This window comes from Eriocheir sinensis, chromosome 50 (genome assembly GCF_024679095.1).
Source record: "Eriocheir sinensis breed Jianghai 21 chromosome 50, ASM2467909v1, whole genome shotgun sequence".
Taxonomy (NCBI): Eukaryota; Metazoa; Arthropoda; class Malacostraca; order Decapoda; family Varunidae; genus Eriocheir; species Eriocheir sinensis.
The window spans coordinates 12,367,380-12,625,761 of record NC_066558.1 but is presented as its reverse complement, the minus strand read 5'-3'; the positions used below and the strand labels follow the sequence as shown (position 1 = coordinate 12,625,761).

General features: G+C 44.0%; 2 long non-coding RNA genes and 2 pseudogenes across 3 annotated transcripts; 3 read left to right on the top strand and 1 right to left on the bottom strand.

The window, feature by feature from the left end:
• Positions 1-59,521: 59,521 nt before the first annotated feature.
• Positions 59,522-227,608, bottom strand: LOC126982387 (prostaglandin reductase 1-like; annotated as a pseudogene).
• Positions 75,748-77,745, top strand: LOC126982386 (uncharacterized; annotated as a pseudogene).
• LOC126982389 (uncharacterized) lies at positions 84,723-86,036 on the top strand. Its single transcript, XR_007735160.1, has 3 exons — positions 84,723-85,346; positions 85,392-85,526; positions 85,792-86,036. It is a non-coding gene; the product is annotated as an uncharacterized LOC126982389 (long non-coding RNA).
• Positions 136,773-143,216, top strand: LOC126982388 (uncharacterized). 2 transcript variants are annotated; one of them, XR_007735158.1, is made up of 6 exons: positions 136,773-137,017; positions 138,417-138,518; positions 139,411-139,481; positions 139,892-140,068; positions 140,241-140,319; positions 141,901-143,216. It is a non-coding gene; the product is annotated as an uncharacterized LOC126982388 (long non-coding RNA). The 2 variants fall into 2 exon arrangements; XR_007735159.1 differs by lacking the exon at positions 138,417-138,518.
• Positions 227,609-258,382: the final 30,774 nt, after the last annotated feature.

Sequence of the window (258,382 nt, the reverse complement as noted above, 5' to 3'; positions counted from 1 at the left end):
GATATTACGCCTTTTTCCAAAGTTATTTTACTATAATAAACTAAGTAATATTGTGTATATTCTATTTAAAAACATAGTCTTGATTTATGAAATATTTACACATCTATGACAAATGGCAGCAGTAAATTGATGTTTTTTTTATATCCATTTGAAATAAAAGGAGGAGGATGTGTGAGATGGGTAAGTATAACTCATACCCACAAAAACTGAGTAAAAGTTTATTTCTAAGTCAGTAAATAATAATATAAAATAATAATGTAATGATATCTATGTTATGATGTACTGGGCAATAATAACTTGACCTTATAATAGTAATGGTATTAATACATAATAATAATACATGTGCTTAGCCTAACTATGGTCCTGTTTCTATTTCATGTTAGATCCTCATAGAAGGGAATTTTGATAATTGTTCAATTTGTACATTTTAGTTTGTGAATACAAGTAGTCAAATGTTGTGACAGATACTTCAGCTAATTTTTCAATAATATATTGGGGAGGCAGCAGTGGAGTGGTTATGTGCCGGGCGCTTGCATCCCGAGAGATCCAGGAAGGACGCAGGTCTTCGAATCATGGCTGTCACACAGCTGGGATTTTTTCAGTCACTGCCAGTGGGCCAAGATTACCCACATGCTGCCCTGAAGCACCACCGGGATCAACCAGGTTCTCTAGATTACCTTTCCAAAAGAGAGTCTCAAAGATGAGCCTCGGGGCCGTATGAGCCAAAACAGATGGTGCCACTGATAAATACTTCGCTTCTGCGCTTATAGGCAATGGGCTGGGCCATTATCAGGACCACCAGTGGAAAAGCTTAATGGTGCAATAGCCAAAATTTTGTCACATCAACAAAAAAATCCTTCAAAATCCTAACTTTCTTAAACCGCTTTTGGCATTGATAATAATATACAACAAGCACACAAAAGACAAGCTTAGGGGATCAACAGAATAGTCAGATCATAATTCCTGGGAAGGATCTATAACAGGCTCCTCAAATGCCTATAATTCATATCAGTTCAGGTACAATGCAATGATCTGGCTGCTTACAGCAAGTGCAAATCATGGTGTATTTTAATAGTTTCACTGCATGTAAATAACAATTGGTATTCAAAGTAACATGAAATACTCCAATACTGTCTGTTGATTGTGATTATTCCTAGGCTGCTTTGAATATGACCCTCATGTTATAAATAATAATCCACTTATACTTGTATACAAAACACTGACAGAGCCACGTCATTTTATGTAATTTCTACAATGAGATGAATTAAAGTTACTTGAAAGGTTGTAAATCGTTCAGTGTATGATCAAGACAATACAGTTTGATAGCTTGTCTTTCTCGTGTGTTTGTATGGTATATTAATATTACCGTCACCTGAACTCCCTGTTCTCGAGGTACAGTTGTGCTCTGAGTTCTAACCGAATACTGAATAAATATGATTCATAGGTATGTGTAAGACACCGTGACGTATAAGCTTCTCCACGCATGGCATCTTCTTTTGACATTGGGATTGTTTTATAGAGGTCAATTATGTTGCGGGGTAGGTGCAGGTAATTGCGCGAACAGTACCGGTACTAACGGTAACAGCTAAACGGTACGGTACCGGTACCAGATTGTTGCTCGGATTTATTTATTGGATTTATTGATAATTCTTCATGCGTTCGATTCTTTTTGAGGTTGCTACAAAATATTATGGTTGCCCAATTATTAGACTATGATCGAGTACATCCATAATAATCTATACATGCTATTATTTTTTTTATCAAAAGAAATAAATATTCACTTCATTCAGAGAGAGAGAGAGAGAGAGATCACCACTCAGTGAGTGGATATCTCAGTGATATAGTACCACTCATAGTCTAATAACAATAACAATATTTATTAGTAACCTAAAAAGAAAAAGAATTTATTGACATGAAGAATTATCCAGTAACCTGAATAAATAAGTCAAATAATAAAATAATGGAACGGAGCTGTGATGGAAACAGAAAGCAGGACAAAATGGTGGGAACTGGGGACGGTCAGCGAGGTAGTGACTCAGCGATCTCCATACAGGGCCCCATACCGCGTGATACCACGATTGAGGCGGGCGGGTGGGCGAGCACCGAAGCGTCACTAAGATCCATAGACGGTACCGGTACCAGCGGCAATGCGCGCAGTGCCGAGTGATCATGACGCTTCCCGGCACCCGTGATCGCGAGCATAGCTGGGCGTTATCGCGATAAGTTATCGCGATACTTTATCGCTGATAACAAAATCGGATTATCAGACCATCCGCTACTTATTTAAATATATATCGGTATCTTCGTTACTTTTGTAACCAAACTAGCGATAATCAGCTACTTTTTTCCGCCTCCTCAGAAATTTTTTGTCTCCTTACTGCGCATGCGTGGCCCGGTGTTGTATGAAAAACTTCGCGTTTTGAAATATCTTCGGTGATGAGATTTCATACTTGGGTCAAGTGAAAATTAAAACACTAGGTTATTTTTTTTATGCTACTTAAAATCAATGATATCATAGAGAAAAATCATTTAACTTTTGCCTCCCAAAATGATTATTCACTGCCTCAAATTTGATATTCCATATTCGTTTGTGGAAGCATGTTGGTATTAGAGAGGCAATCTGGTGTTGTGTTCTTTTGGTGTCCCATTTCGATCAAAAGCTGGCGCTTTGTGTACAAACACTGGTCTCTCGTGAACTGCGCATATCAGACCATTGTGTAGACCTGTACAGAGTCTCCTTGGCACAATGCTTTTTAACACATTAAGAGTTGTTGGAAAGCTAGATCAAACATACTGTTATGCCGGACGTGTTACTTGGGTTCCGTGTCGCCGTCAGGAGACTCCGTGAGAGGGAGATATGTAAACACTTCGCACAGCTTCTGTAGTTTAATATTCTTCCTTAGTAGTACACTTCACTCTGACTCTTTACTTACCACTAGCTTACTATGACTGGGACTGGCCCTCTCTCGCCCTCTTCTCCTATACATATCCAGAACAGTACAGTCTAGAATATTACAGTATATTTCAGATCATACAAGAACATGTAGCACAAATATATGCGAGTTGGCAACACTTACCTCCTGGCGCCTGGCCGCGCCCCGTGGGGCGCGGACAGCCTTGCTCCCCGCCCTTTGCTCGTTTCTCCGGGAGCCTTCTAGAGCCTATGGTCGCCGGGGAAGCTTCCAGCACAACAATACAGTACCACCATCCTCGCTGTTTCTAGAACGACGTACACTCTGTACATATAAATACAACTCGTACAGAGTGTCGTCCTAGAAACAGCGAGGATAAAGTTGTACTATATGTCTGATTCAGCCTTCCAGCAACTCTTAATTACGGTTTAAAAGCTTTGTGAGACTGTACAGGTCTACGCTTGCTGGTCTGAGCATGCACCGTTCACGAGAGACCAGTGTTTGTAAACAATTTTTGACGGTGGGGACGCCAAATAACACAACACCGGTTCAGGCATTTCTAGTATTAACGTCCATATGTACGTGTCAACGTGTGGTTTTAAGGTTTTGTAAGTTTCCTAAAATACAGATAATGAAAATCTGAATTCATCAATGTAGTTCTATCTGAAATATCAATATAGTATCGTTTTCGCCTATCGGACTTATCGCTAGCTAGTATCGGAATTGTGGATTTATATCGGGTATCGGTTATCGGTTATCGCCTATATTTCTGTCTCTAGTTAACGAATATCGGTTATCGCCGTTAAGGTTTTTCATTATCAGTTAACGGTTATCGGGAATAAGGTTTTCTGTTATCGTGCCCAGCTATGATCATGAGGCTTCGCGGTACCAGATACCGGTACCGGGTACCGCGAGGAATCGATTCCTCGCGGTACGGTACCGGTACCTATTACCACCAGCCTCATGATCACTGAGTGCCAGGAAGCGTCATGATCACTCGGCACTGCGCATTGCCGCTAGTACCGGTATACAGCATCCAGACACCCACCCCAACCCCAGTACCCATCAGCAGTGTTGCTACATGGGATCAAGCAGCAAATGTTGCTACTTTTTCTTCAGTCTGGTTATTTCCATTTAAAATATATATATATATATATATATATATATATATATATATATATATATATATATATATATATATATATATATATATATATATATATATATATATATATATATATATATATATATATATATATATATATATATATATATATACCAGGTAGATATAGCCTGACTGCATGTCATAAATAATGCTATTATTGTACCGCAAATATATTACTTTCTCTGCATTTTGGGAGGCTACCAGTGGTTAGATGTGTTTTTATGTGTTTAACCTTTCCGTATACATACTGGAATGAACCAAGGTTGTAGCCCTACTGCTGTTCTTTAAAACAATGTGATCATGTTTTCTTTCAAACTCATTGTTTTAGCACGCTGACTTCCATCAGTAATGATTTACATTGAATCATTGGTCTGACGGGTGAAAGAGTGGGTGGATATAATTATCTCCGTCTAACTTATATTGGTTATTATACCGCTATTCGCAATACTATCTTTCTCTGCTCCGATTGCCCTTTCAGGAAGGACGTGTGTGAGCGGCTCGGAGTTTTCGTGAGGATTTTCCGTCTGTCTGCAGTATTTTGGTGAGCACTTTACCTAAGAGTTACGAAGAGATGGGCAAGGACGACTGTGGTGTGTGGGAAGGTTGTGAGTGACAATGGATTGTGCTGTGAAAGGTGTGGAGAGTGGTCCCACCTGACCTGCGTTAACATCAGGCCACACGGACCCTGACCATACCCTGATCGTGTTCCTGTTCACGGTGTGACTCGACACGAGCAGGAAGGAATGGTCCCAATGGAGAAGGACGAAAGAGGACAAGGAGGTGCAGACAGAGGCCAACGTGGTGGAGAAGGCTGCCCAGACAACCAGCGTGCAAGCCGCCCCAGAGAGTGAGCCTGCTGCCCAGACAACCAGCGTGCAAGCCGCCCCAGCGAGTGAGCCTGCTGCCCAGACAACCAGCGTGCAAGCCGCCCCAGCAGAGTGAGCCTGCTGCCCAGACAACCAGCGTGCAAGCCGCCCCAGCGAGTGAGCCTGCTGCCCCAAGATCACCGTGGAGTCAGGAAGTGGAGGGTGCAGGTCGAGGATGTTGGGGAGGTAGGGATGGGTGTGAAAAGTGTGTGAAGCAGAAGGACAGGCCACAGGTGAGGAAGGCGATTAGGGTATGCCCCCCATTCGTGTCGTTGGGGACGGTATGATGAAGAATGTCAAGAGTCAGTTGGGGTGTAAGGCCGAGGGAGTGGTGTGGAGAGCTCCAGGATCCTCGCTGCCCATGGTGCCCACAACCCGACACACTGGAACACCTCCTTCTCCACTGCCCTAGATTCCACTTCCTCCGCACCAACCTCAGAGCTTCCCTAACAGGGATGGCCCGAAGGGAATGCAGTTGGGGGGTAAGGTAAACTATGACCAACTCAGTCATTTTATGACCAACTCCAAACTGGCGAGCAAGCAGCTCCATCTAGCTTCTTTTCATTTGCATTTAAGGTATAATAACTTCCCACTTGTTCCCAGGGCTTCCTCCTGGACCATCACTCTCTTAAATAAAAGAAAAAAACCTTAAACTTTTATTTGACCATCTGAGGTGACCTCAGATGGTCAAACTCACTTCAGTGAGTGGGTGAGTGGTGAGCGTGTTGTGGTTACGTTCTCGGGTGCCGAGTTCCAGCCTACTACAGTCTACAGGCAAACCCTTATTCACTGCCGAGTGTCTTAAAGCTATCCACATGTCACCATCTACTCCACCTGGAGCACATAATGTGCATGGAAGGATTTGGAGGATCACCCAAACATAGCCAGCGCTAACCCCTGCAGGAGGCTGGTTCAAGAGTGATGATACTGAGCCAGTATACAGTTCCGAATAACGCAGTCCAGGCCATCCATGCTCCCTGATCCCTCCCCGCCTGTGGCCATTCCTGCCTAAAAAAAAAAAAAAAAAAAAAACCTCAAATTTTTGACCAACTCACTAGGACTTTTTGACCAACTCCGACCAAACATTGGGGGGGGGTGACCCCCACCACCACCCCCCGCTCGGGCCATCCCTGGACCCAAACAAGACTGCATTCACAGGCCAACCCTAGAGGACCTGCTGGGTAGCGACACTCTCAGCCCCGACACAGCCTTCCAAGCCCTCAAGTGTACGCAGACCTTCTGCAGAAGTCAGGGCAACTCGATAGGATCTAACCACACCGGTGACAGAACGACAACCAAAAAACAACACCGGATAGCGACTACTACTACTGACGGGGCTCTAGAGGTTGTGGTCCCATAGCCTATACTACTACCAGCTCAAACGTGCGGCTGTGATGTGGGCCTCCTAGGAATAAGCGGCAGTAGCTACAGCGTTGCCACGTTTTAACCCCACCTTGGTTGCCTCTCTCTCTCTCTCTCTCTCTCTCTCTCTCTCTCTCTCTCTCTCTCTCTCTCTCTTAATTCCTCCCTCACACATTCCTTTCTCTCTCTCTCTCTCTCTCTCTCTCTCTCTCTCTCTCTCTCTCTCTCTCTCTCTCTCTCTCTCTCTCTGATATTAGGAGACTTTAACCTCCCCCATATCGACTGGGCGACACTGTCAGGTACAGAAGGCGAGTCACATAGAATGATCGAATTTCTAGAAGAAAATTATCTAAGCCAAATGGTTTCTGAGCCAACTCGACAAAATAATATACTCGACCTTGTTATTACGACCCAAGATAACCTAGTCAGTAATGTCATGGTAGGAGAACACCTCGGTTCTTGCGATCATAAATTAGTGCGCGTCGACATTAAAGCTCAATCATCAGTGACTGAAAATAAAGTAAAGGTGCCCAATTTCAAAAGAGCTAACCTCGTAGAAATCCGACAAAAACTAACAGAAATACAACTATCAGATGACGGCAACGTAGAGGAAGCCTGGCTAAGCTTTAAAAATCACTTACTCACTCAGCAGAACACATTCGTCCCCTTGTGCGCGAAGCGAATTAACACTAATAAAAGCCCACCTTGGTTTAATAGCGAAATTAAACAATCAGTCAATGAGAGAAAATTGTTTTACAGGTTAAAGAAAGAACAAAGCACGCCCGAAAACATTAGACTTTATAATGATGCCAGGCGACGAGTAAAAGACTAGTAGGTCAGGCAAGCTTAGATATGAAGAAAATATTGCAGCCAACTGTAAAAATAATCCGAAATCTTTCTTCAGTTACGTAAACAACAGAAAGGCGATCAAAAGTGGTATTGGACCTTTAACAGTGACGGTGCACTAGTGACTGACAGCCAACACATTGCAAACCTCTTAAACAATTACTTTTCCTCGGTGTTTAATACTAACAGTCTTCCTCCCACTACCACCAACACCAGTACTATTGTAAATCTCGAGCATGCATTGCCTAATTTTGAAATAACCGATGGAGTCCTTAAAGCTCTCCATTCACTTAAAACAAATAAAGTCCGGACCGACAAAGTATATCCCATACTGCTTAAAGAAACAAAGAGCGAAATACTCTCCTCCCTCACTATCGTATTCAATATGTCCTTGCGACAAGGCATCGTCCCTTCGGATTGGAAAAAGGCTAACGTGACACCGATTTTTAAGAAAGGAGACAAAAAAATACCAGGTAACTACCGACCCATTAGTCTAACTTCAATTGTAGGTAAGCTACTCGAGAGCATAATTAGAGACAAAATTGTGAGTTACCTCGAAAGCCACTCATTAATTGGGGATTCACAACATGGCTTCCGTAACAAAAGATCCTGCCTGTCAAACCTACTGACCATTTATAACGATCTCTTCTCAATTTGTAACGTAACCAAATCAGTGGACGTAGTCTATCTTGATTTCAGAAAGCGTTTGATAAAGTCCCACATCATAAAATTACTTTATAAATTAAAGCAAATAGGCACTGACGGTCAAGTAAACCAATGGATCGCGAATTGGTTGAGCAACGAACAACAAAGAGTTGTGATTGACGGATTTAACTCAGAGTGGGCGCCGGTCACTAGTGGCGTCCCTCAGGGCTCTGTTCTTGGACAAGTGCTCTTCATTATTTACATCAACGACGTGTATTTTTGACTCAATAATCGCATTAGTAAATATGCAGACGACACAAAGATTGGTAACTGGTTCTCACTGACGAAGACAGGCAAAGCCTCAAGAGGATTTGCACAAAATTTCAGCTTGGTCGGATAAATGGGAGATGCCCTTTAACGTAGACAAGTGCCTGGTCCTTCAAGTTGGAAAAAAAAGAAGTTTGATTACGAAATACGCGGCGTTAAACTCACAAGCGTTCAATGCGTTAAGGACCTGGGGATTAAAATCGCGTCTAATCTCAAATTCTCACATCAATGCATCGATGCAGCCGAACAGAATGTTGGGCTTCATTAAAAGAAACTTTTTATTCAAGAATAAAAATGTAGTACTTCCGCTCTACAATAGTTTAGTCAGACCCCACTTGGAATATGCGGTACAGTTTTGGTCTCCCCACCATGCAAAGGACATTGCTAAACTAGAAGGTGTTCAGCGTCGAGCAACAAAAATGATCCCTTCCTTGCGCAACAAATCCTACGAAGAAAGGCTTCACGCTTAACATCTCTCTTGAGAAATGTCGCCTTCGAGGAAAACTGATCGAATGTTTTAAAATACTTAATGGTTTCACGAATGTAGACAGAACAAAATTGTTTATGATCGATGACACTTTGCGAACGAGGAACAATGGCACAAAACTCAAATGTAGACAAGTAAATTCAGACTGCATCAAATTTTTCTTCACCAACGTTGTAGTGCGAAAATGAAATAAGCTCCAGCCTTCAGTGGTCCAGTGTAACACGATTGACTCCTTTAAAAACAAGCTCGGCCGACACTTCCTTGAACTTGATATTAACTAGAGTAGAAAAGCAACGTTTTGGAGCCATCTGATTAATGTAAAATCACTTAGGTTTAAGGACAGACCACCTAGTCTGGACCATGGGGTCTGTGTGGTCTGATTTTCTATGTAAATCTATGTAAATCTCTCTCTCTCTCTCTCTCTCTCTCTCTCTCTCTCTCTCTCTCTCTCTCTCTCTCTCTCTCTCTCTCTCTCTCTCTCTCTCTCTCTCTCTCTCTCTCTCTTAATTTCTCCTTTGTACATTCCTTTCTTCCTCCTTCTCTCTCTCTCTCTCTCTCTCTCTCTCTCTCTCTCTCTCTCTCTCTCTCTCTCTCTCTCTCTCTCTCTCTCTCTCTCTCTCTCTCTCTCTCTCTCTCTCTCTCTCTCTCTTAATTCCTCCCTTGTACATTCCTTTCTCTCCTTCTCTCTCTCTCTCTCTCTCTCTCTCTCTCTCTCTCTCTCTCTCTCTCTCTCTCTCTCTCTCTCTCTCTCTCTCTCTTAATTCCCGCCAGGATATGAGAGGTTGTTCTTTACTTCTTCATGAATTTTTTCGAGTGTGGGGATTTCTTTTCTTGCGCAGAACTGCAAAACTGTTCTGTGCAGTACACCTTCATTGAAGTTATCAAAGAAGTTAATGATGGGTTTTGATCGCTGCCTTTTCTTGGGAGATGTAAACTTGGGAGCGCGATTCTCTACATTTTCTCTCGCTTCTTTGTTAATTTTTTCCACAGTTCTCTCGCTGACATGAGTTGCTGCAGCTGTGCGACGAGTAACCTTTGACAGGGCTTCAAGAGTGCTTCCATTCTGCTTCTCCTGTTCAAAATACTGGCGGACATTGAAGATAACTTGTTTTGTTTGGCTATGTAGATGCTGGGAGAGTGTTGGTGGAGCAGCCATATCCATCGTGTCTGGTATAGGACGCCGAATGACCTGAGTGGAGTCACCTGACCTCTCCACCTGTGTGGATGGAGGGCGTGTCTGGGTGTTACCGCCGCGAGGATTTTAATGTTTTTTTCATACTTATGTCAGCTTATTTTAACGTACATTCCTTCACGATATAATCTAAATATAATTGTGAAACCCCTTACCCATCCCAAAACGTAAGGGAAACTCAATAATAAGTATAGCATTTTTTTAGCAACACTGTAAAATATGTATGCCACGTTTCTTTGTATGCTTACAAATATCTTATCCATAATAAGTTAACTGTTCTTCCATACGTTATAATACTAAGATTAAATGTGTATGCATATCTGCTGATCACATTTGCCACGGTTTTACTTAAATTAGAACATTTCTACATCGCAGGCTGGGAGACACGCGACAAGGCTGTACAAGGGACCCCATACGCTTACTCCGTCCACAACCGCACGTTTAGTGTAGTTATAGTATAGCCCCATAAAAAACCCAAGAAGAAGAAGAAGAAGAGAGCTTGAGTGGTGCCAGGATTGGAGAAGTGAGGAGGAAGGTTGAGGAGAAGGCAGGAGAGCTTAGGGATGGCCTCTTGTGTTAGGAATTAGGTCAGTTAACCAGGGGATTAAACAAATTAACTATTTCCCTTATGGAACTAGTCTCGGGCCGAGAGTTCAAGCCAACTAAGAGTATCGTCTGAGCCCAAATAAGCCTTGGATGGTACTTAAATACCTCGCTCACCGGCTCCCAGACCGAGACAGGATCACCGTATTCACTGCCTGAAGACTAAACACATTTACCATGAAAGGAATAACAATAGTTCAGTGTTTCCTTTCATGAAATAATAAATAATTGCCCTTGCGGAATTATTATTAAAGAGCAAGGATAATTTAACCGATCGAAAGCCACGCCATCTGGCGAGGGAAATTCAAAATACTTCTTCAGACCCACGTGGTTGGCTTCCGGCCACTCAACAGCTATTCAGCTGACAACACCTCAGCGCTTGCGGCTCCCACATTAACTCGCGGCAGTGCTGTTTTATACTTAGTCTCGAGGACTACAGGACTCCTCTAGGACGAGACTTCAAGAGACCACTTCTTTTGAAACCCTTCTAAAGATAAGTGCCCTCCTACAGTTATTACAAATAGGTATTACTATCAAGCCTGTTCGGATTATCGTTGCAACTCTGTGAGGCGCTTGGGGAAAGCCTGCACCCTGTATTGGTGGTAAGTGATTGTGGTTTTGTGGTGTTGTCCTGGAGGAGTTAGGTGTCTTGAGAAACATAACCGTTGGGTACGGTGAATTCACTGTATTACAACATATTTCCAAAAGAAGCCCATATTTTCAAATGAAGTGTGTAACTACATCAGCTGCTCTTTGCTTGATTCAGTTGAATTTAGCAACAAGTACAGCCTTGTTAGTTCATCCCCTGAGGCAGTATAAAGTTAAGATGAAAGTGTTACTGTTTGTTTTTTCTTACGTATACGTGATCTGTCTCGGTTTGGGAGTTGGGATCGCGAGTTGGTTCTAGCAAACGGGTTCAGAGATCAGGTGTTATGAGTAGCTTAACGGTACTTCGACCCTTCCTCCTCGACCACCCTCGGTATCACAGGGGTGTTGTTCACTTGCGAGGAACTGGTTTGGTGAGGTACGTACTACAGGGATGCAATCTTTGGTGGCCTGAAATATGCCCTTGACCACCGGCAGTAAGTAGTTGACCCCCGGATGCCCGACGCATTGTTCATTTAAATAGCTAGTGGCAACTGAGGGCCAACTAGCCGGTCCGGGACTGCCTCCTTGTGCAGTTAGGGGTCTCTTTTTTATAATTGCCCTTTTAATTGAAACCACCCCTAGTAATCAAACCCTTTTAGATTGTTTGTTTCAATATTGAGCTTGCTTCTATTGTGGGGTTCTTGAAAGGGTTGCCAGTCACTACGGCCCTCAACCACTACGGCCCCAGTCACTTCGGCCTCTGACCCTAGTCACTACGGCCCCAACATGAGTCACTACGGCACCAACCCCTAGTCACTTCGGCCGACTCAGACCAACCACCCCAGTCACTTCGGCCATCATTAGAAAGTATTTTTAATGAAAACTGGTATTCTTTCCTGCTTGCATTAATAGGAAATAATTGCAGTAAGACATGTTGATAAAAGAAAAATATATTTAACACAGAAATAGCTATATAACCAGAATGTATATGGTTCATACAAACTGTACAAATCCTAGTCGTACAACACATATAAGGGAATCTGATACAGTATACATATATTTAGGTTTAAAACTTGTGATGTAATATCTAATATATAGTATGTATAAAACAGCATTTTAAAACCTATGATATAATACATAAAACACCATTTATTGGGAAGGTCCATTTGTACATAACTTCGAACATGCTTTTAAGAGGTGATTGGTGGTAATTTCATGGTCTTCATACCGTTTCCATAGGGCAAATATTTTGCCTTGCACTGTTCTAAACTGACGGCGCTGGTGACGTGTGTGTTTACCATCCTTGACAAGACGGACCTCTACAGTTACATTTTTTGCTTCTTTGTACAGTAATGGCACTAAAACATAAAATGGAATATGAGAGCTGCCTGCCATACCATTCAACTTTCTGTGGTATCCTCACGTCATTGTTAGTCCGGATACTCTGCCCGAATACAGTCCAGTCACTTGGCGCCCAGAATCCATTGATCCAAGTTTCTTTAATATAATCCATTAGAATTTTAAGTGGTCCAGGAGGCACTCATAATTCAACCTGTTCAAATGTTGTTTTTATGTGTTCTTCAGGGAGGAAAGGAAGTGCCATGAGCTGCCTTATGAAATCCTTAGTTACGATGATTCATGTATGGTGCAGCCAGTCCTACTTGGATTTTTCTCCAAATGGCTTGATTCCAATGGAACGAGCATCCTTGAAATTTTACTATCGGGAGTAATGTCCTGACAGCCGACTATACAGCAACTACAAAATCTAAAACCAATTTCTCTACTTTGCACTCCTGTAGTATGTCTAAAATAACCTTAAAAACTTTCTTATAATCTTTTTTTCTTTTCCCCGACATGAGGGTAAATACTAGAGGTACTTGTTTTATATTTCCTTCTATTCCTTTCACGAATGCATGGATGCCAAATAATTGATAGAATGGCTTGCGTACTACACGAAATGTAGCATCCACGTACCACGTCCTTGCATTCTTGAGTAAAGCAAGTTGTTCAGAAGTAGCGAATATTAAGTGTCGGCCACCAGTTATAGCTATATCCTTCTGAAGGAACTCTTTGGGATGTAATTGTCATCCAATTCAAAGTTCAAATTATCTGGTTCATCAGGTCTGTCACCCTGTCTAAGGCGATTTAGAGACCGTGCTATGTTAACTGTATTTAAACAGGCTGCATCATCCCCTTCTGTGGCAGTTCTAGCACGATCCACTAAAGAAGAAGCGTACGAAAAAATGTTAACCTTCTCTTTGGCTAAGGCCTTTGCAGTAGCAATGACTTCAGCCTTAAAAGTAGCACCTTGTTGGGGTTCGTGAACATGATGATGAGATCCTCCGGTGAAAATGGAGCCATTCTGAAGGACAGTAGCAGGACATGTTAGCATCTTGTTTCTCACACTACAGCGCCAAGTTACTTTACCAGTTGGATTTTTCTTCTTCCTTGTGGCCTTTTGGTTATAGGTATAACCAAAGGAATCTACAAGGAGGGCATTTCCTCTTCTTGTACCACCTTCAACGATCTTATAAGAGTTTATTAATTCATCCCCTATACCTGGAACTTCATCAATAATGTCATCAGGTAGAATACTTTCTTCATATTCCTCTGGCAAGGCTGGTCGGGTGCTGATGTCCGGGATAGATCCTACCTCCTCCAAAACTCCCCCTTCCTCCGTCTCCAACAGATCTGTACAACATCAGTATCATCACTAATAACATCAATACCATCCCTAACAACATCAGTAACATTTTAATAATAATAATAATAATAATAATGATGATCATAATAATAATAATAATAATAATAATAATAATAATAATAATAAAAACTCACCTTCATTATCTACTGGTCGGGTGCTAACGTCATCAAGAGGTAAAGCTTCCAAAGGTGTGCTTTCAGCCATAGGGACGATGTTCTGATAAACTACCGCTTCCTCCTCCTCCAACTTGTTTTTCACTATAGTATAATAAAAACATAAAATTTACCTTCTACTTCTGAACATGTGATGCAGATCCAGTGCATGTGTAGCTCCCCTTTCACCATGGAACGATAATCCTTGTAGGAAATCCCGGTGTTACACTTCCTGTGTTGCCAGCGTTCACAGTTAGCGCACTGAATGGCATGCTGACGAGGCCGAACTTCACTCAACAAACCACACAGGGATATTCCATGATGGAGAATGATAACAGAACTGGATCTTCATGACTTGTAAGCAAAGCAGCAGAAGCAGATGAATATTAACCCGTCACCCAAAAATAGAGGCTCAGAACTAAGTGTATAATTGCTAGTGATCGTGAGAATATCATCTTTTATTCTCTCTCTCTCTCTCTCTCTCTCTCTCTCTCTCTCTCTCTGTTTATTAGAGAGAGAGAGAGAGACCACATGTCAATTTCTCTCTCTCTCTGTGAGGCCTGGATGATATATTCATGAGGAGTTGGACTGAGACAAACAACACAAATATACAAACAAGTGGTTTATTGAATTCTTTAGACATATACATAGACAACATATGATTTATACACTTTTGGTAATATATACATGTATGATTCTATATTCCTTTCCTTGGTTATGAAATGACATGTGGTTTCTCTCTCTCACTGTAGTTCTTATATTTAAGTTAACATCTTGGGAGGCCGTAGTGCCTGGGGCCGCAGTGACTAGGGGTTGACGGTGAGAGAGGTAGTAACTAGGGCCGTAGTGACTAGGGCCGAAGTGACTGGGCCGTAGTGGTTGAGGGCCGAGTGACTGGTTCCCTTGAAAGGTCTGGACTTCTGAAAATCCCATAAATTCTCAGCAATAAAAAATATAAAACAAAATATCTGAATATAGAGTTCTCAGACTCACAGCCCTCCTAGTCACTTATTATTTATAGATATGACCAGTCACACTACCATAGGTTAAGCAAAGACCAGATGAGACCTGCTCTTAAGTTTATTTAAAGAAACTTGCTGGAAATTAAGAAATAATTCATTAATCCCAGGCACACAGCAACCTAGCTATCTATCTTAAAACGTCCTATGCAAATAGATTACTTAACTGGAGGTGGGCGAAGCGGAAGCCACACCTGATCTACCTCGTGGTCTGGAGCCCTGGAGTCCTTCTTCGGTCCTCTCGTTCCTTTCTGCAACACGCCGTGCCCTCCTTACCTTCCAACGGCTCCCCTTGCCTGCAGCACACAGTCACTCTGGACTTGTGGATACAACAAAGGCAGGAAAACCACCACGATGGACACGTGGCACGGAAGGATGGTTAGGGCGTCTAGTCGCGTTGGAGTCTGGGCGGAAGATGCGGCGGGAGCGGGCAAGACCCACAATGCTCAGCGCCCCGGCCGCGGTCAAGATGCCAGCCCTCGCCACACTGACCTCTCGTTTTCTGTGTAACACTTACGCTAAACGCCCTACGGCTATGGTTTATTATTTATTAATAACCTAACACCATGCACTAGGTATTAGTGGGTCATGCATCCCACACATAGCTCAGCTTTGGCAGTAATAACGAATATGATTTGAAATAGCGCGTTGTTCCCGCCTTCTAGTTTTCCCGCCTGTCCTGTGACTACTTCCCGCTCTCTCAATCAAAATGGCAGGGACTCCCGCGGTATTTTTCCACGGGCTATTCCTTGAATAATGAAATCATGACATTTCGCTCCCCCTTTAAGAAAACTTTTGTCTTCAGAGAAAAGTTTTTTGATTGTGATACGCTGCCAACACTGGTAACATGCCCTACAACTGCACCTACAGAATTAGCATGTTCCTGACAGTACATTCTCACACTTTTTCACACACCCTCTCTTACTGTGGTGTATGTCAGTTAACCTCTGCTCAGGTAATTGACGGTTCGCCTGTGAGTGAAAAACTTCAACATTTACGTTACTACTCAAACTAGAGGGAAAACTCCATAGCGAGGCGCCAGTACCTTTTAGAGCGGGCTTGGCGAACTTCGCCACAATTATTCACAATATGTAAATGGTGTTATGTATGTATACCCAGTGTAGGTGGGACAGATGTGGAGTAGCTGTAGGTAGGTGTAAAATGGTGTAACTTATTGTATAAATTCCTGGCTAACTGCCTAATTTTTCCTACATTATCACACCATGCACCATACCATGCAACTTAATTTTTAAGCATGCCGCAAAACTTTCGGCCAAACCAGCTTTTCCAGGGTTGCATTTAAGACTCCACCACCCACAGAATTGACCGCTCCTGTCTCCTCCAAACCACCTAATCTGAACACTTTCGTCACTTGGTTCCTCGACTCAGGTGAATCTTGAGGTCCCAAGATCCGAATATAAAGTCTCCGAGCCACCTAATCTGTCCACTTTGATCATCTTACTCTGCTACCAGACGCGAGAAGAAATCCGCCCCAACATTGGCTTGTCCCTTTACGTACTTTACAGTGAACTGAAACTGCTGAAGATACAACGCCCACCGCATCAGTTAGTTAGTTTTTTTCTACCGTAGAGTAGTTTCTCTCAGCTGGATGCAACTTCCTGCTGTAATATTTTATAGGAAACACCTGATTATTACTCTCTTGCATCAACACGGCACCAATGCCCTCCTGTGATGCATCGGTACGCAGAATGAACTGCTTATTGAAATCAGGCAGCTGCAAAATGGGCTCTTTGCATAACATGCTCTTAAGTGTCGCGAAGGTTTCCTCTTGAGCGCCCGTCCATAGTACCTTATTGGGTGCATGTTTTCTCAACAATTCATGCAGAGGGGCAGCAATGACAGCGCTATTGGGGATATAATCCCGGTAATATCCAGCTAACCCCAAGAATGACTTAACCTGAGTTTTGGTCTGAGGACGTGGAGCATTTCTAACCTTTTCTATTTTATCCATCTGGCACCCATGCTGTCCTTCACCAATGACATGTCCTAAGAATGGCACCTTTTCGTGCCCAATCAAGCACTTACTGGGCTTAATGGTCAGGTTGTAGCGCCAAAGCCGCTCCAACACTAACCTGAGGGTCTCTAAATGCTGCCTGAATGTGGGTGAGTGAATTAATACATCATCCACGAAAAGCTCCACTCCTTCCATACCTCTCATGACCTCGCGCATGACTTTGTTAAAAGCTGCTGGCGAGTTGGTCATCCCGAAGGGTATACTGATACATGCCCCCAGGTGTACTAAAAGCTGTCACCTTACAATTCTCCTTACTCAGAGGAATCTGGAAAAACCCTTTCGTCAGGTCTATCTTAGAAAAAATTCTAGATTCAGCCAGAGTAGCAAATATGGCTTGAGGATCAGACATTGGCACAGCGTCTACGCGCGTCACTGCGTTTACTTTTGATAATCGCCGCAAATCCTAATTCCTCCTTCTTTCTTCCTTACGCCTACCATGGGGCTGCAGTAGGGGGAATTTGATCTCTCTATGATACCCACGGCCTCCATTTCACTGATTTCGCCTTTTACGGCGTCTACTAGTCGTAAAGGAATCTGGTAAGGCCTTTGTCTGACAGGCTCCTGGCTCGTCAACTCGATTCGATACTCTGGTACCCGAGCAATTCTAGGTTTATCAGAAAAACCTCTGCATAACCCTCTAGCAACGATGCTAATTGTTCCCTCTCCTCTGGGCTAACTTTTCTCCCAACGTCACGTCATGCACTGACTCTGTCTGTCTAGAAGAGACAGTGAGAGGAGCCTCGCCGTCCTCATCATCTTGTATTACTACTGCCGCTCCCACGTCTACGGTCTGAGGTTGAGAATAGTGAGCTTTAACGAACTTTAACGAAGCAGCCACCCAAGGAGTAGTTAAAGACTCTGTTCCCCAAGAGATAATTAAGACCCTGAAAAGGAGCAGGGGAATCTTTAAAAGAAAAATAACACTCCTTCTTAAACAATTGAAAGAATTAACTCAAACAGATTCCTTGACACCCTCCCTAAGTAAGAGCTTGACTAATAAAATAGAATTAGAAATGGTACAAGTGAAACATTATGATGACAGAATAAATAAAGTAATGGATCAAACAGACCTTGAAAGTAAGGATGAAACTTACTATGCCTCAGAGTTGGAAGATCAAATGAATTTCTCACTACAGATTGAAATAGAACTAGATCAGTATGTTGAGCTAAATAAGGATCAGGATTTAAGAGGTGCTCAAAGTGATATTACTTCACAGAATCTTATGCAGTTTATGTCACAGATGAATTTTAGTGAAGGTAAGCCTCCTCCATTGAATTGTGGAACATTTTCGGGAAAGGAGAAGTACAAGTTTACTTTTAATACCTTTTTAAACCAATTTAATAATGTGATTGGGACGAGAAAGCATCTGACTGATGCTACCAAACTAGCCTATTTAATTGGCTATTTGAGAGATTATGCTCTCTCAGTAGTGAAACATTTATCCATAACGGATGCTAATTACAAAACAGCCATCCAAATGCTGGAGAAAGAATTTTCAGACAAAGAATTCATTATTGATGAAACTTACAAGAATATTATGAAATCTTATCCTAGCTCTTCGTTTGACCCTGAATATACTTCCACCAAGATTTTCATAAATGAGATAAGGGCCTATTTAGCCGAGTTAAAGACACATGGCTTTAACTTTCAAGAACCAGACTCAGCTGGTCATTCTCTTATCAGCCACATCATCTTTGACAAACTGCCAGCAACAGTAAAAAGGGAATTCATTCATCTTTTATCCAAGAGTTATCCCACCATAACTGAAATCTTTGAAAATTATCACAGAGTTCTCACCACTCTGAGCAAAACTTTTTTTCTTTTTTTTACAACAAAGGAGGCAGCTCAAGGGCACAAAAAAGAAAACAATAATAAAAAAAAATAAAAAAAAGCCCGCTACTCGCTGCTCCCAAAAAAGAATTAAAAGAGGTGGCCGAAAGAAAGATCAATTTCGGGAGGAGAGGTGTCCTGATACCCTCCTCTTGAAAGAGTTCAAGTCGTAGGCAGAAGGAAATACAGATGAAGGAAGATTGTTCCAGAGTTTACCAGCGTGAGGGATAAAAGAGTGAAGATGCTGGTTAACTCTTGCATAAGGGGTTTGGACAGTGTAGGGATGAGCATGAGTAGAAAGTCGTGTGCAGCGGGGCCGCGGGAGGGGGGGAGGCATGCAGTTAGCAAGTTCAGAAGAGCAGTCAGCGTGGAAATATCGTTAGAAGATAGAAAGAGAGGCAACATTGCTGGGGAATTTAAGAGGTAGAAGACTATCAGTAGGAGGAGGAGAGCTGATGAGACGAAGAGCCTTAGACTCCACTCTGTCCAGAAGAGCTGTGTGAGTGGAGCCCCCCCACATGTGAGACGCATACTCCATACGAGGGCGGACAAGGCCCCTGTATATGGATAGCAACTGCGCGGGGGAGAAGAATTGGCGGAGACGATAGAGAACGCCCAACCTCGAGGAAGCTGATTTAGCAAGAGAGGAGATATGAAGTTTCCAGTTGAGATTTTGAGTTAAGGATAGACCGAGGATGTTTAGCGTTAAAGAAGGTGACAGCTGAGTGTTGTCGAAGAATAAGGGATAGGTGTTTGGAAGATTGTGTCGAGTTGATAGGTGGAGAAATTGAGTTTTTGAAGCATTGAAGGACACAAGGTTCCTTCTGCCCCAATCGGAAATGATAGCAAGGTCTGAGGTTAAGCGTTCTGCAGTCTCCAGTCTGGAGTCGTGTACTTCCTGATGTGATGGTCTTCTATTGAAAGAAGTTGAATAATGCAGAGTGGAGTCGTCGGCGTATGAGTGGACAGGACGGTTTGTTATGGAAAGAAGATCATTGATGAATAACAGGAAGAGAGTGGGTGATAGGACAGTGCCCTGTGGAACGTCACTGTTGATAGATTTAGGGGAAGAGCAGTGACCGTCTACCACCACAGAGATAGAACGGCCGGAAAGGAAACTGGAGATAAAGGAACAGAGAGAGGGATAGAATCCGAAAGAGGGCAGTTTAGAAAGCAAACACTGGTGCCAGACTGTATCGAAGGCTTTCGATATGTCTAGCGCAACAGAGAAAGTTTCACCGAAACGGCTAAGAGAGGATGACTAAGAGTCAGTTAAGAGAGCAAGAAGATCGCCAGTAGAACGCCCCTTGCGGAACTCATACTGTCGATCAGATAGAAGGTTAGAAGTGGAAAGGTGCTTTTGAATCTTCCGGTTAAGGATTGATTCAAAAGCTTTAGATAGACAGGAAAGTAAAGCTATAGGGCGGTAGTTTGAGGGATTGGAACGGTCACCCTTCTTAGGCACAGGCTGTACAAAGGCGTACTTCCAGCAGGAAGGAAAGGTAGATGTTGATAGGCAGAGATGAAAGAGTTTGACCAGGCAGGGTGTCAGCACGGAAGCACAGTTTTTAAGGACAATAGGAGGCACTCCATCAGGTCCATAAGCCTTCTGAGAGTTGAGGCCGGAGAGGGCATAGAAAACATCATTATGAAGAATCTTAATAACAGAGATAAAGGAGTCAGAGGGGGAATGAATAGGAGCAATATGCCCAGAATCGTCCAGGGTGGAGTTCTTACAGAAAGTTTGAGAGAAGAGTTCAACCTCAGAGATAGATGAGACGGCGTTGCTGCCGTCAGGGTTAAGGAGAGGAGGGGAAGAGGAAGAAGTGAAATTGGAGGAGATTTTTTGGCTCGATTGCCAGAAGTCATGGGAAAAATTAGAAGAAGCAAGGTGTTGACATTTTCTATTAATAAAATAAGTTTTGGTAAGTCGGAGAATAGATTTGGCATGATTCCGGGCAGAAATGTAAAGTTAGTGTGAGTTCGAAGGCTCTGGAACCTTTTGTGAGCTGCCTCTCTATCATTTATAGCACGAGAACAAGCGTGATTAAACCAAGGCTTTTTAGCATGAGGAGTAGAGAAAGTACGTGGAATGTATGCCTCCATTCCAGAGACAATCACCTCTGTGATGCGCTGAGCACACACAGAGAGGTCTCTCTCCTGGAAGCAGTAATCATTCCACGGGAAATCTAAAAAGTACATCTTCAGGTCGTCCCACCGAGCTGAAGCAAAATGCCAGAAGCATCGCCTCTTCGGCGGGTCCAGAGGATGTACAGGATACAGAAATAAGGTTATGATCGGAGGAGCCCAACGGAGAGAACAGTTTGACAGAGTAAGCAGAAGGATTAGAGGTAAGGAAGAAGTCTAGAATATTGGGCCTGTCTCCAAGATGGTCGGGAATACGTGTAGGGTGCTGAACCAACTGCTCTAGGTCGTTGAGGAGAGCAAAGTTGTAGGTTTGTTCACCTGGCTGGTCAGTGAAGGAGGATGAAAGCCAAAGCAGGTGGTGAACATTGAAATCTCCCAAGATGGAGATTTCAGCGAAGGGAGAGTGAGTCAAGATGTGCTCCACTTTTGAGTTCAAATATTCAAAGAATCTTACATAGTTAGTAGAGTAAGGTGAGAGATAAACAGCACATATGTATTTAGTAATAGAATGACAATGAAGTCTTAGCCAGATGGTGGAAAATTCAGAAGAGTCAAGGTCGTGGGCACGAGAGCAAGTGATGTCGTTGCGCACGTAGGCGCAACATCCAGCTTTGGATTGAAATTTAGGATAGAGATAGTAGGAGTGAACAGAGTAGAGGTTGCTGTCAGTAGCCTCAGAAACCTGTGTTTCGGTGAGGAAGAGAAGGTGGGGTTTAGAGGAGGAGAGATGGTGTTCCACAGAATGAAAATTAGAACGAAGACCGCGAATGTTGCAGAAATTGATAAGGAGGAGGTTCGAGGAGTTATCAGGACACCTCTCAAGTCGGCAGCCAGAAGGGGAGTCCTCCCTGGGGGAATTTATGGTCCCCCTCCTCAGGCGGGGACTCCGAGGCAGTGTTTTCGTTAGCCATTTTGAATTTTGAATTTTGGGAAAAGGTGTGTGTGTTGTGTGAATGTAGTGTGGTGTAGAAAGAGAGAGGAACTGTCTTTAGAGAGCATGCTGAACTGCTCTCTGGTGTTGATGAGACAAAAGAGAAATGGTTAGTTAGGACATGGGAAGGGTCTTTGAAGGGCTTCAGCACCCTCCTCGCTTCCCATATATCCTCACCGGGAGTAGCTCACGGCCGTTCGGTAGGTGTCTTCCTACCTACTCCTAAGAATTTTAATAAAGGCAACAATAAGCCTTCCTCAGTTGAAAACAAACCGCCAATGAAGGCCAGAGAAAACCAAGCCCCAAAGGGTACACTCCAGAATTACAAATCCTTCTCCACAGAATTAACTTGTAAGTTATGTGGGGCTGGTGGGCATTCTTTGGGCCAATGCTCGAACTTTACCAACTTGGAGGCCAAAATTGCCTGACTAAAAGAATTATCTATGTGTACCAGGTGTGCTGGTTCGGGGCACGATGAGAACAGCTGTTATGGCAAACAGGGTAAACTTAGATACCAATGGAGAGTCTGTCGGTCCAAAGAACATATTACACCCTTGTGTCCCTTGGCCGACAAGAAAGATAAGGCTAAACCTCAACTTAAGACAAATATAAGCTTGTGCCTGGCACAAAGAAGTTTTGACTCTTGCCAATTGCTGCCAACAATGACTTTAACTTTAAAGAATGGCAGAAAGAGTAGAAAGGTTAGGTGCCTTGTTGATACCGGAAGCCAAAGATCATATATTTCGGAAACCGCTGCCAAAGACCTTTGCCCAGATGTGAATAAATTGTTTTCCCTGGATTGCGATGTTGGAACCTACATTGGTGCAGAAACAAAAAGCTTCAAACAAATGGCTACAGGGATTAAATTAGAAGATCGATTCACTTTTGCTCCCTTATTGGTGGACAAGACCTTGGATATTAATTTTTACGTTCCAGGGATGAACGCAGTCATTTGCAAATTCAAGGAAAATAACATAAAATTGTTGGATGAACACTTCTGTGAGGCCAAGAACCATGAAACTATCCAAGTTTAAATGTTGCTAGGCATTGACATTCTACAGTCTATGTCATCAGTGTCCTGGCAAGAGAAATTAGGAGGTAAATGTTTAGTTATGCACAACAAAGTAGCTCCCATTCGAAAAGTATTTAACTTTTTAAGTCCAGCAGAACAGCAATTTGTTATGCGTCTCCTAACAAAAAAGGATGAGAAAAACCTATGCAACAAAACTTAAACAATGGTTAATGCCGTTTTGGACCCTATAAAATCATATTTCAATCCACTTGAACACCTTCTAGAGGACACAGAAGTGGACAATGGACTGGAACATCTCTTTAGCCTCGAGTCCTTAGGAATTAAAACCACTGATCAAGACCTAGTGTCCCTAGAAAGCGAACAAATAAAGCAGTTTGAAGATGGTATTACTTTCAAAGAGGGTCATTATAATATTGAGTTGCCATGGTATTCAGACAAAATAGATTCTGTTCCTTCAAATCATTCTGTTGCACTTAACGTGTTGGACCGGACTCTGGACCACTTAAAAAGAAAGGGGTTACTAGAAAAGTATCAAGCTGTATTTGACCAACAGCTGGCTGACGGCATAACTGAAGAAATTGAAGTAAACCCTTCTCAGTACCATCAAAAGATTTGGATACCTCATAGACCTGTCATCAAAATGGAAGAACAAGTAACAACTAAAATAAGGCCTGTGTTCAATTGTTCTTTAAAAACCAAGAAGGAATTACCTTCTCTTAATGAGGCTGCCTACCCAGGTGTGGATTTAATGAATAACATTCTTCAATTACTTTTTCTATTTTCGCACCAGTAAATCAGTCATGCTCAGTGATGTAAAACAAGCCTTTTTAATGATTAAATTAAAAAATGAAGTAGACCAAAATAGGTTATGCTTCTTTTGGAAAAGGGGCAAAAGGTAACAAATTGGTCACCTACAGGTTCAAGACCATAGTGTTTGGGTTCACCTCTTCCCCATTCATCTTGCACTATGTGATGAAACATCATGCAAGTTCATTTCCTGATGACAAATTTAGGCAAAATATTGGCAAATAATTTTTATGTAGATAATCTATTGGTAACAGGAAATGAAATTAAAGAAATGAAGGAATTATACAATCTGGCATATGAGAGATTGAAGGCAGGCGGATTTACCTTAAGATCTTGGAATTCCAATTCAACTGAATTGAGAGAACAGATGGAAAGTGATGGAAGATTAGTAGAACACTCCAGCGAAGAAGAAAAGGTGCTAGGGTGCAGATATAATGTTCAGCAGGATTCCCTGAGCATAGCTCCATGGAAAATAAATCCAGAGGCAAACACAAAAAGACAAGTCCTTTCTCAAACTTCCATACTATTTGATCCTTTGAATTTGGCTCTACCTGTAACCATAAGAGGAAAATTATTAATGAGAACAATATGGAAACTAGAAGGAGGCTGGGACGAACCCCTTCCTGAAGAGATCTGTACTGAGACGAAAAAATTAAGTAGAGACTTGGAGATGCTGTGAGAAGTGTCATTTCCTAGACAAGCTCTAAATGAGCTAAACACATATGGGCTACATATTTTTTATGACAGTTCCGTTGAAGCGTATGGCTTTGTTGCCTACGCTCTAGATGGAGAGGGTAGAAGTATACATACCTACACTCTAAGTCTAAGGTAGCTCCATTAAACAAGAGAAATGAACACAGCATCCCCACTCTAGAGCTTATGGGTGTGATATTAGCTTTCAAATGCTTACCTACAATTTTAGAGACTTATCAACACATCCAAATTCAATTTATAAATATCTGTGTGGATGCTCAGGTGGTGCTAAATTGGCTTTAACTAAGGATACTAAAGTAAAATCCATTTCTTGAAAAATAGAGTGTTAGAAGCTGATGGCCTGAAGACTGAAATAAGTAAGAAATTCAAGTTACCAGTAGCATGCCACTATGTACACACTGAAGAGAACCCAGCAGATATGCTAACCAAAGGGTTATCTTATAGTAAATATCTAGATAAAATGAAGTTCTGGCTGGAGGGACCACAGTGGCTTACTAATGATTACCAACTGTGGCCTCAATACCCTTTGTTGAGCACAGCGCCTTCTCAAAAAGGCAAAATATGCACTGCTTGTACCTCTCAACCGCCTAAAGTAAATACAGGAGTAATAAATATAAATAAATACTCTTCCTTTGAGGGCTTGTTGAGGTGCACAGCTTACCTATATAAATTTCTAAATAAAATAAAGGATTGTGATCCTAAAAAGAAAGCCTTAGAGTATTGGGTAAAGGTGGCTCAAACTGAGTGTTTCCAGAATGAACTGAATTTCTTGAACAATCCAAATAATGCAAATGAAAAAAATATTCCTCCTCTGGTATCTAACCTCAACTTATTTCTAGATGAAAGAGGCATTATGAGGTCCAAAGGCAGGATAAGTAAGTGTCAATACTTCAAGTATGACATAAATCACCCTGTGTTACTCCCTAAGGAGCACAGGTTAACTACATTGATAATAAATGACTGTCATAACAAAATGCAACATTTAGGCATTGGAACTACCTTCAATCATTTAAGGGAACAAGGGTACTGGATCCCTAAGGGTAGGATGGCAGTCAAGAGCACACTAAGCTCTTGTAATGTATGTAAAAAGTATAATGCCGTGGCATTTAAGTACCAAAAATTCACAGATATGCCTAAGCATCACATGAACCTAAATAAACCTTTTCAACACGTCGGGGTAGATTATACTGGCCATTTATGGGTCAAAGATGAACTTAATGATCAGTCAGTCAAGATTTAGGTTTTGGTGTTCACTTGTCTTAATATTAGAGCTGTTCACTTTGAATTATTACCTGACATGTCCACAAAGAATTTTCTGTTAGCCTTTCATAGATTTTGTAACCTATATTCTATTCCCTATTACCTGTACAGTGATAATGCCAAAGCCTTCTTAAAAGGTGGCAACATTTTAGAAAACTCCCTACAATCCAAAGAAGTTCAAGAAGAACTGGAGAGAATTAACATCAAGCATGTGAGAATTCCCTTATATTCAGCATGGGTAGGCTCTGCTTGGGAAAGGTTAATAAGGGTGCCCAAGAATTGTTTGTATAAAGTAGTCGGAAGGGCCAAGTTGACATATTTTGAGATGTTAACATCCTTGTCAAGCATTCAGTTGGCCATAAATTCTAGACCTTTGACCTACAGATCCAGTTCAGAAAGCTTGGAGTTTATAACACCTAACTCCTTTTTGAAACTTCATGGGAACCCATCTCTCGTATTGAGGGGGGATGAGGAAGTGTGGGTCGATGACCAGAGCCAGCCCTCTTTAGAAAAGACTTGAAGTGCAAAAAGAAGTATTAGAAAGCTTCAAAAAGTTGTGGTATGAGAGTTATCTACTCAGATTAAGAGAACATAGCAGAAATCTATATCAGTCAACTTGGGAAAACTAAATTAAAATAGGAGATATCATTCTAATTAAAGCTTTAAATAAACCCAGACCCTTTTGGTTAATGGGCACTGTCTTGCAAATTATTAAGGGATTGGACAATAAAGTAAGAACAGTCAAGGTCAAACATGGTAATGGAGCTGTAGAATTTCATTCTATATGTAACCTTTATCCGCTGGAGCTCACTATAACTCATCCAGGTAGAGATTTGGTATATGACAAGGGGGCCTCCCACAATAATGCCGACCCCACCCAGAGTGGCGGTGATCATGTCGGGGCGCCTCGGCCCAAAAGGAAGGCTACAGAGCGGTTTAACAAAATGCTTAGGGATAATTTAGATAACTTGTAAATATCTTGGTTGTTTCAGTACTTCACCTACTAAGGCTGAAGACTTTAGAATTAATTTTGGGTAGTAGTTAGAATTGTCAGGGTAAAAAATATGCTACACCTTCCAGGTGAGGATTGATTAAAAAATATGCTACACCTTCCCAGGTGAGGATGATTAGTAAAAATGCTACACCTTCCAACAAGGTGAGGATAGGGTAAGGGCAAGTCTATTTAGATGAGATGTGCAACGGTCTCAACCCCCCTTAGTTGCATTTCACTCTTTTTCTCTTACTAAGATTAGTCCCCATTTCTTATCTTTAAATAAATAAATAAATAAATAATTACTCTAGACGGTTGATTGCGATTTGGGGAATCGCAATCTTCTCTGGGGAATGTGTTAGGAATTAGGTCAGTTAACCAGGGGATTAGACAAATTAACTATTTCCCTTATGGAACCAGTCTCGGGCCGAGAGTTCAAGCCAACTAAGAGTATCGTCTGAGCTCAATTAAGCCTTGGATGGTACTTAAATACCTCGCTCACCGGCTCCCAGACCGAGACAGAATCACCTTATTCACTGCCTGAAGACTAAACACATTTACCATGAAAGGAATAACAATAGTTCAGTGTTTCCTTTCATGAAATAATGATTGCCCTTGCGGAATTATTATTAAAGAGCAAGGATAATTTAACCAATCGAAAGCCACGCCATCTGGCGAGGGAAATGCAAAATACCTCTTCAGACCCACGTGGTTGGTTTCCGGGCCACTCCATCAACAGCTATTCAGCTGACAGCAACTCAGCACTCGCGGCTCCAACATTAACTCGCGGCAGTGCTGATTTATACTTAGTCTCGAGGACTACAGGACTCCTCTAGGACGAGACTTCAAGAGACCACTTCTTTTGAAACCCCTTCTAAAGGTAAGTGCCCTCCTACAGTGATTACAAATAGGTATTACTATCAGGCCTGTTAGGATTATCGTTGCAACTCTGGGAGGCGCTTGCGGGGAAAGCCTGCACCCCTGTATTGGTGGTAAGTGGTTGTGGTTTTGTGGTGTTGTCCTGGAGGAGTTAGGTGTCTTGCGAGAAACATAACCGTTGGGTACAGTGAATTCACTGTATCATAACACTTGATCATTCAGGGTGGGCGGAGTGATTTAGAGAATGTTGGCACGGAAAACACGGTAAGAGAGGTGGTAGAGGCAGTGAAGGCAGTGGAGGGTAAGAATGTGAGTGTGGCAGTGGTTGGGGTTATGAGGCGCCCTAGAGAAGGGGAGAGGTATGAAAGAGTGAGGCAGAGGACGAACGTTAGATTTCAAGAGGCACTCCTACAGTTGAAGTTGGAGTGGCTGAGGGGTAAGAGAGGGAATGTTAGCTTTGTAGATCTGAATGGTGTGCTACGGGAAGGGCTGGACTTCAATGTAGACGGGGTCCACCTGAACCAGTCAGGACACGAGAGGATGGGCAGGAGGCTGAGGGAGTGGAGGAATGCTAGGTCCGTCCAGTGTGTGAATGCTTGAGGCGCTAGAGAGCAAGGAAGAGAAACGACCAACCAGGCAGTGAAGCGCATGAACTGTATGAGCATTGGTTGTATAAATGTGAAAGGATGGGGCTGACATGGATGACATGAGTAAAGAGCTGGATGAGTGGAAGTTTGATCTAGTTGGTGTGACTGAGACTCAGTTAAGAGATGACGTGCGAGTGGATGGGGAAGTGTTTGCTATGATTGGGAAGGCCAGAAAGAAGCAGAATACACGGGGAGGAGGCGTAGCCCTACTCCACAGGAAAAGTAAGGGCTTCAGAGTAGAAGAAGTAAATGTAGGGACCAGTGCGGACAGTAAAGATGTGCTAGCAGTGGAGTGTGTGAATGCCAAGGGTTAGTCTGAGAGGTTGATAGTGGTTGTGGTGTACATGACGGTGGAAGGTGAGAGAGCCGTGAGGGAGAACAGAGGGAAGTATGGCGTGGTGAGGAAAGTTGTGAGGGAGTATACCGGAGAGAAAGTTATGGTCATGGGAGATATGAATGCACATGTGGGTGTGCTTGGGGAGAGAATGAACTGGAATGGGGAAATGCTGGATGAGTTTGTGGATGAAATGAATCTGGAAAACCTGAATGTGACGACGGCTGAGGGACGTGTGACGTGGAGTGCGAGGGATCAGGAGTCTGCTATTGATTATGTGTTAGTGAATGGGATAATGCGTGAGTGTGTGTCTCGTATGTGGATAGATGAGGACGGAATGATTGATGTGGTGTCTGATCACAATATGCTGGTGCTGGAATGTGACCTGTATGCTAGGAATGAAAGTGAAGTGAAGAGGGAAAGAAAGAAATGGAGGTTGAGGGATGTTAGATGGGAAGATTTCCAGGTAGACCTGAGGGAATTAGACTGGATGAATGGAAGTGTGCATGACATGGATGGAGCCAATGGTGAGTTTGTAGGGAATGTAAGGAGAGCCGCAACTCGACGGATTGGGTACTTGAGTACGAATGGAAGGAAGAGAAAGTACAAGCCGTGGTGGAATGGGGAAATCAGGGATGCTAGGAAGGAGCGAAAGAGGCTGAATAAGGTTTGTAGGAGACTGAGGAAAGAGAGACATGAAAATATTGAGGTAGAGAATGAATATCAGAATACATGGTCAGAGTATGTAAGGCAACAGAGGGTCACTAAACGGAAGATTAGGGAGGCCAAGGTTAGGTGTGAGAGGAGTGTGATTGAGGCTCTGAAAGAAAAAGGCCTAGAAGGGGGGCGTGAATGGTATAAATTCTTGAGGGGTGAGAGTGTGACTGATAGTGAAAACGTGGAGTGCCTGAAAGTAAATGGTGAGGATATCAGGGACACAGATAGAATGAAAGAGTGTGTAAAAGGTTTCTGGGAAGAGATTGGTGGGGTGGGTGAAGTTTTTGAGGTGAGAGAGGGATGTGTAACGCTTGAGAGGAAGGATGCGGATGAGCTGAATGAGAGAATTAGCAGAGAGGAAGTCGAGGTATGTTTGAAGAAGCAGAAGAATTGCAAGGCAGCAGGGCTGGATGAGATCCCGTATGAATTGTATAAGAATGGAGGTGAGGTGGTGATAGACAGGATACTGAGCTGTTCAACTGTGTATGGGAGAATGAGAGAGTGCCTTGGGAATGGAACGAAGGCAGAGTGACTCTTATACACAAGGGAGGACATAGAGTAAGAAAGGGCTGAAGAATTATAGGCCGATAGCCCTGGCGAATACGGTGGGAAAGATTTTCTGTGCTGTGTTGAATGAAAGGCTGTGTAAGTGGATTGAAAGAGAGAGAGAGTGCTGGGTGAGGAGCAGAATGGTTTTCGCACAGACAGGAGGGCAGAGGACAATATATATGTCGTGAATGAGATGATAGAGAGGAAAAAGAGGAATGGAAGTCCGTTGTATCTTGGGTTTCTTGATATTGAGAAAGCTTATGATAGAGTAAACAGGGAAGTGATGTGCAAGGTATTGGAGAAAGTAGGTTTGAGTGATAAGATAGTGCGAATCATTAGGAGTGTGTATGTGGATACGAGAGCCAGGTATAGCTTAGGAGCATTAGAGACAGAGTGGGTGAGGAGTGAAAGAGGTGTTAGGCAGGGCTGCATCCTGTCTCCAATTCTCTTCAGTCAGTATACTGAGGAGTTGACAGCCGGGATGAGGAGAAAGAATGCAGGAATAAAAGTGGGAGAAGACAGGGTAAGTGTGCTTCTGTATGCAGATGACGTGGTAGTCATGAGTAAGTCAGCGGAGGAACTGCAGGAACTATTAGATGTGGTGAATGAGTATGGGAGAGATTTTGGAGTGAAATATAGTAGTGAGAAAAGTCAGATAATGGTTGTGAATGGGGCAGAAGATGAGAGAAATAGGACCTGGAGGCTAGGAGACACAGAGCTAGGGCAAACAGATGCATACAAGTACCTGGGTGTATGGATGAGTCCGAGCGGATGTGAAAGGACAAAGAATGAGAAGATTAGCCTAGTGAATCAATGGGTGGGCCGTCTGGGAAGTGCGGCAAGAATGAGAGCATGTAAGTATGATGCGCTGAGAGAGGTGTGGAAGAGTGTAGCAGTGCCGAGTGTGATGTATGGGATGGAGGTGATTACATGGAGTGAGTTGGAAATGGATAAATTGGAAGTAGGGCAAAATAGGATCGGTAGGTTAGCTTTGAATGCACCAAGGTATGCTGCGGTTGAAGCTTTGAGGGGTGATATGGGGTGGAATACCTTTAGGGAAAGATTTAAGAAGGCTACCCTTAGATACAAAGTCTGATTGGAACGAATGGATGACGCGAGACTGGCACGGAAGGTTTACTTGTGGAGTGTGCATGAGAGCAAATGGATTAAGAACTGCATGAGAATGGTTGGTGACAGTGGTATGCGAGTCAGGTGGGTGAACAGAGAGGAAGGGAGGCGTTTCTTTGAATGGAAGGTGACTGACAGGAACAGTGAGGGTCTAGAATGGGATGTGAGAAAGTGGAAGAGAGAGAGACAGTGCAGTGAAAGGTGATGGTCTGAGGAGGTGGAAGCATGCGATGGAGCGAAAGACTACTTTGGAGTGGTACAGGGAAAAGGAAGCCCCGCAGTGTGTCAGCTGGTATGATGGAAGCCTGGGTGGTGATCTTCTCTTCCAAGCTCGAGCGCAGTGAATGAATGTGAATGCAAGAAATTACAGGTGGTCTGAGTCCCGCAGCAAAGTGTGTCAGATGTGTGACAGGGGTGTGGATGAAACTGTCGTGCATGTGATACTGGTGTGTGGGAGGTACCGGCGAGAAAGGACAGAGATGATGAGGATTGCAAGAACGGAGAGGGAATGGATGCTGCTGCTGCTGGGACTGAGTGCTGAAGCAAATGAGAGAATTATAGAAGCCATGAAGAGTTTTCTGGAAAAGATGTGGTGTGCAAGAAATAGGGAATTGGAAGATATGTAATGGATACTGCTTGTTTTGTTTTTATTTTTACATGTTGTGCCGATATGAAGGCCTGACTCTCCAACGGGTCACCTGTACAGCAAGAGCAAGAGCAAGAGCCTCGTTCAAATACCATAACACCGCCGCGGCCGCCACGTTTACCAGCCGGAACCTCAAATCATGTCCCTTTGTGGTGATAAAGAGGACACAGCCTGGTGTGAAGCTACATTTATTCCGGGAAGATGGCAGACGGGGGTAAGTGATATATATAAATAATGATAATGTGGAAATTCTAATAATTTTCACGCTGACTGCTGTTCTGAACTTGCTAACTGCATGCCTCTCCTCCTCCCGCGGCCCCGCTGGCCGCTGTACTTGATTTAAACACATGCACATAGGGAGACTGCAAGAGGCCGAATGGCCGGTAAATGTCCAGAGAGTTGCCCATCTCACCGCGGTACTTCTCACCCTAACCATGGGTTAGATCTCATAATTCTATGCATTTTGAACCCCATATATATATATGCCTCGCAAATTGATAGAATCGCTGCTAGCGATTTTTGAAAAGTTAGTGTTTTGGCAATTATTGAAAATCACTTCGTGCCTCCAAAATATGATATTACGTCTCCATATTGTACTTAAGGAACGAAATGTACATGTCCCTTAACCATAATATGAAGGCGGAAAAACTTAAAAGTAATGAAAAAGTGGTAAAGGTAGTGAAAAGGCATATTATACATACGCGGGCTGTGTTTACATGGCGACGCCATTGTGATGTGAGCAGCGTTGCCAACGATCCGGTTAGCGATGGTACGCTAGGTTAGCGATGGTACGCTTAGTTAGCCATTAGCCCACGCATGTGAGACCAGGTCCACCACGCGTGGTTATTTTTTTTAGAACACGCAATTTTACCCAAAGGCTTTTGTGAAGGTTTGGGCCGGGTATAGTATTAGGTAAAGGTGCGTGTTTAAAAAAAAAAAATAACCACGCGTCTCACATGCGTGGGCTAATGGCTAAGCGTACCATCGCTAACCTAGCGTACCATCGCTAACCGGATCGTTGGCAACACTGCTCACTTCCCAATATGGCCGCCATCAAAATACATCGCGCGTATGTATAATATGCTTTTTCACTACCTTTACCACTTTTTGTCTACTTTGAGTTTTTCCATATTATGGTTAAGGGATATTTCGTCATTAAGTACAATATGGAGGCGTATATCAGATTTTGGAGGCAAAGTATCCCAGTCCCCCGTGGCGTCCCGAGGCGCCGCAAAAAACTCACTAACTTTTCAAAATCGCTAGCAGCGATTCTATCAATTCTTGAGGCATATATATGGGGTTCAAAATGCATAGAATTATGAGATCTAACCCATGGTTAGGTGAGAAGTACCGCAGTGAGATGGGCAACCTCTGAACATTTACGAATGGCCTACACACGGCAGCTCCAGATTCCCCCCAACTACCACCTGTCAGCCTCGTCCACGTAGCTATCCAGTCTACTCTTAAAACAAGCTATCGTTCCTGCACTCACTATGTGATGAATGCTTACCTATGAAAAGATAGTGGGGAATTAAGAAGTGTTCTTCTTGTGATGATCCCCACCTCTAAAACCTGTCAGCCACCTGTCCCAGTCCTATGTGCCTGTACCTAGTCTTAAACGTGGCTATTGATGGGGGGGTTACTACACTCTCTGGGAGTGCATTCCAGGGGTCAATAACCCTGAGGGAAAACCAGTTCCCTTTCATTGTGGTGCGCCAGTGGTTTGGTTTGCTCAACTTCATGGAGTGGCCCCGCAGATAGTTCTTGTTCAACTTTTATTTATTTTTGATTTTATTTATTTTTTTATTTTTACGTCTTGGCCTATTGCGCCGGTAGGCTTCTTCCCGGTGGATCCTGATGGTCGGTCCAAGGGTTCTTCCCGTCGGGGCCTGATGGTCGGCCCAGCCCGTTCTGGCGCAGGCGAGTGTTTATAGTGGCGCCATCTTGCATTGGCTCATGCTGCCCTCCCGGAGCTCATCTTTAATCCTAGAATCTAGAGTCCGGGTTGATAGGTGGTCTTCTGGACAGCATGTGGGTAGTTTTAAGCCACTCGGGGACGTCCTCATAGCCATGCAGGAGCTTGAAGGTCTGGATCATGTCTCCCCTCACTCTCCTCTCCTCCAGTGTCTGTAGACCGAGGCGCTGGCAGCGTGCCTCATAGGGCAGTTGGGCAAGGCCTGGTACCAGTTTCGTTGCCCTCCTCTGCACCCTCTCAAGGGCTTGAATGTCGCGCACCAGGTAAGGAGACCATGCCTGGGCTCCATAGTCCATTATGGGGCGGACCAGAGAGAGGTACAGTGGCAACAAAATGTCCTTGGTGAGCACGCTAAAATTCATCTTAATAATGCCCAGTCTGCTGTTGGCCTTGGCAGCCACCGTTGTTGTATGGGTTGAGGACTTCAGATCGTGTGCCACCACTACTCGAGGTCCTTTTCTTGTGTTTATTTCTCCAACCTACTGCCGTTCAGCTGGTAATCCGTTAGCTGGTTGTTGCGGCCTATATGCATGGTCTTGCACTTACTGTTAAATGTGAGCAAACACTTGGAGATCAAATCCTCCAGGCTCTTAATATCACTTTGGATAGACTCTGCATCGTCCTCTGTCTTCATTACTCTTTATATTTTTGCATCGTCCAAAACAAACTGGCTGTTGACTCAAGGTTATTGTTGATGTCATTTATATACACCAGGAAAAGGACTGGTCCCAGGACTGAACCTTGTGGTACTCCACTTAGCACTGGTAGCCAACCCGAACGTTCCTTCCTGATGCATACCTGGTGAAATCTTCCTGTAAGAAAGCTCCTTGTCCAACTCAGAACATCGCCGTCTATACCTATAGCTCTCAACTTGATCATCAGCTTCTCATGGGGAACTCTATCAAAAGCCTTCTCACAGTCAAGGTAGTTCACATCTACACAGTGTCCGCAGTCCACAGCGTTGGTCAGGTCGTCTAGGTAGCACAACATATTAGTCAGGCAACTCCTGTTTTTTCTAAAGCCATGTTGTGCATCCGATATGAGCGTGTTGTCTCTGAGGTGCTGTACTATACTTTCTCTGATGATCTTCTCCATGACTTTGGATGATATGCTGCTCAACGATATTGGTCGGTAGTTGAGTGGATTTGCCATGCTCCCTTTCTTATATATCGGTGAAATGTTAGCCTTCCTCCAGTCAGGTGGCACATCACCAGTCCTCAAAGATGTTGCATATGTCCATGAGCGGAGCACACAGTATGTCAGCACATTGCTTTAGTACATAATGCGATATTCCGTCCGGTCCTGGGGCTCTGCTGTCAACGAGTTCAGAGTTTCTTCTTGAATTTCTCCTTAGGTATGCTGATGTCATTTAGTTTCGTTCCATGGTACACTTGACTTGGTGATGGGATGTTTTGGCTTGTGTCTTCAACACAAACATTGTGTTGAAGGCTCTGTTCATCTCTTGGGCAATCTCTCTGTCTTCTTCTATGTCTTCTCCATCAGTGGTTTTCAATTTCGTAATGCGTTCCTTTACGGTGGTTTTAGATCGTACATATGCCCAGAAGTGCTTTGTGTTGTTTGTTGCATCGTTCACCTTCTTCTCAAAGTTATATTTTGCCGCTTTTGTTGCCAAAGTTGCAGTGTTCCTTGCTCTTTGTACTGCTCACGGTTTCCAGCGGTTTTGTTCCCCCTTTACCTAATACACATGTCGTTTTTACTCTTAAGTATTCTTTCCAGTGCAGCATTCATCCACTTGGGCCTTGTTGAATGTTGTATTTTACTCTGGGTAGGTACATATATTTTTACAATCCTTTCATAGTGTTCTCTTAACGTCTCCCATTTCTGGCTCGCAAATTTGTACTTCATCTGATCATCCCAGTTTATCTCCCGAAACAAGTCCCTCATCTTCTCATTATCCGCTTTATAAAAGTTAAGTTTCCATGTACAGTCCTCTTGCTCCCTTGGTCTTGAACTTGCGGTGATGTTGAAACACAGGACATGCTTACTCAATCCTAGTGGTGCAAGGTATTTTACTTCACTGATTTCGTTTGCTGTCTTGGTAAACACAAGGTCAAGTCTGGATGGATGGTCTGTGTCCCTTAAATGTGTCCATTTCTCTATGTTCTGTGTCCAAAAGTTATCGTTCACTGCTTCCAAGAAGTTCGCGCTTGTCCCGCACCCTGAGTACCCTCCATAACTCTGTTCTCCTCCCAGTTAATATTTCCATAGTTAAAGTCTCCACAAACTAATATTTGACTATTTATAGAATAAACTTCACTTAACCTTATGAGATCACAAATGAGATCATTGTTTTCCGCTATTGAAGAAGGAGATCTATAGATAGCTCTCAGTACTAAGTTTTTGCCCTCCTTGCTTTTTGACTCACACCAAACTGATTCTTGAGCATTGTGGTCAACAAGACTGGTTAATGAACTTAAATATATGGGCAGGTATTTTTTCACTAGTATTGCCACTCCTCCTCCCGGGGCATTATGTACAGGTCTGTCCTTCCTTACGACCGTGTACTGGTCTGTATTGAAAAGTGTAGGATTCAGCACCTCACTATTGTACTTTGTCTCCGTAAGAAAAATAATATCTGGGTCCTCTTCACTTAACAATACCTGTAACTCTGCAGTCTTGTTGGCCAGTCCGTCAAGATTAGCATATAATAATTATACACTTGAATGCTTGGTGTGTGGCTTCTGGAGGTTTACCTATATTTCCTCTGACGAAACATCTTCCGGGTGCGGTATTCCTTTGCTACCCGTATCACCTGTTTTTTCTCATAGTCCACAATCCACTTGTATGCCTCGTCCCTCTCATCTCTGTTCTTTTCCAGTGCCTCGGCTATGAGTTTTTTCCTCTCTTCTCTCTCCCTCTTCGTCCTGTCCCTGAAGATACTGATCTTCCTTATTTCCTGGTCTTCACTTTCATTCAGATGTCTTGTCTCTCTTGCTACTTTACCAACCATGTCTGCCGACTCAAATCTCACTCTCAGGGGTCTTGGGTCTGTGGCATAGTTGCGATTTTCCTTCCCCCCGTGAAGCCTTGTCGTGTTAGTGATCTTGTAGTGTGATTCGTCCACCTTCATGTGCCTGGAGAATACCTGGGTCACATATTTAAGGTCCCCAGCCTTCCCTACCTCTGTATCTGGCTCAGAAATTCCTATCATTATTAGGTTCATTGATCAGTACGCCTTGTCCTTCTCCTCCTCCAGTGCAACCTTCACTTCTGCCTGTACCTGATCACTTTGTGCGTTTCCCGGTTGTTGCATTTCACCTCCACTTTGCAGCACAGTCTGCAGTTCCTCTTTCACTTCGTCCTTTAACTTATCTTTCTTACTTTCCCTTGCCTTTGACACCTCACTCACTGCCTTGATTATTTCCTTCTCAGTATCACACTTCCCTTCCCTCTCATGGACAATCAACTTATTTTCCAATTCCTCAATCCTCTTTGTGTTGTTGTCCACTTGGTCTTTCAGAGGGCCTACAATGCTTATAAAGTGTTCAGCTATCTGTTCACAGTTCCTCACAGTGCAGTAGAACTTTGCACGCTTTCCTATCTTATTCCATACACGAGCCTCCTCCACCGTGAGTCCCTCACACTTATAGTGACCAGAAGCCACAGCAGTCACAACATATTCCCTCATCCACCTTCTCTTGACAGTGTCCACATGTGTCAGCTTTCTTCTTCCCTTTGTTTACAGTTCTGCTGGACGCCATGTTTGAACTAGAGTCCGCTACCTTCGTAGTTTAACACTCTTATATCTCGCACTAGGCACTTAAGACTTGGCTGACAGGCCATACCTGATGTTCCCCACTATCTTATACTTAGGCAAGCGGAAGAATGAAGAATGCAGGGCTAGCAGAGTAGTCTGATACTGATAAACTCTGGAACAGCCTTCCTTTGTCTGCATTTCCTCCTGCCTATAACTTGACCTTCAAGAAGAGTGTATCAAGACTCTACTTTTGTCTGTTTGGGAGTGGTGAGTAGCGGGGCTTTTTTTTCTAGTATGCTTTGTTGCCCTTGAGCTGTCTCCTTTGTTTAAAGAGAATAATAATTAAATAAATAGAAGTTGGCCGCCAATGCTTCCAACACATTTTGGGGCCATATCTACAAGTGGCTGGTGACTGTAAGTATCTCAGCAACCTGCATGCATCTATGCCATTCCTATCACGGTGCATGGAGCAAGCTTCACATAACACTCAGACAGAGACAGTTCAGTTATGGTTATATTTCAGACTCAGTTTATTGCTCAGTCTATTAGGTGCAGTGCTGTTAATATTGTTAGTGGTAGTATTAGTACAGTTAATGTATTTATTTTCATTAATTTATCAATAATTATTTATTATATTATTAGTGTTTGAAAATTCTAATACTAGTATTAAGATAATGTTATAGTAGGATATCAATGTATTATTATTATTATTATTATTATTATTATTATTATTATTATTATTATTATTATTATAATTATTATTTAGTATCACCATGAATTAGGCATACAATTGTCAATGTAAAAAACCCACGACAGATAGATCACGCCACCTTATAGGAATGTCGTCCATCAGTGTTTACCGTCTCAGTTTGTATACGAAGCATTTCATCAAGCTTAAAGGTCACCTTGACATACGTGACCAATTGTAACAATTATTTTCCAACCTGTAACTCGTCACTCCTTCACGAGAGTCCGACTGACACAACGGCAGTCGCTTTCGCTCCGACGCTCCTTGTACATATAGGCTAAGAATATATTCGCCTTAAGGAAGCTGAAGTCTTAATCAACGCCCTTTAAACGCCCCCCGGTACACTGTAACATAATTGGTTGGCAGCGGTCTCCACCGCGCCTGTGCCTTCGCTACCTTGTTCTCCTCCAAGCTCCAAGCCACGAGAACTCACGCAACAACTCCGGGGACAGGCGTAGAAGGAAGGAAGGAGTCACAAGCCGCCTACGGGCCACCCACAGGCCGGCGCAGCCGAAAGCGAGGGCCACAATCTACAATCCGCCCAGCCCGCTACAAGCCAGCACTGCTACGAGCACTCACAGCTCACTCGAAGCCCTCCACGATACGCAGGCGAATTCACACCCTCGGGCTTCCGCCCGCAGAAGGAGGCACGCCCCACTGGCCTTGGAACAACCCACATGCCCCTCGCGCCACAGCGGGCGGCAACACTGCCGCTGACGGGAGCATCGGCCCAAACCTCTTCCGGCGAACAGTCAACCAGGGCAACCGCGGACAGCTCCCGGTGACTGCAAGCAGTTACCACTACCGTTCCTGCAAGGCGTCTTCTCAAGAGGTTACACACCCAAGTCGCCTTATCTGCCACCGCGGCCCATCTCTCAATATAACAAGAACGCCGCAGCCGTCCTACGTCTGGCAGCAGTGTTCCGGCACCAGCTCACTGCCAGTCACCTCACCTCGTCAGCAGTTTCCAGCAGGCATTACGAGTCTCCCGATGTCCGCCCTTCCATCAACTCTCACCGCCGCTCCTGCCGCGGCCGAAGTCTTCCAACGCGACTCCCCAGACTGCACGTACCCCCTCTACACTACATCAGCTGATTAATCTTGGTATTTGTGGATATTCCCTTCTGGTCAAAATATGCCGGCTCAGCTTATTCCAGTTTTCTTTCGAGCAGAGGCACGACCTTTTTATTTCTGTGTTCCTAACACTGTTAATCAGTCATAATTGTGAGAGTAACGTTCATTCGCATACGATATTGATCCTTTCTTATTGTCTGCTAGCGGTAAAACTGTGATTTCCCTGATCAAAGTTCATCTTCCTAAGTGTGCCCTTGCTCCGTTTTCTCTTTCGCCGCTCGAGAGAAAACAAGCGCCTTAAAGGCATACTCACTTAATTTCTCCTACCCAAAATACCGCAGTTTTTATTGAATTATATTTTCAGATACCCATAACATTATGACATTCCATTATAACCTTAACTTCTATTACGTTTAACAGGCACCTTGCTAGCCATCCTTTCTTGTTTTTAGGGGTTCGGCGTAAACTATTAATTCATACACGTTACGTTTATTGGTTAATATTTACAGCTATCAAAATATGCTCCTATATTGTAACTGATTTAAACCATAGTATGAACAAAGACACTCTCGCTAAACTCGGCGACACCTTTAAACAGTTGGCTCGTCCTTCAAGTGAGGAGGAATTGGAGCACGGTGCAGGCACCGATGATCTTAATGTTGTAAATTTACGTTCAGGCACTACATACTCATCAATTCCAAGGGAAAGAGCCCCTTCACCTCCGGGTTCGTCTGAATACTTAACCCCCACTCAGCCGATCAAAATGCCTGACGATCCACCTCCCCCCCTCCTGCTGGGGCCACACCCCACTTCCCCCCTCCCTCCATTCGGGTCATTCTAACTCAGGCCAGTATTCGGCAGTTCTCTGGCGGCGAGGCGGATTTTTCGGCGAGACATTTCCTAGATCTTTGTGAGTCTGCCATCGTAAATTCCTCCATTACGGAAGATCATGATAAAATCGCTTTCATTCAGTCCCGGTTACTTCCAGGCTCTCGGGCACTAAATTTGATGCAGTTCTCAGCTGTGGGGGACATTGGAGTAAATTATGAGGTTTTTAAAAGGAATTTCATAAAAATCTTCGGGGGCGGGAGTAAACCAAGCATCGTTAGACAGATGGCACACACGGTTGAGTCCCTCCAAAAAAATTCCTCAACAAAGCCGATTTGGGACGCCATGATTGAGGCAAATCAGCTGGCGGTTGACTGTGTCAAAAGCCTAGAAGACGCGCAGTGGCTTCCAGGGGGCAGTATGCAAAAGCACCAAGTGCAGACAGCCTTAGAGTTGTTTTTTTACTTATTTCATATTTCAGAGAAGAACCGCCGTTCTGCCCTTCCCTTGACCTTCAAACCAAGTGGGAAGTTGGTTGACTTCGTCTCAGAGTTAGAAGTCAAGGTTCAAGAACACCCTCACCATCAACCCCTTGCAACAGCCACAGCATTGCAGGCACAAAGTAAGGCATCTCTCACCTGTAGTTTTTGCAAACAATCAGGACATTCTGAACATTCTTGCTTCGCGAAACGTAGGGAATCAACACACTCAAGACAGGGCTCTGATAGGAGATCAGGAGGCTACAGGGGCGGGCACCATTCATCACACAGGAACTCTAGGCCAAACCATCAGCGGGAGACTGCCTTTTGCCATGTCCACGGGAATTGTTTTCATGATTCCGACATTTGTTATGCAATACAAAAGGCCAAGGAGGAACAGAAGAACAAGTCCTCAGCGGATGGTAACCACACTCCTCCTCAGAATAAAAAGGCATGACTTCGTGACAGCCCCAAGGCGTACATCCAAGTATCCCATACGGACGATACTAATTGGGAGCAACTAGACTCCGTCATTGCCGCTTTAGGACATAGAAGCATAATTGCCCTCCCTTGCGAGGTGGGCAAAATTTCACTCACGGTCACTGACACGACAGGCGAGAGGGGAAAACTGTCCGCTCCAGGAGAACGACGTGAATGTGGTAGGCGTGACGGGCACCACTTTGTGAATCCTTGGGCGAGTACCACTAACAGTCAGCTTACATGAAAACGTATGTCCCTTTCGAGATTTCTTTTATGTCTCTAGCAGATTTGCCTTACCTGTGGATGGGATCTTAGGATTAAACGCCATGAAAGACCTGCACATAACCATAAACCCTGAAAGCAACGCGATCGTGTATCAAGGACGACGCATACAGGGGATGGTAAATCCATCGCCTCTGTCACCTGTAATCCCGCCTTCAGAGGGGGAAAATGACCGACCCACCACAGACTCAGGGTCTGCCACCGCCCAAGTGTCACCTCTTACGGTCAAACCACACGAAAACATTACAGACTTGTGGCGGACAGTAACGGCAGTCGTAGAAGGTCCTCAAATAGTTCCGGATCGTGCTGCAAAACTTGTTAAAATCCGGTTACCTAACGCCCCTCCAACGGGCAGTGATGTGTGTATCGACGGAGCTCCTCACATACACCGGGTGACGGTGGAGGTGACTCTCGCGACAGTCAAGGAGGGAGGTTTTGCAGAGGCATTGATAATAAACACGTCTGGATCCCCTGTATCCTTAAAACACGGTGTTAGATTATGCCAGTGTCTAGTGTATGGGAGAAGTGTCGCCCCGGAACCAGCCCAAGTCTCAGGCATAACCTCGGCGTGTCAGGCTTCTCCCGAACAAGACACAGCTAATTTAGAGGCATTCCTAAAAGTTGCACTCTCTTCCGAAATTAAGCCAACCTTAGTCCAGCTACTGGAGCATTATAGGGGGGCGCTTGCTCTACCTGCCGAGCCGCTTGGAGTTACGCAGTGTGCTGAACACCACATTAAGTTAAAACCCAATACCAATCCTGTATATATCAATGCGTACAAGCTCCCCCACAGCCAGAGGGAGGTTGTGCAGCACCTTATATCTGAAATGTTAGAACAAGGCGTCGTCAAAGAATCGAATTCCCCGTGGAATTCACCCTTGTTTCTGGTTCCAAAGAAAGACGGTTCTTATCGTCCTGTGATTAATTTCCGGCGTGTGAACACCGCGACCGTGGATGATCATTTTCCGCTTCCCGTTCTTAGAGATTTTCTGATGTGTCTCGGTAGAGGAAATAAAGTCTTTACGAGTCTTGATCTGGTCAGTGGCTACTGGCAACTGCCCATGGCCCCCGAGTCCCGGGAAATAACGGCTTTCAGCACGCCTCATGGTCACTATGAGTGGATGAGGATGCCATTCGGGCTCAAAGGAGCTCCCTTGACCTTCCAAAGGACAATGAACAGTATTTTTGGTGACTTGCTGCGCAACTCTGTCTATGTGTATTTAGACGACATCATCATAGCAAGTAAAGACGTGCATGCACACATGGAAACACTAAAAGCAGTCCTACACAGACTTCAAGAGGTCGGATTAAAGCTTAAAATCACCAAATGTGAATTTTTAAAGCCTCGGATCAAGTTCTTGGGGCATGTCGTGGACGAATTCGGCATCCACACAGTGGACGACAAAGTAAAAGCTATTGCCGAGTTCCCTCAGCCAACGTCTGCGGACAAGGTACGGTCTTTCTTGGGAGTTGCAGGTTATTACAGGCCTTTCATAAAGGACTTCGCAGCACGCGCGAGTCCCCTAACCCATCTATTAAGGAAAGACGTACCATTTCAGTGGCTCCCAGCTCAACAAACAAGCTTTGAGGATTTAAAGTATGCGCTTACACAGGCTCCGGTCCTTGTCTTTCTGGATTTCAAGGACCCCTTTTAGCTTTGTACCGACGCTTCGGCTAGTGGACTAGGAGCCGCCCTTATGAAACAGATAAGTCCGGCAAAAAGCATGTAATAGCGTTCGCCAGTCGAGTACTAACAGCTCCGGAAAAGAACTATTCTGTTACCCACCTAGAGGCTCTTGCCATTGTGTGGGCTCTGAAGCATTTTCGTGACATTGTGATGGGGTACATAATTGTGGTGTATACGGACCACGCGGCCATAACTGATCTTTTCAAGGGAAAAAACCTACACGGTCGTCTGGCAAGATGGTTCTTTACGATCCAAGCATACAATCCGGAGATAAAATATATCACTGGGAAAACAAATGTGGTCGCAGATGCCTTATCTCGGAATATTCCGATAGGTGCGATTACCACCCCAGAGGTCATCCACAACTTCACTTCACCTGAGCTACACACTGCTCAGCGAGACCACCCTGTGTGGAAGAGGTTAATTTACGCCCTCGAGTCGGGAGACGAAACAAACCTTCCTGAATTGCCAGTTCCCTTTTCACAATTCTTCCTATCAGAGGACAACCTCCTTTGTAGGTCATGGCCAACCAAACCTGTACCTATAGACCAACTGGTCATCCCAGACAAATACGTCCCCGTGACGCTTAAGCTGGTCCATAACACACCCATTGCGGGTCACCCAGGAAGAGACAAGACGCTATCTGTCACCAGACGAAAATTCTACTGGCCCACATTACGGGTTGATGTAGAAAAACATGTCGCACATTGCGTCGTTTGTGCTAGGTACAAGGGGTCCGTAAAAGGGCCAGCACCTATGTTGCAATACCCAGTACCAGAGGCGCCATGGGATGTTGTTAATATAGACTTATTACAGCTCCCCCAGAGCCAACATGGTTCGCGCTACTTATTGGTGTGTGTCGACCAGTTCTCTAGGTTTCTAGTTCTAGCGCCTCTCAAGGACAAGACAGCCACACGCGTGGCCCATGCCCTCGTGACTCACGTGTTGTGTCCACATTCGTCTCCTCGAATTCTTTTGAGTGACAATGGCACCGAGTTTAGGAACTCAGTATTGAGCGAAATATGCGCTCAGTTTAACATCACGCAATCCTTCATCACAGCTTACCACCCAGCTGCTAATGGGTTGGCGGAGAGGGCTAATAGGAAAATCTTACAGGTCCTCAGGCCTATCGTGAACGGTCTCCACGATAACTGGGAGGATTGGCTATCGCATATAGCCGCTTCCATAAATACGTCGGTAAACGACTCTACGGGGAAGTCTCCCTACTACATCTTATATGGGGTGGGGAAACGTCTTCCGTACGACTTCCTAACAAAACCACAACAACCTCTCTACAACACTGATAGGTACGCACAACAGCAGATGCATATGTTTTCCAAGATACACTCAGAGGTTAGGTGTACGTTAAAAGCTACGAAGGTTGAAATGATGTCAAAACAACACAAACAGGCCGTCCCGGTGGAATTAAAAGAGGGTGACACAGTCATGATTAAGCAAGCGGAAAGGAGTTCAAAACTGGGGGCTAAATTTGTGGGTCCTTACTGAGTTGTTCGGAATGTCAGGGGAAATCGGTTCGAGGTTCTCGAGTCGAATAGTGGAGTCAGTCTAGAAGTTCACAGTGATCGTCTGAAAGTAATTCCCTCACCTTTGGACCTTGATATTGGTAATTCCCCTTCAGAGTCAAATGTTCAACAAGATAATCCCAACACCCATAGCTATAACTTGAGACCACGGGTTTAAATACTTCACTCCCACCACTTTCAGATCATGATGTTGCGTTTTCTGATCATCTTGTTGTCCCTTGGCTCCCTGCTTGCAACGACACCCATTCACCTGAAGCTTGGGCCCTCACGGCACACATAGGAGAGGTCTTCCTCATAGAAGATGTGCTCCTCGTAAAATATCCATATACTTCCTTGACCAACACCACTGACACAATCAGGATAGTCTCAGAAATACTACTCGGCATGGCAGACGCCATACGGGCTACCAAGACTAGGGAATCAAAGGCACCTTCTAGTACCAACTCTGAATCTTTTTCAACTACTGGAGGATAGGATTCTGTTCTTACGGGGGAAAGTTGATGAGGTTTCACTCTCGGGTAAAGAGGGGGTTGCTCACCATCATTGGTTCCGCCTCAAAGTTCCTCTTCGGTACGGCAACCGACGAGGACGTACGCGATTTGCGGGACCACTACGCTCATGTACTTTCCTTTGCTGCCCGAAATCGCAGGGTGATCAACGCCAATTGTAGAAAACTTGCGCGGTTGTATACTCACATTGAGGAACTGCTAGAGCAAACAAATAAGATGGTAGAGGTTATCAACATAGTTGTCAAGCAGATCGACCAGGTGAATCAGTTTCTCCTCCTAGATCAGGCCTTGCATGTATTGGAAAACGTCATTAACTCTGTCGCAACGGCAAATCAGCAGGTTATTAGCAACATGGTTGATGCAGCGCACGGTAGAGTCACACCTGCCTTGTTCCCTCTACACGATTTGAGAACGACTGTCCAGATCGGGTATCAAAATTATAGCCTCACACCTTTATTCACCCCAGACATGAGTCAATATTTTTACCCCTTGATTGAGTCCAGCCTCACCCCCGATGCCATAATCATTCATGTTCCATTTCAGACGGCGGACGTGTTTGAGGCACACGAAACTGTCCCGTTCCCTTTTTCAGCAAAGGACAGTGTGTTAGCCCTGGACACGTCCCCGTCTCTTGTTCTAATCGCGAAGGATTTCGCTCTGTATTCAACGGGTAGCTACTCACTCTTGCAGTATTGCACGGAGACGGTCTTCAGGCGATTCTATGCGTCTCTCTTTGCCTTCCTACCAGTTCGGGGAGGGGTATGCGAGATCGCCCTCACCCGCGTGAACGCGTCTGACGCTCTTTCCCTGTGCCCTTACAAGCAGCTACCACCAACATCTGTTTTCCATAAGAACTTACAGGGTCTGCATTATTTCTATTTCCCTCAGTCCTTCTATGTATCAGTCATCGGCCCGGAGGGTACCACTTATCAACGGGTTACTGGTCACTATGCCATAGCGGAAGCATGCTATATCCGCTCCACTAACATAACAACGTACCCGTCCCGGATCCGTCTGGTTTTCACGGCCAATATTTCCCATCGAGTGTTTCCTCTACGGTCTCTCGATAACATTCACTTCTCCAGCATCTCTTATGTGACTAATTCCCTTAATTCATTGTCTTTCGCAAACAAAACAGAGTTTGCGGAAACCCTGGAGGAAACGCTGCCTGAATACTTGCATCTCCCCTACCTGTACTCTGGATTTTTTGTACCAATGTTTCTGATGTTCGTCAGTCTCGTCGTCATGTGCTACCTTATTAGGAGGAACTCTGTCCTGCACGATTATTTGGTTGTGCTGACACGGCGACTGGATGGAGGGAGGCCACTGGCAAGGTAGTTTTTCCTTTTCTCAAGCAAGTCAGATGACAGAAACCTGGCATTCCCCTGCTCCTATACTTAACATTGTACTATATCTTTAATAATAATTCCACAAGGGCAATTATTTATTATTTCATGAAAGGAAACACTGAACTATTGTTATTCCTTTCATGGTAAATGTGTGTCATGAGTCATTTTTCAGGGAGTGGCCAGTGGAAAGTTACCGCGGAAGTCCCCGCCATTTTGATTGAAAGAGCGTGAAGAAACACATGAAGGCGGGAACGCGCGCTATTTCAAATCATTTAATTAATACTGCCAACGCTGAGCTATTTGTGGGCTGCATGACCCACTATGACCAATGGCATGTGTTAAGTTATTAATAAATAATAATTCCATAGCCGTTATGGCGTTTTAGCGTAAGTGTTGCACAGAAAACGAGATGCCGTATGGCGAGAGCTGGCATCTTGACCGCAGAACCCGGCCTGAGCAGTGTGGGACGGCCGCCATCTTCCAACCATCTCCTGCCCGGACTTCGACGCGAGCGGATGCCTCTCACCGTCCTCCCACAACACGTTCTCCATCGTGGGGTTTTCCTGTCTGTAGTATCCACAATTCCAGAGTGATTGTATGCTCAGGTCTAGGGAAGCGCGTGGGAGGAAGGAGGGCACGGCGCATTGCAGCGAGAGGAACGAAAAGAGGACAAAAGGACTCCAGGCACAAACCACGAGGAAGATCAGGTGTGGCTTGGCTTCTCCCCACCTGCAGCTAAGTAATCTAATTCCTAGGATGTTTTAGCATAACTACTAGGTTGCTGTGTGCTTGGTGTTAATTAATTATTCTTAATTTCCAGCGAGTTTCTTTGTTGTTTTCAATAAACTTAAGAGCACGTTTATCTGGCTTTTGCTTACCCTATGAGAGATGTGATTGGTCAGATATTTAAATAAATAATAAGGACTAGAGGGGCTGTGAGTCTGATAACTCAATTTTCAGTTATTTATTTTAATTTTTTTTATTGCTGAGAATTTACAGGATTTTTCGGAAGTCCAGACCTTTCAAGAACCACACAATGTGTTTAGTCTTTAGGCAGTGAATAAGGCGCTTCTGTCTCAGTCTGGGAGCCGATGAGCGAAGTATTTAAGCACCATCCAAGGCTTATTTGAGCTCAGACGATACTCTTAGTTGGCTGGAACTCTCGGCCCGAGACTAGTTCCATAAGGGAAATAGTTAATTTGTCTAATCCCCTGGTTAACTAACCTAATTCCTAACAATGATTCAAAAGGGATAGGCAATGAATACTGGATCAAAATAGCTCAAGCAGAATGTTTTGCTACTGAAATTGCCTTTTTGAAAGAGTGTCAGTAATAATGCTAAAGTTCCTCCTTTAGTAATGAATCTTAACTTATTCCTAGACGAGAAGGGAATACTGAGACCTAGAGGCAGGATAGCAAAAGTTTGAACTTCTATTTTGATGTGCATAACCCTATAATGCTTCCTAAAAAGCATAGGTTTACATCATTACTAATAAATTACTGCCACTTGAAAGTACAACATTTAGGCATAGGCACCACTCTAAATTACATAAGGGAGCAAGGATATTGGATCCCTAAAGGTAAGGCAGCAGTTAAGTCTGAGATGAGCAACTGTATAATAGGGTTTACGGTCATTTCGCCCACATGTCAGTTCGCCCACAAGTCACTTCGCCCAGATGTAAAATTTGTTCGCCCACACTCAAGAGTTGGTTCGCCCACAAGTATTATTCAACAATACACAAATCATGTAGTAAAACCTTTATTAAAACGCAAGGGAAACATGCACAGAATAAAATGTATGAAAACTTATTTCGTAATTCTAAAATTAAAACAGAATTAAAACTACTGTCATAATTCTAAAAGTAAAATAAAACAAAAGTGATCATTCATGTAAAATGCATGTAATTAAAATTAGTATCAGCTTACTGGTCCATTTAAATATGAGCAAGCCTTGAGAAGTTGTAATAAGGATCTCTCACCCCCTCATATATTCATCTGAATCATCCCAAAGAATGAACACAGAATAGGCTACAGTGGTCTGAACAGTCTGCCATTATGTCAGTAATTGAGGGTATACAGTGGCTTCCCTCACTAACGAAACCTACCTTCAAGTTTCAATTTCATTACGTATTCTTATTTCAGAACGGTTTCATTAATGACCACTCTATCACTCATTCACTCATTCCTGTACTATTGTATGGCTATTATCACGACCAGTATGTTACATGGAACTGCCTATCTGCGGAGTTATGGCTGTTAGGTAGAGATTAAAAGAGAGCAAGTTAACAAATATATCCCTTGAGACTCAACCCTCGTCCCTTGAGATTCTCGCGGTTGGCCACGGCCGGCTGCAGCCACTAGGGAGACATATTCGAATATGTATATTGGATTAGACTTAATTCGAAATCGATAAGTTAGATTAGACAAATTGGAATCTGGATTCGGATTAGAATAACAATTGTGCACTTCTGACGTCGAATCTAACTTTGGTTTGCACAGTAATTATATCTAATGTGGGCGAACTGACTCCACCGAGTGGGCGAAACGACCTTTTGGTGTGGGCGAACTGACATGTGGGCGAAATGATCGGATACCGTATAATAGTATAATGTATTAGCATTCATGTATCCTAAATTTACTAACATGCCCAAGCACCACATGAACCTGGTTAAGCCCTTTCAACATGTAGGTGTAGACTACACAGGTCACTTTTGGGTTAAAGATGAAAATAGTGACAAAACAGTTAAAATGTTTATATTGGTATTTACTTGTCTCAACATAAAAGCAGTCCACTTTGAACTTCTCCCTGATATGTCCTCTAAACTTTATTTTGGCATTTCAAAGATTTTGCAATAGGTACTCCATACCATAGTACTTGTATACAGTACCCTCTCGAGTTTCGCGCTATCCGAGTTTCGCGATCCTCGAGTTTCGCGGTTAGTCCTGAATTCTTACCATCCCGACTTTCGCGCATTATCACCCCGAGTTTCACGCTGCTTTGACAAGTACGGGTCACGTCTACTTACCATCAGCGTCACGCACGCTACCTTAAAAGGTAGTACAGGTAACTCTTGATTTACACGAGTATTGTGTCCATGAAGAGGTCGTGTAAATGAAAATCAATGTAAATCAAACAAGAGGTAGGTTTCTATCTATAAATAAATATTCACTTCGTTCAGTGGAGAGAGAGAGAGAGAGATACCCACCCAGGCACTCAGTCTCAGCCTCACTCATGTGAGGAAGAAATGAGGGACCGGCTAGTATTGGTACCGGTACCGTACCGTATAGATGGTACCGTTAGTACCGGTACTGGTACCGGTACCTACCCACCCCTATTGTTGAGTAGCGTGGCAGCGTGGGTACTGTATTGCTGTTCAAGTGGCGCGCGGGAAGAACTGAGCTCAGCTGCGTGGCCGCAGCGCCGTGTAAGTCCAGTTGCGTGAGACATCTGGTGGCCACTCCATAAAATATCGCGTATAAGTGAAAAAAAATGTAAATCAAACATTTATTTGGATTTTGGACCCCGCGTTATTTAAAAAACGCGTAAACCAAACTCACGAAAACCAAGTTACCTGCATCACACTGGACGTTTTCCTCCAAACATTGTGGCTATGGCAAGAGAGAGAGAGAGAGAGACTTATTAACACGTTAACCGCGTTTGAGCTTTCCACCGCCTCCTCCCTGTCGCGTTTGGTTCAACTCGGCGCAGCCTCAATACCACGCGAGCCCCCAACTCAGGAGGAGGTGTGTAGCTTGACTCTGGTTATGAGCCCCTTTCGTGAAAGGTGAGATAAAGAGGATGAAAACAAGGAGAAAGAAGAAGGGTGTGGGGAGGGAGGGTCAGAAAGGAGAGTCAGGTCAGGGCTTTGGTCAGGACATGACCTGACTCAGGTCAGATCATGTTCATACCTGTCACACACAAAGGTGAAATGAGAAGGATGTGGGGAGGATGAGGCAGAAAGGAGAATCAGATCAGGGCTTTGGTCAAAACATGACCTGACTCAGGTCATGTTCTGTCCTGACTTGTCACACACACACACACACACACACACACACACACACACACACACTCTCTCTCTCTCTCTCTCTCTCTCACACACACACACACACACACAGAAGGGGAATGAGAATGGTGTGGGGAGGGAGAGGCAGAAAGGAGAGGCAGATCAGGGCTTTGGTCAGGATATGACCTGACCCAGGTCAAAACATGACCTGACTCTCCCTTCTGCCCCTCCCTCCCCCCACCCTTCTCATTTCCCTTTCTCTGTGTGTGTGTGTGTGTGTCATGACATGACCTGACTCTCCCTTCTGCCCCTCCCCCACACACCCTTCTAATTTCCCCTCATGTGTGTGACGCACAACTGGAAAACTTGCCGGTTGTCGAAGCTGCCGCCAACGCGGTGGGAAGAACAAGGCCCAGTGTGACACCAGCTTATGGACAACCAACAACTCGCTCCCGGATGGGCATGCGGGTGTTACCAGTAGCCACAACGGTTAGAGAAAAACGGCCAGTGTGACACCGCCTTAAGGCAGTGAGGCCGCTGACTGGGTTAGCGTGTTTTCAGAGCTCAGCCAATCGTAAGGCTTTATCTGTGGCTTCAAAACGACACGTTCTCTCTTCATGTTTTCTTCCTTTTCCCATGGTAAGTATTTTGCGATAACAAGGGAGTAAAAGAGGAAAAAATGTGAGCTCCGGTGGGCAGCATGAGCCAATTACAGGTAACTCTCGATTTACGCGAGCATGGTGCCTTGAAGAGGTCGTGTAAATCAAAAACAATGTAAATCAAACAAGAGGTAGGTTTCTATCGAAAAATAAATATTCACTTCATTCAGTGGAGAGAGAGAGAGAGAGAGAGAGAGAATATCCATATCACCGAGATATCCACTCAGGCACTCAGCCTCACTAGTGTGAGGAAGAAATGAGGGACACCATGAGTGACTGGCTAATATTGGTATCGGCACTGAGCAATTTGGTACTGGTACCGAGCCGTCTGGTACCGGTACCTGCCCATCCCTATTGTTGAGTAGCGTGGCAGCGTGGGTACTGTATTGTTGTTCAAGTGGTGCACGGGAAGAACTGAGCTCAGCTGTGTGGCCGCGGCGCCGTGTGAGTCAAGTTGCGTGAGACGTCTGGTGGCCACTCCATAAAATATCGCATATAAGTGAAAAAGTGTAAATTTAGTTTTTTTTTTGGATTTTAGACTCCATGTTATTTCAAAAACGCGTAAACCAAACTTGCGTAAATTGAGAGTTACCTGTATAATGGCGCCACATAAACAGTTGCCTGCATCATGACGGGCTCGGGGCCGACCATCAGGCGACCATCAGGCGCAGATGGATAGTCTACTGGTGCCATAGGCCACATGAAAAAAAAAAAAAATAAAAAAAAAAAATAAATAAATATCCACGGGTCGGAACAAAGAAGCGTTTTTTCAGTGTTTTCAATACCTCGAGTTACTTGAGAGGGTACCGTAGTGGCAATGCCAAGTCATTTTTAAAAAGTGGTACTTTACTAGAAAACTCTCTACGGTCCGAGGAGTTTCCATCCGAGCTAGAGAAATGTAATATTAAACATATTAAAATTCCTGTAGGAGACCGCTCACTCCAAATGGCACAACTGAAACTCCCCACGTCAGACTGGCCTTTATTCCATCACCAATCAGCTGACATGGGTACACTTGTTTCTGTAAACACATTTTTCACAATCACAATGACGTACAAAATAAATAGGCACTTTGGCTCACAAAACTTGGCTCACAAATAAAGTAGCACTAATGCATGCCATAAATTGGCATCGCCTTAAACTATAAACATGAAACATCAGCAAACATGCCGGCTCAGCGTTGGTCACTTACCAAGATTATAACCCTTCCCATGCCTCAACGAGCAACCTCCTGCGAGCCAAATCCACCTCCCAGTTCTCTCCCATCTTGCAACAGTAAGCACAAACAACAATAGCACGGTGTCGCTAACTCATTCTTGTGGAGGGCGGCTACATCTGCGGCGTGCTGGACGAGCGTCTTGAACCTCTGCCACCCTCCAAGGCTCCTTTCTATCCCCTACACAGCAATCACCACAACACACGAAATCCACTTGAAACTTACATTACAAAAAATTACACAAGTAACCTCAAACTGGCCACCATACAACATGTAAAATTATAAATGTATCAAAATAACAAATACAAGTTATACATATATATGAGCATTGCAAAACTGCAGAGTACACTACAACGAAGCGCCAAATTTGAAATGCTCGGGCGGCGCTTACAATTCCATTATACTCAGCTTGGGTTGGTTCTGCCTGGAAAAGACTGATCAGAGTATTGAAAGGCAGCCTTTACAAGGCAAAAGGAAGATCCAAGTTGACATGTTTTGAACTATTAAAAACACTTTCTAATATTCAACTTGCAATAAATTCAAGGCCTCTGACTTATAGATCTAGCTCTGATAGTTTAGAGTTCATTACACCTAATTCCTTCTTAAGATTACATGGTAATTCTTCACTAATACTAAGAGAAGATGCTAGTGATGTCTGGACTGACGATCAAAGCCAACCATCACTAGAAAAGACCTTAGAAATACAGGAGGAAACAATAGAAAATTTTAAGAAGTTGTTGTATGAGAGCAATTTGCTAAGCCTCAGAGAGCATAGTAGAAATTTATATCACAGTGGATGGGAAAATAGAATTAAATTAGGAGACACAGTATTAATTAAGGCCCTTAACAAACCTAGACCCTTTTGGATGATGGGCAAGGTTTTAGAATTAATTGCTGGTTATGATGGGAAAATAAGGATTGTAAACTTAAGCAAGGTAGTGGGTCTATTCAATACTATTCTATTTGCAACCTTTACCCATTAGAACTTTCAGTGACTACGCTATAAGGGGCACAGAAAACAGGGGTACAGAGGCCAACAGTAATAGTAAACAGGAATCCGGTCAATCTGTAAGGCCTAAAAGGAAGGCTACAGAAAGATTCCAACGGATGCTTAGGGAAAATCTTGATGATTTATAAAGTTGCTCTCCTCATGAATACTTGAAAGTTACTAACTCCAACTACAGGGTAGGGACTGGTCTATCTAGAAGAGGCAGGCAGTGTCCTCAACCACCCCGAGCTGCTTCTGTCTTTTTCTCCTCCTAAATAAGTCTTCTTTACTTTAAAATGCTACACTCTTTATATACTATATTCAGAGTGAGGATGTCTAGGATAAGTCTACATGCTACACTTTTGACAAACTAAAGTCAGAGTGAGAACTTACCCTATAAATGCGACACTCTTGATGAATTACCGTCAGAGTGAGGATCTAAGAATAAGATGCTAAACCTTCCTTGAAAATAAAAGGTGAGGATTAGCTGAATAAAAAGAAAAGGGGAGGATTAATTTAAATGCAACTCCATAAAATTATTTGGTGGATGGTGCCTTACACTACAGTAAAAGTGAGCCTGGCATCATTACAAAAAAATTAATAGTCTTCATTTAGATCTCTGATTTAGAACAAGTCTTCAAATAATTCTCTTATTCCTCAAATTGTTCAATGGAATTTTAAAATTGCAATCTTCTGTGGGGAGTGTGTTAGGAATTAAGGGTTGTGTAAGGAGTGAGTTGGGACCTGAAAGCGAAGTTGAGCAGCCGTGGGTAATAGGCGCACCTAACATCACTGTAGCCGATCCAGGATTCAGTACGTTTCCTAACTAGTAGAAGGTAATGTTATAAATGTATTTCGTAAAGAATCCTTATAACCAAAAACTAACTAAAATTATGGGTATTCTTTTTCTTGAACATAACATTGAATAAACAACAGAACAATAATATGAAAATACGTATAGCCACCGTTGCCAGGTCATTGTACTCAGAGCACAGTTTTTACCGGTTTCTGACGCCTAACTATTGCCAAGAAACATCAGGATCTAACTCTTTTAATGATAACTATAAATTAATTTCGTTATTGGAGCCCAGAAGACAGTTTAGGGGTAGGAAGTCGGGAAATATAATTGGCTGAGTACGACAATCTGGCAACGTTGAGGCTGTAGCCTGCAGGCCCGAGCCAGCCTATACGCCATTTTGCGATTGTCAGACACCACAAATAGCATATTTTTACTGTGCAAAGCAGGTGATGTCACTTATTGTGACTAAGTGAGCTTTCATATTTATCTATTTGTGTATTTCATGGTGGCAAAACTTTCATTACTAGTTTCATTTTTACTAGTGACACGAATATGTGACTTTTTCACAATAGAATTTCACTCAAACAAGTGAATCAGACACCACAAAAATATTACCAGTGTGTGTATGAATGAATACAAAGATAAGCATATATTTTGATTTAACTCTAGGATGTCTCGTGGATCATTAATAAATAAAAACAAAATATCTGGATAGGCTACTCTTTAGGCCGTTACCGGCTATGGCTGCCAAAAAAGTCCCTCCGCCAAGGTTGTACCCCCCATTTGGTGATTGTCAGGTGCACCTATTGGGTGGTTGAGTTGTTCCACAATAAAGGCAATACTTCACTGCCCTGAAGTTGCATTAGTAATCAACTCTTTAGAAATTTACCCTAAAGGCATGACTGCTAAATAAAGCGAGATTAGTATATGCCATTAAGTAAAATAACTTCATGAAATTAGCAGTTGCTATTGGAACATGCATCAAACCAAGTGAAGAATATTCTGGAATATCCAGTAAAATAAGAGCTCTCAGCTGCCCCGTGACCCAGTCAGCTGTGAGACGCCTCTGTGGCAACACCTCAGTCTAAAACACTCTGCTGTCGAACGCAAGCAAGCAATGTGGCCGTCAACATTAACACTACATTACTACTGACTGGCTTACAAGACGCCGACCCTTCAGTTGACCTTAACTAAAACCCCTCCAAACATAAGTATACCTTAAATATTGTACCTTTAGGGCTCTGGGGAGTTATTTAAAGTATTTCTTGGGAGAAAGGCCTTGCACGTCGCAGGTGAGTCGGTGTTTGTGAGATTTTTACCATACCTGTATGTTGCGAAATAGTAAATTTGCAATAATAGTTGAATCCTGACCCAATCATGTTAAATATGTTAGCCCAAACACATAACACAGGTATAGTAATGCATGTAACCATACCATACTTACAAGCAGCAACATCTCCCTTACTGAAGTACAGTTTGCAGACCATGCTGGTATCAGAAGGTAACCAGTCTTTCCATATGATTACTGTCTCCAATAGTTTCATGTGAGCTATTTGGGGACTAGAAATCCAGCTTTCTTGCTATAAAGAGGTACAGAGCACAGTGTTCATGTTTTTTACAGCGGAGGAGGCAGCTCAAGGGCAAAACAGCAAGACATTAAAATGAACATAAAAAAGTTGGGCAAAGAGGGTCAGACTCAAGAGAAGTGTCTTGATACATCCAGGAACATCCTTCTTAAAAGACTTAAGTCCTTGGACTGAGGAAATACATATGAAGGAAGGCTTCTAGAGGTTACCAGTAAAAGGGATGAATGAATGAAGATATTGGTTAACTCTGGATGGCACTGGAATGAGCTAAGGAAGAAAGTTATGTGCAGTGAGGCTGCAAGAGTGGTGACAGAGCGCAAGGGGTAGGTCCAAACAGTGTGGCAGTCTGTGGTGAACAACTTTATTTGTGAGGTGGTAACCAACAATGTGCGTTGGGTAGCTGACATGGCAATTCAGCTGGTTCGTGTGGGAGAGACTCCGAACAAGAGAATCGGAGAATCAGAGGAACAGGTGAAACAGTCAATAAGTCGTCCTCTTCATATCGCTTACCAAGGAGTTATACATGCACAGACCCAACAGCATGAAAATATTGATCAGACATACAAAGGGAAGCAATGTTGTGGCAGAATTAAAGAGGGAGATGTTGGCAGTATTGTCTGATAGCTGTATAAGGCAATGATGAAGCACCTCGGGAGCTGGGGCTAGATCCTGACTTCTGCAGAAAACAGTGTTTGCAGTGACCACATAGCTGCCTTCCCACCAACATTCTGAATAGAGTAAATAACGTTGGTGGATCCTCAATACAGGACTCTTTCAGGAATATTATATGCCAACATTTATTCTAATTTATTTTTGCAAAAAAATGAGCTGACGGTCCAAAACATATATGAAGTTAATACATTAATATGGATCACACATCACTGGAACCCTGATATTACTCACCTTTGCATGAGCTTCATGGTGAGGAGAAACTAGAATTGCCAGGTTTTCCCTGCAGTGGCTTTGATTTGATAGCAATGCAAGAGGGAGATGCTTCTCTTTTATATTTGCATAAGACATTAATTAAATGAAATATTATGGTACTTGCCTTGCAGCTCTGTTAGAGAAGCAAATGACATTTACAGCAGGCCACTTCTGCACATCAGCCTGCTGGCAAACTGGCTTTTAAAAATCTAAATTGGCCAGTGTTCCCAGAGCCTTTTGATCTTTTCTTTTGTCTTTCTTGCTGCCCAGTCCGAAGGGGAAGAAATCAGAGACATGGTGTATAATGAAACCAACGAGAGAGAGAGAGAGAGAGAGAGAGAGAGAGAGAGAGAGAGAGAGAGAGAGAGAGAGAGAGAGAGAGAGAGAGAGAGAGAGAGAACCTTTGAAAGTGGTTGGTCACCACTAATTATCGCCACTACCCCATTGGCCAGTTTTACGTGGAAATACTATAGCGGTGATAGCCGCTACTGGTAATGATCAAAACAAACAAAATGACTGTGAAACTTAGTTAACCCCCCAGCCCACACACGGCAAGGAGTCGGCTCGCTTACCACGCACGTGCTACACATGCAATGGCTTGCAAGCCTGCTGGGAAACCCACGGGCAAGATTCACCCACTGACGTACAAGCAGAAACTGGATGTCATCAGGAGGGTTGAGAGGAAACAATGAATTTTCCCCGTATGTGAGCGCAGGTGGGATAAAATGGCAGCTAGTCAGTACCAAATTGAATTTTCCCAATATGTACTGAGTGAAAAAGAGGGTGTTGGTGGTGGCTGAGTGGATAAGGTGGTGAGCGTGGGGTCAGACTGAACAACATCAAAAGGCAGATAATGCCTACCGGTGCACTCGAGCTAGAACGAACGAAAAAAAAAGAAGTGTGGGTGGGGCAAAATGGCAAGGGCCAAAACCAATTTGTATTTTCTCCATAGGTTTAGTTATTCCTATGACGCGGTTTCCTATGGCGTGGCTGTTGCTCAGAACCAATTAACCGCGCCATACGCAACTCGACTGTATATATTGTTATGCCGGACGTATTACTGGGTTCCATGTCGCCATCACAAGACTCCGTGGGAGGGAGATATGTAAACACTTTGCACAACTTCTGTAGTTTAATATTTTCCCTTAGTAGTACAATTCACTCTTGACTGGCCAATAGCTTACTATGACTGGGACTGTCTCCTCTCGCCCTCTTCTCCTATATATATCCAGAACAGTACAGTCTAGAATGTTACAGTATATTTTAGATCATACAAGAACATGTAGCAAAAATATGTGCGAGTTGGCAACACTTCGCCTGGCGCCTGGTCACGCTAGCCAAGGGCTGGACGGGCCTTTTCCACCTCCCCTGCTCGCTCCTCCCGGAGCCTTCTAGAGGCCCACAGACGCCGAGAGAAGCTTCCAGCACAACAAAATATATATATATATATATATATATATATATATATATATATATATATATATATATATATATATATATATATATATATATATATATATAAAGAAGAAGGAAGAACATGTGAACCAATTGTACAGGAAAAGTATCAAGTTCACTTGTCCTGTACTGATCCTGTAGCCTACTGGTCCTGCAGCAAGTCAGGCACTAGTGAATCATTGCCATCTCTTACAAAAATATTCAAAAGCATAAAAAAGTAAGGTCTCTTTGTTGATAATAACAATAAATGTAATTATGAAATTTAACCCGTTTGTGGTCAACCACATCACCTGACGTGTTAATGTTGTTACTCCCTCTGGTCAACCACGTCATATGACGTTTCATTTTATTTTTTTAACATGTGAATGAAATGCCTCTAGCGGTTTATAATTACGTTTATTGAAGTGTCAGGCATCTTTTCTCAAGTGATGACTTATACGCGGCAGTTTTATTGGTTCAGAGCATGCTTATACAGTATGGCACGTAGACGTCGACTCGGCGCTCTCACTGATGAGCAAATTCAGCTTCATGTCAATGAAGAGGAGGGTGATACTGACAGTGAATGTACAATAGATGATAGTGATAAAGCTGAAGATTATGTTTTTCAAGAAAGTGAAGAAAGCCAATCAGCAAGTGGATGTGAAGACGATTATCCATCAGACACAGCAGCAGCTGACTACTCCTCAAACATATGCTCTGGACCACCACCTACTCAACTATCTTCTCCACCTCCTTCCACCTCTAGGTGTTTATATCCACCACGTGGTGGCAGAACGAAGATGGCAAGACGTCGGAGTTCATCAAGTGAAGATGAAAGCAATGCGTCTCGTCCAAGAGTGACTCCCCCACCCGCCCGTGGTCTCACTCCAGCCAGACAGACGCCTTCCCGCCGATCCTGTAGGTCACGTGTTATGCCACATTTCCTTTTTATGTTTCCTGTTCAGAATTACTATTTTGAGACTAATTGTGTTCTTATAGCCTAGTCACACACTATCATAAGAATGTAGTGTTGTACAAAAGGAAACAATTGTTATGCCACATTTCCTTTTTTTGTCTCCCGTTCATAATTACCACTTTGAGACTAATTGTGTTCTTATAGTGATACAATATCATAAGAATATAGTGTTGTGCAAAAGAAAAACAGTTGTTAGAGGAAGAGTTGAAAATAATATCTCAGTGGTGAAATTACACCTGGCAGCGCCGCGCCACAGGTGCCAGTTAAATGCCGGTGCGGCATTTAAGAAAAGGTAAGGAGGAAATTTCCATGTTATTTTCTATATGTGGAGATATTTTTGGGTTCATTAGGCCAGAAATTTTGTTTTCCATTTTTCATGACCAGGGGAAGTACACACATTGTAACATAGGTAACCATGAATGGGTTAATGAGCTTAATTCTTTTTTTAATGCAAAGTAACATGATTAAGTCTAATTTCTTAATATGATCCAAATTTGACAACATATAAATAGACAAGTTGGCAACTTATGATTTTTATGTGAAAAACTCATCTTGGGAAATGTATATTAAACTATGGTTTCATTTAACACTGGCCAAGTTTAATACAGGAAAATGGCTTCACAAGACTGAAACAAATAATCAGTGGAAACAAATAAGGATTAATGCAAAAAAAATCATTTGAATAAAAAAATCAATTTAAATAAAAAATCTGATATAAATCAAATACATCAATTTAAAAAAAAAATTCTATAAGAATTCATTATTTTTTCCAACCCTGATTGGTGCAGATGTCTTGGAGGCCACAGCAGCTAAGGCAACACAACTGCCTTGCCAATGTTTTCGCCGTCAAATAGTCCAGCAAAGGCAGTCGGCATCTTTTCAAACCCATTAAAGATGGTTTCTTTATACTTGAGTTTTCCCTGGAAAGAAAGTCACTTGATTGGCCGATTGATAGAGAAATATCATGCACGGCAGGTCCCCCTCTGAGTGACTAATTATGTATACCACACAGACTCAGGTAGACATATATTTATTACCAATATCATTTTTTAATTCACAGCATATTGTCCCCTTAATTAACCCTTTGGCTGCAATGCTATATACAGTAAACCCTCATTTATCCGGGTGCACCGTATCCGACCTCGCCCGTATCCGAGAGTTTTAAAAAATATTAGATTTTTTCCAAAAAATAAAACAAAATTGTCGCGTGCCGCCAAAAGTCGTTCAAATTGCCCGCGCAATGCCTCTAAGCTCTGCCTGGGGGGCGTACAGCACCCGTAAGGCGCGCCCCAGCTTTCACGTAGTAATTATATTGACGCCCTGGTGCGAATGTTCGCAGGAAAGCTGTGTGCTTCGCAGTACAACTGGCACATAAATGTCCTTGCCGAGTGCTGCATACCATATTGAAGTGACGAGAGTCAAGGCAGTGCAGGTTTAAATGGCGGGAGTGTCAAAGGACTGTTTAAATGAAACACATGGTGTGAACCCTAGCTTAAGCCTTGATGACTACCTAAATTCAGACTGGACTAGGTGAGTAGGGCTCCGTCCCCATGGAGAATGCGTGCGGGTCCGCTAGCACTCCTGCAGGAGTGCGGGCGGAATAAGATATGCGGGTAAGTACCGCCCTCGGTCCAACATGTGAAAGAGGGATTTTACCATGCTTATGGTAAGGCGAGTAAAGGGGCCCGCAGGGGTTCGGGAATCCCGTGGGCCAGCCCGATCTGGAGGTGCGGGCTGGCCGTAAATCGTGGTTACTTTTTGTGGCTGGCCTCCCCATGGTCCCGCTGGATGCACTGTGCAGGGGGTACCCGCCCACCCTGGCTTGCAAGGGCAACACAGTGTAACTAAACAGCAACAGATCACCATGCAAGCGGATGCGCCAGGTTGTCATTGACTCCTTGGTTATCCTCCCCACTCACACTCAGAGTGGGGTGGCCTGGCGTACTTGTCCGGTGTCTGTGGGCCTTCGGGCTCATTGCCAGGCTTAAAATGGTAACGCCCTGGGGTGCCTGCCCGGGCGTCCGTATAGAAGCCTGCTTAGAGTACTTGATGCTCGTTGCCAGCCCGGACCGTTTCGGGTATTGCTCTGGTATGCCTTCTGGTTGACCCGGGTGGTAAAGCCTGAGGTGCTCGTAGCCATGAGGTTGCTAATGCAGCTATGCAGCGATAAAGCTGCGGACGCGCACCTAAGAAGAGCACAAAGCAATCGGCCTTCCAGTTTTGTAAAACTGGACCCGTAAAAAGTTTCTTGTGGCAGTGCTGGGTCTGCTAGAAAGCCTACGTGGGAAACACGATGGTGCAAACTTGGGCGGTTAAGCTGCCACAAATACCTGGGCTTTTCTGGGTAGGGTCCAGGGCCCACTGCTGTGATTGGCCAGGCAGGGGAACATTGGCTGCTGCCTGTGAACACGGGGCTAGGCACCCCAGCAATGGGTTAGCGGCTGAGGCTGTCGCGCCTAATTGCCGAATCCCAAGTAACAGATCCCCCCCAAGGTGTAGCAGGACTGCGATAAGCCAGAGAGAGATTGCCGCGAGTGCTAACCGTGACGATGCTGCTCGAAGCCTTTTCTCAGCGCCCGGAGAACATCAATCGCACGCATTTCACTCCCTGGTGCAGACTGACTGCCACAAAGCCATGGGGCATACCATAGTATGAGTATGGACAGAAGCACCTATGCAGTACTCTGTCGTTGTCTTTATGGCAGGCCACGATCGAAAATTGGGGTTTCAGGTCCGTAAACTTAACCTACACCATATCTGGGTTTTTCCCATATCCGGGTGCCCCCGTGGCTCTATTAACCCAGATACGAGAGGGTTTACTGTAGAACAGTCGCCAGGGCAAGTTCGGCCTTGCTAAAGCAGACTTTAGTCAACGTTATTATAAAAATGTCTACCACTGAAAGCGTCAATCCATTTTCTTTCTAAAACACATAATGAAAACCACAGCTTGACGGCTACAGTCATCCACAACTAATGTAAGAAACAAAAACAGTAGACATAGGCTGTGATGGGACGATGGATGTGATGAATTTCTTTTGTTACAGTTTCCTTGAATCAATTAATTCACTGCAATTGTGTCATAAACAATCCCTGATTGTAATGTACTTTATCATAAAATAATATACGCATACATAATATAAAAAAAACAAAGATATAATGGTGTGCTTTGAATAAAGTTCCCATCGAAAACATGTGCACATGTACAGTACCCTCCCGAGTTTTGTGCTTCATTCTGAAGGTATAGCGCTAACTCGAGGATCGCGAAACTCGGGGTATTGAAATCCATGAAAGAGCGCTCATTGGTTCCGACCCTTGGAAAAACTGACTTTTTTTTATACCTTACTTCCTTGTTATCTCAAAATACATACTTTGGTAATAGGAAGAAAATGGGAAGGGAGAACAGGTCGTTTTGAAGCTGCAGTTGAAGGTGGCTGCCTTACAATTGGCTAGCAGTTCTGAAAACACGATTGTGGTTCGTTGTGAGTCTGATGGCATCATTGACGCTGCTCACCCAATCAGCAACCTCGCTGGCTTCAGGTAGTGTCACACTGACCGATTTACTCTAACCGTTGGCACTACGGGCAGCCGTGGTTGCGCGTATCCATATGCCCAACCGGGAGCGAGTTGTCGGTTGTCCGTAAGCTGGTGTCACACTTGGGCTTTTTCCTACAACCGCGTTGGCAGTAGGGGCAACTGGCAACTTCAACTCTTCCAGGTGTGCATCACATACGGCCAAGGTCGGTTGCCCGTAAACAAAGCAGTTGCCCTGTATCCACGTGGTGTCGTCTGCTAAAGTAAGGGCTGTCGCGGCTTGTGCAGCCGTTACCCAAGTTATGGACTTGTTGCTGCAGTTAAATGGAAGGAAGAAGCAGTTGTGGGCAGGATTATGGCTTCAAAGACAGGAGGACAAGAGTGTTTATCCAAACCTTGTCAGAGAACTGGGAAAATTTCCAGAACGTCACCCGTGGGACAGCTGGACAAACCTATATTTTCTGGTAGTTTTCTGCGTGTTGTGAAATAAATCTGCTAACTCTTTCTGTCATAAATCATTAAATCACCAGTATAATGATTGACTTTTCAATGCCTATTGTACATGCACCCATCGCCGCCACAGCCGCAAAATAGTTTGCAGAGAGGTTCAACTTGCTTACTGTTTCCTTATTTCCCTCACCGTTCACAAAGATCACAAGTGGACAAACGTGAACAAAACCAGGCAAATTAATAATTTTAATGCTGTGTATTCCCACAGCGCACATGTGTGGTGGACTGCAAAATGACTAATTTCAGTGGGAAGATATTTCTCACAACACCGGCCAGCGTATTGGACCGTCGCTGCCATGTCCTGTCCTGTGCCAGAAAACAACACTGGGAGTTCTACAATTTTCACAGACTGGAGAAAATAAGTTTTTTGGACTGTGGTTCCACAGCACGGTGTGTTCTCTTATCTTGTTAATTAATCAAGTAGTAAGCAAAGCAGCTCTGCCAGTCCATTTTACGAGTCTCTTGGTGGGCCATCTTCCACTGCTCCTCACTCTTCAGCCCTGCCGTCATCTGTTTGTTTCCATACAGCCGTGAGGTACCCACATACCCAAGCTCGTACCCACAACCGTTTTCCATTCATACGGGCAACCAACAACTCACTCCCGGTTGGGCATATGGGCAACCGCGGTTGTCCATAGCCCCAATGATTGAACACCGCCTTTAAAGGCAGCACGCATGACGCCGACGGCAGGCAGACGTGACCCGTACATGTCAAAGCAACGCGAAACTCAGGGCGGTAATGCACGAAAGTCGGTGTGGTAAGAATTTAGGACTAAGCGCTAAACTCGAGGATTGCGAACTCGATAGGGTACTGAGAGGTACTGTACAGTACCTCTCATTTATACATAACTTATACACTTTAGCCCATATTTGAGCACCAGGTACATGCTGCCTGATGTTTATGCATCCTCTATGAGAACCATGGCTCTATTACAGTCAGGGCAGCATACCAACCAGACCACCGATGGGCTAAAAGGTTACTGCGCCAGAGGCCACTTCTGCGGCCATTAACTGACACCCCAGCCCCGCACTGTGGACATGAAGGTGAAGGTAACCCCGCCCACACCCATGACTGATGGAAACGCTTTTAAGCCCATCGGTGGTCTGGTTGGTATGCTGCCCTGACTTCTAGTCAGAAGGCCCGGGTTCGAACCCTGGCACTCAGTGGTGTTCATTTGGGAAATGGTTCAAAGATTACTTGCAGATCAAGGCTGAGGTTTTGGAAGATGACCCCCCATGACAGGTTTGCTGATATACATGGGTGTGGTGTACTCACAGAGATTTCCCTCTACTGGTCAAAGAAAAAATACATGGAGGAACCTTGGCATCTGGAGTAATGTCCTGAGAAAGGTTTGAGCTGTTAGTTAGATTTTTGCACTTGAATGCTAACACATATGAGCAAACCCTACAGACAAGCTCTATAAGATCAGGCCTTTCACAGATGTCATTACAAAACAATTTCAAAGTGTACAAACCAGGGTCAGAACTTGTAATAGAGGAAACCATGGTTCTCTATAGAGGATGCATAAACATCAGGCAGCATGTACCTGGTAAGGCTCACAAAATATGGGCTAAAGTGTATAAATTATGTAATCCTGAAAGCTATAGATGGAACTTTAAAGTTCACACTGGCGTAAAGCACGTGATTGTGGGCTTGAATGCTACCTAGTCCCTTACTCTAAAACTAATTGAACACTACTGAACCAGGGGTTACAATTTCCTCTGATAACTTTAATTCATCTGTTGAATTAGCCGAATATCTCTTGAGCAAACAAACCTATTTATGTGGTATGATTAGAAGTAATAGGAAGGACTAGCCAAAGGATGTGACAAAGGGAAATCTGCAGAGGAAAGAAATAAAGGTCATGAAAATGCAGAAATCTGCAGAGGAAAGAAAAAAAGGTCATGAAAATGCAGAAATCTGCAGAGGAAAGAAAAAAAAAAGGTCATGAAAATGCAGAAATCTGCAGAGGAAAGAAAAAAAAGGTCATGAAAATGCAGAAATCTGCAGAGGAAAGAAAAAAAAGGTCATGAAAATGCAGAAATCTGCAGAGGAAAGAAAAAAAAGGTCATGAAAATGCAGAAATCTGCAGAGGAAAGAAAAAAAAGGTCATGAAAATGCAGAAATCTGCAGAGGAAAGAAAAAAAAGGTCATGAAAATGTGGAGCTCTACAGAGGAAAGAAAAAAAAGGTTATGAAAATGCAGAAATCTGCAGAGGAAAGAAAAAAAAGGTCATGAAAATGCGGAGCTCTACAGAGGAAAGAAAAAAAAGGTTATGAAAATGCAGAAATCTGCAGAGGAAAGAAAAAAAAGGTCATGAAAATGCAGAAATCTGCAGAGGAAAGAAAAAAAAGGTCATGAAAATGCGGAGCTCTACAGAGGAAAGAAAAAAAAGGTTATGAAAATGCAGAAATCTGCAGAGGAAAGAAAAAAAAGGTCATGAAAATGCGGAGCTCTACAGAGGAAAGAAAAAAAAGGTTATGAAAATGCAGAAATCTGCAGAGGAAAGAAAAAAAAGGTCATGAAAATGCAGAGCTCTACAGAGGAAAGAAAAAAAAGGTTATGAAAATGCAGAAATCTGCAGAGGAAAGAAAAAAAAGGTCAAGAAAATGCGGAGCTCTACAGAGGAAAGAAAAAAAAGGTTATGAAAATGCAGAAATCTGCAGAGGAAAGAAAAAAAAGGTCATGAAAATGCGGAGCTCTACAGAGGAAAGAAAAAAAAGGTCATGAAAATGTGGAGCTCTACAGAGGAAAGAAAAAAAAGGTTATGAAAATGCAGAAATCTGCAGAGGAAAGAAAAAAAAGGTCATGAAAATGCGGAGCTCTACAGAGGAAAGAAAAAAAGGTCATGAAAATGCAGAACTGTACAGAGGAAAGAAAAAAAGGTCATGAAAATGCCCGAGGTATCCAAGTGTTCAACTGGAGAGACAAGAGATATGTTCTCACGGCTTCATCAGTGCCAGAACACAGCGCGGTGCTTTGCCCAAGTGGTAAAAAGACACAAAAGGGGAAAATGCTCTTGAGCCTGAGTGTTCTTGCTCATAACAAAGTTAAAAATGTATTGATGTGTCAGATCATATGATTATTTGTTGAACTAATTGCTGATGAAGTTGTTATCAGTGCATATGTTTTCTGCAAAAAATATGGCAAACAAAAAAACATTTATGGAATTCAGGGAATTTCTGACTGGGAAACAACAGGTCACTCCAAAGCCTGGAAAAGGTCAGTCACTGTTTCTGAAAGTAGGAGCTCACAAGTACTCAGTGAGGCAAGTGGCCCAAAGGGCAAATGTAGAAAAAGATGCTGTGCCTGCTATGAAAAGATTTCCCTGAATGAGGGCTATAAAACTGCTAGAGCAAGAGCTAGGAGAGTGTCAACTTTCTGTTCTCAATGTGAGGGCAATCCTCACTTATGCATAACATGCTTTGCTGAGGAGCATTCTAATTCTAAGTACTAGCTAATACTGGAAGTCTGGCTCAGTTTTCATTTCATTTCTTTTTAGGGAGGTTGAACAGGATGTATCTATGTAGCTATATTCTGGCAATTTAGTGTGTATTACAACTTGTGCATTCTCTATAAAAAGGTATTGTATAATTGGAAGATCCACTTTTCCTATGAAATAAATGATGGTGAATTGTTCACTTCTAAATGTTTTTTTATTACTTTAACCATGAATAATGGTTGTAAGGAGTTGTAATTTTACAACCACTGAATTCAGATGTGGTGTTACAGTATAAAATAAATTGAATTTTTTATTAAAAGCATAAATTTATGAATTTTACAAGCAAATACTTATATGCTTTAAAATATAAAATCAATATGTTTTGACGATCATTTGCTTTCATTTGAACCTTAGTAATAACAATAAAGTTAAATCATCCTTTAAGGTAGCATGAAAAAAATACAGTCAAAACTTGGTTTTCGTATGCCCTAGTTTTCGTAGAATTAGTTTTTAACGACTTTTTTTGTCGAAATTTTGCCCCAGTTTTCGTACATCCGCTCGGTTTTTGTACAGTTGAAAATGGTCCGTACCAAACACGTCCGCCTGTCAGTGTGCCTTGGCCACTCATTTCCCGGAATCTAGCACCCACACAAAGCATCCCAAGTGTTCATGACTCACAGCTGTGTGCTTGTTTCCCAACATCCCTGAAGGAAAACTTAGCATTTCCAAGGTACCTCCAGACCTTCCTTGAGCCTTCCCTTGGGACATAATTAGGAATTATAGTGTCATTTATGCATGATGAAGTGCTAGTATATTCTTATTGGCATAAAATACATTAATTTCAGTCCACCTTGACCTATATACGAGGAAAAAATTACAGATACAAACATTAAAAGACTTTGGTGTTCAAGTGAATTAACAAAGCTGTTGCAAGCTGTGTCTGCATCATGTTCAATGACAATGCCTTCTCCCATTTAAGGCAAATCTTAAAGACACGCCAGAAACAGACCTCTCTGGACAGATTTTTTGGGCGAAAGGGGTCCAATGACTCTCAAGCTGGTCCTAGTGCCAGTAAAAGACAAAGAAGGGAAGTAACCCCGGATAGAGAAGTGACCCCAGATAGGGCCTTGATACCTGAAGTCCTTATGGAGGGGGATTCCCCTTCCAAACAGTAACCTCTCCGCCTCTCTCTCCCCTCCTCGCCATCTTCCATATGCTAACAAAAGTCTTCAATAATGGTAAAAGTGATGTTAAATGTTCATTTATCCATTTCATTAGTCATTTATATTTATTTCTCATGGTTTTCTGCATAGTGAAAGTTAATTGTATATAATGGTAACAAGGGTTCTTATCGTGTGGGTTGCTGGGTTTGTAACTTGAACTCCATTCGAGCCGAGGCATTGAGATAGAGATACTTGATCAAGCTGGCAGTCGGGTGCCGGCCTCCATAGCACTCACTTGGGAATAAAGCACTTTTCCGAGACGCCGTTTTGCTCGACCTTGACTAGTGGCAGAGGCAAACTACGATATGCCGGACCCTACGCCTGCACCCCGCCCACAAGAGGTGCCCCCGATGCTGACCTTCGGCAACGACACATCCCCAGCAGCGTTCCGGGCGTTTCACGCTCACTACACCCTCGTTAAGGATGCCAGCGTCTTGCGAGGGGTGGAAGTGTGGGATAAGCCGGACTACCGGGGTGTCATGCTCCGCCTTCAACTAAGGGGACGGATGGCTTCATATGTAGAGCAAGAAGTGCAGCTGAACACAGAATGGGGGAAAGACGACGCCAACATACTGGACCGCCTGTCGTCGAGGTTCATTACCGCTGACGCTATCGAAATCAGGATCCTGCGCTTCGAGGAAGCTACCCAACAACTTGGAGAGGGGCTGAGCGACTTCATGACACGGCTACAACAGTTAGCTGGTCAAGCATTTGGTAAGGAGCCGGCTGATATTGTGTGCAAACGTGTTGTGTGGCGTTTTCTGGACGGCATTCAAAATAAAGAGGTGAGGCTGCACATAATCAGAGAGAAGTGGATGGAAAATTATGAGACTGCAAAGAGTTACACGGCTGTATTGAAGATACCTGAGTCGGCTTTGTCAGCAAAGACTACAACTTCAGCTACAGGTCAATCAAGAGGCGTAGTGGGAGGTGGAACCGTTGCGCATTCTACGGCACAACAGCCAGACAACCATCGGCCGGTAATGGATATATGCGAGCCTCCGAGGCCGGTGGCAGCAACTCGTCAATCGAACTGACCCACTCCCAGCTCTAGGGTGTCGCCTTTCCCCCCAGCCAGCCGAGGAGCAACCCCACAACAGAGCCTTAACAGGGCCGTGGACTGCTACTACTGTTCCGGGACGCACGTTGGAGGTTGGCCAAGATGTTATAAGAGGTTACGTGATAACCCTTCTTGGAAACCACAAGCTCTCAGGCAGGATTTTTAATAACGCCCGCTACGCACTTACGTTGCGGGCAACGACGTCGGGATCCTGGATCGCAAAATACGTCAACGGAATACATAGACCATCCCCCGGCTCGAACCCCCAATTATGTGGAGGTTCGCTTGCAGATGAAGGTTGTGAGGGCAATGGTGGACAGCGGCAGAGATTATTCTCTAGTGAGAGAAGGTGGCCTTAGTGCGAAGCAAAAACAGTGCATAGTGCTGTGCCACCTTACTGCACACAACGCTTCTGATGAATTAATTGCAATCACCGGGCAAATCTTTCTAAATGTGGAAATTGGAGGAGTATGCAGGAGGTGTCACAGGTTCCTGGTGGTGGCAGGACTGGTTACGAGTGTAATTCTAGGGATGGACTTTTGGGCTAAGCTTGGTGGCATCACGTTAGATTTAAAAAAACTGACTGCATACGATTTCTCCGATGAGTCAGTCCCCTTGCTTCCAGCGGTATCAGCAGTGGTGAGTGACCGTCGTTGCGAAAGTGATGCAAACTGTCACAGTGCCTTCCCGCACTGAGGCGATCATAGAGAATCTCGCGACGGGGCTCGTCCCGTCAGAGCTCTAGCTAGTGGAACAACTCCGCCCAGAGGGAGCCGTAGTGGTGCCCGCTCGTTGTTGCATCACTGGTTTAACTGACGGGGCTGTGTGTTTACGTGTCGCGAACACGTCCGATACACAAGAAACTCTATACAAAGGGGAGATAATTGGTGTTTTGGAGCCTGGAGTCATGTTGATGAGTGTCGCGTCTGTGTCGCCAGCCACTCGTGAAGAGCATCCTCTCAGTGACTTGAAACTGGGTGATGAACTAGGTGTTAATCAGAGGGAGGACCTCATGGAAAATCTTCGGGAATGCCAGTCGGTTTTCTACACCGGAGGTCGTCTACCACTGGTAAGGGTTGGCATGGAACACTCTATCAGGCTGGACCCTCGAGCATCACCCCGTGCATTGCGGCCACAAAGGTTGTCCCCACTGACCGAAACTGAGGTGCGGAAAGAGATACGAAAGCTTCAGGAGATGGGCGTCATCAGGAAGCCTTGTAGCCCTTGGGCTGCACCTATTGTTTGCGCCCGACGTTAAGACGGCAGTTTGCGTCTAGCAATCGACTACAGAGGAGTGAACAAGGTCTCCAGCCCCGCCACGCTGCACCCTATCCCCGTTATTGAGGATCTCCTCGATAGGCTCGGGACGGCTCGTTTCTTCTCTGTGCTCGATGCAAAGTCAGGGTACCACCAGATGCACATGGACGAGAGGGACAGTGCTGTGTCTGCGTTCCTGGTGCCTTGGGGGCATTACGAACGGGCAGGGAGGACCCCGTTCGGGTTAAAAGGAGCTGAGCATTCGTTCCAGCGGATGATATCTACCATACTTGGGGAATGTGACTACATCGACGCCCTGTGCTACCTGGACGACATCCTGATCTGGGGCGAGACATGGACCGAACACAACGACAGACTACGTAAAGTCCTGGCCAAGATAAGGAATGCTGGGCTCAAGTTAGCACCTAAAAAGTGCCGTTTCGGTGTCCGTAGGCTAGAATATCTTGGCGCAGTAGTGGGTGATGAGATGCTTAGTATGAGTCAACAAAATGTGAACGATCTGAAAACAGTTCCGAGGCCAACAACAATACGTGAACTCAGGAGGGCCCTCAGTGGGTTCTCATAATATGTACAGTTGCGATATGAAGTGATGTCGCCGCTCTCAAAATGTTTCGTACGGGAGCATTTGAAGGAAACGGAAGTGATGTGTATTTACTGTTTATGTTATAATGTTCCCTTTTAATGATAATTTATAATACGTTGTGATGTAAAACACAGTAAAATAATGTAGTAGTACCTGAATTACAATTATACATTCATGTTTTTTTTAAATTCGACTGCGAATGTCGTGTTGTCTTCAGTGCTGAAGCTTGAAATGATTTAGCTCACGTCGTGTGCTTATCTTTGCAAAACAGTTGTTATACATCGTTCAAATTTAGGCGTATATATATATATATATATATATATATATATATATATATATATATATATATATATATATATATATATATATATATATATATATATATATATATATATATATATATATATATATATATATATATATATATATATATATATATATATATATATATATATATATATATATATATATATATATATATATATATATATATATATATATATATATATATATATTCTTCTGGGTCATTCCATGAACTGTCTTCTGCAGTTATTAATACACACGCACAGTATGACACGAAGCGAATGGACAGTTACTGTCATTATTTTGCGTTTAATTGATTAAGAAACGATCAAATAATAAAGTTTCACATTAAACACCTTTTAGGATGGCTTCTTTTCATAAGCATGGGCACTGGAATATGTAGTAACATTGCTCAGTAACGATGATGAATGAAGAATGCCTTCACAGGTAGGGTTGCCATATCTGAACTACCAACATTCCGGACGCCTCTACGAACACTGGACCACAGCCTAATGTTTGGCAACACTGCGATTACCCGCCCGCACCACCACCTCCATTTCAAAGCCATATATTCTTATTTCCCCACCTACCTCAATTATTCTATGGCACTTATAAGCTGTGGACATGTTCCATTGATCACCTCCAAGCATTAGAAGTCTACATGAAGCTTTTGTCATCATTATATTGACCAAGAAAGGCAATGATGTTTGCGATCGGCGGCAAAGAGTGAGTTACAAAACACGACTATTCTGAAGCTATTTATTCTTATTTTTCCATCTCCGACTATCCCTCAGTAATTATAGGCTGTGGGCATCTTCCCTTGATCACTATCATGCATTACAAGTCCACGGAAAGCTTTTGTTATCGTTATGTTGACCACAAAAGGCAAAGAGTGAGTCAGGGCTGAATAATAGGTATGGTGCGCGGGCGATGACGTCATCATCAAACGAGAGTATAAATTAAATCAATTACGCCATCCTAGTTTAGGATATCGACTAATGATGCATGTCCTATATATTGTGCATATGTTAGATTTATTGTTGTCAACAATGATCATGAAAAGATCATTTTACTTTCTGTTTGAGTAATATGTCGATATTTGGACTTCATTTGACTCTTTCCTTGCTGAACGAAAACACTTTGTGTCAAAATATTTCGACAACTCTTCTTAAGACATCGCTGAATATTTCTTTTCTATTTTTTTTCTAGCTTGTAAAATATATTTAGTTAAGTTATGATGAAGATACAGGAAAATAATGGTACTCTTGAAAATATATAACGATACCTGAGTGATCGAAAATAAACGTACACGGCGACATCACTTCATATCGCGACTGTACAGCGCTGGTTACCGGGCACGGCAGAGACAGCTAAGCCGCTCTATGAAGCCCTGGACAAGAACCCTTACCAAAGACTGATTTGGACTAAGGAGATGGACAACTCATTTCAGCATCTCAAGTTGCAGGTGGCACATGCAGCTTCTTTAAATCTCCCGGATTACAAGAAGCGCTTCATGCTTGTGACAGACACAAGCGATGTTGGGACAGGTGAGATGCTTGCAAACAGGTCAGGAGATGGATGACTGCTTCCGGTTGCATTTTTCCACCATACCCTCACCCCGGCGGAGGGACGTTACTCGGCAACCGAAAAGGAACTTTTGGTGGTGATAGTGGCAATGAGAAGATTCAGGATTTACCTGTACTCCTCCCAGTTTGATCTGATCACAGACCACCGGGCTCTCCGCTGGCTCAACTCTCTCGATGTAAGCAGGGGCATAACTGGTTACAAAAAGTTGGGAGGGACAATGGGGTGAGTGAGGAGCGAAGTGAGCCTGTTCAGCTGGGGGGTCTGGGGGGTCTGGGGTTAGCCCCCCAGAAAAATTTTGAAATTTGAACTCTTTTTAGGAGAACTGTGAAGCCTATTATGGGTGGTAAAATAAATAATATGGGTGGTTTAACATTAAGCATCTGTATATAGCATAAATATATATAATAAGGGGTAACAATTAAATTTTACATCATCAAGCCACCCTCTGCTGAGAGGAGCCTTCATATGAGATACACTTCGTCGCACCACCACCAGTTGCTTCTACGCTGCCACACCAGGAGGTTGTGCAGCAAGACGCTCCGCGTATTTTCAGCACTTTTCTACTCGTCTGGGTAAGGCCACGTCACCTGTCACGCAGGTACAGTGCCTTCTACCCAGAATCCTATCACAGGAGCGGGCAGAGCCTCGCAAATGGCTTTATTACGCAGTGTTTGAGGCTTACACACGTGCCCACGGCAGTTGTGTTTTTGTGTTACGGCAGGTGTGCAGTCATATCGGCCTCAGGGGAAGACTCAACCGAACCCCATGAGTCACCTAGTACCCCAAGGACCAGCAGGTCTTCATGGGCGGGTGCTGCCAGGTCCAACCCACGGGCCGTGAGCCGGGACACCGGGACTCCAGCGCGTCTTCCTCGCGGGCCATGCGGTCGGGGGTAAACAGACCATCTCGGCCCTGCTTGCCGGCCTCGGCCCCTGCTGCCCCATGGACCACAGTGTTGGAGGCTTTGTCGGAGTTGAGAGGTGAAGTGGACAAGTTGAAGGCGGAAAGGCAGGTTTCCACCCCCGGGCCTGCTGCGGTGAACTTTGGGACAGGTACTTCAACAGGTGTGCCACGCACTGATTCACCTGCCTCCTTCACAGGTTTCCATGACTCCGGCAGTGAGGAGGGTGAAATTACCGTTTACCATTTACCGTTGATGAGGTTTCAGGGAAGCATGCCCCTGGCAGTAGTGCCTTAATGCAGGGGGTTAAGACCTTTGGCCCTCATGAGTTAGTTTCTGAGGAGATTGATCCACAAGTGGCCGAGATGGTGAACTTCGTGTTCGACAATGGTATGCTGGACGAGGATTTAAAGACATCTGTGAGGATGACATCACCAAGAGGCCTAGCAACTGTCATGCACTCGCTCCGGTGGAGTGCAACCCGCAGATTCTAGAAGCGCTCAGAACCGATGCAAAGAAGGCAGACTGGCGGTTAAAGGACGTCAACAAGGACATTCTTCAAGCGGCAATTATCATCACCAAATCTCTTTTGGCTCTGGATAAAGTGGCGCAAGATGAAGAGTACTCTGTGGTGGCACACGAATTAGTGGGCGTGATTAACAGTGCCCTGGCCTTGCTAGGCAATGCGAACCACAAGAACAACCTGGCGCGACGTTTTGAGATAAAGCAGATCAACAATAAGTACTCGCACCTCTGTTCAGACAAGGTGCCAATGGCCCGATTCTTGTTTGGGGATGACGTCTCACAGTCCGCTAAGCACATTGAAGAGTCAGAGAAACTGAAACACAATCACAGCCAAGAAACCACCCGCTAAGTGGAGATACGCCGGAGGAAGGACAAGAGGTTTTTTGGGAAGGACCTTGCACAGGGGGTTCTCCTCCAGATTCCAGCCTTATGGACTGCACAAGTCGGCCTCCGAGGGTAGTCACCGACCAACCTCTGCACGTCATGACACTGACTCAAAAAACGCCAAGGGCCGCACACACTACAGGCCCAGGCAATAGCAGAGGCAAGTAAGAGCTTTGAGGCGGGTAGACTGCATTACTTTGCACATGAGTGGCGTAGCATTACTACTGACCCAATAATTTTGGATATTGTACAACATTGCCACCTTGATATCAAAGTTGAGGACATTGACCATTTATTCTTAAGTGAATTAGAATATCAATTTAATAAGGTAGAACAACAAATTGTTTGAGAGGGGATTACCAAACTCTTACGGCTCAAGGTGATTAAGGTTACGCAGAGGAAGGCGGATCACATTATTTCTCCCATTTTTTTTAAGGGAGAAGTACGGTGAATGTAGGTTGGTGCTCAATTTAAAAGAATTAAACATCCATATCCCATACATACACTTTAAAATGGAGAATTTTGAGCAAGCCATTAACCTTATCCATGCAGGAGACTATTTGGCTTCAGTAGATCTGAGACATGCATATTACTCGGTAAAGACTGCAGAGGAACAACAGAGATTCTTTTGTTTTATATGGCAAGGTACTGTTTACCAGTTCACTTGTCTTCCAAATGGTATTTCAGAGGGTCCAAGACTTTTCACAAAACTGATGAAACCTGTTTTTGCAACTCTAGGAGAGAAGGGTTACAGTATTACTGGCTTTATAGATGATACACTTATTTCCAACAGCACCATGCAGGGATGCTTGGCTTGCATACAAGATACAATCAATTTGTTGAGGACACTGGGTTTCTGCATTAATGAAGACAAGTCAGCCCTGGCCCCAACACAACGCCTTGAGTACTTGGGCAGTATCATTGATACCAACAGTGTGAAAATTTCCTTGCCGGAACGCAGGGTAGAGAAGATAACTCAAAGCTGTAAGGAACTCCTGGGCAAGCGGAGTCAAAATCAGGGAAGTGGCTCGGGTCACTGGCCTACTGGTGGCTGCCACCCCAGCAGTGGAGTTGGGAAAACTGCACATCCGGAAGTTGGAAACTGCGAAGATTGCAGCTTTGCAGAAGGAGAAAGGAAACTTTAGCAGGAGGATGACTAATGAGATGAAAGCTGATCTAACTTGGTGGTTAAATAATATTTCAACACAGGACAGACAACTATTCAGAGCAGGCACCTGTACACGGATGCATCTGGTGCAGGCTGGGGGGGCCACCTAAATCAGCAGACCACTAGTGGTTTTTGATCAATAGAGGAGAAACAATTACACATCAATGCTCTTGAGCTCAAAGCAATTCTCCTAACACTTCAGACTTTCAGACTTGAGCTCTGTGGGAAGCACATCAAAGTTTTCTGCGACAATACCACGGCCATGACATACATAAATGAAATGGGAGGTACAAAGTCACTAATTTGTAATGATATCTACTTCAATTTGGGAATGGTGTGTAGCTAATAATGCATGGGTCATATGCTCACACATACCAGGAAAAGAAAATGTTATGGTGGACATTGCATCTCGTAGAGTCAACGACAGGCATGAATGGAAGCTGAATGAACTCATTTTCCAAGACCTGTCACATTTTTGGCACCCCTGCCATTGATCTGTTTGCATCTAGACTTAACAAACAAGTGGCCTATTTCTGTTCGTGGAAGCCAGACCCAGAGGCAGCTTACTTTGATGCTTTTTCAATTACATGGACGATATTTGACCTCTGTCACATTTTTCCCCCATTCTCTTTAATCACAAGGTGCCTGCAAAAGATGCGCGCAGAAAGGGCCAAGGGGTGGATGGTTGTACCCCTGTGGCCGTCGCAGCCATGGATGGGCATGATACTCAGGAAGCTGGTCGATCACCCCCACATAATTATGAGGAGGAAGGACGTACTGACGCACCCTTCCTCAGCGGAGATGCACCCAATAATGAAGCACATGCGACTTATGGCATGCCTACTGTCCAGGACACACTCCGAGAATGGGGCATATCTGCAGAGGGTGCAGACATCATCCTGGCCTCCTGGAAACCCGGGACAGTGAAACAATACAGGCCACACATCAGAAGATGGATGCAATTTTGTGATAGGTGGGACATCAATCCCCTTGATCCCACTGTATCCAACATCATCAACTTTTTGACGGAAACTTTCCACAGGAGAGTGGGGTATGAATGCCTCAACACGGCCAGGGGTGCCCTCTCTTCCCTCGGCATTGTGGTTAATGGCTGAAGAGCGGGGATCCACCCGCTGGTTAGCAGATTCATGAGAGGGGTGTTCAACCTAAGACCAACTAAACCCAGGTGCATGGAAAACTGGGATGTTGCACCAGTACTACAGGAACTTAGATCTATGTACCCATTACATAACTTGTCCCTCAAAGAACTAACCCTGAAGCTTGTGATGTCGATGGCACTTACACAAGCAGCGAGAGTCCAGACTTTACACTTGTTGGTGCTAACAGGCATTAGCACAGGGGATGATTACATTGCTGTTCAGTTGGGGGGAAACATTAAACAATGCAGACCTAACTATAACATTCAAAGAGTGAAGTTTCAGGCTTATTCTAAAGATGCCAGCTTGTGCATCTGTAAAACTTTGCTAACCTACATTAAACAGACAGAGGAACTCAGACGGATCAACAAACACAAGGTGGATAACCTACTCATCAGCTTTATCAAACCACACAAACCTGTCTCAAAAGACACCATCGCATGTTGGATCAAGACCATGCTTCACATGTCAGGGGTGGATCCCACAAAATTCACAGCTGGCAGTGTTCGGCCAGCCGCGGCGTCGAAGGCCAAGGCTATGGCTGTCCCGGTAACATGTATTATGGCGAAAGCAGGGTGGTCAAGAGAAACCACTTTTGCAAAATATCATGACAAGCATATTATTGCCGAATCAGACCCATTCCAGGAAACCGTATTAGAATGGGTTGGGTATCTTACTACAACATATGGGTGGACTTTACGGGTTATGTATAATGCTCAGGCAACTGTTTAATGTTATTTTGTATTTTGTGAACATTTACATTACCATGCCTGGGTATCAAAGTGTGGTGCACAGCTGAGGCATATGGTTTATTATTATTTTATACACTAAGTTTACACAGCAGTAGATCAGCATTTCACAATGGATAAGCAGTTGTTCGGATTAGCTGGGTGCTCATATCATGTTCTTGTCAAATGAATTATACAGGTCAAAGTGAAGTTTTGTCATACTTATGTGCACGTGTATGTATATGAACACATCAGTAGATCTTCGGTGTCCACGAATATTTTATTGGCCCAAATTCATAGCTAATATCAGGTACGACGCCCACATGGCTTCAAAGCCTCATGTGGAGGCACCTCTCAGCAGAGGGCGGCTTGATGATGTAAAATTGAACAAGTAGACGAGACTTACCTTGTGTCAGTTGAAGTATGCTTGTAATTTTACGAAGCAAGTCGCCTCTGCTAGAGGGGAGCCTTCACATGCCCTCCACTCCCTCCCATGCTTGCATGATTAGGACTTTTTTTTTCTTTTTTTTTACAACAAAAGAGGCAGCTTAAGAGCTCCCAAAAAAATAAAAAAAAAAAAAAAAAAAAGCCCGCTACTCGCTGCTCCTAAAAAAGAATCATAAGAGGTGGCTGAAAGAGAGGTCAATTTCGGGAGGAGAGGTGTCCTGATACCCTTCTCTTGAAAGAGTTCAAGTCGTAGGCAGGAGGAAATACAGATGAAGGAAGATTGTTCCAGAGTTTACCAGCGTGAGGGATGAAAGAGTGAAGATGCTGGTTAACTCTTGCATAAGGGGTTTGGACAGTATAGGGATGAACATGAGTAGAAAGTCGTGTGCAGCGGGGCCGCGGGAGGGGGGGAGGCATGCAGTTAGCAAGTTCAGAAGAGCAGTCAGCGTGGAAATATTGATAGAAGATAGAAAGAGAGACAACATCGCGGCGGAATTTAAGAGGTAGAAGACTATCAGTAGGAGGAGGAGAGCTGATGAGATGAAGAGCCTTAAACTCCACTCTGTCCAGAAGAGCTGTGTGAGTGGAGCCCCCCCACACGTGAGATGCATACTCCATAAGAGGGCGGACAAGGCCCCTGTATATGGATAGCAACTGCGCAGGGGAGAAGAACTGGCAGAGACGATGCAGAACGCCCAACCTCGAGGAAGCTGATTGGGCGAGAGAGGAGATGTGAAGTTTCCAGTTGAGATTTTGAGTTAAGGATAGACCGAGGATGTTTAGTGTTGAAGATGGTGATAGCTGAGTGTTGTCGAAGAATAGGGGATAGGTGTTTGGAAGATTATGTCGAGTTGATAGGTGGAGAAATTGAGATTTTGAGGCATTGAAGGACACAAGGTTCCTTCTGCCCCAATCGGAAATGATAGCAAGGTCTGAGGTTAAGCGTTCTGCAGCCTCCAGTCTGGAGTCGTGTACTTCCTGTTGAGAGGGTCTTCTATTGAAAGAAGTTGAATAATGCAGAGTGGAGTCGTCGGCGTATGAGTGGACAGCACAGTTTGTTATGGAAAGAAGATCATTGATGAATAACAGGAAGAGAGTGGGTGATAGGACAGAGCCCTGTGGAACACCACTGTTGATAGGTTTAGGGGAAGAACAGTGACCATCTACCACCGCAGAGATAGAACGGCCGGAAAGGAAACTGGAGATAAAGGAACAGAGAGAGGGATAGAATCCGAAAGAGGGCAGTTTAGAAAGCAAAGACTTGTGCCAGACTCTATCGAAGGCTTTCGATATGTCTAGTGCAACAGAGAAAGTTTTACCGAAACGGCTAATAGAGGATGACCAAGAGTCAGTTAAGAGAGCAAGAAGATTGCCAGTAGAACGCCCCTTGCGGAATCCATACTGGCGATCAGATAGAAGGTTAGAAGTGGAAAGGTGCTTTTGAATCTTCTGGTTAAGGATTGATTCAAAAGCTTTAGATAGACAGGAAAGTAAAGCTATAGGGCGGTAGTTTGAGGGATTGGAACGGTCACCCTTCTTAGGCACAGGCTGTACAAAGGCATACTTCCAGCAGGAAGGAAAGGTAGATGTTGATAGGCAGAGACGAAAGAGTTTGACCAGGCAGGGTGACAGCACGACAGCACAGTTTTTAAGGACAATAGGAGGCACTCCATCAGGTCCATAAGCCTTCTGAGAGTTGAGGCCAGAGAGGGCATAGAAAACATCATTTGGAAGAATCTTAATAACAGGCATAAAGGAGTCAGAGGGGGGATGAGTAGGAGGAATATGCCCAGAATCGTCCAAGGTGGAGTTCTTACAGAAAGTTTGAGCGAAGAGTTCAGCCTTAGAGACAGATGAGACGGCAGTGCTGCCGTCAGGGTTAAGGAGAGGAGGGAAAGAGGAAGAAGTAAAATTGGTGGAGATATTTTTGGCTAGATGCCAGAAGTCACGGGAAGAATCAGAAGAAGCAAGGTGTTGACATTTTCTATTGATAAAAGAAGTTTTGGTAAGTCGGAGAATAGATTTGGGACGATTCCGGGATGAAATGTAAAGGTCATAGTTAGCGGGAGTTCGAAGGCTCTGGAACCTTTTGTGAGCTGCCTCTCTATCTTTAATAGCACGAGAACAAGCATGATTAAACCAAGGTTTTTTAGCATGAGGAGTAGAGAAAGAATGTGGAATGTATGCCTCCATTCCAGAGACAATCACCTCTGTGATGCGCAGAGCACACACAGAGGGGTCTCTCTCCTGGAAGCAGTAATCATTCCGCGGGAAATCGGAAAAGTACATCCTTAGGTCGTCCCACCGAGCTGAAGCAAAATTCCAGAAGCATCGCCTCTTCGGTGGGTCCAGAGGATGTACAGGAGCGATAGGACAGGAAACAGAAATAAGGTTATGATCGGAGGAGCCCAACGGAGAGAACAGTTTGACAGAGTAAACACAAGGATAAGAGGTAGGGAAGGTCTAGAATGTTGGGCCAGTCTCCAAGACGGTCAGGAATACGTGTGGGGTGCTGAACCAACTGCTCTAGGTTGTTGAGGAGAGCAAAGTTGTAGGCTTGTTCACCAGGCTGGTCAGTGAAAGAGGATGAAAGCCAAAGCTGGTGGTAAACATTGAAATCTCCCAAGATGGAGATTTCAGCGAAGGGAGAGTGAGACATGATGTGCTCCACTTTAGAATTCAAATAGTCAAAGAATCTTACATAGTTAGTAGAGTAAGGTGAGAGATAAACAGCACAGATGTATTTAGTAATAGAATGACAATGAAGTCTTAGCCAGATGGTGGAAAATTCAGAAGAGTCAAGGTCGTGGGCACGAGAGCAAGTGATGTCGTTGCGCACGTAGGCGTAACATCCAGCTTTGGATTGAAATTTAAGATATAGTAGGAGAGAACAAAGTAGAGGTTGCTGTCAGTAGCCTCAGAAACCTGTGTTTCGGTGAGGAAGAGAAAGTGAGGTTTAGAGGAGGAGAGATGGTGTTCAACAGAATGAAAATTAGAACGAAGACCACGAATGTTGCAGAAATTGATAAGGAGGAGGTTTGAGGAGTTATCAGGACACCTCTCAAGTTGGCAGCCAGAAGGAGAGTCCTCCCTGGGGGAATTTATGGTCCCCCCCCCCATCCTACACGGTTATGCTTATCTTACGGCATGTGGGTGGTCATATATTTTGAAGTCTGGTGGTGGCGCGACGAAGTGTATCTCATGTGAAGGCTCCCCTCTAGCAGAGGCGGCTTGCTTCGTAAAATTACAAGCATACTTCAACTGACACAAGGTAAGTCTTGTCTACTTGTTCAATTTTCTTTGCTCTCTTTTCGTAAGAGCATGATATTTAACCATAATATTTATTGTCCCCCCTAACTCAAACTTTGGGGGGACACGACCCCTCCCCCCCATGAGTTACACCCCTGGATGTTAGTGAAGAATGGGGCAGAAGGGGGAGATGGATCGATTTTCTACAACAGTTCGACATCACCCCGATACACAAGGTTGGCCGTAGTCCAGCTATGTCTATAGCGGTTTACCTGTCCAGAATAGCCTCAGGCGAAGGAAGGGAAGGAGCCTCGGCTGGGGCGGTCAGCACTACAACTTGTCTCGAGAGCATATTCTGGGACGTGACAACATTGAGGGAGGCACAACAAGAGGACGACAAAATAGCAGCGATGGTAGAGGTCCTGAAGGGGCGCGCAGAAAATGGAACAACCGTTGCTAAAGGGAGACTGCTCTACTTCCAGCCTCGCATGCGATTGTCGAGCCAATGCATCATTTGTTATGTTGTCCATGGAGGACGATGGAGTGCACCCCGCCCTCACGGATCTAAGGAGACTTAGGTGCCTGTGATACCAGCATCACTAAGAGTCCAAGCCCTTCGACTAGTGGACGATGCACCCCTTAGCGGTCACATGGGACGGAGGCGCACGCGGGAGAGAGCGAGGAATGGTTTCTGGTGGCCCGGGATGAAGGGGGACGTCGACGCCCACATTAGTAAGTGTGAAGCATGTGGAACCAATAAGAGGACGAAGACGCCGGGTAAGGCACCACTTCAAGGTACGTTAATACCTGATTGTATGAATAAAACCATGCAGATTGATGTTGTGGGGCCTTTCTCGACCTCAGGCAAACATAAGTTCCGGTATGTGTTACACATGCAAGACATCCTCACACAATACATAGTGATGGCGCCGACCCTTGATGCCACGTTGGATACGGCATCGAGGACTCTTTTCAATAGATTGATCTGCATGTTCGGGCTACTGCGCACTCTGTCTTCTGACAGAGGTACGCATTTTACCTCTAATATGTTCCAGGTAGTTTGTCGTGAAGCAGGTATCCAGCAGTGGCTTGGCTCACCCTACCACCCCCACAGCCAGGCCCAGGTGGAAAGGCAGAACCAGTTGGTGGACAACCTTCGGTGCCTGTGTACGAACAATATCGACCACTGGCCTGAAATGGTGCCCCATCTGCAGTTCAGCCACGACGCTGCAAGGAACACCTCGACGGGGCAGTCACCACACCAGCTAGTGTTTGGTCTCCCTGCCAGACGGCCGGAACAGGTAATCGCCCGTGAAGTATGTAATGAAGACCCCGATTGTTACATTCCAGACTGAGTAATGCAGAGACAGCGTGAAAACTGGTGCAAGAGAAAACGAGGAAAATCCAGAGGGCGGTGCAGACAGCGAAGGAAAAGATCGCCCTGGCACAAAGGAGAAGGAACAGCAAGTATTGGAGTAGAGGAGAAGCTTTTCAGGTGGGAGAGCTCATACGCCTCAAGCTTTCCAATGCAGAGTGACACTTCAAGGGGGGCAAGAAAATCGCCCCTTACCTGTCTCGCCGTCACCGCGTCATCAAGGTGTTGAGGGGAGGATGGTCTTATCAGCTCACCTCCGAGGACGAACCAACGGGCCGAGTGAAAGTGTGTCACTATGATGAGCTCAAAAGAGCACCGACAACACCCTACTCCTGGGAGGCCCCTTACACCTACATGCAACCTCCCCTCAGGAACGCAGGGAACGGCATATGCACGCCTCTTCAACAGTCAACGCGAAACAGACAGCCTCCAGGAAGATTACAAGTCGATCCCGGCAGAACTGCGTATGAGTCCGAGTGGGAGGAACACTGCGACGACGAGACGATGAAGACAACGATGAATATGATGTACATTATGTTAGCGATTGTGATAACTGAAGGTTTTTGAGATGTGGGGAGTTAGGCTTAATTGTATGTAATGGTAACAAGGGTTCTTACTGTGTTGGTTGCTGGGTTTGTAACTCGAACTCCATTCGAGCCGAGGCATTGAGAAAGAAATACTTGATCAAGCTGGCAGTCAGGTGCCGGCCTCCACAGCACTCACTTGGGAATAAAGCACTTCTCCAAGACGCCATTTTGCACGACCTTGACTGTATGTAAAACTGTATGTATTCTCTATAAAATGTATTTTTTGTTAATATTTTTGAGTGTCTGGAACGGATTAATTGGATTTACATTATTTCTTATGGGAAATATTGCTTCAGTTTTTGTACATTCAGTTTTCGTCAGACTTTTTCAAACGGATTAATCACGAAAACCGAGGTTTCACTGTATATAAATAAAAAAAAAAATTATGCATTTGTACCATCAGTGGTGCAACACGCAACAGCTGAGCGTGTGTGTTGCACCACCAGCAGGGTATGTAGTGGTTAACGTGTTAAAGGACCATGAAGGGTTAACAATGTTAGTAATGATCACAGCTGGGCACGATAACAGAAAACCTTATTCCCGATAACCGATAACTGATAATGAAAAACCTTAACGGCGATAACCGATATTCGTTAACTAGAGACACAAATATAGGCGATAACCGATAACCGATACCCGATATAAATCCACAATTCCGATACTAGCTAGCGATAAGTCCGATAGGCGAAAACGATACTATATTGATATTTCAGATGGAACAACATTGATGAATTCAAATTTTCATTATCTGTATTTTAGGAAACTTACAAAACCTTAAAACCACACGTTGACACGTACATATGGACGGTAATACTAGAAATGCCTGAACCGGTGTTGTGTTATTTGGCGTCCCCACCGTCAAAAATTGTTTACAAACACTGGTCTCTCATGAACGGTGCATGCTCAGACCAGCAAGCGTAGACCTGTACAGTCTCACAAAGCTTTTAAACCGTAATTAACCCCTAAAGGGCCGGAGGCGGCTATAGCCGCTTTTCCACGGAAGGGCCGGGGGCGGTTATAGCCGCTTTGCTTTTTTCGCGCTAAATTTATTTACTTTTCGGTAATTTTCGATGACCATTCGTTGGCAACACTGCCAGAGATATGTTTAGGCTACTGCTTCAGAATCTTGCCCGCTCTCACGATGGACAGGCGTACTGACACGGATTCTGACGCGTCCGATTTCCTGCCAGACCCTGCCGAGCCCAGCAGAGCAACACGAGAATGAGAAGAGTATGCTACAATGACTCCCAAACCACACATCACAAGACTGTGTTACATAGAGAAAGCTTAGAGTATTGACTATATATAAGAATTAGAGCATGGGGCATCCGTTTTCATTACGCACTAGTCAAGGCCACACAAGCGAAACGAACGCAGAGCGGGCAAGAGCCTCGCTAACTCCAAAAATCTCTCCTCTTCAACTCAATATTTCTCCAAAACCACAGCACATAGAAACGTTTTCATGCAATAATTAAAAAGAAGAAGAGTTGATGATGACTATGACGACAAAGTAATTTGTTATTGCATTGTAGTTCAGCAGAATCAAGTGTGAATATAGGCTATTTTCGGTGTTTGGTGCTGAGGTGCCGGTCCTGTGGATGTTGTAGATGACCACCCAGGCCGGCCCTTTAGGGGTTAAGAGTTGCTGGAGGGCTGAATCAGACATATAGTACCACTACCACCATCCTTGCTGTTTCTAGAACGACACTCTGTACGAGTTGTATTTATATGTACAGAGTGTACATCGTTCTAGAAACAGCGAGGATGGTGGTACTGTATGTTTGATTCAGCTTTCCAGTAACTCTTAATGTGTTAAAAAAGCAATGTGAGACTGAACAGGTCTACACTTAATGGTCTGAGCATGCGCAGTTCACGAGAGACCAGTGTTTGTAAACAATAGCGCCAGCTTTTGACGATGGGACACCAAATAACACAACACCGGGTGCCTTCAGTATCATGGCATGCTCACAAACGAATATAGAATATCAAATTTGAGGCAGTGAATAATCATTTTTGGGGCAAAGTTAAATGATTTTTCTCTATGATATATTGATTTTTGAGTAGCATAAAAAAAATAACCTAGTGTTTTAATTTTCATGATATAAGTATGAAATCTCATCACCGAAGATATTTCATACCCCGAAGTTTTTTCATACAACACCGGGCCACGCATGCGCAGTAAGGAGACAACGTTTTTTTCTGAGAGGAGGAAAAAAAGTAGCGATTATCGCTAGTTTGGTTACAAAAGTAACGAAGATACTGATATATATTTAAATAAGTAGTGGATGGCCGATAACCCGATTTTGTTATCAGCGATAAAGTATCGCGATAACTTATCGCGATAACGCCCAGCTATGGTAATGATGTATACTGAACTATTGATTCAAAAGTGGCTATTACTTATGGATGTGCACAGTCACTTTGGCAGCTTAGTTTTAGTATAGGCAGAAATCACTGCTACAGTGGAGTGTGGTGGGAGGTGCAGGCAGGTGGAAGAGCTGGATGTGGCAGGTGGTAGGGGCTGGGGGCAGGTGCAAGAGAGGAGGGATGTGGCAGGTGGTAGGGGCTGGGGGCAGGTGCAAGAGGAGAGGGATGTGGCAGGTGGTAGGGGCTGGGGGCAGGTGCAAGAGGAGAGGGATGTGGCAGGTGGTAGGGGCTGGGGGCAGGTGCAAGAGGAGAGGGATGTGGCAGGTGGTAGGGGCTGGGGGCAGGTGCAGAGGAGAGGGATGTGGCAGGTGGTAGGGGCTGGGGCAGGTGCAAGAGGAGAGGGATGTGGCAGGTGGTAGGGGCTGGGGGCAGGTGCAAGAGAGGAGGGATGTGGCAGGTGGTAAGGGCTGGGGGCAGGTGCAAGAGGAGAGGGATGTGGCAGGTGGTAGGGGCTGGGGCAGGTGCAAGAGAGGAGGGATGTGGCAGGTGGTAGGGCTGGGGCAGGAGCAAGAGGAGAGGGATGTGGCAGGTGGTAGGGGCTGGGGGCAGGTGCAAGAGGAGAGGGATGTGGCAGGTGGTAGGGGCTGGGGGCAGGTGCAAGAGGAGAGGGATGTGGCAGGTGGTAGGGGCTGGGGGCAGGTGCAAGAGGAGAGGGATGTGGCAGGTGGTAGGGGCTGGGGGCAGGTGCAAGAGGAGAGGGATGTGGCAGGTAGAAGGGATCAGAAATGGATAAGGGGAATAATAAATGGAGGGTTAGGGAAGATGCACAGTGTTGAAAAAGGCTGAGGCATTCATGTGTTTACCTGCAAAATCCACTCTTTGAGCTGATTGATGCCTTCCATCCAGCGGTCTTTCCAGCGCCCAACCAGAAATCCTTCAATACGCAGCTGCTTCCAGATGATGTCAGCCTCACTGAGGGGACCTGGAGAGACAGTATGTTGTAGTATTATATATATATATGACCAGTCACACTACTCATAGGACAAGCAAAGACCAGATGAATCTGCTCAAGTTTATTTAAAGCAACAAAGAAAACTCGCTGGAAAATAAGGAATAATTAATTAATCCCAGGCACACAGCAACCTAGCTATCTATCTTAAAACATCCTATGCAAATAAATTACTTAACTGTAGGTGGGCGAAGCGTGAGCCACACCTGATCTACCTCGTGGTCTGGAGCCCTGGAGTCCTTCAATCCTCTCTCGTTCCTCTCTGCAACACGCCGCCTCTCGACCTTCCAAAGGCTTCCCTCGCCTGCAGTACACAGTCCCCCTGGACTTGTGGATACTACAAAGGCAGGTAAGCCACCACGATGGACATGTGGCACGGAAGGATGGTGAGGGACGTCTAGTCGCGTTGGAGTCTGGGAGGAAGATGGCGGCGGGGAGCCCGGCAACCAGAATCCTCAGCACGGTCAAGATGCCAGCTCTCGCCACACTGACATCTCGTTTTTCCTGCATAACACTTATACTAACGCCCTAATGGCTATGGATTATTATTTATGAATAACCTAACACCATGCACTAGGTAATAGTGGGTCATGCATCCCACTCATAACTCAGCTTTGGCAGTAATAACGAATATGATTTGAAATAGGTGCTGTTTCCTGCCTGCCTGGTTTTCCCGCCTGTCCTGTGATTACTTCCCGCTCTCTCAATCAAAATGGCGGGGACTCCCGCGGTATTTTTCCACGGGCTATTCCTTGAATAATGAAATCATGACATTTCGCCCCCCCTTTAAGAAAACTTTTGTCGTCAGAGAAAAGTTTTTGACTGTGATACGCTGCCAACACTGGTAACATGCCCTACACCTGCACCTACAGAATTAGCATGTTCCTGACAGTACATTCTCACACTTTTCACACACCCTCTCTTACTGTGGTGTATGTCAGTTAACCTCTGCTCAGGTGGGTAGGCGGTGGCGTAGGTGGTATCGTACTGGGCTCACATTCACCGCGTGATGGACGACGCGGGTTCGAATCCCCACGCTACCACTCGGATTTTTCAGTCACCGCCGAGTGGCTTAAAACTACCCACATGCTGTCCTGAAGACCACCCATCAACCCGGACTCTAGAGGAAGCCGTCCAAGCGAATCAAGAACGAGTTCCGGGGGGCAGCATGAGCCAATGCAAGATGGCGCCACTATAAACACTCGCCTGCGCCAGAACGGGCTGGGCCGACCATCAGGCCCCACCTGGAAGAAGCCTTGGGCCGACCATCAGGCCCCACCAGGAAGATGCCTACCGGCGCAATAGGCAACAACGTAAAAAAAAAAAAAAAAAAAAAAAAAAAATTGACGGTTCGCCTGTGAGTGAAAAACCTCAACATTTACGTTACTACTCAAACTAGAGGGAAAACTCCATAGCGAGGCGCCAGTACCTTTTAGAGCGGACTTGGCGAACTTCGCCACAATTATTCACAATATGTAAATGGTGTTATGTATGTATACACAGCGTTGGTGGGACAGATGTGGAGTAGCTGTAGGTAGGTGTAAAATGGTGTAACTTATTGTATAAATTCCTGGCTAACTGCCTAATTTTTCCTACATTATCACACCATGCACCATACCATGCAACTTAAATTTTAAGCATGCCGCAAAACTCTCGGCCAAACCAGCTTTTCCAGGGTTGCATTTACGACTCCACCACCTACAGAATTGACTGCTCCTATCTCCTCGAAACCACCTAATCTGAGCACTTTCGTCACTTGGTTCCTCGACTCAGCTGAATCTTGAGGTCCCAAGATCCACCTAATCTGTCCACTTTGATCATCTTACTCTGCTACCAGACGCGAGTCTGGTAGCCACCTAATCTCCGAGCCACCTAATCTGTCCACTTTGATCATCTTACTCTGCTACCAGACGCGAAAAGAAATCCGCCCCAACGTTTGTAGTGCGGCGACGGCCTGATGAACAAGCCTCCCATAACCCACTTAGCCAGTGGGGTACCTCTTTGGCCGACTCGGTAAGGAGTGGCTCTCCCATCACGATTGGTCGCGGGTTCAATCCCAGGCAGCCGGGGAATACCCTCTCCTTGTCTTGATTAATTTCTCGTGTGTTTCGATACACGCAGAGGCCGTGTTGGGAAATAGAAAGGATGGAAAATAAGCTCGTGGGGCATTACACGTTGGCTTGTCCCTTTATGTACAGGTAACTCTCGATTTACGCGAGTATTGCGTCCTTGAAGAGGTCGCGTAATTCAAAAACAATGTAAATCAAACAAGAGGTAGGTTTCTGTCGAAAAATAAATACCGTATTTTACGGCGTATAACGCGCACCAGCGTATAATGCGCACTCCAAACTTTAAGACAACAATTCTGAAAAAAAAAAGTTCTTAAAATGCTCAGAAATATGTACGGGTTAAAGAACACTGACAATGTACAGTTTCCTGAAATTTATTTATTTTTGGTGTAATCTTTACTGCTTGAATTGACAAGTGTCCTTGAGTAAAGCAATGAAAATGGCGGCTGGGCTGGTGTTGTGAGAAATACATCCCCGTAAGCATGCTGATGATGCACAGCTTCTGATATCATAATAAGCATATTATTCTCACCATCACTCGTAGGTTATGACAGACAACTAGGCAAGACAATTCACGCAGTTCTGGTGACACGCGGCATGCAGATGTTTGTTGTATGGGTGTGGTTGTGCGGTTTGTAAACAATGCAAATGGCAGCCGGGCTGGTATTGCGTGAAATAACTCCTCATACAAGATTCATGATGTACAGTTTCTGATATCATATTTACCCCATTATTCTCACTATTATTAATAATTAATAATGAACACATGGATATTTTTTCCAATATGATTTTTTTATGTAGCTGAGCTCAGCTGTGTGGCCGCGGCGCTGTGTGAGTCCAGTTGCGTGAAACATATGGAGGCCACTCCATAAAATATCGCGTTTAAGTGGAAAAAACGTGTAAATTAAACATTTATTTGGATTTTGGACCCCGCGTTATTACAAAAATGCGTAAAACAAACTCGCGTAAATCGAGAGTCACCTGTACTTTACAGTGAACTGAAACTGCTGGAGATACAACGCCCAACGCATCAGACGTGCATTTGCGTTCTTAGAAGTTTTCAAACTGGCTAGGGGCATATGATCAGTTTCGAGAACAAATTGGTCGCCATACAGGTAAAAGTAATATTTCTTGATTCCCTCTACTACTGCAAGGAGCTCCTTTTCTACCGTAGAGTAGTTTCTCTCAGCTGGACGCAACTTCCTGCTGTAATATCTTACAGGAAACACCTGATTATTACTCTCTTGCATCAACATGGCACCAATGCCCTCCTGTGATGCATCGGTACGCAGAATGAACTGCTTATTGAAATCAGGCAGCTGCAAAATGGGCTCTTTGCACAACATGCTCTAAAGTGTCGCAAAGGCTTCCTCTTGAGCGCCCGTCCATAGTACCTTATTGGGTGCATGTTTTCTCAACAATTCATGCAGAGGGGCAGCAATGACAGCGCTATTGGGGATATAATCCCGGTAATATCCAGCTAACCCCAAGAATGACTTTGCCTGAGTTTTGGTCTGAGGACGTGGAGCTTTTCTAACCTTTTCTATTTTATCCATCTGACACCCATACTATCCCTCACCATGACCTAAGAATGGCACCTTTTCGTCCCCAATCAAGCACTTACTGGGCTTAATGGTCAGGTTGTAGCGCCAAAGCCGCTCCAACACTAACCTGAGGGTCTCTAGATGCTGCCTGAATGTGGGTGAGTGAATTAATACGTCATCCACGAAAAGCTCCACTCCTTCCATACCTCTCATGACCTCGCGCATGACTTTGTTAAAAGCTGCTGGTGAGTTGGTCATCCCGAAGGGTAAGGCTTTGTACTGATACAGGCCCCCAGGTGTACTAAAAGCTGTCACCTTACATCCCAAATGAGAGTGGGATGTTTTTCACTGTGTTAATACAGTTTCTCTAATAAAATCTGTCACCTTACAACTTTCCTTACTCAGAGGAATCTGGAAAAACCCTTTCGTCAGGTCTATCTTAGAAAAAAATTCTAGATTCAGCCAGAGTAGCAAATATGGCTTGAGGATCAGACATTGGCTCAGCGTCTACGCGCGTCACTGCGTTTACTTTTCGATAATCGCCGCAAATCCTAATTCCTCCTTCTTTCTTCCTTACGACTACCATGGGGCTGCAGTAGGGGGAATTTGATCTCTCTATGATACCCGCAGCCTCCATTTCACTGATTTCGCCTTTTACGGCGTCTACTAGTCGTAAAGGAATCTGGTAAGGCCTTTGTCTGACAGGCTCCTGGCTCGTCAACTCGATTCGATACTCTGGTACCCGAGCAATTCTAGGTTTATCAGAAAAACCTCTGCATAACCCTCTAGCAACGATGCTAATTGTTCCCTCTCCTCTGGGCTAACTTTTCTCCCAACGTCACGTCATGCACTGACTCTGTCTGTCTAGAAGAGACAGTGAGAGGAGCCTCGCCGTCCTCATCATCTTGTATTACTACTGCCGCTCCCACGTCTACGGTCTGAGGTTGAGAAAAGTGAGCCTTAACGAACTCAAGACACCTCACCTTCTCATCATCATACTCACTTTCTCGCAAGCAACCTGCGGCTGCATCTGGCCGGTAGTATTGTTTCAACATGTTGATGTGGAACCGTTTTGGGTGTCCGTCAACAAGGAGAATATAATTAAGGTCATTAACCTTCTCCGGAACCTCGTAAGGTCCCTTCCACTGAGCTAACAGCTTGTTGCTCGCTGTGTGAAGCAAAACTAGGCACTGTTCTCCTACACTGAGCGTACGCAACTTTGCCTTCCTGTCGTAGTAACTTTTCTGTACTTGTTTTGCTTTGAGTAGCTCCTCCTTAGCAATGTTACAGGTCTCTCTCAGCCTGTCACCTAAATCTAACACGTACTGGTATGTGGTCTTGATGTCCAGATCTGGAACATTGTCATCCCATAGCTCTCTCGGTAACTGAAGCAGACCCCTAACCGACCTACCATACATTAGCTCTAACGGGGAGAACCTTGTGGAGCTCTGTGGCACTTCTCTGTACGTGAACAACAAAGGAGCCAGGTACCTAGGCCATTCCTTGGGTTATATGGCAGCCATGCGTTTAAGCATTTTCTTAAGTGTGCCGTTAAAACGTTCACACAGTCCATTCCCCATGGGATGGTAGGGCGTGGTATGTAACCCTTTGCACGCTAGCAGACTGAGTACTTCCTCCATCATCCCTGAGGTGAACTGAGTACCTCGATCACTCAGTCTGGGTATACCTACTCGGCAAAATATAGTATTAATTAATTATTCCTTATTTTCAAGCGAGTTTTCTTTGTTGCTTTAAATAAACTTAAGAGCAGGTTCATCTGGTCTTTGCTTGTCCTATGAGTAGTGTGACTGGTCATATATATATAATAAGTGACTAGAAGGGGCTGTGAGTCTGAGAACTCAATTTTCAGATATTTTATTTTATATTTTTTTATTGCTGAGAATTTTTTAAAGATCTCAAGAAGTCCAGACCTTTCAAGAACCCCACATAAAATGGCGCCCGAACAGGGACTCCCGCGGTATTTTTCCACGGGCTATTCCTTGAATAATGAAATCATGACACCATATGCTGTACTAATTTATACAAAACTAAATATTTATTTATCTATAGCCTCACAGGCAAAGTGCTGTACTCCTGCAGACACTGGTAAGCATGGGATGCCACATCTCTCAAGAAAGCAATTTGCAGCCAGCACTCAACTGAATGTCCCCCACCCCACTGCTCCCTATTCCATCCATAGTGTTTTCCTTTGTTTCCAGGTACTCTGGCTGCCAAAGCTCACCTCCAACTCTTCTCTCCTCAGCTGTCAGTAACAATGGTGCAGCCCCTATCATACGTATTTATTATAAAAAATTACATGTAGCCTAACCTAACCTACCATACCTCATACCTCTAACTTGGCATCCCTGTGGTAAATATGGGCTTCACCACCTGTAGCCACACGGGTTCCCACACACATTTCATGGCTATTTTCTCACAAGGTTTGATCTCTACACTCTTTCCTATTGATTTCCTGGAGGACTGAAGGTTAGTAGAATGCATAATTATATGACAATAAGAGAGCAGTGACTCAAGTAGAAGATAAGATATTATTGCATTATGAAAACCAGTCTTAACCCCAAATTCGTGGCAGAAGGTTAGTTCTAAGAGTGGCCGCCAGATTCCAGATGATTCTCCTCCCGTGCTTCTTGCTCCATTTTAGCAGCTTGGGGATGCTTTTCTGGGCAAGTTCTGCAGGAAGTGATGTGGAAAAGGTGGCAACACTGACCTGCACCACATGCACTCAAAAATGTCTCTCTCTTACCCTCACACACTTGTTCATGCGTTTACTCACACACACACACACACACACACACACACACACTGATTTTGAAGTGGTGATGAAGATGGTGAGTGAGTTGAGAAGGGAGAGAGAGGAGGACAAGAGAAAGATAAGTGATCTACAAGCAGAAGTGGTAGAGCTTAAAATTCAGATAACAAAATGCTCTGAGGGAATAAAGGAAAGCGTAGTTTCGGTGGAAAAGATGAATAAGGAGCAGAATAAGTGGAAGGAGAAGCGAAGTGAAGAAAAAGTGGAAGTGGAGCAAAGAGTCAAGAATTTGGAGCAGAAAGTTGATAAAGATGGTGAGACGATGAAGAGTGAGAGTGTGCAGAGCTTTAAGGAGATTGTGGAGGAGCAGTTGGAGGAGAAGATGGCTGAGAAGGTGGTGAAGGAAATCAAAGAAAATGAGGCACTGGTAAGAGGCACGGTGGAGAAAAAGAAGAGTGTCATTGTGTTCGGTGTAAAGGAGGAGACCCCAAACATATCAGAGAGGGAAAACATATTGAAAGATGTAGTGAAGAAGATCGTACGGAGGGTACAAGAAGAGGGAAGTGACCTGGTGAAAGAAATAGATGAGTGTCATAGGATTGGCAAATACAATGGAGAAAGAGATAGACCAATTAGGATTCGATTCAAGGCACAGAGCGAAGCAGAAGAGGCCCTGGCAGGAGCTTGGAAGCTAGCGGGAGGAGACACCAAAATGATGTGGCTGAGGAAAGATCTGAATGAGCAAGAGAGAGACAAGTTGAATGAACTTAAAGGTGAGGTTCGTGATTTAAATGAGAAGAGATCGGAAGAAGAGAAGGAGTTTTTTTGGAGAGTAATGGATATGAAAGTGAGGAAGTGGTTCATGGTGACGAGGGGAAGGAGAGAAAAAGTCTAACGGGAAAGGAGCAAGGATGGAAAGTGTCTAATACGAATATCAATGGAATAGTGTCATCGTGGATAGAGTTTAACGACTATTTGAGAGACAAAGAACCTGATATTGTGGGGCTGACGGAAACCAAGTTGTGTGACCCAATTGAGGTGGTGGGGATTGGAGAAGGTGCATACAATATATGGAGGAGAGACAGAAAGAGAAAACAGGGAGGAGGTGTGATGTTGATGGTAAGGAAAGGCATTAGGGTGGAGGAGGTGACTGAGGGTGAAGGCAGAGGTGCTGAAAGTGGAAACTGTGGGTGCTGAAGGAAGAAGGAGGCAGCATGTAGTAGGGTACGTGCCATCAAGAGCCAATGCATGGAAGGCCCGAGAATATGAACAAATGATACAAGACACAGTGAGTTGCCTGGATGGAGTGTTGAGAGAGGGTGAGAGAATAATTTTAATGGGTGATTTTAATTGTAAAGAGGTAGAATGGGAGGATTGGCAGACGCAGGGAACAGAAGAGTCGTGGGGAGGAAGACTCCTGCAGCTGGCAATGGAACATGTGCTGACGCAATGGATTAAGGAACATACCAGATTCAGGAAAGAAGGAGAGGCATCAAGATTAGACCTGGTTTTTAGCAAGGAACCGGAAGTAATAGAAAATATTAAAATAGATTGCCCAATAGCAAAGAGTGACCATGCAATTGTGGAATTTGAAGTAAAAGAAAAGAGAAGGATTGACCAAAAAGAGGATCACAAAATAGGGAGAAGAAACTCCTCTAAGGAAGACTTTGTCAATATGAGAACTTTTTTTGAGAATGCAAATTGGAGTGGGCCGTACAAAGCCAGGAGTACACAAGACAAGTGGGAGGAGTTTTTAAAGCTGTACAAAGAAGCCGAGAATAGATATGTCCCTAAGGTACCCATAAAGGATGTTGGTAAAAAGGAGTGGTTAACAAAAGATGGGAGGCAGCTGGAAAAAGAAAGGAGGAGGCCTGGAAGGGATGGAGGAGACGAGGAAGAATCAACGCGTGGAACAATTTCAAACAAGCAAGGAATGAATATACAAAGATTAGAAGAGAAGAAAAACGGAAATATGGAAAAGATATTGTGGACAAATGCAAAGACCAACCTGAATTATTTTAAAGACATGTGAACGGCAAATTAAAGAACAGAGAAACAATCGATAAACTGACAATGGATGGAACTACATATGAAGACCCAGCAGAGGTGGCAGAAGTGATGAACAACAGCTTTCATAGAGTTTTCACACAGGAAGACGAATTCGTACAACCACCGGGCCAGGAAAGAGGAAGGGTTATGCCGGAGATACAGTTAACGGTGCAGGAGGTCAAGGAAAGCTTGAACAAGCTGGATGTAAGAAAGGCGACAGGGCCGGATGGAGTATCAGGGTGGATCCTGAAAGAATGTAGTGAGCAACTTGCAGAGAAACTGCACTCCATAATGAGCGCCTCCCTGCGTGAAGGAAGGGTACCACAAGATTGGAAGAGAGCAAACATAGTACCAATATATAGAGGAGGAAAGAGAGAGGACCCATTAAATTACAGACCGGTATCACTCACTAGTGTGGTTGCAAAGATATGTGAGAGGCTAGTTAAAAACAGGTGGTCGGATTTTTTAGAAAGGGAGAGAATTATCTCGGATTGCCAGTTTGGATTCAGGAGAGGGAGATCTTGTGTCACCAACTTGTTATGTTATTACTCAAGGGTGACAGATTTAATACAAGAGAGAGAAGGCTGGGGGGATGGAGTGTACCTGGATTTGAACAAGGCATTCGACAAAGTACCACACAGAAGACTAATTTGGAAAATTAAAAATAGGGGTGGAGTGGGTGATGGACTTATTAAGTGGCTGGAGGACCTCCTAACTAACAGGGAAATGAGGACAATAATCAAGGGCAGGGTTTCCAACTGGTGCCCAGTGAGGAGTGGGGTCCCACAAGGTTCAGTGCTGGCACCAATAATGTTTGCTGTATATATAAATGATATGGTGGACGGAGTGACCAGCTATGTGAGTTTGTTTGCAGATTATGCAAAGCTATTGAGACGAGTCAATGATGTGAAAGACTGTGAGGCATTGCAGAGGGACCTGGACAAAATATGGGAGTGGAGTGGTACATGGCAGATGGAATTCAACCTTGGGAAATGTGAAAAAATAGAGTTTGGTAGGAGTGGTAGAAGATGTGAATATGATTATAAGATGGGAAGTGAGATAATATGCAGAGGAGTGGAAGAAAAAGATTTGGGAGTGACTAGCTCAGAGAACATGTCACTGGACAAACACATCAACAGGATAACGGGACAAACTATGAATTTGCTGAGGAACATAAGGACGGCATTTGTGTATTTGGACGAAGAGATGATGAAGAAAATAATAGTTACAATGATAAGGCCAAGGTTGGAGTATGCAGCAGTGGTCTGGTCACCTCACGAAAAGAACATAAGAAAGCTGGAAAGAGTACAGAGAATGGCAACTAAGATGGTACCGGAACTTAGGGATCGGACTTACGAGGAGAGACTCAATAGCATGGGGCTCACAACCCTGGAGAGAAGAAGAGAAAGAGGAGACCTGATGGCGGTGTACAGGGTGGCGAGTGGGGTGGAGAATCTGGGCAGAGAGGACCTGTGTGTGTGTGTTGAGTGAGAGAGAAATGAGAGGACATGGAAAGAAGTTGAGGGTGACCACGTGTAGGCGAGATGTGAAAAAGTTTAGCTTCCCAAACAGAAGCATTGAGCTGTGGAATGGACTGGAGGAGGAGGTGGTTTGTGCAAGAAACATTCATGATTTTAAGGAAAAGTTGGATAAGAGAGGATATGGAGACGGGACAGCGCGAGCGTAGCTCTTTTCCCGTATGTCACAACTAGGTAAATACAACCAGGTAAATACACACACACACATATGCACGTGAACAGGGCATATACATACCTACTGTTACGGCCGGGTCATTTCTGGGGGTTTTCCCAGACACAGGGAGGTCACCCACATGGCCTGCCATGTGACCCCCTTTTGTTTGCGCTGGTATTCCCGCCCTCGCTGACCCAGCACAAGTTTAGGCCTTTCCTCCAAACTGGAAATTTCCGGTTTGGGGAGCGAGCCCTAGTAATCACGTGGGTTCCTCTGGAATTGTCCGCCCACCTCCGTTTTCCCGCACTCAGGCACAGCAACCGCCGCCTGCTGCAGTATTCCAGCGCGAACGAGCCCGGGTCAAATGTTACCACCTGACTGTTCTTTTCATTTATATTTCTCCTGCCCCATTACTAAGTGTTGTGACATATCCCGTATATTTCCCTTTTTATGTTTGGGTTAGGAAATGTATTATTGTACACTCGGCCCTAAATTTAACGGATTAAAAGGGGGGAAGGGAGGTCCGTGTCATGCCCCGGGAGCTTCATTTTCTCTTTTCCTGTTTTCCTACACGTCCTCTGCGTGTATCGAAACACATGAGAAATTAATCAAGACAAGGTGAGGGTATTTGCCGGCTGCCTGGGATTGAGCCTGCAACCAGCGTGACGGGGGAGCCACTCCTTACCGAGTCGACCAAAGAGGTACCTTGGCTAAGTGGGTTATGGGAGGCTCGTTCATCAGGCAGAGTCGCCGCACTACACGTTGCTTGAAAATATGGTTTTGACGTTTCTAAAGCCGGTGTCGCACCGGGAAAATCTACCCAGCACCCCTTCTAGCTCGAAACATTTTTTTTTATGATCCGGGCGGCCCGGCGCATGTGTGCGAGCGGCCCCAGCCGCGCGCCGGACTTGAGCAGCTGACGGGCGGCTGATGATGGTGGTGGTAACGATGGGTGTCGGCGGCATGGCCCCCGCATCAGCGCCGCCCGGGTGGTGCTTTCGTTGGGGCCCGTGTGTGTGTGTGTGGCTGTGTTTATCGTGGGCCCGGGCTCCTCATTTTGCTAATTTTTGTTTTCCACATGTTGTGTGGGACTTCTTTCTTTTCTTCCATCTCTTCTTTTTCAAAAAGAAGAGATGGAAGAAAGGAAAGGGTCCCGTGCAACATGTGGAGGATGGGAATTGGCAAATTGAGAAGCCCAAAGCCATAATAAACACAGCCACACACGCGCGGGCCCCGATGGGGACGCCGTTCGGGTGCCGCCGATGCTCATCATCGCCATCACTGTCACCAGCTGCCTGTCAGCTGTTCGGGGCTGGGCCCGGCGTACGGCCGGGGCTGTCTGCACGTGTGCACTTCGCCGCCTGGATGGGTGGCCAAGCGCAAGATGTCGACGGTTTACAATTTTCCCCATAAAGGCGGACACACACTATATGATGCATCCTGTCCGGCGGCCGAAAAGTGGGCAGAGCTAGAGGCCATGAGGCAGTGTGTATGGGTGTAATTTGTGCGGCGCGGCCTCATGACACGGCCCGATGGCCTTCTGTTTAGGGTTTTGACGTTTCTTAAGCTGGTGTCCGTTGAGATTTTGAGGTCCGTTAAATCCGAAATCCGTTAAATCGGGGTCCGTTATATCGAGGGTCGAGTGTACTTAGATTAAAAGATTGTGTAGTCTTGTTGTTGTTGGAGGCTGTTGTCCCGCCCCACCGGTGACAGCTGGCAACCCGCTTGCAGCGGGGCGTGGACGGCCCCATAATTATAAGAACTGACCCTAGGTCAGGAAGGGTCTTTTCCTGTGTCGTCATCAGTCGAGCAAGGTAGGCCTGGACCTTCCTCCTTTCCACTTCCTTGTGTGCCCAGCAGGTTGTTTCACGCCGACAGTGTGCGTGTTTTTAACTCTTATTTTATGGAAGGAGGAAGCGTTTAGCGTTTAAGGTAAGGCTTTATTTTGTGTTTTTTTTCTGTGCCTGTGTTTTACGTGTATTTTCAAGTTAGCCACCTGAAAACACCCACGTGTATTCAGTTTTAGTTTCTGTTTCATTTAATATTCTTCCATTTATTTCTTTTGCTGTCACCTCGGCACACGTGGCCATTTTTCCATACGAGTAAGTGAAACCTTAATTGGCAATCTTGTTTTTCTTCTATTTTTGCAGAGCAAATCCAGATCAGATTCAGATCCTGATCAATGGTCTGGAGCTGACCAGTGTTCTAAAAAGAAGTGGTCATTCTTTAGATTCGCTGATGTATACTGGGGGTCAGGAAAGGATTAATTAATTTTACAGTTTCTTATGGGAAAATTAGTTTAAGATACAAACAAATCAGTTTAAAAACAGCATTTAGGTGTGAATTTAGTTAAAAAAATCAAGGTTTCACTGTATTTTAATAAAGCTTAATTTATAGGAAGGAAGAAATACAGGCAATGGAAGACTGTTCCAGAGTTGATCTATGCACATCTTGGTTCACTCAATCAATCATTCAATCATTGGGGGCATCCGCCCACCCTACAACACCAAGCCCGGGGCTGCCTCAAGGCAAGTCTCCATGCAGGCCCCACTCTAATTCTAAGACCTCCTGGAAGGATCCACTGACATGCCCAAGCTATAAACTCTGTGGGTGTCCCCTTGGCCACCTCAACTCAAGATTGTCTCCTACAGACACAACCCAATGAGCAGGGTTGGCTTCTAGGCACTCTCAGTCCCAGAGTACAGGCCAGTCAGAAAAAAACAATAGTCCTTGTAAGAATCCTGCAGAGTCGCAGGAGATCCTAGAGTTCTTCACAATGCATAGTCAAATGCCTTCTTGAGATCGACAACATGTTGGGGCTCCACCAGTACACGAAGCACTCGGGTACGGCCAGATGTCAACTTACCAGGTATGAACCCAGACTGTTCAGGTCTCTGCAACTTCAGCAGCTGGCTACAAATCTGCATCAACAATAGGTGGGCAAACACCTGCCTGGCACACTGAGCAGTGTAATACCATGATAGTTATTGCAGTCCTGACAGTCCCCTTTCCCTTTCCAGATAGGAACGACCAGCCACCTCTTCCAGTCAGGAGGAATGGTACCAGATTGCCATATGGCAGTCAAGACCTCATGCAACCTGCGAATCATGGCCTCACCTCCAGCTTTGAGCGGCTCCATAATGATGTTAAAGATGTCAGGTGCCTTTCCAGTCCTCAACTTTGTCACAGCCTCTCTGTCCTTGTCAAGAGAGGGCAGGCTTTCGTCAAGGGGTGGATCAGCATCTGCCACCTGCAACCCAGCAACTGGAAGCTGTTCACATCGAGGGTCCGCCATGTACAGCTGGTCAAAATACTCAGCCCAAAGAGCCCTCTGCCCATCCATGTCCGACACAAAGCAGCCGTCAGTTGTTCGGATAGCACTCACCTGAGAGGGAGGCTTGGAGCGGAGCTTCTTCAGGGCTCAGTAAGCACATCAGGGGTAATTTGCATTTAAAAAGCCCTTGCCTTCCTCAGCAAAACCCCTAATGTATCTCTCCTTGTCTCTCCAAGGAGAGCTCTAGTCCTACGTGACAGAGCCCAATATTGGTTCTGATTCCCAGCAAGTCTGGCAGCATGACTCTGCTCAATATTCTCCAGCATCTCAATAAAGGCAAATCCACTCCCAGATCTCAGGTTCTCTACAATGCAATTGGCAGATTGACGAGTTTCACTTTTAAAGGTATTTCACAGTTCTAAAGGGTTCTCAAGGCCACTAATCACACTGGACCAATTTGAGACTGTCACTGCATAGTCCTGAGGACATGCCAGGCCTTTCAGCCTCTAAAGATGGAACACAGTAGTGTTGCATCTCAAGATTCTTCTTGACCTGACATGAAGCTTGAGTGTTGCAACAACAAGCCTATGATCAGTTCTCAAAACCTCAGCACTCTGGTAAACCCTGCAGTTCTGAAGGATACTCCTGTGAGTACTTACGAGGATGTGGGATGTGATCAATCTCCTTAGCTACCGCTTCGGCATCGCTATACCAAGTGCAGCAGTGCAGGTCTGGTCTCTGGTACCAGGAACCTGCAACTCTCAACATCTCGGATCAAGTAAAATTCAGGAGGAGAAAGCTGTTGGTGTTCCTGGTACCAGATCCATGGGGACCAACACATAGCTTGTAGCCAACCCTGTCAGTGCCAGCAGAAGCATTGAAGCCACCCAGAACAATGAGTGTGTCCCGAGGGCGGCATTGGTCTAACATTGAGTTGAGTTTGGCGTAGAACACCTCCTCATCAGTTTCACACATTTTGGTGGGAGCATAAACAGCAACAGGAGACATGAGGCCCAGTGTGTGCTTTGGCCTCACTAGCATTATACACTCGTCAACCAGAGTAATCTGAGCCACATTTTTTTTGTGTATGTGTTGTGTGTGCGAGCTGCCTGCAGCACCAGTAGACTTTCTTGAGGGGCCTTATGGATGGCCCCAGCCCATTAGTAGCACAGGCTAATTTCATTTATAGTGGCTGCTGTGACGTGTGACTCTTGCTTAGCCCATGCTGCCCCCCGCTGATCCTCTTGACCGAAGTCGCCGATTGAAGATGCGAACAGCATGTGGCCGCTGAAGTTAGGGTTGATTGAAGACGTGGACAGCATGTGGGTAATTCTCCATCTCTTGGCGGTGACTTGAAAAATCCATGTTTCGGTGGGGACTCGAACCTAGTACTTGCTAGGTCCTCAGACTCACCACTCCAGCATGCTAACTACTCGGCCACAGCCTCCCCAGTGGTTGCAGTTGGCTGGAGATGCCTATAACAACTCCCTTAAGATGGGCACCATTACTCATGCCTGACCAGAAGTAGGTATACCTTACCCCACACTGATCTCACCACTGCCAGGCCTCCTCATCTCAGAAAGTCTCACTGTATCCACACTCAGACTTCTGAACTCATCAGATAGGTAGAGCAGTTGGTTACCATCCAAGAGGCTCTAGACGTTCTAGGAGCCCGGTCCTGCTTCTGCACCTCCCCGGCCATCCCTAAAATAAAAGGAGGGGCAAGGAGGTCCTTCCTCCTTCGAGGTGCAGGGTCCCGTAGGCTCTGGCCTGCATCCGTCACTGATGACGGCTACACTCGTCCACTGGTTTGCATCATACAATAAAACCCCAACCATCCACCCCCTGGGTATCTGGAAACCTTATGAATCCATCAAAAACTTGGCTGGTCAAAGAGTGGAAAAATTCTAATACAAATTGTTGAAAAATTATGAATATCTAACTGATGCCAGTTTTGAAATACCTGATTTGAAATATGCCTCATTTCCATCACCTCCAAAGTAGGCCTGCCCAGCATACAGTTGAGCCATTAGCCAAGCAGCATTGTGCAGCATTGCCGGTGCTCTAAAAGCAGGCGTGGGATTGCCTTTGCGACAGTGGCGGCGCTCTCAAATTTTGCCAAGATGGCAGCGTTGGCAGGGTACCTGAACCAAGACCAAGACTGAGCCGCTACACAGGGGGAATGAGTGGTCAGCCAGACAATGTAAACAATGGGGTCATTGTAGATGATGAGTATAGCCAGTGTTACCATTGCTGCATCTTCCTGTTTCTATGAATGTTTTGATCAGCTATGATTACTGTTTCCAGCAGAGGGTCACCTGTGAGAGCAGCTGAGAGAATACTGAGGGAGCTGTGTGTGGGACGCCACCTTTGTTGCACTCAGCTGTCCACTGTTCCGTTGGACATATAAACCCAACCAGAAGTTGTGGTGTCGCGAACGGGTCAACTATACACGGGGCTGCCCTGCGTCCAATTGCAACAGAGGTGACAATGGCCATGTTCATTGGCTGTGACATTTCCTTGGTAACAAAGTGTCTCCCCGCCCGGCAGGGAGTTTGGTTCCAGTATTTGGCTGGCCATTTTGTCAAGACTTGTTGGCAGTCCTGCTACTGGACTGTTGGTGGCGTTGCACAGCGTTGCTTGCCTAACGGCTCAGTGTCTGGTAAGTATGTACAATGTTATTGTACATACTTACAATCAGGAGATCCATTTCTGAGTGTATAGTACCTGTGTAAACATGTTTAGTTCAATTAAATTTCATGGGGAACTTTGGGAGTATACCGCAAGTGTCTGGAATTTTCGCTTATCTGGCACCTCTGAATCCCTGCGGCTGCTGGTTACTGGAGGTTTAACTGTACAGTAAAGTCACGAATCTCGATCAATCTCATCTCGATATTTCGCATCTCGAATGCACCTTCAAGAACCCACGATTCACATATCTCGATCAAATTACACGAATCTCAATCGCTGTTTTTTTCGATTGCTCTCCCACCTTTTGAAAAAGAAGAGATGGAAGAAAAGAAAGAAGTCTTATACAACATGTGGAAAATAAGAATTAGCAAATTGAAAAGCCTAAACCCATAATAAACACAGCCACACACCGGCCCGGTAGCTCAGGGGTAGAGCGTCTGGCTCACCCTGGCCGGGTGAAGATAAGTTGGGTTTATCTTCTTTCACGTGTAGCCCTGTTCACCTAGCAGTGAGTAGGTACGCGATGTCAGGCAAGGAGTTGTGATCTCGTTGTCGCAGTGTGTTGTGTGTGAGTGGTCTCAGTCCTACCCTAAGATTGGTACTACGAGCTCTGTGTTCTTCCGTAGAGGAACGGCTGGCTGTCTCGAGAGAGACCCGCAGCAGACCAAGAGGTGAATTACAAGCCCTAATAAAAATACCGTTTAGGTGGCACCGATACAAAGGCTATGCCACAGACACTCATCATCAGCAGCAGCAGCAGCCACCCGTCAGGTGTTCAAACCCAGCGTGTGGTCAAGGTTGTTTACATAAGACCTCTTCTATTTACAAGGATCCGTTTTAGATCACTGATCTGGCTGGAGAACCCGTGTTCTATTTACCACTGAGATCTGGGGCCAGTTTCATCAAAAGTCCCAAGTCCTTGGAAGTGGTCTCAAGGAGTTTGGTGGTCTCAAGGAGTCCCAACCACAGGTGGGACTCCTTCACCCCACTTCCAAGGAATTGGGACCTTTGATGAAACCGGCCCCTTGATTCTCATGATCTAGGTGATCCAGATCCTGATCTGCCTGATCTAGAGGTTGAGGTGGGTTGTAGCAGATGACACCTGCAGTCCAGCTCTCACACAGTTGCACTCAGCATCTCCTCTGACTTTATTTTGATTATACAACCCAAGAGTGTAATGTATAGTGTGTGATACTTTAGGTGTAAGCTTGAAAGTTAATATAGTCGATATAGGTTAGTTGGCAAGGCTTTGGTCCCAATTGCATTTTTCCCCATAAGAAGTTAACTTCGCATCTTGATATTTCGAATCTCTGTCAGTATTTTCGGTCCCAATTAGGATCGAGATTCAAGATTCTACTGTACAAGGAAAAATATTTGCCAGTAACACAGATGTGACAGACATGAAAGAAAATAAGACCTACTTGTGAGGACGGGCTTCCCAATGTCCTTGCTTTCATCATTGTAGGTGGAGATGGCGCCACACAGAGACACATGACCATACTCTGTCATGTGCGACAAGGCCTCAGCAGTGAACAGCCCTCCAACCTGGAAAAAGAAAGACTCCACTGTGGTGAGTTGATCTGAGCCCGTGGTTGTCACAAGGTCCATGTACACTCTTGGACAAGGCAAGTATCAGAAGCTATTTTGAGCTCAAGATTAGGGGATAAACTTACACATGCCTTATACCTGTACAGGTAGCCCTCAAGTTAAGTGGGGTTTAGTTCCAACAGGCTGGTCATGAGTCAAATTGGTCATGTCATAATTTACATTAATAATAAAATAAATATTATTTAAATGTCCCACCATGAATAGAGCAGCATTCTCATGGCCTCACCCCATCCCTGTGTTAGGTTGACCCTTCAGCCATACAGCGTTGTACAGAATTACACAATGGAGCTACAAAATATTGCTGAGATATCTCCTCTTCGTACACGACTCAGCTAGCTTGCGGCAGAATATTATAAAGAAATAAGCAAAAATGACAGAGCTTTGGCTGAATTCCTCCCTCCCCCGCCCTCTTCCACTCATCACTCATATCACTATAAAACACTTGCCTGTGCCATGACGGGTGGGGCCAACTATCATCCAGGCACCTCAAGAAAGCCTACCGGCCCAAATGAACACCACTGAGTGCCAGGATTCGAACCCGGGCCTTCTGACTAGAAGTCAGGGCAGCATACCAACCAGACCACCGATGGGCTAAAAGGTTACCACGCCAGAGGCCACTTCTGCGGCCATTAACTGACACCCCAGCCCCGCACTGTGGACACGAAGGTGAAGGTAACCCACTGTATGTGCCATGAGGGTTTGATTAAAAGCGTTTCCGTCAGTCACGGGTGTGGGCGGGGTTCCCTTCACCTTCATGTCCACAGTGCGGGGCTGGGGCGTCAGTTAATGGCCGCAGAAGTGGCCTCTGGCGCGGTAACCTTTTAGTCCATCGGTGGTCTGGTTGGTATGCTGCCCTGACTTCTAGTCAGAAGGCCCGGGTTCGAATCCTGGCACTCAGTGGTGTTCATTTGGGATGTTTTTGACTGTGTTAATATAGTTTCTCTGATGAAGCCTACCGGCACTATAGGCTGGGAAAAAAAAGCTTTATTCATACACAGGTGCATACATCATCATGTTTCAGCATGGAAAATGGCCTAAAATAATATTCATGTGGCATCTTGAGGTAAACTAGCATCTGCGATGGCCTTGGAGGCAGCAGAGCTGACACATACATCAGTCACCCCAGAGGAGCCAGAGATAGTTATCGCACGTCGGCTCGTGACCAGGATTTCCAAGACACGCGAAGTCCTTCAAATCAAAGAAAAAAAACTGGAATTCAGCAAAGAATACCAACCGGGAAGGCATCTAGGTTTAAAGGGCGAACTCTTTAAGTCCCCGCAGACTTTAACTCTCCTATTTAGAAAATGGGATTACAGTATACCTAACATAAGTCGGACCAATTGGGGGAAGGCCAATCCAAGTTATCCGAAAATACGAGTTACCCGAGGGATTTTTATTTTCACATTTTGCACACCTGTTACCACTAACAGTTGAAATGGTCTGTGTAATGCATTACGTAAATAGGTACTACATACATGGCGTGCGCACACACATACACACGAGGCTTACACACACACACACACACACACACATGTACCGCACCATGAGCTCGGAACGGCTCACACCTCATGGTCCTGTATAACAGCCATTTTGTCTGCCACCGACAGCATCTTCAGCTTCCTAACTGACGTGGAAGACACAGCCTTGCCCTTAGAAACCATAGTAAAATTACAGTACCCTCTCGAGTTTCGCGCTTGCTTCATTCTGAAGGTATAGCGCTAAACTCGAGGATCGCGAAATTCGAGGTATTGAAATACATGAAAAAATGCTTATTGGTTCCGGCCCGTGGAAAAAAAATACTTTTTTTTGTCGACTTGACTCCCTTGTTATCACAATTTTTTCGACTTTACTCTCTTGTTATCTCAAAATGCGTACCTTGGTAATAGGCAGAAAATGGGAAGTGAGAACAGGTCGTTCTGAAGCCACAGTTGCAGGCGGCTGCCTTACAATTGGCTGGCAGCTCTGAATACACGCTTGTGATCCACGTGGTGTCGTCTGCTAATGTAAGGGTGGTTGCTCATGTCACCCGTGGTACAGTTGGACAAACCTGTAGCTTCTGGTAGTTTTCTGTGTGTTATGGTATAATCTGCTAACTCTTTCTCTTATATATCATCAAATCACTAACATCATGATTGACTTTTCAATGCCTATTGAACGTAAACTGACGCCGCAATCGCAAGATAGCTCGCAGAGAGGTTCAACTTGCTTACTGCCTCCATATTTCCCTCAGCGCTCACGAAGACCACAAGCGGACAAAAAAAGAAGAAATCCAGGCAAATTAACACTTTTAATGCTGTGTATTCCCACAGCGCGCATGCGTGGTGGACGGCAGAATGACTAATTTCAGCGGGGAGATATTTCTCGCAACACCGGCCAGTGTATAGTGGACCTTCTTCTTCTTCTTCTTTTGACCTGTAATGCTTTGTATCGCATCTTAGGTCCTCCTTCTCCACACTTTTATGCTTCACGACATGCACTTAGGGCCGCTTTCACAGTCATTTTGTTTGTATTGATCGTTACCAATGGCAGCGATCGCCGCTCCAGTATTTCCACGTGAAACTGGCCGATGGGTAGTGCTGTGATGTGATGGTGTCGGAGGTATTGCCTTTACAACGGCACCTCGTGGCGGATGCGGGGTTAGCCTCGCCCCGCACCTTACCACACACTCTCAATACCTGTCGCTTTCTCTGCAGCCACCACTACCCCATCGGCCAGTTTCACGTGGAAAACTATAGCGTCGATCGCTGCCATTGGTAACGATCAAAACAGTGACTGTGAAAGCGGCCCTTATTTACCCCACAGTGCGCACTGATACACCTCACCCTGAACTTTGGTGTTTTTCTGTTCTTTTCTTTCCCTGATTTTGGTTTTCTATGCCCTTTTGCTATTTTCCACTGTGACCTTTCACCGTCGCTGCCATGCATTATAGGTCAAAAGAAGAAGAAGAAGAGGAAAACATCACTGGGAGATCTACAATTTTCATACTCGAGAAAAAAGTTTTTTGGACTGTGGTTCCCCAGCACGGGGTGTTCTCTTATCCTGTTAATCAAGCAGTAAGCAAAGCAGTTCTGCCAGTCCATTTTACGAGTCTCTTGGTGGGCCATCTTCCACTGCTCCTCACTCCTCAGCCCTGCCGTCGTCTGTTTGTTTACATGCAGCCGTGAGGTACCCACATACCCACGCTCGTATTCACAACCGTTTTCCAATCATACGGACAACCAACAACTCCCTCCCGGTTGGGCATACGGGCAACCGTGGTTGTCCATAGCCCCAAGGGTTGGACACCGCCTTTTAAGGCAGCACGCATGATGCCGACGGTAGGCAGACGTGACCTGTACATGTCAAAGGAGCGTGAAACTCGGGGCGGTAATGCGTGAAAGTCGTGATGGTAAGAATTTAGGACTAAGCGCTAAACTCAATGATCGCGAAACTCGGATAGCGCGAAACTCGAGAGGGTACTGTACAAAGGCAACAATAAGGGCTACAGAGCAAGCAAAAGCTGAGGGAGACACTGCCACGCACTTGCTAAGTCAGCTGTGTAAACACCGATCTTGGCGCCGGCACTGCCGGCTTGGCTCCCGTTTCGCGTCTCCAACGGCTCGGACAACTCCTCAAATGACTCGGACGATGTAAGAGCTATCAGCGGTGCATTTGAGAAATGGAATCGGGTCGCCCCGGGCGCCCAGACCAACTGGACCCCTCTATCAAATGCTTTTGTGCGCCTCTCAGTTAAGCCTCGTCGTTGCTATGGTAATGACGTCTCACTGGCAGGAAAATGGCGTCCGCTTCTCTCTCTCTAGCTGTTCTGGCAGCAAAATGGCGTTCGGTGATGATCTTGCACGTTCAAACATTCATCACTAGCTGTTCTGGCCGACGAGCTCCTTGCAACAGAGGATGAAAAGGAAGCTGCAGTGGTTATTGTGGCACACCGAGGTGAAATTCAAAGGAAGCACTTATATGTGTTTGTTTAGGCCGCCATATTTTCTGATGACGTCATCACAGCACGGAGGCGCCCCACCTCTCCAAACTGAGCTGCAGCGAGAAGTCCGGATTGGGAATCCAGGCTGCGGCGTCACAGGTTTGAGAGCACACGGATCTGTCCGTGCAGCCCGAGTCGCTCTCTCAAACGCAGCCCAGGGGTATTTTAGCCAGTACATAAGCCGAGTGGCTTAAAATTACTCAATCAACGGGCAAAAAATGCCTACCGGTGCACTCAAGATAGAATGGGAAAAAAAAAGAAAAAAAAAGATCCTGAAAGTGTCCGACTTATCCGATATTCGGCTTATTCGGGTCTGACTTAAGCGGGGTTTACTGTAGTTTCAGTTTTTCTGCAATAACTTCGCTATTTGACAGATTTTTATGAACAATACATCATTGGAAAGAAGAGCTGAAGTGTTAGTTTTTGATCCTGAGTTTTCTTTTCAATTAAGGGACAATTGTCAGAAAAAAAAAATATTGTTAGATACACCAATAAAATTGAAAAAAATTCTCATCATTTAACAAAAACAAATTGAAAAATTTTCCATGATGAATCATTTGGATTCTGCTTTAAGTTTTTATGGTATTTTTTCAGCAACGTAGGTCATTAGATGAGAGAGAAATTGAGAGTTGAGTTTTTTTAAAAATTACATTTTATTTTTTCCTGCTATTATGTATCGACTTATAGATCTGAAAGTAAGCGTATATTACTTCACCATGAATTCACATGATTTCACATGAATATAATCAGGATCATAGCTAATAATTACCCCTTTCATTGCTGAATGCTCGCCACGACCAGTAGTGCATTTGCTGGTGGTGCTAAACGCTTGCAGTGAGCTCCAGTCGCACTCAAATCTCCCGCGTATGAGAGTGTTCCAACAATATTTCTCATCCCGCAGCATTGCCAATCAAGTGCGTTCTCCACTAAATTTGGTGGAAAATCATATCAGCCTAGAGCGGAAAATCTACGGACGAGTAACTGGTGGATGTTCTTGTTCTATAGCAGCATTTTTGCATAGCTTCACCTATTACCTGACTGATTCTTTGACCAAATAGTTGCAAAATTTTGCAGTTGGCAATACTACCTTGCCAGCAACCCATTAAGAGATCTCTGCAGTTCCCTCAATATGACTGACCGTCGTACACGCACTGACGTAAGTGTTCACAAGCAACACCTCCTGAATGTGCCTGTACGTTCACAGGAGAGGCATACATAACCAATTCCTATAGATCTGGGCCTCCTCTTTCCAATGGGGTTTTTGGTTTGGATGAATTGTTTTTGAGATAGAGGTTAAAAGAGACCTGATTCCCCCGTTCGGCTGCCATAGTGCCCCTGGGGGGATAGTCACCTTCCTCGCCATGCGCAACAAAAGGGTTAAAGATATGGCGGATGCTCCCCTCGACCCCATCCCTAGAAAGTTCCGTCTTCACAGTCTTTCCTCAGTTGTGGGAAGAGAGGATGAGGAGGGTCTGCTTTGCCCATTGCAGGCTCTACATCAGTACATTCAAACAACATCTTCCTCCTCTCAGCCTAGAAATCTTTTCATCTCGGTGCGGGATCCCAAACGGCCAATGTCTAAAACAGCAAGATCCTTTTTTCTTCGGGATACAATTAAGACAGCCCACGAGTCTTTTTCCGGGGATTTTGGCCCTTAGTTCAAGGTCTGAGCACATGACATACGGGGTATTGCCACATCTATGCTTCTATGGAAGAAAAGTTCCATTGCCCTGGTTTGAGTGAAAGGAGGGAGGGAGGGAGAGAGGGAGGAATGCAAGACACATGGATGCACTTCATCAAAGAAGGCCCTGAAGTCCCTGTGATGATGCCAGTCACCCTAAACTCAACCCCTAACAAATGGAATACTTGCACTTGGCATTGATGATATTCCCAGTCACCGAGAAAGAAAGCTCAGCTTCATCTACCTTTGGTCAGCAGGCAGCAGAACTTACATTGTCAAAGTAGATGTTGATGCCCTTTGGTGCAGCCTTGCTCAAGGCCTCATGGACACTGGTGGTCTTGTAGTTAAAGGCATGGTCAGCACCAAGCTCCTTCAGCCACTCAACTTTCTTGTCCGAGCCAGCAAAGGCAATCACTGTGCACCCTGAAAATTTATGATGAAGCCAATGAGTTATTTTTCACAGTACAGGAGGCATGCCAAGGGCAGAGGTAAGTTATTAAAAGAAATGTCCACAAATCAATGGTCCTGTGAGAAGGAAAGGAAAAATGGTGAAAGAATTATTAATTGTGTTTGAGAATATGACCTGATAACTCCCATCTTGAATGAACTTCAGTTTTTATAAAGGAAGAAATACAGACGGCTGGAGTAGGCAGGAAGACACCTACCGAACAGGCGCAAGCCACTCCCAGTGAGGTATGTATGGGTAGTGAGGAGGGTGCTGAGGACCTCCAAAGACCCTTCCCATGTCCTCACTAACCGTTTCCCTATTGTCTCATCTACACCAGAGAGTAGTTCAGCATGCTCTCTAGAGACAGATCCTCTCTCTATCCACACCACACTACATTCACACAATACATACATTTTCCCAAAATTCAAAATTCAAAATGGCGTTCAACAACACTGCCTCAAGAGTCCCCGCCTGGGAGGGGACCACAAATTCCCTGAGGGAGGACTCCCCTTCTGACTGCCGACCTGAGAGATGTCTTGATAACTCCTTGAACCTTTTTCTTCTCAATTTCTGCAACATTCGCGGTCTTTGTTCTAATTTTTATTGTGGAACACCATCTCCTCCTCTAAACCTCACCTTCTCTACCTCACAAAAACACAGGTTTCTGAGGCTACTGACAGCAATCTCTACTCTGTTCCCTCCTACTATCTCTATCCTAAATTTCAATCCAAAGCTGGATGTTGCGTCTACATGAGCAACGAGTTCACTTGCTCTCGTGCCCACGACCTTGACTCTTCTGAATTTTCCACCATCTGGCTAAGACTTCATTGTCATTCTATTACTAAATACATCTGTGCTGTTTATCTCTCACCTAACTCTACTAACTTTGTAAAATTCTTTGAATATTTGAACTCTAAAGTGGAGCACATCTTGACTCACTCTCCCTTCGCTGAAATCTCCATCTTGGGAGATTTCAATGTTCACCACCAGCTTTGGCTTTCATCCTCGTTCACTGACCAGCCTGGTGAACAAGCCTACAACTTTGCTCTCCTCAACAACCTAGAGCAGTTGGTTCAGCACTCTACACATATTCCCGACCGTCTTGGAGACCGGCCCAACATGCTACAGTACCCTCTCGAGTTTCACGCTCGCTTCGTTCCGAAGGTATAGCGCTAAACTCAAGGATCACGAAACTTAAGGTATTGAGAACACTGAAAAAGCCCTTATCTGTTCCGACCCGTGGAGATTTATTTATTTATTTTTTTTTTTACATGTGGCCTATAGCGCTGGTAGACTATCCATCTGGGCCTGATGGTCGGCCCCGAGCCCGTCATGACACAGGCAACTGTTTATAGTGGCGCCATTATAACTGGCTCATGCTGCCCCCCGGAGCTCACTTTTTTTCCTCCTTTACTCCCTTGTTATCTCAAAATACATACCTTGGAAAAAGGAAGAAAACAGGAAGAGAGAACGGGTCTTTTTAAAGCCACAGATGAAGCCTTATGATTGGCTGAGCTCTGAAAACATGCTTGTGATTTGCTGGGAGTCAGATGACGTCATCGCCGGTGCTAACCCAATCAGCGGCCTCACTGCCTTAAGGTGGTGTCACACTGGCCGTTTTCCTCTAACAGTTGTGGCTACTGGCAACACCCACACGCCCATCCGGGAGCAAGTTGTTGATTGTCCGTAAGCTGGTGTCACACTGGGCCTTGTTCTTCCCACCGCGTTGGCGGCAGCTTGGGCAACCGGCAAGTTTTCCGGGTGTGCGTCACACACATAAGGGGAAATTAGAAGGGTGTGGGGGTGAGGGGCAGTAGGGAGAGTCAGGTGTCACGACACACACACACACACACACACACACACACACACACACACACACACACACACACACACAGAGAAAGGGAAATGAGAAGGGTGGGGGGAGGAGGGGCAGATGGGAGAGTCAGGTCATGTCTTGACCTGAGTCAGGTCATATCCTGACCAAAGCCCTGATCTGACTCCTTTCTGACCCTCCCTCCCCACACAATTCTCTTTCCCCTTCTGTGTGTGTGTGTGTGTGTGTGTGTGTGTGTGTGTGTGTGACAAGTCAGGTCATGTTTTGACCATAGTCCTGATCTGACTTTCCTTTCTGCCTCATCCTCCCCACATCCTTCTCATTTCACCTACTGTGTGTGTGTGACAGGTATGGACCTGACCTGACCTGAGTCAGGTCATGTCCTGACAAAAGCCCTGACCTGACTCTCCTTTCGACCCTCCCTCCCCACACCCTTCTCCTTTCTCCTTGTTTTCATCCTCTATCTCACCTTACACGAGAGGGGCTCATAACCAGAGTCAAGCTACACACCTCCTCTCGAATTGGGGGCTCGAGTGGTATTGAGGCTGCGCCGAGTTGAACCGAACGCAACAGGGAGGAGGCGGCGGGAAGTTCAAACGCGGTTAACGTGTTAATAAGTCCCTCTCTCTCTCTCTCTCTCTCTCTCTCTCTCTCTCTCTCTCTCTCTCTCTTGCCATAGCCATAATGTTTGGTGGAAAACGTCCAGTGTGATACTACCTTTAAAGGCAGCGTGCGTGATGCCAATGGTAAGTAGACGTGACCTGTACATGTCAAAGCAGTGCGAAACTCGGGGTGATAATGCGCTAAAGTCGGGATGGTAAGAATTTAGGACTAGCCGCGAAACTCAAGGATCGCAAAACTCGGATGGCGCGAAACTCAAGGATCGCAAAACTCGGATGGCGCGAAACTCAAGGATCGCAAAACTCGGATGGCGCGAAACTCAAGGATCGCAAAACTCGGATGGCGCGAAACTCAAGGATCGCAAAACTCGGATGGCGCGAAACTCAAGGATCGCGAAACTCGGATGGCGCGAAACTCGAGAGGGTACTGTAGACTTCTTCCTTACCTCTAACCCTTCTGCTTACTCTGTCAAACTGTTCTCTCTGTTGGGCTCCTCTGATCATAACCTTATTTCTGCATCCTGTCCTGTCGCTCCTGTACATCCTCTGGACCGATGCTTCTGGCATTTTCCTTCAGCTCGGTGGGACGACATACATGAGGATGGCGCATCACAGAGGTGATTGTCTCTGGAATGGAGGCACACATTCCACGTACTTTCTCTACTCATCATCATCATTTCATCGACGCCTGCTCCTAGGAGCTCCCACCAGGGGATGGCCACAGCAGAAGAGCTTCCAACTTTCTCTATCCAGACACTCCCTCCTTGCCTGCTCAAAGTTTCTCAAAGATCTTTACCCCCTCTCCCTAACGTACTCTTGCACCCTATCCCTCCATTTCACTGGAGGTCGTCCTCTAGCATTCCCTCCCTCTATCTCACTCACATACACCCTTCTGGTCATCTTACTCTCCTCCATTCACTCCATGTGGCCAAACCACTTTAAAGTCTGTCGCTTCACTTCTTCCACCACTCCACACTTCTTCCCTTCACCCCTGTCACATATTCCAAAACACTCGTACACTCTTTCATTACTCATTCCATCCATTCTACTCACACCACAAGCACTCCTCAAATAACTCATTTCCACTGCCTGCACTCTAGACCTCTGACTTTCATTCCAGGCCCATGTTCTCCCAGGCCCAGGCTTTCTCTACTCCTCATGCTAAAAAGCCTTGGTTTAATCACGCTTGTTCTCGTGCTATCAAAGATAGAGAGGCAGTTTACAAAAGATACCAGAGCCTCCTGCTAACCATGATCTTTATATTTCCGCCCGGAATCGTGCCAAATCTATTCTTCAACTTACCAAAAACTCCTTCATCCATAGCAAATGTCAACACCTTGCTTTCTCTAATTCTTCCCATGACTTTTGGCACCTAGCCAAATATATCTCCTCCAATTTTTCACTTTTTCCTCTTTCCCGCCTCTTCTTAACCTTGATGGCAGCATTGCCGTCTCATCTATCTCTAAGGCTGAACTCTTCGCTCAAACTTTCTGTAACAATTCCACTCTGGACAATTCTGGGCATATTCCTCCTACTCATTCCCCTTCTGACTCTTTCATGTCTGTTATTAAGATTCTTAAGAATGATGTTTTCTATGCCCTCTCTGGCCTCAACTCTCAGAAGGCTTATGGACCTGATGGAGTGCCTCCTATTGTCCTTAAAAACTGTGCTTCTGTGCTGACACCCTGCCTGGTCAAACTCTTTCATCTCTGCCTATCAACATCTACCTTTCCTTCCTGCTGGAAGTATGCCTTCGTACAGCCTGTGCCTAAGAAGGGTGAGCGTTCCAATCCCTCAAACTACCGCCCTATAGCTTTACTTTCTTGTCTATCTAAAGCTTTTGAATCAATCCTTAACCGGAAGATTCAAAAGCACCTTTCCACTTCTAATCTTCTATCTGATCGCCAGAATGGGTTCCGCAAGGGGTGTTCTACTGGCGATCTTCTTGCTCTCTTAACTGACTCTTGGTCATCCTCTCTTAGCCGTTTCGGTGAAACTTTCTCTGTTGTGCTAGACATATCGAAAGCCTTCAATAGAGTCTGGTACCAGTCTTTGCTTTCTAAACTGCCCTCTTTCGGATTCTATCCCTTCCTCTGTTCCTTTATCTCCAGTTTCCTTTCCGGCTGTTCTATCTCTGCGGTGGTAGACGGTCACTGTTCTTCTCCTAAACCTATCAGCAGTGGTGTTCCACAAGGCTCTGTCCTATCACCCACTCTCTTCCTGTTATTCATCAATGATCTTCTTTCTATAACAAACTGTCCTGTCCACTCATACGCCGACAACTCCACTCTGCATTATTCAACTTCTTTCAATAGAAGACCATCACAACAGGAAGTACACGACTCCAGACTGGAGGCTGCAGAACGCTTAACCTCAGACCTTGCTATCATTTCCGATTGGGGCAGAAGGAACCTTGTGTCCTTCAATGCCTCAAAAACTCGATTTCTCCACCTATCAACTCGACACAATCTTCCAAACAACTATCCCCTATTCTTCGACAACAGTCAGCTGTCACCTTCTTCAACACTAAACATCCTCGGTCTATCCTTAACTCAAAATCTTAACTGGAAACTTCACATCTCCTCTCTCGCTAAATCAGCTTCCTCGAGGTTGATAGTATCAATGTCTGAATGTTTTTGTGCATTATGCTGACACGTCATCTAAGGGATAAGTTGTACTGAAGAACTACCATATTTGATGGCTCATAAGACACACTTTTTTCCAAAATATGTTCAGCTTTGAGTGACTGGCGAGTGAAGTTTTAATGCTGTAGGGGCCCTTAAATTAAACTGCAAACCTCTCCGCAAACGTAAACAAGGTGGCGATCGTTTCTACACCAACAACGTCAATTCTTTTCTAAAGTAACAATGCAGTATAATCTATCTATATCTGACACCTTGCTCCCTCGCGGGAACTTCCCTCCAGGGGGTGGCTGCGGCAGAAGCAGCAATGTATAGCTGTAGTAATACCGCTGCTTCATATAAAATAACACCAGTCAAGAAGAAAACTAAGCAACGATGCTTAACCATGCCTGTACCTAAACAAACCAGTGGACGGTTGTACACCAAGCCTGACCACACACGCAAGACACTTTCTTTTGTTAGAATATTGTACAAAATATTCCACCTAAAAATACGATGTTGAGCACAAATTAAATTTATTTTCACCCTTCCTTACATCTAAAAAATGTACTAAAATATTACAACAACTAAAATTACAATGTAGAATGATGATTAAAAGATGTTGCTGTCTACACCATGTTTGTTTACGTCTCAAAGCAGTACTCTTGAGTCTCAAGGAAGGACCAGTTCTGGTAGGTCCAAGCATATATTAAGTTTTTTAAATGTAAAGTATTGGGGTTGAATAAGGATCTGAATACATAGGAAACTTTAATAATGACCTGATGGTGGGGAGGGATACAAATGAGGGCAAAAAATCTTCAGCTGACACTCGTAGTTTAAACCCATTTATTATGTTTTTTTTTTTTTTTTTTTTAATGCCTGACCAAATTAGGGAGTGCATCTTATAAGTCCATGCATCTTATAAGTCATCAAATATGGTATATATTGTTCTGAAGGGATATTGAGAAAAATGCAAAAATACATCACTTTGCATCTCGCAATAAAATTGACTGATTGAATGACTGGGGCATTCCATCATGGCACCACAGCTACCACTGTCACTTTTTGCCACCAAAGAAACTATAAAACGATTGATTAAAATGACATAAAAAAATTATATGGAATTTTGGCAGAAAAAAAAGAAAATGTGCAATTGTGAGTTACACTTACCCACTAAAAGGGCCTACAGGAGATGGAGGACACATCCCCTGCATATGCCTGATTACATCATGTCCCGGGGAGAGCGCCATCTCCCCCAACATTAGGGAAAGAGAGAGACTCCCGTCCCAACCCTGACACTAGGAGAGGTGCCCTTCCTGCAGGTCCCCCAGACTGAGACACTTCACCAGCAAGTGTCAAACAGTCATCACAGTACACCTCTCCCTGAGATAAAAGGAGGCCATGGGTGTAGCGAGTGTGGCCCGTCCTGAGCCAGGCCAAAATTGTCTCCTTGCTTGGACCATTGATATCTTACCAGCCACGCCTTTGGTATCTCTCACATTTACCGGAGCGCTACCAGAGCTGCAGCATCTTTCAAACACAGGATTCATCAACGGTATGGTAACGCTCCATTAACTCGCACCCTAGCAACGATTGGTTGGGCTGGATAGCCAATCACGTGCGACCTTTGATGCTGTATTTCAGCTTTCACGTGTCATTTGTTTACTAATACGGACTTCAAAATCAAGACATGTGTATTGTACAGGTGTAAATACTGCCTTAAAACAAATAATTAGCTTTGTAATCCCTCAATTAGATGCGTTTTTTTTTACGAATGAATGCACGTTATTTGTATGTTTATCCTTGAATTAAAAATATACTTGCTTATGTAGCCTATATTCTGAACATTTGTGTATGTTACCTTCATAGTTTTCCGTCGCTAACGCCAACAGCGTGCCTCGCTATCACGAGAGTGGGTATTATTCTAGTGTTTGCCCATACTCACCCCTCGCAACCAAAATTGGCTAGGGGGCAATTGTCATCATGCCTCACTGGTGCAGCCAAGCAATGGGTGTGGGCGTGGGAAGCTGTGGCTGCTGAGGTGAATGGCGTGAGTGGCTTCGTGAGTAGTGTGGAGGAGGTCAGAGCAAAATTCTACGATGTTAAACTCCACAGCAGGAATATTGGAGACTTGAGACGGGAGGTGACTGCCACAGATGAGAACATTATTCCCTCTGAAGTGTTTTAACAAGCAGGGAAAAGTCATGTGGGTGGACAGTTCCACAGACTTACATACTATAGAGTGCAGCCTGCAAGTGAAGCCGGCCTGAGGCCGTGCACGGGTGTGCCCAGTTCATCCCAAACGGACGACTACACACACCTCACTCACTTCCTGACCCCAACATCCATTTGTGACAAAAATGGAGACCACCATCATCTTCCTGAGAAAATTCTGCATCACACTAGCATAAAATTGTAACAATAATGTGTAAATACACATACAAAAATCAGAGTTGAATGAATAGGGAGTACACATTTTCTTGCATTTATTTCTCTTCAACTCCTTCGTACTCAGCTGTTTTTTGTCACATCACTTTTATAAGCCCAGATCCTAAATCTGCATGCTTTTCTGCTTCTGATGGTGTAGGGCACATCACGAGGTAAAAATATACATAGGCTCAAAATCGCCTCCGAACATGAGCCGCGGTAGTGTCTACCCACTTACCACGCCTGTGGTAACTCAGTTACGGGTGCTCGGAGCCGCAGTAACTTTTGGCCTTACCACGGGTCCGGAAAGTGGTTGATGAATGCAGATTTACTGGGTGGGCGGAGATACCGCGAAACTTACCAGACAGAGGTCCAGTAAATGGTATGATGAATCCCGCCCCAGGCTGGTCAGTGAAAGAGGATGAAAGCCAAAGCTGGTGGTGAACATTGAAATCTCCCAAGATGGAGATTTCAGCGAAGGGAGAGTGAGTCAAGATGTGCTCCACTTTAGAGTTCAAGTAGTCAAAGAATTTTACAAAGTTAGTAGAGTTAGGTGAGAGATAAACAGCACAGATGTATTTAGTAATAGAATGACAATGAAGTCTTAGCCAGATGGTGGAAAATTCAGAAGAGTCAAGGTCGTGGGCACGAGAGCAAGTGAGGTCGTTGCGCACGTAGGCGCAACATCCAGCTTTGGATTAAAATTTAGGATAGAGATAGAAGGAGGGAACAGAGTAGAGATTGCTGTCAGTAGCCTCAGAAACCTGTGTTTCAGTGAGGAAGAGAAGGTGAGGGTTAGAGGAGGAGAGATGGTGTTCCACAGAATGGAAATTAGAACTAAGACTGTGAATGTTGCAGAAATTGATGAAAAGGAGGTTTGAGGAGTTATCGGGACACCTCTCAAGTCGGCAGCCAGAAGGGGAGTCCTCCCTATGGGAATTTATGGTCCCCCCCCCGAGACAGGGACTTTGAGGCAGTTCATTTATGTGCCATTTTGAATTTTAAATTTTTGGAAAAGCTATGTGTGTTGTGTGGATGTAGTGTGGTGTGGATAGAGAGAGGATCTGTCTTTAGAGAGCATGCTGAACTGCTCTCTGGTGTTGATGAGACAAAAGGGAAACGGTTAGTGAGGACATGGGAAGGGTCTTTGAAGGGCTTCAGCACCCTCCTCGCTTCCCATATATCCTCACCGGGAGTAGCTCACGGCCGTTCGGTAGGTGTCTTCCTACCTACTCCTAATAGGAGTCATTATTATACATTATTATAGACAGTTTTCCACCCTTAATGGACTTCCCTTCTATGATTTAGTAATAAAAAGCATAACTTTTATACAATTTATGTGAAACACACCCCAAAAAACTTAACTTCCAGGCCTTCCTGATGCCCTTGATAGGTGCTGAGGTCAAAGGGCATCAATCTTGTGGATGAAATTCACTGGAAGGTGAGAAGAGGTGGGATGTCTAGTGAACCTCTTCTCAAAGCTAACACAAGGCATACACTGACCAATAATTAGTCAAGGCAGCATAGTTGGGTATTGTTTGAAAGAAAACGTCATGCTTACTCTACTTCAGCATAAACAAATTAAATTTGAAAGCGCGCTAAGTCAAAAAATGCCTTGTCGACTATTGTCAACACCCGCGGTTTGAGGCCAGGCACCAGCTGTCGATTATTGTTGACACCCGCGCTTTAAAGGTTAATGACAATGATGCCGCTGGCGTCATGTAGTTCTTTCAGACGTGGGCAACGAGCATGACGCCAGCGCCGGAGAGCAAGAAGCTATCTGGAATTTGATGGTCGCGCGTAACTAAGTTTCTGTCGATGCTAAGTGACAGACTGGCGCCTCTTTTATCCCTTATCACGGTAATACCACCACTCCATGCTAAAAATAGCCTATAAAGTACCCTCTCGAGTTTCGTGCTCGCTTCATTCCGAAGGTATAGCGCTAAACTCGAGGATCATGAAACTCAAGGTATTGAAAACACTGAAAAAAGCACTAATCTGTTCCGACCCGTGGAGATTTCATTTTTCTTTTTTTACATGTGGGCCATGGTGCTGGTAGACTGTCCATCTGGGCCTGATGGTCGGCCCCGAACCCGTCATGGCGCAGGCAACTGTTTTAGGTGGCGCCATTATAACTGGCTCATGCTGCCCCCCGGAGCTCACATTTTTCCCTCCTTTACTCCCTTGTTATCTCAAAATACATACCTTGGGAAAAGGAAGGAAACAGGAAGAGAGAAAACGGGTCGTTTTAAAGCCACAGATGAAGCCTTATGATTAGCTGAGCTCTGAAAATACGTGTGATTTGCTGGGAGTGCGATGACGTCATTGCCGGCGCTCACCCGGTCAGCGGCCTCGCTGCCTTGGGGCAGTGTCACACTGGCCATTTTCCTCCTACCGTTGTGGCTACTGGCAACGCCCGTGCGCCTATCCGGGAGCAAGTTGTTGGTTGTCCGTAACCTGGTGTCTCACCGGTCCTTTTTCTTCCCACCGCGTTGGCAGCAGCTTGGGCAACCAGCAAATCCAACTTTTTCGGGTGTGCGTCACACACGGCCAAGGTTGGTTGCCCGTATCCACATCCTCAATGTAAACAAAGCACTTGCCTGTATCGACATGGCATCATCTGCTAAGGTAAGGGCTGCCGCGGCTTGTGCTGCCATTACCCAAGTTATGGACTTGTTGCATCAGTTAAATGGAAGGAAGAAGCTGTTGTGGGTGTGGCGTGCCTGTGGTTCCTCCGTGCCAGTTCTCATTGTCACCATTGCGCGTGAGCGGACAACCCACCCATCTAGACTCCGACCACATAAACACGTGGATCGAGTAACAACAAAGACACACACACACACACGCACGCACACACCTGACTCATCATGAACCATGGCAGATGTTTCTCACAAACAAAAATGGCTTCCCCATTTCCTAGAGTGTGTTAGAACTTATTTGGTGAGTGGTTCACACAAACCAAACATACCCAATGGCAAGAAGAGAACAGTGTTAATGACGACTGCTCTCTTCTTGCCAAGAACAATTAGTCATGGAGGAACCACAGGCACGCCACACCCACAACTGTTTCTTCCTTCCATTTAACTGCAGCAACAAGTCCATAACTTGGGTAATGGCAGCACAAGCTGCAGCAGCCCTTACTTTAGCAGACGCCATGTTCATACAGGGCAAGTGCTTTGTTTACGTTGTGGATGTGGATACGGGCAACCGACCTTGGCCATGTGTGACGCACACCAGGAAAAGTTGGAGTTGCCGGTTGCCCTAGGTGGCGCCAACGCGGTGGTGGGAAGAAAAAAGCCCAGTGTGACACCAGCTTAAGGATAACCGTGAACTCGCTCCCGGTTGGGCGTACGGGCGTTGCCCGTAGATCCAATGGTTGGACGAAAACGGCCATTGTGACACCACCTTAAGGCAGTGAAGCCGCTGATAGGGTGAGCGTCGGCGATGACGTCATCGGACTCCCAGAGAATCACAAGCGTGTTTTCAGAACTGTCAGCCAATCGTAAGGCAGCCGCCTTCAATTGCGGCTTCAAAACGACCTGTTCTCTCTCTCTCTCTCTCTCTCTCTCTCTCTTACCATAGCCACAATGTTTGGAGAAAACATCCAGTGTGATACTACCTTTAAAGGCAGCGTACGTGACGCCGATGGTAAGTAGACGTGACCCGTACGTGTCAAAGCAGCGTGAAACTTGGGGTGATAATGCGCGAAAGTCGGGATGGTAAGAATTTAAGGCAACCGCGAAACTCGGATAGCGCGAAACTCGAGAGGGTACTGTAGTTCCTGCCTATGCATCATGGCATCTGCTGAGCGATTATGTTCCCTCAGCTGATCTGTTTCGCTGGTCTTCCTTTAGTTTCTGCTCGTCGTGTGCGTGCTGAGCATAGTTTTGACACCTCCACTTATATACGTGATGTTCTAGATGAACCAATATCTTGTTCACAGGAGTGTTCAGAGGAGTGAGAAGCGGATGTTGGATTTTTTGGAGGAATCATGGAATTCCAGCCAAACGGTCTGTCCAAATAATAATCTGATTTCACAGTTGAGTAATACGGATGATTTTCTACAACTTTTCATCATCATCATTTCATCGACGCCTGGTCCAAGGAGCTCCCACCAGGGGATGGCCACGGCAGAAGAGTTTCCATCTCTCTCTATTCATACACTCCCTCCTTGCCTTCTCAAAGTTTCTCAAGGTTCTTTCACCCCTCTCCCTGACATAATCCTGCACCCCATTTCTCCATTTCACTGGAGGTCGTCCTCTAACATTCCCTCCCTCTATCTCACTCACATACACCCTTTTGGTCATCTTACTCTCCTCCATTCGCTCCATGTGACCAAACCACTTTAACCCTTAGAGTACGGGTGGCAATATATTTCTCTGGACGCTGTGCACGGGGAAAATTTAGACATTTAAAAGAGGTGGAAATGGTGTCTTTCTTCTTGCAATGATTATATATTCATCTAATATATATGGTGGTCTCTCTTAATAATAACAAAAAAAGTTATGACAGCCCAAAATATTGCGCATATTCTCGTGGCCGTGACCCATCGTGTGGAAGCACCCCACTTTCTCTCTCTCTCTCTCTCTCTCTCTACTTGCCCCTCCCTCCTCTGTCAATGTCACTACCATAGCAGTCATCAGAGTCACAGTCACTTTGATTCACCCGCGCTCTACTTCCGCCTGAAGCAGAGGAACAGCTTGACGCATCACAAGACTTGACAGATGTACAGGTAACTCTCGATTTACGTGAGTATTGTGTCCTTGAAGAGGTCGTGTAAATCAAAAACAATGTAAATCAAACAAGAGGTAGGTTTCTATCGAAAAATAAATATTCACTTCATTCAGTGGAGAGAGAGAGAGAGAGAGAGAGAGAGAGAATATCCATATCACCGAGATATCCACTCAGGCACTCAGTCTCAGCCTCACTCGTGTGAGGAAGAAATGAGGGACACCATGAGCGACTGGCTAGTATTGGTACCAGTACCGAGCAGTCTGGTACTGGTACCGTACCGTATAGTTGGTACCATTAGTACCAGTACTGGTACCGGTACCTGCCCACCCCTATTGTTGAGTAGCGTGGCAGCGTGGGTACTGTATTGCTGTTCAAGTGGCGCGCAGGAAGAACTGAGTTCAGCTGTGAGGCTGCGGCGCCGTGTGAGTCCAGTTGCGTGAGACATCTGGTGGCCACTCCATAAAATATCGCGTATAAGTGAAAAAAACGTGTAAATTAAACATTTATTTTGATTTTGGACCCCGCGTTATTTCAAAAACGCGTAAACCAAACTCGCGTAAACAGAGAGTTACCTGTAATCTAAACAAAAGTGGAAAATGATCTGTGGCCTTCAGTAGGCCACGCGCTGGAGACGTAGGAGTGTGTACAGATGCCAGATGCCTCCACCATTCTTCTGAGTCAAGAACTGGCGGTATATTTGAAACGTAGGGAGCGTAGAGCGTGATGATTATATATATGATCCCCGTATGGGTGGGGTGTGTGGTAGCGCACTTATATATACGATCGCTGTAATCTAAGGGTTAAGGAGTGGCTCTCCAGTCTCGCTGGTCAGGGGTTCGATTCCCAGCGCCGGCAGAACCTTTCCTTGTCTGGATAAATTTCCTGTGTGTTTTGTTACACGCGGTGGTTGCGTGGGAGTGTAGAAAAGAGAAAATTCTGGTGTTTCACAAAAATTTACCAAAAATATTTTTTGTTTCACTGCAAAGTTGGCTCTCTGTAGGAAGTAAATTTCCGGGTCAAAGATTATAAACTATATTTTTCAGACTCCATCGTGATAAACTGAGAAACTTTTCTTCAATAAATTTTCCTGTATGTTGCACCAGTAAAAGTTGGAATTTTGAGGGAAAATGGAGTTCCAGCCAAACAGTCAGTCCAAATTATAATCTGATTTCACAGTTGAGTTATACGGATGATTTCCTAAAACTTTCATTCAATGAGATTCATTCCAGAATGAAAAAAAGGACAAAATATACCAAATTCATTTTTCAAGTTTCACCACAACTTTGGCTCTGTAGGCAGTAAATTTCTGGGTCAAAGACTCCATCGTGATAAAATGAGCAACAACAATAAATTTTCCTGTACGTCTACCAGTAAAAAGTTGGAACTTTGGGGGAATCATGGAATTACAGCAAAATGTAACAACCTAGAAAGAAACGGATTTCACAGCAGGGTGTGCCAGAAAAATTTATGGAAAACATCTTTGATGACTTTTTCTCCGTTTCAAAGTTTATTTTCCACTGACTTTTGCATTACAGGGGATCTCCCGAGAAAAACTTTTGCGGTTGAATGGGGTTAACCCTTTTCATACGTGACGCAGACATCGGCGTCACAGTATGGAGAGGGTAAAGAGGAAATGGAAGAGGGTTAATCCTCTTCTAAACCTCTCAATCCTTCTCTAAATTCCTCTTCCATTTTCTCTTAAGAGGTTTAGAAGAGGATTAAGAGGAAATGGAAGAGGATTAAGAGGTTTAGAAGAGGACTAACCCTTTCCATGAGGTGACGCCAACGGATGCCGACGTCGGCGTTGCCGGAGCGAAGGGGTTAAACACACAAAATGGCGATCTTACTTATTCATATTGTCTTCAACTTGTAAGTTCTGAGTTTGCAGGCGGCAACTTTCACCAAGCTGCTACGTTTGATGGGCAATTTTGGTCTTGATCTTGACTTTCAGGGTCCGTACACCTACTTTCAAGTAGAGATAGATGTTGATTAATTTCTGTCAATCATATTATGTTTTAATACAGTAAACCCTCAGTTATCTGGGTGCACCGTATCCGATCTCGCCCGTATCTGGGAGTTTTAAAAAATATTTGATTTTTTCCAAAAAATTTTAAAAAATTGGCGCGCGCCGCCAAAAGTCGTTCAAATTGCCCGCACAATGCTTCTAAGCTGAGGCTCTGCCCGGGCGTACCGCACCAGAACACAACAAGTGCCCCGCCCGCCATTGTTTACGTTCACCATGGCCCAGTTAATTGCTTTTGTGTGTGTGCCCTACCTTCTCCAGGCATTACTTTGCCTGTGTGTGGTGTTTGCAGTGCTTACCATGGCACCACCGCCGTTAAGGAGGAGGCGAATTGTGCTTTCTCTTGAGAAGAAGCGGGAGATCATTGAAAAGATGGAAGCTGGCTGGACCATCTCCCGTCTGGCCCAGACCTACGATGTGCCCAACGACAACCAATACGACTTGAGGAAGGACAAGGCTCTGATCATGCAATACCAGTTGGATTTGTGTAAGACCACGAAAAATGTTCCTCGTAAGGTTGTAAGTAAGCCTAGGTTTGCTTCAGTCGACGAGGCAACATTGACGTGGTTTAAGCAAAAGCGCTCTGCAGGCGTGTTAGTGAGGGGGACGGAAGTTTTGAATGCAGCTGAGAAGTTTGCTCAGTTGCAAGGCGTGAAGGACTTCAAGGCTTCCGAAGGTTGGCTCTTCCGATTCAAGCGTCGCCATGGTCTTTCCAACCGAAAGGCACGTGGCGAGGCGTTGGACTGTGATGAATCGGGACTTGGGGATTTTCGTCAGGATTTTTCAGATTTCATTTCGAATGAGGGTTTCCTTCTTAGTCAAATTTATAATGCTGACAAAACTGGCCTCTTTTACCATTCCACACCAACAAACACCCTGGCTTCCAAGGAGGAAAAGAAAATCCCTGGCCGTAAGTTATCTAAGCAACGAATTTCTGCTTTGTGTGGTGCCAATGGAACTGGACTTCATCGGTTGAAGCCTGTTGTTGTTGGCAAGGCAAAGCAGCCTCGTTGTCTTCGTGGGATAATGGATCGTCTGCCGGTTGTGTGGTTCCATTCAAAGAAGGCTTGGTTCACCACCAAGATATTCAATGAATGGTTCCACAATCATTTTGTCCCGGAGGTGATCAGTTTTCAAATGAAAGAACTTAATGTACCTCGCAGTAAGGTAAGGGCTCTTCTCCTCCTTGATAATGCCCCTGCACATCCTGCGGCTGCAGAATTGGCTGCAGAGAACGGTCGTATCAGGGTCATGTATTTGCCACCTAATACGACTGCCCTCATTCAACCAATGGATCAAGGTGTTATCATATCGGCCAAGAGACAATACTGGCGGAGGTTCCTTGATGAAGTGATGGTTGTGCTGGAGGACGAGGAGGAAAACATGCTTGACATTGACACTCGAGGCAAGCGAACACTCAAAAATCTCCGCAGCTATGACATTAAGTCTGCCATTTACGACTGGGCCGGTGCTTGGAAGGATGTACCAGCCATAACCATAGAAAATTCTTGGTCTCATCTCCTCAGGGGGACTGAGGTAGAATGTAATTTCCTTGGTTTTGAGGTGGACGACTTTCACACCCGCTTCAGTGAATCAGGCGATGCCGTGAATGTGGATGATGTTCGGGAGTGGTTGGACGATGATGGTGGCTATCCTGGATATCAGTTTTTATCTGATACCGAGATCACAGCTGCATCGTCAGGCTACATTGCTCGGGAGGACGACACAGACGACTCTGACGATGATGAAAGTTATGACGCAAGCGGTGCTGACACTCAAACTATTCCTCGCCTGAGTCACGTTAGGAGGCTGATTGATGACTTGCTGTCATATGTTGAGCATCCTGACGCTGACAAGTCAATTGCGACGAATGAGTTTGGTGACACGCTCTGCAGTGTGTGTGCTAGAGTCATTCTTCACCAGAACCGTCGAACATATCATTAGTCAATGCTTGACACTTTCCTCCGGCCTCAGACTCCCACACATCGCACTCCTTCCCAAACTGTAACTCCCTGTCCTAGCACGTCTGCATCACCTGACGATCCACTGGCTGCAACCTCTCCTTGTGACATGAGCCTGCCACCTAACCCCACCCTCTACCCTCTTGTACTCCTGCATGAGGGCTCAGAGGACAGTGACAGTGATTAAGTCCTTTGACATGCCACTAGACCACACGGGATGCCACTGGACCACATGGGATGCCACTGGACCACATGGGATGCCACTGGACCACACGGGATGCCACTGGACCACACGGGATCAGTCGCCATTATATTCATTGTTCTCAGTTCGTGCATTCCCGTAAGTTAATTTACACCTGCTTGCTGTTATGGTCCTCCATGCCATATATATATATATATATATATATATATATATATATATATATATATATATATATATATATATATATATATATATATATATATATATATATATATATATATATATATATATATATATATATATATATATATATATATATATATATATATATATATATATATATATATATATATATATATATATATATATATATATATATATATATATATATGTATATATGATAATCTCTCGTCTATCGCGGGGGTTAGTTTCCAGAACCGATAGGCGAAAATCCGCCAAGTAGCAACCTTATATTTTTTTTTATTATTTATATATATATTCTAAGGCTTTATAAACCCTCCCCACACTCTTATAAACCTTTCCCACACACCTATTGACCTTTCCCACACTCTTATAAACACTTCCTGCGACGTTTCGTTGTTGCGACGTGGTCCCAACACAGTCGTCCCTCAAATAGTACAGGGGTTAGGGAAACCAGGACCCCCGTACTATTCGAAAATCCGCATAAAATTAGTGACCCCCCCCATAGAAACACTCCTGGGCTGCATTTGAGAAAGGGAATCAGGACTCTCGGAACGTCACGAGTGCTCCCAAATGCATGATGTGGCAGCACGAGTTGCCAACTCAGCATGTCTGCTGGCTCCCGGCTTTGAGAGGTGGAGCGCCTTTGTGCTGTGATGACGTCATCACCAAACATGGCGGCACAAACAAACATGTATAAGTCTTTCCATTGCATTTCACCTCTCTGTGCCACCATACTCACTGCAGCTTCCTTATCATCTTCTATTGTAAGGAGTTGGTCAGCCAGGACAGCTAGTAATGCATGTTAAACGTCGCCAGGAAGATCAGCGTACGCCATTTTGCTGCGAGTGAGACGCCGTTACCATAGCAACGACGAGGCTTAGTAAAAGGACGGCCTTTATCTCCACTCTTGCATCACTCTTGGAGCACTGGCAGTTACTGCGGCAAAAATTTCTTTTACACTATGATAGATACAGCGATCACTGCTCTCATTCACGTGGTATGCTCTCCCTACCGCAACGTAACTCATCCCAAAACGTAGCTTCTCCTATATCTGAATTTTTCTGCAAGGTGAACACCTTTCTCGAATGCTTTGGGGTGCTTTCAGCAGGTGTTTTGGTGGAACAGTGTTGCCACTCACGCCATGGCTACTTGGTGCGATGAGCGGGAAATTTAAGAATCCTAAAAAAAATCTTCCATGACAATCCGTATAAAACCGAAACCGTACTATTGGAGACTGTACTATTTGAGGGACGACTGTATATGATTCTATAATTCTTGTTTCGACTTTCAACATTTGCTTCATAAATACCAACTTCGCGCCGTAATTGGTTTGGCGGAGCGGAAGAATACTCAGAGAAAGGACAATATGAGCGTAGCTCACTTCTTTTATATCACAATTAGGTAAATACAGAAGGGGAAAGGGAGGAGAGGGAGAAAGTGAGTCATGAGAAATATACAGATAGAGGATGTGAGAAGGGAGAACAAGGAAAAGTAATGGAGGAAACAGGGAGAGATAAAGAGGATGACAACAAGGAGAAGGGTGTGGGGAGGGAGGGACAGTGGGGAGACTCATGTCAGGTCCTGAGGGAGAGTCAGGTCAGGTCCTGAGGGAGAATCAGGTCAGGGCTTCAGTCAGGACATGACCTGACTCACTTCTGCCCCTCCCTCCCCACACCCTTTCCATTTCACCTTCTGTGTGCATGTGTGTGTATTTACCTAGTTTACCTAGTTGTATTTACCTAGTTGTAGTTTTACAGGGCCTGGGCATTATGCTCGTGTGGTCCCGTCTCCGTGTCTGCATTTATCCAACTTATCTTTAAAGCTTTGCACACTCCTCGCTGATACTGTATCCTCGCTCAGACTGTTCCAAACCTCTACATTTCTTTGCGGGAAGCTATACTTCTTAGTGTCTCTCAAGCATCTCCCCTTTCTCAATTTTTTACTGTGTCCTCTTGTATTTCTGCTTATGTTTCCTTCTGTTAGTAGCAGTTCTTCATTATCTACTTCATCTATTTTGTTTAATAATTTATAAATTTGGATTAGGTCTCCCCTTTCTCTTCTTTGTTCCAGTGTTGTTAAGTTCATTTCCTTTAATCTTTCCTCGTATATTAATCCCTCCACCTCTGGGACCATTTTTGATGCCATCCTCTGTATTCTTTCTAGTTTCTTTATATGCTTCTTCTTATGGGGGGACCACACTACCTCTGCATATTCTAATTTTGGTCTAATCATGGTAGTGATTAGCCTTCTCATCATGTCCTTGTCCATGTAGCTAAATGCTACTCCAATATTTCTCACCAAGTTATATGTGTCTCTAAAGATCCGATTTATATGACTCTCTGATTATCATCCTCATCACTACTCCAAGGTCTCTCTCTTCATGCACTTTTTTTAATGTTTCACCATTTCCCATTTTGTATATCCAGATTGGTCTTGTTTCACTTTTACCCATTTCCATAACATGACATTTTTTCACATTAAATTCCATCTCCCAATCCATACTCCATTTCCAAATTTTGTATAGGTCTTCTTGCAATATTTCACAATCTTCTTTGTTTCTTATATGTGTTTTAACTATAGCGACATCAGCAAATAGGTTTATGTAGCTATTAACTCCTTCAGCCATGTCATTTACATATACCAGGAAGATTATCGGTGCTAATACTGAACCCTGTGGTACTCCGCTCTGATTTTATGTCCTTGACCACAGTTCTCATCTCCCTTCCCATTAGGTAGCTTGCCATCCATTTTTTCATATTTCCTTTCAATCCTCCTTTATTTTCCAGTTTCCATAATAGTCTTGTGTGTGGAACTTTGTCAAAGGCCTTTTTCAAATCTAGATAAATACAATCAACCCATCCATCCCTTTCCTGAGTTCTGTCTATCACTCTTGAGTAAAAACTGAGTAAGTTTGTAACACATGATCGGCCCTTTTGAAATCCATATTGTTTGCTGGTAATTAACTTATGCTCTTCTAGAAATTTAGTCCACTGCTTCTTTATTATTTTCTCACATATTTTGCACAAAACACTTGTCAGGGATATGGGTCTGTAGTTTGAAGGTTCATCTTTCCTTCCACTTTTATATATGGGGACCACTTCAGCCCTTCTCCACTCATTGGGCACCGTACCTGTTGCTACTGAACATCTAATGATGTCGTATATTGGAACAATTAATTCATCTCTACATTTTTTTAAAATATACCCAGAAACTCCATCCGGTCCTACTGCTTTTCCCTCTTCTAGTTCTCCCAATAATTTATGGATCTCATCTTTGTTTACCATAATCTCTTCCATATGAACTTCTATTTTATTCTCTTGTGGCGCAATAAAGATTGTTTCTTTGGTAAAGACTTGCTGGAATTTTCTATTTAATAACTCTGCCATACCTTTAGGGTCATTGACCTCCACATTCCCGTCTCTCAGTCTTTCTATTGTTTCTTTCGGTTTAGTCTTCCCATTTATAAATCTGTAAAACAACTTAGGCTGTTCTTTGCATTTTTCCACAATATCCTTCTCATATCCCTTTTCTTCTTCTTTCCTTATTTTCACATATTCATTTCTCGCCATTCTGAAGTCTTCTTTGTTTCTTTGATTCTTCCTTCTTTTTAGTCTTTTCCATGCTTTGTCCCTTTTTTCTTTTGCGTTTGCACATTTGGCATTAAACCAGTCCTTCCTACCCTTAACTTTGGGTCTATATACGGGTACATATTTTTTGACACCAGTGTTATAGGCTTCCATAAAGATATCATACTTTTCTTGTACTTTATTTTTTCTCAGTAACTCATCCCATTCCACTTTCTTGTAAAACTTCCGAAGGTTTTCCATGTCTGTCTTAATATAGTTTAGCCTGTTTGATTTGTAGGATTCATCCTCTTTAGTAACCTCCACTTCTGTATCAATCTCTATGGTTACATGATCACTCTTGCCCAGTGGACATCCATACCTTAGTTCATCCTTGATGTATATTCCTTTTGTTAGTACTAGGTCCAGTCTTGCCGGTTCATCGTCACTTCTATATCTTGTATGTTCATTCACTCTTTGTATCATAAGATTCTCCATCATCAATCATCAATGTGTGTGTGTGTGTGTGTGTGTGTGTGTGTGTGTGTGTGTATGTGTGTATGTGTGTGTGTGTGCGTGTTTACCAGAGCTGGGCACCTCCGATCATCAGTCCGATCTTCCGATCTTCTGATTTGATCGGATCAGCAATTGGCGATCAGAATGCAAAGATTGGATCATCTTTGTAAAAGATAATCAGACTGTGGAGATCGGAACTTCACAAACTAACTTCCGATCACCAATCACATCAAAAAATGTAGTCAACGTTGTCATGGCAACAACTGACTGCGGACATTTTGAAAATCTGAAATAGGTGTTTCTTGTAATTATTATTTAAAAAAAAAATAATTATTATGTGTAAATGATCGGATGATCGGAATGAAATGATCGCAACAGCAATACGTACTTAAAAAATGATCGGTTGATCGGAATCGGATCAAGTGCCTGAAGTGATCGGATGATCGGGGATCGGAACAGCAAAAAAGTGATCGGTGCCCACCACTGGTGTTTACCTAGTTGTAAACACACAGGAAATATACCCGGTGTAGTGTTGCAGAGGCCTGGGCTGCGCTAATGTTGGTTCGGTGGGTCTCCACTAGTGCAGTTTAGTACGATGAGTGAGAAGGAGGAAGATCAGGGATGGAACACGCCAAGAATCAGAAGAGGAAGAGCAGGAGGAGGAGACAACAACAGCGGGGAGGAAAGTGAGGACGAGGCTGGAGGTACTTCAGCTGAGTTCTCTGGTTTTGCGAGAAATGAGACGACATTATACAAGAGAGTGCTACTGATGGAACGAAAACTGGATAAATGGATCAGCATGGTGAAGAGAAGGGATGAGGAAGAAGAGCAGAATAGAGTATTCCACAGTGAACTGAGAAATAGGATAAAACGACTAGAGGAAAATGAGAAGAAATTGATTAAGGAAAATGAGGAGCTAAAGGAAAAAGCAGCAAAGTACGAAAGATCAATGAAGGAAGGTTTGGGAGTGGTAAGAAAGGAAAATGAAAACCTGAAGGAACTGGTAAACAAAGAAGAACAAAGAGTTAGAGAACAGGTGAAGACGTGGAGAGTGGAGAATGAAAAAGCAAATGTAAGCCTCAGAGAAGTAATAGAACAGCAAATGAAAGAGGATAAAGAGGACGTGGAGAAAGAGGTAGTCAAGGCCTTAAAGAAAAATGAAGAATTAGTGAGAGAAGTAGCGGACAAAAAAAGAAGTGTTGTTATTTTTGGGATGAAAGAAAAGAATATAACATATAAACCAAAAAGGGATAAAGAGGAACTGAAATCAGTCAAAGACCTGCTCAAGAACCTAAATGATGCAGAAAGGCAGAGTATCGAGGAGGAAGTAGACGAGATTTATAGAATGGGTCCATTTATTGAAGGGAAAACTAGACCAGTTAAGTTAAAACTAAAATCACAAAAGGCAGCCGAAGACACACTATATAGAACAACTAAACTAAAAGAAACGGAAGGATGTAAGGAAATATATATAAAGAAAAATAGAAATGAAGAAGAAAGCATGAAATGGAATGAATTACTGGCAGAGACAAAAGTAAAAAATAACGCAAGATCCGAGGAAGAAAAAGAAGCATTTTTTTGGAGAATTTCGGGGGATCGAATCAAGAAATGGTTCATAAGGGAGAAGAGAAAGGGGAGCGAAAACTAGATAAGAAAGATACAGAGAGGGGAATAAGAATAATGTACACAAATGTAGATGGGTTGATCTCGAGTAAAATAGAGCTGCAAGATTATCTAAAAGAGAGGATCCCATGATAGTTTGCCTAACTGAAACTAAACTAAAAGAAAACATCCAAACTGAGTTAGATGGAAGATACAATGTGTGGAGGAAGGATAGAATGGGCAAAGGCGGAGCAGGAGTGGTGATAATGATAAAGAAAGAGTTATTAGTAAAATCAGTAGAATATGGAGAGGGAAAAGCAGAGATAGTGAGTGTAAGCTTGGAAAACAAAAACAGAGAAAGGATGATGATTGCAGTAACATATGTACCACTAAAAACTACATCATGGAGTAAAGAAGATTATGAAAACATGATTGATGACACCATACAGAGTTTGAGGAGATTACTTAAGGCAAACAAAGGAGTAATGCTAGTTGGCGATTTCAATTGCAAAGAGGTTGACTGGGAGAGGTTTGAGAGCAATGGTAGTGATGTGGCATGGGGGAATAGATTCTTGAATTTAATGATGGAAAATTTGATGATACAAAGGGTGAAGGAAAGCACTAGATATAGAAGAGACGATGAACCGGCAAGACTGGATTTGGTGTTGACAAGAGAAATTCACGTGAAGGATGAATTGAGGTATGATTGCACCCTGGGAAAAAGTGATCTCGTGCTCATAGAGATGGAAATGGAGGAGGGAGGAAGGGAACAAGACGAGACTTATAGAAGCGATAGATTAAACTATAGGAAAGCAGGGATGGAAAACCTCAAGAAGTTTTTTGGTGAAATGGATTGGAAAGAGTTAATGAGTACAAGCGAAGTCCAAGGAAAATATGATATTTTCATGAGGGCGTACAACACAGGTGTTATGAAGTTCGTACCAAAATACAGACCGAGGGAGAGGGCTAAAAAGGACTGGTTTAATGCAAGATGTGCAAAGGCAAAAGAAAAGAGAGACAAAGCGTGGTCAAGATTAAAAAGAAACAAAAATCAAAGAAACAGAGAAGACTTTAAGGCAGCGAGAAATGAGTACGTGAAAGTGAGAAAGGAAGAAGAGAAACGATGCGAAAAGGATATTGTGGAAAAGTGTAAGGAACAACCTAAACTATTTTATAGATTTATAAATGGAAAAATTAAATCAAGAGAAACAACTGAAAGACTGACTGAAGAGAATGTAGAGATCGAGGATCCCAAAGGCATGGCGGAATTATTTAACAAAAAAATTCCAGCAAGTGTTTACCAAAGAATCATTATTTAATGAACCACAAGAAAACAACTTAGATGTATATATGGAAGAGGTCAAAATAGATAAAGAGGAGATAAAAAAACCTATTGGGGGAATTGGAAGAAGGGAAGGCCATGGGACTGGATGGAGTTTCAGGTTTTATACTTAAAGAATGCAGAAATGAGTTAGTTGGCCCGATATATGACATCATTAGGTAATCAATTAAAACTGGCACAGTGCCTAGGGAGTGGAAGAGGGCAGAAGTGGTACCTATATACAAAAGTGGAAAAAAGGAAGAACCCCTAAATTACAGACCGGTGTCTCTGACCAGTGTAGTATGCAAAATATGTGAGAAATTAATAAAAGAACAATGGATGAGATTTTTAGAACATAATCTAATCACAAACAATCAATATGGGTTTAGGAAAGGCCGCTCATGTGTGACAAACTTGCTGAGCTTTTACTCGAGAGTGACGGACAAATTACAGGAAAGAGACGGATGGGTGGATTGCATTTACCTAGACTTAATGAAGGCATTTGACAAAGTTCCACATTCAAGACTGCTGTGGAAACTAGAAAATAAGGGAGGATTGAGAGGGAAAATGAAGTGCTGGATGGAAAGCTACTTAAGAGGAAGAGAGATGAGAACCGTGGTTAAGGACACTAGATCGGAATGGAGAACAGTGGAAAGTGGAGTGCCCCAGGGGTCGGTTTTTGCACCAGTACTCTTCCTAGTCTATATTAATGATATGCCAGAGGGAATAAACAGCTACATGAGCCTGTCCGCAGATGATGCTAAACTGCAATGACAGATAAGAAACAGTGAAGACTGCAAGGAGCTGCAAGAGGACCTAAACAAGATTTGGAAATGGAGTTAGAAATGGGAGATGAAATTCAACGTGAAGAAATGTCATGTTATGGAAATGGGAAAAAGTGTAGAAAGACCAAAATGGACATATAAAATGGGAGATGGGGAAATATTAAAGAAAGTAAATGAAGAGAGAGACCTGGGAGTAATAATGCAAGATTATATGCAACCAGGAAGTCATATAAATCGGATCTTTGGTGATACATATAACATGGTGAGAAATATAGGCATAGCATTCCACTACATGGACAAAGAAATGATGAAAAAATTAATAACTACTATGATCAGACCTAAACTAGAATATGCAGAAACAGTGTGGTCTCCACATATGAAGAAACACATAATAAAACTAGAAAGAATACAGAGGATGGCAACAAAAATGTTTCCAGAACTGGAGGGACTGACATATGAAGAGAGACTACCCCCCCGGAAGCGAACGTTCGCGAGCTTCACATACACTGTTCATCTCAGGTTTATCAAGGCACTTTTAAGGTTTGTGATTCATGAACGTCAAACAAACGTTTAACGAACGTTTTATGCATAGAGTTGTGATTCAATATGTGACTAAATATTACTGCAATATACTCTTATATCTGCTGCATGGGGTTTGTTAGCTTAAATATTGAAATTACTGTTATCTATAAGGTTTATAAAATTACTTTTAAGGATGGTGAATCACAAACGTTTAACAAACGTTTAACAATCGTTTTTATCATGTGGTCAACACTTTAATTGATAAGCTGTAACTCTATATAACACAAATGATAGTGTTTTCTCGTAATGGTTTCAATACTCCCACAGCCAGAAATATTGATTCAAAAGTTGTTCAAATTAATCATGCGCAAACATCTTTTTCACCTTTTGATTGCAGACTTTTTTGATCCCTCCTCAAAATTGTTATAAGTTTTTTGGTCAGAAAATGGGAGCACACAAAGCTCTCATTAATATTGTATGCACACACACACACACACACACACACACACACACACACACACACACACACATCATCATCATCCTTAAGAGGACACAGCAAAAGCTATACAAGAAAAGGCTAAAGAAAGATGTAAAAAAATACAGCTTCCCTGATAGAGCGATAGATAAATGGAACGCCCTACCAGAAGAAGTACTGTGTGTCAAAAGTATTCATAGTTTTAAAGAAAAGTATGATGAAATGATGTCAAAAGACGGGACAAAACGAGCTTGACTCAATCCTGTGAAAATACAATTAGGTAAGAACAATTAGGTAAGAACACACACACACACACACACACACACACACACACACACATCTATATATCTTTATCTTTATATATATATATATAGATATATATATATATATATATATATATATATATATATATATATATATATATATATATATATATATATATATATATATATATATATATATATATATATATATATATATATATATATATATATATATATATATATATATATATATATATATATATATATATATATATATGAGGCGCCGCTCGCGAAAAGGGCCTAACCCTCAAAAATGCCAATTCGGAGTTAGAGGTGGCAACGTGTCGTCCAGATGTACGAAAATCTTGTGGTAAGGTCGGGCAAAGGAAATTCAACCATCCTAGGGGTGGTACGAAGGTTAAAAGTGGCGCGTTTTTTTAGGCTGAACAGTGATAAATACATAAAAACAAAATAAAAAATTCATAAAAATCAAGAATGACAAAGCAACAAAATTTATTTTACGAAACACTTCTTGCACCATACACTCCTTAAAATGACATAAAAACAGTGACCTTCCTGGGCAAAAAAAAAAAAATCCTGGGAGAAGGATAAAATTAAAAAATCTTAGAAATTTTTAATTTTTTATTTATTTTTAATTTAACTCAATAGCAAGAAAGAGCTCTTCCAGAGCTTTAATTTGATACCAAATAGTAGTACATTGCAACATTTTAATCGGTAGTAATCATAAATTAACTTTAACCGCTAATTACTCAAAACTATGTCCATGAGGGTTAGGCCCTTTTCATGAGGGCCTCATATATATATATATATATATATATATATATATATATATATATATATATATATATATATATATATATATATATATATATATATATATATATATATATATATATATATATATATATATATATATATATATATATATATATATATATATATATATATAATTAGAGAGAGAGAGAGAGAGAGAGAGAGAGAGAGAGAGAGAGTGGCGAAATTTGAACTGCGCTGGACAATTGAATTCTGCCGCCAGCGCCATCTCATGGGTGAAAGCTGGCGCGCCAACGCTTAGTTTGGGCGGGAATCAGAGACCTTTATCATCGGTTGGGAATGGGAAGTCAGTTTCTTGCACATTTTTGGCTCCCAATGTCTTCCATTGCTTGTTAACACCAACCACGCCACTTTGTTGTCGTCGGCGAGCGTGCACGCTGCAGAAGGAATACGGGACAGCTGCCATTCCTGGAGGCTGGAGGGTTCATTGGACAGGACACCTGCACAGCCGTATTGCTGGCGGCTACGGTAAAGGTGTCCACCCTACTTTGTGGTAAGTGTGTGTCTTTATATATATATTCTACAACAATATGTGGTAGAATTGTAATTTCTCTTCCCCTGTGGATAACCTCGGGGGGCCTGGTGTTAATTCGGTATTATTCCCGAATGTTACACATATGTCCTATTTCTCATCCTAACCATGGGTTAGATCTCATTATTCTATACATTTTGAACCCCATACATATGTGGCATAAGGCCAGAAACTGCGCTATCGAATTTTAAAGAGTTAATGAGTATACGGGTGACAGGTGGCCGGGTGTATGGGCCCGGGGGTGGGGAATTGTCATACACATGTGCCGATATTTCACGGTCAACTGACTCAATTCACTCCTGTACATTAATTTAGGTTTGGATATATATAACTGACCAGTGAGGCACCAGGGGCGTAGCCAAGGGGGGCTGAAGGGGGCGACTGCCCTCCTCCCTTGAGGGTTGAAAATCTTCCGAGGCTCTAAGAAGCACATTATAGTCATAGTCAAATAGTGGAAAATTCCTGGTTGTTGGTTAAAAAAGTTCATGCCCTCCCGGCCCTATTGTTTCCATTTACCGCATATTGACCTGCAGTTCAAAAGAATATATAGAGCTGCTTATGATCTGTCCCCTAGTGCTAAAATTTGCAACTCAACTGGAATTGGTTACTGAAGAAAGAGTTCAAGTGATAAAGGTGAAAGTCACTGCAAAAATAACGTTTTGGAGTGACTATGCAATACAACTTTTCCATTACACAATTTATTTGTTTAATAATACATACCATTTGCTGTGTGTATACTGGCAGTAGATCAGCCAACACAATGCAGTATATGGTAAAGGTCCAGTATAACTCCGGCGCCTTAATTTTGATCTATTTTCACCCAAATCTTCACAAAACCCTTTGTATACATATAATACATTGGCTAAACACCCTGAAACAGTCCCGAGCCGTGATTCCAGGTCATTTGGGGCTCAGGCTGAAAGGGCTGGGGCCCCAGATGACCTTGAGTCATGGCTCCTTTAAACTAATGTATTATATGTATTATGATGTACTAATGTATTATATGTATACCAAAGAGTTTTGTTAAGGTTTGAAAGAAAATGGAACAAAATTAAGGCACCGGAGTTATACTGGACCTTTACCTAGTATAGTAAATTTGTAGTAAAACTAGTGGGAGTTTTTTTTTTTGTTTGTTCTTTGTTTCACCCTAAAATTGTTTTCTGCTCCCATAATCCTATGGGATCATAACCAACTTCTCAATCCTTCTTGTATTCTGTACAATGCTATTAGGTCCCCTCTTTCTCTTCGTCTTTCCAGTGTTGTTAGTCCCAATCTCTCCAGTCTTTCTTCATAAGTATAATCTCTCGGGGTTTCCGGTTGTTTCATTGCAGCTCTCTGTATTCTTTCCATTCCATTCCAGGTCCAAGAAATATAGACTTCAACAGTGTCAAGATACTGAACACCACTCCAAGTACAAGCAGGACTTCAGCCTCTCAGGCTTTGACAAGCTCCAGCTCAACTGGTACGAATTATTATTTCACTCCCATGCAAGCATAGTATTTCATGTTTATATACGCATATGTGAGTGTGTGTGTTGTGAAAGCGCCTTGTCATGGCTACCCCAAGTCTCGGGAAGTCAGCCAGATATGTGTATATGTATGTAATATTTTAATAGTACACTCAACCCTCGATTTGCCGGACTAAAAGGGGGGAAGGCTTGTCCGGGAATGGCAAATGTCCGGCAATGGAAAATGTCCGGGGGTCTACCCCCTTGCCGGACTTTACCCTATATATGTCCGGGAAACACATTTCGGGTCTTTCATATGCTTTCTAGTTGCATCACCCTTTCCCGACACAGCAAATTTAACTGCATAATTTTCTAACTTTCCTCTAGCTTTTTTTATGTCCGAAACTGTCTGTTTTTTCACCCCATACAGCTCGCAGACTTGGGCAACACTCATTCCTCCATCTATTTTACGTAAAAGTTCCAGTTTTTGCGACACAGAAAGGTGCACAGGTTTAGCTGTACGCTTGGTTACTTTCTTTGGTGGGTTTTTGGGTGGCATCGTTGTGAAGAAGAGGTGTATCCACGACAAGCACGTAAGCACAACACTTTCGTGTGTGGCAGACTTGTGTACAGTCCAGTACTAGACGTGTATGTCCGCCCGCGCTGCCATCTAGTGCCCGATTTGCGAACTTTGTCTGGCGCGGTAGTTTGAAATCGACTTGTCCCGGACTTTTTTTTTTTTTTTTACCCCACGGACTTTTGTCCGGCAAATCCGAAATCCGGCAAATGGAGGTCCGGCAAATCGAGGGTTGAGTGTACTGTAAATATATTCCAAAACACTTTTACCTGAATCTGTAAGATGGTAACCACATGAAAGACTCATTTTGATTTGCTGAATTCATTACAGGGGATGCTACACTGAGCCTTATTGCTGAAAGTCTTCCGAGTAGTTTTGAAACACAACACAAGATGGAGGAGGTGTGTATGAAGTTGTGGAATAATTTACAACTTACAAGTTTACTCTTGAATATGAATTGGTGATATAAGTTTGTATATTTTGTATTCAATATGTTTTTTGTTTTCCCAGGGGTTAGCCAGACCTGTATAAAGTTCCAACAGTTGCAAACATCATAAAGATTTAAGAGTACTGTACATATTTTGGCAAGTAATTAATTCACGAGTCACAAACTAATGTATACATCAAAGGCTCTTGTAAGTAGGCATGCCAGTATGTATGGTACTGCCTCTCCCATGTTGAATTCCAGATACTGCATTTTTGCTGTTATGTATTTTTGGTGATGTTTTATGGGAGAAGTGTTACATTTGTAATAGAGATTAATTAACTGTGCCATGTTCTGTAAATACAGGCAAAATATCCTTTATTGCAGGATGTGAGTGTGATCGATCTTCTCAGGGTCTTGCTGCAGGAGGTGCGAGATGTGAAGCAGGAGGTGAGAGAGTTGAAGAGCAAGCTCGAGAACTCATCTGAATGTACAGAGTCGATTATTGAAAACCCTTTTGATGAACTGAAGTCTTTTGGCTTTAAAGCTACATCACTGGAAGAAGTAAGTTATCAGTGTGGTGTAATCAAAATTGGATTAAATAATAAATTTTATTTTTCTTTAACTTCGGAATGCTATGATATTTTTTTATATGATAGAATGAAACATGTTTTGTTCGTTTATAACAGGAAGCAATTCTTAACAATTTATATCATATTTACATCTGAAATTACAGAGAACGAGAACATGATTTGCTTTTTCATGTCCCGTGCCACTTGACTGAACATCTGATGTTGATAACAGCAGATTATTGGGTGAAGTAGCATGATTTTGTATCATACTGCTAGATAAACATAGTGGTGGTGGTTCTTAATAAGGCATTATTATTATAGTTTTGTTTAAGGAAGCGATATAGCACACCTATCTTTTGAGCATTCAGGTAATTTCAGTTTTGGGCAGATTGCTTTGACATTTTCAGTGCTGAAAAGATAGACCTGCATACACGCTTCTGCAGTTTTTGGGTTTGCATAACTTATTGCTTTGTACAGGCATGGCACAATGGTAGCCCACTGTTGTCCCATGTGTAAGTCCCACTCACAGCTTCATGAAAAGGCTTTCATTGCCACCAATTGTTACAGAAAGTTGTAGCAGGAAGTGGGTGGTTTTGTTTGAGGCCTTTCTGCTGATGCAGCCATAGCAGAGGCTGTCTCATGTCTCACATGGTTGAAACTGGCCTTGGGCAATTAATTCATCACATATTTTTGATGGGTGTTACTTTGTTCACATTGTCCTTTCACTCCTTTTGAGCCTTCATACATATGTATAATATTTACATCAATGTACTGAGTTGTATATGTAGTTAGACATGCCTCTTACAATATTAACTTGCTTGGGTGACGTGCATGATGCTTTGTATTTAGATTAATGAATTTTTCCTTGGATAATTATATTTGAATGTCTGGTGATGGTCATGTTTTTCTTGATTGGATGATTATAAATTATTATAACTAATTGTAAAGTATTTATATTCAAATTTAGTGCCTAGATTGGACAAAAATGTTGAAACTGCATGACTTTGATATGTTCAGTATAAAGAAAATATTTAAATGCAACACTTGCTTGCCACAGTCAGTACCATACCATACCTACATCCATACCACTACCACCATCTGCATTCTTTAATATCCTCACCTCAAGTGCATTTATATGAAATTATTGAGTGCTACAACACAGTAGCCTTTTTTTATCAGTTCATGACAATCAGCTTAAAGCCAATTGCTCTAAGTGTTAACGTAAATGTTTGAAGTGATTATTTTTTAGTGATATGGGTATATTAGTGCTTGGAGGTGGGATACTTTGAGTTTGTGGTGTGTATGTGTCTTATTTGGTTATGATGTGGCAGACTTCTGATCACTCTTAGGATATGTTCCCATTTAATTTTTATCTGCTTCCGCATATCCCCTTTCACTTCTGCTGTATAATTTCCTCAAATACTGCAATAACCTGTCGTCCCATTTATGTGCTTTCTTCCTCTTAACACCTAGCTACCACGTCTTGTGCAAATGCACATTCCTAGTCAGTTAACTTATTCTTTTCATTTGATCATGTCATCTCTGCGGCCTGTGTGTGACCCCTCGCCCAGCAACACTCTTTCATTCCCTTTCTTATATCACCTTCTGCTCTTCCATACTTGTGTAGGACTGAACCAAGGTAATTCAATCTCCTGTTCTCTTGTCACTTATCTTATTTAAAAAGTACAATTTTACCAAGCATCTCTGCAGTAGTATGTAATAGGCTTACATTAACAGACTTATTCATATATCTGTATTGCACAACTGTTCCTCATGTACACATAAAATAAACAATAATGAACTAAGAATTATGTTTTTCAACAGCTACTCGAACGGGAGAAGCAGTTCTCGGAAGGATGTGAAAATTCTAAGAAGAACAGGAACGACCTCCTTAAGATCCTCATTGAGTTAGCTCCCAAGCCTAAGAAGAATGCTAAAGTAGCTACTCTGGATATAGTTAGGTCGATAATGCAAAGATTAGCTGATGATTCAGTATGGCAATATGTTAGCGCTTTTGGGAAGTCAGGCACAAAAAAGCTGTCAATGTGCAAAATGATGCCTTCAATTATGGATACAGTACTCTTAACAACAATAAAAACCCTTTCAGTTGATACTAAAGAGGCATCAACTGCTCTTTCAACATATTTAAAAAATACTGCTACAAGGGCAGCAGCAAAGAAGCACAAATTTGAACATGGAAGAGCCATACTTCAGATTGGCAACAGTGTACATGAGGAAACATTCCAGTCTGCAAACTCTGTCCAAAGTTCATCACAACATGCAGCTGATGAGGTTAGAGTCTGATGCAGCACATGATTCAGATTTGGCCTGAAACCAAATTTGTGGCTAAAATAATTTTATGCATGTGTTCTTTATTGAGTGTTATATAAGCACTGGTCTCCACTGTCAGTGTCAACTAAGTACAACACATGCAAAATAACACAAAACTTTCTTTTTGCTAGCATCATAAATAATTACAAATGCCTGATTCATATAAGGTATATAGATAAAAGAGGTACCTTTGCATAATGGATTTCCTTATGGTAGAATGTGATGTATATGTGGAGATAATAAAACAAGAAGGAAACCATGTTGTTTTCTTCAAATGGCAGTAATTCCTATGAAGGCATTTTTTAGAACTCGTGATTCATATTATTTGAGGTCCATCCAATGTTCATTTAAGGTTCATTAAAAGGCTTTTTATGGTTCATTTTTAGGTGTTTTTAAAGTTCATATAAAGATTTTTGAGGTCCATTCAAAGTTCATTTAAGGTTCATTAAAAGGCTTTTTATGGTTCATTTATAGGCGTTTTAAAGTTCATTTAAAGTTTTTTTGAGGTTTGTTAAAGGTTCATTTAAGGTTCATTCAAAGGCTTTTTATGGTTCATTTATAGGTGTTTTAAAGTTCATATAAAGTTTTTTTGAGGTCTGTTAAAAGTTCATTTAAGGTTCATGAAAAGTCTTTTTACAGCTCATTTTTAGGTGCTTTTAAAGTTCACATGAGGTTTGCGCAAACCGAAAAGTGTACACCAAAACGGGTACTTTTCAGGCTTGTTTGAGGTTCATCTGAAGCTCATGTTGTGAAGTTTGCGCACCTTTTACAAACGTTTGCCAAACATCCTATGAACTTTAAATTTCCGGGGGGGTAAAGGAAATGGACTTGCCAACACTAGAACAAAGAAGAGAAAGAGGAGACCTAATACAAATATATAGGCTATTGAGTAAAATGGAAGAAGTAGATAACGAGAAATTGCTACTAAGAGAGGAAGGTGAGCTTTGGAACAGACTAAGTGAAGAAATAGTATCGGCGAAGAGTGTGCAAAGTTTCAAGGAAAAGTTGGATAATTATAGATACGGAGACGGGACCACACGAGCGTAAGCCCAGGCCCTGTAAAATTACAACTAGGTAAATACAACTAGGTAAATACACACACACACCAGACACATTAGGAACCATTGCAGATGTTTCTGACAAACAGAAACGACTTCACCATTTCTTGAGTGTGTTAGAATGTATTTGGTGAGTGGCTGACATGAACCATACCTAGCTCTTGGCAAGAGAGCAGCCCTTTTTAACACTGCTCTCTTCTTGCCATTGGGTATGTTTGTTTTGTAGGAACCACTCACCAATTAAGTTCTAACACACTCTAGAAAATGGCAAAGTCATTTTTATTTGTGAGAAACATCTGCCATGGTTCATGATGAGTCTGGTGTGTCTGTGTGCGTGTGTGTGTGTGTGTGTGTGTGTGTGTGTGTTGTTACTTGATCCACGTGTTTATGTGGTCGGAGTCTAGATGGGTGGGTTGTCCGCTCACGCGCAATGGTGACAATGAGAACTGGCACGGAGGAACCACAGGCACGCCACACCCACAACAGCTTCTTCCTTCCATTTCACTGCAGCAACAAGTCCATAACTTGGGTAATGGCAGCACAAGCCGCGGCAGCCCTTACTTTAGCAGACGACGCCATGTTGATACAGGGCAAGTGTTTTGTTTACATTGTGGATGTGGTTACGGGCAACCAACCTTGGCCGTGTGTGACGCACACCAGGAAAAGTTGGATTTGACGGCTGCCCAAGCTGCCGCCAACGCGGTGGGAAGAAAAAGGCCCAGTGTGACACCAGGTTACGGACAACCAACAACTTGCTCCCGGATAGGCGCATGGGCGTTGCCAGTAGCCACAACGGTAGGAGGAAAACAGCCAGTGTGACACTGCCCCAAGGCAGCGAGGCCGCTGACTGGGTGAGCGCCGGCAACGACGTCATCTGACTCCCAGCGAATCACAAGCGTGTTTTCAGAGCTCAGCCAATCATAAGGCTTCATCTGTGGCTTTAAAATGACCCGTTCTCTCTTCCTGTTTTCTTCCTTTTTCCAAGGTACGTATTTTGAGATAACAAGGGAGTAAAGGAGGAAAAAAATGAGCTCCGGGGGACAGCATGAGCCAGTTATAATGGCGCCACTATAAACAGTTGCCTGCGTCATGACGGGCTCGGACCGACCATCAGGCCCAGATGGATAGCCTACCAGCGCCATAGCCCACATGAAAAAAATAAATAAATAAAAAATAAATAAATAAAAAAATCCACGGGTTGGAAAAGATAAGCGCTTTTTCAGTGTTTTCAATACCTCGAGTTTCGCGATCCTCAAGTTTAGTGCTTCGGAATGAAGCGAGCGCGAAACTCAAGATCGTACTGTGTGTGTGTATATATATATATATATATATATATATATATATATATATATATATATATATATATATATATATATATATATATATACAGTCACCCCATGTTCATGGTCTCACCCATCAGCGTTTCGCGCAGTCAACTAATTGTGACCCCGCTTATCGCTGGCCCCAGTTTAGCAGATCGGATGCATTGACGCTAAATAGGAAGGCAGAGAGGAGGGAGGAGGCAGAGAAGAGGAAGGGAGAGAGGAGGAGGAAGGCAGAGAGGAGGGAGGAGGAGGCAGAGAGGAGGGGGAAGGGAGAGAGGAGGAGGCGGGGCAATGGACGTTAGGTTGCTCCTGAGTGGCGTCACGGTTGAACTGTGACGTCATGCTTTCCTATTGGCGAGCAGCTCACTCAGGGACGACTGCTATTGGTCGAGATTTTCTCAGATCAACATTATCCTAAAAAAAAAAAATTCAACGCGCCGCCACACTGCAGTGTTGCCAGATTGGGCTACTTCTCGCAAATTGGGCTACTTGTGGGTCTTCTGTGTTGTTGTCTAACAAGGTCGTGTCTCTTTTCAGTCATTAAAAGAGAAAAACATGTTTTATATGACGTGTCAGAGGTGACTTCCCAAATGCATATTTTCCCATAGGGTTATAGTCCCGCCGTTATGCGTTTTTCGCGCATCGCGAAGTCGAACGAAATACCTGACTTGAACGCGGGGGATGACTATATATATATATATATATATATATATATATATATCTATATATATATATATATATATATATATATATATATATATATATATACAGGGGGGTCGCCTGATATGCGAACTGTGGATATGCGAACCACCTCATATCGACCTCCTTCCTCCTCCCTCCCCTTGGGGTGGAGCACGGGAGCGGTGACTTGACTCGGTAGTAAGAGAAAAGTTTTTTTTTCATTCATTTCATGTTCCCGACTTCGCTAACATCCATTTCCTACCAAATAATGAACTTGCTGTTACTCACTTCCCGAAGGAAGGGAAATAAACAATGGCGCAATCTGGCAACTCTACTCTGTGAGATGGCTCCACGTGTTCTCTTCATCAGTACGTCTAAAGCAGCCATTGCTCTCACAAGCTGTGTCTGTGCTGTGTGCAAGCTAGCCTGTGGGCTATTGTTGTTGCTGTTGTTGTTATTATGGTGCCTCCAAAGAACTCGAAAAAGCAGTTTATTACATTGGAAACTAAGTTAAAAGTGATAGACATGAAAAAGAAAGGAAAAGGCAATTCTTCAATTGGACGGGAGTTAGGTATGGGTGAATCTACTGTTGATTATGTGTACATTGGTGATGTGTATCTCCACTTAGTTATATGATACGAAAAAAGATATACTAGGTTAAAGAGTTTGGGAAAATGTGGCTGACCGCCCATATACCATTATTTACATGCTTTTTAAGGTTCCTAATATGCGAATTTGCGATATGCGAGGCTTTGAACCGCCCATATTCTCGCATATTAGACGACCCCCCTGTATATATAAATATATATATATTTATATATATATATATATATATATATATATATATATATATATATATATATATATATATATATATATATATATATATATATATATATATATATATATATATATATATATATATATATATATATATATATATATATATATATACAGTACCCACTCGAGTTTCGCACTTGCTTCATTCTGAAGGTATAGCGCTAAACTCGAGGATCACGAAACTCGAGGTATTGAAATACATGAAAAAACGCTTATTGGTTCCGGCCCATGGAAAAAAAAATACTTTTTTTTGTTGACTTGACTCCCTTGTTATCACAATTTTCTCGACTTTACTCTCTTGTTATCTCAAAATATGTACCTTGGTAATAGGCAGAAAATGGGAAGAGCGAACAGGTCGTTCTGAAGCCACAGTTGCAGGCGGCTGCCTTACAATTGGCTGGCAGCTCTGAATACACGCTTGTGATCCACGTGGTGTCGTCTGCTAATGTAAGGGTGGTTGCTCGCGGTCACCCGTGGTACAGTTGGACAAACCTGTAGCTTCTGGTAGTTTTCTGTGTGTTATGGTATAATCTGCTAACTCTTTCTCTTATATATCATCAAATCACTAACATCATGATTGACTTTTCAATGCCTATTGAACGTAAACTGACGCCGCAATCGCAAGATAGCTCGCAGAGAGGTTCAACTTGCTTACTGCCTCCATATTTCCCTCAGCGCTCACAAAGACCACAAGCGGACAAAAAAGAACAAATCCAGGCAAATTAACACTTTTAATGCTGTGTATTCCCACAGCGCGCATGCGTGGTGGACGGCAGAATGACTAATTTCAGCGGGAAGATATTTCTCGCAACACCGGCCAGTGTATAGTGGACCTTCTTCTTCTTCTTTTGACCTGTAATGCTTTGTATCGCATCTTAGGTCCTCCTTCTCCACACTTTTATGCTTCACGACATGCACTTAGGGCCGCTTTCACAGCCATTTTGTTTGTATTGATCGTTACCAATGGCAGTGATCGCCGCTCCAGTATTTCCACGTGAAACTGCCCGATGGGTAGTGATGTGATGTGATGGTGTCGGAGGTATTGCCTTTACAACGGCACCTCGTGGCGGATGCGGGGTTAGCCTCGCCCCGCACCTTACCACACACTCTCAATACCTGTCGCTTTCTCTGCAGCCACCACTACCCCATCGGCCAGTTTCACGTGGAAAACTATAGCGTCGATCGCTGCCATTGGTAACGATCAAAACAGTGACTGTGAAAGCGGCCCTTATTTACCCCACAGTGCGCACTGATACACCTCACCCTGAACTTTGGTGTTTTTCTGTTCTTTTCTTTCCCTGATTTTGGTTTTCTATGCCCTTTTGCTATTTTCCACTGTGACCTTTCACCGTCGCTGCCATGCATTATAGGTCAAAAGAAGAAGAAGAAGAGGAAAACATCACTGGGAGATCAACAGTTTTCATAGACTCGAGAAAAAAGTTTTTTGGACTGTGGTTCCCCAGCACGGGGTGTTCTCTTATCCTGTTAATCAAGCAGTAAGCAAAGCAGCTCTGCCAGTCCATTTTACGAGTCTCTTAGTGGGCCATCTTCCACTGCTCCTCACTCCTCAGCCCTGCCGTCGTCTGGTTGTTTACATGCAGCCGTGAGGTACCCACATACCCACGCTCGTATTCACAACCGTTTTCCAATCATACGGACAACCAACAACTCGCTCCCGGTTGGGCATATGGGCAACCGTGGTTGCCCATATGCCCAATGGTTGGACACCGCATTTTAAGGCAGCACGCATGTCGCCGATGGTAGGCAGACGTGACCTGTACATGTCAAAGGAGCGTGAAACTCGTGGCGGTAATGCGTGAAAGTCGTGATGGTAAGAATTTAGGACTAAGCGCTAAACTCAAGGATTGCAAAACTCGGATTGAGCGAAACTCGGAGAGGTACTATGTATACATATATATATATATATATATATATATATATATATATATATATATATATATATATATATATATATATATATATATATATATATATATATATATATATATATATATATATATATATATATATATATATATATATATATATATATATAGTGTGTATATGTATAGGAATATATGTTTGTTTATCATTTTTATTAAATGCGGTAGGCGAAAGTTGGGTTTGCGGGTCCGTAGACTTAACCTACACCATATCCGTTTTTTTCCCATATCCGGGTGCCCCCGTGGCTCTATTAACCCGGATACCAGAGAGTTTACTGTATAATTATTTTTACACTGAAAAACAAAAATGTGTTAACAATAAATATTTTAGTCATCCACTGAAATCCGTTCTTTCGACAGAAATGTCAGCTGACTGGGCTGCTGCACAGCAGAAATACCTACAGACTAGTTCCCCCAAATCTGGCCGACGGTTGCTGAGCAGGGCCCCTGTCAGGTAGCATTTGCTGCCTGACGGGCCCTGCTCTGCCAAAATCATTTTTGTGTAATAACCGCTTTAACCGTCACCGCCAAGGTACCCGGCACGCTGGTGACTGGTGCGCCGCGGTGGTGTTGTGTTTTGTGTTTAGTGTTCACGACGCGCCTCGGCTCCCACGTGTGGCGCGTTCTCTTCTTCTTGTGACCTGTACGGGTTTATCGCCTCACATGTCCTCCTCCTCTCTTCTGTTTGTTCACACATTCCTTTTCTATTGCAGCACACTATTCATTATCTAAATCAATCAAAATTAGTACCTTCAGCGTACAACACGCACGGGTAAATTTTTGGCACTGTTTGAGTGAAAAAAGTGCACATTACATGCTGAAAAATACAGCTTACAACAGGGGTTCTCAACCTTTTTTCGGCAGTGGCCCCCTCCAAGGTAATGTGAGTTCTCGTGGCCCCCCCTAAGTTACCACATCTTGGGAAGTAGATATAGTAACGATCATTGTTAGGATCAGCCTTCCTGAGTCCTAACACGTCCAATACTGGTAGAGGTAACTCTCGATTTACGCTAGTATTGTGTCCTTTAAGAGGGCGCGTAAATCAAAAACAATGTAAATCAAACAAGAGGTAGGTTTCAATTGAAAAATAAATATTCACTTCATTCAGTGGAGAGAGAGAGAGAGAGAGAGAGAGAGAGAATATCCATATCACCGAGATATCCACTCAGGCACTCGGTCTCAGCCTCACTCGTATGAAAATGAGGGACACCATGAGCGACTGGCTAGTATTGGTACCGGTACTGAGCAGTCTGGTACTGGTACTGTACCGTATAGCTGGTACCGTTAGTACCGGTACCTGCCCACCCCTATTGTTGAGTAGCGTGGCGCACGGGAAGAACTGAGCTCAGCTGTGTGGCCACGGTGCCGTGTGAGTCCAGCTGCGTGAGACATCTAGTGGCCACTCCATAAAATATCGCGTATAAGTGTAAAAACGTGTAAATCAAACATTTATTTGGATTTTGGACCCCGCGTTATTTCAAAAACGCATCAACCAAACTCGCGTAAATCGAGAGTTACCTGTACCACTACATACACGAACATGCTCTGACAGTTTGACTCAATTCGTTAGCGCTGCCTTATGTTAACGTGTAAGGAGGAAAAAGATATACTTTGTAAAAAAGGCAGATAAAGGCTGTCTTTTTTCAGGAAGATTAAAGGACAAACGGACCAAAATGGGACAATGTCCTTAATACGACAAACATAGCAACCCTGAATCCAGTGTTGCCAGCTCATGGGAAGTGAATGTTGCCAGGATTACAGCAAAAAAAGGTGAAATCGCTAAATGAAGCAGTAGAACAGCTGATAAGAAAACACCATAAAAGAAATACGAAAATATTAAGCTCATATGAGCACCGCAAACTTAGGAAGTTCTGTGGCCCCCTGTGGCCCCCCATTTTCCTAATTTTGTTCTATGGCCCCTGAAAATTTCTCATGGCCCCCAGGGGGGCCATATGGCCCACAGTGAGAAACACTAGTATACAGTACCCTTCTGAGTTTTGTGATCCTTGAGTTTCGCGGCTCGTCCTAAATTCTTACCATCCCAACTTTCGCGCATTATCACCCTGAGGTTTGCACTGTTTTGACATGTACAGGTCACGTCTACTTACCATCGGCGTCACGCACACTACCTTTAGAGGTAGTGTCAAACTGGACATTTTCCTCCAAAGATTGGGGCTACGGGCAGAAGAGAGAGAGAGAGAGAGAGAGAGAGAGAGAGAGAGAGAGAGAAACATATTAAATGATGAAGCCAGTGTTGGAAAGAGTGGGAGGGGGGGGGATGTGAGGAACTCCTGTCCAAGTAGTCTCAAAATACATAGTGTGGAAAAAGGAAGAAAATGGTAAGAGAGAACGGGTCCTTTTGAAGCCGCAGTTGAAGGCGGCTGCCTTGCGATTGGCTGGCAGTTCTGAAAACACGCTTTTGATTCACTGGGAGTCCGATAACGTCATTGCCGGCGCTCACCCACTCAGCGGCCTCACTGCCTTAAGGCGGTGTCACACAGGCCGTTTTCCTCCAACCGTTGGGTTACGGGCAACGTCCATATGCCCAGCTGGGAGCAAGTTGTCGGTTGTCTGTAAGCTGGTGTCACACTGCGTCTTTTACCTCCAACCGCAATGGCGGTGGGGGCAACCGGCAACTCCAACTTTTCCGGGTGTGCGTCACACATGGCCAAGGTTGGTTGCCTGTAAACAAAGCAGTCGCCCTGTATCCACGTGGCATTGTCTGTTACAGTAAGGGCTGTCGCGGCTTGTGCAGCCGTTACCCAAGTTATGGACTTGTTGCTGCAGTTAAATGGAAGGAAGAAGCAGTTGTGGGCAGGATTATGGCTTCAAAGACAGGAGGACAAGAGTGTTTACCCAAACCTTGTCAGAGAACTGGGTAAATTTCCAGAACATCACCCATGAGACAGCTGGACAAACCTATTTTTTTGGTAGTTTTCTGTGTGTTGTGAAGTAATCTGCTGACTGTTTCTGTCACAAATCACTAAATCACTAATACAATGATTGACTTTTCAATGCCTGTTGTACGTGCACCCACCGCCGCCGCCGCCATAAAATAGCTCGCAGAGAGGTCCAACTTGCTTACTGTTTCTATATTTCACTCACCGCTCACAAAGATCACAAGTGGACAAACTAGAACAAAACCAGGCAAATTAATGTTTTTCCTTCTGTGTATTCCCACAGCACATGTGTGGTGGACAGCAGAACGACTTATTTCAGCGAGAAGATATTTCTCGCAACGCCGGCCAGCGTATTGGACCGTCGTCGCCATGTCCTGTCCTGCACCAGGAATACAACACCATGGTAGCGTGCTGGGCTCACATTCACCACGTGATGGACGACACGAGTTTGAATCCCCACGATACCACCTCGGATTTTTTAGTCACCGCCGAGTGGCTTAAAAGTACCCACATGCTGTCCTGAAGACCACCCATCAACCCGGACTCCAGAGGAAACCGTCCAAGAATCAAGAACGAGTTTCGGGGGGCAACATGAGCCAAGAGAAGATGGCGCCACTATAAACACTTGCCTGCACCACGACGGGCTGGGACCGAATACCATCCAGGCCCCTCAAGCAAGCCTACCAGCGGAATAGGCTGAAACGCAAAATAAATAAATAAATAAATAAATAAATAAAAAATAAAAATAAAAAAAAAGCCTGGAGAAAAAAGTTTTCTGGACTGTGGTTCCACGGCACGGGGTGTTCTCTTATCTTGTCAATTAATTAGCAAACAAAGCAGCTCTGCCAGTCCACTTTACAAGTCTCTTGGTGGGTCATCTTCCACTGCTCCTCGTTCCTCAGCCACTACCGACGTCTGTTTGTGTACATACAGCTGCGAGGTACTCACGCTCATACCCACAACTGTTTTCCATATCTACGGACAACTGACAACTCGCTCCCGGTTGTACATATGGGCAACCGCGGTTGCCTATAGCCCCAGTGGTTGGATGAAAACGGCAAGTGTGACATCCCCTTTTAAGGCAGCGCGCATGATGTCGACAGCAGGTAGACTTGATCCGTACATGTCAAAGGAGCGTGAAAGTCAGGGTAGTAATGTGCGAAAGGTGAGAATCTAGGACTAAGCGCGATACTTGAGAGGGTAGTGTAGTATGGGTTCAACTAGCGCACTTTGAGTTTGTGAGTTATATTTTGAGGACCATGCATAATAGGTGTTTTGTGTTGTGTGAGACACTGAGTGGGTGTGTCTGCTGTCATGAACATCACCAGATTAATGATAATAATCTACAATACATACAAACAATATTTTCCACAGTACCTTTAATCTTGGCGATCTGAACCACAGCACTGCCAACAGCTCCAGCTGCTCCGTTCACTAGCACTGTGTCTCCTGGCTTGGGCTTGCAGAGCTCAAGGAACCCGAAGTATGCAGTGTTGCTGAGGGAAAATTCTCCTATAATCTTACTTAATAATAACCTTCATATAAGTAGGGTGAGTTGGGAGGCACTATACACTTTTTTTAAATCTATAAAAATGTTCAGCACAATCCTTACATCAAAAAGTTTAATATTTGATAGAAAATGTAATCATCTGTCTACATGATATGTTAGCCACAACTCTGGCAGCATGTTATTTGTGGGTGAAAACTGCTCCTTCAAAAAATATCTTAAACTGTACAGGTGAGTGTGTTCAGTGCGGAAGTTACACGGGAATAAAATAAATAATACAAAACTTAAAAAAGAGCCAAAGTCAAACTGTCCAAAAGGCTTAATAAATGGACAGGACAGGACAGATTTCCTTCACTAAGCTGCCTCAACAAGTGAACAAAATGAAACCAAACTTAATATAAAAAAATAATCACACCTGAATTCAGATTTAAAGTGCAATGATTTTCTAAAATGAATATATTCATTTCCTTGCCTACACAATCATGGAAGTGCAACACTAACAATTTAGTGGTGCTATGAAGACAATTTACTTTTTATTAAACTTCAATAACTCCATGTTATTTGGCAAGAATCTTGGCTAAAATTATTAATAATAAGGTTGAAAATTTAAATATATATATATATATATATATATATATATATATATATATATATATATATATATATATATATATATATATATATATATATATATATATATATATATATATATATATATATATATATATATATATATATATATATATATATATATATATATATATATTTTTTTTTTTTTTTTTGGGGGGGGGGGGCAAGGATATTTGGTAAACAAACAAGGTTTCAAACTGAACGATTCTATGCTATTTGGCAGGAATCCTCAGTAAAAAAAAAAAAAAAAAATGAGGTTCCACATTAAATTTAAATAATGTCCTATTTTGCCCAAATCCTTGGAAAAGAAATAATAACAACTCAGGTACCAAATTCCCGTGGAAACACTTCAGTTACTAACTTACTTATTAGTCTATACATTTTGTAAGCCGCTCCACAGAGCGTCCACACCAGCGTCCGTTGAAAATTCACAATGAATGGTGGCTGTTGCCTGCCTTGATTTTTCTTACACTTCCTCACTTTGTCACAGCTAAACATACTCTGATATTCAGTGCCTTCCCTGCACACTCCAGGCATTTTCAGCAACACCACCACGAATTGGGGGCAAAAAAATAACATCTGATATGACCAAAATTAAACATTTCAATAAAACTTCAGCACCTCGTGACACCACCGGGTCACATGTGCTACACTGAGTGTCTCCCATTTCCCTTAATTGCTATTAGAGGCAAAGTAATATAAATCCATTGGAATAGCCAAGGAAACATCTGTACTTCATGTCCACATGTATGGAGGCTCCTCAACTTACCCTACACAAAAACAATATTCATTTTCCAGAAAGAATAAACTAAGCTGTACTTTCTTTCCACTGTACTCGTGTAAAAGTTGGATCATCAGATCATTTCAAAGGGACGAGTTTAGGGTGTTGATGATTACAAAGATGATATTATTCCATAGGCTTATTACTACTGCTGCTGCTGCTGATGATACTACTACTACTTCTACTACTACTACTACTACTACTACTACTACTACTACTACAACTACTGCTACTATTGTAATGCCAGGAAGTTTAAGTTAAGAATGGAATGTACAAAGGATCACAAAGGCAGATACAGTGGAGTCGCGTATGATACGGTTAATTGGTTCTGAGCAACGGCCGCGCCATAGGACACCGCGTCACGGGAATAACTAAAACTATGGAAAAAATACAATTTGTTTCTGGCCCTTGCCATTTTGCCCCATCCACAACTTTTTTTTTTTTTTTTTTTTTTTTTTTTTTTTTTTTTCGTTCATTCTAGCCCAAGTGCACCGGTAGGCATCATCTGCCTTTTGATGTTGTTCAGTCCGACCCCACGCTCAGCACCGCAAGCACCCACTTTTTCACTCAGTACATATTGGGAAAATACAATTTGGTACTGGCTAGCCGCCATTTTATCCCACCTGCGCTCACATACGGGGAAAATTTATTGTTTCCCGCCTATCACTCTCTCAATCCTCCTGATGACGTTCAGTTTCTGCTCGTACGTCAGTGGGCGAATCTTGCCCGTGGGTTTCCCAGCAGGCTTGCAAGCCATTGTGCAGCACGTGCATGGTTAACTAGGTCTGCTTTCACAGTCATTTTGTTTGTTTTGATTGTTACCAATGGCGGCGATCACCGCTATAGTATTTCCACGTAAAACTGGCCGATGGGTAGTGGCTGCTGCGGGGTTAGCCTAGCCCCGCACCTTGGCACACACTCTCAACACCTCTCGAGCTTCCTCTGCAGCCACCACTAGGCACCCATAGGCCAATTTCACGTGGAAAACTATAGTGTCGATCGCCGCCTTTGGTAACAATCAAAACAAACAAAGTGACAATGAAAGCGGCCCCTAGACGTGTACTCATCAGGTTGGGACTGGGAACCTGCTGCGCCGCCGCCATGTTCCGCCCCAAAACCGCACAATCCCACCCAACCATTCACTTTCCCCGCCAACCCAAAATTGACAAAATCATTATTTGGCATGCATATTAATGTAATAATTAGTGGTGACCAACCACTTTCAAAGATTCTCTCTCTCTCTCTCTCTCTCTCTCTCTCTCTCTCGTTAGTTTCTTTATACACCGTGTCTCTGATTTCTTCCCTTTTGGACTGGGTAGCGAGAAAGACAAAAGAAAGGCTCTGGGAACACCAATTTAGATTTTTAAAAGCCAGTTTGCCAGCAGGCTGATGTGCAGAAGCGGCCTGCTGTAGATTTTAGTAAGCTAGTTAGCCTGATCGCTTTCTTTTTTGCCTGCCAGAGTAGACAGTTGGGCCAGGTCAACTCTACATGAAAAAAGGAGCAAAGGAGGGGAAAAGATTGACGGGAAGAGATGCGGAGTGGTCGGGGAGTGCATGACTGTGACTTGGAATTTGAGTGACGGCCACGGCAGCTGACACCAAACGTTCTTCTTGTCTACATCTATAAATTTTGGCTATATGATCATTCTGATAGTGAGGATAATTTGTAACTTACTGAATACAGAAATGTGAGGAGAGAGAGAGAGAGAGAGAGAGAGAGAGAGAGAGAGAGAGAGAGACAGGATAGAAATCCTCCCAAAAAACAACCCAACCGCAACCTTGAGATTTTCCCCCTTGGAAAAAAATCCATCCTGGCAACTCTACACTTGTTTGGCCAGACCACGAACTGCGTCATAGACGGTTTTACCCGCGTGATCTGAAAATATGGTTCTGAAATCATACCGCGTCATACGAAACTGTGCCTTACGAATCCGCATCATACGTGACTTGACTGTATTAAGTATACTTATGTAGGTAGTGTAAGTATTAACCCTTTTGCTGCGCATGGCAAGTTAAGCGACCATCCCCCCAGGCGCATTCGGGCAGCCCAGCAAGGGGGGGGGGGGGTCTCTTTTAACCTCTGTATCTAAGAAACTATTCATCACAGCTAAAAAACAAAAAACACAATTGGAAAGAAGAGGCCCAGATCTATAGGATTCGGTTACGTATGCCTCTCCTGTGAACATACAATCACGTTCAGGGGGTGTTACGTGTGAACACTTACGTCCGTGTGTGTGTGATGGTCAGTCATATTGAGGGAACTGCAGAGATCTCTTAATGGGTTGCTGGCAAGGTAGTATTGCCAACTGCAAAATTTACAACTATTTGGTCAAAGAATCAGTCAGGTAATAGGTGAAGCTATGCAAAAATGCTGCTATTGGACAAGAACATCCACCAGTTACTCATCCGTAGATTTTCCGCACTAGGCTGATATGATTTTCCACCAAATTTAGTGGAGAACGCACAGAATTGGCAATGCTGCGTGATGAGAAATATTGTTGGAACACTCTCATACACGGGAAATTTGAGTGCGACTGGAACTCACAGCAAGGCAAGTTACGCTAGTCCTCGCTGCGAGTATTTAGCAACGAAAGGGTTAAGTATGTCCCTCCCCCTCCGGCTGTTAGACTCCCACATTCCGTCACATGGTGTAATACCTCCTTGTTTTTTAGTTACATAAGTTGTCTTGCCACACATGGTGCAATACCCAATCAGGTGCCTCTACCCTCTCCTCCCCCCAGCTACGTTTCGCGCCAAACCCCTCCCCTGGCGTCCCCCCTCTGGGCTCCTTCCTTCCCCGTCCAGTGCCGCACGCACTCTCCACTAGGATTACCAATGATCGCTTGGAGTATAATTACCATCAGACAAATTTAGTATAATCACAGTAAAACCCTTACAACTCAGCATGATAGGGGCTCCAGCCTTGCCGAGTTATGCAAATCCCTCATTCCCCTTCCCCCACCCATTTGCATATACAGTCAAAATATTGAAAACACTACACTACACAGCAAAAGTAAAAGCTTAACTTAACACTTACCAATGAAGAGACTGCTGTAGTCATGTAGTCCAAGCAGTAATCCTGGGGGAGTCGCTTGAGGTTTTGGTGATGGCTCTCGAGGCACTGCACGAGGAGGCGAAGCCCTTGGGACTTCAGGTCTCCTGGGCCAAGACCAAGGTACAGGTGTTGGAGGCTTGCTGGATGAAACAGTACAGTCTGTTCATGCGTGTGGCGAGGATGTATCTTGGTAGCGTAGTTCATAACAAAGGTGAGTCTAGCCAGGAAGTCTTACGGCGGATTGGCCTGGCCCGCGGTGTTATGAAATCACTCAACACGAGTATATGGCGTTGTTGATACCTGTGCAGAAGGACAAAGATCCGGATCTTCAAGTCCCTTGTGTTCCCTGTCTTACTCTATGGCTGTGAGACATGGACACTAAATGGGGACTTGGAGAGGCTGACTGATGCCTTTGGTAATAAATGTCTTTGCAGAATCATGGGATATCGCTGGAATGACTTTGTGTTAAACAGGCGACTACTCCCTGAGACTGATTCGACATATATTACCTGCATAGTCTGTCAACGCCTAATCCGGCTATACGGGCACTTGGCACGTTTTCCAGAAGCTGATCCTGCTCATCGGGTTGTCTCTGTAAGAGACAATCCTGAGTGGTGGAGGCCAAGGGGACGCCCACGGAGCAAGTCAATAGATCCTGCCGGAAGGTACTTGGGTTGGGAAGGGGGCCTGCATGGAGACTCACCCGGAGGGACCCCCAGGCTTGGCGTCATAGGGTGGGTGAGGTGACGGGCCCCCCGGCGTATGCCCCCACTGATTGACTGATTTTGCACTAGTTCTCTTACTTTCACTCTCTCTTCCTCATTTGTATCCCTTCTTATCCAGACATTCCTGTAACCCTCCCATCCTGCCAGCTTCCAGGGTCTGGCCATTACATCACTGGCCATGGTGGTGTGTGTTCTGAGAGTGGTTTTCATGGGCCTTGTGCTGCCTTCCACGCATCTTCCTAACCTAGTCACTTCTTCTATTCATTCTTGGGCTTCCTGATCGCCTTCCAGGACTATAGATACAATGTCTTTGGCCAGTCTCAATTCCTCTCTCTTTCTCACTGTCTTTAAGATCATTTAGGGGAGGCGGTGGCTGAGTCGACAGAGTGACGGCGCCGCGTTCAGGAGGACGCGAGTTCAATCCCCGCCCGGTGCCACCAAGCTGGGATTTTTCAGCCGCCGCTGAGTAGCTTAAAACTACCCACATGCTGTCCAGAAGACCACCTATCAACCCGGACTCTAGATTCAAGGATTAAAGATGAGCTCCGGGAGGGCAGCATGAGCCAATGTAAGATGGCGCCACTATAAACACTCGCCTGCGCCAGAACGGGCTGGGCCGACCATCAGGCCCCATCGGGAAGAAGCCTACCAGTGCAATAGGCTGCGACCTAAAAAAAACATTTATTTTTGTCTTTGGTGTCTCTGACCAGTGTCTCTTTTGACTCCATGACCTTGATGACCTTCTCCATATTCTCCATGTCCTCCTTCCTCAGCTGCTCTAAGATTTCCCTAAGATTTGTCTCTTCTGCGAATGTTTCTTTCCATCCTTGTTGCTTTTTTACGAATTGGTGACGTTTTCCTGCACTTGCCTTCTTATCTGATCCCGTTCTTCTTTCAGTAGTCTGTTCTCCTCCTTCATCTTGCTAATTTCACCCTAGACTGCCTCTTTGCTAAGTTCCAGGATTCTCATCTGGGCGTCTTGGCCACTGACTTCTTGTCTCACCTCAGCGACTACTAGCTCTTGTTCTGCGTTCTTTGTTCTTAACTCACTTCTGAAACTTTCTACTACATTTCCTGGACTTTCTACCACTTTTTCTTGACTGGCAAGTTTTTTTGCATTCAGGTCTTAGAGACAGACGTGATCGGTGACCCTGTTGTGTGCGTGTGTGTGTGGCGTGTATTTACCAAGTTATATTTACCTAGTTGTAGCTTTACAGGGCCTGGGCTTACGCTCGTGTGGTCCTGTCTCCGTATCTGTATTTTTCCAACTATAGACTCCGTATCCTTGACGGGTGTCGGTGGAACCGCCTAAATATTAGGCAGGCAAACTCCCAAAACAATAAAAGGGCGTCCTATCTTTATTTTGTTACCAAAACCTCACTAAATTTTGCACCACTGGTACTGCACATGGACCCATGAAGTCACATTCTCATTTCAGTTCGTTTAAGTATCAATAAGATATACAAAAAAAAACTTAAGCACCGCTAAAACACAACACTAACATCTCTTCTGCCCGCTCAGTTTCTGCTTTGAACCCTTAGAGTACAGGTGGCGAGATAATTCTCTGGATGCTGTGCACGGGGAAAATTTAGACATTTAAAAGAGGTGGAAATGGTGTCTTTCTTCTTTCCAATAATTGTATATTCATCAAGTATATATGGTGGAGTAATAAAACTTCTCTCCTAATAATGATAAAACAGTTATGACAGCCCAAAATATTGCACATTTTCTCGTGGCCGTGACGTGTCGCGTGGAAGCACCCCACTCTCTCTCTCTCTCTCTCTCTCTCTCTCTCTCTCTCTCTCTCTCTCTCCCCTCCCCCTCTCTCCCCTCCCCTCCCCTCCTGTCTCGTCTCGTCTCGCCTCGCCTCGCCTCTCCTCTCGTCTTGTCTCTCGTCTTCTCTTCTCTCCTCCCCTCTTCTCTTCTCTCCTCCCCTCTTCTCTTCTCTTCTCTTCTCTTCTCTTCTCTTATCTCCTTTCCTCCCCTCTTCTCTTCTCTTCTCTCCTCCCCTCTTCTCTTCTCTTCTCTCCTCCCCTCTTCTCTTCTCTTCTCTTCTCTCCTCCCCTCTTCTCTTCTCTCCTCCCCTCTTCTCTTCTCTTCTCTTCTCTTCTCTTATCTCCTTTCCTCCCCTCTTCTCTTCTCTTCTCTTCTCTTATCTCCTTTCCTCCCCTCTTCTCTTCTCTTCTCTTCTCTTCTCTTCTCTTATCTCCTTTCCTCCCCTCTTCTCTTCTCTTCTCTCCTCCCCTCTTCTCTCCTCTCCTCCCCTCTTCTCTTCTCTCCTCCCCCTCTTCTCTCCTCTCCTCCCCTCTTCTCTTCTCTTCTCTTCTCTCCTCCCCTCTTCTCTTCTCTTCTCTTCTCTTCTCTCCTCCCCTCTTCTCTTCTCTTCTCTTCTCTTATCTCCTTTCCTCCCCTCTTCTCTTCTCTTCTCTCCTCCCCTCTTCTCTTCTCTTCTCTTCTCTTCTCTTATCTCCTTTCCTCCCCTCTTCTCTCTTCTCTTCTCTTTCTTCTTTCCGTCCTCTTCTCTTCTCCTCCCCTCTTCTCTTCTCTTCTCTTATCTCCTTTCCTCCCTCTTCTTCTCTCCTCCCCTCTTCTCTTCTCTTCTCTTCTCTCTCCTCCTCCCCTCTTCTCTTCTCTTCTCTTCTCTTCTCTTCTCTTATCTCCTTTCCTCCCCTCTTCTCTTCTCTTCTCTCCTCCCCTCTTCTCTTCTCTTCTCTCCTCCCCTCTTCTCTCCTCCCCTCTTCTTCTCTCCTCTTCTCTTCTCTTCTCTTATCTCCTTTCCTCCCCTCTTCTCTTCTCTCCTCCCCTCTTCTCTTCTCTTCTCTTCTCTTATCTCCTTTCCTCCCCTCTTCTCTTCTCTTCTCTTATCTCCTCTTCTCTTCTCTCCTCGGCTCTTCTCTTCTCTTCTCTTCTCTTCTCTTATCTCCTTTCCTCCCCTCTTCTCTTCTCTTCTCTTCTCTTCTCTTCTCTTCTCTTCTCTCCTCCCCTCTTCTCTTCTCTTCTCTTATCTCCTTTCCTCTCCTCCCCTCTTCTCTTCTCTCCTCCCCTCTTCTCTTCTCTTCTCTCCTCATCTCTTCTCTTCTCTCCTCCCCTCTTCTCTTCTCTTCTCTTCTCTTCTCTTCTCTCCTCTTCTCTTCTCTTCTCTCCTCCCCTCTTCTCTTCTCTTCTCTCCTCCCCTCTTCTCTTCTCTCCTCCCCTCTTCTCTTCTCTTCTCTTCTCTTCTCTTATCTCCTTTCCTCCCCTCTTCTCTTCTCTTCTCTCCTCCCCTCTTCTCTTCTCTTATCTCCTTTCCTCTCCTCCCCTCTTCTCTTCTCTCCTCCCCTCCTCTCTTCTCTTCTGTCCTCCACTCTTCTCTTCTCTCCTCTCCTCTACTCTTCTCTTCTCTTATCTTCTCTTCTCTTATATCCTGTCCTCACCTCTTCTCTTCTCTTCTCTTCTCTTCTCTCCTCCCCTCTTCTCTTCTCTTCTCTTCTCTTCTCTTCTCTTCTCTTCTCTTATCTCCTTTCCTCCCCTCTTCTCTTCTCTTCTCTCCTCCCCTCTTCTCTTCTCTTCTCTCCTCCCCTCTTCTCTTCTCTTCTCTCCTCCCCTCTTCTCTTCTCTCCTCCCCTCTTCTCTTCTCTTCTCTTATCTCCTTTCCTCCCCTCTTCTCTTCTCTTCTCTCCTCCCCTCTTCTCTCCTCCCCTCTTCTCTTCTCTCCTCCCCTCTTCTCTTCTCTTCTCTTCTCTTCTCTTATCTCCTTTCCTCCCCTCTTCTCTTCTCTTCTCTCCTCCCCTCTTTTCTTCTCTTCTCCTCCCTCTTCTCTTCTCTTCTTCTCTTCTCTTATCTCCTTTCCTCCCTCTTCTCTTCTCTTCTCTCCTCCCCTCTTCTCTTCTCTTCTCTCCTCCCCTCTTCTCTTCTCTCCTCCCCTCTTCTCTTCTCTTCTCTCCTCCCCTCTTCTCTTCTCTTCTCTTTTCTTCTCTTCTCTTCTCTTATCTCCTTTCCTCCCCTCTTCTCTTCTCTTCTCTCCTCCCCTCTTTTCTTCTCTTCTCTCCTCCCCTCTTCTCTTCTCTCCTCTCTTCTCCTTTCCTCTCATCTCCCCTCCCCTCCCCTCCCTCTCCTCTCCTCCCCTCCCCCCCTCTCTCTCTCTCTCTCCCCTCCCCTCCCCCTCCCCTCCTCTCCTGTCTCGTCTCGCCTCGCCTCGCCTTGCCTTGCGTCTCGTCTCGTCTCTTCTCTTCTCCTCTCTTCTCCCTGCTCTGTCAATGTCACTACCACAGCAGTCATCAGAGTCACTGTCACTTTGAGTCACTCGCGGTCTACTTCCGCCCGGAGCGGAGGAACTGCTTGATGCGTCACGTGACATGCCAGATGCATTCCGAACAAAAGTGGGAAATGATCTGTGGCCTTCGGTAGGCTCTTGTGAAGAGGCGAATGAGTATGTGTGCGGATGCCAGATGCCTCCACCATTCTTCTGAGTCAAGGACTGGCTGTATATTTGAAGCGTAGGCAGCGTAGAGTGTGATGATTATATATCTGATCCCGTGCGGGTGGGGGCGTGTGGCCTTGCCTTATATAAGCGATCGCGTAATGTAAGGGTTAAAGCCACTCTTGCTTGAGAGAGAGAGAGAGAGAGAGAGAGAGAGAGAGACAGAGAGAAATTATACTTTCACTCCATAATCTTCCTTTCTTTCTATTCCTCCCTCACAATTGGTTCATCTTGTATATTACCCTTTTTTATTCCTTTCCTTTCTCTTATAACCTTCCCACCACATACTCTCTCTCTCTCTCTCTCTCTCTCTCTCTCTCTCTCTCTCTCTCTCTCTCCAATTCAGTAAAACCACCTACAACACTTGTTTCTAAACATACTTAAAAAAATGCCACCATCTCTTTTATAAATTCTTTGTGGACTTATGAGTGAATAATGTATTACAGATAGCTATTCACAACTGGTGTCCAATATAAGTAACAGGGAGCATGAAATGGGATAGGGGGTAAGGATATTACGTGAATAATAAAGTATATATATTTATATAAATGCACTCACTGCAAAAGAAATCTATATCCGGAGATGTATTAGGCTTTTGATGACTGAAAACACATTTCCTGCTACACTATTATATATCACCTGTCAACCATTTCTTCATAATATTTGCACTGTGACCAGAAGGAAGGAAGTTATGACGAAGGCCAGCAGCAAGAAACAATAAAGCAATATCAGCGACAGCAGGGGAGGCACGCAGAGTACTTACTTCAAGCACTATGTTCCCGTTACTAACCGACTATTAAATTTCACACAAGGAACTGACGTTGCCAGAAGGGAATTATTTTACCATATTGAAAACCTATAAGGCTGATCAGTCAAAATAATAACCTTAGCGTTAGAGCGTCAGGATATCCAGGGTGCCAAGATTAATTTCTGGTTAGTGTGTGTGTGTGTGTGTGTGTGTGTGTGTATATATATATATATATATATATATATATATATATATATATATATATATATATATATATATATATATATATATATATATATATATATATATATATATATTTTTACAGCAAGGGAGACAGTTCAAGGGCACACAAAAGCAAACATTAATAAAAAAAGCCGCTACTCACTGATCCAAAAAAGAATCCAAAGAGGTGGCCGAAAGATAGGTCAATTTCGGGAGGAGAAGTGTCCTGATGTTCTCCTCTTGAAAGAGTTCAAGTCGTAGGCAGGGGGAAATATAGATAAAGGAAAATTCTTTCAGAGTTTACCAGCGTGAGGGATGAAAAAATGAAGATGCTGGTTAACTCTTGCATAAGGGAAAGTATAGGGATAAGCTTGAGTCGAATGTCGAGTGCAGCGGGGCAGCGAGAGGGGGGGAGGCATGCAGTTAGCAAGTTCAAAAGAGTAGTCAGCATGAAAATATCGATAGAAAATAGAAAGAGAGGCAACATGGCGGCGGAATTTAAGAGGTAGAAACTATCAGTAAGAGGAAGGGAGTTGATGAGACGAAGAGCCTTAGACTCTACTCTGTCCAATATAGCTGTGTGAGTGGAGTCCCCCCACACGTGAGATGCATATTCCATACGAGGGCGGACAAGGCCCCTGTATATGGATAGCAACTATGCGGGAGAAAAGAACTGGCAGAGGCGATACAGAACGCCCAGCCTCGAGGAAGCTGATTTAGTAAGAGATGAGATATGAAGTTTCAGTTGAGATTTTGAGTTAAGGATAGACCGAGGATGTTTAGTGTTGAGGAAGGTGATAGCTGGGTGTTGTCAAAGAATAGGGGATAATTGTTTGGAAGATTGTGTCGAGTGGATAGGTGGAGAAACTGTGTTTTGAGGCGTTGAAGGACACCAGGTTCTTCTTGCCCCAATCGGAAATAATAGTAAGGTCTGAGGCTAAGCGTTCTGCAGCCTCCAGCCTTGAGTCGTTAAGTTCCTGAAGGGTGGGTCTTCTATTAAAGAAGTTGAATAATGCAGAGTGGAATCATCGGCGTAGGAATGGATAGGACAGTTCGTTTTGGAAAGAAGATCATCAATGGACAACAGAAAAGAGTGGGAGATAGGACAGAACCCTGTGGGACACCACTGTTAATAGATTTAGGGAAGAACAGTGACCGTCTACCACGGCAGAAATAGAGCGGTCAGAAAGGAAACTGGAGATAAAGGTACAGAGAAGGATAGAAACCGTAGGAGGGTAGTTTAGAAACAAAGATTTGTGCCAGACCCTATCAAAAGCTTTTGATATGTCCAGTGCAATAGCAAAAGTTTCACGAAGCGGCTAAGAGAGGATGACCAAGAGTCAGTTAAGAAGGCTAGGAGATCACCAGTAGAAGCCCTTGCGGAACCCATACTGGCGATCAGATAGAAGGTCAGAAGTGGAAAGGTGCTTTGAATCTTCCGGTTGAGATTGATTCAAAAGCTTTAGATGAACAAGAAAGTAAAGCAATAGGACGGTGGTTTGAGGGATTGGGCGGTCACCCTTCTTAGGTACAGGCTGAATGAAGGCATACTTCCAGCAAGAAGGAAAGGTAGATGTTGACAGGCAGAGGCGAAGAGTTTGACCAGGCAGGGTGACAGCGGAGGCACAGTTTTTAAGGACAATAGGAGGCACTCCATCAGGTCCATAAGCCTTCTGAGGATTGAGGCCAGAGAGGGCATAGAAAACATCATTTTGAAGAATCTTTATAACAGGCATAAAGGAGTCAGAGGGGGATGAGTTGGAGGAATATGCCCAGAATCGTCCAGAGTGGAGTTTTAGAAAAAGTTTGAGAGAAGAGTTCAGCCTTAGAGATAGATGAGGCGGCAGTGTTGCCGTCAGGACTGAGAGTGGAGGGAAAGATGAAGAAGTGAGGTTGGAGGAGATGTTTTGGCTAGATGCCAGAAGTCAAGGAAGAGTTAGAAAGCAAGGTTTTGACATTTTCTATTAATGAAAGAATTTTTGGTTAGTCGGAGAATAGATTTGTACGATTTCGGGCAGAAATGTAAAGTTCATAATTAGCATTAGTTTGAAGGCTCTGGTACCTTTTGTGAGCTACCTCTCTATCATTGACAGCACGAGAACAAGCGTGATTAAACCAAGGCTTTTGCGTGAGGGTAGAGAAAGAGCGAGGAATGTATGCCTCCATTCCAGAGACAATCACCTCTGTGATCGCTGAGCACACACAGAGGGTCTCTATCCTGGAAGCAATAATCATTCCACGGAAATCGGAAAAGTACATCCTCAGGTCGTCCCACGAGCTGAAGCAAAATGCCAGAAGCATCGCCTCTTCGGTGGGTCAGAGGGTGAACAGGAAGCGATAGGACAGGATGCAGAAATAAGATTGTGATCGGAGGAGCCCAGGAAGAACAGTTTGACAGAATAAGCAGAAGGGTTTGAGGTAAGGAAGAGGTCTAGAATGTTGGGCCGATCTCCAAGGCGGTCAGGAATACGTGTAGGGTGCTGGACCAACTGCTCTAGGTCGTTGAGGATAGCAAAGTTGTAGGCTTGTTCACCAGGATGGTCAGTGAAAGAGGATGAAAGCCAAAGCTGGTGGTGAACATTGAAATCTCCTAGGATGGAGATTTCAGCGAAGGAGAGTGGGTCAAGATGTGCTCCACTTTAGAATTCAAATAGTCAAAAGAATTTTACATAGTTGGTAGAGTTAGGTGAGAGATAAACAGCACAGATGTATTTAGTAATAGAATGACAGTGAAGTCTTAGCCAGATGGTGGAAAATTCAGTAGAGTCAAGGGCGTGGGCACGAGACCAGGTGCTGTTGTTGTGCACGTGGCGCAACATCCAGCTTTGGATTGAAATTGAGGATAGATATAGTAGGAGGGAACAGAGTAGTGATTGCTGTCAGTAGCCTCAGAAACCTGTGTTTCGGTGAGGAAGAGAAGGTGAGGTCTAGAGGAGGAGAGATGGTGTTCCACAGAATGAAAATTAGGCGACGACCGCGCATGGTGCAGAAATTGCGCAGAAAGAGGTGCGCGGAGGTATCAAGACACCTCTCGGGTCGGCATCCCGACGGGGAGTCCTCCCGGGGGGAATGTGTGGTCCCCCCCATAGTCGGGGACTCCGAGGCTTGGTGTATGTGCGCCATTTGAAATTTTAATTTTGGGAAAAGGTGTATATGTTGTGTGAATGTAGTGTGGTGTGGATAAGAGAGGATCTGTCTTTAGAGCATGCTGAACTACTCTCCGGTGTTGGTGAGACAATAGGGAAACAGTTAGTGAGGACATGGGAAGGGTCTTTGGAGGCTTCAGCTCCTTCTCACCTCCCATATATACCTCACCGGGAGTGGCTTCGCCCGTTCGGTAGGTGTCTTCCTATATATAGATATATATATATATATATATATATATATATATATATATATATATATATATATATATATATATATATATATATATATAGATATATAAAATGTGTGGTGTGTGTGTGGGGGGGAAGGAGGGTAGATCGAGAGAGTGCGATAATGTTGCCCGCCTATTTCGCGAGCTGATGCGCAAAAGCCCTCCCAACACCCGTCAAGGATACGGAGCCTATGGTCCACCTTTTCCTTAGAGCTTTGCACACTCTTCGCCGATACTACATCCTCACTTAGTCTGTTCCAAACCTCTATATTTCTTTGCAGGAAGCTATATTTCTTTATGTCTCTCAGGCATCTTCCCTTCCTCAGTTTTTTACTGTGTCCTCTTGTGTTCCTGGTGTTTATTCCTTCTTTAAGTAGTAGTTCCTCATTATCTACTTCTTCCATTTTGCTTAATAATTTATAAATTTGTATTAGGTCTCCCCTTTCTCTTCTTTGTTCTAGTGTGTGTGTGTGTTTGTGTGTGTGTGTGTGTGTGTGTGTTTGTGTGTTTGTGTGTTTGTGTATGTGTGTGTGTGTGTGTATTGTGTGTGTATTTACCTAGTTGTGATTCACAGGAACAGAGTTATGCTATGCTGTCTTTCCAACTACAGGTAACTCACGATTTACGCGAGTTTGGTTTACGTGTTTTTGAAATAATGCGGGGTCCAAAATCCAAATAAATGTTTAATTTACACATTTTTTCACTTATACACGATATTTTATGGAGTGGCCACCAGATGTCTCACGCAACTGGACTCACAGCGCTTGACCACACAGCTGAGCTCAGTTCTTCCTGCGCGCCACTTGAACAACAATACAGTACCCACGCCGCCACGCTACTCAACAACAACAACAACACCCTCGCTGCTGTGCTACCACGAGGGGAAGGGCAGCCAGAGGAGGAACCACGAGAGGGAGAGGAGAGTGATACAGTAGGCACTAAAGGTACAAACCTACCTCTTGTTTGATTTACATTGTTTTTGATTTACGCCACCTCTTCAAGGACCATAGCTGGGCACGATAACAGAAAACCTTATTCCCGATAACCGATAACTGATAATGAAAAACCTTAACGGCGATAACCGATATTCGTTAACTAGAGACACAAATATAGGCGATAACCGATAACCGATACCCGATATAAATCCACAATTCCGATACTAGCTAGCGATAAGTCCGATAGGCGAAAACGATACTATATTGATATTTCAGATAGAACAACATTGATGAATTCAAATTTTCATTATCTGTATTTTAGGAAACGTACAGAACCTTAAAACCACACGTTGACACGTACATATGGACGGTAATACTAGAAATGCCTGAACCGGTGTTGTGTTATTTGACGTCTCCACCGTCAAAAATTGTTTACAAACACTGGTCTCTCGTGAACGGTGCATACTCAGATCAGCAAGCCTATACCTGTACAGTCTCACAAAGCTTTTAAACCGTAATAAAGAGTTGCTGGAAGGCTGAATCAGACATATATTACCACTACCACCGTCCTCGCTGTTACTAGAATGGCATTCTGTACGAGTTGTATTTATATGTACAGAGTGTATGTCGTTCTAGAAACAGCGAGGATGGTGGCACTGTATGTTTGATTCACCTTTCCAGCAACTCTTAATGGGTTAAAAAAGCAATGTGAGACTGTACAGGTCAACACTTAATGGTCTGAGCATGCGCAGTTCACGAGAGACCAGTGTTTGTAAACAAAAGCGCCAGCTTTTGACGATGGGACACCAAATAACACAACACCGGATGCCTTCAATACCATGGCATAGTCACAAACGAATATGGAATATCAAATTTGAGGTAGTGAATAATCATTTTTGGGGCAAAGTTAAATGATTTTTCTCTATGATATATTGATTTTTGAGTAGCATAAAAAAATAACCTAGTGTTTTAATTTTCATGATCTAAGTATGAAATTTCATCACCGAAGATATTTCATACCCCGAAGATTTTTCATACAACACCGGGCCACGCATGCGCAGTAGGGAGACAACGTTTTTTCTGAGAGGCAGAAAAAAAGTAGCGATTATCGCTAGTTTGGTTACAAAAGTAACGAAGATACTGATATATATTTAAATAAGTAGCAGATGGTCGATAATCCGATTTTGTTATCAGCGATAAAGTATCGCGATAACTTATCGCGATAACGCCCAGCTATGTCAAGGACACAATACTCGCGTAAATCTAGAGTTACCTGTACTTCTATCTAATTTGGCCTTAAATGCGCTTATTGACTTAGCCTGTACCACTTCCCTCTCCGCCCATTCCAGACCCCCACACATCTCTGTGAGAAGCTGTTCTTCTTGATGTCTCTTCTACAAATTCCTTTTCTCATCAGTTTTCCATTTCCTCTTAAGTTTCTCTCTTCTCTTATCAAAAGGTCATCTCTATCCAGTTTCTCTAGACCATTCATCACCCTGTACACTGCTATTAAATCTCCTCTTTCTCTTCTAATTTCCAATGTAGGGAGGTCCAGCCTCAGCAATCTTTCTTCATAAGGCAGGTCGCTCAGACTAGGTGCCATTTTTGTTGCCGCTCTCTGTATCCTCTCCAGTTTTCTAACGTGTTTCTTAAGTGATGGCGACCAAGCCACTGATGCATATTCTAGTCTGGGGCGTATCAAGGTCACAATTAATTTCCTTGCCATGTCCTCATCAAGGTATGTGAACACTGCTCAACTTACAGTGTGCGAGAGGGTTAAGAGCGGAGCATCAAGACACATCTCCAATTGCATTTAACCTTCCCTTCTGGCCACTTGTTCTGTACTCTTTTTCCTGAAGCAGCACTTGGAATGCTTTGTTTGTTGTTTTCTGTTTTTATGCTTTGAGCTGTTTCCATTGTTGTAAAAAAATCTACATGCTGGACACCAGGGGTTGGACTCCATGCTCCAGCGGGCCAGGCAGCCTGTCTACTGGCCTGGAATAGAGGGCGGCCTTCAATACTACAGACTGATATGAAGCAAATTTTTTTTTTTTTTTAATTCAGCTTGTTGCAACAGTAGGTTATTTTGATGGGGCCTGCTGGCCAGCCCAAGCCATTCGCAGTGCAGGCAAGTGTTTGTAGTGGTGCCATCTTGTTTTGGCTCATGCTGACCCCCAAAACTCATCCACTGTAGAGTTTCCTTAGAGTCCAAGATGATATGTGGTCTTGAAGGACAGCAAGTAGGTAGTTTTAAGCCACTCGGCAAAAACTGAAAATTATCAGCTTGTAGCCGGGGGAGGAACTTGAACCTGGGTCCTTCAGGTCAGCCACTGCCACTGCCAGGTCGCAAAACTAGCAGTCACTTCCGAGCCAATTACTGACGAGGATGAGTCTTGCATCCGGAACAAGCACACGGGGAGAACAGTTTCTTAGGAACCTCTCACAAGATACTTGTTAACTCTTACATTCAGAAGTTGCACAAAACACTTTAATTATATAATATCTGTTCATAACACTGAAAAGTGAGACAGAGGCCTTCCTGTATATTTACATGTAATTATAACTGTAAATGTACTTACCTGCATGCCCAAGATGCCTAAGCCCAGACTCTTGACAGGTCGCCCATCTCTGGTACTACTTGTGTTGGCAGGCTCAGGCGATTCTCCTTGAGCATCTGAGGCGTCAGCAGCGTGTGAGTGCGCCAGCCTTCATAGTGCACCACATGTGTTCCAACAGACCATTCTGGGTTCTTGCTCTCAACGACTCTGTGGACAGAATGCAATAATAAGTACTGGTCTCCGATGAGCACAAGGAAGGTATGTACGGTCGGTCAACCTCCTCCACCGGTTTGGTGTCCACAGTCCTGATCAACCGACAGCTCAAAAAAAAAATAACAATAAAAAAATCCAGAATAATCTTGAAACAGAGAACTTGAAATTCCTGTGCAGAGCTACTTTATAAATACACCTAAAACATGTGCTGGCTGATGTTGCTGAGTCATGGCATCCCTCAGGCCACCAAACCCCAGTTTCACAGTGCTGGTGGACACCAGCTGGACTGACTGATTGAGGCACTTGACCATGGCACCACCACCAGCTTTTAAGCAATGCAGAAGCTCTTGGAGATTCAATGCCCAGAGGTGCAGCCATTCTCCCCTTTATTCAGTCAAGTGCGTGTCTCTCCATTGACAATAATGAAAGGTCCCTTGCGTTTGGTTGATGAGACAGCCACCAAACACTGTGCAACATTACACAATGGAGCAAACAAGTTGTCACGAGCTGCGTTGCCAAACAGCCCAAGTTGTTGCGAGGGGGTGTTTCTGGTAAAAATTGCCTGGAAGAGCTGAGGGATTGTGAGGGAGATGTTGTTGTTGGCAGCCATTTTTGTTGCACTCAGCTGATCAACTGTGCAGTTTGGATCACCCTTTCACCCACAGTGAGTTGTGTGGCTGACAAGTGAACTGAACCCACCCTGTTTTATTATGATACCAGTAGCTGAGCAGCCTTACAGGAATCCCCCAACCATCAATGAACATAACAAGGTGGTGAGTGCCATAATAAATATACTATCATTGGTTGGTACAGTGTTTGGTGGGAAAATGTGTCCAGAGAGATATAATAAGGACAAAATGTAGGGAAATCCCCTGCCCAATAATCAGTGTATGCTTAAAAATGTCTGAAAGGTGAGGAATTTGACAGTCAAACACGCTCCTAAATGGAGTGATCAGTGACAAACATCCACCCCTTGTGAGAGGCAGACAGACACTTGTGCTGGCTAGCCGCATGGAGCTGAGAGAGGGCTCTCACGTGAGTTGCCAGATGTAACTTTTTTCCTGATCCTCGGAGATCAGAGTGAGACAGAGGGGGTCAAGTGAATTTAGCGGTGGCAGATGACGCGTGATGATCCACACCTTCCGCCACCGCCAGCACTGGATGCTGTCACGCACAGTTTTGTAACCAATCAGACGCAATGCCAGGGATGGGTGTGCTCCCCTTCTTCAATGACTGCATTTAGCTGATCTGGGAACATTGATGCTGCTTTACTGGTAATCTTATGATTTTTAGATTTAAAATGCTTCATAAAATTTTGACACTAACAAATGTTAGCTCCAAATTGTTTTCCATCGAGTTCTTCAAGATCTTCAGTGTTCATGAAGGGTAAGCACTTTCTCATGTAAGAAGGTACTGTTCACCAGAACATTCTTTTGGACCAAAACCATGTCCTCCAACCACACATTCACAGCTTGTACTGGCTCTGAAAACCTTTTATGTTTCCCTTATCTAAAAACATGTGGAACCTGGATCCACTATTTCCATACTGGCGGCAGACTTCTTCAAGTGATGTGCTGCTTGGACTTGGATGGGTTTTCCTTTGTCTGTTTGCAGCAATATTATCACTAATAAAGCAATCAAGGGCAGCAAAGTTACTAAGTTGAAGATTATTATGCACATTATAAATCTGAGGACTTGTTCAACAATTTGAGATAAATTTAGCTTTCTCAAGGACCACCACCACACTGCAGAGCCTCAGTGAGTGGAGCTGAGACTGGCTAGCTGCTGGGTGAGAGACCAACACTGGAAAATATCTGCATTTGAATTTTCTAACTACAATGGGGCCACACAACCACCATTTTGCTAACCAGCAATAGGATATGGTGGGAAAACACCTAGTACCTGTAACATCAGTGTGGAGCTGCTCAAAGCTGGGGGTGAGGTCATGATCTGTGGGTTGCATGCGGTTTTGACTGCTGTATGGTAATCTGGTGCCATCCCTCCTGACTGGAAGAGGGGATTGGTCATCCTTGTCTGGGAAGGGAAAGGGGACTGCCAGGACTGCAACAACAACAGTGGAATTGCACAGCAAAGTGTGCCAGGCAAGGTGGTTTCCCACTTATTGCTGATGCAGATTCGCAGCCAGCTGCTGAAGCTGCAGAGACCTGAACAGTCTGGGTTCATGCCTAGTAAGTCGACAACTGGCCGTATCCTAGCGCTTCGTGTACAGTAACTGGTGGAGCGCCGACATGAGTTTCAGCAAGGGATGCTTGCAGCCCATGTCAATCTCAAGACGGTGTTTGATTCAGTGCATCACAAGGCACTCTGGGATCTCTTGTGACTCCGCAGGATTCCTGCGAGGACTACTGGTTTGCTGACTGGCCTGTATTCTGGGACTGAGAGTGCTGAGAGGTGTGGGGAGGGGTTGTCCAGCTTCCTTCCTGTGAACATGGGAGTGAGGCAGAGCTGTGTCCTTGCCCCATCACTTTTCAATACTTGTATGGACTGGGTACTGGGCAGAGTTGTGGACCAGAGTCATTGTAGGGCATCCACTGGCAATACCAGGGTCACTGACCTTGTTTTTGCCAATGATGCAGTAATCCTGGCAGAGTCACTGGAGGTTTTGGTGATGGCTCTCGAGGCACTGCACGAGGAGGCGAAGCCCTTGGGACTTCAGGTCTCCTGGGCCAAGACCAAGGTACAGGTGTTTGGAGGTTTGCTAGATGAAACAGTAGTCTGTTCATGCATGTAATGAGGACATTGATATCTTGGAAAATTTCACATACCTTGGTAGTGTAATTCAGAACAATGGTGGGTCTTGCCAGAGAATCTTACGGCAGATTGGCTTGGCCTACTGTACGTGGCATTGTTGATACCTGTGTAGGACAAAGATATGGATCTTCAAGTCACTTGTGCTTCCTGTCTTACTCCATGACTGTGAGACATGGACACTAAACAGGAACTTGGAGAGGCGGATTGATGCATTTTTAAATAAGTGTCTTCGCATAATTACAGGATATCAGTGGAATGATGACTCCTCTGTGAGACTAATTCGACATATACTACCTGCATAGTCCATCCACGCAAACTCCAGCTATACGGACACGTGGCAAATAACCCAGATGTCCCTGGTCATCAGGTTAATTCTCTAGAAGATAATCCCAAGTGGACGGGGGCCAAGGGGACGCCAACAGAGTTCGTAGCTTGAGCAAGTCGACAGATCCTGCCAGGAGGTACTGAACCCTAGATTAGTGTCCCTCCAGATAGTCATGAGCCACTGTCCCTGTATGCAGTCACATACAAGCTTTTGGAAATTAATACAAAAATCTGTCATTTAGATTTTATTACAACTATTTCTATAATAAACTGCTATCATTCAAAAAATTGTTTAATTTTATTTAACCCTTAAAGTGCGGGTGTCGACAATAGTTGACAGCTGGTGCCTGGCCTCAAACCGCGGGTGTCAACAATAGTTGACAGCTGGTGCCTGGCCTCAAACCGCGGGTGTCAACAATAGTTGACAGCTGGTGCCTGGCCTCAAACCGCTGGTGTCAACAATAGTTGACAGCTGGTGCCTGGCCTCAAACCGCGGTGTCAACAATAGTTTACAGCTGGTGCCTGTCATCAAACAGCGTTAGTCAACAATAGTTGACAGCTGGTGCCTGGCCTCAAACCGCGGGTGTCAACAATAGTTGACAGCTGGTGCCTGGCCTCAAACCGCGGGTGTCAACAATAGTTGACAGCTGGTGCCTGGCCTCAAACCGCGGGTGTCAACAATAGTTGACAGCTGGTGCCTGGCCTCAAACCGCGGGTGTCAACAATAGTTGACAGCTGGTGCCTGGCCTCAAACCGCGGGTGTCGACAATAGTTGACAGCTGGTGCCTGGCCTCAAACCGCGGGTGTCAACAATAGTTGACAGCTGGTGCCTGGCCTCAAACCGCGGGTGTCAACAATAGTCAACAGCTGGTGCCTGGCCTCAAACCGCGGGTGTTGACAATAGTCAACAGCTGGTGCCTGGCCTCAAACCGCGGGTGTCAACCATAGTTGACAGCTGGTGCCTGGCCTCATACCGCGGGTGTCAACAATAGTTGACAGCTGGTGCCTGGCCTCAAACCGCGGGTGTCGACAATAGTTGACAGCTGGTGCCTGGCCTCAAACCGCGGGTGTCAACAATAGTTGACAGCTGGTGCCTGGCCTCAAACCGCGGGTGTCAACAATAGTCGACAGCTGGTGCCTGGCCTCAAACCGCGGGTGTCAACAATAGTCAACAGCTGGTGCCTGGCCTCAAACCGCGGGTGTCATCAATAGTTGACAGCTGGTGCCTGGCCTCAAACCGCGGGTGTCAACAATAGTCAACAGCTGGTGCCTGGCCTCAAACCGCGGGTGTCAACAATAGTTGACAGCTGGTGCCTGGCCTCAAACCGCGGGTGTCAACAATAGTCAACAGCTGGTGCCTGGCCTCAAACCGCGGGTGTCAACAATAGTCAACAGCTGGTGCCTGGCCTCAAACCGCGGGTGTCAACAATAGTCAACAGCTGGTGCCTGGCCTCAAACCGCGGGTGTTGACAATAGTCAACAGCTGGTGCCTGGGCTCAAACCGTGGGTGTTGACAATAGTCAACGGCTGGTGCCTGGGCTCAAACCACGGGTGTTGACAATAGTCAACGGCTGGTGCCTGGGCTCAAACCACGGGTGTTGACAATAGTCAACGGCTGGTGCCTGGGCTCAAACCACGGGTGTTGACAATAGTCAACGGCTGGTGCCTGGGCTCAAACCGTGGGTGTTGACAATAGTCAACAAGGCATTTTTTGACTTGGCTCACTGTCAAATTTAATTTGTTTATGCTGGAGTAAGCATAACATTTTCTTTCAAACAATACCCAACCATGCTGCCTTGACTAATTATTGGTCACTGTATGCCTTGTGTAAGCTTTGAAATGATGTCCGCTAGACATCCCACCTCTTCTCACCTTCCAGTGAATTTCATCCACAAGATGGATGCCCTTTGACCTCAATACCCATCAAGGGCATCAACAAGGTCTGGAAGTTGTTTTTTTGGGTGTGGTTCACATAAACTGTATAAAAGTTAAGCTTTTTATTACTAAATCATAAAAGGGAAGTCCACTCGGGGTGGAAAACTGCCTATAAAAATGTGCTCTCAGTGATCCTATTTCAATATTCCGTATTCACTTTACCAAAAGTCATATAGTCTTCAACTTAACGTCAAAAAACAGTTAAGGGTATGTACTTTACAGTGGTACTCCATTCAGTTACCTGAGTTAAGTAGGAGTAAAGGTATGAAAGGTTGAAGTGAGGTATGTTTTTGCCTGAATGTGCCCGTGTGGGAGGACAGGCACAGCAAAATAAGCCTGTGCTTTAACCCTTTCCTTGCGTGCGGTGCGGACGCGACTATCCCCTCAGGCGTAGTCGAGCAGCCCAATGGGGGGTCTCTTTTAACCTCTGTATCTCAAAAACTATTCATCACTGCTAAAAACCAAAGACACCATTGAAAAGAGGAGGTCCAGATCTATAGGAATCGGTTATGTATGCCTCTCTTGCAAACGTACATGCACATTCAGGGAGTGCTGAATGTTAACACTTACGTCGGTGCGTGCGGGATGATCAGCCGTATTGAGGGAACTACGGACATCTTTCCTTCAGATTCTGGCAAGGGAGTATTGCCAACTGCAATATTTACAACTATTTGGTCAAAGAATCAGTCAGGTGAAAGGTGAAGCTATGCAAAAATGCCGCTATATTGGGCAAGAACATCCACCAGTTACTCGTCCGTAGATTTGCCACACTGGGCTGATATGATTTTCCATCAAATTTAGTGAAGTATCCACTCAATTGGCGATCCTGTGTTGTGAGAATTAGTGTTGGGACACTCTCATATGCGGGAGATTTGATTGTGGATGGAGCTCGCAGCGAGCGTTTAGCGCCACCAGAAAATACGCCTAACGCTCGCTGCGAGCGTTTAGCAATGAAAGGGTTAAGGGTTAATGAAAATTAGCTAAACACACACACACACACACACACACACACACAAGAAAAAAACTGAATGCAACTGTAAAAAGTGTTAAAAAAGAAAGTTCTTAGGACGCTTGGTAGGCCAGGTGTGCTGGTAGAGTCCCGTCCTACCCCTTGTGGAGCCAATACTTCCCCAGGGTGGCCCAGCCCCCCAGGCCTTACTGACCACGGGTTGGTGTGGACCAGGCTGGCAAAGATTGAGGATATTTTGGTTATGAAAGAAGGTAAAAAAAAATCTTGAATCTCCTCTAGCTCATTGCTGCTTGCTGGGCAGGGCACATAAATGATAAACATGATGACATCTCTTGGTTGGGGAGCTATGGGGACTAGGTTGGGGGCTTCCCACAGTGGAGGGGCTGGATTTGGGGTTAATTGGGGATGGAGATTGGGTTGGTGAAAAGCTGTGGAGTCTTTTTCCTGGTGTGGAGGTTATGGCTGGGTTGAAACCTTCCTCACCCTCAGGGTCACTGTTGGTCACTCCTTCCTCTTTCCTCGCTCTTGTTCTACTTTAGAAATACACTTATCGACAGCCTTAGGCCTATATACACACATACACAGGCCTAGAGGTTCAGTCACATGGCTAGTTGTGATGGATACTTGTTTTTTGTTTTTTGAGTTCAGAAAACAATGAAGTTTGCACATAAAGCCAAGTCCTTTACCTCATGTGCACACATACACCTTAATTGTTTATTTCTAATTGTTATTATTTGTTGTATCACCATCATTTTCAATTGTAATATTAAAAGATTTAGTATCATAATTGCTTTTACAAAAAATGTACAGTAGAACCTCGTTTATCTGGCATCCAAAACAAGGGCGCCCTCAAAACAATGACAGTGATCTAATCTGCTGTTGCTTGCGCCAGGGCTGCCAAAGCAGAGTTGGCAACTATGCGGCATCGCCAGTACACCCGACGCGTTTACCTGCCGTAGACCAGTGTGTTGTGCCGCAGCAAGGAGACCTGCCTTTCACCGTTAGTACTGGACCACCGGGCCTGTTATTCAGTAGTAACATGCCTAAGGTTACCGAGAGGAGGAAGTGCAAGGTGCTTACCTTGAAGGACAAGTTGGAGATCTGCCAGACTTGAGAAACACAAGTGGCTGTTCATCCTCCACTACCTAGACTGTACTGGCATCTTTATATAAAGTATTCAGTACTTGGTGTTTGGTAGGATAGAATGCATTTACTTTATCAGCAATTCTAAAGGAGTAATAGGAGTTTTGGCAATTCTATTGAAGTGAATCTCAAAACAACGGTAAAACAGGTTACCCAGCACAAGCTTCCCCCCGTTTGTACCTGATAAAAAAGGTTTTACAGTACTAGAAAACTGGTGTTTTTTGCATTCTCCGGGGGTAGCCCTTAGATTTTTGTGCGACCTTTAGGGGTTAAATCACCAGAGCAGGCAACCTCATAGTAAGCCAATAGGCTTTCTGTTGACAGCATTTCCATGTTTCCATGCAGTGTCCTCTTCCCCCTGCCCCCCATAATGACACCAGGGAGTGTGATTTTTTTTCTTTTAACATTACAATATGTCTGAAAGCCAACATAAAAAAATATAAATACTGATCAAATGCATCCTTAATTAAGTACCCCTATTCACTGTCCCTGTATACGATAATCATTTCCAGAAAAAAAAAGCCTGCCCTGGAGCGAGAGAATCCCACCCCTCACATGCAGATCACACTAGAGACAGAGGAGTTGCAGGTGGTGAGAGCTGGTACTGCCAGGATTCTCCTGCACACTTCATAGGTCTACCGCCTGTGACTATAATCACAAGGGACAGTGATCTAGGGTTAAGATGAGGAGAGGGCTGGCATGGAGGCTTGTCCAGAGGGACCCCTGTGGGCACGCAACAATTTTTTAAAACTTTTTGGAAAAAGTCAAATATTTTTTAAAACTCCCGGATACGGGCAAGGTCGGATATGGTGCACCTGGATAACTGAGGGTTTACTGTACATAAATTTTGTAGGATAGAGGCATCTGGCAACTGAGAGAGGAAGAGAGGCAACGCTGAACTCCCGCCAACGCCAGTCGCCCAGCCGCCTCATTACGGTAATAACGTGTGGCCCTTGTAAGGATATACACACTCAGTAAACGCCACATCAGGACTCCTGCCTTTACCTTCTATCCTTCATGGCATAGTGAGGGAGCTCAGTCACACAACTACGCCTACAATGTCGTCAACACGCCGCCCAGGAGTCCCCACACCTCGAGGGAACACAGTCAGGGCAACACGACGCCCTGCCCTCCCTGTGACAGGGCCTGATCTGACCGGCATACTGAGCGGCATAGCGTCTCTGATGACACGCCAGTCACCTAGCAACAGACCTCCTGCTGCTACCCCAGAGAAGTGCAGGATGGAAATGACGGCTACAGGATTCTGAATGTGACGCCGCTCAGTGGAGACGTGGCTGCGTCTGGCTGCATAGCCTAACAAGGAGGCTGTGCTCCACATCCAGCTGCTCTGTGTCCCTGCCCTCCAATGCGCCCCGGACATGAGGTTCAATACAGAACAGTGGGAGGCTTTGGGGCCCAAGGAAGCGCTGGACGCCATCGGTAAACTTGTGCTGCAGACGGCGAACCAAGCCGTGAGGTGGTCGGAGTTTTTTACCGCATGCCAGGCCTCAGGTGAGTCAGTGGGAGTGTACATGACTCGGTGCACCCAAGAGGCAGTGGATTGTGGCTTCCAGTGCCACGACTGCTGCAGTGACCTGTCTGAGTACATGCTAATGCAGAAAGTGATCGTGGGCCTGCACGACTCCGCCCTAAAACAGGAAGTGTTCAGCCGGTGTGACTCCTTCAAGGATGCAGACAGCCTATGCAGCTTTTGTTCCACCTTTGAGGCGGCCCAGCATGACGTGGCAAAATTCACGCGGGAAAGGGCGGTGGCGGGAGCTGACGTCACTGCCGATGACGTCACTGAGGGGGAGCCTCTGGTTGCCGCCTCGCGCCAACCAGCACGCCCCGCCAAGCATGGTTGTCGCAATCCCCCCACCGACAACCAACCCAACACAGTGGCCAGGCAGTGCTATAATTGTGGCGAGAGGCACAGCGCAGACAAAACGACGTGCCCGGCGTACACTTGCAGGTGTGGAGCGTGTGGCACGCGGGGCCATTTCAAGAAGATGTGCAGGTCAGCCAGGACACAGGAGGCAGGTAAACTGGTGAGCGGTATTACCGTCGACGTGACGACCCTGAGCCCCGAGCCTGTCCTACAGGTGGTGGTGGGGCCACAGACGAGTGAAGTGACGCGGAAAGTGACGGCTGTAGCTGACACGGGGGCACAGGTGTGTGTCGCCGGCCCCACCCTGATGGCGTCGCTAGGTCTCAAGCCTGCACAGTTACAGCATCGAGCTAGCATCCAAGACCTGGCGAAAATCCCCCTCACCAGCCTTGGTGCGGCACTGTGCCGCATCAGCCTCTCTGGACGCTCCATCGTTCAAGAGGTATACTTCAGAAAGTCCGTGGAGCGTATGTACCTGTCATCCACTACCTGCAAAGAACTTGGCCTCGTCCACGCAGACTTTCCCCAACCATCACCACTGGACGCCGGGGCGGGGCTGGTAGGTGACGACGTTGACGGCGACATTCCGGCAAGACCCACCTCCATGCCTCTTCAGCCTCTCAAAGAAAATGTAGCACGTCTCGAGGAGTGACTCTTGCGACAGTTCTCGTCCTCAACTTTCAACACTGACACACATATCGCATCCACCTCAAGGAAGGCGTGTGACCCCACACTTGCCACACACCAGCCTCCATCCCCAAGCACTGGGCAAATGAAGTAAAACAACAACTCGACGACGACGTCAAGAGAGGGGTAGTTCGTCCGGTGCTGGCGGGGGAGGCTACTGAATGGTGTGCTCGGATGGTTGTGGTCGCCAAGAAATCAGGGAAGCCCAGGAGGACAGTCGACTTCCAGAAACTGAACTCCTGCTGCCTATGGGAGACGCACCACACCCCGGCCCCCTTCAACATGGTGTCTGATGTACCCCCGCACTCCTATAAGACTGTGGTCAACGTGTACTGGGGGTTTCATCAGCTAGAGGAGGAGAGCAGACACCTGACGACTTTCATCACACCATGGGGGCGGTACCAATACTGCCGCACACCTATGGGGCATTGTCCTGCAACCAATGCTACACTAAGAGGTTTGATGATGCCGTGGCTGACTTCCCTCGCAAGCATAAGTGTGTTGATGACAAGCTCCTTCACGACTCCGGCACCGAGGGGCCTTCTGGCACACATATAACTTCCTGGAACTGTGTGCTAAGAAAGGTATCACCCTCAAACCACACAAGTTCAGATTTTGCCGCCGTGAAGTGGAGTTCGTGACCTTCCACCTTGGATGGGAGGAGTAACGGCCGACAGAGGTCAGACTGGCAGCCATCCAAAACTTTGCCATGCCGGCACAGCCCACATCACGGACGGGAGGTCTTGGTTCGGTTTTGTTAACCAACTGGCGCCATTCCTGGCCACTGCCCCCGTAATGTTGCCCTTCAGGGACCTCCTCAAGAAGCATGCAGGGAACAAGGTCTGCTGGGATGAGCAACTCCAGCTGAAGTTAAGGCAGGCCAAGGAAACCATCTGCCAGCTGGCCAAGGACGGGCTGTCTTACTACGTCCGAACCAGACCCACGGCCGTCATCACCGATTGGAGTAAGGAGGGGATCGGATTCGTGGTTCTCCAACAGTACTGCTCCTGCAGGTCTGCTGATGCTCCGTTCTGCTGCAAAGGAGGGTGGCACCTGGCTCTCTGTGGCAGCCACCACCTCACCGCAGCAGAGGCGGGATACGCTCCCATCGAAGGGGAGGCCCTTGCGGTGGCCTGGTTCCTCCGCAAGGCACGACTCTTCCTGCTGGGGTGACCTAACTTAGTGCTGGTAACCAACCACCACCCGCTAGTGGGATTGTTGGGTAACAGGGCTCTCACGGACATCATAAATCCGCGCCTGTTCCGCCTGAAGGAGCAAACCCTGCAGCATCGGTTCACCGTCCGTTACTTTCCCGGTAAGAAGAACTGCGCTGCAGACTTTCTGTCCAGATATCCATCTATGAAGACACCGCCAGACGTGACAGACGAGGAACAGGACGAGGAGCTAGCGGCTGCTATGGCTGCATCCGTGGTGGCAGCCCTAGACCTCAGCGACAGCCTCACCCTTTATGAGGACATGGTGCTCCAGGCGTCACAGGACGACCCCATTTACCAGCTGCTGTTAGCCAAGGTACTGGCAGGTGACTGGCATCCCAAGAGAGCTCAGGAACTGACATGTCTCAAGCCGTACTATGGTGTTAGAGACAGGCTGGGCACATCACGAGGCCTGGTGACGTATGCCTACGACCAGAACCACCTGCGCCTCCACGCAGGTCATCAAGGCATTGACTCCATGTTGAGGAGGGTGCGACAAACTGTGTACTGGCCCGGCATCAAGGGAGATCTTCGTCACCACCGCTCCTCCTGCGAAACCTGCAACACCCATGCGCCGTCTCAGCCCCCAGAGCCTCTACTACTCACACCACCTCCTCGCTACCCCTTCCAGCAGACAGTAGCTGACATAGGTCAGCTGGAGGGGCACCACTACTTAGTGTACGCAGGCCGGCTGACGGGGTGGTTGGAGGTGTAGCACTCAGCAGAGGGCACGGCCTTGAGTGGGATCAGAGACCAACTGCAGCAGTATTTCTGCTGCTGGAGTGCTCCTGAACAGCTCTCCATGGATGGAGGAACCAACCTGGGGAGTGAGGACATGAGGGCATTCTTCAGGAAATGGGGAGTGAGCACACGAGTGTCTTCAGCCCATTACCCACAGTCAAACGGCAGGGCGGAGGCGGCGGTAAAGACAGCTCTCAAGCTGTCTTTCATCAACATTAAAATGTTATTCCTCAACCTTCCTATGCTTGCTGGTTTCCATAAATGTTACCTCTGTGGAACTTTATGAAGCCTTACTTTTGGATCCAGATACACACAGTCCACCTCTTTCCTGTAACATGTCAATTTCTCTTGTATAGAAAGAGTGTGTTTGTGTGTACGTAAGTAAAGGTTTGTTGCCAACATATTTAAGACAAAGTTTTGTAAATATAAAACTCTAAATACATTAGCTACGGTCCTTTGAGCTGAAGCTCCATGATGGACATTGTAATTAATATTTTTGAGGGTGTAGAAAAAAAAAAAAATGTTTTATACCTAATGAAAGTTATTTGCATGATATGATAACATGACCCCAAACTGAAGACATTAAAGAAACAATTGGAATAACAATACAGATAACAATTACATAAAATAGCAATAGTACAGTACTAATGAAAATAGCAATAATAACTATAATAATAAATAAAAAAAATAGTAATCATTACAATAATAATATTGCTAATTATCACAATAATAATAATAGCAATAATAATAATAACAATAATAACAACAATAATAATAATAATAATAATAATAATAATAATAATAATAACAACAATAATAATAATAATAAGTAATAATAATAATACTAAAAATAATAAAAACATTAAATAACAGTAATGAAAGTAATAATAATAATAATAATAGCACTAATGATAACACCATTACAACCAATAATAATAATAATAATAATAATTATAATAATAACAATGACAATAATAATAATAATAATAATAATAATAATAATAATAATAATAATAATAATAATAATAATAGCCTAACATTAATGGTGATAGTACTACTAATAATGATAATAACTAAGATATTTTGCTGATAAATATGTTTTAACTTGATGTTCACATCTGGATATGTTGGCAGCAGTGAGCAGAGCTTTCTCATCAGGAGGCAGTCTACTGAACAGCCTCGGACCAAACCTTACTGCGCTGTTTTTGAATACTGTTGTTCTGAAGACTGGACATATATGGTTACTATTGTTGATCTGAGTATGAGTAACATGTTCTACAAATCTGAATATTGTATTTTGTCCTTGACTTTTGAATATCACAATAATGTAAAAAAATATGTAATGAGTGAAATTTTAGAATATTTACTTCAGAAAATATCTGGGCTGTTGAATCAAGCTTTTAATGAGAAATATGCACCAAAATATTTTTTTGTGCTATAGTTAATCATTAAAAATGAGGGCTGGGTGCATGCCCATAGAGAAAAACAATATATGAGGTGAGGGTAGCACAGAGATGCTGATCATTGCCTCTGTGTGTGTATTTACCTGGTTGTATTTACCTAGTTGTGACTTAAGGGAAAAGAGGTACGCTCGCGCTGTCCCGTCTCCATATCCTCTCTTATCCAACTTTTCCTTAAAATCATGAATGTTTCTTGCACAAACCACCTCCTCCTCCAGTCCATTCCACACCTCAATGCTTCTGTTTGGGAAGCTAAACTTTTTCACATCTCGCCTACACGTGGTTGCCCTCAACTTCTTTCATGTCCTCTCATTTCTCTCTTGCTCCACACACACAGGTCCTCTCTGTCCAGATTCTCCACCCTGCTCGCCACTCTGCACACCGCTATCAGGTCTCCTCTCTCTCTTCTTCTCTCCAGGGTTGTGAGCCCCATGCTATTGAGTCTCCCATTGTAAGTCCGATCCCTAAGTTCCGGTACCATCTTAGTTGCCATTCTCTGTACTCTTTCCAGCTTTCTTATGTTCTTTTCGTGAGGTGACCAGACCACTGCTGCATACTCCAACCTTGGCCTTATCATTGTAACTATTATTTTCTTCATCATCTCTTCGTCCAAATACACAAATGCCGTCCTTATGTTCCTCAGCAAATTCATAGTTTGTCCCGTTATCCTGTTGATGTGTTTGTCCAGTGACATGTTCTCTGAGACAGTCACTCCCAAATCTTTTTCTTCCACTCCTCTGCATATTATCTCACTTCCCATCTTATAATCATATTCACATCTTCTACCACTCCTACCAAACTCTATTTTTTTACATTTCCCAAGGTTGAATTCCACCTGCCATGTACCACTCCACTCCCATATTTTGTCCAGGTCCCTCTGCAATGCCTCACAGTCTTTCACATCACTGACTCGTCTCAATAGCTTTGCATCATCTGCAAACAAACTCACATAGCTGGTCACTCCATCCACCATATCATTTATATATACAGCAAACATTATTGGTGCCAGCACCGAACCTTGTGGGACCCCACTCCTCACTGGGCACCAGTTGGAAACCCTGCCCTTGATTACTGTCCTCATTTCCCTGTTAGTTAGGAGGTCCTCCAGCCACTTAATAAGTCCATCACCCACTCCACCCCTATTTTTAATTTTCCAAATTAGTCTTCTGTGTGGTACTTTGTCGAATGCCTTGTTCAAATCCAGGTACAGTCGCGATATGAAGTGATGTCGCCGCTCTCAAAATGTTTCGTACGGGAGCATTTGAAGGTAACGGAAGTGATGTGTATTTATTATTTATGTTATAATGTTCCCTTTTAATGATAATCTATAATACTTTGTGATGTAAAACACAGTAAAATAACATAGTAGTACCTGAATTACAATTATACATTCATTTGTTTTAAAAAATGCGACTGCGAATGTCATGTGTTGTCTTCAGTGCTGAAGACAACCTTGAAATGATTTAGTTCACGTCGTGTGCTTATCTTTGCAAAACAGTTGTTATACATATATACATATATTCTTGGTCATACCATGAACTGTCTTCTGCAGTTATTAATACACACGCACAGTATGACATGAAGGGAATGGACAGTTACTGGCATTACTTTGCGTTTTATTGATCAAGAAACGATCAAATAATGTTTCACATTAAACACCTTTTATTCACTATGATGGCTTCTTATCATAAGCATGGCCACTGAAATATATAGCAACATTGCTCAGTAACAATGATGAATGAAGAATGCCTTCATAGGTAGGGTTGCCATATCTGAACTATCAAAATTCCGGACGCCTCTACGAACACTGGACCACAGCCTAATGTTTGGCAACGCTGCGATTACCCGCACCACGACCACCACCTCCATTTCAAAGCCATATATTCTTATTTCCCCACCTTCCTCGATTATTCTATGGCACTTATAAGCTGTGGACATGTTCCACTGATCACCTCCAAGCATTAGAAGTCTACATGAAGCTTTTGTCATCATTATATTGACCAAGAAAGGCAATGATGTTTGCGATCGGCGGCAAAGAGTGAATTACAAAACACGAATATTCTGAAGCTATATATTCTTATTTTTCCATCTCCGACTATCCCTCGGTAGTTATAGGCTGTGGGCATCTTCCCTTGATCACTATCATGCATTACAAGTCCACGGAAAGCTTCTGTTATCGTTATGTTGACCACAAAAGGCAAAGAGTGAGTCAGGGCTGAATAATAGGTATGGTGCGCGGGCGATGACGTCATCATCAAACGAGAGTATAAATTAAATCAATTACGCCATCCTAGTTTAGGATATCGACTAATGATGCATGTCCTATATATTGTGCATATGTTAGATTTATTGTTGTCAACAATGATCATGAAAAGATAATTTTACTTTCTGTTTGAGTAATATGTCGATATTTGGACTTCATTTGACTCTTTCCTTGGTGAACGAAAACACTTTGTGTCAAAATATTTCGACAAGTCTTCGTAAGACATCATTGATATGTGCTCTTGAAAATATATAATGATACCTGAGTGATCGAAAATAAACATACACGGCGACATCACTTCATATCGCGACTGTACACTCCATCCCCCCAGCCTTCTCTCTCTTGTATTAAATCTGTCACCCTTGAGTAATAAAATAACAAGTTGGTGACACAAGATCTCCCTCTCCTGAATCCAAACTGGCAATCCGAGATAATTCTCTCCCTTTCTAAAAAATCCGACCACCTGTTTTTAACTAGCCTCTCACATATCTTTGCAACCACACTAGTGAGTGATGCCGGTCTGTAATTTAATGGGTCCTCTCTTTTTCCTCCTCTATATATTGGTACTATGTTTGCTCTCTTCCAATCTTGTGGTACCCTTCCTTCACTCAGGGAGGCGCTCATTATGGAGTGCAGTTTCTCTGCAAGTTGCTCACTACATTCTTTCAGGATCCACCCTGATACTCCATCCGGCCCTGTCGCCTTTCTTACATCCAGCTTGTTCAAGCTTTCCTTGACCTCCTGCACCGTTAACTGTATCTCCGGCATAACCCTTCCTCTTTCCTGGCCCGGTGGTTGTACGAATTCGTCTTCCTTTGTGAAAACTCTATGAAAGCTGTTGTTCATCACTTCTGCCATCTCTGCTGGGTCTTCATATGTAGTTCCATCCATTTTCAGTTTATCGATTGTTTCTCTGTTCTTTAATTTGCCGTTCACATGTCTTTAAAATAATTCAGGTTGGTCTTTGCATTTGTCCATTATATCTTTTCCATATTTCCGTTTTTCTTCTCTTCTAATCTTTGTGTATTCATTCCTTGCTTGTTTGAAATTGTTCCACACGTTGATTCTTCCTCGTCTCCTCCATCCCTTCCAGGCCTCCTCCTTTCTTTTTCCAGCTGCCTCCCATCTTTTGTTAACCACTCCTTTTTACCAACATCCTTTATGGGTACCTTAGGGACATATCTATTCTCGGCTTCTTTGTACAGCTTTAAAAGCTCCTCCCACTTGTCTTGTGTACTCCTGGCTTTGTACGGCCCACTCCAATTTGCATTCTCAAAAAAAGTTCTCATATTGACAAAGTCTGCCTTAGAGTAGTTTCTTCTCCCTATTTTGTGATCCTCTTTTTGGTCAATCCTTCTCTTTTCTTTTACTTCAAATTCCACAATTGCATGGTCACTCTTAGCTATTGGGCAGTCTATTTTAATATTTTCTATTACTTCCGGTTCCTTGCTAAAAACCAGGTCTAATCTTGATGCCTCTCCTTCTTTCCTGAATCCAGTATGTTCCTTAATCCATTGCGTCAGCACATGTTCCATTGCCAGCTGCAGGAGTCTTCCTCCCCACGACTCTTCTGTTCCCTGCGTCTGCCAATCCTCCCATTCTACCTCTTTGCAATTAAAATCACCCATTAAAATTAATCTCTCACCCTCTCTCAACACTCCATCCAGGCAACTCACTGTGTCTGGTATCATTTGTTCATATTCTCGGGCCTTCCGTGCATTGGCTCTTGGTGGCACATACCCTACTACATGCTGCCTCCTTCTTCCTTCAGCACCCACAGTTTCCACTTTCAGTACCTCTGCCAGGCCTTCACCCTCAGTCACCTCCTCCACCCTAATGCCTTTCTTTACCATCAACATCACACCTCCCTGTTTTCTCTTTCTGTCTCTCCTCCACATATTGTCTGCACCTTCTCCAATCCCCACCACCTCAATTGGGTCACACAACTTGGTTTCCGTCAGCCCCACAATATCAGGTTCTTTTTTAATGACGATATTTTCTATTCTCTTTTTCCTATTACTCGCTCGGTCCCACACGTCCTCTGCGTGTATCGAAACACATGAGAAATTAATCACAACAAGGAGAGGGTATTCCCCGGCTGCCTGGGCTTGAACCCACGACCAGCGTGACGGGAGAGCCACTCCTTACCGAGTCGGCCAGAGAGGTACCCCACTGGCTAAATGGGTTATGGGAGGCTCGTTCATCAGGCCATCATCACACTACACTTTGTCTCTCAAATAGTCGTTTAACTCTATCCACGATGACACTATTCCATTGATATTCGTATATGACACTTTCTATCCTTCCTCCTTTCCTGTTAGATTTTTTATCTCCCTTCTCTCGTCACCATGAACCACTTCATCACTTTCATATCCATTACCATGTGTGTGTGTGTGTGTGTGTGTGTAATCACCACGGCCTGATCGCGAGTTGGACTTATAATCGCCAGCAGGTACCCTTCCGATGTGAGCAAGTGCTCTTTATCGTCGATCTCTGGGTACTGCCAGGACCTCACACACCACACACCCCATCCCCCTTTCTCAAGGGGGGGCAGTAACCACTCCTAGTCAACGGAAAGAATCCGGCCTGAGTGGGCTCGAACCACCGCCCTGTCAGACCGTGAAGCCTGGCAGCGCAGCACTCTACCAGTTGCGCTACGGAGTGGTGGTGGTGTGTGTGTGTGTGTGTGTGTGTGTGTGTGTGTGTGTGTGTGTGTGTGTAACAAAAATGGGAATGAGAGAGAGAGAGAGAGAGAGAGAGAGAGAGAGATTTACATAGAAAATCAAACCACACAGACCCCATGGTACAGACTAGGTGGTCTGTCCTAAAACCTAAGTGATTCTACATTAATCAGAAGGCTCCAAGGAAGTGACGGTTGAGCTTGTTTTTAAAGGAGTCAATCGTGTTACACTGGACCACTGATGGTGGGAGCTTATTCCATTCTCGCACTACAACGTTGGTGAAGAAAAATTTGGTGCAGTCTGAATTTACTTGTCTACATTTGAGTTTTATGCGATTGTTCCTCGTTCGCAAAGTGTCATCGATCATAAACAATGTTGATCTGTCAACATTCGTGAAACCATTAAGTATTTTAAAACATTCGATCAGTTTTCCTCGGAGGCGACGTTTCTCAAGTGAGAACATGTTAAGGGTGGAAAGCCTTTCTTCGTAGGATTTGTTGCACAAGGAAGGGATCATTTTTGTTGCTCGACGCTGAACACCTTCTAATTTAGCAATGTCCTTTGCATGGTGGGGAGACCAAAACTGTACCGCATATTCCAAGTGGGGTCTGACTAAACTATTGTAGAGTGGAAGTATTACATCTTTATTCTTGAATAAAAAGTTTCTTTTAATGAAGCCCAACATTCTGTTCGCTTTATTTGCTGCATCGATACATTGTTGTGAGAATTTGAGGTCTGACGCGATTTTGACCCCCAGGTCCTTAACGCATTGAACGCTTTTGAGTTTAACGCCGCGCATTTCATAATCGAACTTCTTATTCCTTGTTCCAACTTGAAGGACCTGACACTTGTCTACGTTAAAGGGCATCTCCCATCTATCAGACCAAGCTGAAATTTTGTGCAAATCCTCTTGGAGGCTTTGCCTGTCTTCGTCAGTATGAATCGAGTTACCAATCTTTGTGTCGTCTACAAATTTACTAATGCAATTATTGAGCCCGACATCCACATGGTTGATGTAAATAATGAAGAGCATTGGGCCAAGAACCGAGCCCTGAGGGACGCCACTAGTGACCGGCGCCCACTCTGAGTTAAATCCGTCAATCACCACTCTTTGTTGTCTGTTGCTCAACCAATTCGCGATCCATTGGTTTACTTGACCGTCAATACCTATTTGCTTTAATTTACATAGTAATTTATGATGTGGGACTTTATCAAACGCTTTCTGGAAATCAAGATAGACTACGTCCAGTGATTTGGTTACATCATAAACTGAGAAGAGGTCGTTATAAAAGGTCAAAAGGTTTGATAGGCAGGATCTTTTGTTACGGAAGCCATGTTGTGAGTCCCCAATTAATGAGTGGCTTTCAAGGTAGCTCACAATTTTGTCTCTAATTATGCTCTCAAGTAGCTTACCTACAACTGTGAAAAAGAGAGAGAGAGAGAGAGAGAGAGAGAGAGAGAGAGAGAGAGAGAGAGAGAGAGAGAGAGAGAGAGAGAGAGAGAGAGAGAGAGAGAATCCCTTTGGGTTCAGGAACAGATTAATCCATTTCACATGAATTTTTTTGGAGAAAATGGTTTTGGATTGCAAACAAATCAATTTCCAAACAGCTTTTAAGAATGAATCAAGACTGAGAGCCGGGGTTCCACTGTATATTCAAACAATTACTAGAGTTGTTTCTTCTAATAATCAGCATGTTCATGAGTGGTGCAGTGGTTAGTGTTCCTAGCTACGAATCCGAGGGTCTGGGTTTGAATTCCAGCCCTGGCAGACGTCATGCAGCTTACCCTGATGTACATTCTCATTTTCAAGCTGGTCGACAGAAAGGTATCTGGGGAGACCTGGGGAAGGTAACCTGGATGTCACAGTGCCCTGTGCCCCAAGGTAACTGGCACTTACCACCGGCTCAAGGGCTGATGCGATGGAGATGATCACAAAAGCCATGAACACCTATAGCCTAAGCCCCAATTTAGCCTTAGCTTTATAAGTGAATTGTTACAGACAGACAAATGAAAATTATGAACAGCTTCCTGTAATCACTTCTGAATCAGAGAGGCGTCATGACCAGGGGTGGATCAAATACAATTGTATTTGTATTTGAATTGTATTTAAATACAATTTTAATGTATTTGTATTTGTATTTTGACATCCAGAGAAAAAAGTATTTAGTATTTGTATTTGTATTTTGCTACCCAGAAAAAAAGTATTTTGTATTTGTATTTGTATTTTGGTACCCAGAAAAAAAGTATTTAGTATTTGTATTTGTATTTTGGTACCCAGAAAAAAAGTATTTAGTATTTGTATTTGTATTTTGGTACCCAGAAAAAAAAGTATTTTGTATTTGTATTTGTATTTTGGCACCCAGAAAAAAAAGTATTTTGTATTTGTATTTGTATTTTGGTACCCAGAAAAAAAGTATTTAGTATTTGTATTTGTATTTTGGTACCCAGAAAAAAAAGTATTTTGTATTTGTATTTGTATTTTGGCACCCAGAAAAAAAAGTATTTTGTATTTGTATTTGTATTTTGGCACCCAGAAAAAAAAGTATTTTGTATCTGTATTTGTATTTTGGCACCCAGAAAAAAAGTATTTAGTATCTGTATTTGTATTTTGGCACCCAGAAAAAAAGTATTTAGTATTTGTATTTGTATTTTGGTACCCAGAAAAAAAAGTATTTTGTATTTGTATTTGTATTTTGGTACCCAGAAAAAAAGTATTTAGTATTTGTATTTGTATTTTGGTACCCAGAAAAAAAAGTATTTTGTATTTGTATTTGTATTTTGGCACCCAGAAAAAAAAGTATTTTGTATTTGTATTTGTATTTTGGCACCCAGAAAAAAAAGTATTTTGTATCTGTATTTATATTTCGAGTCAAAACCATTTGAGGAGGATAAATACTGTTAAGGAAATAGAAAAAAGAAGTAATGTAAAGCCGCGTTAAGGCGGAGGAGGAAACAGATGAAGGTTGAAGGTGAAGGAGTAAAGGATTAACGTCAGATCACAGGGAAAGCGGAGTAAGGAGAACATTAAGGTTGAAGGCGGAAGAGGAAAAAAATTAAGAGTGGGGAGTAAGGAGGAAATTAACCTCAGGTCACATGGAGGAGGAGTAGGAGAGGATTTAGGGAGTTACTGAGGGATGGGTGGCTCGGAAGAAGGATCCGCCTGCAAAAATGTGTGACGTCACGGAAATGGGAGGCATAGGGGATGAGATGTGAGTGAAGATGATGAGAGAGACAGTAAACCGATCTACTGCTTTAACTTGGCAAATGCACTACAGTCACCTATCAAAAAGAGGCTGCATCCATTTCTTGAGCGGACTGATGTCATTGCCGCAGCTGTCATGGGCCCCAGGTTTAAGCTGGCATGGATGCCACGTAAGAAAATGCAAAAGGAAAAGGTTTCCAAGATTGTGGACCTAATTATTTCCGAGTCAACTCAGTCGACCTTGAAGAAGAAAACATTTCAAGAGAGTGAGCCTTTCGTCTTTTCGGCTGGCATGGGTGCAACACGACCTCGTCTTTTTGCCTGCATGCCTCCAGCTGGGCAAATGATGGCAAGTGCATCAACAAATGACACTACAGTGGTGAAGGCAGGACTTGAAACGTACCTAGAAGAAGGTGTTTTGCCTTTTGATGTACTGGCGTGATGCAAAAAGCTTCAAAATTTTGAAGCACCTTGCCAAGAATATTCTAGGGTGCTGTGCAACGTCGGCACCATCTGGGAGGGTGTTTAGCAAGGCCGGCAATTTTTACACTCCTGAGCGAGCAAAACTAGGCCCAGAAACCTTCCGGGCATTAATGATGATAAAATGCAATTATGATCTGTGAAGTGTAAACTTGTGAAAAAAGTATCTTTATATTTTGTGCATAATTTCAGAAGTATTTTTATTTGTATCTTTGAAATCTGGAATAGGAGTATTTGTATTTGTATTTGTATTTTTAGATTCAGGAATAGGAGTATTTGTATTTGTATTTGTATTTTTAGATTCAGGAATAGAAGTATTTGTATTTGTATTTGTATTTTTAGATTCAGGAATAAAAGTATTTGTATTTGTATTTGTATTTTTAGATTCAGGAATAGAAGTATTTGTATTTGTATTTGTATTTTTAGATTCAGGAATAAAAGTATTTGTATTTGTATTTGTATTTTTGGAATCCCGAACAAAAGTATTTGTATTTGTATTTGACTTATAAAAAATCAGTATTTGATCCAACCCTGGTCATGACACAACCACTTCCCTCGCCTCAAAAGGCAACCACATAAAAACACCAACACCATCAGCAAGCAGCCCCAAGGAAACTTGCATAATCTGAAAAATATGTATATAGGTACAAATTAATCAATGCTACATGTGCTACAAATGGTTCTCCCTTCAGAAATAGTGATGAAATGAGGACCAACCATCAATCACTCTTATCTAAAAAGACATCTATCTCACTTACTTGGCAACCTGCGAGCCAAACATGGTTGAGTTGAGAGGAATCTGTCGTGCCATGTACCTCAAATAGGGGTCCACACTCAGGGCCACAGCCTCCACCAACACCTCTGAAATACACAGTAGTACTTTCTCATCCCAGAAACAACCACAGTTAAGGCATCCCTCGCTATACAATTGGGGTGTGTTCCTAAAATATTTATTGTGAAGAAGATGAAAAAGGAATGACAAAAAAATCTAGAGGTGTCAGAGGAGGCAAGATCGATAAGTTGATTGATATCACTTGACCAATCAGAGACATCAATCAATAAGTCTCACCTCCTCTATCAATTTTTTTGTAGCAGAGAAGGAGTAAGCCATTCCTGAAAAGATTTGTTTGGGAAAGTAAAGAGTAGAGGTGGAATTGGTAGGAAGATATCAACAAAATGTATGGAGAACAAACAGCTCTTCAGGCAGGAAGCTGAAAAAGAAATAAGTTACGAGTGACACTTGCAGAGTACAACAGAGTGAGGAGATAAAGCAGGTCTGGAAAAGTCATGCTAAACCTGGGATGAATAACTGTGAGCAAGTTTTTTATATTATATACATTCAGCCTGTTGCACCAGAAGGCTATTTTGCTGAAGCCTGATGGTTAACCCCAGCCCATTTGTAGTGCAGGCAAGTGTTTGTAGTGACGCAATCTTGTTTGACTCATGCTGCCCCCAAACACATCTTTGCTATGCTGTAGAGTTTTACTGGAGACCAAGTTGATGGGTGGTCTTCAGGACAACATGGAGAGTTTCAAGCACACGGCAATGATTGAAAATTGTCAGCTTCAGGACAGCCGACGTCAGCGTCGCTGTATATTGTACTGGGCGCTTCAGGACAGCTGACGTCAGCGTCGCTGTATATTGTACTGGGCGCTTCAGGACAGCTGACGTCAGCATCGCTGTATATTGTACTGGTATTGTATTGTACTGGTATTGTACTGGTATTGTACTGGTATTGTACTCTGACTTTCATTCCAGGCCCACGTTTCACTTGCATATGTGAGGGTTGGTACTATTATTGAATTTCCCAAATCCCCCTTTACTTCCATGCTCACACTTCTGCCATTCATGATTCGTCCCAAAGACCCTACCACCCTTCTTCCTTGCAATGCCTTTTCTCTTATCTCTCCCTCCATACCACCATGCTTACACATAACTGATCCAAGGTACTTAAACTCATTGACCTCCTCCATTTCTTCACCATTCAAAATTATTTTGCATTCTTTTTCACATTCAATTCCCACTCTATATGGGCATACAAAATCAACAACCTCACTTCTACTTTGCTCACAAACCATCACTTTACTTTTGTTGACATTTACTTTCAGCTTTCTCCTGTTACAGACACTATCAAAAACACTGACCAAATTTTGTAAGTCACTTTCATTTTCTGCAATGAGCACCGTGTCATCAGCAAACAGTATCGAATTCAGAACCCACTTCCTTCCCTCATCAAACAGTCTTACTCTAACTTCTCCAACTTTGCCCTTCATTTCTCTAATAACACCATCCATATAAATAATGAATAACCATGGTGACATGACGCACCCTTGTCTTAAGCCCACTTTTATCTCAAAATGTTCACTTGTTTCTCCAGTAATTTTGACACATGCAGATGCATCCTCATAGAAAGACTTTATTGCACTAAGCAGTTTTCCTCCCACACCATAAATCTTTAAAACATCCCACAATGCAATCCAATTTGCGGGGAGGCGGTGTCTGAATCGACAGAGTAGCAGCACCGCGTTCAGGAGGACGCGAGTTCAATCCCCGCCCGGTGCCACCAAGCTGGGATTTTTCAGCCGCCGCCGAGTGGCTTAAAACTACCCACATGCTGTCCAGAAGACCACCTATCAACCCGGACTCTAGATTCTAGGATTAAAGATGAGCTCCGGGAGGGCAGCATGAGCCAATGCAAGATGGCGCCACTATAAACACTCGCCTGCGCCAGAACGGGCTGGGCCGACCGTCAGGACCCACCGGGAAGAAGCCTTGGGAAAAAAAAAAATCGACTCTGTCATAAGCTTTTTCCAAATCCATGAAGGCAGCGTATAGTTTCTTTCCTTTTGCTATTATTTTTTCTACTACCATCCTGAAGGCAAATATCTGATCCACACATCCCCTTCCCTTCCTGAAGCCTCCTTGCTCTTCACTGATTTTCTCTTCTGTAAGTCTTTGCACCCTCTCTATACCTTTCCGGGTATACTCAGGAGACTTATACCTCTATAGCTCCCACATTCCCCTCTCCTGCCCTTACCCTTGTTAACCGGGACAATGATGGCTTTTGCCTAGTCTGCTGGCACCACTTCCTCCTCCCATGCTACTTCACATATCTTTACCATCCATACATCCAAAAATACAATAAACTATAATACTAAATAGGCTACACTAGAGGGGGGGGAGGGGAGGGTTGGAGGTGGTTTAGGAGAGCTAAAAATAGAGACAAAAGGGAAAGGGAGGGTGGTGTTAAGGGAACACTTAGAGGGTGGGGGTGAGGTGTTAATCTGCACCGCGGCCCTTAGGGTTTGACTATCACTGCTGGGCATTGTTTATGGTCCTCACTATCGCTGGTACTGCGCTTCATTTGTAACGGTCAGTTTGCGGCGCTCTGAAGGGGGTGAGTATGTTGTGGTGTCTGGTGAAGCGGGTGGGGGGAGGGGCGTCGGGTGGCAGGAGGTGGCGGTGGTGAGGATGGTGAGGCAGAGAGACGCCGAATTTTCTGAGGGCGTCCTGGTGCCTGTGTGTGTGTGTGTGTGTGTGTGTGTGTATTTATCATTTGTATTTACCTGTTTGTAGTACACTGTGCCTGAGCTCAAGCTCAGTCAGTCCTGTCTCCAAATCTATATTTTTCCAACTTTTCCTTCATTTTATGGACAGTGGCAGCTCCAACATTGTCTTTGTTTAGTCCATTCCATGTGTCCACACTCCTGTATGGAAAACTGTACTTCTTTATGGCTTTCAAACAAGTCCTCTTTCTTAATTCCTTCTCTCCCTCCTTCCATCTTGATTAAATCAATTCTATTCAACTCGTCCATTCCACTTATATTCCTGTACAATGTTATCAGGTCTTCTATTTCTCTTCTTTCTTCAAGTGTTGGTAGGCCCAGTTCCTCTAATCTAGTCTGGTATGTCAGGCTTGATAGTTATGGTACCATCTCAGTCGCATCCTTTAGATCCTATCAAGTTTCCTTATACTCTTTTTCTTGTGAGATGAACAAACAACTGCTGCATATATAACCACTCTGATCCAGTGGTTCCAAAACATTTTACGTGATGCCAGCCCCGATATATATATATATATATATATATATATATATATATATATATATATATATATATATATATATATATATATATATATATATATATATATATATATATATATATATATATATATATATATATATATATATATATATATATATATATATATATATATATATATATATATATATATATATATATATATATATATATATATATATATATATATATATATATATATATATATATATATATATATATATATATATATATATATATATATATATATATATATATATATATATATATATATATATATATATATATATATATATATATATATATATATATATATATATATATATATATATATATATATATATATATATATATATATATATATATATATATATATATATATATATATATATATATATATATATATATATATATATATATATATATATATATATATATATATATCAATAAGAGCTGGGCACTTCCGATCATCAGTCCGATCTTCTGATCTGATATGAACAACAATTGGCGATCGGAATGCAAAGATTGGATCATCTTTGTAAAAGGTAATCGAACTGTGGAGATTGGAACTTCACAAACTAATTTCCGATCACCGATCACATCAAAAAATGTGGTCAACATTGTCATGGCAACAACTGACTGCGGACATTTTGAAAACCTCATGACTCACTTTTTACAATTATTTTTAAACACATTTCTAAATAGTTACTTCAATAAGCATCTTTATTTATAATATTAATCGATAATTATAGATTATTAATTTGACAATTTGTCATTGTCATTCTTCATCTTTCCCTCCTGTCAATAACCTGACAGCAGCACCGCCGTCTCATCTATTTCTAAGGCTGAACACATCACTCAAACTTTCTGTAACAACTCCACTCTGGACAATTCTTGGCATATTCCCTCTACTCATCCCCCCTCTGACTCCTTCATGGCGGTTATTAAGATTCTAAAGAATGATGTTTTCTATGCCCTCTCCGGCCTCAACTCTCAGAAGGCTTATGGACCTGATGGAGTGCCTCCTATTGTCCTTAAAAACTGTGCCTCCGTGCTGACACCCTGCCTGGTCAAACTCTTTTGTCTCTGCCTATCAACATCTACCTTTCCTTCCTGCTGGAAGTATGCCTTTGTACAGCCTGTGCCTAAGAAGGGTGACCGTTCCAATCCCTCAAACTACCGCCCTATAGCTTTACTTTCCTGTCTATCTAAAGCTTTTGAATCAATCCTTAACCGGAAGATTCATAAGCACTTTTAAAATTCTGACCTTCTATCTGATCGCCAGTATGGGTTCCGCAAGGGGCGTTCTACTGGCGATCTTCTTGCTCATTTAACTACTTCCGTTTCGGTGAAACTTTCTCTGTTGCGTTAGACACTGAAAGCTTTCGACAGAGTCTGGCACCAGTCTTTGCTCTCCAAACTGCCCTCTTTCGGATTCTATCCCTCTCTCTGTTCCTTTATCTCCAGTTTCCTTTCCGGCCATTCTATCTCTGCGGTGGTAGATGGTCACGGTTCTTCTCCTAAACCTATCAACAGTGGCATTCCACAAGGCTCTGTCCTATCACCCACTCTCTTCCTGTTATTCATCAATGATCTTCTTTCCATAACAAACTGTCCTGTCCACTCATACGCCGACGACTCCACTCTGCATTATTCAACTTCTTTCAATAGAAGACCATCACAACAGGAAGTACACGCCTCCAGACTGGAGGCAGCAGAACGCTTAACCTCAGACCTTGCTATCATTTCCGATTGGGGTAGAAGGAACCTTGTGTCCTTCAATGCCTCAAAAACTCAATTTCTCCACCTATCAACTCGACACAATCTTCCAAACACTTATCCCCTATTCTTCAACAACACTCAGCTGTCATCTTCTTCAACACTAATATCCTCCGCCCATCCTTAACTCAAAATTTTAACTGGAAACTTCACACCTCCTCTCTCACTAAATCCGCTTCCTCAAGGTTGGGCGTTCTGTATCGTCTCCGCCAGTTCTTCTCCCCTGCACAGATGCTTTCCATATACAGGGGCCTTGTCCGCCCTTGTATGGAGTATGCATCTCATGTGTGGGGGCCTCCACTCACACAGCTCTTCTGGACAGAGTGGAGGCTAAGGCTCTTCGTCTCATCAGCTCTCCTCCTCATACTGATAGTCTTCTACCTCTTAAATTCCGCCGCAATGTTGCCTCTCTTTCTATCTTCTATCGATATTTCCACGCTGCCTGCTCTTCTGAACTTGCTAACAGCATGCCTCCCCCCCTCCCGCGGCCCCGCTGCACACAACTTTCTACTCATGCTCATCCCTATACTGTCCAAACCCCTTATGCAAGAGTTAACCAGCATCTTCACTCTTTCATCCCTCACGCTGGTTAACTCTGGAACAATCTTCCTTCATCTGTATTTCCTCCTGCCTCTACTTGAACTCTTTCACGAGGAGGGTATCTGGACACCTCTCCTCCCGAAATTGACCTCTCTTTTTGTCCACTCCTCTGTATATACTCTATTCAGGAGCAGTAAGTAGTGGCCTTTTTTTTCCCATTATTGTTTTCTCTTTTTTCACACCCTTGAACTGTCTCCTTTTCTGAAAAAAAAGAGCGCCCTTTCCTGAATCCATACTGTTTACTTGTGATTAAATTATGCTCTTCTAGAAATCTTGTCCATTGTTTCTTTATCACTTTCTCACATATTCTACATACTACACTGGTCAGTGATACAGGTCTGTGGTTCTTCCTTGCTTCCACTTTTGTATATGGGGACCACTTCGGCCCTCCGCCACTCCTTAGGCACTGTACCAGTTGTTATTGAGCATTTAATGATGTCAAGTATCGGTCTAACCAACTCATTTTTGCATTCTTTCAATATATACCCTGAGACTCCATCCGGTCCTACTGCTTTTCTCTCTTCCAGCTCCCCCAACAATTTGTATATCTCCTCTTTATTTACTGTAACTTCTTCCATATGAACATTTATCTTGTTTTCTTGTGGCTCGTTAAATATTGATTCATTAGTAAAACCTTGCTGGAACTCTTTGTTTAGTAACTCCACCATGCCTTTAGGATCATCATTTATCACATTTCCGTCGCTCAGTCCTTTCTCTTGCCTCTGCTAGAAGTTCGTTCCATTTCTTCCTTTCTTCTTCATTTTTATTTTTATTTAAATATATTTCCTTACATTCCTCTACTTCTCTTAGTTTAGTTGTTCTGTATAGTATTTCCTTCGTTACTTTCTGTGACTTCAGTCTTAGCTTAACCGGCCTTGTTTTGCCCTCTATGTAAGGGCCCATCCTTTAGATTTCTTCTACCTCATCCTCCAGGTCTTGAATTTCATCGTCATTTAAGTTTTTTCATTCTGAATATCATCACACTTTTCTTCTTATCTGCTACATCTTACTAAATCTTCATTCTTTTTAATGACCTTGACCATCTCTTTTTCTACGTTTTCATTTTCCTCTTTTAGTTGCTTCTCAAGTACTTGCTTAACCCCTTAGTGGTTACCTATGTTACAGAGTGTGCTCCCCCTGGTCACGAAAAATATCTCCACATAAAGAAAATAACATGGAAATTTCCTCCTTACCTTTTCTTAAATGCTGCACCAGCATTTAACTGGCACCTGTGGCACGGCGCTGCCAGGTGTAATTTCACCACTGAGATATTATTTTCAACTCTTCCTCTAACAACTGTTTTTCTTTTGCACAACACTATATTCTTATGATATTGTATCACTATAAGAACACAATTAGTCTCAAAGTGGTAATTATGAACGGGAGACAAAAAAAGGAAATGTGGCATAACAATAGTTTCCTTTTGTACAACACTACATTCTTATGATAGTGTGTGACTAGGCTATAAGAACACAATTATTCTCAAAATCGTAATTCTGAACAGGAAACATAATAAGGAAATGTGGCATAACACGTGACCTACAGGATCGGCGGGAAGGCGTCTGTCTGGCTGGAGTGAGACCACGGGCGGGTGGGGGAGTCACTCTTGGACGAGACGCATTGCTTTCATCTTCGCTTGATGAACTCCGACGTCTTGCCATCTTCGTTCTGCCACCACGTGGTGGATATAAACACCTAGAGGTGGAAGGAGGCGGAGAAGATAGTTGAGTAGGTGGTGGTCCAGAGCATATGTTTGAGGAGTAGTCAGCTGCTGCTGTGTCTGATGGATAATCGTCTTCACATCCACTTGCTGATTGGCTTTCTTCACTTTCTTGAAAAACATAATCTTCAGCTTTATCACTATCATCTATTGTAGATTCACTGTCAGTATCACCCTCCTCTTCATTGACATGAAGCTGAATTTGCTCATCAGTGAGAGCGCCGAGTCGACATCAACGTGCCATACTGTATAAGCATGCTCTGAACCAATAAAACTGCCGCGTATAAGTCATCACTTGAGAAAAGATGCCTGACACTTCAATAAACGTAATTATAAACCGCTAGAGGCATTTCATTCACGTGGTAAAAAAATAATAAAACGTCATATGACGTGGTTGACCAGAGGGAGTAACAACATTAAGGTGAGAAAACGAAAGTCAAGAAGAAGAGAATGATGATGATGATGAAGAAGAAGAAAAAGAACGTGGCACACGATCAGGCAGACATCGAACAGATGGCAACACCAGCGGGCGGAGCCTGTACGAAGTCTTCGAGGTATGTATAGTGTACGTGGGTGTCTTATCTGAGTCTTTTAATATGAATTTTGGATGGAATTCAGGCTTCGTAGAAGTTATAATGTCGTTTAACTCTTAAACTGCGGAGGACTAAATGCCAGATATTTTTCCTTCGCGAGTTAATATTAACATTATAATAAAAAGCAAAAATATAAATCTAATAGTATGTCATCAATGAGGAAAATGTAATTTGATGTATTACAGCAGGTCAGAGTGGTACAGGAATAATTAGAGCAAATAATAGGCCCTAAAAATTCACGCACTTTCCAAAGTGAGGAAAAAAGTGACATGTCGTGTAGAATGAGGTGGAGCGGGTGGAAGCAGTGGACATCTGCCCGCACGGCTTCTCTCTCTCTCTCTCTCTCTCTCTCTCTCTCTCTCTGCATTTGTTAGTTTTTTCTGCTCAATGTGTTCATCTCTCTCTCTCTCTCTCTCTCTCTCTCTCTCTCTCTCTCTCTCTCTCACACACACACACACACACACACGGAGTGTTTGGATGAGTGACGGAAGGGAAGGAAAGAGGGTGGGATGGAGTGTGTGTGTGTGTGTGTGTGTGTGTTCACACTTACAGGCCTGTCGTATCTTCCTGCCAGCTCGCCCTTCTTCTCTCTCTCTCTCTCTCTCTCTCTCTCTCTCTCAATCAGGTAATGAACTATAATGATGTAAAAAAAAATCTGATTTACACCATGGACCAAGACACACACACACACACACACACACACCTGTGTGCAAAGAGGCTTACTGTTATATATTATATCCAAGTTATAATGAATTACACATGACATAATTCCTTCCTCCAAGTTTCAGCTTTATGTAAACATTAAAAATTTGTAATCCAGTCTGCCTTGCAACCTCCATTTTCTCTTCCACTACCACGTTTTCTATTTTGTTATGGTAGATTACTACCCGACGGGTCAGGAGAGTTTCCAGGCGCCTCCTACATTTCCACAAACACTCGAATGAGAGCCTTATCGTAGAATTTCAGGCTCTGGTGAAGAAATGACTAAGTTGCCAGCGATCACGAGAACACATCTGAAAGGAAGCGCACCAGGAAAATTCAAAACATACGGCGCGAAAATTCATGATTACATAAGCGATCACAGCGTCACGGGATCAGAGAGGCTTGATTAAACAAGCGATTGCAGCGGTTTAAGAGTTAACACGTCAGCTGACGTGGTTGACCATGAACGGGTTAAAGTATATACAGGGGGGTCGTCTAATATGCGAGAATATGGGCGGTTCAAAGCCTCGCATATCGCAAATTCGCATATTAGGAACCTTAAAAAGCATGTAAATAATGGTATATGGGCGGTCAGCCACATTTTTTTAACTTAGTTTCCAATGTAATAAACTGCTTTTTCGAGTTCTTTGGAGGCGCCATAATAACAACAACAGCAACAACAATAGCCCACAGGCTAGCTTGCACACAGCACAGACACAGCTTGTGAGAGCAATGGCTGCTTTAGACGTACTGATGAAGAGAACACGTGGAGCCGTCTCACAGAGTAGAGTTGCCAGATTGCGCCATTGTTTATTTCCCTTCCTTCGGGAAGTGAGTAACAGCAAGTTCATTATTTGGTAGGAAATGGATGTTAGCGAAGTCGGGAACATGAAATGAATGAAAAAAAAACTGCTTTAGACGTACTGATGAAGAGAACACGTGGAGCCGTCTCACAGAGTAGAGTTGCCAGATTGCGCCATTGTTTATTTCCCTTCCTTCGGGAAGTGAGTAACCGCAAGTTCATTATTTGGTAGGAAATGGATGTTAGCGAAGTCGGGAACATGAAATGAATGAAAAAAAAACTTTTCTCTTACTACCGAGTCAAGTCACCGCTCCCACGTGCTCCACCCCCCAAGGGGGGGAGGGAGGGAGGAAGGAGGTCGCATATGAGGTGGTTCGCATATCCCAAGTTCGCATATCAGGCGACCCCCCTGTATTAGCTTTTTCATGCTTTGCCTTCCAGGTCTTCATTTCCCCCAGCACTTCCTCCTTAACTCATTTTTCCTCCTTATCCATTATCACTTCCAGGTCTTCATTTTCTTTTCGTACTACTCCTGGTCCTTCCTTCACCACACTTGTATTTCGCTAGCTTCTCTTTCAACTCCTCATGTGAGTGTGTGTGAGGGTGTGTGTGTGTGAGTGTGTGTGTGTGTGTGTGTGTGTGTGTGTTAGTTGATGCATTCAAGAGGACTGGAGTCTGACCATCAGGAAAGTTCAACCATGCAGTGCAGATCAGTGTTGCCAACACCTCTGGAGAACTTACGGCAGAACTCACCCATAAAAGTCACCCCAAACTGCCAATTCAAAGCGGGAAACTTGGGAAAAATACTTTGAATCTGGTGACCACTCTGAGGAATAAACCCCTGCCGTGAATTTTGAATTGAGTCACGTTGTGTTAATCTAAAAAAAATGTGTAATTTAAAAGATATGCTGTCTTTTTAACATTGCGCTAAACCAAAGTTGAGTAAATTAAACTTGTTTAAAGCGAGAGGTACCTGTACTGGCTCTCCAAGTGCTGCATGAGGAGGTGAAGCTTCCTTGTCATCTTGAGCCTTGCTAGATGACACAGTTCAGTCTGTTCATGCATATGGTCAGGATGCTGAGGCCAAAAATGCTTAGCATAACCTTGGTAGCATAGTGCATAACAATGGTGGGTCTTACCAGGCAGTCACTTGGCGGATTGGCCTGGCTTACAGTGTTATGGACTTGCTCAACACAAGCAAATGGCTTTGTTTATTTCAATGCAGGCAAACAAAGATTTAAATCTTTCAGTCATTTGTGCTCCTTATCTTACTGTATGGCTGTGAGACATGGACATTGAATAATGACTTGGAGAGGCACATCAATGCTTTTGGTATCAAGTGCCTTTGCAGGATCATGGGGTATCACTGGAATGACTTAAGAGTTAACCAGTGACTAAGGCCCCTTTCACACGAGCGGTTTTTGCCACTCCGGCACATGCCGGACGGCACCTGCATGGCACCTGGACATCCACGGTCAAGTGCAGTGTCTGCCGCATCCACCTCGGTATCTCCTTCAGTCATATTTGTAATCTTCTCTTGAGGGATCCCACAAACAAGGCCATTTTTCAATCTCGGAGATCAGCAGCTCCGTGTCATGATAATTTAAATTAGCCATAACCCTGAAATTTAAATGCAGATGTTTATTGTACAGAGGTATACAGAATTAATATGTAAGACACTTACATTTTCAATATACATTAATTGAAAGATCATAAGATGGAAAATATAGTGCATACCAGCTTTTCCAATGTTGCAGACAAAGTGGTCGTGTGCCCTTCCCCCAGTGTTGACAGACAGCTATCCCTCGCCACACGCGGCAAACACCGCATGTGTGAACACACCCATAGCAACATATGACCACCGAAACCGTTGTGCGGCATTTCTGCCGCTGCAGTCTTGCTGGCAGTATGGCAGGGTGCGGCTGCCGGAGCGGCAAGACTGCCGCTCCAGCCTCATGTGAATGCACCCATAAAAATCAATATAAAGCTAAGCCGTGCGGCATGTGCGGAGCGGCAAAAACCTCTCATGTGAAAGGGGCCTAAGTAACCTATCTCAGTCAAGGCCTGTTACCAGCTTACTTCATGAATGCCAACTCTGGGTACATGGACACATGGTATGCCTCCCAGGTGACGATCCTGCTCACAGGGTTTCTTCTGAAGGCGACAACCCTGGGTGGAGGAGACCATGGGGACAAACGCCCAGGCAACATATATGGCTGGGGCATGTCGGTTGATCCTGCCAGGAAGGACTTGAGATGGACAGGGCACCTGTGTGGGAGCTTGTCCAAAAGGACCATCATTTGTATAGGAGGCGAGTGAGTGAAGCAATGCACCCCCAGGCGTATGCTCCCCATTACTCAGGAATTTCCGTAAACTTCTTACAAATATGAAGTCACTGAAATCTCATTTACCTGTTGGATCCTCACTACAATGTCTCAGCCATTTTCTCATTCAACATGAGGTGCCCAAGTATATCATGCCATGAAAACTATTTACTGATGAATGCTTGCTTCTTAAAAGTCAGGTGATAAAAATATGAAATGTGTATAAACACTTGAAGGCAGCTGTTCAGCCGATAAACATAAACAAGTGAAACGGTACCGCAAAAACTCCTCTGTGGCCGCCTTTCTGCATTTTAGGGAGAATCTGTGAATGTGCAAATCCACAAATAGTGAACCCAGGTACATGGGGGACAGACAGCCACAGGTAAAAACTGGTTCATAAACAGGAGGTGGATGAGGGGAACAAACTGAGCAGGTATGTAGTTGAGGCAAACACAATGGCTGTGAGATATGGAAACTAAATAGTAACTTCAGGAGTGAATGGATGCCTTTGGCAATAAGTACCTATGTAAAATCATGGGATATCGCTGGAATGACTGGGTCAAATTGTTGATTATTCTGTAAAACTGAATTGAGACCTACCATCCCTGTAGTCCATGAATCCCAGCTCCAGCAGTACAAGCATGTGGCACACTACCCAGCAGTCACCCATGCTCACTGGGTTGTTTCTCAAGACAATCCTGAGTAGAGGAGGCCAAGGAGACACCCACCAAGTACTACTTGGCTTGAGCAAGTTGCTGGATCCTGTCATGAGGTACTAAAGATGGGAAGGTGGTCTGCATTGAGACTTGCACGGAGGAACCCACAGGGTTGGCCTCTCAGGGTGGGCAAGGTGATGCAGCACCTCCTCCCTAGGCATATGCCCCTGATTTATTGATTGAAAAATCATGTGTGACCTAGTCCCACTAGCACACTCACCTCCTTCACTGCATGAGGGTACCTCCTCCTCCACGCACACAAAGTCCTCCATGCAAGGCTTCCCCTCTGGCCGCCGCACCAGCTGCCACACCTTGGCTTGCACCATCCTGCCCGCTGCTGCTGAAAAGGTCTGAAATGAATATTGACTGAAAGTATGTAGAGATGTGGATAAACACATCCCTCCACCTTTTTCTAAATCCATATGAACATAGAAACATAAGGAGTCTGCAAGAGGACAGTCATGTAACTCCTGTAAACCTATCACCACCTGCTTTTCCTATGAATGAATGTATCTAGGGTAGGCGGTGGCTGAACTGGTAGCGTACTGGACCCACATTCGCCGCGTGATGGACGACGCGGGTTCGAATCCTCACGCTACCACTCGGATTTTTCAGTCACCGCCGAGTGGCTTAAAACTACCCACATGCTGTCCTGAAGACCACCCATCAACCCGGACTCTAGAGGACGCCGTCCAAGCGAATCAAGAACGAGTTCTGGGGGGCAGCATGAGCCAATGCAAGATGGCGCCACTATAAACACTCGCCTGCGCCAGAACGGGCTGGGCCGACCATCAGGCCCCACCTGGAAGAAGCCTTGGGCTGACCATCAGGCCCCACCGGGAAGATGCCTACCAGCGCAATAGGAAAAAAAAAAAATAAATAAATAAAAAAATAAAAAAAATAAAAATCTAACCTTATTCAAGTGTGTCTATCATATCAGCACAAACTGTCAAGCCCGTTCCACTCACGTACCACTTCATAAGATAACCAATTCTTACCTTCATCACAGAACTGAATTTAACTATTATTGTTGTGGGTCCTATCCTACTCTGTTAGCACCCATTAGTTCTACCACAGCACTTTATATTTTTTTTAGCATTCGGCCTGTTGCAGCGGTAGGCTATCTTGGATGGGCATGATGCTCGGCCCCAGCCTGTGTGTGGTGCAGGCAAGTGTTTATAGTGGCAGCATCTTATCTGGCTCATGCTGCCCCCCGGAACTAATCTACGGTGATAAATGCAACACAACTCTTTGATATTTCCCTGCCTGATATCTTCAGGGTTGAGCTTATAAACATATTTGATGCAAAATGTAGACTGGCTAGATAGATGCAGAGGTGGACATGGGTTATAGACTGCCTTAACCCTATATTAACCAACATGACAAACCTGTCATACATGTTTTCCTAGCCTTTCAATGGGACAGAGCAAATCTGGAACCCTCTGTGTCAGACCTGACGAATTTGTCTAGACTCTTTCTCTCGGAGGATAGCGACTGGGAGCTGATTGGTCGAGTCTGGAAGCTGCCATGCTCAGTCAGCTGTTGGCCACAACAAGTGTGTGCAGCTGCTAGTTTCTCTCCTACTTCTCTCGATAATGGATGAGTTTTCAGGTACGTACTAACATGGTCTCATACTTACTTTTCTGAAACAATAATGCTTCTAGATCATGAGGAATGTAACGATTCTTCAGTTTTTGTTGAAGTTTTGAATTTATGAGTGTTCATATCTCAGTGATGCTTTTGTTAGTCACATTTTTTTTTTCTTTTTTACAGCAACGGAAATAGTTTAAGGGATTAAAAAAAAAAGAAAACAATAATGAAAAAAAGCCCACTACTCACTGCTCCTAAAAAGATTAGATTGGAATGGCCAAAAGAGAAGTCAATTTCAGGAGGAGAGGTGTCCTGATACCCTCCTCTTGAAAGAGTTCAAGTCGTAGGCAGGAAGAAATATAGATGGGGGGAGATTGTTCCAAAGTTTACCAGCATAAGGGATGAAAGAGTGAAGATGCTGGTTAACTCTTGCATAAGGGGTTTGGACAGTATAGGGATGAGAATGAGTAGAAAGTCTTGTGCAGCGGGGCCGCGGGAGGAGGGGAGGCATGCAGTTAGCAAGTTCAGAAGAGCAGTCAGCATGAAAATAACGAAAAAAGATAGAGAGGCAACATCGCGACGGAACTTAAGAGGTAGAAGACTATCAGTATGAGGAGGAGAGCTGATGAGACGAAGAGCCGAGAGAGTATGCATGGAATGTATGGAATTTCCCAACATCTAAGTAAATGTAAGGAATTTCCCTACATCTAGGGTATTTTTCAACCCCCATAACTCAAAAACTATGCATTTCCAACACATTTCATGTTTACCACCACATTCCCTGCAGTCTCAATGGCCCCCTAGCCAATTTTGGTTGTGAGGGGTGAGTATGGGCAAACACTAGAATAATACTGTGTGGTAGTACCACATCACAAAAAAACTACAGCACTGCCACTAAATATCTGAAAATACCGCACTACCGCGGCACGCACTAAAAAATCCTGCGGTACTTTGAAAACTATCGAAGACGACATTTGCAGCGCAATATGCTCACAGAAATTTTTATTTATTTAAAGTGAATCGGACTCAATCAGTCAATCGGTATCAGTCATCAGAATCAGTGATTCAATCATTCTGACTTTTCAGTTAATTGTTCAAAATTAAATACTAAACAGACAGACTAAACTACTACACTGCGAGTCATCTTTAACCCACGCAGTGCCGACCATTTCAACCCCGGACCCGTCCGTGGTGCCAGACAATTTTTTACATTTTTTGATTACCATTACAGCAGTACCGCACACCGCGTACCGCACTGGGAAAGAAAAAATGGGACCGCACTACTCCAGAAAAGTATCGCCCTACTCCGGAAGAAGTACCACACTACCGCAACCGCACTACTCCGGAAGAAGTACTGCACTACCGCAACCGCACTACTGATTTTTCAGTACCGCGCCCACCTCTGGCTATAAGGGAACTTCCCCAAATTTGGAAGCGCTTACTTCTGTTCATTTTGCTTCCTTCACACAAATTTTCGCTCACCCACCAGGTCCCAAAGTTTGTTGTGCAGACAGGAGAAAGAGGGGAAAAAATTTGGAGTGTTTGTAATGCAGGGAAAACTGAGAAATCAATAACCTGAAATAACTGATTTGTTGCTTGTGAATCAGGTGGTCACGAACCGCAAGTCAGACAGACGAACCAGATGTGGAGCTGGTGGTGTGACTACGCCTCAGCCGAAGGTGCTGAATAATCATTAGTTAGTTTATTTTCACGGAGGAGGGAGGAGCAGAGTTTTTCACCTGTATTAAGTGAGACAGAACCAGTTGTTTCGAAACTCCTTCTGAACCTGTGGAACAGGCCAAGTGGATGTTAACTAAACCACCGATAAATGCATTCACTAGCCTCTGGCTAGCCAGTGGGCAGTGGGGGGAGGTGAGAAGCCGACAGTGTGAGCGTGTCTCCCTCACACACCGCCTCGACCTCACCCCCACAGGTACATTGAACCCAGCTCCTAGGGACCAAGCTTGTTAGTATGTTATCTTGATACAATGTTAATGTTGCTTATAGGAGTTGAATTGTCACACACTGCCTCGATCTCACCCCACAGGTTCCCTAGCATACTGACTGAGCTGGTACCTCACTTGTGTGTTATTTAGAGTATGTGAATATTCCTTTGTGTGGAGTTACGATCACCCCTTGGTATCTTAACCCCACACGAATACCTTGCCCCCATGATCATCTTTGTGAACACATATCGGTGGTTGAAGGGAGACATTTTCTTGTATAAATTTGCACCACAGAAACTTGACTAGGGTAGTTTTAGTTAACTATGGCCAGGACTCTATATCTATATATATTTTATGAAATGATCTGTGATGGGTAGGCCCTTGCATGATAATTGGAATGATGAGTTGTAATCAGTATTGTAAAGTAACTCAGTAAAAGCTCACTACCATTACCAAACACAATAATGAGTTGTCAATAATATTGTTATTTAACTTCAGTAAGCTCGCTACCATTACCAACAGAATGTGAATAAACTTCATAATAATTTAACCTTATGTTGCATAGCCCTAACAACTAGGAAGCACACTTGTCAGTAAGATCTTAACCCGTACAGTGTTGTCTTTTGTCATTGATATGGGTCATGCCAGGTTGCACTTTTTTCGTATTTTTTTATTTGCCCCTTAAAATGTAAAAATAAATAAATAAATAAATAAATTATTTGATATATATCACTTATATGTGAGGAATGGAAGCACGGCTACCCAAAAGTGTTCGTCCTCTTATTTTTTCTCCGTCTCAGAGCTGACGATGTCATACCAGGAAAGGGAAATTTATCTTAAAATTTTTTAGAGCCTATATTCTTTACATTATAAACACTGCTCACAACCCTATAGCGTGAATAATGTATAAGTACTTCTTTACATCACAAAAAAAACAAAAAATAAACAGTAATAGTAAGTACACGAAAATGGTTGGATGCGAATCAGGCAACACCGCTCGCTTCAAGGTTGCCTCTACTACAACCGTAGTTCTCAAAGCTCAACATAATACTATGATCCGGTAAAACTAGGGAACAACTACTTCTCCACCTCCACCACCCCAGCCCCCCCTACCCCCCAAGACAAGCCTGGGGAACTGTGGGGAACTGGGGTTTGGGGGGGGAAGCCAAAATCACTGAAAAATGGGCTTTCAAAATATCCCTAGAAAAATCCCTAAATTAGGGAACATTCCCTGTTCTCGAGAGTAAGGAAAATACCTACCGTATACTCACATGCGTGGGCTAATCGCTAACCAAGCATACCATCACTAACCATCCCAAAACAGCCCTGAGCCATGACTCAAGGTCATCCGGGACTCGGGCTGAACAGGCCCGGGCTATACCCGGCCCTCAGCACAGCAACCGTTGGGCTGCGTGTTCTAAAAAAAAAATAACCACGCGTGGTGGACCTGGACTCACATATGTGGGCCAATCGCTAACCAAGCATACCATCGCTAACCAAGCGTACCATCGCTAACCAAGCATACCATCGCTAACAAGGCATACCATCGCTAACCAAGCATACCATCGCTAACCAAGCGTACCATCGCTACCCAAGCGTACCATCGCTAACCAAGCATACCATCGCTAACCAAGCGTTCCATCGCTAACCAAGCATACCGTCACTAACCAAACGCTTGTAGGAAAAATATATGAAGACCTAGTGATGTTTCATAAGGTAGGTAATGAATGCGAGTTATTTTGTGGTGGCGGCACCGGCGCCATGGCGGCGGCGTTACCTCGATTAATCCCTTTAGGGAACTGTGGTTTTGGTGGTCGTTAGCTCGATTAATCCCTGTATGGAACAGTGGTTTTGGTGGTGGACGGCCAAATCACTGAAAAATGGGCTTTCAAAATGTCCCTACAAAAATCCCCAAAATCGGGAAAAATCCCTAGTCTCTAAAGAAAAGAGATTCCCTAACGTATACTCTTGTAATTTATTCCTATATAACGTAGCAGCCGCCGCAGCGGGTCTGTTGACGAGTGTCGGGCATGTAATCGCGCATTGAACAATATCCGTTTGTTTTCTGACACGTGCTTGTCACACCATATGTGACACGTGACACGCCCGTGTCTTTGTTGGACCCGGTATTGGGATAGTAATCGGTCCTTTTGTTAACCTACATGCACACCAATAAAGAGGTTAAATACTCAGTTAACACTTACCGAAAGGTAAAGTAGATGGATATTTTGAGGGAGTGAGTGTCGGGCCTTCCATCCATTATGGCGGCTTGAAAACAACTGACTTCAGGAACCCGCCGTTAGGTGCCGCCACTGAAACACCCTCGTGTAGTAACATTTTACGAATGTATTTCTTTAAAATTAGAAAATACAAATAGCGGCGGCATTAGTTGCTTTAATATAGAGAAAAAAAAATAACGTAAAACTCTTAAAAGACCATTTTTTTGTCAGAAATCGTTATAATCCATGCGGGTTTTGGATATTACTGACTTAGGAACTAGTTTCTGTGGTGTAGTATAAGGCAGCTAAGAGGCTCAGTCTGCCCACAGAGCCCTCGTGTCATACAACACTGGACTTCAAAATTTTCCAGGCATCCCCACATAATCAAGCCGTTTACGCAGTAAATTGGTACGACCGGGAACTAAAACCTTCGCAAATGTGAAGCAAAAGAAGTATCCTATGAAGTACCCATGCTCAGTGGCGTACCCAGAAAATTGAAAAGGGGGGGGCCAATATATATCTATATCTATATCTATATCTATCTATCTATCTATCTATATCTATCTATCTATCTATCTATCTATCTATATCTATATCTATATATCTATATATCTATATATCTATATATATATATATATATATATATATATATATATATATATATATATATATATATATATATTGTTTTTCTGCGTCCAGTATTATTGCAAGCGCAGGGATCCCACACAGCTTAAGGATTCGCGTTAGATCGGTAAATTTTTTTTTTTTTATAGATACAAGCATTGATACATACATATACATACATCGTACATTTTAGAAGTTTGTTGGTAGCATATAAGTACAACATAAATCTGGGAGATTTAAATACTCTTAAAAGTACTAATTTTATGTTACCTGAACGAACATTACTTTTAAAATCTTCATTTCTGTAATTTGGACTGCAAAAGTTTACCCTCGAGACAACACTGCTTACTTTAAAACTACATGTTCTGATAAAAAAGTAATATACTGGCAAGGAAATTTTTTTATATATTCATACAACATGTATGATCTTCGTTTATACAGGCTGCTGCTGTAATACATATTTTTACAAGATACTTGGAAATTGGGTCATGTATTTTATGAATATAAAATAAAAATTAACTAGATGAATTAGATTAGTTACTGTTAACAACAATATTTTTGAAACTGGTTTACCTCAAATTTAGGCGTTTATTCTTCCGTGCAAATTCATCAAGGACTTCATGATCAAGATTTGTGTCACAGTAGACAAAGTAAGGCCAGTCCATTTAAACGACTTTCACTCAATGCGTTCCTAAGGTATGTTTTAAGCAATTTAAGGGCACTAAAGGATCGCTCATTGGTGGAAGTGCTAACAGGTAGGGTTGAAAAAATTGCAATAAGGTAGAAAAATTTGGATATGTGCCCAATTTTTTTGGCACGTGCCAATGTCTCAACAACTTGCTTTGACCTCTCATGAGATTCACGACGCTTCCAATAACTCTGCCCCCGTAGATATTCATCTTCAACGAGATCTGCATCTCCATCAAGAAATTTTCCATAAAATTCAACTGCCTCCTTCAGTTCACTAAAATCAGTATCAACTGAAAGAGAGGGAACAAGATTTCCCAACAAAAAAACTCCTAATGTGTTTAGATGCAAACCTTTCCCTGAGTTGTGCTATAATAGTGTCCAAAAATGGGAGAAAAATAGCTCTTCGATAGTACTCCTATGGAGTTGCTGTTGGAGTGTTAGCCTTAATTATGTTTCTGATGACCACTGATTGTTCAAGGCTTCTGGATGATATCTCCGTACCTTTCCTCAGCTTGGGCAAAAAGTTGGTTGAACTTATTTCCATCACGATAGGACTGAAATGCATCTATGCAGCTCTGTGTAGCTACACTTCCAAGAGCACCCGTCAGTTCTTGTTGTGACCCCTGCAGTTTTCTGGCAAGGGTTTAGTGACACTTAGAACTGAGGTGAGCACTTCCAAACTCATGAGAAAACCTGGGTCACTTATTGCTTTAGATTAGGCTTGGCTGCTGCTTCTTCACCTAACGTGTTTTGCAGTAGGCTAATTATTCTTAATCATTATTTCATTATTTACCCACCTGATTAACATAATTATCCGGGGCATCAGCCGAGTCAGTGGTGACTTTCGTACACCAGATAGAGTACGTACGTGAAGCGTTTTGTGACCAAGGAGGAAATATGTAAAGAATGGAAAGGCACAAATCCCAAGCCTGCGGGTATTCAAGAAATGACACACGCTATAGAAAAAAGTACTACATAAACAGAAAATGAAGTCTATCAATCATAATTTTCAGAAATTTGGATTTTGTGGTCAGAAAAATATACGGATAACATGAATAGGCTACGGCCACGTGAGCCTACGTCGTCAATGAATGTTTCTCAAAATAGATCACCTGCTCTTATTCAACTCAGCAGCTCCATTGTTCAGGTGCTGAATATACAAGAGTCACTCAGCCACTCTACACTATCCACTGTCAAGCACAAAACGGTCATTAAAGGTGGTAATACAGCGGCAAAGGTCGACCTTACAGGTCCCATACACGTCTCGCGTCACCTGCCACTCTCCCCGTCATAATACAGAAGCACATTACATACTCACCACTGTCACCAGACAAGTTCACTTGCTGCCTCTACAGTATCATTATATAGTCCTCCAATCACTTTGACTGCACCTTACACCTAAAATCAAGTAAATATGAGAGGCAAGAAGGAGAGAAGGCACACTTACGACTTTCGTGCTCTCTGCCAGAGCCATCCCAATCTCGTATTCCTCTTCTTCCAGTCTCCCCGCTCCCGCTACAAACAGTCAAACACCCCTCCATCGTTTTCAGTTGACAGCTTGACATCGCACTCTACACATAATTTGATGAACCCATCATTTAACATCTTACTTTTTTTTCACTCGTAGCACACCTTATATCCTACCATTAACTCAAAACAAAACCAAAGGGGAAATAACTCGGTCAGTCGATGCCACTGAGCTCTTAACTCCACACACACACACACACACACACACATTCGTAATCGTAATGCTAATATACATATTCCTATTATTTTCCTGTAACATTTATTTATTCATTATTATTTTTCTTTGCAAAAGGGGTGGGCCATGGCCCCCCCCCTCGGTATGCCACTGCCCATGCTATTTTTTCAGTATATTAGAAGCAGTTGTTAGGTAGATTAACCTATGATCCTTCCAACAATCAGTTTCCATTTCCGATTACTTTGAAGTGTAATTTACAATTCCTCATGCCTTACTGATTATAGAATCAAGGAGTAATTACCTAGAAGAAAGTAACTTACCTTCTTGTATAATGATTTTTGTTGGAATGCGGACAAACGTACAGAAAGGGGTAATAATTCAGGAGATGTGGGCTCTCGAATTTCCAGGCACAAACTATTTTTTTCTAGGTAAAATGTGGTGCTTTTTCAAGTGGAGATAGTCTTTTTTTCCGGAAACTATTAGGAAAGGGGCTATTTCAATTTTCTTGATCAAGTCACAATCCTAATATTTCCGGAAAAAACCATTTACTCCAGAAAAAAATAGTTTGTGCCTAACCCAACCCAACCCAACCCATCCTAACCCAACCCATCCCAACCCAACCTAACCCATCCCAACCCAACCTAACCTAACCTAACCCATCCCAACCTAACCCAACCTAACCCATCCTAACCCAACCTATCTTAACCTAACCTAACCCAACCCAACCTATCCTAACCCAACCTAACCTAACCTATCCTAACCTAACCTAACACTACTCAAACCAGCCGGCACTGCTTCACGACAAATCAGTCATGCAGCGGTATGTGATAAAGGGAGGTGTATGTCTCGGGGTCCAGGAATAATTTTTTTTTTATGTATTTATTTTTTTTATTTTTTATGGTTTCCGGAAGTGAACAGGGTCTACACTATATACTGATACAGAAATAATGCAGAAAACGTGAGTATTAACGGCGGTAGAGAGAGCCCATACCTCCTGAATATTATCCCAGAAAGGCCCTTTAACATCCATTTAAAAATACCAAGACTTGTCAAATTATTGCTCTTTACTGTCAATGAACAATGTTACATACATAAGCAAAAATAAAGGGCGAATAAGCACTCAAAAGAGCTTGCGTATATTTACGTACTATACACTTCCCTAAGAGGTACGTATATGTACGTACTAAACACTGTACGGGTTAAAAAACAGTGGAACGAAGCTGAAGGCAAACATGTTGTCCTAAACTGCACATCTACCTGGTGGCGTGGCAGCTGCCGTCTTTAGGTAGTGTTGCCTGTGGCACGCTGAGGCCGCCAACCAGCTAAGTTTTTCGACACAGAAACATTCTAAGTCTACAAAAGGACACTCCCCCCTCCAGTGATCCTTACTTCCTACCACAGCCTGTGCACGGGGTCTTGGGGCCAGCGCTGGACGGTGCCGAGCCACTGTTTGAAGTGTTGTTGTTTTCACTTCACTTCACGGGCGAGAATTTAGCCTTTGTAACGGCACAGGCGGCTCGCAGGGCTCCCTCCTTGGCTTGCCTTTCCTTCTTTTGTCTTTTCATGTAAAATCTCTCTCTCTCTCTCTCTCTCTCTCTCTCTCTCTCTCTCTCTCTCATAAACCAGCTATATTTACTGCTTGAAATCGTGTATAAAAGGTACAGGTGGCGTGCACGAGAGTACTAAACACATGCCAGAATGGACGTTTCCGGGCAGCATATATATATTGTTGTGCTGGAAGCTTCCCCCGGCGTCCATGGGGCTCTAGAAGGCTCCGGGAAGAGCGAGCAGGGGAGCGGGGAGCAAAGCCTCGTCCGCGCCCCGCGGGGCGCGGACGAGGCGCCAGGCGGGAAGTGTTGCCAACTCGCACATACTTTTGCTACATGTTCTTGTATGATCTAAAATATACTGTAACATTCTAGACTGTACTGTTCTGGATATATATAGGAGAAGAGGGCGAGAGAGTCTAGTCCCAGTCATAGTAAGCTAGTGGTCAGTGAAGAGTCAAGGTGAAGTGTACTACTAAGGAAGAATATTAAACTATAGAAGCTGTGCAAAGTGTTTACATATCTCCCTCCCACGGAGTCTCCTGACGGCGACACGGAACCCAAGTAACACATCCGGCATACCAATATATATATATATATATATATATATATATATATATATATATATATATATTTATATATATATATATATATATATATATATATATATATATATATATATATATATATATATATATATCTATATATTTATATATATATATATATATATATATATATATATATATATATATATATATATATATATATACCGTCCTAAAGTTTGAAGATTAAGGTCATTGTCCCTGCTTAAGGCTGAGCTCCTGGGTGATTGAAGCTGCTTAATAAGAAGGGCAAAGTAGGTAGAGGAAGGATCGTAAAGGAGGTAGAGTGGATGATAAGGAGGAGGAGCTAGGCGAAGTAGGATAGAGATTACAAGGAAGAAAGCAAGGAAGAAAAGAAGGAAGTAAAAGAATAATAAGGGAGGAAGATTTACATAGATTTACATAAAAAATCAGACCACACAGACCCCATGCTCCAGACTAGGTGGTCTGTCCTTAAACCTAAGTGAATCTATACTAATCAGATGGCTCCTAAACGTTGCTTTTCTACTCTAGTTAATATTAAGTTCAAGGAAGTGACGGTCGAGCTTGTTTTTAAAGGAGTCAATCGTGTTACACTGGACCAATGACGGTGAGAGCTTATTCCATTCTCGCACTACAACGTTGGTGAAGAAAAATTTGGTGCAGTCTGAATTATGACGTCACAGGGAACGATGACGTCACGCCCGCATCTCGTGCGCACTGGTGCCCAAAGCCATGGCGAAAGCATGGTAACGCACCTTCTGTTACGTTATTTCAATGCAGCAGAATATGAAACTTGTGCAGAATGAAACTTTTGTAATAGGCTGGAACATTTATGCACCAAATCGAGAAAATTAACCAAGAGAACAGCAAAAAAATGCTGAAGTTGAGTATATATATATATATATATATATATATATATATATATATATATCTGTGGGGGGCGCTCTTAACTCTTTTACTGAATTTAAGTGAATTTTTAATAAAACATTGACTGATTGAGTTGAGGAGAATAAATTAATTAACACGCGTGTTTGAGTGTGACCACAGAGTTATATAACTGTGAGTGTGACTGACCAACAGGTAGTCTAGCAGGCCACCACCCCACGATGAAGGGTCGAAACGTCCCTGCTCAATGGGGAGAAAATGAGACTAACTGCACTACACTCAAATACGTCGGGAGTGAGGAACTACAATAACTTCCTTGGAGCTCCAAGTGTCTAGAGGAGCCCCAAGTGGAACAGCTCAGGGAGCTTCTCGTGAGGAATGCAGATGTGTTTTCCACAGGAGACCTGGACTTGGGGTGTACTGACCTGGTAGAGCACCACATCGACACAGGTAGCCACCACCCAGTGAAGCAAGCTCCTCGAAGGACGTACGGCACCAGCCCGTCGCAAGGAGATGGCGCGGTGATGGATGATCTCCAGCAACAGGGGTTAATCGAGTGGTCCAGCAGCCCGTGGGCGTCTGCTGTAGTGCTCGTCAGGAGAAAAGACGGTTCCCTCAGGTGCTGCGTGGGCTACCGAGCCCTCAACGATCTAACCATCAGGATTCATACCCACTCCCACGGATCGACGACACGCTAGATGCTTTGGTGGGTTCCAAGTGGTTTTCAACACTAGATATGAAGTCTGGGTATCACCAAGTCAAAATGTCGGAGCAGGACAAAGAGAAAACAGCCTTCTCCTACGGTCAAGGCCTGTGGCAGTTTAAGGTTATGCTCTTTGGCCTGTGCAACGCGCCGGCCACGTTCGAGCAGCTGATGAAGTGGGTGCTGGAGGGACTTCACTGGAAGACGGCACTCATCTACCTCGACTAGGGGTGGGCAGGTACCGGTACCAGTACCGGTACTAACGGTACCAGCTAAACGGTACGGTACCGGTACCAGATTGCTCGGTACCGGTACCAGATTGCTCGGATTTATTTATTGGATTTTTTGATAGTGCTTCATGTCCGATTTTTTTTTAGGTTGCAAGTAAATATTGTTATTGTTATTAGACTATGATCGAGTACATCCATAATAACTATACATGCTATTTTTTTATCGAAAAAATAAATATTCACTTCAGAGAGAGAGAGAGAGAGGGAGAGAGAGAGATCACCACTGTGAGTGGATATCTCAGTGATATGGTACTCGATCATAGTCTAATAACAATAATATTTACAACCTAACCTAAAAAGAAAAAGAATCGGACATCAAATTGAGGCGGTCACAAAGATCCAGACGGTACCGGTACTAGCGGCAATGCGCAGTGCCGAATGATCATGACGCTTCCCGGCACCCAAGTGATCATGAGGCTTTGCGGTACCAGGTACCGGTACCAGGTACCGGTGCCGGTTACCGCGAGGAACCGATTACTCGCGGTACCAGGTACCGGTACCTGGTACCGCGAGGAATCGATTCCTCGCGGTACCAGGTACCGGTACCGGGTACCGCGAGGAACCGATTACTCGCGGTACCAGGTACCGGTACCTGGTACCGCGAAGCCTCATGATCACTTGGGTGCCGGGAAGCGTCATGATCACTCGGCACTGCGCATTGCCGCTAGTACCGGTACCGTCTGGATCTTTGTGACGCTCGGCGCTCGCCCGCCTCCATGTGGTATCACGCGGTATGGGCCCTGTATGGAGACGCTGAGTCACTGCCTCGCTGACCGTCTCCCCAAGTTCCCACCATTTTGTCCTGCTTTCCGTTTCCATCACAGCTCCCGTTTCCATTATTTTATTATTTTATTTATTTATCGGAGTTACTGGATAATTCTTGATGTCCGATTCTTTTTCTTTTTTAGGTTGCTAATAAATATTGTTATTGTTATTAGACTATGATCGAGTACCCATATCACCGAGATATCCACTCACTGAGTGGTGGTCTCTCTCTCTCTCTCTCTCTCTCTCTCTCTGAATGAAGTGAATATTTATTTTTTCGATAAAAAAATAGCATGTATAGTTATTATGGATGTACTCGATCATAGTCTAATAACAATAACAATATTTACTTGCAACCTAAAATAAAATCGGACATGAAGCATTATCAAAAAATCCAATAAATAAATCCGAGCAATCTGGTACCGGTACCGTACCGTTTAGCTGGTACCGTTAGTACCGGTACTGGTACCGGTACTCCTTCGGGTACCGGTACCGGTACCGGTACTAACGGTACCTGAGTTTTCGGTACCGGTACTACCGGTACTCAAATTAACGGTACTTGCCCATCCCTAACCTCGACAACGTGATTGTCTTTGGCCAGACCTTCGAGCAGGAGATGGAAAGGCGTTATCAGAGGTTTTCGCCCGGTTTAGAGCTGCACACCTTAAACTCAGCCAGAAGAAATGCAGCCTGTTCCAAAAGGAGGTCCAGTACTTGGGACACATCGTACGTGAGCGAGGCTGCAGGCTGGTTAGTAGAAGAGGATGAAAGCCAAAGCTGGTGGTGAACATTGAAATCTCCTAAGATGGAGATTTCATCGAAGGGAGAGTGAGTCAAGATGTGCTCCACTTTAGAGTTCAAATAGTCAAAGAATTTTACATAGTTAGTAGAGTTAGGTGAGAGATAAACAACACAGATGTATTTAGTAATAGAATGACAATGAAGTCTTAGCCAGATGGTAGAAAATTCAGAAGAGTCAAGGTCGTGGGCACGAGAACAAGTGATGTCGTTCCGCACGTAGACACAACATCCAGCTTTGGATTGAAATTTATGATAGTGACAGTAGGAGGGAACAGAGTAGAGGTTGCTGTCAGTAGCCTTCGAAACCTGTGTTTCGGTGAGGAAGAGAAGGTGAGGTTTAGAGGAGAGATGGTGTTCCACAGAATGAAAATTAGAACGAAGACCGCGAATGTTGTAGAAATTGATAAGGAGGAGGTTCGAGGAGTCATCAGGACACCTCTCAAGTCGGCAGCCAGAAGGGGAGTCCTCCCCGGGGGAATTTATGGCCCCCCCCCAGGCGGGAGCTCCGAGGCTCTGTAATTTTTCGCCATTTTGAATTTTGAATTTTGGGAAAAGGTGTGTGCGTTGTGTGAATGTAGTGTGGTGTAAAAAGAGAGAGGATCTGTCTTTAGAGAGCATGCTGAACTGCTCTCTGGTGTTGATGAAACAAAAGGGAAACGGTTGGTGAGGACATGGGAAAGGTCTTTGAAGGGCTCACCCTCCTTGCTTCCCATATATCCTCACCGGGAGTAGCTCACGCCCGTTCGGTAGGTGTCTTCCTGTTGCAGTCATCGCTCAAATTCCGTGCCCCTTCCCCTCAGTGACAATAAGAAAATGGGGCGCCGAAGTGTTTTCATGTTAAATGTTCATCGTCAGTACTTGTCCCAGTCCGCGTTGTGTCTTCAATGTTTAACTTTTCTTGTACTCGTTTATCTTTGACTGTCCGTCTATTTCCTTTTGTTGTCCACCGTTACACATTGTTATACACATACACCAACACTTAAATGTCATCCACACTTCACAACATTCACACAAACGCATACCCACACAAACACCTTTTCTTAGTGTCTTGTCTATGTCCATGACCTGTGTGATGTTTTGCAAATAAATTAACCCTGACGGATATTGAGTTTCTCTATCCAGGAACCTATTAGCACTTGAGAACACTCGCTACCACCAACATTCCTACCTACTCCTCTGAAGGTTGCTCGGGAGCTGCGGGTTGTGACCAAAGAACCGCCATCACTATCCATTGGTCTTCACTGTTTTGAGGCTGTCGCTAAGTTATGAAATTTTACTATCGGGGCCCCCCCAAAAAATTGATTTTCTGGATCCGCCCCTGACTCACTCTCACACTCACTCTCACACTCACACGCACTCACTCACTTTCACACTCACTCTCACACTGACACTCACTCTCACACTCACTCACTCTCACTTTCACTCTCACTCTCACACTCACACTCACTCTCACTCTCACTCACACTCACTCTCACTCTCACACTCACTCTCACACTGACACTCACTCTCACTCTCACACTCACTCACTCTCACTTTCACTCTCACACTCACACTCACTCTCGCTCTCACTCACTCACTCACTTTCACACTCACTCTCACACTGACACTCACTCTCACTCTCACACTCACTCTCACTCTCACACTCACTCTCAATCTCACTCTCACACTCACTCACTCTCACTATCACACCCACTCTCACACTGACACTCACTCTCACTCACTCTCACTCACTTTCTCACTCACTCTCACACTCACACTTACTCTCACACTCACTCTCACACTCACTCTCACTCTCACACTCACTCTCACATTCACTTACTCTCACATTTACTCTCACTCTCACACTCACTCTCACATTCACTCACTCTCACATTTACTCTCACTCTCACACTCACTCTCACATTCACTCACTCTCACATTTACTCTCACTCTCACACTCACTGTCACATTTACTCTCACTCTCACACTCACTCTCACATTTACTCTCACTCTCACACTCACTCTCACATTTACTCTCACTCTCACACTCACTCTCACATTCACTCACTCTCACACTCACTGTCACATTTACTCTCACTCTCACACTCACTCTCACATTCACTCACTCTCACATTTACTCTCACTCTCACACTCACTGTCACATTTACTCTCACTCTCACACTCACTGTCACATTTACTCTCACTCTCACATTCACTCACTCTCACATTTACTCTCACTCTCACACTCACTGTCACATTTACTCTCACTCTCACACTCACTCTCACATTTACTCTCACTCTCACACTCACTCTCACATTTACTCTCACTCTCACACTCACTCACTCTCACATTTTCTCTCACTCTCACACTCACTCTCACACTCACTCTCACTCTCACACTCACTCTCACTCTCACACTCACTCTCACACTCACTCTCACTCTCACTCTCACTCTCACACTCACTCTCACTCTCACACTCACTCTCACACTCACTCTCACTCTCACACTTCCTCTCACTCTCACTCACTCTCACACTCACTCTCACATTTACTCTCACTCTCACACTCACTCACTCACTCTCACACTCACTCTCACTCTCCCACTTCCACTCACTCTCACTCTCACACTCACACTCACTCACTCTCACACTCACACTCACTCTCACTCTCACATTCACTGTCACTCTCACACTCACTCTCACACTCACTCTCACACTCACTCTCACACCCACTCTCACTCTCACACTTACTCCCACTCTCACTCTCACACTCACTCTCATACCCACACTCATTCTCACACTCACTCTCACTCTCACACTCACACTCACTCTCACTCTCACTCACCTCCTCTCACCTCCTCCACCACTCACCTCCTCTCCCTCTCCTCTCCACCACACCTCTCCCACACCACACTCCTCACTCCTCTCACTCTCACTTTCACACTCAATTTCACTCTCACACTCCTCTCCTCCTCCACCTCCTCTCTCTCACACTTCCTCTCACTCCTCACCTCTCACACCTCACTCTCACCACTCCTCACACCTCTCACTCACTTTCACACTCACTCCTCTCACTCCTCACTCTCCCTCACACCTCACCTCACCTCCCACTCACTCTCACCTCACTCTCCCTCCTCTCACTCTCACTCTCCTCTCCCTCACTCCTCTCACATTTACTCTCCTCACACTCATTCACTCTCACATTTTCTCTCCTCACACTCACTCTCACTCCTCACTCTCACTCACCTCTCACTCTCCACCTCCCTCTCACTCTCCACTTCCCACCTCTCACTCTCCACTCACCTCCTCACTCTCACCTCCCACCTCCTCACCTCTCACACCCACTGTCACTCTCACCTCACTCTCCCCTCCTCTCACCTCACTCTCACCCTCTCACTCTCACCATTCTCCCTCACTCTCACTCTCCCTCCACACTCACCTCACTCTCACACTCCCTCCTCACTCTCACCTCACTCTCCACTCTCCTCTCACCCACCTCCACTCCCACTCCACTCCTCACCTCACACTCCACACTCACCTCACTCCACTCCTCACACTTTCCTCTCACCACCACTCTCACTCTCCACCACTCCACTCTCTCACCTCCTCTCACCTCTCACTCACCTCACTCTCCACTCACCTCTCACCTCACTCCACCTCACCTCCACTCACCTCACCCTCACACTCCTCTCACTCCCCACTCCACACTCACACCTCACTCCTCCACCACTCCCACCACTCTCACACTCACCTCACACTCACTCCTCACCTCACTCTCACTCTCCTCTCCACACACTCACTCTCCTCACCTCACACACTCTCACTCTCCCACCTCCTCACCTCCACACTCCTCCACCTCACTCTCACCTCCACCTCCACTCCTCACACCTCCCCTCACTCTCACTCTCACTCCACCTCTTACTCTCCACTCCTCACCTCACACTCAATCATTCTCACTCTTACTCTCACACTCACTCTCACACTCACTCATTCTCACTCTTACTCTCACACTCACACTCACTCTCACACTCACTCTCACTCTTACTCTCACACTCACACTCACTCTCACTCACTTTCACACTCACTCACTTACTCTCACTCTCACTCTCACACTCACTTTCACACTCGATCACTATCACTCACTCTCACTCACTCCCACTCACTCCCACACTCACTCTCACTTTCACTTTCACACTCACTTTCACACTCACTTTCACACTCACACTCCCTCTCTCTCTCTCTCTCTCTCTCTCTCTCTCTCTCTCTTACAATAATTCATGTTATGATGCTCGTTAGGAAATATCTGGGTTAATAAAGAGGAAATTTGGTAATGGAGAGCCTGCTTTGATTCTCTTATCAATATGAATGACTTATATTTTATCTAGTGTGTGTGTGTGTGTGACAGATTTTAACTAGCATGTGTGTGTGTGTGTGTGTGTGTGTGTGTGTGTGTGTGTGTGTGTGTGTGTATGACATTTTAACTAGCGTGTGTGTGTGTGTGTGTGTGTGTGTGTGTGTGTGTGTGTCCCAGAATACAGGCCAGTCAGCAAACCAATAGTTCTTGCAGGAATACCACGGAGTCGCAGAAGATCCCAGAGTGCCTCGCGATGCACTGAGTCAAACGCCTTCTTGAGATCAATATAGGATGCAAGCATCCCCTGTCGAAACTCACGTCGGCAGTCCACCAGAACGCGAAGCGCGAGGATACTGTCAGTTGTTGACTTACCAGGAGTGAACCCAGACTGTTCAGGTCTCTGCAGCTTCAGCAGCTGGCTGCGAATTCGCATCGGCAATAGATGGGCAAGCACCTTGCCTGGCACACTGAGCAGTGTAATACCACAGTAGTCGTTGCAGTCTTGGCGGTCCCCTTTTCCTTTCCGGATAGGGACGACCAACCCCTCTTCCAGTCAGGAGGAATGGTACCGGACTGCCATACGGCAGTCAAGACCACATGCAACCCGCAGATCATGGCCTCACCTCCAGCTTTGAGCAGCTCCGCACTGATGTTACAGGTGCCAAGTGCCTTTCCTCCCCTCAACTTTGCCACAGCCTCTCTGACCTCATGCAGTGACGGTGGGTTTTCGTCGATGGGTGGATCAGCATCCGCCACCTGCAACCCAGCAACTGGAAGCTGCCCACTTGGAGGGTCCGCCATGTACAGCTGCTCAAAGTACTTAGCCCAACGAGCCCTCTGCCCCGATATGAGGCAGCCATCAGCTGTTCGGATAACGCTCACCTGAGAGGGAGACTTGGAGCGGAGCTTCTTCAGGGCTCGGTAAGCAGATCGGAGGTCATCCGCATTTAAATGGCCCTCGACTTCCTCAGCGAGACCCCTGACATACCTCTCCTTTTCTCTCCTCAGGAGAGCTCTAGACCTACGCGACAACACTTCATCGACGCAGGAAATAAAGCGAACAGAAAGCTGGGCTTCATTAAGATAATTTTTTTTATTCATAAATAAAGATGTAATACTTCCGCTTTACAATAGTTTAGTCAGACCTCACTTAGAATATGCGGTACAGTTTTTGCCTCCCCACCATGCAAATGACATTGATAAATTAGAAGTTGTTCAACGTCAAGCAACAAACCTTACGCCGAAGTCTTTCAACTCTTAACATGTTATCTGCTGATATTGTAATATAAATATGATTTAAAAAAAAGTCGAGCTCTGCTCGACTTTGCAGGGCTTTCAAGTAAAAAAGATTTTTATTGAGGAGAACCGTCCAGTGATCATTTATTTTCTCTCGTTAACTAACAAAAAACAACAACGAGAATGATCAACTACCATTTTTATTAACAAAAGTATTGTATTGAAGTATAATTGTTCTAAGTTCCAGAGAAACACAGGCAGCCTTGTAATCCCAGAATTTTTCTCTTTTCTACACTCCCACATGAACACAGCGTGTAACGAAATACACGAGAAATTAATCCAGAGAAGGAAAGGTTTTGCCGGCGTCGGGGATCGAACACGCGACCAGCGAGACGTGAGAGCCACTCCTTAATAAGTCGGACAAAGTGGTAGCCCCCTCGCAGAGTTAGTTATGGGAGGCTCGCCGATCAGGCTTAGTCGTCGCACTACATGGCTCCCCATTCCTATGAAGATTAATTTCTGTGTGTTGAGATTTTCCCATTTTCTATGAACTTCGGAGAGCTTGGGCCATCCCTCTACCTGTTACCCACTTGGGGTGACACAACAGAATCATAGGAGAGGATGCCACCTCTTTGCCACCAGTGTAATGTCAGAATTTTTTTTTCTATACTCCCACACGACCGCAGCGTGTAACGAAACACACGAGAAATTAATCCAGACAAGGAAAGGTTAGCCGGCACCGGGGATCGAACCCGCGAACAGCGAGAAGGGAGAGCCACTCCTTAACCAGTCGGCCAAAGAGGTACCCCCCTCGCAGAGTGAGTTATGGGAGTCTCGCCCATCAGGCTTAGTCGCCGCACTACAGCCTAATTTACGATATTGAAAAGAATAGCTCAAGCTTCATGGACCCAAAGACGTAATCGGTGGTGACACCTGGTAAGGATGAATATACCCCATTGAATATCACCCAGTTAATGATGATAATATACAATAATATACAAACTGGAATCTTTTCTACACCTTTAGAAAAATCGCTTGTATTTTGTGTAGCTCTACTGGCTTTAGATAAGACGATGAGCAAGGCCAAGCATTGGTTCTGGTAGAAAATTTAATGATTTCTGTCTATATGGCAGAAAGAATGAGGCAGAACAGGCGTAAATTTCATGCGAGACCATTTTCTTGTTGGTGCAAGTTTGGGTTTTTGCTGAAAATATGCCAAGTACGACCCAAAAACCGCTTTATAGAGGGTACTTGGCTATTAAAGATAAACACAGGGCTGCATTATTAAGGATATATTGAGGGAAATTAAGTGTTTTAGTACAATTAGAGGAACAAGATAAGAATCGGGAATTACACCCACTCTCTAGAAGGTGGTGGAGCAAAAGCACCACTAAACCCGGGTGCTGACACCCCATGTTTTCGTAAAGTAATACTCCCCCACATAGGTAATGGACATAAACTACTGTCATTAAAATAATAACCCATCTCTGATAAGAATAGTAGTCTATTGAAGCTTAAAAAGTAACCTATCATGACTGGAAAGTAGATTCGGAGATATGCTTCACAGTAGGCTATTATATATAATTTTGACTGATATTTACCACTGTGTATGCATTTATCTCAGGATAACACCGAGGAGTTTTGATGTGTGGAGATTATATTTTTACTCTAAAATCCACAGGCGTGAGTTCGATCCCAGCCAAGGCAGTTGACGCACAGCTCACCCACCAGTTATTCATCTTCCCCATCAGGCTGGTGGATAAATAGTCAGTGTTAGAGGTAGGGGGTTCACCAGGAGAGGCAGGCACCACCCGGGGATTGAACCCGAGTCCTTCCGCTTGCCGGGCGGACGTGCTACCCGTTACACCACAGTCGCCTCTCGGTGGTAACCCACACAACTCCTCCCTAAGGCCCCCTCCCGCAAGGCCAGTCCGGGGAATGTGTATCGCTGCTGGATCCTACTCACTGCGCCATGTTGGAGGTAGGGGGTTCACCAGAAAAGGCAGGCACCGCCCGGGGATCGAACCCGAGTCCTTCCGCTTGCCGGGCGTGACAACCCACACAGTCAGGCTGGTGGATAAATGAGTTTTCTGGGAGGTAATCTGCTGCAACTCAGACGTTATACTTACTTGAGTCCCGGAGTAATGGGTTCTCACTCAACACTCAACACTCAACACAGGCTCACGGGCCAGAGATAAAGATGAGCGCTGACGCAGCATGCAGCTTATCGAATGCCTCCAACTTGACCTTTACCTGTTGATAATACTGCTGTGCTGCAACTCCCTCCTTTACTCAGCTGAAACAGGACCATGGAAATCAAAATCAATCCTATCCTCTAGCATAAGATAATGAATCAAGGTAATTTTACAAATGTATTTATTAAATTAATAAAAAAATGAGTGTAATTAACAAAAGATGCAGAAATTGGCTTTTATTATTACAGAGACAAATCAACAAACACATTGAATTTCAAGACGTTGCTGGTCTCCCAGGTGCAATTGGCCCCATTGATGGAACTCACATTAATATCTGTTCTGCTAATCATGATGAGAATCATAATGAATATTTATGCAGAACAATGTCACATAGCATAACTCTACTAGCAGTGTGTGATGCAAGTAGTTTACGTATATATCAACTCGGTTTGCAGGCAGCGTTCGTGATCAAGATTCTTGTCTCTCAGTGCTGTAGCAAAAAGGCAAGCCATCAGCAACACACTGGCAGGTACAGACGTCAAAAAAAGTATCGGTGCACCATAGGTACGAATCATTCTGACACCACGGAACGAAGGACAATGAAAAGAAGTGGCCGACTTGATGCACGTTGGTAGCCCTGCTGTGAGGTGAATGCCATAATACATACAGGTTCACATATGTGGTTACGTGTAACGGCCTATCTGCGTGCGTCGATAATGCAACATAACACTGTCACGTGGTTTTTACCGTAACACTTTACATGTGGAAAACCATAACTGCACTTTACCTATGAAATGGCGTGTGTGAACTATACAACATGGCAGTCGAATACGGGTCATGCACATATTACAGCTGTTATTACTCATAGTCATAATTATGCTGTTATAATACTACTAGTAATATGTTTCTTGTTAATACTACTTTTAGGAGAAATATAACATCGCGTATTTCAATTTTTTTTTAATATATTAATAAGCCGTATAGGCACCACCTGCTGCTAAGACAGCATTCAGCCGTTTAGGCATGGATGCCACCAACGCACTAGTCATTTCTTGCCCAAGTGGACGACGGAGGTGCTCCCATGCTTTTTTTTTTTTTTTTTTTTTCTTACAACGAAAGAGACAGCTCAAGGGCACACAAAAAAGAAAACAATAATAAAAAAAGCCCGCTATTCGCTGCTCCCAAAAAAGAATCAAAAGAGGTGGCCGAAAGAAAGGTCGATTTTGGGAGGAGAGGTGTCTTGATACCCTCCTTTTGAAAGAGTTCAAGTCGTAGGCAGGAGGAAATATAGATGGAGGAAGATTGTTCCAGAGTTTACCAGCGTGAGGGATGAAAGAGTGAAGATGCTGGTTAACTCTTGCATAAGGGGTTTGGACAGTATAGGGATGAGCATGAGTAGAAAGTCGTGTGCAGCGGGGCCGTTGGAGGGGGGGAGGCATGCAGTTAGCAAGTTCAGAAGAGCAGTCAGCGTGGAAATATCGATAGAAGATAGAAAGAGAGGCAACATCGCGGCGGAATTTAAGAGGTAGAAGACTATCTGTAGGAGGAGGAGAGCTGATGAGACGAAGAGCCTTAAACTCCACTCTGTTCAGAAGAGCTGTGTGAGTGGAACCTCCCCACACGTGAGATGCATACTCCATAAGAGGGCGGACAAGGCCCCTGTATATGGATAGCAACTGCGCGGGGGAGAAGAACTGGCGGAGACGATACAGAACGCCCAACCTCGAGGAAGCTGATTTAGCGAGAGAGGAGATAATATCTCCTCTCTCGAGAGGGCATAATGAAAAAAAAAAAAAAGGCCCGCTGCTTACTGCTCCAGAACAGAGGTTAAAGGAGTGTTCAAAATCAGAGGTCAATTTCGGGAGGAAAGGTGTCCTGATACCCTCCTCTTGAAAGAGTTCAAGTCATAGGCAGGAGGAAATACAGATTAAGGAAGATTGTTCCAGAGTTTACCAGCGTGAGGGATGAAAGAGTGAAGATGCTGGTTAACTTTTGCATAAGGGGTTTGGACAGTATAGGGATGAGCATGAGTAGAAAGTCTTGTGCAGCGGGGCCGCGGGAGGAGGGGAGGCATGCAGTTAGCAAGTTCAGAAGAGCAGTCAGCATGAAAATATCGATAGAAGATAAAAAGGGAGGCATCATGGCAGCGGAATTTGAGAGGTAGAAAACTATCAGTATGAGGAGAGCTGATGAGACGAAGAGCCTTTGATTCCAATCTGTCAAGGAGAGCTGTGTGAGTGGACCCCCCTCCCCCCCACACACACACACATGAGATGCATACTCCATACGAGGGCGGACAAGGCCCCTGTAAATGGACAGCAACTGTGCGTGGGAGAAGAACTGGCGGAGATGGTACAGAACGCCCAGCCTCGAGGAAGCTGATTTAGTAAGAGATGAGATATAATGTTTCCAGTTGAGATTTTGAGTTAAGGATAGACCGAGGATGTTTAGTGTTGAGGAAGGTGATAGCTGGGTGTTGTCAAAGAATAGGGGATAGTTGTTTGGAAGATTGTGTCGAGTGGATAGGTGGAGAAACTGTGTTTTTGAGGAGTTGAAGGACACCAGGTTCCTCTTGCCCCAATCGGAAATAATAGTAAGGTCTAAGGCTAAGCGTTCTGCAGCCTCCAGCCTTGAGTCGTTAAGTTCCTGTAGGGTGGGTCTTCTATTAAAAGAAGTTGAGTAATGCAGAGTGGAATCATCGGAGTAGGAACGGATAGGACAGTTCGTTTTGGAAAGAAGATCATCAATGAACAACAGAAAGAGAGTGGGAGATAGGACAGAACCCTGTGGGACACCACTGTTAATAGGTTTAGGGGAAGAACAGTGACCGTCTACCACAGCAGAAATAGATCGGTCAGAAAGGAAACTGGAGATAAAGGTACAGAGAGAAGGATAGAAACCGTAGGAGGGTAGTTTGGAAAGCAAAGATTTGTGCCAGACCCTATCAAAAGCTTTTGATATGTCCAGCGCAATAGCAAAGGTTTCACCGAAACGGCTAAGAGAGGATGACTAAGAGTCAGTTAAGAAGGCTAGGAGATCACCAGTAGAACGCCCCTTGCGGAACCCATACTGGCGATCAGATAGAAGGTCAGAAGTGGAAAGGTGCTTTTGAATCTTCCGGTTAAGGATTGATTCAAAAGCTTTAGATAGACAAGAAAGTAAAGCTATAGGACGGTAGTTTGAGGGATTGGAACGGTCACCCTTCTTAGGCACAGGCTGTATGACGGGATACTTCCAGCAGGAAGGAAAAGTAGATGTTGACAGGCAGAGGCGAAAGAGTTTGACCAGGAAGGGTAACAGCACAGAGGCACAGTTTTTAAGGACAATAGGAGGCACTCCATCAGGTCCATAAGCCTTCTGAGGATTGAGGCCAGAGAGGGCATAGAAAACATCATTTTGAAGAATCTTTATAACAGGCATAAAGGAGTCAGAGGGGGGATGAGTAGGAGGAATATGCCCAGAATCGTCCAGAGTGGAGTTTTTAGAAAAAGTTTGAGAGAAGAGTTCAGCCTTAGAGATAGATGAGACGGCAGTGTTGCCGTCAGGACTGAGGAGTGGAGGGAAAGATAAAGAAGTGAAGTTGGAGATGTTTTTGGCTAGATGCCAGAAGTCACGGGAAGAGTTAGAGAAAGCAAGGTTTTGGCATTTTCTATTAATGAAAGAGTTTTTGGTTAGTCGGAGAATAGATTTGGCACGATCCCGGGCAGAAATGTAAAGTTCATAATTAGCATTAGTTTGAAGGCTCTGGTACCTTTTGTGAGCTGCCTCTCTATCATTGACAGCACGAGAACAAGCTTGATTAAACCAAGGCTTTTTAGCGTGAGGAGTAGAGAAAGGACGAGGAATGTATGCCTCCATTCCAGAGACAATCACCTCTGTGATGCGCTGAGCACACACAGAGGGGTCTCTATCCTGGAAGCAATAATCATCCCACGGGAAATCGGAAAAGTACATCCTCAGGTCGTCCCACCGAACTGAAGCAAAATGCCAGAAGCATCGCCTCTTCGGTGGGTCCAGAGGGTGTACAGGAGCGATAGGACAGGATGCAGAAATAAGATTGTGATCGGAGGAGCCCTATGGAGAGAACAGTTTGACAGAATAAGCAGAAGGGTTTGAGGTAAGGAAGAGGTCTAGAATGTTGGGCCGGTCTCCAAGACGGCCGGGAATACGTGTAGGGTGCTGGACCAACTGCTCTAGGTCGTTGAGGTTGTAGGCTTGTTCACCAGGATGGTCATGTGAAAGAGGATGAAAGCCAAAGCTGGTGGTGAACATTGAAATCTCCTAGCTAGGATGGAGATTTCAGCGAAGGGAGAGTGGGTCAAGATGTGCTCCACTTTAGAGTTCAAATAGTTAAATAATTTTACATAGTTAATAGAGTTAGGTGAGAGATAAACAGCACAGATGTATTTAGTAATAGAATGAAAATGAAGTCTTAGCCAGATGGTAGAAAATTCAGAAGAGTCAAGGTTGTGGGGACGAGAGCAAGTGATGTCGTTGTGCACGTAGGCGCAACATCCAGCTTTGGATTGAAATTTAGGATAGAGATAGTAGGAGGGAACAGAGTAGAGATTGCTGTCAGTAGCCTCAGAAACCTGATGTGGGCGAAGAGGTAGTGGTAGTGTTGGAGATAGCGACTAACTAGACAAAGTAAAGTGTTATGAGTATAAAATACTAGAATAACACTTAGCGAGTAGCAGGCGTTGACCGTAACAGGAACACGGACACCACCAGCAGCAACAGCACAGCCTCAGAAGCACAGACCGCCACAAGGCCACAGGGCAGCAGCACAATGGAAAGGACAGCAGCAGTAGCAGGGGGAAAAAGCAGAGCCAGTTTTGGTGAGCAGAGCAGAGTATTGGGTTGTAGTAGTAGTTGTTCAGTCACAGCAGCACTACAGCAACAGAAACAGCCTCAGAGAACCGCTGGGTAGCAGATAAAAGGAAAGCCAAAGGTCCGAGGCACAGAGACAAAGCTGACATACGTGTACCCCCGAGGCTGGGGCAGGGTCAACTGAGGCTGGGGCAGGGTCAACTGAGGCTGGGGCAGGGTCAACTGAGGCTGGGGCAGGGTCAACTGTCTGGGAAAGGGTCAACTCAGTGGGGTATTGATTTCAATATTTCAGATAGTTGTCTGAGGAATTAGACCCAATATTTCCTAAATTGATAAAATGTTCATTAAAAGCAGAAGAAATATTATCACATGATGGGTGTAATGATATCCTGCAGTACACATTGTTTGTAAAGGACCGTCAGTATAAAAGGAAACGAGCTGATGAGACGAAGAGCCTTTGATTTTGTCCCCAAGTGCTGAGTGTGTGTAGAGCCCCCCCCCCCCACCCACCCACGCACACACACACTCATGAGCTGCATATTCCATACGAGGGCGGACAAGGTTCGGTGCCGCTTTGGCGTGCGGTCTTCCCGGCAATAGGCGCACCTAACATCACCATAGCCGATCCAGGATTCAGGACGTTTCCTAAGTTAAAGTAGGTAATGTTATAATCGTATTTCGTAAAAAATCCTTATAACTAAAAACTAACTAGAATTATGAGTAGTCTTTTTCTCGAACATAACATTGAATAAATAACAGTACGATAATATGAAAGTACGTATAGCCACCGTTGCCAGATTATCGTACTCAGAGCATAGTATTTACCGGTTTCTGACGCCTATCTATTGCCAAGAAACATCAGAATATAACTCTTTTAACGATAACTATAAATGAGTTTTGCTATTGGAGCCCAGAAGGCAGTTTAGGGGTAAGAAGTCGGGAAATGTAATCGGCTGAGTACGACAATCTGGCAACGTTGAACTGTCTGTAGCCCGGAGGCCCGAGGTAGGGCGCACGCCATTTCGTGGGTATCAGATACCTTAAATAGCATATTTTTACTGCGCAAAGTAGGTGCTGTCATTTATTGTGACTTCGTGAGCTTTCAGATTTATCTATTTGTATATTTTTCATGGTGGCAAAACTTATATAACTAGTTTAATTTTTACTAGTGACACGAATTTGTGACTGTTTATCATAATAGAATCTCACTCAATTAAATGAATCAGACCCCACAGAAATATTACCAGTGTGTGGATGAATGAATACAATGATAAGCACATACTTTGATTTAACTCTAGGATGTCTCGTGGATCATTAATAAATAAAAACAAAATATTCAGATAGGCTACTCTTAAACCCATTACCACCTTATGGCGGCATAAAATAGTCCCTCCGCCAAGTTTTACCCTACATTTGGTGATGTTGGTGCGCCTATTTACGCTTTAGCGTTCGGCCTACCATCATATTTACAATCCTTTTATCGTACTGGAAAAAAATCCTGATAGTCACCGCTGTATTCATGGGTATTTCCAGTAGAAACAAGAACACCAGTTCTGAAATTTTGCACAAATTCAGAATGCAACGTAATTTGCTGTTGATGTCCATATGATGGAAAAATGGGTTTTCTTGCCGAACAGACCGCGACTTTTGGCACCCCTTTCGAGGACAGCAAAGTACAGGACGGAATTCCCCACCTGTGTTACGCTTTGTTTTCTTCCATGACGCTACACATCGATGACAAGGTTTTGCTTCTTGTGGTTTGGCTAGAAGATTGTTTTTTCGTAAAAATGAAACTGCTGTTTCCTTCGTCAAAATTACACGTCTGAAAAACCTTTTAACAACATTGCAGTTAGCAGAATGAATTATGCTGATGTTATCGGCTAAAATGTACGAAGGATAGTAATGTGGGTGTTATCTCTTTTGTATTATTAGTTTTTATAGTAACTGCGGGTAAGTGTTATGTTTTGTGATAGGGGCACGAACTGCCATCTCTCGTCAGGTCCTGTGTACCGTTGCCTGCTTTCTCCAGTTGATTGAAGTGGTTGAGTTAACACAATAGCCCTTTAAGTAAAGTGATGTGGATTATGTTTTGGCCGAGCGGAGCCGTTAAGTTCACTCTGAGTTCACTTAATTTACTCTCTCTCTGGTATATTAAACACTTCTAGCGTTTTCACTATATTAACAGTTTTACAGAATAATTACAGTTTTTGTGAGCAGTCGTACGCACACCCCGAGCAGTGATCTGCTCGGCCCGCCGCCTACTGTCTTCTGCCGGCTTCTGCCCGGCTGTCAGAATAATCCGGTGCCAAGGCTTGTTGAATCAGCACCGTTCCCACGGCAAGGAGCACCTCCTTAGCACAACCTGGCACCTACGTGGTATTAAACATCCTATGCGCGGCACTGCCATGTTGTTGCGACATACAGTCACACATTCACATATACATTATAATATACACATTACATGGGTATGTTGGTGTTGTTGCTGTTGGATTTCGAGGGTCTGGATACCCTCACGGGCTATATGCTAAAGGCTGGCCCGCCTCTCTCTGTTGCTGCTCACTTAGGCCATAGGGCGTCTCTTGCTGGGTCCTTCCTCGGACACTTCCTCGGGTAGTCCGGTCTTCGGAACCGTAGCGCTGCTGATAGGGTCTCGAACATCACTGTTCTGATGGGGCTCTCCAGACTGTCGTAGTTGTTCTCGTCCTCGTCGTACTCCTTCCACAACGTCACCAGGGCGTTGCAGAGGGTGAGCAGGTCCATCCTAGTCGGAGTCACTGACGGGGCGAACACCTCGTTCCACACTGGGGTGGGAGGCTTAACGAGGGTGCTCGGGTAGAGGGCGCTGGTCTCGGCGTCCATGGTGGTCGTGGACGGGGTCTGCCTATCCTGGTTTGTCGTCTCCGGGCTCGTCTGGGTGGCCTGTGTCTCGGTCTCCGGCGTCATCTGGACCACCGCATCCTCGGTGGGCGGAGGTGCGGTCTGGCAGGCCCTTCCCTTCCTCTTCCGGAATGTCTGCGTGGAGGCGTCTTCTTGCTGTGGTGTCGGTGTCGGTGGGATGGCAGGTTCTGGGGCAGTGTCTACCACGTCCATCCTCGGGCTGGGAGAGGGGGGTGAGGCAGGAGGAGCTGCTTGGGAGACAGCCTGGTTCTTTAGGGGCAAGGTGTCTATCGCACCCGAGGGGCGAGGGGGGAGCCTCCTCAGCCGTTTGGGGCAGCCCTTGAACCAGGCGTGGTGGCTCCCGCCACAGTTCGGACATCGTGCAGCCCAGTTGTTTCCGGTCCTCAGTGTCTCGATACACTGTGAGAAGGGATGTTTCCCGCTGCACACGCCGCAGAGATCTCCGGTCCTGCAGTACTTCTGCAAGGTCAAGGGACGCCGGGAGAGGCCCACGGAACGTCACTTCGACCTGCCGCGTGGGCTCTCTGCGACAGTGACCCGCGTTGTATATACACCTTGCGAAAGTGACGCGCGAGTCCTCCAGGATCGGTCGGAGAGACTGGCCAAGAGGATATAAAGAAACGATACCTTTCGACCTGCACTCGACCTCTCCCAGGGAGATGCCGGTTGTGGTCTCTCTGCTCAGACGAGAAAAAGAGAAAGCAGCTTCCTCATTTAAGGGTTTGATATAGATCGCAAGCCCGGATTTCTCTTGCACCCGGACCCGGAGGTCGGGGTTTTCCCTCTCCAGCCGTTGGGCGGTGTGGAAGGTGCTGGTCTCTTCGTGGTTGAGTATCAGGTATACTCGGTAGTCAGGTGCAGGTGGCGGTGTCGGGGCTCGTCGACGACGTTTGTCTACGAGGATCCAGCCCTCTTCCCCTTCCTCGGGTGGGGAGAGGTTGAGGCGCTTGCGAGAGCTTGAGCGTGCCATGGTGCGACGAGTGAGGAGGAGAGAGTTCTTTCCTCTACCGCTGTTAAGGTCAGGAGCACTTAGATGCCAGGACAGCATAAGCTGAGGTCTCTGGAGACAGGTCAGGTCATTACATAGCGTAGACTAAGGTGACTTGTCAAGTCATTACTCACGTCAGGAGCACTCGGGTAACAATGCAACTCAGATGAGGTCTCGTGAGACAGGTCAAGCAGAGGTCTCCGGAGAGAGGTCTGGTCATTACATAGCTTTGACTACGGTGACTGTGGTCAGGTCATTACTCAGGTCAGTAGCATTCAGGTAACAATACATCTACTACTACCACCACCACCACCACCACTACTACTACTACTACTACTACTACTACTTCTACTATTACCACATCCTTTTTCATCAACTTTTTCGTGTCTCACAACTTTTCCATCATGATCGTGTTCAGCAAACCTCTTAGCAGTATCTCAGCTGCGATGTATCAAAGCATTGCTTCCTGCCGAATTCACACGAGTCAGCCTCGTAACAACTAATCTTGATTCTTTAATGTTTCTCAATTCAAGCAATCTTTTTCTTCGATAGTGTTCAGCAAACCTTTAAGGAGCATCTTGTTAACGTTCCTTGAGCGCGTGCAGCCCCTAGATTTCTTTTGATTCTGTAGAATCTCCTCCAGACCAATAGCGAAGGAGCTGAGAGTGTCGTTCAACTGGTGTCGCTCCCACGCCTCGAACACCGCCTGTGGACCAATCATATTGCTTTGTTTTACTACTGCTGCTACCACGAATACTGCCACTGCTGCTGCTGCTGTTGCTACTACTACAACTATGTCCACTTCTACTACAGCAACAACAACAAAACTTCTACTACTACTACTACGTACTACTGCTGTAATGCCGGGATGTGTAGTGAGGAGGAAAAACTTAGAAATATAAGGAAACAACCATAGGTTAATTCATTATAAGTGATTATAAGTAACTATAAGTGATTATAAGTGATTATAAGTAGTTATAAGTTATCATAAGTAGTTATAAGTGATTATAAGTCATTATAAGGCCATCATAGGTATGTAAGTAATTATAAGAAACTATCATTAATCACAATCTATAACACTAAGTATCGGAAGGCTTGGGTTGTCTCTATAATGTATAACATAACAAATCCTCCCCCAGACTACAATTACACGATATGGTGCAATACCTCACACCACTTGCCCACGCCAAGATTGTCCCGCCTGAATTCCACGTCTGCCGTCCCTCCCCTTCCTCCCTTCCCCCCTACCCGCGCACGCATTCGAGCAGTTGCCACCCACCTTGCTTGTAAATGTCCTACCTGATAAAGTCATCCACCTTACATAGATTTTTTCGCTGCTTCGAAGGTAAATTTCGTTACCTTGCAAGTTAGGAAACCATAACCCATATGTAAACTATCCCAAGTTTCCCGTTCTTTTAAATTAAACCTTAATAGATCATAATCAGCTACTTGGCCCCCCCCTTTTCCCGCTCTTACGGGACTCCGCCCTCGCCGCAGGCGAGTATAAAATCCTCGGAGCGTCCTTCCCGGGCCTCGCTCGCCCCTCACTCATCCACTGCTTTTGCTCGCAGGTACGTACGTGACTCTCCCGCCTTCCCCCCCCCCATTTTTCCCCCTACGTGCTCCCCAGTGTTAATTACCGTCTCCCCTTTATCCAATGTGTGTCTTAATTATCATGTTATTGCAAATTCTGATCCCAGTAAGTTAAATAGGCCTCGCTCGCCCCTTACTCATCCACTGCTTTTGCTCGCAGGTCTGGCGGCCAATCCCTGCCACCCACACACCCACACACCCACAACACCTACACCTACACGAAACCCGTGATTCTTTCCCAATGTGTTCTTTTAGTTGTTAACCTCAGTACTCTTCTTTCCGTGATAGGGTAGAAATAAGGAAAACCCCTTAAGCGTTCTTGGAGCCTGACGGGGTAGAAACGGGGATTCGAACCCCAAAATTTCCTTCTTTATCCCCTATTGCAGGAAGTACCTTGGGAGTATTTAGGCGTATTACCACTGACCTGTTCTTCTCTAGAGTGAGAAGTGTTAGTAAAATAGGGGGCTGTATATTTGTCGTTTTGACGGAAATTGATCTCGCCGTGTCCGGGCCTCCCCGGTGTGTAAGTTTTCCCTTTCCTTGGGCATTCCTGTTCCTATGTATCTTGTTTATTGTAGATGTACACCCGCGCAAGGGTAAGGTTTTCGTAGAGGAATCTCAACCATGTTCTGACTATCATTGTGAAAGAAGAAACGAGATCCGGTTGTGTGCCCATTCGCGCACTTCTGTCAGTTTCGGGAAATCGTGCCTTTATTTAGCTATTAATTGTGAATCGTGTCGTCAGGCATGACTATGTATATCTCCTAAACCAAGTACAACATGAATAAATGTGCCAAGCCTTGTTTATAGGGTCTTTATTTTTCTCTTCTCCCCGTCGTGAGTCCTTCCGGACGGCTGTGTAGTTAAGGTAACCTTTTACCGCCCCGAGTTTCCCCGCTCCCCACGTTAACCCGACCCAAGGGATCAGAGTCTCGCTCTGGGTCACTTTAACCCCTAGTTAAGTCCTTAGTCTTTTTATATACATATACTTTAAGGTTCCCAGTGAGCTACCGGTTCATCGGTAGATCTCTGGGTGGTGGCAGCAACACTACCCCCAGGGTGAGTCCCCCCTTGATTTAACCCCAGATTCCCCAGTAGTTGAATTTTCTTTTAACATCATTTAGTGCCCCGAATTTCCGGGCACGACACTACAACTACTACTACCATTGCTACTACTACTACTACTACAACTACTACTACTACTACTACTACTATTACTACTACTGCTATTACTACTAATACTACTACTACTACTACTACTACTACTACTACTGCTGCTAATACTACTACTGCTAATACTGCTACTAATACTACTGCTACTAATACTACTTTTTTTTTTTTAAACCAAAGACAGCTCAAGGGCACAAAAAAGGAAACAATAATAAAAAAAAGCCCGCTACTTGCTGCTCCTAAAAAAAGAATCAAAAGAGGTGGCCAAAAGATTGGTCAATTTCGGGAGGAGAGGTGTCCTGATACCCTCCTCTTAAAAGAGTCCAAGTCGTAGGCAGCAGGCAATACAGATGAAGGAAGATTGTTCCAGAGTTTACCAGCGTGAGGGATGAAAGAGTGAAGATGCTGGTTAACTCTTGCATAAAGGGTTTGGACAGTATGGGATGAGCATGAGTAGAAAGTCGTGTGCGGCGGGGCCGCGGGAGGGGGGGAGGCATGCAGTTAGCAAGTTCAGAAGAGCAGTCAGCGTGAAAATAGCGTTAGAAGATAGAAAGAGAGGCAACATCGCGACGGAATTTAAGATGTAGAAGACTATCAGTAGGAGGAGGAGAGCTGATGAGACGAAGAGCCTTAGACTCCACTCTGTCCAGAACAGCTGTGTGAGTGGAGCCTCCACACACGTGAGATGCATACTCCATACGAGGGCGGACAAGGCCCCTTTATATGGATAGCAACTGTGCGTGGGAGAAGAACTGGCGGAGATGATACAAAACGCCCAACCTCGAGGAAGCTGGTTTATCGAGAGAGGAGATTATGAAGTTTCCAGTTGAGATTTTGAGTTAAGGATAGACCGAGGATATCTAGTGTTGAAGAAGGTGACAGCTGAGTGTTGTCGAAGAATAGAGGGAAAGGTGTTTGGAAGATTGTGTCGAGTTGATAGGTGGAGAAATTGAGTTTTTGAGGCATTGAAGGACACAAGATTCCTTCTACCCCAATCGGAAATGATAGCAAGGTCTGAGGTTCAGCGTTCTGCAGCCTCCAGTCTGGAGTCGTGTACTTCCTGTTGGGATGGTCTTCTATTGAAAGAAGTTGAATAATGCAGAGTGGAGTCGTCGGCGTATGAGTGGACAGGACAGTTTGTTATGGAAAGAAGATCATTGATGAATAATAGGAAGAGAGTGGGTGATAGGATAGAGCCCTATGGAACACCACTGTTGATAGGTTTAGGGGAAGAACAGTGACAGTCTACCACCGCAGTGATAGAACGGCCGGAAAGGAAACTGGAGATAAAGGAACAGAGAGAGGGATAGAATCCGAAAGAGGGCAGTTTAGAAAGCAAAGATTTGTGCTAGACTCAATCGAAGGCTTTCGATGTGTCTAGCGCAACTGAGAAAGTTTCACCGAAACGGCTAAGAGAGGATGACCAAGAGTCAGTTAAGAGAGCAAGAAGATCGCCAGTAGAACGCCCCTTGCGGAAACCATACTGGCGATCAGATAGAAGGTTAGAAGTGGAAAGGTGCTTTTGAATCTTCCGGTTAAGGATTGATTCAAAAGCTTTAGATAGACAGGAAAGTAAAGCTTTAGGGCGGTAGTTTGAGGGATTGGAACGGTCACCCTTCTTAGGCACAGGCTGTACAAAGGCATGCTTCTAACAGGAAGGAAAAGTAGATGTTGATAGGCAGAGATGAAAGATTTTGACCAGGCAGGGTGTCAGCACGGAAGCACAGTTTTTAAGGACAATAGGAGGCACTCCATCAGGTCCATAAGCCTTCTGAGAGTTGAGGTCAAACAGGGTATATAAAACATCATTATGAAGAATCTTAATAACGGGCATAAAGGAGTCAAAGGGGGTATGAGTAGGAGGAATATGGCCAGAATCGTCCAGGGTGGAGTTCTTACAGAAAGTTTGAGCGAAGAGTTCAGCCTTAGAGATAGATGAGACGGCAGTGCTCCCGTCAGGGTTAAGGAGAGGAGGGAAAGAGGAAGAAGTGAAATTGGTGGAGATATTTTTGGCTAGGTGCCAGAAGTCACGGGAAGAATTAGAAAAAGCGAGGTGTTGACGTTTTCTGTTGATGAAAGAGGTTTTGGTAAGTCGGAGAATATATTTGGCACGATTCCGGGCTGAAATGTAAAGTTCATGGTTAGTAGGTGTGTGAAGGCTCTGGAACCTTTTGTGAGCTGCCTCTCTATCTTTGATAGCACGAGAACAAGCATGATTAAACCAAGGCTTTTTAGCATGAGGAGTAGAGAAAGAACGTGGAATGTATGCCTCCATTCCAGAGACAATCACCTCTGTGATGCGCTGGGCACACACAGAGGGGTCTCTCTCCTGGAAACAGTAATCATTCCACGGGAAATCGGAAAAGTACATCCTCAGGACGTCCCACCGAGCTGAGGCAAAATGCCAGAGGCATCAACTCTTCGGTGGGTCCAGAAGATGAACAGGAGCGATAGGACAAGATACAGAAATAAGGTTGTGATCGGAGGAGCCCAACGGAGAGAACAGTTTGACAGAGTTAAGCAGAAGGATTAGAGGTAAGGAAGAGGTCTTGAATGTTGGGCCTGTCTCCAAGAGGGTCAGGAATACGTGTAGGGTGCTGAACCAACTGCTCTCGATCGTTGAGGAGAGCAAAGCTGTAGGCTTGTTCACCAGGGTGGTGAGTGAAAGAGGATGAAAGCCAAAGCTGGTGGTGAACATTGAAATCTCCCAAGATGGAGATTTCAGCGACGGGAGAGTGAGTCAAGATGTGCTCCACTTTAGAGTTCAAATAGTCTAAGAATTTTACAAAGTTAGTAGAGTTAGATGAGAGATAAACAGCACAGATGTATTTAGTAATAGAATGACAATGAAGTCTTAGGCAGATGGTGGAAAATTCAGAAGAGTTAAGGTCGTGGGCACGAGAGGAAGTGATGTCGTTGCGCACGTAGGCGCAACATCCAGCTTTGGATTGAAATTTAGGATAGAGATAGTAGGGGGGAACAGAGTAGAGATTGCTGTCAGTAGCCTCGGAAACCTGTGTCTCGGTGAGGAAGAGAAGGTGAGGTTTAGAGGAAGAGAGATGGTGTTTCACAGAATGGAAATTAGATATAAGATCGCTAACGTTGCAGAAATTGATAAGGAGGAGGTTCGAGGAGTTATCAGGACACCTCTCAAGTCGGCAGCCATAAAGGGGAGTCCTCCCTGGGGTAATTTAGGGTCCCCCCCCCAGGCGGGGACTCCGAGGCAGTTATTGTGCGCCATTTTTTATTTTTTATTTTGGGAAAAGGTGTGTATGTTGTGTGAATGTAGTGTGGTGTAGAAAGAGAGAGAATCTGTCTTTAGAGAGCATGCTGAACTGCTCTCTGGTGCTGATGAGACAAAAGGGAAAAGGTTAGTGAGGACATGGGAAGGGTCTTTGAAGGGCTTCAGCACCCTCCTCGCTTCCCATATATCCTCACCGGGAGTAGCTCACGCCCGTTTGGTAGGTGTCTTCCTACCTACTCCTGTTACTACTATTAGTACCACTATTAATACTGCTACTAATACTATTACTATTGCTACTACTACTACTACTACTACTACTACTACTACTACTACTACTACTACTACTACTACTACTACTACTACTACTAATACTAATACTACTACTACTACTACTACTACTACTACTACTACTACTACTACTACTACTACTACTACTACTACTACTACTACTACTACTGCTGCTGTCCAGATCCCTCCTGCTGTGATGGGTCGAGACAAACTCGATGTTGTGGGTGTAGTCTGAGAACTTTTCATCTGGGTGTGCGGGTCTAGCATCCTGGATGTGCTTCATAGGGAGGATCTGGTCTGTCTCTCGTCAGGAAGGACTCCCTGCCTGCCTCCTCATCTTTCAGTAATGACGGTTGAATTGGGCCATGGCCTTTTTCTTGTGTTGTCAGCAGTCAGCAAAGTTTCTAGCCCCTGTTTTTTTGTCCTTTTTGCGAATGTTACGTCTGCCTTAGTCTCCCTGTGTGTTAGCCTCGTCTCAAGTATTCCCCGGTCCCCCCCTCTCCACAGCTCCATTCTTCTTTGTACCGCCTTCGTCCCTCTGATTGTTTTGTTTTTGTGGGTCCGTTGGCATATGAGGTCGTGGTCATTGAGACTCTTAAAGCGTAGGGGAGGGATTTATTGTTGGTGTTGTACGCGCTACCTGGTGGGTTTTCTTCTCTCTATCAAGGTTTTGGTGGCGTCACATCTCAGGGCCTCATCCCCCTCTCCTGTCTCCTGTCAAATACCTCTGCCAGAAAGGAAGCTCGCAGGCATCCTCACCCCTCTCACCCACCCCATGTCCTCTCTCTCTCGCCCCCCCTCCCACCTGATCATCTCACCCTTTCTCATGGCCTGTCACCAGGCCCACTTCTGGTGCTCTACTTTTTCTTTTCCCACATCCTGGGTTTGTGCTGTCGAATCTCCACCTCTCCTCTTCTTCACACAGGCACACAGGGCCGTCTTACTTTTTAGCACTAATATGAGTTTTTTTTCGGACAGAGACGAACAACATTACAGCTCCAGGGCTCCATTTCGGTGCCACATTATGATAGTGTAGTCTTAGATGTTATTTTATGATGATGAAAGCAATAAGTAGTAGATCCCACTTTGACCTTCTCCCCCCCATATACACACACAACTACACACCTTTACAACCTTCTTACTCTGCCTTTATAAATGATTGTTTATTTTTTCATACCATTGCTCTCCTTAACACTAGATAATATGAATATATAGATAATTAATACAATACTACTACTACTTCTACTACTACTACTACTACTACTGCTACTGCTACTACCACATCTACTACTACTACTGCTACTGCTACTACTACTACTACTGCTTGTACTATTACTACTTCTACTACTACAACTTCTACTACTACTACTACTACTACTACTACTACTACTACTACTACTACTACTACTACTATTACTACTACTACTACTACTACTACTACAGGCCTACCGTCCTCTTGCAGACTCCTACGTTCTTATGTTTTTATGTACTACTACTACTACTACTACTACTACTACTATTACTCCTACTCCTACTCCTACTACTACTACTACTACAAATTTATCAGAATTCAAAATGGCCTCTGAAGCAAATGCCAAGGAGTCCCCGTCTTGGGGGGAGGACCACAAGTGCCCCCAGAACGGGCTTCCCTTTTGGCTTTCGACCTGAGAGGTGTCCTGATAGCTCTCAGAACCTTTTCTGTATTAACGTCTTCATCATTTGCGGTCTTCTTTATAATTTCCCTTTCGTGGAGCACCATCTCTCCTCCTTTAAACTTCACCTTTTCCTCACCGAGACCCAGGTGTCGGGGCTACTGACAGTAATCTATATTCTGTTCCTTCCTACTATCTCTATCCTAACTCTAAATCCAAAGCTGGATGTTGCGTCTGTACGTATCAACATTATTTACTCTCGTGCCCATGGAGTTTGAGGAGTTTGAGTTTTTGTATATACTGATTATTATTTTTATCAATGACTTGGTGAGGCTCAATAATGAAGTAGGGTAAGTGGTAATTCAGTGCGACAGTAGGATTGCAGGGAAGAGGTTTTGAGCATCTGTTAATCATTGCTTACGTGGTGCTCATAACTTGGCGAGTTGAAAATCGTCAGCACCCTTCGTATGAGACAAGATAACACCGAGAACACATCTTCAGACCTGCGCCTCCAACTTAGTTATTCTCATACCTTGAGAAGCATATTTTGAATAAAAAGGCAGAGAGCAATCTGAATATGCCCGGTCCAGATTCTTCAGAATTTTTCATCATCTGGCTAAGACGTAATGGGCATTTTATTACAAAATATGTCTGTGATGCTCCTCTGTCACTGAACTCTAAGATTGTAAAATTATTCTTCCATTTGAATTCCAAAGTGGAGCCAATCTTGACCCACTCTTCCTTCAGTGAGATGTCTTCAGGAAATTTCAGTGTTCACCGTGCACCAGCTTTGGCTTTCATCCTTTTTCTCTGAACAACTTGATGAACACGGCTACAACTTTGGTCTCCTCAGTGGTCTAGAGCAGTTGGTCCAGCCTCTTGTACGTACTAATGACCGCCTTGGAGACACGCCCAACACTCTAGACTTCTTTCTAACCTCTAATCATTCACTTTCTTCTGTCAAACTATTCTCTTCGTTGGGTTCCTCCGATCACAACCATATTTCTGCATTCTGTCCTACCGATCATGTACACCCCTTGGGCCCATCGAGGAGGCGGTGTCTCAGGAATCATGCTTCACCTCAGTGGAATGACCTGATGATGTACTTTTTTTCTGATTTCCCGTGGATTGATTATTGCTTTCAGGTTAGAGACACTTCTGTGTATGCCCAGCGCATTACGGAGGTAATTGTCTGGAATGGAGTCTCACACTATACGTTTTTTTTCTACTCCATGCTAACCCCCCTAATTCAGTCACGCTTGTTTTCGTGCTATATAGGATAGAGAAACAGCTCGCAAAAGGCACCTGAGCCATTGCTCTCCTTCTAATCATGATCCTTACACTGCCTGGAATCGCGCCAAATCCATATTTCGACTAACGAAGCTCCTTTATTAACATCTCTATTAATAGAAAATGCTAAAACCTCTTTCTCTAATTCTTCCAGGCTTGAGGCACCTTGTCAAAAATGTTTTTTCATATATTATGGTTATCCTGTCTTAGACGCTTACTGCTGCCTTAGACATCTCAAATGTTTTTGACAGTCATGCACATATATTTACTTTCTAAATTACCTTAATACGGATTTCATGCCTATGTACTGTTATTTCCAGTTTCTTTTCAGGTCTACTTAGCTCTGCAGTGGTTACGGTCACTGTTCTACTTCTAAGCCTATCAATAGTGGTGTCCCACAGGGCTCTGTTATATCCCCCACTCTCTTCTTATTGTTCATGAATGATCTCACCAAAGCAATTGTTATATCCCTTCTTACGCAGATAACTCTGCATTGCTCAACAAGAATTACAGAACTCGAGGTTAATCGCTACAAGATAATTATTTCTAACGTTGCTATATATCTATATTGGGCAGAAGTAGCTTAAGAACTTCAGTGCCTCAAAAATCCAATTTCTCCACCTATCGACTCCACACAATCTTCCCACTACCATTCCCGTCTTCCTCGATAACACTTAGCTGTCCCTTTCCATAGTAAACATTCCCTGCCGATCCGTAACTCAAAATCTTAACTGGAAACCACAACTTTTCTCTTGCAAAATCTGCTTCCCCGAGTTTAGGCGTTCTGTATCATCCCGACCAGATTTTACCCTTCTAAGACGCTTTCCATGTAAAGCCTACGACTTTGTTATCCTCAACGATCTAGAGCAGTTAGTTCAGCACCCTACACGTATTCCCAATCGTCTTGGAGACAGGCCCAGCATACTAGACCTCTTCCTTACCTCTATCCCTTCTGCTTACTCTGTCAAACTGTTCTCTCCGTTTGGCTCCTCAGATCACAACCTTATTTCTGTATCCTGTCCTATCGCTCCTGTACATCCTCTGGACCCACCGAAGAGGCGACGCTTCTGGCATTTTGCTTCCGCTCGGTTGGACAACCTGAGGATGTACTTTTCCGATTTCCCGTGGAATGATTACTGTTTCCAGGAGAGAGACCCCTCTGTGTGTGCCCAGCGCATCACAGAGGTGATTGTCTCTGGAATGGAGGCACACATTCCACGTACTTCCTCTACTTCTCATGATAAAAAGCCTTGGTTTTACTCACGCTTATTCTCGTGCTATCAAAGATAGAGAGGCAGCTCACAAAAGGTACCAGAGCCTTCGCGCTCCTGCTAACCATGATCTTTACATTTTTGCTCAGAATCGTGCCAAATCTATTCTTCGACTTACCAAAAGCTCTTTCATCCATATTAAATGTCAAAACCTTGCTTTTTCTAATTCTTCCAGAGACTTCTGGCACCTACCCAAAAATATCTCCTCCTATTTCACTTCTTCTGTCCCTCCTCTGCTTAGCCCTGACGGCAGCACTGTCGTCTCATCTATCTCTAAGGGTGAACTTTTCTCTCAAACTTTCTGTAAAAACTCCACTCTGGACGATTCTGGGCATATTCATCCTACTCATCCCCCTTCTGACTCCATTATGCCTGTTATTAAGATTCTTAAGAATGATGTTTTCTATGCCCTCTCTGGCCTCAACTTTAATGGACCTGATGGAGTGCCTCCTATTTTCCTTAAAAACTTTGCTTCCATGCTGACCTGGGGTCAAACTTTTTTCTTCTGCTATCCAATATCTACTTTTTGCTTCATGCTTCCACACCCGGCGGCAACGACTCTTTCGCCTCTGCCTATCAATATCTACCTTTCCTTTCTGCTGGAAGTACACCTTCGTACATCCTGTGCTTATGGAGGGTGACCGTTCCAATCCCTCAAACTACCACCATATAGCTTTACTTTCCTGCTTTTGAATCAATCCTTAACCGGAAGATTTTAAAGCACCTTTCCATTTCTGATCCTCTATGTTATAGCCATTATGGTTTCCGCAAGGGGAGTTCTACTGGCGATCTTCTTGCTCTCTTAACTGACTCTTGGTCATCCTCTCTTAACCGTTTCGGTGAAACTTTCTCATTTGAGCTAGACATTTCGAAAGCTTTCGATAGAGTCTGGCACACGTCTTTGCTTTCTAAATTGCCCTTCTACGGTTTCTATCCCTCTCTCTGTACCTTCATCTCCAGTTTTCTTTCCGGCCGTTCTATCTCTGCTGTGGTAGGTGGACGCTGTTCTTCCCTTAAACCTATCAACAGTGGCGTCCCACAGGGTTCTGTCCTATCACCCACTCTCTTCCTGGTATGCATCAATGATATTCTTTCCTTAACAAACTGTCCTGTCCCCTCGTACGCCGACGACTCCACTCTGCATTATTAAACTTCTTTCAATAGAAGACCCTCTCAGCAGGAATTATAAGACTCAAGACTTAAGGCTGCAGAACGCTTAACCTCAGACCTTGCTGTCATTTCCGATTGGGGTAAAAATAACCTTGTGTCCTTCAATGCCTCAAAAACCCAATTTCTTCACATATCAATTCGACACAATCTTCCAAACACCTATCCCCTATTCTTCGACAACACTCAGCTATCACCTTCTTCAACACCAAATATCCTCGGTCTATCCTTAGCTCAAAATCACAACTGGAAACTTCACATCTCTTCTCTTACAAAGTCGAGGTTGCGCGTCCTGTATCGTCTCCGCCAGTTCTTCTCACCCGCACAGATGCTTTCCATATACAGGGGCCTTTTCCGCCCTCGTATGGAGTATGCATCTCACGTGTGGGGGGCTCCACTCACGCAGCTCTCTTGGACAAAGTGGAGTCTAAGGCTCTTCGTTTCATCAGCTCCCCTCCTCTTACTGATAGTCTTTTACCTCTTCAATTCCGCCGCCATGCTGCATCTCTTTCTATCTTCTTTTTTTTTTTTTTTTTTACAACAAAGGAGGCTCAAGGGCACAAAAAAAAAAAACAACAACAAAAAAAGCCCACTCGCTGCTCCTAAAAAAGAAACAAAAGAGGTGGCCGAAAGCAAGATCAAATACGGGAGGAGAGATGTCCTGATACCCTCCTCTTGAAAGAGTTCAAGTCGTAGGCAGGAGGAAATACAGATGAAGGAAGATTGTTCCAGAGTTTACCAGCATGAGGGATGAAAGAGTGAAGATGCTGGTTAACTCTTGCATAAGGGGTTTGGACAGTATAGGGATGAGCATGAGTAGAAAGTCGAGTGCAGCGGGGCCGCGGGAGGGGAGGAGGCATGCAGTTAGCAAGTTCAGAAGAGCAGTCAGTGGAATATCGATAGAAGATAGAGAGAGGCAACATTGCGGCGGAATTTAGAGGTAGAAGACTATCAGTATGAGGAGGAGAGCTGATGATACGAATAGACTAAGCCTCCACTCTGTCCAGAAGAGTGCTGTGGAGCCCCCCACACATGAGATACATACTCCATACGAGGGCGGACAAGGGCCCTGTATATGGACAGCAACTGTGCAGGGGAGAAGAACTGGCGGAGATGGTACAGAACGCCCAGCCTCGAGGAAGCTGATTTAGTAAGAGATGAGATATGAAGTTTCCGGTTGAGATTTTGAGTTAAGGATAGACCGAGGATGTTTAGTGTTGAGGAAGGTGATAGCTGGGTGTTGTCAAAGAATAGGGGATAGTTGTTTGGAAGATTGTGTCGAGTGGATAGGTGGAGAAACTGTGTTTTTGAGGCGTTGAAGGACACCAGGTTCCTCTTGCCCCAATCGGAAATAATAGTAAGGTCTGAGGCTAAGCGTTCTGCAGCCTCCAGCCTTGAGTCGTTAAGTTCCTGTAGGGTGGGTCTTCTATTAACAGAAGTTGAGTAATGCAGAGTGGAATCATCGGCGTAGGAATGGATAGGACAGTTCGTTTTGGAATGAAGATCATCAATGAACAACAGAAAAAGAGTGGGAGATAGGACAGAACCCTGTGTGACACCACTATTAATAGATTTAGGGGAAGAACAGTGACCGTCTACCACGGCAGAAATAGAACGGTCAGAAAGGAAACTGGAGATAAAGGTACAGAGAGAAGGATAGAAACCGTAGGAGGGTAGTTTGGAAAGCAAAGATTTGTGCCAGACCCTATCAAAAGCTTTTGATATGTCCAGCGCAATAGCAAAGGTTTCACCGAAACGGCTAAGAGAGGATGACCAAGAGTCAGTGAAGAAGGCTGGGAGATCACCAGTAGAACGCCCCTTGCGGAACCCATACTGGCGATCAGATAGAAGGTCAGAAGTGGAAAGGTGCTTTTGAATCTTCCGGTTAAGGATTGATTCAAAAGCTTTAGAAAGACAAGAAAGTAAAGCTATAGGACGGTAGTTTGAGGGATTGGAGCGGTCACCCTTCTTAGGCACAGGCTGTATGAAGGCATACTTCCAGCAAGAAGGAAAGGTAGATGTTGACAGGCAGAGGCGAAAGTTTTTGACCCAGCAGGGTGACAGCACGGAGGCACAGTTTTTAAGGACAATAGGAGGCACTCCATCAGGTCCATAAGCCTTCTGAGGATTGAGGCCAGAGAGGGCATAGAAAACATCGTTTTGAAGAATCTTTATAACAGGCATAAAGGAGTCAGAGGGGGGATGAGTAGGAGGAATATGCCCAGAATCGTCCAGAGTGGAGTTTTTAGAAAAAGTTTGAGAGAAGAGTTCAGCCTTAGAGATAGATGAGACGGCAGTGTTGCCGTCAGGACTGAGGAGTGGAGGGAAAGATGAAGAAGTGAAGTTGGAGGAGATGTTTTTGCCAGATGCCAGTCACGGGAAGAGTTAGAGAAAGCAAGGCAAGGTTTTGGCATTTTCTATTAATGAAAGAATTTTTGGTTAGTCGGAGAATAGATTTGGCACGATTACGGGCAGAAATGTAAAGTTCATAATTAGCATTAGTTTGAAGGCTCTGGTACCTTTTGTGAGCTGCCTCTCTATCACTGACAGCACGAGAACAAGCGTGATTAAACCAAGGCTTTTTAGCGTGAGGAGTAGAGAAAGAACGAGGAATGTATGCCTCCATTCCAGAGACAATCACCTCTGTGATGCGCTGAGCACACACAGAGGGGTCTCTATCCTGGAAGCAATAATCATTCCACGGGAAATCGGAAAAGTACATCCTCAGGTCGTCCCACCGAACTGAAGCAAAATGCCAGAAGCATCGCCTCTTCGGTGGGTCCAGAGGGTGTACAGGAGCGATGGGACAGAATGCAGAAATAAGATTGTGAGCGGAGGTGCCCAACGGAGAGAAGAGTTTGACAGAATAAGCAGAAGGGTTTGAGGTAAGGAAGAGGTCTAGAATGTTGGGCCGGTCTCCAAGACGGTCGGGAATACGTGTAGGGTGCTGGACCAACTGCTCTAGGTCGTTGAGGATAGCAAAGTTGTAGGCTTGTTCACCAGGATGGTCAGTGAAAGAGGATATTGTCATGCTGACTGCTCTTCTGAACTTGCTAACTGCGTGCCTCCCCCCCTCCCGCGGCCCTGCTGCACACGACCTTCTGTTTCAAGCTCATCTCTATACTGTCAAAACCGCTTATGCAAGAGTTAATCAGCACTTCCATTCTTTCATCCCCTTCACTGGTAAACTCTGGAACAGCCTTCCTTCGTATGTATTTCCTCCTGCATATGACTTGACCTCTTTCAAGAAAAGTGTATCAAGACACTTCTCCATCCAAAATTGACCTCTCTTTTGGCCACTCTATACTTTTCGCTTTGTGGGAGCAACAATTAGCGGGCTTTTTTGTCTGCATTTTCTTTTTGTTGCCCTTGAGTTGCTCTCTGTGCTGTTAGAAGAAAAAAAGGAGCCTTGCCCCCTAGTATGGAGGATACATCTCATGTGTTTGTGTGTGTGTGTGTGTGTGTGTGTGTGTGTGTGTGTGTGTGTGTGTGTGTGTGTGTGTGTGTGTGTGTGTTTGCAGGGCCTGATCTAAGCTCTATTAGTCCGGTCTCCATATCTATGCTTGTCCAACCTATCTTCTTTCATTTGATGGCCACTGCTCGCTTCCACCACCCTTGTGCCCAAACTGTTCCATGTGTCTACACTTCTATTAGGGAAACTATACTTCTTTATATCCCTTAGACAAATTTCCAATTTTAACAATGTTATCAGATGATCTCTTTCTCTTCTTTGTTCCAAAGTTGCTAGCTTCTTCTCCTTCAATCTATCTTCTTAAGCCGTATTCGAAAGCTCCGGCATCAATTTTGTTGGGATCCTTTGTATTCTTTCTATTTTCTTGGTATTTTTTTTGTAGGGTGCTTATACAACAGCGGCATACTCCATCTTTGGCCTTATTAACGTTGTTTTAATTTTTTTCATCATATCTTTATCCAAAAAATGGAAAGCAACTTTATCCTTTGCAACATGGGATATGTTTCTTCAAATTGTCTATCTATATGTTTACCCGGTGTCAGTGCGTCTTGCATTGTCACTCCCAGATCTTTTTTCCTGATGCACCAGTAGAATGGGTTTTCCTCTCATTTTGTAGTCTCCAGTTGGTCCATTTTTGCTCTTTCCCATATCCATAACGTAACATTTTTTGCAATAAATTTCATTTCCAATGTTTGACGCCATCTGTGTACTCTACCCGAGTCTTCCTGTAGCATGTCGCAGTCTTCTCTTGTATTAACTTGTTTCAGCAATTTAGTATCACCTGCAAACATACTCATATAACTCCTTATCCCTTCTGGCATGTCATTTATATAAACTATAAACATTATTGGTGCAAGGACTGAGCCTTGGGGTACCCTACTTGTTACTTTCCTCCAGTTGGATTTCTCATATCTGATCACCGTGCTCATTTCTCTTTTTGTCAAGTAATCTTCCATCCAATCACTCATTTTACCTCCCAGACCGCCTTGCTGTTGGAGTTTCCATATCAATCTTTTATGTGGGACCACGTCAAAAGCTTTCTTTAGGTCTAGATATACACAATCCGCCAATCCATTTCTCTCCTGTACCACATCTATAGCCCTTGAGTAGTAGCTTATTGGGTTGGTCACGCACGATCTTTCTCTCCTGAACCCAAACTGACTTTCACTTATTATATTTTCTTTTTCTAAGTGCTCAACCCATTGCTTTTTTACTATTTTACCACATAACTTAAACATTACACTCGTCAGAGATACTGGTCTATAATTTAGCGGTTCCATTTTATCGCCACTTTTGTTAATTGGTACTACCTCATCCCTTTTCCGTTCTTTGGTTACCTTTTCTGATTTAACTGAGCAACTGATTATGTCATATATTGCTTCTAGTAACTGATCGACACATTCCTTTATTAACACTTGTCCCGATATTCCATCTGGCTCCACAGCCTTTCTTCCGTCCAGGTTTTTCATGAGAGTTTGAATTTCAGTCTTGTCAATCTTTATCCTTTCCGAGGTTCTTTCACCCTCTTCCTCAATATATGATCCGGGGGCTTCGTGGTGCAGTGGTTAGCACACTCGGCTCACAACCGAGAGAGCCCGGGTTCGATTCTCGGGCGGAGTGGAAAAATTTAGGCGGCTTTTCCGATACCCCCTGTCCACCTAGCAGTGAATGGGTACCAGGTATTAATCGGGGGTTGTGTCCCGTCTCCTGAGATCTGTTCCCTTATCCTATAATTCCTTCCCCTTCTGTCTCTCTCCGGCATATGACCACAGACGTTGCGCCGACTAAACGAAACTTTCCAACTTCAATATATGATTCGCTTGTAAATCCACTTTGGAAACCTTTGTTCTGCCAGAACCTTCGTCATTTTCATGAATTTCAGTTCCTTTTTTTAACGTTGTGACACTCTCGTTCCTCTTTATTTTCCTATTTATAAACTTATAAAAAATCTTAGGTTCGTCTTTGGTTATATTCATTATTCTTTTCTCAAATTTTATGTCTTCCTCTTCTTATTTTCACATATTCATTTCTTTTTTTTTTGTATTTCTCACGGTTTGTTTTGTTTGGTCTATTTATTAGATTTCTCCAAGTTCTGTTTCTATTTTTTTTTTGTCTTTATCACACCTCCAAGTGAACCATTCTTCCTCTCCCCTTTCCCTTGCTATGCGCAGGGGGACATATTGTTCTACTCCTTTATTGTAAATTTCCAGGATTTTGTCATATTTTTCCTGTACTATTTTTTATTTTATTTCATTCCAGTTGATTTTACTGAAGAATGACCTCATGCCTGTATAACCTACCTCTGTATAGTTTTTCCTTTTCATTTCATGTACTTCATTTTTTCCTATATTAAGTTCCCATTCTAATATCTCGTGATCACTTTTACCAGTGGACACAAATGCTTGACTCCTTCATTTAGTTTTATTTCTTTTGTGAACACTAAATCGTCTTGATGGCATATCTTCTCCTCTGTATCTTGTATGTTCTTGTACCCATTGTGTCATGAGGTTTTCCGTTGCTATGGTCATTAGTTTACTTCCCCAACTGCCTTCATCATCTCCAGCAGCAAAGTGTTCCCATATCACTTTTTTAACAATTGAAATCACTTGTTAACATTGCCTTCTTGTTTCTTTTGGTTTCCATTTTAAGTATATCTTCAGTATTTTGCAACACAGTTTGTATTTTTCTTCGCTCCAGTGTGCTGTCTTTTATAATATCACATTTCCCCCTTTAATTTACTAGTATTTGAATACGCATTACTTCTGTATCATCAATTCCATTGCTCACCTCGCAAACTTTTAACTTCTGCTCCGTTAATATTAATAGCCTCCTTTTCTTTCCTTCCTCTCTATCTTTTCTCCATATATTATATTCATTTAACTCGTCGAGGGCCGAATCCAGGCCTTTTGGCAGCTTCGTTTCCACTATGCACATTATATCTGGTTTCATCTCTTTCAGGTAATCTTTTAGTTTTTTTTTTTTTTTTTACAATAACCCATCTATGTTTGTATATGCCATAGTGATATTTCTTGTCCAACCTTTTCTTTATTTTGCTAATGTCCCTTTATTCAGTCCTTTCTGTTGTCTTTGATCCACCATTTCACTTATCTTTTGTTCCACACTTTCACACACAAAAAAGCCTCTTCTTCTGGTCTTTCATTATTCCTTTCCTTTGCTGTTTCCAAATTTTCCTTTAAAATTTCCCTCTCTTCCTCAGTCATAGTCTTTCTTACAAATACTTTCTTGTGTTTTTCAGTTTGGCTAAGCTTCCAAGCACGAGCTAGAATTTCTTCTGATGCCATTTGGGATTTTAATCTCAGCTCTACTGGCCGTTCTTCCCTTCTTGGTACGGTCCCAATCTAATTATTTCGTCCACTTCATCTTCCAGTTTATTTAATTCATATTTATTTATTTTGCTTAGTATGTTCTTTACTTTGTTCATTTCATATTTTTCTCTTACTGCCTTGTTGAGATTCTTTTCTTCACTAGCTCAGAAAGCACCAAACATTTCTTCATGTTCGTCATATTTCTTTACCATTTCTCTTTTTGCTTTCAAAGCGTTTACTGCTTCCCTCTCCACTTCTTGCTTTTGTTCCGTTCTTTGCTTTTCTAGTCTCTTTGAAGCTGATCTTTTCTTTTTCTGTTTCATTTAGGGTGAGGTGGACATAACTCGTACACGGTCACGAGACGTACAAAGGCCGTCTTGTCGAAGCAAAACATCAAGGAAAGTCTCACTTCCTACAGAAGAAAGAGAATGGGACACCAACAGCTGACGCAGCCATCTTGTGCCGCAAGCCTCACGCCTGAAAATGCTAGGCGAGTTTTTTAATTTTCGAGTTGTCTGATGCAATTTTCTCGCCTCATAGTATAGTGTATGGTGATTGTGAATATGTCTTGACTTTGCTGGTGAAGGTTTCCATGGCGAATATGATCATATTGAAAAGATATTTGCATGGAAAGATATTGTTGTGCCGAGTTTTTGTGTTCGTGGGAATCCCGTAAACAAACATGTGGGTAGTTCACGAGTCGTACAGCTGTGGACGCAAAATGTTATTATAAGGCCTGGTTACATTTGACGAGCATAGAAAACCACCTAAAAATTACGAGTTAAAACACCGTCATCACTTGCAGAATTGGAAGTCCAAACAATCTAAACTGATACCTCAAAGGAAGCCCACAGCCTAAGGATTACTTTAGGCATTTGGGTTTGAGTCTTGGTGCAAAGCTAGATTTTTTAAGAAATGTATTCATAAAATTGTACGGGCCGTGAAGACCTCGTGTACGAATCGTGACCCCCTGGTCGCAAGCCGTACAGCAATTAAAAAAAAAAAAAAAAAACTTCCTATTGATAAAAAATATTAGCTCTGGAACCATTTTTGTTGCCATCCTTTGTACTCTTTATAGTTCCTTTATGTGTTTCTTCTTATGGGGAGACCACACTGCCTCTGCATATTCCAGTTCTGGTCTGATCATAGTGGTAATTTTTTTTTTTCATCATATCCTTATCCATGTCGTGGAATGCTATTCCTATATTTCTCACCATGCTATTACTCCCATTTTATATGTCCATTTTGGTCTTCCTTCACTTTTTCCCATTTCCATAACATGACATTTCTTAACATTGAATTTCATCTCCCATTCCATACTCCAATTCCAAATCTTGTTTAGGTCTTCTTGCAGAATTTTGCAGTCTTAACTGTTTCTTATATGTCTTAGCAGCTTTGCATCGTCTGCAAACAGGCTCATATAACTATTTACTCCCTCTGGCATGTCATTAATATATACTAGGAAAAGTATTGGTGCCAATACCGATCCCTGAGGCACTCCACTCTCTACAGTTCTCCATTCCGATTTAATGTCCTTTACCACTGTTCTCATCTCTCTTCCCCTTAGGTAGCTTTCATTTCAGTTCTTCATTTTCCCTTTCACTCCTCCTTTATTTTATAGTTTCCATAGCAGTCTTGTATGTGGAACTTTGTCGAACGCCTTCTTCAGGTAGACGCAATCAACCCATCCGTCCCTTTCCTGAATTTTATCTGTCACTCTTGAGTAAAAGCTCAGTAAGTTTGTTACACATGAGCGCCCTTTCCTGAATCCATACTGTTTACTTGTAATTAAATTATGCTCTTCTAGAAATCTCGTCCATTGTTTCTTTATCACTTTCTCACATATTTTACATACTACACTGGTCAATGATACAGGTCTGTGGTTCTTCCTTCCTTCCACTTTTGTATATGGGGACCACTTCGGCCCTCCGCCACTCCTTAGGCACTGTACCAGTTGTTATTGAGCATTTAATGATGTCATGTATCGGTCTAACCAACTCATTTCTGCCTTCTTTCAATATATACCCTGAGACTCCATCCAGTCCTACAGCTTTTCTCTCTTCCAGCTCCCCCAACAATTTGTATATCTCCTCTTTATTTACTGTAACTTCTTCCATATGAACATTTATCTTGTTTTCTTGTGGCTTGTTAAATATCGATTCATTAGTAAAACTTGCTGGAACTCTTTGTTTAGTAACTCCGCCATGCCTTTAGGATCATCATTTATCACATTTCCGTCGCTCAGTCTTTCAGTTGTTTCTCTTGGTTTAATCTTTCCATTTATAATCTATAAAATGGTTTAGGTTGTTCCTTGCACTTTTCCACAATGTCCTTTTCATGTCCCTTTTCTTCTTCCTTCCTTATTTTCACGTATTCATTTCTCGCTACCTTAAAATCTTCTTTATTCCTTTGGTTTTTGTTTCATTTTAATCTTAATGCTTTGTCTCTTTTTTCTTTTGCCTCAGCCTATTTGCATTAAACCAGTCCTTTTTTCCTTTTTCTTTAGGTGTGTATTCTGGTACAAACTTCGTAACACCTGTTTTATACGCCTCCATGAAAATATCATACTTTTCTTGCACTTCACTTGTTCCCATTAGCTCATCCCAGTCCAGCTCTCCATAATATTTCCAAAGATTTTCCACGTCTGCCTTCCTATAGTTTAACCTGTTTCTTTTATATGATTCATCCTCTTCACTTCCTTCCTCCTTCGTTTCTATCTCTATGGTCACGTGGTCACTCTTTCCCAGAGGGCATCCATACCTTAATTCATCCTTCAAGTGTATTCCTCTTGTTAATACCAGGTCCAGTCTCGCCGGTTCGTCATCTCTTCTATACCTTGTGTTTTCCTTCACCCTTTGCATCATCAAGTTTTCCATCATCAATCTTAAAAATCTTTCCCCATGCCACTCCCCACACTGCTGTCAAACATCTCCCAATCTACCTCTTTACAATTAAAATCACCAACTAATAGTACTCTTTTGTTTGCCTTGAGTATTCTACTTAAACTCTGGATGGTATCTTCAATCATGATTTCATGTTCTTTACTCCATGAGGTTGTTCTACATATGTTGTTGTAATCGTCATCCTTTCTCTGTTTTTGTTCTCCAGATTTACACTCACTATTTCTGCTTTTCCTTCTCCATATACTACTGATTTTACTAATAATTCCTTCTTTGTCATTATCATCACTCCTCCACCACCTTAGCCCACTCTGTCTTTCCTCCATACATTGTATTTTTCATCAAACATTATTTGGATGACTTCATTTAGTTTAGTTTCTGTTAGGCATACAATCATGGGCTCGTTCTCTTGTAGGTAGTCTTGTAATTCCAGCTTATTAGATATTATTCCGTCTACATTTGTATACATCACACGTAATCCCTTAATTGTATCGATCTTGTCTAGCTTTCGCTCTCTTTCATCTTCTCCCTGATGTACCACTTTCTGACACGATCTCCCAGAACTCTCCAAGAAAATACCTCTTTTTCCTCTTCAGATTTTACATTATTCCTTTCTTTTGCCTCTGCTAGAAGTTCGTTCCATTTCTTCCTTTCTTCTTCATTTTTATTTTTATTTAAATATATTTCCTTACATTCTTCTACTTCTCTTAGTTTAGTTGTTCTGTATAGTATTTCCTTCGTT